This window comes from Nelumbo lutea, chromosome 8, assembly GCF_056320005.1.
Source record: "Nelumbo lutea isolate HS-2025 chromosome 8, American lotus-T2T, whole genome shotgun sequence".
NCBI lineage: Eukaryota > Viridiplantae > Streptophyta > Magnoliopsida > Proteales > Nelumbonaceae > Nelumbo > Nelumbo lutea.
This window is the reverse complement of record NC_142691.1, coordinates 25,603,265-25,891,622: the sequence shown is the minus strand read 5'-3', so window position 1 is coordinate 25,891,622 and position 288,358 is coordinate 25,603,265. Positions and strand designations below refer to the sequence as shown.

General features: G+C 38.0%; 11 protein-coding genes, 2 long non-coding RNA genes and 4 pseudogenes across 24 annotated transcripts; 3 read left to right on the top strand and 14 right to left on the bottom strand.

Moving 5' to 3' along the window:
* Positions 1-8,491: 8,491 nt before the first annotated feature.
* On the bottom strand, positions 8,492-16,997 carry LOC148843496 (putative disease resistance protein At5g63020). Of its 3 annotated transcripts, XM_088956956.1 has the most exons (3): positions 16,589-16,997; positions 15,972-16,062; positions 8,492-12,359 (listed from the first exon to the last, which is right to left on the bottom strand). In XM_088956956.1, the coding sequence occupies exons 2-3, from the start codon at positions 15,995-15,997 to the stop codon at positions 9,080-9,082; spliced, it is 3,306 nt and encodes a 1,101-aa protein (XP_088813082.1). In that variant the 5' UTR covers positions 15,998-16,062; positions 16,589-16,997; the 3' UTR covers positions 8,492-9,079. The 3 variants fall into 3 exon arrangements, with proteins under 3 accessions (XP_088813082.1, XP_088813083.1, XP_088813085.1); XM_088956957.1 differs by lacking the exon at positions 15,972-16,062; XM_088956959.1 differs by lacking the exon at positions 15,972-16,062 and having other exon boundaries at positions 8,492-12,320.
* A 5,205-nt stretch (positions 16,998-22,202) lies between these two features.
* LOC148843495 (non-specific phospholipase C6 pseudogene) lies at positions 22,203-23,174 on the bottom strand (annotated as a pseudogene).
* A 14,798-nt stretch (positions 23,175-37,972) lies between these two features.
* Positions 37,973-40,323, bottom strand: LOC148843494 (WD repeat-containing protein LWD1 pseudogene; annotated as a pseudogene).
* Positions 40,324-43,538: 3,215 nt separating this feature from the next.
* On the top strand, positions 43,539-46,924 carry LOC148843493 (ubiquitin C-terminal hydrolase 22-like). Its single transcript, XM_088956758.1, has 3 exons — positions 43,539-44,589; positions 45,283-45,401; positions 45,600-46,924. Exons 1-3 carry the CDS (start codon positions 43,811-43,813, stop codon positions 46,376-46,378), a joined length of 1,677 nt encoding a protein of 558 aa, XP_088812884.1. The 5' UTR covers positions 43,539-43,810; the 3' UTR covers positions 46,379-46,924.
* A 27,707-nt stretch (positions 46,925-74,631) lies between these two features.
* Positions 74,632-77,072, bottom strand: LOC148843492 (aspartyl protease family protein At5g10770-like). 2 transcript variants are annotated; one of them, XM_088956453.1, is made up of 2 exons: positions 76,745-77,072; positions 74,632-76,272 (listed from the first exon to the last, which is right to left on the bottom strand). In XM_088956453.1, exons 1-2 carry the CDS (start codon positions 76,908-76,910, stop codon positions 75,002-75,004), a joined length of 1,437 nt encoding a protein of 478 aa, XP_088812579.1. In that variant the 5' UTR covers positions 76,911-77,072; the 3' UTR covers positions 74,632-75,001. The 2 variants fall into 2 exon arrangements, with proteins under 2 accessions (XP_088812579.1, XP_088812580.1); XM_088956454.1 differs by having other exon boundaries at positions 76,538-77,055.
* A 22,252-nt stretch (positions 77,073-99,324) lies between these two features.
* LOC148843491 (uncharacterized) lies at positions 99,325-105,778 on the top strand. 2 transcript variants are annotated; one of them, XM_088957570.1, is made up of 7 exons: positions 99,325-99,774; positions 100,135-100,416; positions 100,517-100,690; positions 100,773-100,879; positions 103,196-103,527; positions 104,844-104,965; positions 105,046-105,778. In XM_088957570.1, the coding sequence occupies exons 1-7, from the start codon at positions 99,622-99,624 to the stop codon at positions 105,055-105,057; spliced, it is 1,182 nt and encodes a 393-aa protein (XP_088813696.1). In that variant the 5' UTR covers positions 99,325-99,621; the 3' UTR covers positions 105,058-105,778. The 2 variants fall into 2 exon arrangements, with proteins under 2 accessions (XP_088813696.1, XP_088813695.1); XM_088957569.1 differs by having other exon boundaries at positions 104,844-105,778.
* Positions 105,779-105,816: 38 nt separating this feature from the next.
* LOC148843490 (protein HEADING DATE REPRESSOR 1-like) lies at positions 105,817-107,975 on the bottom strand. Of its 2 annotated transcripts, XM_088957572.1 has the most exons (4): positions 107,598-107,957; positions 107,240-107,347; positions 106,345-106,667; positions 105,817-106,256 (listed from the first exon to the last, which is right to left on the bottom strand). In XM_088957572.1, the coding sequence occupies exons 2-4, from the start codon at positions 107,259-107,261 to the stop codon at positions 106,056-106,058; spliced, it is 546 nt and encodes a 181-aa protein (XP_088813698.1). In that variant the 5' UTR covers positions 107,262-107,347; positions 107,598-107,957; the 3' UTR covers positions 105,817-106,055. The 2 variants fall into 2 exon arrangements, with proteins under 2 accessions (XP_088813698.1, XP_088813697.1); XM_088957571.1 differs by lacking the exon at positions 107,240-107,347 and having other exon boundaries at positions 107,598-107,975.
* A 994-nt stretch (positions 107,976-108,969) lies between these two features.
* LOC148843489 (uncharacterized) lies at positions 108,970-155,420 on the top strand. The gene is made up of 2 exons (XR_016103231.1): positions 108,970-110,517; positions 153,993-155,420. It is a non-coding gene; the product is annotated as an uncharacterized LOC148843489 (long non-coding RNA).
* Positions 113,438-156,212, bottom strand: LOC148843488 (uncharacterized). 4 transcript variants are annotated; one of them, XR_016103229.1, is made up of 6 exons: positions 153,960-155,413; positions 118,765-118,863; positions 118,175-118,237; positions 118,009-118,080; positions 116,973-117,172; positions 113,438-114,032 (listed from the first exon to the last, which is right to left on the bottom strand). XR_016103229.1 is itself a non-coding variant. In XM_088957566.1 (6 exons), exons 2-6 carry the CDS (start codon positions 155,332-155,334, stop codon positions 117,801-117,803), a joined length of 1,734 nt encoding a protein of 577 aa, XP_088813692.1. In that variant the 5' UTR covers positions 155,335-155,489; positions 156,093-156,212; the 3' UTR covers positions 117,793-117,800. The 4 variants fall into 4 exon arrangements, 2 of the variants coding, with proteins under 2 accessions (XP_088813693.1, XP_088813692.1); XM_088957566.1 differs by lacking the exons at positions 113,438-114,032; positions 116,973-117,172 and adding exons at positions 117,793-117,925; positions 156,093-156,212 and having other exon boundaries at positions 153,960-155,489; XM_088957567.1 differs by lacking the exons at positions 113,438-114,032; positions 116,973-117,172 and adding an exon at positions 117,787-117,919.
* A 6,858-nt stretch (positions 156,213-163,070) lies between these two features.
* On the bottom strand, positions 163,071-163,610 carry LOC148843487 (agglutinin-2-like). The gene has a single exon (XM_088959420.1). It carries the CDS (start codon positions 163,608-163,610, stop codon positions 163,071-163,073), a length of 540 nt encoding a protein of 179 aa, XP_088815546.1.
* A 5,293-nt stretch (positions 163,611-168,903) lies between these two features.
* LOC148843486 (protein HEADING DATE REPRESSOR 1-like) lies at positions 168,904-171,060 on the bottom strand. 2 transcript variants are annotated; one of them, XM_088959959.1, is made up of 4 exons: positions 170,674-171,042; positions 170,320-170,427; positions 169,428-169,750; positions 168,904-169,339 (listed from the first exon to the last, which is right to left on the bottom strand). In XM_088959959.1, the coding sequence occupies exons 2-4, from the start codon at positions 170,339-170,341 to the stop codon at positions 169,139-169,141; spliced, it is 546 nt and encodes a 181-aa protein (XP_088816085.1). In that variant the 5' UTR covers positions 170,342-170,427; positions 170,674-171,042; the 3' UTR covers positions 168,904-169,138. The 2 variants fall into 2 exon arrangements, with proteins under 2 accessions (XP_088816085.1, XP_088816084.1); XM_088959958.1 differs by lacking the exon at positions 170,320-170,427 and having other exon boundaries at positions 170,674-171,060.
* Positions 171,061-177,019: 5,959 nt separating this feature from the next.
* LOC148843485 (uncharacterized) lies at positions 177,020-213,054 on the bottom strand. Of its 3 annotated transcripts, none has more exons than XR_016103749.1 (8): positions 212,993-213,054; positions 210,981-212,336; positions 196,426-196,524; positions 179,932-179,997; positions 179,771-179,842; positions 179,198-179,259; positions 178,896-179,096; positions 177,020-177,531 (listed from the first exon to the last, which is right to left on the bottom strand). XR_016103749.1 is itself a non-coding variant. In XM_088959658.1 (8 exons), exons 2-8 carry the CDS (start codon positions 212,215-212,217, stop codon positions 177,293-177,295), a joined length of 1,983 nt encoding a protein of 660 aa, XP_088815784.1. In that variant the 5' UTR covers positions 212,218-212,336; positions 212,993-213,054; the 3' UTR covers positions 177,020-177,292. The 3 variants fall into 3 exon arrangements, 2 of the variants coding, with proteins under 2 accessions (XP_088815784.1, XP_088815785.1); XM_088959658.1 differs by having other exon boundaries at positions 179,191-179,259; XM_088959659.1 differs by lacking the exon at positions 196,426-196,524 and having other exon boundaries at positions 179,191-179,259.
* Positions 213,055-227,902: 14,848 nt separating this feature from the next.
* Positions 227,903-230,698, bottom strand: LOC148843484 (L-type lectin-domain containing receptor kinase IX.1 pseudogene; annotated as a pseudogene).
* Positions 230,699-236,203: 5,505 nt separating this feature from the next.
* Positions 236,204-238,281, bottom strand: LOC148843483 (L-type lectin-domain containing receptor kinase IX.1 pseudogene; annotated as a pseudogene).
* A 10,017-nt stretch (positions 238,282-248,298) lies between these two features.
* Positions 248,299-252,835, bottom strand: LOC148843482 (L-type lectin-domain containing receptor kinase IX.1-like). Its single transcript, XM_088959418.1, is given in 6 exon segments — positions 248,299-248,612; positions 249,158-249,674; positions 250,284-250,422; positions 250,762-251,398; positions 251,401-252,267; positions 252,322-252,835. Coding segments are annotated over 6 exon segments (2,988 nt in total).
* A 3,463-nt stretch (positions 252,836-256,298) lies between these two features.
* Positions 256,299-263,565, bottom strand: LOC148843481 (uncharacterized). The gene is made up of 2 exons (XR_016103732.1): positions 263,458-263,565; positions 256,299-257,990 (listed from the first exon to the last, which is right to left on the bottom strand). It is a non-coding gene; the product is annotated as an uncharacterized LOC148843481 (long non-coding RNA).
* A 20,007-nt stretch (positions 263,566-283,572) lies between these two features.
* LOC148843480 (agglutinin-2-like) lies at positions 283,573-285,105 on the bottom strand. The gene has a single exon (XM_088959417.1). The coding sequence runs from the start codon at positions 285,103-285,105 to the stop codon at positions 283,573-283,575; it is 1,533 nt and encodes a 510-aa protein (XP_088815543.1).
* Between the last annotated feature and the right edge of the window lie 3,253 nt (positions 285,106-288,358).

Below are 288,358 nucleotides of genomic sequence, written 5' to 3'. Positions count from 1 at the left end.
ATTACTAATTAATTTACAAAATTATTAATTACTATGTTATAATTAATAATTACTTATTATTAATTACTAATTATAAATTAGCTAATAGTTAGTAATTAATACTTACCAAAATTATCATAAATTTGTAGAAAATGTCCAACAATGTAAAAAGAAGTGGATTATCAAATAAAATAGTAAAATTAATTAAAATCATGGATTATTAATTAGCTAACATTTAATAATTAATTTGCTAAATTAATAATTTACCGGAAATACTTAATAAATACATAGTATCAGAAATACTGAATTAATAATTAATTTACTAAAAAGCGTTTAGAAATTACTACTTAATTTACTAATTAGTAATAATGTCCAAAAAATTACGAATAAATAAATTATTGTTATCATAAATTTGTAAAAATTTCCAAAAATATAAAAAACGTGGATTTTCAAATAAAATGGTAAACTTAATTAAAATCGTGGACTTCTTTTAGGTGATGAGGTAGGGAGTGCACTGCTTCCATTCGTGTTTGCAGTCAATCGGTTTCTAGCCGCTGCCATCTTCTTTCTACCGAAGACTTCTTTGGAGTTCTCCCCTGCCATTTTCTTTCCACAGGTATGCTATATGTTTTGTTGTTTTTTATCTGTTTTTTTTTTTTTTTTACTCTCTTTTTTTTTTTCGTTTTTTAACAGACTCTTCACACTGTTTTTTATTTTTTTTATCTATTATTTTTTGCTCTTTTAGATGAGGAAGCAAGGGAGGGCACTGCTTCAGTCGTATTTGTAGTCGTCAGGTTTCTAGCCACTACCATCTTCATTCTACCGAAGACCTCTTTGGAGTTTTCCGTTGCCATTTTCTTTCCACATGTATGCTCTGTCATTTTTTTCTATTCTTTTTTTCGTTTTTTGCTCTGTTCTTTTTTTCGTTTTCTACTCTGTTAAATGGTTTTCGTTCGTTAAATGCTTTCTTAAAAAGAAACATCATCAGGAGACTTGCTTTAATCTGATTGACTCTGTGGTTTTGGTTCTTAAGTGCTTTCTTAAATGGTTTTTTACTCTGATTGACTCTGTGGTTTTCGTTTGTTAAATTTTACTCTGATTGACTGTGGTTTTTTTTTTTTACTGTTCGTTAAAAGCAACACCATCAGGAGACTTGCTTTTATGACTTTGCCATCTTCCGTAGTTTTTTTAACCAGTTCTGTGGTTTTTTTTTCTACTGTTTAAGTCGGGTTTCACTCTACTGTGTTCGCTCTTTATTCGGGTGAAGATGATGATGGTTAACCATCGGGTATGGGTCATAATATTTTTAATTTTCATATACCCTTGTAATAATATTTAGACAATTAGAAGACTAACATTGTTTATCTTCCCTAATTTTACGATACAAACAGTGGTAACGGTAATTCAAATTCCTTCACATTTCTCTCTCTTCTTCCCCTTCCCCTTTCTCTCCTCCCCTTTCTGCTTCCCACTTTCCTCTGTTCTGTCTGTAACCCGAATATAAGATTGTAATTAGTTGATCAATAATCTCTTCATCATTGAGTTTCTATCTTGAGTCTTCTCCTCTCACTAGGCCACGAAGCATGTCATGGTGGATAGATGAAGAGGCTCGTCTTCTCTCTATCATTGTTTTCAAGATGCTAATGATATTCTTCGGTGCCTGTGGAACTACAGTAAGTGAAAATGTTCACCAAAAAAAAAAAAAACATCAAGAATCATGCTTTCAATAATACCTGGAATCCACGTCTGTAATTTGTCCCTGGTAGATTGTTGGCAGTGAAAGGGTCCCTAGAACCAGTTTATAGAACTCTGGTTTGAAGGCTCCAGCTATCAAACTGGATTCGGTGCCAGCAATCTGATTGAGTGATGACAACAGAGCCATCTGCACAAGAGAACAGAATACTGTAAATTAAAACTGGAAATGATCAACTAATTGGAATTTCCTCTTTTTTTTTTTTGTTGTTCTATCTATTTTTCTTGGAAATATGCAAGTTTTTATTCTACCCGATGACTCGGTGAATGATCTATTGATTCTGAGAAGCTTGAAAAGTAAATTTATATTAAAAGCTAACAAATTTCTCTCTTTTTTCTTCTCTCCTGCTATTTAACCACAAGGCCTTTATGGTTGCTCGCTGGATCTTACAGTTTATTTAATTGAAGTGCATATAGAAACAACAAAGAAATTTAGCTATGGTTAGTTGATAATGTGGTTCGTTTCTGAGTCAGAGTTGTTTTGGGTTTTGAAGATTCAACTAACCTCTTTCGTTTACTCTTGGATAGCGATAGTTTTTCCATCCCAGTTAGTGAGGTGGGATCTCATAAACTTATCAATGGAGCTTGGTCCTTGCTCTCTGCTTTCTCATGAAGCTTGGTCCTTGCTTCAAAAACTCTGTAATCTCTCCAACCACAGGCCACCCCATTGATAAGTTTATGAGACACCAGAATTGATAATAAATTACTGTTAATTAATTAAATAATTAAAGCGTATTTAACGCAATAAAATAACAGTAATTTCGGTATTTATTTAAATAGTAGTAAAATTTAGCAGTAATAATATTATTTAATTTTGGTATTTTTTGTTAATTAACAATATTTCTTATTAATTCTGGTTTTTAATTAATTTTTTAATAATCTATCTATCTATCTATCTTTTTACACAAAGTGTTCAAGAAATTTTCTCCTTTTTTTGTTTTTTTTATTCCATGTCATTTTTGAAACAACCAATTAGATGTACTTTCCCAATAACTTAAATAATCTCTTCTCCTAAAATTTATCCTAAACTACTTCCCCCACTTTCTCCGGAATTTTCTCTAATTCCTATTTATCTTTTAAATTATCTCTAATTCTTATTTATCTCCACAATTATCTCTAATCTAGTAAAGAGTTTCTCTCATACATTATCTCTAATTCCTATTTATCATCTCCCCTACATTTTATCTATATCTATCTAAAGAAATTTTGGATTAAAAAATTTAACAATTATTAAAATATTCTAACAAAATTATATAATAACTTTAAAATATTTATTACAAATACAAACAAATTTATATTTTTATAAAATACATCACAAACTATGTACTAACAATTTAAATTATGTTTTTCTCGATTATCAATTTAAATGCTTTTCAAATATTTAATAATATCTAATAGCTTTAAATAAATAAAATTCAAATAACAAAAAATTTAAATATTTTCTAGATTATTTAAATATATATATATATAACTAAATATTTATGATAACTATGTTTTAAATAGTTAAAATACGAAATTATCTAATAAATAATTTTATATTTTTACAAAATATATCATGAAATTATGTACTAACAATTTAAATTATGTTTTTTCGGATCATCAATTTAAATGTTTTTCAAACATTTAATAGTATGTAATAGTTTTAAATAAATAAAACTCAAATAACAAAAAGTTTTAAATCTTTTATATATTATTTAAATATTTAAATAACTAGATATTTATCATAACTAGATTTTAAATAGTTAAAAGAATGAAATTATGTAATAAATTTCAAAAATTCTTTAAAGCAGAAAAATAATTATAACATAATATTGTAATTAATAAAAATTTAATTGAAAATGAAATTATGTAATTATAGTATAAATTGTGATTTTATGGATAATTAAATTCCATAAATAACTAATATTTTAAAATTTAAATATTTTACATATTATTTAAGTATTTAAATAATTGTGTATTTTAAATAAAAAAAATATTTAACACAACTATATTTTAAATAGTTAAAATAAAGAAATTATGTAATAAATTTAAAAAAATTCTAAAGAGTAGAAAAATAATTATAACATGATATTGAAAATAATAATATTTAATATTTTTACATAATATTATAAATAACTAATTTCACTTATATCAAGTAATAATTCAAGAAAATAACATTCAAAAAATAATATTTATTAATAATAATTTTAAACTCTTAATCTATATTTATTACATAATTATATATATATATATGAAAATTAATATTTATTGTATTTCAGTAATTAGTTTTTGTTTTTGTGATAAATGTATATTCAATGATTATGTATAAATTTATTTCATTTTTCTATTTAATAGAAAAATTTCAATAATTATTGGAGATTAAACTACTATTAGTGAAATTTTTAAATTTAATTTATTGTACTTATTGTAGTTATTGTATTTTTGTTATAACTTATTGATTAATATTTATTAGAGATTAAACTATTATTTGCGATTATACCAATTAGTGATTAAGTTAATATATTTTTAGTAATTATTGTATTTTTGTAATTACTGTTTTTTCATTATCAATATATTTTCAATAATTGTGTATTTTTGCTATAAATTTTCAATAATTATTGGAGATTAAACTATTGTTATTTATGAGAGATGAGACTATTAATTTAATTGAAATTATATGTGTTCATGAGTTGGTTCGGTTTGGTCGTAGACTATTTGGCAAACCAAATTGACTTGGTCAGGTTGGGGAGTTGGTCGGCTAATACTAACTAACCTTTTGTGAAAACTGACGCACTCAAGTTGTATCGGTTTGGCTCGGTTTTTGGTTTGGTCATTCGATTTAAAAGATTTAAACTTAGAAATTAAATTAAAATTTAAAAATTATAGTGCAATTATTAAAAATTAGATTTAGGATATAAAACATTTTAGACTAAGAAATATGGAAAAATTCTCACATTTTCATATTAAAAATTATATTTAAAATATAAAATATTAATAAATAATCATGGTTAAGTTGTTTGATTTTGGTTTCTTTACAAATGGTCAAAGTGGAATTGATCCAATTTGGTCGAATTGGGAAATTTTTGAACCAAAGCTGACCTAGAATACTATAAAACAGACCAACTCAGGTTGAGTTGATCGGGTTGGTCGATTTCATCAGTTTTATGAATAAACCTAACTAGAATACTATAAAACATACCAACTCGGGTTGAGTTGATAGGGTCATTTAGTGGAATACATCTTATAGTTTTGCATATTTACTTAAACCTACCTTATAGTTTTCATTTTATTAAAACATTCCATGTATTTTACAACTTATCTGCTTAACCAACCTTTCATTAAGGAATGTTTGTTTTGCCATTAGGCTCATGATTCTTTATTCCAAAAATACTCTTCACACTTTTTTTTTTGTACAAGAAACAAAATTAACCAAATATAGCCAATAGAGTGGTTGCCCGTGTCTTATAAAGGAAAAAATGGTATTTTTATTTCTAATTTCTTTTGATTAAAGTTATTTAAATGAACATTAAGGTCAACACTGTCATTTTCCACTATCATCTAATGGAAGATTTTAACTATATGGTAGATTTTAGTAAATCCATGAAACTATAAGGGGTATTTTAGTAAATGACCCTTTCTATTATTTAGTTTTCGCTTAATAAAACCCATGCATCGCACGGGTCCCTACTAGTATTTATTAAAAATAAAAAAGTATTTATAATCGATTTAATAATATTCATATTATTAATAATTATATATTTTTACAAAATTCATCAAGAAATTATGTACAAACAATATAAATTATGCTTTTTTGGATTATTCAATCTAAATATTATTCAAATAATAAAAATATAAAATAATATTTAAATCAATTAATAATATATTTTAAATATTTACTGAATAACTTTTAATTATAATACACAGATTAAGATTTTAAATTTTTAGTTAAATAACAAAATATTTTAAATAACAAAACATAACTAGATTTTAAATAGTTAAAATAACAAAATTATGTATTAATAGTACTATAATTTTATGGATTATTAAATTCAACAAGTAATTAATATTTTAAAAGTTAAATAATGACATTACTTCAATAAATAAATAATATTATAAATAACTAATTTCATTTATGCCAATTAATAATTCTAGAAAATAACTTTCAAAAAAAATAATGTTTATTAATAATAATTTTAAAACTTAATCTAAATTTATTATATATTTATATATACTAAAATTAATATTTATTTTATTTCAGTAATTATTTATTGTTTATTGTGATAAGTATATTTTTAATAATTATGTATAAATCTATCTTTGTTATGTTATTTAATAGAATTTTTTCAATAATTATTGGAGTTTAAACTATTGTTATTTGGCTTTTTAAATTAATTTATTTTGTGTTTTCACTATAAATTTTTAATAATTATTAGAAATTAATCTTTTGTTCAAATGTTGGTTTGGTTTAGATGTAAGTTGTTTTGGCGAACCAAATCGACCTAGTCAGGTTGGAGAGTTGGTCACTCAGGTTATATCAGTTTGGGTCAAATTTCAGTTTGGTCAGCGAGTTCAAAAGATGTAAACTTAAATAGCATAGGAAATATTGGAATTTTTCCACTTTAATATATTAAAAATATATTTAAAATATAAAATATTAATGTATATTTATGGTCAGGTCATTCGAGTGTAGTTAGTTTACAAATGGCCAAAGCAAAACTAATCCAACCCATTTGGGTTAGGAAATTGTTGAACCAAAGTCAATTGGAAATACTAGAAATCGGGTTGGTCAGATTCATTTATTTGATTAGGAATGGCAACGGGGCGAGGTGGGGATGAGGAGCCTCTCCTCATCCCTGTCTCTACGGGGATCCCCATTCCCTGTGATTCTTTATAATGTCAATCATTATGTTTTTTGTTTTTTATTTTATTTAAAAATAAAAATAAAATAATTAAAATTGCAATCCCATGGAACGGGGATCAGGATCCTTGTGGGGCAAGGAGTGCTTTCCCCGTCCCCATGTAGTCCCTGCCAACGAGGATGAAAATTTCCCCATCTCCATCCCCATAGGGGAAAAATCATCCCCATCCCTACCCCATTTAGGGCAGATCCCTACAGGGATTGGGGAAGATTGTCATTCCTAAGTTTGATAAACAATTCTATCTTAAATTAATTATTGTTATTTTTGTATTGTACAAAAGATTAAAATTAGTATATAAAATATAAATGATTATTAATTATTATATAAAACAATTATATACTCTTACATGTTTCTATTATTTATCTTTCACCTAACAAATCTCATGCATCGCACGGTCCCCGCTAGTTACTAATTAATTTGCTAAATTGATAATTTACCAGAAATCTATCTATACTATATTATATAATTATAAAATTAGTAGTGAAAAAGGTATTATATATTATAATATACAGAATATTATATATAAAGCGATTAGCTCCCATGCCATCAGCCTTTCCCTTCTCCCATTTCCCTTCTCTCTCCTCAAATCTTCCTCGTTTCTCCTTTACCCCTTTCTAGCTCTTTCATTCACTCACTCTCTTTCTTCCACCAATAGCCCACGTGACAAGGGAGCAAAGGAGTCCTTAATCATCCAAATACCAATCACAGAAATCACAGTGATTTAGATTTTTTATGAAAACTGTCGTGTCTATCCTGAATACTTTGCAAATTCTTCTCCCATACGTTCATTGTTTGAGCTTTTCTTCATTCTTCATTCTTCACCAGATCGACCCCTATTTTCCCATTGGACACTCTTCTTGGATCAACATTTGGTGGAGATATCGAAGTTTCACTCCTTGAAAGTTCTACTGAAACTATCTTTCACTGTTTTGGAGAGAGATCCATGTTAAGAAACTCTAGTTCGTTAAGTTTCATTTGCTTTTTATTGGCTGTTAGAGAGTTCTAACAACAAATTCTTCCCCTGTTCTGAACACAAATTGCAGTTCGTATTGTGTAGTGAAAGAGGTTGAAAGATTAAACATGGCAAGCTCTACTAAGGCCTTATTTCACTATTTTGGACAGAGATGCAGGTCAAGGGACTCTTATTCTTTATTTTCGTTTGATTTTTATTGGCTGACATAGAGCTCTAACAACATTTTCTTCCCCTGTTGTGTACAGTCGCTATTGCATTTATCTTAGCTCCTATTTGGAGGGTGTAATTGACTCGATTATACTCTTTTGGAGGGAGAGGTCATTGGCTTTGCTCTTGCAGTTCCCTTCTCTGTACCCTTTATCAATGACAGAAACAGCATCACAAGGATGAGAACATGGGAGGCCTAGGAATGCTACCACATCCTCTAAGGTAAAGATGAACTCCCCCTAGGTGGTGATGAATGTCTGAGTTGCAAGACTCCACCGGGAGCAAAGGTTGTTAACAAAGCTTGGTTTGGTAGCGTAAGAATGCATATACAGTCTACAAGCTTTCAAAGACCGAGATTAATTTGTATGTCTTCAGGTGCAAATCTAAGGCCTGTTGTGGAGTACATCTCCAAGAAACCCCCCACTTGATCATGTCAAATAAAATCCAGAGGCAAGCCAATTGCCTCCTCTCTAGTAAGAAGAACATCCTCACGAATGGAATTCACCATTACAGAATCCTCACAAGTAGCAAAAGTACGCAGGTTGGCAGACATGATGTCAAAATCAAGATTGGCCACTTTTCTGGCTAAAGGGTCAGGGTAAACCTTGACAAAAACAGTTTGGTGAGAAGGAACCATGGTGACAAAATACAAAGTATAACAAAGAACAAATAAGACAGGGTGTTATTGCATTGCATTGCATGGTGTATATGGCATTATATTCAAAATGGCGTTAATAAGTAACCCATATGCTAAGAATTGTTCCTGCTGCAACAAAAGATTCAGGAGTTGGACCATCAAAGTTCCAATACCAATGGTGGGTATAATTCCACTAGAGTTTTAGCTTGGTAACCACTATACATTCCATGGTAGAGAAATATGTTTTTATGGTACCATACTGCAAAAGTACTGTGAAAATTTTCTTCCCTTATACCTTGTGACAAACAGAGCTAGCTTTAGTATACGTCAGAGGCACAAAGGACTTGAAGATTTATTCCTTCAATGTAGAAACAAGCAAGCTGCAGTAAGAACCAAATGCATTCAATTAAGGCACTCGGGAATTCAAGATTTGTCCCCCACGATTATATTTGGTATAGAAAGAGGATTGGAACCATAAAAGTGAAGAGAGCATCGAGTTTGATGATGATGATGATGCTATCATCTTTTCCCGTCCACATTCCCCATTTACCTGGATCTTTCAATGTTCTTCTGGTCATCCCACCGTTGCCATCATCATCATCTATTCAACAATGCAAAATTCATACTTTCTACTTAAAAACCATCGTAAGTAACGAGGGTCTTCATCACTTGACAATGGTCACAAAAGGTTTCTATATTTTCTACCGTGAACCCTAATCTGGGCAGCTCTTCGGTGATCTCATCAGAGATTAAATTGACTTCACCCATGGACCATTTCAAATACCGTATTCCTTCGTGCCTGTGTTCATGCTGAGGATCTGAATGACGCAAGATGAGTGGATTAATGCAGAGTAAAAGATTGAATGATTTTAACTGTTTATTCTTCCATGCAGAACTTTCTTGGACAAAATGACCGAAAGATTCCAGTCTTACGAAGCAAAAGTGGAGCCGGGTTAACCGTTTCAAGTTGACCAACTCCTTGGCCATATCTTCTGCAACATCAAACCAGTGCTTATCTGCCATCCATGGAACAGGGTTTAGAGGCAATGCTAAATCTTCTAGTAGAAGTAAACTAGATAGCATGCCATGGGGAATCATCCTTCTAGCCCCCAACAATGCATCCTGATTGAGTCTTGCAGTTATAAGTTGCAAATGCAAAGCCTTGAGTCGAGTCAGTTGGCAAACGCCATCAGGCAAGTACGTGATCCGTCTTCCAAGGTGAAGCACTTCAAGTGTTTTAAGAGCTCCTATTCCGTTTGGCAGAGTGTCCATTCGATCGATAGGACAGAGATCTAAGGATCGAATACTTTTCAAGTTCAACAATGCTGATGGAAACTCTGCAAACATGGTCTCCGATAGGTCGAGGTCTTCAAGATTTTCTAATTCGGAGAAGGATGAAGGCAACTCCCTGATTTTATTATCTGACAGTTTCAGGATTCGGAGGCTTGTTAAATTGGAAATAAATGGAGGAAGCTCGTAGAGTTGGGAGCTTGATAGATTCAAATATTGAAGACATGGTAGCAAGGAGATTGACAACGGTAACCCCACGAAATCAGTAAGCGATAGGTGCAGGACTCGAAGGTTTGGCATGAGCCGAAAGAATTCCTGTGGCAGTGGCATTTTATATAGATCGTTCTGCCCCCATTGCAAAAATAGGGTTAGGAGCGAGGGACAGTCAGGCATCCTGGGAAATCTCTGGATTGAATTACCTATTAATGAGACCCTGTGCACCTGAATCCATTCCCTGTAATCCAGAGGTTCCTGTAAACGCATTCTTTCTCTCACCAAAAACCTACGACCTTCTCCCTTATCATGGAGAAATGACAATGGTGATATAATTCTTAATGCTAGCTCTCTAATCACGTCATGCATCTTCACACAAGATGTAATCTTTCCTCGACTCGTTCTCATAAAATTTCTTTCGAACAGAGATGCATTGATGAGCCGATTAGCTATAGCATACCCATTATCATCATTGGTAATAAACCCTTCCCCCAACCAATATTTTATCAATTCAGTATCGGGGATCCAATAATCTTCACGGAACAGCGCAACATATAAGAAGCAGTTCTTAATGTTTTCACTCTTCAACCGGTCATAACTAAACTTCAACTTCTTAAATACCAACTCTTCCATATCTTCTATGATCTCATATTCTGCTTCTGCAAATCTCAACTCTTCCAAGGCCTGTTTCCACACATGGTGGTCTTTCTCATTTCTCAGTGACCCTCCTATGACAAGAACTGCAAGTGGCAAACCACCGCACTCTCTAATAATATCTCGATCTGTTTCTTCTATGATAGGAGACGTTATTATGTCACCCACCTTCATCCGAAACAAATCCCAGGCCTCTTCTTCGGATAGGGTTTCAATTTTGATCGCTCTATCTATCTCCATTTTGTTGCAGACATTTAGGGATCGAGTCGTCAATACTATTTTGCACCCGTTTCCTGTGCTTGGGGTAGGAACCCCTACTTCTGTTAAATCCACCTCTTCCCACAGGTCATCCAACAGTAGCAAGTACCTTTTGTTTGACAGAAGATCCGATAAATTCCTTTGAACTCTATCATCGGATGTGTTTATGTCCAAGCGATATCTAGACAACCGCTGCCATATTTCGTCTTGCACCTTTCTTCTGTTCCAATTTTTCGATACGGTGACCCAGATGACAATTTGAAACATCTGGCTTATTTCTGGTTGGTTGTTCAAGAGCTTCATTATCGTTGTCTTACCAACTCCACCCATTCCCCAGATCCCAATCTTCTGAATCTTCTCATCTTTTATGCATCGTAATATGTTTTCTAAGGTGCGATTAATTGATGTATTCTTTTGGATCTTTGATGAATCTAATCTCTCAACTGTCTTTATGGGTGCATCCATCACAACTTCTCCCATAAATTTGGATGCTTTATAGAGCTCAACAATTTCATTTCTCAGAGAAACTATGTCCCGTCCTATCTTCTGGCCTGAAGCAGACGAGGGTACCGTCGTCGTCAAGTCCAGTTTTTTTACGCTCTCCACTTTATTTTTAACTTCATCCACCTTCCTAAGCCAATCCTGGCATTCACTACTCGGCACTTTTGACAAAGCGTCACCCTTTATCATTCTCTCCACGTCTGCCGTCCTGCTTTCAAGGTCTCTGAATGCCTCTTTCAGCTTCAAGTGATTTCCAATAATGTTCATGACATAGTCATGGATCACCACTCCTCCCTTGAACTTGGATGCCTTGTTGATCTCCAGAACTTCATCTGTCAAATTCATTATACGTTCTCCTAGCTTCCGGCTGGGCCCACGTGACTGAAATTTTGCTTCTATTCGGTTAAATTCATTTTCGACTTCTTCTACCTTTCCAAGCCAACCTTGGCATTCATTGGTTAGCCTTGTGTTCACCTTGCCTTCCATCTCTCTTTCTATATCCGTCCTCCTGGCTCTGAGGTCTCCAAGTTTCTTCCGGAGTTTTTCCAAGTTTCGGTATATGTTTTTCGCGTAGTCAACAACCACCATTTCTACTCCTTCAAACTTGGATTCCTCCCTTAGCTTCTTAACTTGCTTGATTCCTTTATCTATACGTTCTCCTAGCTTCTTGCGCCACCAAATGTCACGGAATGGGCACAGTCCATTGAGGCATCTCTTGTCTTTCCCCAATTCCGCTTCAGTTGTGTTTACTTCAGTTTCGATCCGGCCAACTTTGTTAAGCCACTCTTCACATTCTTTGCTCGCTGACACATTGTCTCTGTTTGTCTCCTGAATTATATTCTCCTTCTTGTTTTTGAGATATTGTGCACCTTCTTTGAGTTCGTTCCAGCTTCCATCAAGGTCCTTGATGTAGTTGATTTGACGTCTGAGAGCTACCCATAAGCATCTTCCGCAGTCCCTTATCGGTTGATACAAGTCAGCAAAACTCATTTTGCTTCTATAATGTCAAAACATGTAGTAAATTATTAGTAACTGCAGAAACAAATATAGTTCAGATTTGGAATTTCAACTTGATTTTGTTATAAATTTCATGACCAATTCCTCCTGCTGAGGGCTTACAAGGAGGATTGCCATGGTTAGCTGTCCTTTTGCTTTGTTTCTAACAAGGTTGAATTAGATACGGTACATCTTTCAATTTATGCAGGGTTTGATATAGCTGTCCTCTAGCTCTGTATCCCCCGTGTATCTGAGTTTCTATCAAGCAGTGCTTTGAAAGTCGATCTAATATAATTTCACTCAAACGGTTGAACCACTTGATTCATTTGACCCAGACAGACCAGGCCAAGCGCATAGATGGTTGACTCATTTCACCTGCCCGACATATGTATAAATGTCTAGCTAGGTTTAAACTGTTTAAATAACACCTATTTGTATCAAAATATCTCTAGGTTTAAACTATATATTTATGAATCCATTACTCAGGCCAAGTAGGTCGATGGTTTAACCACCTGCTGGGTCACCGATCCCTAACCAAGTGAAAGCTTTTTCAGTAAATATGGTTTAGGGGTTAACCCAAACCCCATTATCATGACCAGGTGATGAGTCAAACGGTCCAACCGAATGGATCACGTTTGAAAGAAGAGACAGTTTCTGAAAAATATCAATAAAATACAATATGCAATAAATGAATAAATAAATTTTCTATAGGATTTGGGTTGATCCATTGTCGTATCCTATGTGTTACTTGCAATTTTATATAAATGAAGGAAAAGAAGGAAATACAATAAATAAAATATAGAAAATAGAAAATTGCAAGTAACAGTGTAATACATAAGATACGACAATTGAAAAAAGTGAATAAATGAATAAATAAATAGAAATTTGTCCATTTTGATCTATGAATATGACCAGACCAATCACTTCTTAGGTGTGCTCTTAATTATCTTCTATGAATATGACCAGACCAATCACTTCCTAGGTCCCTTCAAATGATTTATTAAGGCCCCATACAATTCATAGGAAAGACCAATGCCTAATAAAAATTTATTTTATTGTATAATAGAAATTATTAATTATTAATTATGTTAGTTAAGTGTTTTAAGGTTCCCTGTGTAAAGCAAAAGCACCTTGTTATTTTTATAATGTGCTAAATAAATCTATGGCTTGGCTTTGGTTAAGGAACCACAAAAGAATGGTAGGCCTCACCAATAAACTATACGAGTGTTTGGAACCGATGTCATTTTGTTAAAACTTGCACCAAATCAATGTTTAGTCTGAAATTCATTTTTCCAGATCATGGCTGATGTTTGGTTGTACGTTTTTCAAAAAAAAAATTGTTCTATGCCTTGAAAATCGGGAATGGCAAAAATACCTTGAAAATGTTATAGCTTAACTTTTTAAAAATAATATCAATAAAGGGCAAAAACACTGTTCATCATCTTCTTCTTGCTATTTATTCACAAGAGCCGTCGTTCGCCGCCACCTATCACCGTCGTCCTCTGCCGTCTACCGCCACCTCCAACAACGTTGCCAGAGGTGGCAGTGGTTTCTCTATTTTTGAAATAATTTTTAAATATATTACTTTTATTGATATTAGACCCCAAAAGTTGCCCTTATATGCTATTGCCCCTTTAATTTATTCTGCTTTAAGTCTTATTTTACTTCATTTGTATTGTAATAAAAGAAAATAAGATAAAATTTGAAATAAAAGTAAATCATAATTTACAATAAAATCATTTGCAACTATCATGATGTGCATCGGTGTAAATAAATTCACATTGCAACCAAACACAACCTATACTGCAAAAACTTCACATGTATCCAATGAAACTACCTTCTCTCTCACCCAACATCAAAGAATGCTTACATGGTTTAGCTTTCTCCTAGAATTTTAAGTCAGCATCACAATTTTTCAATGTTCGTGTTTTAGTAGCAGGTACAAAAATTTGTACGTCCAAACCACAATCAACACCTAGGAAAGCAGAGAGCCATTTGTTCACTGCAAACGGCTCTGAAGCCAAAACATCATTCCCAGCTAATAGCTTGCTGGAAATCCAATCAAAACTAAAAATGGAAAACCACCACTGCTAGGTTGTATTCAGAACCTCTAAAACTCCTAGGTGGCATTTGATAGTACTTTTAGACATCTGAGTTCTGAAAATTTTGCTTGTCATAAACCAAGGCATTTGAGTTTAGGTCTAATTAGATTATCTTAAATACAAATTCAGATATGAAGTGGTAAGACATAGTTTCATGTGTCTTACCAAAATCAGATGCACTTCAGACATGATAAAATGACTTTAATACCCACAATAATAATAATAATAATAATAATGATGATGATGATGATGATGATGATGATGATGATGATGATGATGATGATAATAATAATTATTATTATTATTATGAAATAATCAATAATATTATTTAGTAAAAAATAATCAATAGTTACAATTATTTAAATTATAATATAAAATATCATTTCATTATAAAAAGAAATTTTTTAATAATAATAAACATTGGAATGAAATATTTATTAACAATTAATTAATAATATTTTGAATAAAATGATAATAATAATATTAATATTATTATTATTTTTATCATTAGATATTATTTCATAATATATGAAATTTATATAACAATAATTAATGTTATTATTCAATATTTATTATTATTTAAATAATATATAATATGGCTTTTTATTTTCATAAACAATAACATTTATTAATAATATTTATTTAATAATAGAAATAATTATTATTATGAAATATTGTTATTTAGCAAAAAATAATAATATTCATTTCATAAATGAAAAAAATTATTTAAATAATGATGTAATAAATATTGTTTCATAATATGAAAAAATATTATTTAATAATAAGAAACATTAGTATGAAATATTTATTATGAATTAATAAATACTATTATTTCCTTATTTAAATAATCAATAATATTAGTAATAATATTTATTCAGCCATAATAGTAATAATAATAATAATATTATTACAAGATAATAAATCATTTCATTTTAGCTTAAATAAATAAAAATATTTAGTATCAATATTGATAAAGCAATATAATAAAATTTGACTATATGTTTATTAATAATAGTTAATTTTTTTATTATTAATTAAATAATGAATAATTATTTATTTCAACAAATCATAATATGTGTTTATTGATAGAATACTATTTTATTATTTATAATATCATCAAACAATCTATTTCTAAGTATAAAATAGCAAACTTCACAATTCAGATGTTGGAGAACTTCCCCGACTCAGAGTAGATGCCCAACATCATTGACATACACCAACATCACTGTAAAGAGGAATTTCCACGACTGCCTTTAACTGTAAATTTCGAACTACGCAGAAAAAGGGGGCAGCCCCCGGGGATGCCACTGCTGGGTTTAAAATTTTCAGCAAAGAGCTTGTCAACATGTCTTTGGAATTTCTCATCAAAAAGAAAAAAAAACAAAAAAAAACCGAAAAAAAGACGGCTTCTGTTCTGCCTTTAACCTCATGTTTAATCTTGATGTTTGACTTTTCCTATTGTTTATCACAAGATCTACCCTAGGAAGTAGGAACTCTTTGCAACTACGAACCTGTTCCATACACTGAATCGAATCATTACCACTGTATCTCATCACCAATCTCGTAGAATCAGTTTTTACTCTCTTTCTCTGTCTCTGTTGCCTGTTTTGAGGCTCCAATAACGAATCAAAGAGAGAAAGAAGGAAATAAAATAACGGAAAAAAAAAAAAAAACCATATGAAGTCTTATGTTACTTTACCAAATAAATAAATAAATAAAAGGCCTTATGTTGAAGAATTTTTTAGCAGAATGAGAAGAGCTTAAACTAAAAATTGTCTAGCTCAAATGGTTAGAGACTACATTTCCTTAATGGTAAGAAATAAACTAAATTGTGATCGAAATTGCCAACGATCTGAACTCCTCCAGAGTATGTGGCAACTTATGACAAATCTAACAGTACGGTCGTTACAGAAATGCAAGAACTTCCTTGAATAGAATGCAAAGAGTAGGAATTTTGCTTCAACAAAATGGAAATGACAAGCTTTTTAATGCAGATGAAAAGTTAGCAAACGATGGAAAAAAATATAGAAAAAGTAATGCATAATTCCTCTTTTAGTGGGAAAATTGTAGTACAAGGTAGACAAGAATTTGACTGCATCTATACAGAAATTTAAAGGAATATATATACCTATTGAGGGAAAGAAAGCACAATTCAGTTTCCAAATCCTCGCCGTGATGCTGTATTCTTCTTTTCCTCCCCTTGACTCCTTAACAGAGAGACCATGAATTGCGAGAAGAGGTGATAAGTACAGCGCAGCAGTCACGACAGACGAGATTGGTTCTTTTCTGTTTTTTTTTCTTTTTTCTTATTGTAAGAGTGGGGAAGTGAAAGAACGTATTTAATGGAATTAATAAGACTTGACTTTTTCGAGATCGGCTTCAGCCCATTCGATCAGCCTTTTCAGCCTTACAGTGAGAATATTTTCGTACCTATGCATCTTATGGAGAGATATTCCCAATGCAAGGCCCTAAAGGCTGATCGAACGGGCCTTATACTGATTAAAGCCAACCTTTTCTTTTCTCCTCTTAGTCCTCACCCATCTTCTCCTTGTCGCCCTGTTCTTTGTATTTCGTCTTGAATCTTTCTTGTAAAGTTGTAATAATGCCAAAGATGAACTTCTTAGAGGATTATCGAATCTTTTGAATCCAAAATCTTGGTACCTGTTGAAGACTTAAAGCAACCGAAGAGGGTGGACTCCCTACAGATTCATGGCTCATGGCAAAGGATCTTGGGCCCTTTGGTTCCTAACTAGGGTCGGAATCATAATTGGAACCGAAATCTTCAGGAGTCATAATCAGAATCATTTATTCTGACGCCCATTTGGTTCAATCAAAAATCGGAATTGGACTCCGATTGTTGTTGTTTGGTCCAGTTAGAGTTAGAATCCGAATCAACTGAAAATTTTCAATTTTGTACTAGTCTATTTATTGTTTTATTATTATTTTATTAATATTTTATGAATATATAATTATTATTTTATTATTATTTTGTTATTATTCTTTTCTTGTTAGTTTTTTTACTATTTATCATTAATTCATGAATATTTTATTAATATATCACTACATTGTTATTACTATAGTAATATTTGTATTGCTATATTTGATTAATAATTTATTATTTTATTCATATTTTACTAATATATTATTATTATTAGTAGTAATATTTTTGATTTATTATTATTACCTTGTTCTTACTTTTTAATATTTTATTGTTTAATCATTAATGTTTTATTATCATTTCATAAATTGTTTATTAATATTGTATAATTGTTATTTTATTATACTCTAATTATATTTAATAATTAATATCTTTCTTTGTGATTATTAATTTATCAATAGTTTATTATAGTACTGTTATTTTATTACTATTTTACTAATATTTTGTTAATAGTTTATTGTTATTTTATTATTTTATTAATATTAGGGTTTGGGGGTTTTTTACTTGAGTTCTCTACTTTTTGAGAGACTCTAGAATAGGAATCCCATTTCCTTAGGGGGGCCTCGAATGGCCATTCTCCTGTATGGGAGAATCCCATTCTGCCAAGAATGGGAATTAGAATCATATTCATGTCAAACAAATGATAGGACCATTCCAATTCCGATTCCAAGGACCTATTTTTGGAAACCACAGACCCTTGGGTTGCGTTTGATAATATTTTTTGGACCTCTGAAGTCTAAAAATGTTGCTTTTCGGACACTAGAGGTATATCTAAAATTGGGTCTAAAATGAATTTTTAGATTTGAAATAATAAGACCTAGGCCAAGGGTGAACGATATAAAATAATAAGACCCAGGCCAGGGGTTGAACGCTTTCAGATGCGTAGACCTGGCCAAAATCCAAACTACCCTTAATTAAATATATCTATCAGTGGTCCAAGGTGGATAGATTAAAGTTTTTTGTCAATGCTAAGTTGTGGCATTTGCCCCATACCATTGCTACTATCTAGGTGGGAGTATTGCGTCAATAACCAAAAAAGATAGGATTGTTACAAGCATCCCAAACCCTGAGTAAGGCACGAGATGCAGCCTTACTCTAAAACAAAGGCTAGAAAACAACCATCAAGAAACATATAAAGAAGTCTTACATAACAGCCCACAATAGAGTATACCTCTTAGCCCCTTGTTTGGCAAGTGAGTTGGCCAAACTATTTGCTGATCGTCTCACCCATTGGCATTTCACATTTATAGTATGGAGCCAACCAGTGTTTTAAAAGCAAAAGGGCCAATTTGCACCCTAGGCGCAAGGTGAGGCATACCCCTTTTTGAAGCAAGGTGCAAAAATACAAAAAAAGAAGCTAACAAGTAAAAAATGTCAAAATTTTTAAAAAATGCCAAAAAATAAAACATCACAAAAAATGCCAAAAAATAAAAAATTACAAAAAATATTAAACAAATTATTAATAAAAAATATAAACTTAAAATTTCAAATAAATGTTTTATTAAATCTATTATCTAAAATTAGAATACATAAACATAACATGTAAAGAGTATTCAAATGAAAATTTAAAAATAAAATCAAACATATAAAGCATTTTCAAGTATGCAAAATCCACAATCTCTTTTTTTCTTCAATTGCATTATGTCAAGTAGCTAAAGTGATGTAAAACATATTGTATTTTTTATTCTACGAGCTGCCTTTGTACCACACCCCTCGAGGCAAGCTCAAACAAGTCCAAAAACTGATTTTATAACTTTAATTGCCTTTTAAGAAGATATTTTATTCTTGGAGCCCCGACCCACTTTTAAGTTCAAAAAAATAAAAAGTGTGAAATTTTCAAAAGGCACATGCCTGGGCTAAGGTGCAACTGTGCAAGGTGCGCTGGGAATATGCTTAGACGCATAAGGCATGCACCTTGCCTGTGCACCTAGGTGCATCTATCATTGGAGCCAACAACCATCCAATAACTACCTTAGAGTGAACTCCAATTATTAGATTTTCCACCTTAGAGTGAACCCGTTGTAAGACTACCATTAATTCATCCAAGTTAGAACCCCTCCAATACTAGACTAACCAAGGTTACTTTGACTGCTACCATCAAAGTTCTTTATCATTCATAATTGATGCGATTGATATTTGGAATCTGTTTCATTTTTTTTCCTACTTTTGTTTTTCCTAGGTCTGTGCTTTCTTGGATCATTTGATTGTGGGCTGTCATCTATAGTAGGCCAAACAAAGGGTGATGTTCTCACTCTTAGTGTTTGTTTGGCATCGATGCCGTTACTCTAGAAAATGGTGACACATCAACGTCATGTTAGAAAAACGGTGCTTCAGGAAATGCATATTTGTTTGGAATCGTTTTCCATAAAAAACGGTGCTCCAAGCCACACCTTGGAAATCGGGAAGGAGTGGCTTGGAGCAACACCAAATTTGGCATTTCTTGGAGCTACAACTCATTGCTACCAATAGGGACATGAGGTGGCAATGACAGGGACATGACGTGACATTGGATAACAGGTACCAATGCTAAAAACGTTTCTTAGAGCATTGGTACCAAACAGAAAATGTTGTTGTTGCTCCAGGAAACATCCTACCTAGCAGCAACACTTCCAAACAAAAAAAAGACACTATTTTCTAAGAAAGTGGTGTTTCATGCATCAGCAGTTTTGTATCTGTAGCATTGATGCCAAACATATATTTGTGATTTAAATTTGGGTTTATAGCTAATAAAGACAACTTTTGGGTCCTAATATCAATAAAAGTAATACTTTTAATAAAATTTTTAAAATAGGTTAATTTTTTTTTTAAATATCAAATAAGGGCAAAAACACTATTCATCTTCTTCCTCTTGCAAACCGTTCATGAGTGCCGCCTTTGGCAACCTCTGGCAATGCCTTCGGCCACCTCTTCCTCTACTCAATGTTGTTCCCTCCACCCCAGCTATAATATCAAAATAAAAGAAAAACCATAGAGTCAAGCAAACAATAGAACTACAATGTTATATTTCTCGTTTGCATTTTCTGAGAAGAGCTCGGTCATTAGGTCAAACCCAGATCCTCTTATATTATCTCGTCTTTCCTTTGTAAAAACCCTGATAATAGATAAATGTTGCGTGCCTTCTACCTTTTCCCGATTGCACAAGATTCTACCAAACTTCTTCTTCCTGTTCCAGGCTTTATTCTCGTCGTCTACTTTTTCTCATTTTTTCAATCTTTTATTATCTTTTTTTGTTGTTCTGTATGTAGGTCTAGGATTTTTTTAATATCAGAGGATGAAATATCTTTTACCACTCCTAGTCCTATGACAAAAACATTTTCCGGTTTATATATTTGCGCTAGATACTAAAAACTCATCGATCGCTTGGGCTTGGCTCTATTGGTTCATTATCTAATATCTCTAAATTCTTTCGAAAGATTGAAAGCCGAAAGGAATTGTCGGTATCTCATTAATGGCAGAGGATCCTAAAATACGGGGGGAAGGATCTGAACTTTGAGATGTAGATATCTCAATATGTATCATGTATGTGACAGGTTTGAATAAAGGGAAAAAGAAAGAAGTGCACGTAATTGCCAGAGGTGAGCAAAGGTGGCGAAGATGGGCAGAGGTGTTGTCAGAGACAGTGGCGGGTGGCGGCACTGATGAATGATTTGCAAGAGGAAGAAGATGAAAAGTGTTTTTACTCTTATTTGATTTTTTTTTAAAGTTCACCTATTTTAAAATTTTTATTAAATGTATTACTTTTACTGATATTAGGGCCCAAAAGTTGCCATTATCAGCTATAATACATTTAAATTTGGGTTTATCATTAGAAAGCAAAGCAAATTTTCTAATCAGTATCGCTACATCTTGATTTTTTATGATTTAGACTAAACGATTCTGGACATGTTCTAATTTAATATTACTCATAAACTATCTTTTTTCAAGAAAAAAAGGCAGTCCGTCCATTCAATAGCTTCCTCTTATCAGCAAAGTAGGAAGAAGGAATGTTACATTGACTGTGTCATAACACTGCATAACGCGATTAACCACTACACAGAAGGGGTATTTTTTTTCTATTATATTAAGTTCATTTAAGAATCATAGAACATTGTTCTAACTGCCGGCATTCTCTTGTATCTCAGAAGATGGGCACAATCTTTCTTTTATGGGGATAAATACAAATATGTATAGTATAAAGCCTTATATAAAATATTTCTAAATCTTGTATTTGCACTGTATATATTTCTGTATATATTTGTATTTACACTCTTTCTAAATTAAGCCTTGGGCTGTCTTTGATTGCATTACAAATCTAAACCAGATAAAAATTTTGCACCCTGTTCAGTTTTCCTTTGTTTGTAACTATTTCATGTGCATTCATTAGCAGTGTTAATTTTGTATATCAAAAAACTGATGCAAAATTTTCACCACATTCCTCCTCCCTCAATTCTCTGCATCTTCTAGTATCCTACGTCACTCTCAAACAAATAACCCTCCTGCCTCTATTCTCTTGCACATAAGGTGGGACCACAGCATAATATGTTTCACCAAAAAAGAGGGTAAATTATAAAGACACCCTCGTACTATGCGGTTTGTGACAAAGACCCCCTTGTACTATGACCATGAGACAAAAACCCCTTATATTTTGTTTTTAGACAAAAACCTCTGTACTAATGACCGTGAGCCAAAAACCCACTTACTGTTAAATCAGATGATGGAATGCATTAAATTACCAAATATCCCACTAAAACTTTTTCTAATTTCTTTTTTTTTTTGCCATTTTTTATCTTATAACCTATTTAACTTATTATTTTCCCTTATCTTCTCATTCTTTTTCTCTCTCAAGCCTATTTAAATCGAAGAACCCACCGTGCTTGTCGTAGGTAATCACCAGAAGGGTCTGGTTCCATTGAGGACTCGATCTTAAGGTCTCGTAAACCTCCTTCACTAACTTCTGCCCATTTGTGACATCGTAAGAAGGGTGGTCGTCGTTGGCAGGTAACCCTTTGAGATCGAAATACCTCAGCTCAATCACGGTTAAGCTGGGCAACTTCCCTTCTCTGGCATGCTTCTTAAACTTTAAATCGAATTGATGGAACTTGAATATGTATTTCAATTTTCTCAAATTCCTGTAGAAGAGAGTGGCGGGGTGTTTTGGAAGTAAATAGCAAAGTCCAATCCATTCTCATGGAGAGAGTCGAAGATGGTCTTCTGTGGGTAGCCTGTAGCTAGCTGCTTCTTGACGTGGCTGGTCGAACCGTGAAACGTTGCAGAGTAGACGAAGAGCCTATTTGGTTGGGTTGGCCTGGGAATCGAAGAAAACCATCGATCAAAGACGGTGAATTCAGGCACCAGGGAAGCGTATATGGGTACAGATTCGGGGTTTGAATCCTTTCATCACAGTGTCTGAGAGATTGGAAGACATTGTCAGAGCTTGTTCGACAAATCCTAACATAGAAGGAATGCGGCCTTATCCAAGGACCTGTTCTTGGACAGCCTCAAATGAGTGTCCAGGATCCGGATCAACAAACTCGGCATCATCGGTAAAGCAGATTGATTGGGACTGTAGGGTTTTAGTTGACATAGGGTTGCATTCCTTGCTTATGACTCCATTTATTGATGGGTCGGCAGATTTCTTCATCCCTCCAAGCATGTGATTGAAGAACCGGTTCTCAAGGACAAGGATTACGATGGTTTTGATGGGTGACTGGTTAGAAGCAGAAGCAGAGAAGGTGAAAAGCAGGAGGAAGAGAAGAGTGGAGACAGGAGGATATTTTCTGGTTCTGAATCTTTCCATGTGTGGTAATGATTAATGAAGAGGTGGAGCTACAGCAAAGGAGATGCTCCTCCAGTTTCTCCATGAAGTTTAAATGAACTGGGGTTTGGGGCGGAAGTTTTTCCAATGAAGTATTGTGGAATTGGATTTTCTGCGATTGCTCAAGATAGAAATGAGATTCAGTTCAAGATAGATATTTTCGGAATTATAAAGCTCAGAGACAATAAAATCATGAGATTCAGTTCAAGAACAGAGAAACTGGGGAGGCTCTCATTCATAGATGTAGGTTGGAGTCTGAGAGCATTCTGGGTTTTTATTGGACAAATTGTCCAACTTGCGATGTTGTAATTGTAAAAACTAGTGGGCTTGATTTATTCACATATGAACCTGAGGTTAAAATTCCTAGTAGCAGTCGATTTGATTCTCATGCTTCTGTGGAGTTACAAGTTGCTTCTGCGGCAATTTGACCTGATGAAATGTACAGTTTTGTATTTGCTATCTGATGAAGGATGATTTGGCCCGACCTCATAGTTATGCGACATGTGGCAAAAGCAACAGCTCGACACAAAAGCAAGCCCAAGGCGTTTTCACCAAGAGGAGAAACCAGCGGACCGAGCTCCCTACTAGGGGCCCGAACTCACCCTTGGCCCCAAACCGGAAAGAAATCCACTGACCTGCCTTGCAACAGTTCGGGACATACCTCGCCAAACTGACCTACCTAGTAACAGCTCGGGATACACCTCGCCGAACTGATCTGCCTTGCAACAGTTTGGGACATACCTCGCCGAACTGACCTACCTGGTAACAGCTCGGGATACACCTCGCCGAACTGACCTACCTTGCAACAGTTCGGCACATACCTCGCCGAACCGACCTACCTAGTAACAGCTCGGGATACACCTCGTCGAACTAACCTACTCTATACATACCTCCGAACTCAAGACTTCGACTCGCTCACCACTCCACACCTTCAGGGCACCAAAACCAAACAAACCGTACTATGCCTGACACTGAGGAAGTCCTTTCCCAAGGGCACCGCACCTGACTGGCTTGGGATCTGACGCTTGATGGCCGCACTCTAAACGACCACTTGCCACCGCCACCTGACACCGCCATCTCCAGTTAGAGAGACGGTTAGGCAGTGACGGTTCTGTCACAGTAGAAAGGATGACGACCGAATTGACAGACGTAAGGGTAATCATACCCGACCTGACAAGGGCCTCGGAGTGAGTGTGCGAAGTGATTATAAGAACCCCTTGCCCCCAGCGAACAAAGTATGTGAACTTTGCGCCATCTGGTCTACACTTTGCCTTTGAGAGATTACTGACTTGAGTTTCGGAGTTATCACACCGGGTTCCCCCCGGAGTTCTCTCATTATTCCCGTTTCAGGCTCCCCGACGCTCTAGCTCAGAGGCGAGTTCGTTGACAGCTAAGACCGACCGGATTGTGCTTCATTAATTGGCGTCGTCTGTGGGAAAGCTTCTAAAAGCCTTCATCTAAATCTCTTCTACCTACCCTTCTTTCAAAAACTCCAACACTGAAATGGCCTCCTCCAGCAGTGCCAGACGTGGAATCGAAACAGCCACTACCGGAGAGAAACTTCATGCTCCGTCAGTGTGCATTGGGCAGTTCACTATCCCCCTTTTAGTGGATGGGATCCCAAGCTTGAATGTGCCACACGCGGTGGCACCTCTCCCACTCCCCATCAAAACGAACTTCGCGGAACCAACTGCTGTCCCACTGGCAGCCCGCCAAAACAAGATAGATGATCTGATGCAATGCATGCGGGCAATGCAGGCCCAAATGCAGCAATTCCAGCAGCACCAACTCCAGCAACACCAGGTGTTGCACCACCTCTCCCAACACCATTATCAACAACAATTCCCTCAGCTACCCTTGAACCAGCCGCTCCCCCCCGGCACCCTGTTTCAAAGCCGGTCAAGGCCTCCCCCCAAGGTAGACGACCTCACCAAGGAGAGGCTTCCAGACCGCAGAACCCCCTTAACAGTCAAGCCTCTTCCCTGGGCCGAAATCCAAGAAAGATCACACCAGCCTCGCAGCCCGCAGGTGGGGCAAGAACCTCGCCAACAAAGTCACCTCGGCGCTCCAAGCCCGAGTTCCCACTCACGGAGAACCGCTTCAGCGCCTTAGCAGCAGGCCAGCAATCCGGGCCCATCGAGCTCGGCAACACAGAGGCAAGCAGCGCTAGCACCAGGCTCAATCAAAGAAGGCACCGACGAAGTCGCCGAACTGCTACCCGCATGCTACCCAAGCTCAGAAGCAAGGAAGAAATGAGCTCGGGCGAGGCAAAAACCGTCCCCATTCTCTTAGTTCCTTCCCCCCTTTCAACAGAACTTTTGGCAGTCCCCTTGTCTAGACATTTCAAACTCCCTTCTCTGGACAAGTACGATGGGTCCTTTGACCCCAATGACCACATCGACGCGTTTCAGTCGCAAATGCACCTCGCTAGGGCAAGTGAGCCGTGCATGTGCATGGCCTTCACCACCACCTTTAGAGGGGTGGTCCACACCTGGTACCGGAACCTAGCTTCCGGGTCAATAAAAAGCTGGCCCCGGTTCGTGCAGATCTTCACTGCGCACTTTGTTACCAGCAAAAGGTGTCCGAAAATAGAGGAAAGTATCTTCGGGGTGATCCAAAGAGAGGGAGAACCCATCAGGAGCTACATCAAGTGGTTCAATGAAGCATGTTTGCAGATCCCTCGGTTAGACCCCGCGGTACAGCTCGCCGCGGCAAAAAGAGGAGTGACTCATAAAGAATTCAAATGGCACATGGTAGCCAGCCAGCCAGCAACCATGGCCGACTTCCTCAAACTCACGGACAAGTTTATGAGAACAGAAGAAGAGATCAACCAGAGAAACGAAGGCGGGGTCAAAAAAAGAAAAAGAGAAGGCGAGCCCTCCAACCCCGGCGACAGAAGAGGCCACAACTGAGAGGCGAAGCCAAGCCAGCCATCCCGAGCTCCCTTAGCAGTTCGGACAGATTACACGCCATTGAACACAAGGCGGACCGAGATCCTGATGACGATCAAGGACGCCCCTTACGTAAAGTGGCCACCTCGCTTGAAGAGCAACCCCAACGAGAGGAACAAAAATTTATATTGTAGTTTTCATAAAGATCACGGTCATAGCATCGAGCAATGTAATAATCTCCGTGACGAGATAGAAGGAATCATCCGTCGCGGGTACTTAAGAAATTTTGTACATTATGACAATAGTAATAAAGCAGGTCGGCAAGGGGAACACGGGAAGGATGTCCCCGAGCCGAGCAACAGACCGGCCGAAACCTTGCAGCGACCTCCCCCAGAAGAAAGGCCAGTCCGGGGAACCATCCATGTGATAGTGCGCGGTTCGGTGGTGGCAGGATGCACTTTGGCAGCAGCAAGGACGTCAGTTCGCGAAGCAGCCCGAGAGGAGCAGAACCCTCCCAAGAGGCCGAAGAAGGAAGAACCAATCTTTTTTACAGAAGATGACGCGCGAGGTGTTCATTACCCCCACGACGATGCGCTCATTATAAAGCTAAGGATCAGTGACTTCGAAGTCCGGTGCGTACTGGTAGACTCAGGCAGTTCGGCGGACATACTATTCAAATTGACATTCGACCAGTTGCAATTGCAGAAAAGCGATTTGAAACCCACTCACACTCCTCTAGTAGGCTTCAGCGAAGAGGAAGTCAGGCCCTTGGGAAAAATAACAGTACCTGTGGAAGTCGGCACATGGCCGTGCGCGGTAAGACTCGACCACGATTTCCTGGTGGTCGCGACCCCCTCCCCATACAACGCCATAATAGGGCGACCAATTACGCATATTTTGCGTGCAGTGGTCTCCACCTATTATCTGGCAATGAAGTTCCCCACGGACTTCGGTGTGGGGGTAGTGCGGGGCGACCAACTTGAGTCCCGCAAATGCTATGTTGCCGCCCTGAAGGGAAAAACTAAGGCAGCCGACGATCTCGAACTAGAGCGACCTGCGGAGCAGGGCGAGGAACGAGCTTCGCCCACTAAGGAAACAGTCACCGTCCCGGCCTCGGCTACAGATCCGGTGCGAACACTACAGATCGGTGCCTCCGTCAACGAACCTTTGCGAACTGAACTGGTGAGTTTCTTACTCCAAAATTTAGACATTTTTGCATGGTCTGCGGCAGATATGCCCGGTATTGACCCCGACCTTATAACTCACAAGCTTAACACTGACCCTGTAGTCAGATCCATTAGACAGAAGAAACGCAACTTAGCCCCGGAGTGCTGGAGGGCGGTCGACGAAGAAGTCGAAAAGCTCCTCGCAGCGGACGTCATAAGGGAAGTTCATTACCCGAGCTGAGTAGTCAACCTAGTGCTGGTGAAAAAAACCAACGGCAAGTGGCGCATGTGCATCGACTACACCGACCTGAACCGAGCTTGCCCAAAAGATTGCTTCCCCCTGCCCTGAATTGACCGCCTGGTGGACGTGACATCGGGACACGAGTTGCAAAGCTTCCTGGACGCCTACTCAGGCTACAACCAGATTAAGATGGACAAGTCCGACCAAGAAAAAACCAGCTTCATTACCGAGTTCGGCCTGTACTTTACAAGGTCATGCCCTTCGGGCTAAAGAATGCTGGTGCGACCTTTCAAAGACTTGTAAATAAACTTTTTCGGCCTTTAATTAGCACGAAAATCGAATGTTATGTAGACGACATGGTCGTCAAAACACAGTTTTCGCGAGAATTAATAAAAAACTTGGATTTTGTCTTCCAAATTCTGCATCAGTATAACATGAGACTAAACCCAAACAAGTGTCTTCGGTGTCACCTCGGGTAAGTTCCTAAGGTACATTGTCAACCGGCACGGCATTGAGGCCAACCTGGACAAAATAAAGGCCATCCTTGATATGAGACCACCTCGGAAAGTAAAAGAAGTTCAAAGGCTAAACGGCCGCATAGCTGCTCCTAGCCGCTTCATGTTCAAGTCGGCAGACCGCTGCTTGCCTTTCTTCAAGGCAATCAAAGGCAAAGGGTTCAAATGGACCCGAGATTGCCAGCTCGCGTTCGACGAGCTAAAGACTTACCTCGCCACCATACCAACCTTAGCCAGACCCGAGGAGGGTGAAGTCTTAGAACTGTACCTCTCGGCGAGCGACGAAGTGGTCAGTTCGGTATTAGTAAAACAAGTAGATCGGGTCCAGCGGCCCGTCTATTATGTTAGTAAAATTCTGTAGGGAGCAGAAACAAGGTGCCCGCAGATAGAAAAAATTGCCTTCGCACTAGTGGTATCAGCTCGGAAACTCTGCCCGTGCTTCCAAGCTCACACCGTCGTTGTCTTAACCGACAAACCCCTAAGACAAGTTTTGCTGAAGCCTGAGGTCTCCGGTGGCTGACGAAATGGGCCATCAAACTCAGCGAGTACGATCTCCAGTACAAACCCCGGACTGCAATTAAGGCCCAAGCTTTGGCAGATTTTATCGCTGAGTGCACCTTCAGCCACGAAGCCCTATAGGTCAAGCCCGAGGTCCCTAGTTCGAGCGAACCCGGAGCTCCCGAGCCAATAAGGTCTAAACCCCGTGAAGTAGCAGCTAGTGTGACATCTCTCCTAGTTAGGTGAAACGCGAACTGGGATGAGGAGCCCTGGATCCTTCACGTGGATGGTTCCTCGAACCAACAAGGCAGCGGGGCTGGAATAGTCTTATGCAGCCCGGGTTGCACAAAATTAGAATACGCACTACGCTTTGAGTTCGCGGCACCCAACAACGAGGCAGAGTACGAAGCACTGATAGCCGGGCTGAACCTAGCGCGAAAGGTAAAGGCAAAGCACTTGGTCATCTGCAACAATTCCCTACTCGTGGTCAACCAAGTTACGGGCGAGTATGAAGCACGCGGGCTCTCCATGATCGCATATTTGGCGAAAGTAAAAGAGGCCCTGCTCAACTTCCAGTCATACTTCATCAGGCAAATCCCGAGGTCAGAGAACACTGAGGCCGACGCTCTGTCCCGATTAGCCAGCAAAAGTCACAACAACATGAGAACCGTGTACATAGAGGATTTACCTCGACCTAGTATTCTCGGGGGGGCAGAGGAGGTCACTCCCGTCCTCGAAGCAGAGCCGAGCTGGATCGACCCACTCGCGAGCTTCTCGATAGACGGAATCCTCCCTGTAGAACACAATGCGGCCAAGAGGGTGCAGCGCCAAGCAGCCAAATACGTCATAATAGACGAACGGTTATACCGACGGTCCTACACACTCCCCTACTTGCGTTGCCTGCGACCTGCCAAAGTCGAGTTCGTACTCTGCGACACTCACGAAGGCTTGTGCGGCGGACACTTGGGGGGCAGAGCACTCGCCCAAAAAACACTTCAACAAGGATACTACTGGCCAACGATGAAGGCAGAAGCTGTCGAGCTCATCAGAAAATGCGACAAGTGTCAGAAACACGCCAATATCCACCATCAGCCTGCTTCCGACCTCAAATACCTCGCCAGCCCGTGACCCTTTGCACAATGGGGCATCGACCTCCTGGGGCCATTCCCGCCAGCAACAGGCGGAAGAAAATTCTTAGTTGTTGCAGTAGATTACTTCACGAAGTGGATAGAAGCCGAACCTCTGGCAACTGTTACGACCTAAAACATACAAAACTTCTTTTGGAAGAACATAATATATCGTTTCGGGTTACCTCGGATACTAATTTCCGACAACGGCAAGCAGTTCGAGGATATCAAGTTCCAAGAGTGGTGCCAGAACATGGGGATTCAACAAAACTTCACATCAGTCGCGCACCCACAGGCAAATGGTCAGACGGAAGTAATGAACAGAGCCATCCTGCGCGGACTGAAAGCACGTCTGGATCGTGCTAAGGGATTGTGGGCCGAAGAGCTACCAAGTGTCTTGTGGGCTCACTGAACTACAGAAAAAACCACCACGGGAGAAACCCCCTTCAACCTCACCTACGGCACTGAAGTAGTTATCCCAGCGGAAATCGAAGTACCAACATTGCGACTAGAAACATACGACGATCGGACAAACGAAGATGAGTTACGTACCAACCTTGACCTACTGGACGAGGTAAGGGACCTCGCACACATCCGGACAGTGGCCTACCAGCAGCAGGTAGCTCGCTACTACAATGCTAGAGTAAAGCAACGAAGCTTCCGAGTCGGCGACCTAGTCCTTCGTAAGATTATGGTGCCCGAACCCGGCGTGGGCAAACTTGGACCAAACTAGGAAGGGCCCTATAAAGTAAAGAGAGCACTTGGGGGAGGGGGGGGCATACGAGCTCGAAACCTTGGAATGAAAACTAGTACCTCGAGCGTGGAACATCATGAACTTAAGGCGATACTACCTATAAACCGCCAAGCGAAGTGGACGAAATCGCTATAAGGTCTTATGGGCCACGATGCGGAGCCAAGAGGAACCTCGACGTAAACAAGCAAAGAAAAGTCGGGCATATTATCAGCTCGGCAAAACAAATCAGTTCGCTGCAAAAGCCTTCGCGACAAAACAGGTCATGGAAGTACAATAACCCGGACAAGTGGCATATTATCAGTTCGACAAAGAATCAATTCGGGAAAAAGGAACATGGGCAAAAAGATTTGTCTATTCCGTTGCAAGAAACAGTACATTGGCCATCAGAAGGCACTTCAAAAAAAAATTATCTTCACATGCCCGGAGCTACTTCTTCGCCATCAGAAGGCACTTCAACAACACCCGAAGGCCCTGCCTCTCCTTCAAAGTCCGGCTCGCCATCGACAGCATTGGCCATCTCCTGAGTTATACGCAAAGTGGATATGGCACTAACATCGAGGTCGGGGTACATGTTCCGGATCATCCACCAGCTCAGCTTGAACCCCCTTCTGTAAGAATCCACCATCAGATCGTCAAAACGCGGAGAGGCAATGTAGTCTTCAATGGCCTTCTTCTTGGCATCTTCAATGCCTTGGGAAAAAATCTGTGTTTTCTCCCTGATGTCCTCCTAAAGATATTCGACTTGATGCTGCAAATCCAACTTCAAGTCCGCCATGTGCTTGACAACGACCCCCATGGCTTCGGCATCACGTTGAGACCTCGCCTGCCTGGCCATTGTGACGCGAGCAGCCTCTTCGGCAGCATAAGCGGCCGCCCAACAGCTCGGGTATTCGCCTCTACAGCACGGAAAGCCTCTTCAGCAGCATGGGCGGCAGCCTCAGCATCTCGCGCCTGTCGTGAGCTCCTCTCCACTTGGGCTGCTAAGGCATGAATTGAAGAATTCACCTACCAAAAGAAACAAATGAGCAATGACAGCAAAAGCAACAGAAAATGAAAAAGGCAGACGAAATCTGACTTACCACCATAGCATGTGTTACGGCGTGGCAGGCGACCTGGTTCAAAGGAAGATCGGTCCACACCGCGATCTCCTCAGGGAAAGTAGCCTCCCTACTCTTCTGAAGAGCATAGTTCAGCGTCAACACGCTCCTAAACTCCCCTTGAGCTCCCAAGCCTGAGGGCCCAGCTCGCGTATGAGCGAACCCAGAGTGAGCAGGAGAACTAGAGTATGCAGGAGGGCCCATATGAGTAGTCTCAGCGTAAGGCCCCCCGGTAGTTTCATACATCGGCGGAGTCACCTCGGTCTCCCTCGGCAGATCCTCCAGCGTGTGGCCTGGAACTTGAGGCTCCTCATCCGGGGGCAGCTCGGTATGAGTTTGCTTGGCGACCCGCTTCCTCTTCTTCATGCCCTGGAACAGGCACCCCCCACGAGTTCTCTCCGCATCCATCACAACTGTAGAAACGAGTTCGACATCAGAAAAAATGAAGGAAAAAAAACAAGCAAGAAATCGCAGAACTAGAAACCTACCTGAACTTAAACCGGCCGCAATAAGCTTGGCCTCCATCAAGTACTCATGACACTTTAAACCTTGCCATGCCCATTGCCAGAGGCCCTTCACCGTCTCTTTGTCGAGAGTGACACCGGAATCAGGAGCGGCCTCACCCCACCCTGTCTGAAAGGGCCATCCTTGCGCACTTCGCACGCCGAAGTAGTCCCGCTTCCATGCCGGGACCTTATTAGGAAGATCGTGCAGAAGCTTAAAGCCCGAGCGAGGAGAAAAGTAATATGCCCGTCTTCCCCTAGGAAGAGAACCTGCTTGTCTCTTAAGCATCAAGATGGAGGAGAATATCTCCAAGTCTAAAGGGAAATTCTGCTCACAGAAAAGGGAGACTGTCCCCACTAGGTTCCAAATAAAGTTCGGGTGAAGCTGGCCAATGGTAACGCCAAAGTGGTTTATGACTTCAACTAAAAGGGGGTGGAAAGGCAGTCGCAGCCCCGCGGAGAGCTGCTCTCGAAAAATCACGATCTTGTCAGGACTGTGTTCCTAAGGAAAACTACCCAAGGGAATGAAATATGTATACCCCCCAGGCATATTGTAAGACATGAGTATAGATTGGAGCCCCTCGAGCGTCATGGTTGAGGGACCAAACCTATCTAGCATCCGACCTCTGCGAGAGGTAGATGCCAAACTGCCCGAAGTTGCTCGGCCTACGGGTTCATAGTCATCCTCAAGTTCCACCTCGGGATCACTAAGGCAATCGGGGGATACGGCTCGGTTTGTAGAACCTCCATCAGTACTACTTAAAGAGTCGTCTGAGCTATCAAAGCTAGACATCGAGGAAAATAGGTGGATTCAAGAAGGTACTCACCGGAAGAAAGTTTTGAAGGCTTCGGAGACAGGAACAAGCCAAAAAACCTTGGAGGCTAAGTAACCAGCCTAGACGCGAGCTGAAAAACTTGGACGCGAGCTGAAAAGTTGGACACGAGCTAAATAGGCAAGCTGCAGAAGTGACAAATCGACTGGGGTCCCCCACTATTTATAGCTATAGTAACCAAGAATCAACCGTGCATATCAAAAATGATCCGACGGCCCACATCCGCACTGATAGCACGTCCCCTGAGGTCGAGGCATGATTGGCGCACGTCTTTCCGAAAAGAGTGAAACATTAGCACATGTCTTTTGAAACCGACGTCGCGCCAGCGCACGTCTTTTCGAAACTAACCGCGCCACACGTCCCCTTGCAACTAACAAAAAACGCCAGCGCACGTCCCTTCAAAATGATAGAGGCACGCTTTCTTCAAATTTAAATGACCCACTGTCACGTCCCAGCGGCACGAATTTTTGAAATTTAAAACGCGCGCTGTCATGGCCATCAAATATTCATGAGCAGTAGGCACGTTTCCCACCTCAGAACCGAAGAACCCTGGAAAATGCAACTCACGCAGTCAAGATTCGAAGGACGGGACAAATCCACTTACCACCTTGCAAAACTCCCCGCACCAGGGCAAGACCCTTGGCGCGAGGAGTGGGGGGCAATTGATGAAGGATGATTTGGCCCGACCTCATAGTTATGCGACACATGGCAAAAGCAATAGCTCGACACAAAAGCAAGCCCAAGGCATTTTCACCAAGAGGAGAAACCAGCGGACCGAGCTCCCTACTAGGGGCCCGAACTCACCCTTGGCCCCAAATCGGAAAGAAATCCACTGACCTGCCTTGCAACAGTTTGGGACATACCTCGCCGAACTGACCTACCTGGTAACAGCTCGGGATACACCTCACTGAACTGACCTGCCTTGCAATAGTTCGGGACATACCTCGCCGAACTGACCTACTTGGTAACAGCTCGGGATACACCTTGCCGAACTGACCTGCCTTGCAACAGTTCGAGACATACATCGCCGAACCGACCTACCTGGTAACAACTCGGGATACACCTCGCCGAACTGACTTGTCCTATACATACCTCCGAACTCAAGACTTCGCCTCGCTCACCACTCCACACCTTCAGGGCACCAAAACCAAACAAACCGTACTATGCCTGACACTGAGGAAGTCCGTTCCCAAGGGCGCCGCACCTGACTGGCTTGGGAGCTGACGCTTGACGGCCCCACTCTAAACGGCCACCTACCACCGCCACCTGACACCGCCATCTCTAGTTAGAGAGACGGTTAGGCAATGACGGTTCTGTCCCAGTAGAAAGGACGACGGCCGAATTGACAGACGTAAGGGTAATCATACCCGACCTGACAAGGGCCTCGGAGCGAGTGCGCGAAGTGATTATAAGAACCCCTTGCCCCTAGCGAACAAGGTATGTGAACTTTGCGCCATCTGGTCTACACTTTGCCTTTGAGAGATTACTGACTTGAGCTTCGGAGTTATCACACCGAGTTCCCCCCGGAGTTCTCTCATTTTTCCCGTTTCAGGCTCCCCGACACTCCAGCTCAGAGGCGAGTTCGTTGACAACTAAGACCGACCGGATTGCCCTCCATCACTATCGTTGAGGAAGAGATGGCTGGAGACCCTGCTTATTTGGTTGCTATCATTGTTGAGTACTTAAGGAGTGAGGCTGTGGAGAAACTCAAAGTACATCCAAATCTGTATGTTTTGACTGTACAACTGCTAGCTCGTAGTGATCGTTATGCAGAGCTTACTCTCCTTCAGATCAGGTAGAAGAAAAGGGAGGAGAGAAAGGGGAAGGGGGAGAAGAGAGATCGGGGGAGAGAGAGAGAGTCGTGAGATCGGGGAAGATGAACAGTATTTTCTTCGAATAGTTATTAAAGGGTAATATGGAGATTAAAAATATTGCAGTGGCGGATTTCAACAAAAGGCTAACCGAAGGGGGTCTTTGTCTCAAAGTCATAGTACAGGGGGGTTTTTGTCGCAAAACAAAGTACAGGGAGGGTCTTTATCACAGACCCCATAGTACAGGGTGGTCTTGGTCGCAAAATAAAGTACAGGGGAGTCTTTATCACAGACCCCATAGTACAGGGGTCTTTATAATTTACCCAAAATAAAAACAAGATAAGGTCAAATCTAAAGCAGCAGTAAACCAGAATTTACACATCCTATTATTGATAAAAAAAAAAAAGAATCTGCACAGCCTATTTGCACTCCCATGCATTTATACTAGTTCAAATGAAATTTGTACTGCAATCAAACACAGCCTTAGTCACAGAGACTCTGCTAGTTATTTTCCTTGTTAGTAACGTATAACTTCATTTAATTTATTTAAAAACAAAAGAAAGATACAAGGATGAAGCTAGCTTCAGCTAGCCAACAGTATTGGATCACATTGTATAAACCATCGCCCAAAACAATTCTTATCTGTTTACCCCTAACTTAGCGGGCCCGTCTGTCGTAGAGTTTGCATCCCTTGGAGACCAAAGAAACCTAACATTTTAAGTCAGAAGCTAAGGCTATGTTTGGTTTGAAGTGAAAGGTAGGAGAACCTATACAAGGTTTGTAAGGGTTTTCCTACCTTTCCCTTCCTTTCCCTACCTTTTCCTTCAAACCAAACACAACCTAAATGATTCATCTCTCTTCTAAGTATCTATAATTCCAAGCACCTTCCTCCTCATTCCTCAGCCACCCTATAATGACCTTTTGAGTTGCTCTCTACCAATATGTTACTGAAATTAGCTGCTCTATCCAGTTTAAGGCCCTGCAGTAGCTTAGTCTTCAGTGCCCAAGGGACCTGAGAACGTAGAACGTACCCAATATGTTTCTTGCATCATCCCTGAATACTCCCCCAATGCCTGAGTGTCCTGGATTGCCCAAGCTAATAACTCCATCAACATTTAGCTGTCCAAGCTTCAAGTCTTCTATTTTCTTTTTTCCCTTCTGCTAAGTGGTAAGCCAATCATGCTACCTTATACCTATTCTCTGTCATGGTGAGGTTTTAAACTTTTTGCCACATGAGAACCATGGCAACTACATATGGAGATAGAGGTACATGGTGTTTATTACAGATATTGAGCCCACGCTGCACCCATATTTTGTTGTATCAACATGGTTTTCTTGGAGCAAAATGTGTATCTTGGAACCAGAAGGTCTCAATTAATGATTCTTGTTTTCTCAGTATCCAACTCTTACTATCAATTTTGTTATAGCATCTGATCATTATTTCAAGGTGTCTATGAAAGAGTTAGTCCATGAAATGGGGAGACACCAGATCGATGTTCATGTGAATCAACCAAATAACAGAGATGTAGTCCATCCACAAATACAAAACTCTGTTGGATTTGGATAGGTCCCTAGATGGTCTAAGCAGGACTCTCAGAATCACAAGTTTTGGCTCTTTAATACTGCTAGATCTTACTGAGGTAAAGTGAAGATGATTTTGGTGGGATTTTGTGGAATAGCCATGAAAGACCCCCGTGGCATATATGTAATGTGGCTTATTTGCAGCCTACATTGATGATATTCCATGAGGCACAGGTACTGCATATGATCTGTTGATTAGAAAGCGGTGTTGTTAGAATGGGACCAGAAGAAAAACCGAAGAGCTCCCTGAGTCACAGTCATACTGGTTTTATCAGAACATAGAACCATTAGAAAAAAACTGGGGCGTGGAAACCATGGTTCAAACTTCAAAGTATTGGTATGATACGTATTGATTTTCGGGGTCACTGAAACTCTAATTATTAGGATTTAGTGTTTGAAATGCGTGATACACAATTTTTAATCATGCTATAGAAACCTCACTAGATCACTCGTTTACTGGTTCAAGCATCTGGTTCGATCTGAGCCTGATAACATTGACTAGAGGAATCACTTTAGCAATCCAAACTCCATGAAACTCCGGATTATTGTGCCCATTGGACAGACCATGATTCTAATCTTCTTGAGCTATATCTCTCATGGTTGGACAGTTGGGGTGCAGATCATTTTGCAGCATTTTGTTCTCATCCATCTCTTTAGCTTTCTTTTTGTGTTCCAGTGCCTTCTTCCTTGAGTTGTTTGCCTGGATATATGGACTCCCCCACCTTTTAAAATAATCTTGAAAGGAGTCAGAACTGAATCTGTAATCTTGAGGGTAAAGGAAGAAAGAGGTTGTATTTGGTACAATTGCCATTTCTACCTTAAACGTTTGGAGTTGGCCAATATAAACTTACAAGACAAATAAAGTTTTCTCCAGAAACGTTTTGGGTACGTGGCAGTGGCACAAATTGCTCTTTTTACTTAACTGTCAAATTTGATATTTCAAACTCTAAACCGTACAGTAAAGATAAGCTCCCCACGCATTTTTATATGATGTGATAATACATATTTGTCATCAACTTGTATTAATCAATCCTGAACATTTTAGGTTGAAATGGCAAAGATACCAAATGCCACCTGTTTTTCTGACAAGGTTATGAATAGATTTAGGCGGTGTTTGGGATAGATGCTGTTTCCTGAGAGAGGTGTTTTTAGAAGAGGGTGCTGCATAAGCATGTTGTTTTTCATTGTTGTTGACATCATTATAGGCAAATAATGTAGCAATACCAAGTGATGAAGTCCAACAACAGCCAGCTCCTGATTCACGTTGCCAAATGATGCAAGCACTAGGTTGAATGGGTTCTTTTCTTGTACACAACTTGACTCCAACCTCAATCTCAGGTGCTAAAGAAAAATGAGAAAAAATGAAATCATTACCAGAAAGTAAATGCACGCACTAAACATTTTTTTTTTCATTCAACCCATGTTTTATACCATTAATATCAGAAATACCGAATTTCGACTTGAAACCTTGAAACAAGTGAATATTCCTACTTTCAGAATTATTAAATACGAAACAAAAGAAAATTAAGGGAAGAAATCGAAGAAATCAACAACCCAATTTACAGACTACAAATCTACAACCGCCCAACCCATGTTACTATGTTAGCACCACTAAAATCAGAGATAGTAATAACAAATAACCCATCACTAAGGGGAAAAAAGACTCATCATATCTGTGAAAGATGATAACAAGAAGCAATAAAGGGCAATGAATCAAACCGCATAATCTTTAATATCAAATCTCCAATCTTTCAACAAATAATTCAGACTCCATCCAAGCTTTCAAACCCTGAGTATCTGCAGCTTAGTCGAGAAAGCAATCGCAACCCTATCCGGCTGAGTCGATGACCACTTTTCATGATTATACTTGCCATGTACCTTGGGTCCTGCTTGTTCCACCCCAACCACAAAAGTGGTGCGTTGGGCTCGAAAATTTCATAGATGATAGTCGAGTGATTCTTGTCACGTAAATTGAAAACCCTAATGGATTCATCTGCAGAAATCGAAGTGAAAACCCTAATGCCTCCCTAGGCAATATTGTAGACCTCCTTATCGTGCACGATTAACTGGGTATCTAGGGTTTTCTTCTCGATATCCCAAATAGTGCAAGTGGTGTCGATGCTCGAAGTCCCGATTTGCTTAGGCTGGGCTTTGTTCCAGTCGAAGGAGGTGAGGGGGCCACAAAACTCACTATTTTTGTTGTTGTTGAGGAGGCTCTTGAGTTCGACCCGGTCGTCAGAAATGTGCCATACATAGAGAAAGTCACCGGAGGTGGCGAGGAGGTCAGGCTTCTAGCACTCCTTGTAAAATGGTCTTGGTGGGTGGTTAAGGGTGTTCGAAGGAGAGATTTGGGTCTGAGCAAATTTCATCGGTTGAGTTGTCAAGTTGGACGATTTCAACCCAATTCTGATATTGCTCAAGGAGGCTGGCGCTAAAGAAAGTGGGAAAAAGATGAAGAAAAGAGAAAGAGATGAGGAAGTAAAGAGGAGATGAAGGAATGAACAGAGAAGAAATGGAGAAAAAAAGGGAGAGAAAGAACAAATAGCAAACTAGGTTTGGTTCCAAAGAAGTGAGGAATTGTCATAAATCAAGGATAGACTTTATACGAGCACAATTGTTTTTGGGCGCGAAACCTTAAACTACGATTAATTTTTAGGCCCGCTAAAATCAAAAGGCAAAATTGTTAACTACATAGGCAATAGAAAGTGCCTCTATAGTAACGAAATAACTTTGCCTTCTTTAATATGGTATAGAGGCAATTTTATTTGAATGCCTCCAACTAAGTGGCTCTAAATCCAAGTATTGTAGTAGTGTACTAACACCTCCCTTCTCTTTTTAAAATGGATTTAAACCTCCCTGTCCAGTGAAATTATGGGACAGAGATCTCCCTTCCATTAATAATTTGTCAAGATCTGTATATAATGTTGAATTTTTTAAAATCCCAAATTTGCCCTCTTATAATCTTTTTACCTTGACTCATAAAAAAACCACCGGAAATCCTAGAAGGTATGTTATAACAATTTTAATTTCAAAGAGGCATGGGTTCAAGAATCGTATTCTTGCGGCTGAGGATCATCTGCATTTATTTTTTGAAAACTCCTAGCAAGTCCACTTCACAGAATTCTACTCGAAAAGAGTTTGTGTTTAAATCAACATTATAACTCTCTATTTGCATTTGTTAGCGGGCATCACCCTTCAACTTGATCAACTTGATTGAATTTTTCATTCCACAGTATCTGCAATTGCAGTCTTTTTAAGTGTTTTTCTTTTTTCTTTTTTGAATCAAGAGCCTAATTGGATTTTCATTAATTTCAAAACTAAACATTAGTTGTGATCAAAAGAACTTGAAAAAGAGAAACAGAAAATGGGCTGCTGAATATATAAACAAGTAAAATGACACGAAAAAGGAAATAATGAGCTCCCTCTTAAGTATACAAATAAAAGCTTTTGAAATTGAAAGAAAGGATTCCGCTTCACTTGATCATTATGGCCTTGTATAGGGAATATGGTTTGGGATGATCGGTAACACTAATGCAAACTTTGATTTTTCTTGGGCTATGCATTGGACAAATTGAAATAAAGATGTATTTCTTCTCAATGGGGGTCTGAGAATGGTGCACATCTCCTTTTTTTTTTCTGTTTTTCATCTTGTTTTTTTCTGGTGATAGAGTTTCCAATATTTTGAAAATTTGAAGAATCAAATAGGGTAAAAGAGTCATTTTAATTACTTTTTTAGACATAACTTTAATGGGGAGGCTTTAGTCCAATTTAAAAAGAGATGGGAGGTTTCAGTATTTAAGAAAAAACTCAGGGGAGGTGTAAGTCTTTTGCCCTTATTTTTATTTCAAAATTTAACTTATTTACTTTAATTGTAATACAAATGAAATAAACCAAGACATGAGGCAAAATAAATTAAAACCTAAAACAAATTTAAACCAGAATTTGCCATTCTTTTTATTTGCACTCCCATGCATTTACACCAGTGCATATAAAATTACACTGCAACCAAACAAAGCCTAAGCTTTTGGTACTCGAAAACCAAAATCTTCCGTGAGTTGCTGAAATGCCAATAGCTTAGGAGAGTCTTTTGTATTTGGTAAAACCGTAAAACCATTACATTTGGATGAAAATTCATGTCAAGGGGTGTTTACAAGCCAAATTAACAGTTCTTACTATGGGAGGGAGGCAAAGTCTCAAAGCCTTTAATGGTTTGATGGTAATGTGGTTTGATATGGACGAAAAAATACATATTTCCTACCAAACAGAATATAAGTATATTTATACTTAAATCGCAGTTGTCCTTGTCTGATTCCTCACATTGTTTCCTAATTCCTTTAAATTTTGTATTTTTTTGAATTTCTAAAATAAAATAAAAAAAAGTTAAATATAAACATATCCAACCTCACCCACAAGACTCTACAACTGTACATTAGGATCATTTCTCATGAATGATAACGTGTAAATAGGAGAGATGTTCTCAATGTATGGATAAGAGATCCGAACACATCTTTTTGAAACCAGCTCGATGCACAGGTTTCTTCTGGTTCAAGCATAAGTGAAGGCACTTTTGTTTGGAAGAATAAACAGTTTTTCAACCCAAAATGCTTTTAAAACACCTACAGTACCAAACACAACCTAAATTGGTTTGACAAAATTGCCAAAGTAAATGACTGGACTAAAAAAAAGTCATAACAATGTACCAAAGAATGGATGGATAGGCTTGTTGAGTGAATGATTATTAATAAATAATATCGTTGAAGCGATAGCTGGAAAAGTATAAAAGATACCCTTTTTTTTATTATTTGTGGGGTAGCAATAGCCTTGGATAGTTTTCCTTGCTTCCAAGCTAAGAAAGCTCTCATGGTCCCCATTGTTTCATATGTTAGCCTATAGTTATTAAATTCTCTTATGCATCCACCATTAAAACAGAAATAAGCACTTTTATGCCTTGTTTGTTCTTGAAATCAGCAATCAGTCTCAACCTAAGATGGGTTCTATCAGACTCAGACCAGATTAGACTGTTGAACCAGTGACCCAGTTTTGGAGTCCCCAGTGAATTTTCGAATTTTCTGTCCGCTCCGGCTTCCTCTTATTGAATTTAATTTGGACCACAAGTCACATCGATTTGGTTTTGGATAATCCAAACCATTCCACATGCCTACATTATTCACTGAGTAATATAGAAATATTTTTCTTCCAAGTTACGACAGTGATTGGTTGGCTAACGGCCATGAGAGGAACTATTCTCTCTAATAAATGATTCATTGGAGACACCCATTGAAACTCCTCTTTCTGTAAGTATACAGAATGATGAAAACAGTGCAGCTCCAAACAATAGTTCACGATTGATTGTATGATATTTACAGTTCAATACTTCCATTCCAACTAAGGATTATGCATTGTCTCGCCTTAACAATGAAGAATTGGCCTTGGAAGAGTGAGAAAGGCCCAAGAACTCACATTTTAACACAAAACATGGCCCTTGATGAGTTTAGCATTTACCTTAGAAATCATTAGTGTCAAACCGTCTGAAGTAGTCTTGATCAGTTTATTGGGGGATTATAAATAGCATTCAAGCAGGTAGGATAGAAATTAGTGAGCAAAACAAGTAATGCTTTTGATGGGGATTAAGCTGTTGAAAGCTGAAACCATGATCAAATGTTTTAGTTTTGCTAGGTGTCCTGACTTCTACCAGTGTTCAAATTTCTCACCTAAATTCAATGATTCAACTGGTCCATGGGAACAAGTGAAGCAATGGGGCTTTGCTAACTGATGAAGGAAAACTTGGCCCGACCTCTTTATTATGAGACACGTGGCAGAAACGACAACTCGGCAAAAGGGGTCAAGCCTAGGCGGGAACAAGGGCACACTTCGCCGAACTAACCCACCTTATAACAGCTCGGGGTAGACTTCGCCGAACTACCACCTTGTAACAGCTCGGGATAGACTTCGCCGAACTACCACCTTGTAACAGCTCGGGGTAGACTTCGCCGAACTGCCGCCTTGTAACAGCTCGGGGTAGACTTCGCCGAACTACCACCTTGTAACAGCTCGGGGTAGACTTTGCCGAACTTCCACCTTGTAACAACTCGGGACACACTTCGCCGAACTGCCACCTTGTAACAGCTCGGGACACACTTCGCCGAACTGACCCTTGTTACAGTTCGGGATACCTCCGAGCTCAAGACCGCCTCACTCAACACTTCGCATCATCTTCTAGGCACCAAAGCCAAACAAGTCGTACCATGCCTGGCACCAGGGAATTCCGTGCCCGAGGGCGCCACGCCTGACTGACTTGGGATCTGACGTTTTGGTAGCAGCACTCTAAACGGCCACCTGCCACTGCCACTGACGCCGCCATCTCCAGTTAGACGGTTAGGTAGTGACGGTTTTGTCTCAGCAGAAGGGACGACAGCCGAGTTGACAAGCGCAAGAGTAATCATACCCGATCTGACAAGGGCCTCGGGACGAGTACGCGAAGCAACTATAAGAGCCCCCTGCCCCCCCGACAACGGAGGTATGCAAACTTTGCGCTATCTGGTATTACCTTGCTTTTGAAAGATTCTAACTTGAGATTCGGAGCCTCTACACCGGGTTCCCCCCAGAGCTTTCCCATCTCTCCCATTTTAGGATCCCTGCTACCTCGTTCGAAAGCAAGGTAGCGGACAGCTAAGACCAGCCGGATCGCGCTCCATCACTAACCCTTAGAATATAAGCCATTGTATGATGATTTGGGCTCAGCTGGATTTAGTCATATTGCTCTAGTCTTGAGTTCGATCTGCTTGGAGGCCAAGCTAGCTTGCCCATTGATGATGTTCACCACAAAACACTGCTCATTTTGACATGGGTGAAATGATTAACCAGTAATCATCAAAGCAATACACTAAAACTCTTGTAGTGGGTATATTCTTCATGATTTTATGGATTGGAATGATAAAACTCTATTAAAGTAAAAGAAAAGATTGGTTTCAAAGTGCACCATTTGAACTAAATGTGTGCTTGTGCTCTGCCATTACACTCCAATGAAGTTGGTGGAGTTGGTCATCTAAGCAGGCACAAGTGGCCCCCCTAACCCTCAATTAATCAATGATTCAACACCCCAAACCAGTAATTTGGTAGAACATAATCAAATACTGGATGTACCAAATTCAAACATCATTATGAGTTGCAAATTTCAACCATCAGATTCATTGACGTTTGACTTGAATAATGAGCAATACCTAAGATGACCCACTTAATGAATGGATTAGATTGTTATACGTGGCACTGATTTGGACTACCAAGATTCAAGATGCTTTACCTTAAGAGAGATGTAGAATGAGATTTGTCATCCACTGTCTCTAATAACAACTGAACACAGAGCGAGCCCAAGTCTCCTGTTCCACATTGAGACCACACTGGTCGATTAGTCTGATCTTTCCTATTTATCAAATCAACCACAACCGACTAAGCTGTTATTAAAACTAATAACAACCCATTTTTCTCCGCTCCCCAAAACCCGCAAAGCCAAGCTCAAACCCTGTGCCTTTGCTACTTGATTTTGCTTTTCGGCCTGAATCTTGGTAGTTTGATAAATTTAGGTACGTTTCTATCTTATTAACATGTCTGGAAGAAATCCCACGTATACCAACCCAAAACCCTGCAAACATCTTGCAGATTACAAGCTAAAACATGGTTTGGATGGGTACAACTCACTTCAGAAGAGCCTCAAAATAACCCCAAATGGAAGAACTGCCATGAATCGAGACCAGAGCAAGATACCCAGATGTAGTTTTTGTTCTGGGTATGAAGGGAGGCTTTATTTTTGTCTGATCTGTTCCTCCGTTTCATGTTTTACCTCGCTTGAATCAAACCACGCCTTCTTGCATTCCCAATCTGTGAAGGGTCATGAGATTGCTGTGGACATGGAAAGAGCCGAGCTCTTCTGCTGTGTATGCTGTGATCAGGTCTATGATCCCGATTTTGATAAGGCGGTGATGTGTAAACAGATTATGGAGATGCCCTGTAACAACAATGTTGTTGATGTTAGTATAGAGAGTTCAAATAAGAGGAGAAAGGTGGCTCCGAAGAAGACCGCCCTTGATTTGAAGAATTCAAGGGATTTGGTTATGAGGTTGCGTCGAGAATCAAATTCATGCTTTCTTTGGGGCTTGAGGGGATTGAACAATCTGGGCAGTACTTGTTTCATGAACTCGGTGTTGCAAGCATTGCTTCATGTACCCCCATTGAGGAACTACTTCCTTACAGAACAGCATAGCCGGGAAAGTTGCCGGAAGAGTTCATTTGATGGACTCTGCTTGCGCTGCGAAATTGCCACTCTCTTCTCTGCTTTCTTTTCTGGGGATCCGGCACCTTACAGTCCTGCCCGGTTTCTTTACAGGTGAGACATTGATTTATCTCTGCTATTTTCTGTGCTAATTGTTAATTGTTATTTCCAGTGGTTTCCATTATCAAATTCAGTGGAATCTGTACAATAGGCAAAAATATTGGGTGCGGACCGTGCGGTTTCTCACCAAGTGTTTGTAAGATAATGTATCGTCAGCTGTAATTATTGCTTACAGAAATCACTATCTTCTGTACAATAGGCCAAGAGTATTCTGTAATTCTCACTTAGATAGTATTTATGTTTATTAGTCATCTATCTAATTTTTATGACAATCCGTCAGCTACAAAAATCACCATCTTCTCTTGCACTTCAGTACACTAATCTGATAATCGAGATGGACTTCATAAGTATTCCTTATGGTTTATGCGTGTTGTTCAAGATACAAAATTACATTTGCAGCTGTAAACTCCAAAAAGGATTTTTCCCCTGCAGCGATTTTCTACTATCTTCTAAAATGTGGTCGAATTGAATAGATTCAATTGCTGTTGGCAGGAAAAAGTATTTTGGTGATTGCTTTACTTTATTGAATTAGGCATTTCAAACTCACCTTGTTGTCCAATAACGCTGGAGATCTCCTGATCTTGTTACTTTGTTTGCCCTTACAAATGTCTAGGGAGATTCATTACAAGCAGTCACTCAGTATGAGCTTCTTGATTGATTTCAAAAACACTGTTGTTATTCCTGCAGCTGGTGGAAGCATTCAGCAGATCTTGCCAGTTATGATGAACAGGATGCACATGAATTTTTCATCTCACTCCTTGACAGAATCCATGAAAGGGAGGAACAAGCCAGACCCTCAAACAAAGGTATTTGAAATATCAAGGTCTAGCATTACTTACAAGTATCAAATTCTAGAATGTTGTTCCATATTTTCACTTTGACATCCATTTTTAGGCCCAAAATGAGTACAATGGCGCCCATAAGTAGTAACTTGCTCTTCTAATGCTTTTCTAAATTTAGCCCAGTTTATGATTCTCTATAAGCTTTTTTTTTTTTTTACACAGATAATGGAGATTGCCATTGTATTACTCATAGAGTATTCTCTGGGGTCTTGAGATCAGATGTTACTTGTACAACATGTGGGTTCACTTCAACAACGTATGATCCCTGTGTGGATATATCTCTTGATTTAGACCCAAGAAACGGCTGTGCAATGGAGGTAGCTGATGGGTTCATCAAACAAAGTGAAACCAAGGACATGTCTACTCTTGTTGGTTGCTTAGACCTCTTCACAAGGCCAGAAAAATTGGGCTCTGACCAGAAGCTATACTGCCAACACTGTCAAGTAAGACGAGACTCATTGAAGCAAATGTCCATCAGACGGCTTCCATTGGTCTTGTGTTTCCATATAAAGCGATTTGAGCATTCCCCAATCCGAAAAATGTCAAGAAAGATAAACCGGTACTTGCAGTTCCCTTTCACATTAGACATGACCCCATATCTATCATCTTCAATCGTGAGGAATAGGTTTGGGAACAGGATATTTGCTTTTGAGAGTGACGAAGCAGATATTTCTACAGAATTTGATGTGTTTGCAGTTGTTACTCATTCTGGGAAGCTTGAATCTGGCCATTATGTGACATACTTGCGCCTGAAGAACCAATGGTACAAATGTGATGATGCATGGATTACACAAGTTAGTGAAGGGGTGGTGAGAGCTTCACAAGGCTACTTGATTTACTATGTTCAGAAAATTCTTTACCACAAAGCAAGTGAGGATATGCTAGCTCAACCAATTTCGCCTCATAGAGATTCATTTCTTTCTACATCTGTGTGTTGCTAAATGGAATGTCTTACATTGAATAAGTTTAAACACCACGCTAAATCAAAGAGACATGGGTTTTCTCTCATCTGTGACCGGATAATGCATGGACAAAAAGAAACAGAAGTTTAACATTTAGGAGGGTCTGAGAATCATCCCCTGCAAGCCATAAAATAAGACAGGCTTCAGTTGTAAATAGATAGAATGCAGAGCATACTAAGAACAACCATGCTGTTGAGCTCCAGTACTTAGCATAACCTTTTCAGAGAATATCAACCAAAACTTACTCTTCAGATTCAACAAAACATGTTCCAGATTTGACTCTTATTGACTCATGAGTTTCCTGCTCAGGTATTTGACGAGTTCAGGAGCTTCAGAAACCATTCTGTTTCCTACTTACATGGATATCAACATTTCAAGTGAACTTGGCCCAGGTTTCTCTGTGGCCTTTTAGATCAGACATGTACATTTTATTTTCATTGAAGCATTGATGGAATTATTTATTTTGATTCCTGTTATTAACACAGTTTCAATGAATATGCAACTCCTGATTTCTAGTGGCTCTTCCATCTTTACAGTACCTTCAATAAACAACGAAACCCTAATGCAGTCTTATCAAATTATGATAATCACCTTAGCTGTCTATCCTTTTATGTTTTTCTTTTTTTTTTCTTTTCCCCTTCTGTTGTTATCAATTTTTAGGCTGTTGTACTAGATCTGGGACCCTATTGGTGCTTTATGGTGCTGCAGCCAAGTGCACAGAAGAGCATCTTAGAGCTCACCTCTCTCAGTAAAATAATCTCAAGGAATGCTTCATCCGCCCATGGCCCACTCTGGGATAAACACCATTTATGCGACCTTGGGCCAAGTGTTGACTGATATTTTCTGATATTATACCAACCAAACTCAGTGGGACCACCTGGGCCAAATGTACACTGCTTGTGCTGCATGTGAATGCTGCCACCTTGACTCTAAAGGTGTTTGTTTGATAGCCAAGTTTACCTCTCCAATTCAAGGCAACTTCATGTGGAACGTGTAAGTGAACCCTTATACCTACATGTCTTTGCCCCATGAAGAGCGCCAAGGCTACATGCCAGAGAGGATGGCTGTTGGCTGGGGTTGGCATTTGTTTGGAATCCCAACCGCCTACCTTCTAAATGGAGCGGTGTAGCGGGTGGAGAAAGTGGGAAACAAATAGAAAATAAAAAGTAAACGATGAATCATTCCTGTGATAACTTCTATAAAAATTTCAGAAACCTTTCCTGAATACTAACTTGTGGAAGCTTTATAGACAACCATCCATCAGCTATGGGATCCTTTTAATTTAGATTATTTACTTGTGCATTTCCTCTTATCTGTACACTCTATACCTTGTATTGGAGCTTTATCTAACCAGTACAAACCATCTCGGGTTTTAAACTTCTTAGTTGTGATTGTGTGTTTAAAGAACTTATCAAGTATAGAATGTAATGTCATTAGTCATTATTCGAATTCTAAATTGCAGTTTTATGATACTTGGAATTGAACCCAATAAACTGTTGAACCCGTGACCCTGTGAGCTTTCCAAGTTTCTGTTTTTTGACAGTTTTTCTTTACAGGCTGAATTACCTAACTGACAAATGACAATTTTATTTCTCTTTATTTTTTTGGCAATTACTAACTAGGGTTACAAGTGGATTGAATCAAATTCGGGTAGGGTATATCTAAATATGATCCGATGAAAATCTGATATCCGAATTCAATTTGATATCTGATAAACATATAATGTATGGACTAAAACTCCATTCATTTGCATCCCTCTTCTTCCAGTAGGCATTAACCAGTCTAGAGGGGACCCCTCAGATAAAGCACTTGCAGTTCAAGATTTTGAACGTGGAGCCATTACATGATCTGTCTGATTAACAGAATGAGGGATGAAATATAAATAAATAGAAACTAAACCATTTTAACACATTATCTAATACTATCTTCAATATGAAGACTGGTCCATGAAATATTTCCTTCATTCTTCTTCTGAAAATTGATTGCCAATAAAGAGTCTGATTCATTGGTGACTGCAGACCATTAAAACCATTAAAATCAAAAGAACCTGAATTAGAATTTATGGTTCCCCCATCGGAGTTGATTTTTGATTACTCGTATTTCAGGGGTGCTCTAGCCTAATTCCCCGCTTCTCTCGGTTGCTGCAACACCGGAGACAACTTGGTCCTTTGCCTCTTGAATTGGGCCAACTTGAACCTAACTCAACCTAAATGGACAAATGTAGGGTTTGGTTAGGATTAGAAAATGGCAACTTTGTATAGAATAGGGTGAGTTAGGTTAACGCCTCAGGCAACCCAAATAGGGCTGATTATTTGTAGCACGGCCCAGGCCTGGACCCATTACTTTAGACCAGGCCTGACCTGCAATTGGAGTTGATTTGTGACCTGGATCCGTTTGATCAGAATTTAAGCCCAAAAATGCTGGGCCTATGTCCTAATAACTTACAAAGCAAGAAAATTAACTTAACACATCCAGTGCAATGGAGGTTATTGGGTGGGCACCCCTCTGGGGGTTGCCAAATTAGGCCATGGGCCTTCTTGATCACCCATTACCCCGTCCAGGTAACTATGTTTTCCATTTTATCTATTCCTCTATTTATACATCCCTTTACTCATAATTTTTCTTACCTATGTTGGATTAGATTTAGATAATGCATTTTTGAATGAAAGAAACCTTTACATCGTTTTGGGTTGTTGAAGTTCTTTAGTTTCATATCTCTCCCTCCCTATGGGAGGCCTCACCTAGCATCCCACTTCTCAATTAATGTCCCAAACAAAAGACACATGACAAAAGCTTGGGTCTGGGGACACAGGTTACAGGATCAACAAATTTACCATATGTTCCATTTTAATTTAGGAGTATTGGAATTTATCCATGAGAGATTTGTTAACTCATTAGAATTTATGTCTTTTATCTTATTAGTAAATGTGCATGTGTTTTGCATGTAGCAATTTTTTATGATGATGATAGTACTTTATATTGTTAACATTTTTTTTGCACTTTTAAGTAACTTATTAGATTTAGATTTTGTTCCTTTAATTATTATTTCTTGTCATATACTTATAATTAACTTTTCTATTTGTAAATTTTGTTCCCTTGAATAGGAGGTAACTTTACGTTTACAATGGTATATGTGAAGTTGATGATACATTTCTTTTTGATTGGGTGAATTTTAATGTGAGGACGAGGTGGATCTATCCACATAAATGGCTTCTATGGTTCAACAATGGTTTTTGCAATATTAAATTTCTTAATTATGGTGTTTTGTCAAAGTGTACATTTATCCCCAAGAAATTCAGTGATCAAGGGATACTTTATGTCCAATGAAAATTCTAGAAAAGCAGACCCTATTCTCACTTTATAAGTTGTATAGATTTCTTGTATCAAAAAATTTAAGAATTATTTAAATATTTGTCAGATAGCTTATTAGTGCTTTAACTGATTAGTAATTCGGCACGTGTGTTGCACAAGAGAAAAATTTCTTCGTATTAATTACTTGAATTTTAGATATATCATAGTTAAGATAGAAATTGAAAATTAACAAAAGTAACAATATGATTAAAAATAAACTTAAATTCTTATAGTAAATGTACTCATGCATTGCACATGGAAAATTTAAATTACAAAAAAAAAAAATTATTATTATTATTATTATTATTATTATTATTATTATTATTATTTCTTCATTATATTTCTGTTAGAAACGAAAATAATTTTTATTTTAACAATTATTTTTATTTAATATGATGAATATATAACATTCAAAATGTTCATAGATGTTTTCAACAAAATTCTATACTTTTCCATTTTTTGTGTTCTATCCTTTTTCAAATATTTATTATTCAATTATGACATCATGAGTTTCTTTGAAAAGTTAGATCATTGACCCACCATCTAGATAAGAAAATAGTTTTGCTTTATGATCAGTTTTAGATTATATATTTCATCTACATTATATAAAGATTTTTTTACTTATCACGATTAATTTTTGTTTAACATAATTAATTTTTTATGTATTCTTTTGATTACTTGTACTTATTTTTATTTTATAAAGATTTCTTATTCAACTATCATATCATTAACTAATCTATTTGATAACCCACTACCCAAAAAGGAAAATAGTTTGATTTTTAGGTTGAATTTAAATTTTGTATTACATTTCCATCAATGATAAAAATATTTTTTATTTATAATACATATTTTTGTTCAATATAATGAATATATAATATAAGAGATGTACCCAATATTTCATCTTTTATAAATATATAACATTACATATGTGCCCAAATTTTTTTCTATTTTTTTTATTTTTGTGATTTTTGTATTTTTTATTTTTAAAATTTTATTATTTGATTATGACATTATTTCATTTCTAAGTTGATTTTGATTTTGGCATTCAATTTTCATCATTAATAAGAATGCTTCTTACATTTCATAATTGTTTTTTTTAGTATAATAAATATACAATATTAGAGATATGGCAAATTCTTTTTTAACTTTTTTGTATTATATTTTATTTATTTTAATTTTTTATTATTTATCTATGGAATTATTTATTTAACCCCTTTAACTCCAAATGGTTAAATTGCTTACCCACACTGAGAGGAAAGAAAATGGTTTTGTTCTTAACTTGCTTTTTAAAATATTTATTTTTATACTATTAAAATTAAATGTTGTGGATTTAATTAATAGAATTTTATGATGAGAAAAATATATCTTAAATATATGATTTAATGAAAGAATATACCTTAGATATGAGATTTAATATGAGAGAATAGAAAAATAATTTTATTTCCAAATGATTTTAAAATTTATATTCCATTTCGATCATTAATAAAAACCTTTATTATTTATCATATTTATTATTGTTTAATATGTCGAATATATGATGTTAAAAATGTTCCAAGTTTTTTAATTTCTATACTTTTGCATTTTATCTATTTTAAATTTTATTGTTTAATTGTGGCAACATGGATTGGCCCATTTAACCCAAAATGGTTTAATTTCTTACCACCACCTAGATGAAAACACTATTTTCCAATAGATTTTAAAAGTATAACCTTTTGTTGTTATTGGAATTATTAATTTATTATGTATGGATTTAGTTAATAGAATTTAATAATAAGAAGAAACAAAAATGCCTTAAATATATGGTTCAATGAAGGTGAATGCAAGTTAATAACTAAAGTGTTGGATTTAATAAGAAGGAATTGAATGCATTGGTTAATTTAAAATTACCTCTTTTCATCTCATTTAATGTCAATAATCGATTACTTATTTACCCTTATTTTTTATCAATAAATTTAAATATAGAGGGGTAAATTGTATCCTCAAAAAATTACAGAAACATTCTTGAGGCTATTCATACTTTTTAAAGTAGTATGGATTAGTATAAGAGCATGTGTTATGCAAGTAAGTATATGATGTATGATATTTAGATTTAACTTTTATCACTAATATACAATAAAATTAATATAAGTTTAGAAAAAAAATTATGTTTATTTTTAAGAAAGATCAGATTGTCGAAATTTTAGTTGATTAAAGCTTTTCTTTTTCGATTCGGAAATAAGGTTCTTTGGCTATGGGAAAATCTGGTTCGGACCAATGCAATGGTTGATCAGATCCTCTACTAAACATAGACTAGGTGGCAAGTTTTGATATGAGAACCACAACTAAGGTCCAATGGTTATGAATATATAATAGAAAACAAGCCCTACACCGGTCCTACTAAATTGACAACCATGATAAATGCTCCCTACTCAGAAATGACAAACACATCAAACATCAAGGTAATCTAAATCTAATGGATCAATTTAACCAATATATAACTTTTCAAAAAAAAAAAAAAAACCAATATATGCTCTCCTATCTCTCTAGAGCTATCATATTCAAGAAATTTCAAATTGTCCGCCAAAACCATATTTCCTTTCAACTAAAAACTAGCCACACTATTGCGCTTAGTTCCTAATAAAATGATTTGATTAGGATCAGTGGCTAAACTTGGTTATGTTTGGATAAGCTTTTGTCTTTGTGTTTTGTGGAGCATATTTTATTGTGTGCTTTTGTGGTTTAAGAAATATTGTTTCTTAAATAAGTTTTTGAAGTGGTTTGATTTGAATTGATGGCAAAAATTGGTTATGTTTGGATAAGCCTTTGTCTGTGTTTTTCAGAACGTATTTTACTGTGTTTTTTTTCAGTTTAAGAAATATTGTTTACAAAATAAGTTTTTGAAATGAATATCATAAGTATTTGATTAATTACATCATGATGCTTTATCAAATGTAAAAATGATTCCACGTGTTAAATTGTTATTTATTGAAATTTATAATATAAAAATGCCACATGGCCCATAATTATAATCAAACACTTAAAAACCTTAGATATATTTATCTAAAAGTTTGGAATCTCTTCCTTTGGCTTTCAAAATAGATTTTTTTAGATTGTAAATACTTGTTTAAGCCTAAGAAAGCTTAGGAACCAAACCTATTTTAGCCATTGGCCTCTAAGGTTGCTTAGGTTGAGTCTGGTCTTCTTAAGCATCATAGAGATTGCATCCTATGCAACTGATTACACATGAAGGTCTTAAATGAGACACTTTGAAACACGACTTGATGTGATCTTCCTCCTTGTTGAGTTGTTTTTATAGTAGTTAACCTTTGAACAACTCCAAAACCATTTAGATCTCTAGTAGCTTAGTCATGCTTGAATTTCTTGGAACTTCCCCAATGGAGAGACATGGAGATGGTGTTGAGAATATTAGGCTTAGGCATCTGATTCAACAAGAATTCCATTTCTTCATCTTTGGTAGCATATTTGTTTTATTACAATTTAGGCTTAGAGAAGCTTACTTAAAATAGCCACATACTTTATCACACCATTAGTATTTTCAATAAATTTGTTATCATCAAAACTAATAGAGTCAATAGAATATGCTCCTTAAATTTAAAACTCTTGTGTCTAACCCTATGGCCTTATACCATTATAATAAAGTTGTTATTAGTATTCTCACAACCTTATTCTTCACGACAGAACAAAGCAAACTAAAGTGGGCAAGCACTTCATTAGAGAGAAGTTAGAGATGGATGACATTTGTAATCCTTACATTACTTCCACAAAGCAATTTGCCTACATTACTAGCTATTTGAGTTAAGAACATGTTAATTCTTGTATAATAAAATTTAAACTTGGTTCGAAGATGAGACACATGAACATGTACCTCCACTAAGGATGTTAATGAATTCTAGAAGTTTGATACCCGATTTGACTTTGAATATGATTATTCATGATTTGTATGTTTGAACTTGTATTTGATTAATAATCAAGTCAAGATGTAGATTTAACCCCATTTGATCTGATTAAAATTTGAGTCTAATAAAAATTTATTATTTTATCTATATATGTGGTATAATTATGTATATATATATATATATATAATTTTTTTTAAGTTTTTGGTCATTTTAAGTACAATAAAATTGTTACAGATTAAAGCTGAATTCAATCCAAAAGAAAATATGATAATTAGATGCGAATGTGGATCTAGAGGTTTCATAATCAATTGCAGATATGAATGCAGTTGGATCCAATTCAAATTGGATTTTATAGCCATAATCTCCACTACCACAAATTATAACAAGAGATGTTAGGCAGGCAACCCCTCCTAAGTGCAATGAAGGTCACTAACCTAGGTCAGGGGCCTTCTTGATCACCCATTGATCCCATCTAGTTATGTATGTTGTTTACTTCCTTTACATTGCTACTAATTCATTTCTATCTTATTCTTTTTCTCACTTAACTTAAGTGGAACTAGAGAATGCACTTCAGTTAAATGAGAATCTTTCAAGACTCTTTAAGTCAATAACTTAGCAAAATTTTAGGGTCCGTTTGCTTCCTTGGAATAGGCCCCTGGAATCAAAATCGAAAAGGCCTAATTTGATTCTAGTTATTTGTTTGGCTGGAATGTGATTCCAATTTCCAATCTTGATGAAATGGGATTTCCATTCCAGTGTTTCTTAGAAAGTAAAGAACTTCTAATAAAAAAACCCAAACCTTAATATTAATAAAATATTATAAAGTAATAATAAGATAAAAATAAACAAATAAACAAATAAGAGTAATACAAAATATTAATAAGGGAATAATAAAATACTAATAAAAATAATGTACAAATAAAATATAATAATGCAATACTAATAAAATATTCATTATAAAATAATAAAATATTAATAAATTAATACAAAACTGAAAATTTTTTGTTAATTCCAATTCTAGCTCTAGATTAACCAAACAACAATGAATGGAAATTGTATGGTTTCAGTTGTTGTCTAAACCAAATAGGCATTAAGAATAAGAGTTCATACTCTAATTCTAATTTTGATCCTAGCCACAAACCAAATAGTCCCTTAGGCTTCATTTGGATCCACTGTAAAACGTCGTCATTGTAAAAATACACTAATGACGTTTTACACTGAATCGTATAATAGGTGTGTTAGACAATTATGCCCTTACCTCCAATCAGATTGATGTATCTTTTGACATTTATTGTAAATGAATAAAGTACATAATGTGTTCATGTTAGTGTGGTGTGTTTCTATGTAACACCCTTAAACTAAACACTTATGAGACTCGTGTTAGTTTAGAATCTTCACAGTCGTTGGATAGATCTGGGGAGATTTATCCTACCAAGACTAACACTGATGTACCGCCAAGTTGGTTAGGGTGGTTTGTCTCAGCAGCTAGGGTGAGACCTGAGGTACATACAGTGTGAGTTTTTTTGAAACCCTGAATTGGACCAAAATTTCAGTATTGCCCTGGACCTTGGAGATAGATGGGCAAAACGGGAATGTTACACCTGACCCCTAGACTCGATTATGGTACAGCACTAGGTGTCAGATTGGGCTGTCTTTGATATGCCAATCAATGAGATCCTTAGAGGGGGTCAAAACTTGGGTATGTTGGGACAATTTGAAAATTTATCTGAATAGGTGATCATAGTGACAGGATCAGCCCCTTTGTCGGACAAAGTGAACGATTGGGGATGCACTCTCTCATATGGAAACCTAAACTTCTGGTAGTTGATTTCAACCGTTGAAATTTGTTTTTGCAAAATATATTTATATATATGTATATATGGTTTCAAAATGTTTGCAAAAGATTTTAATTCCCGGAATCCATATGATTAGAGAGTGCAACACTGTTCCTTGCAGCCAAGGGAGAGGTCATCTCTTGTTGGGTAGTGTTTGATTATTATGGGCTGAGAGGTTAATTGTAAAACCATTGAGGATAATACTTGATAGGCTAATCCTGCATTTGCCCATAGTCCTTGGGTTTTCATAAGGTGGTTAGACCCAATGACCATTTAGTGTAAATGTTGGGTCCATTAGAAGTCCACAGTGATGGGATCAGGGGTTCACTGTCTCCTATAGTAAATTTGGCCAAGCCTTGTAATAAAGGTTGGGCTGAACCCATGTGGTTGATGTGTAAATCAATGTTTGGGTCCCACGCCATACAAAGAGAGTCAACTGGGCAGCAGGTTAAGACGTTAAGTGAGCACATAAACTTAATGGTTCTAAAGCCCAATTCAAACTAGGTTAATTACATTAATTAAATAGGGGCAGATCTGGTTTAGTATCAGTAGATAAGGATAAGAGGATAAGTCTTATCCACTTAAAGAGTCCAGATCCAAATAAGGATTTGGATTAGGAAACTCCTAATCTGATTAGGATTCAGCTGATCTTAAACTACAGATAAGATAAGGGACTATCCTTATCACTTAAAGTGTCCAGATCCAGATAAAGATTTGGATCAGGAAACTCCTAATCAAATTAGGAGGTTGTCTCTTTAAGGCTAAATAAGAGAGCGGGGCGGACATGCAAAACATACCAGACAAGACACAACAAATTATAGAGTTCTTCCCTGTTCTTGCCTCCCCTACCCAGTTAGATCTCCACTTGTGGGAGTGATCAAGAATTGTTCTTGATATTGGTTCTTTGCAAAAGAAGCAATCTAAAGTTGTGCTCACCAGCCCTCTACTCCATTCTTGCTGAAGAATCGTCCTGCTAATCCTGCTTCACCTCATATTGTGTCATCTTGAGTGGAAGCAGGTTTAGGTTTTCTCCTTGGGCATGAACACCTTCATTGGGAGTTACTGCTACTCCATATCAGGTATATCCCTCTCCTCCCTTTTGGTTCCAGATCTAGTCCAATTCAGTTCAAGATTGATCATTGAAAATGTAGTTTTCTAGAATAGGGAATGCGTTCTTTGATGGGAGAGAGAGAGAAATTTTTGAAAATTTTCCCAACCTTCCTATAGTGTTCAGCCATCCATATGATGGATCTCTCATTCCTTCAGTGGTATCAGAGTCAGGTTCAAATCTTGAACCAAATTAAACCAGATTTGGATCTACGCAAATGGGCGGAAGGTGTTCTACCCGATTTGCGCAGTTAGCGTTTTTCTGGGAAATTGGTTTCTAGTTTTTGGGTGAATGATCTGAAATTAAATCTTTATTAATCTGATTTATATTTAAAATTGTTCTATGTATTTGTCTTGGATTTTGGGTGGTTCATATTCTTTTATTGGCGCAAGAAATCTACGCACCTGCTGATTTCTTCTATTCATTCTTGGTCTATAATTTTTTTTTTAGACGGAATGTATAGGAAATCGAATCTGATGTAATATTTATAGAAAAATTAGGTTTTCTATTTTTATTTCATTTGAAGACGAAGCAAAAAGCGTAAAGGAGAGAATTTTACAGATTCGGGTTCAGTGATCTGCGATTTGCAGTTTTGGAAACTGCATACTGCGAACTGATCTTTGTTTTGCAGGGTAGCAGTCTTACAAATAGCCCTCTTACTTATTCTTTATTGTCATATATCAGTTGTTTAATTCCAGATCATCTCCTTGAATTGAATCTTGAATTAAACATTAAACCCTAGACCCATTCAAACCAAATTGGACCAAACTGGTTGGACCGAATCTGTGGTTCGATGGGGGCTGTTCTCAGCTCTAAAATTTCCTTCATGGGCTGAGGGATTGATGGTTAATTGCAAGATGCAATTCGGCCCACATCTGTAAAACCCAGTTTTAATCTGTTAAAACTACTTTAGCCCAATTCAGCAAAAATGCTATATGGGTCGAACTGCTTTTTGCAGTTCAGCCCATATACCTAGATGATATTAATTGGTAATATTATGGAATTAAATGGGTTTTACACTTATTTAATTGATTGGATCAATTATGACTTCCATGCATGTGATGTATGGATGTGTGATGTGATATGTTCATGGGCCATAAGCACTTGGCCCATATTGATTCGACAATGGCTCTTTCGCACACCATGGCAAAATGCACATCATTGCCTTAGTGTCCTTAAGATCATTGAAGGATCTTCTTGCATGGTGGGCCCCACACCAACTTCCTCCCCAAGAGGAACCGTGTGGAACCCTATCCGTTTAGGGCCCATCTAAATCTGGCTTTATGAAAGTCAGTAAGAGCCACTTTGGTTTGACCTAAATTAAACTATGGGTTAATTATTCATTTCCTCTTGAAAATATAAGTGCATGTGATAGGGAGATTCATATGATGAAACTCTCTAAAGGCCTTCCATCATTAGTATGAAGGTTGGTTGTATTGGTGGGTGGAGATGCACCATAAAATTGGGTTATCCATCTACTGATGCAATTGATTGGATTGCTTCATAAGATGATAAGGGCATCATAGACCGATGTTGGAGGGGCCTATCCTAAAATGGAAGACTCTCTAACAGTACATTGGCATTCACGAACATGATGAGTGAGCACTTATTGGACAGAAAGGTTTACCTAAAATGGCTATGAACCTTGTCTAACAGAGGCCAAAGGAAAAGCTCATAAGATGAGTGGATGAAATCCTTCACAGAAGGTGGTGAGATTTTGTAGTTGAAACAATTGGCTCTAAGCACCCTATGTGGTTTCCCACATTTCCAAAGACACAACTATCTCCATCACTGAGATTGGAGGGAATCTCAGAGATGCCCAAAATGGAAATGGAACATAGGTTAAAAGCCTTTTCTATGTGATGACATGAATCAATTAGGTTGTGAACTTACTAATTTGCCTTGCCTTTACCAGAAATGGCAAACGGAAACTTCACCAAACTATTGGATGATAACAAACTCAAGGGCCCTAATTATGTTGACTAGTTCCGAAACCTTATGCTGGTTCTAATGTCCGAGATATTGGACAAAATTGCTAAGAACCATGCTCCGGATCATCCGGGTGACAGGGCTTTTGAGGCCCGAAGAAGAGAGTATCAAGAATGGGAAGAGAAAAACTCTCTTGCCTAGTGTTATATTATAGCCTCTTTAAACAATCTGATACAATGACAATTCGATAAGATCGAAGTGTTCAAAGATATATTGGATAGTCTGAAGACTATGTATGAAGAGCATAACCGTTCTATTCGACAAAAGGTCTTAAAATTGTTTATGACCACACAGACGATCGAGAACCAACAGGTTCATGACCATTGTCTAAAGATGGTGGGTTATATTAATGAACTGGAGGCTCTCGGGTCAAGACTAGATCATGACACGAAAATTGATGTTGTCCTCAATTCCTTACCTCCGTCCTTAAATCAGTTTATCATGAATTACAACATGAATAAGCTACATTAGCCTTTAAGAACTCAGCAATATGTTGTAGAGGGTTAAAGAACTGATTAAGAAGGATAAGCCGATAACCATGCTTGTTGAAAGTGGAAAATTGGGCAAGAAAAAGCGGAAGGCTAAAAAAAAGACTTAGAAGAAGGGTAGCAAAACTAAAAAGTAGAAGAAAGATAAGGCATCTTATGCCTGTCACTTCTGCAAACAAATCGACCATTGGAAGAGGAATTGTCCTCAATATCTAGAGACTAAGAAGCAAGGTAATTTTGAATCTTTTATCATAGAGACCAATTTGTTGGTCACTTCTACTTCCTAGTGTATTGACTTTGGGGCTTCAACTCATGCGTGTAACTCACTGTAGGGGTTCAAGATAAGTAGAAGACTGAGTGACGTAGAAGTGACACTCTACTTGGGGACTTCTACAACAGTTGCAGTTACAGCTATAGGAACTGTAGAACTAGTTTTCAGAGAATGAACAATTGTACTTAAAGATTGTCTTTTCATACCTAATTTAAGAAGAAATTTGATTTCTGTCTCAAAATTGTGCATGGATAGTTAATCTATCTTATTCAGTAATGTATTACTATTAAATGGAATAACAAATTCCTCGCATACGGAGAACTTGAGAACAATCTTTATGTTCTCCATCCTTCTTTGGAAACAAACATTACCGAAACTACGTCGAAAATAATCCCCAAGAAGAGGACTCGTGATACAGTTAATCCCATGTGCCTGTGGCATTACCGACTTGGCCACATAAATATAGATCGTATTACAAGGTTGGTAAAGGATGGTCCATTGGATTTTCTAACTATAGAAGATCTTCCAACCTGTGAACCTTGCCTTCAGGGTAAGGTGACAAAGTAGCTATTTACCAGTAAGCCTGAAAGATCTATAGGCACACTTGACCTTATACATACTGTTGTGTGTGGTCCCTTGAATGTTAGGACACATAACCAACACGTTTATTTTATAACCTTTACATGATCACTCACGGTATGGTTACGTGTACCTAATGAGACATAAGTCTGAATCTTTTGAAAAGTTCAAAGAATTCAAACAAGAAGTCAAAAAACAGTTAAGGAGAGAAATTAAGACCCTTTGATTAGATTGATGTAGCGAGTATCTCTTTGACGAATTTAGGGATTACTTAAAGGAAAATGGGATTGTATCACAACTAGCTCCTCTTGCTACATGACAATTAAACAGTGTGTCAGAGAGGAGAAATCAGACTCTATTGGATATGGTCTGATCACTTCTCATCCACTCAAAGTTACCTACATCCTTTTAGGGTTTCACATTAGAGATTGTGATTTACATGTTGAATCGGGTTCCAACCAAATCCATTCCTAAGACTCCATATAAGCTATGAACCAGTAAGAAACCAAGTGTAAGACACTTGAAAATTTGGGGTTATCCAGCACATGTTAAAAGAACTAGTGCTAGAAAATTGGAATCCAAGACCAGCCGTTGCCTATTAGTAGATTACCCCAAAGGTTCTGTTGGTTACTTATTCTATGATCCAAAAGAGCAAAATGTGTTTTGCAGTCGAAATGTCCACTTCTTAGAAGAAGATTACAACCTGGATAATCATTATCAGGAAGTTGTTCTTGATGAGGAGAGCCCAGGGGTAGTGGGAGATGTCCCACCAGCTCCAGAAAATAACCAACCTATAAGATCTACCTGGGTTTCCAGGCCTCTAGTTCGTTACGGCTATGACCAAGAAAATTACTTGGTGGAAGCCACGACCAGTGAAGAGGATCTTGTGACTTATTCGAAAGCTATGTTGGACATAGATTCCTTGAAATGGGTGGATGCCATGAGAGCTGAGATGGACTCAATGGAGACCAATGAAATCTAGACTCTAGAAGATCCGCCCCCTGGGGTAAAGGCAATTGGTTGCAAATAAATCTATAAGAGGAAGAAGGGCCTCGATGGTAAAGCTGAGACATACAAGGCTCGTCTTGTGGCGAAAGGGTACACTCAGAAAGAGGGAATTGATTATGAGGAAACCTTTTCGCCTATGGCCATGCTTAAATCCATTAGGATCCTGCTAACTGAAGCAGCGTACCATGACTACAAGATTTGGCAAATGGATGTCAAAACCGTGTTTCTGAATAGAGACCTTACTGAAGATATCTATATGTAGCAACCGCAAGGTTTTATAACTGCAGGTCAGGAACACATGGTATGTAAACTCAACCAATCCATATATGGACTTAAGCAAGCTTCTAGGAGTTGGAACATCTTGTTTTACTTTACCGTCAAATAGTTTGACTTTGAGAAAAATCCGGATGATCCCTGTGTTTACAGGAAAACCAATCCACATTCTATTCATTGTGAATGATGTAGGAATGTTAACTACGGTAAAAGTGTGGCTTTCGCAACAATTCTCCATGAAAGATCTTGGAGAAGCCTCCTACATATTGGGTCTTCGACTCTATAGATATAGATCAAAGAGGATAATAGGATTATCCTAGTCTTCTTACACTGACAAGATAGTCAAGAAATATAGCATGGAGAACTCCAAGAAAGGATATGTTCCTTTTAGACACGGGGTTACTCTCTCCAAGGGTATATCTCCCAAGACTCCCGAAGATATTTAGGGCATGAAAGAGATTCCCTATGCCTTAGCCGTAGGGAGCATCATGTATGCCATGCTATGCACTCGTCCTGGCATTTTCTTAGGTAGTGAGTGTGGTAAGTAGATATCACTCTAACCCAAGGCAGGAGCATTAAACTGCAATGAAAAACATACTAAAATACCTTCAAAAGACAAAAAGTTTTATCTGGTATTTGATAATAGTTCACTACAGATCATCGAGTATACTAATACCGACCGCCTGTCATATCCAAATGGTAGAATGTCTACATTTGGTTACATCTTCACGATGGGGGTCCTGATTAGTAAAAATAACAGTCCACAACCCAAGCCGAGCACATTGTCGTAAGTAAGGCTACCTAATGAATGAAGGTATTCATTTTAGAATTTAGAACTCAGCACATCACCCATTCCATTGTTGTGTGACAACACTGAATCTACGAAAGATTGATGATAAAAGGTAGCATCGACGGAGAATGTGGTAGACCCATTGACTAAGCCACTGACATAGAAAGTGTTTGAGAAATACGTGAAAAGTATGGAACTCTAACTTGTACCCGATTGGACCAAAGTGCAAGTGAGAGCTGTTAGACAGTTATGCCCTTAGCTCCAATCAGATTGATGTATCTTTTGACATTTATTGTAAATGAATAAAGTACATAATTGATTCATGTTATTATGGTGTGTTTCTGTGTAATACCCTTAAACTGGAAATTTATGAGATTCGTGTTAGTTTAGAATCTTCACAGTCGTTGGATAGATCTAGAGAGATTTATCCTAGCAAGACTAGCACTGATGTACCGCCAAGTTGGTTGGGGTGGCTTGTCTCAGCTGCTAGGGTGAGATCTGAGGTACATGCAGTGTGGGTTTTCTTGAAACCCTGAACTGGACCAAAATTCCAGTATTGCCCTAGACCTTGGAGATAGATGGATAAAACTAGAATGTTACACTTGACCCCTAGACTCAATTATGGTACTGCACAAGGTGTTGGATCGGGCTGTCTTTGATATGCCAATCAGTGAGATCCTTAGAGGGTCAAAACCTAGGTATGTTGGGACAGCCCGAGAATTCATCTGAGTGGGTGATCATAGTAACAAGATCAGCCCCTTTGTCGGACAAAGTGAATGATCAGGGATGCGCTCTTTCTAATGGAAACCGAAACTGTCGACAATTGATTTCAACCGTTGAAATTTATTTTTGCAAAATATATATATATTATGGTTTCAAAATGTTTGTAAAATGTTTTAATTCTCGGGATCCATGTGATTAGAGAGTGCAGCACTATTCCTTGCAGCCGAGGGATAGGTCCTCTCTTGTTGGGCAGTGTTTGATCATTATGGGATGAGATGTTAAATGTAATACCATTGAGGGTAATACTTAATGGGCTAATCTTGCATCTGCCCACAGTCCTTGGGCTTCATAAGGTGGCTGGACCCAATGACCATTTAGTATAAATTTTGGGCCCATTAAGAGTCCATAGTGATGGGCTTAGGGGTTCATTGTCTCCTACAGTGAATTTGGTTAGGCCTTGTAACAAATGTTGGGCTGAACCCATGTGGCTGATGTGTAAATCAATGTTTCCCACGCCATACAAAGTGAGTCAACTACGTAGCAGGTTAAGAGGTTAAGTGAGCACATAAACTTAATAGGCCTAAAGCCCAATTCAAACTGGGTTAATTAGATTAATTAAATAGAGGTGGATCTAGGTTTGTATCAGTAGATAAGGATAAGAGGATAAGTCTTATCCACTTAAAGAGTCGATATCCAAATAAAGATTTGGATCAGGAAATTCCTAATTTGATTAGGATTAAGTTGATCTTAAACTACAGATAAAATAAGGGATTATCCTTATCACTTAAAGAGCCCAGATCCAAATAAAGATTTGGATCAAGAAACTCATAATCAGATTAGGAGGTTGTCTTTTTAAGGCGATAAATAAGAGAGTAGGGCGAACATGAAAAACATACCAGACAAGACACAACAAACTCTAGAGTTCTTCCCTGTTCTTTCCACCCCATACCCATTTCAATCTCCACTTGTGGGAGTGATCAAGAATTGTTCTTGATATTGGTTCTTGGTAGAAGAAGCAATTTGAAGTCGTGCTCACCAGCCCTCTATTCCATTCTTGCTAAAGAATTCGGTTCTTGCTGAAGAGTTGTCTTGTTAATCCTGTTTCACCTCACACTGTGTCATCTTCAGTGGAAGCAAGTTTTGGTTTTCTCCTTGGGTGTGAATACCTTCACTGGGAGTTATTACTACTCCGTATCAGGTATATCCCTTTCCTCCCTTTTGATTTTAGATCTGGTCCGGTTTGGTTCAAGATTAATCATTGAAAATGCAGTTTTCTAAAATAGGGAATGCGATTTCCAAATGGGAGAGAGAGAAATTTTTGAAATTTTGCCCAACCTTCCTGTAGAGTTTGTCCATCCATATGATGAATCTCTCAATCCTTCAAGGTGACTGTTACATTTTGAAAACTGTAATAAAAATGTGTAAAGCTTTACATCCATAAAATCGATGTAGTATTTACATTGATTATCGATGTAAAACTTTATGCTTTATGAGGTTTTATATTGATTCACGATGTAAAACTCCACTCCATCCAAATGCCAACAAATCTAAACCAGAGTGGAGTTTTACATCGATCTTCATTTAAACTCCTTCCAAATGCCAACAAAATCAAATTGGTGTAAACTTTTGCATCATTCTTGATTTACACCGATTCCAAATGCAGCCTTAGTTGTATAGATTTTCATGTATGTGGCCTCATCTAGTAGCCCATTTCTAACTTTCATCATCATCCATGCCTAATCCCAACTTTATGGGCTTGGCTACAATAATACATGAATCTTGTTTCACTAATCTATTCTATTTAATGCCATATCCATTATTAAACTACTAGTGCTTAAACCATTTCTTACTACTTCTACCCATGTCCTTTTTAGTCTACCCTTAGCTCTTCTAGCCCCTTTAACTTATAACAAAACATTTCTTTTGACCGGTGGTGTTGATGGCCTTCTATGAATGTGATCAAACCATCTTAATTTATTTCTTTCATCTTATCACCTATTAGAGCTACTCATTGATTCCTATGGATGACTTTATTCCTAACCCTATCCTTTCTTGTTTTTACACTCATCCATCTTAGCGTTTGCATATCTACCACACTCATTTTTAAGATATGTTGTTTCTTGACTGCCAAACACTTTAATCCATACAACATATTTAACTAGCCTTACAACTATTTCATTGAAATTTCCTTTTAATCTAAGTCATATTCATCCATTACATAAAAGTCTAGATGCACCCTCCATTTTGCCCATTTCTTAATTTTAGTGCTCCAAATAAAATACACAAGGTTCAATATGGATAGGCGAAATTTGTGTATTGTGCATTTTGAACGATACTAGATACTCTTTTTTTTTTATATTTATTCAATTTGATAATTTATAGATATGCTTGTTAGAATGAATATTAACACTTCAAACTATTAATAACCCCCAACTCCCAAGTCCTGTTCATTTTCACTTACCAAGTTAAGTGAGTTTCTCAAACAAGTGTTTCCCACGTAAAATTCACTCAATGTAGAACCTAGTATAGGAACATGCAAAGGCGGGGATCGTGGTCAATTACCTAATTGACCAACTTACCCTTGCTAAATGAACGGGGCTTTAGTATTTTGTGTTTTGGTGACCTTCGGTACAGATACAATATGCACGATAACATGTTATAAGTATCAATACTTTAATCCTTGAAAATACAAGCCAAAAGCTTTGGTATAGGAACACATGATCAATAACTTGCCATGTGTAGGTATGGTGATTTTATCCACCCCCAATGAAATCCCAACTTCCCTGACCCGATATGGTCGGAGATGGGGATTGAGGTCCCCGCCCTGCCCCGACCCCGAGTATATATATTAAATGTTACTTATATTAAATATGTATTATTATATTATTTATATATATATATATATCAAAATATATTTAAAATATTATTTATAATTTAAAATTCTTATTTATTTTAAGTAAATTTATTTTTCAAAAGAACACTATTATCTAAAAAAATTTCAAGGATCGGAGACGGAGATGGGATTAATTTCAGAATTGGGGTTTTTTTGGTACTAATTCAGAAATGATCCCCACCCCATTGCCATTCCTAACCACGTGTCTCATTTTAAAAGTATTAGAATTTAGAACTTAAATGAGAGGTCGAATCTCTCAATAGTTAAAATACATCATTAGACGTATTCCTTTGTTCTGTGTTTTTGAAACTAAAAGAATTAATAAAAGTTAAAGAAATTATGAGTATTCTGAGGATAAGAATGACCAAATTCATTTGATCAACCCTATTCGAAGCAATGCATTTTTTAATTCTGTTCTTCATACCCTGGCACAGCTTAGAAGACTTTTGCACATTATGTTAATCTTCCTCTTCTGAGAATTAGATAACCTCGATTGTATTTTTTTTTTTTTCTTTCTTTTTTGGATGGATTTGAGAGGGTGGTGATGAGTGCTTTATTTGTACTGGGCATGGATCAAGGTGGGCTATGTCCTCTCCTATTTATTCTGATTTCCGTTTGATAATGGTTAATAAAATTTGAGATTAAAAAAATAGCCCTATTCGAAGCAATTGAGTTTTGGATACGGGAAAATCTTTGGCAAATTATGAGAACTACGACACTCCAATGGTTAAATGTCTTCCACCAAATAGACAGTCTTGACAGAGAAATCACCATTGATGAGTGTTCCTACTTGTCAGACATAGCTCGAATGATGCCATCAAGTATATAAATCTGTGACTCTTAATAGAAAAATTTGCTTAAACACTTCGAAATTATGTTTGCTATTTTCTATAGGGCTGTACTGGTCCCATGCAATAGTGTAACGCATGAACCACTCTCAAGAGCCGCAATAGTTTTATTTAAAGGATCAATTTTATATAATAAAATAATTTTTTTAGATATATTATATGATATATATATATATATATATTAAAATATTTTATAAATAAAAGTCATAGGCTTAGGCCCTGGCCCAGGTTATTAGCCCTTTCCATATTGCAGGTGTTAAGCCAGGCCAACCAGCCCATGATCACCTGTAGATGAGTAGGGACACAATGGGGGAGAGGAAAATAAATGAAGAAAGAAAGAGTATATAATTTTGTTTTGGTAAGATGAAGCTTCATTCAAACTGAAATAAGTCGAAAAAACTACACACAACCAGATAATCGAGTTTGAGTGAGTAATTATAAATAAATAAATAAATTCATAACCAAGTTTCCTAATATATTTGTATTTATAATATCTATAATATTAATTTATTTATACTCAATTGGGCTCGAATCAAGTCTTTGAGCTCAGAAATTCTGAATTCAGTCGAGTTGGAGCTGGGTAGCCCAATACTTGACTCAACTTGGTGCGATTAAACCCCTATGGGAGGACCAAATTTGTGAGCTGCCGAATTATAAGATAGGATTAGTTAAAGTGCTAAACTTAATAGCTGTTTAACGGGCTGTAGAACCAATGATTATTCCCCACACCAGTCATAAAAGACATGAGGCCCACAACCATTCAACCTCTCACTGTGGTACCTATGTATCTTATGACTGGTGTGAGATGTTATCATTAATTTTACAGCCCATTATATAACCATCGCATTCAACTAATCAGAATTACCAAAATTACCAAATTACACTTTCTTGGAATATAACAAATCACACAATTGTTAAAAGGGGGAATAAGTCTCCTGTGGTCTACGAGTACGCCTAAGTGGGTTAGAGGATTCTACCAACAGAATATTGAAGATCGGCTTTACATTACCTTCAACAATAAAGTGTGATAAATCAAGGTCCCAAGCCATTCTAAGCCCCTTCAAGAAAGCATATGCTTCCATGTTCAACCCTACTGACACCGGGTGTGGGTGATATCATCGCTGTTTCTTCTCGAAACGTTTGGGTTGATCAATACAAATTACAAATTGGTGAGAGATATATGGTGCCGCATCACATGTGAGAATTATTTCAAGTAGAACAATTAGACTTCGTTCCCCGGAGAATTATTTCTAAAAACGACCTCTCATACATAGATTTTTAAGATATATTTATTTCAACCATAAATAATTTCAAATACTAATTATATATCAATTTATATTGATCAACACAAAACGTTTCAGGTAAAAACAGCAATGGTACCAAACACTGATGAGGTTTTTGCTATATAAGTACCTCCTTGATAGAGATCGGTGCTCCATGGGACCTCTCAGTAGTAATTTCATGCTTTATAGCCTCCTACAATGCATATGAGCTCCAGAAATAATAATGGTAGGGTTCAGTTTCTTCTGCTCAAAAACCCATAGGTTTCTAGCCCGCCAAATATGCCAAAGCATGAGTAGGCTCAAGGCCCAAGTGGGCCTTGTATTTTCTCCATTAGGTCATCCACGTACCACCAAAAGTTCAGCCATTCTTTAACGTCCCATTCTCAATAAGTGTCAACTCTTAGGCTATGTTTGATTTGAAGGAAAAGGTAGAGAAAGGTAGGGAAACCTATACAAGGTTTGTAAAGGTTTTGACAGTGGGGCATTGAAAAAAGAGATGAATTAGTGTTTCATTTGTGTAGTTACACATGAATTAGTGTTCCACCCTTGTAGAAAACCCTGAGAGAGCATCCCTTAGGGGTGCAACTTGAGTTGGCCCAGGTGAGCATTTTACATTGCTCGGGTTTGGATCTTCAGTTCACACCCATTCAAATTTTGACAAACGCCCAACTCAAGATTGCCCAAATTGCACCCCCATCCCTTTGTTAATGCATTTCATGCAAATAGGATTAGAGACATTGAGTGGGCTCTGAGAAGAGGAAGAGTAGATATTACATACCACCAAGGTTTAAAATTTCGATATAATATGCTCGATACGGGGTCTATTGTATCATATTGTATCTTTGAAAAATCGATACAAGACACGCATGGAAATCGGATGTTCGTCTTTTTTCATGCGTATCGGACCTGTATCGGGGCATATTGGTAGCGTATCGACGAAAAAAATACGACCAAAAACTAAAAAAAAAAAATAAAGGGGGAAAGCAACATTCTTTTCCCCAAAATAAGCCTTCTTTCACCCCCAAAATTATTCTAAAACTCCAAATTTCATTCTTAGAGTGTTAGATTTGCACCAGTTTGCAAGAAACAAGTGTGAATCGTTATTTTTTTTTAAGATTTTCCAAAATTTGAAAAAATATGGAAAAAAATAGGTAAATTTTTTCAATCTTTTTATAATGTCTTGTGATTTCTTTTGTTTCTTGAATGTTTAAATTTATGTTGATCTACATTTCTTACATTCAAAATCACAATTCTTTTTTGTGTTATCATTAGATTTATGGAAATTTCATGAAGATTTGGGGAAAATATAAATTAACAAAAAAATTGAAAATGTAATTTTTCTCTACCTATAAAGACTAAATATGCTTTAGATCTATGGATTTATCTATCATATCCATAGAGCAAATGAAATTTCTTCTTTAATATATTTTTTTTTTATTTTTTATCTTTAGATTTAAAAATAAATAATAAATAATTTATTATAATTCTATGGACGATCTATCATATCCATAGACTAATTGAAATTTCTTCTTTAATAATAATTTTTTTTATTTTTATATTTTTAGAATTAAAAAATAAATAATTACTAAATTATATTTTATCATTTAATCACAATGATTGAATATATCATAATTCTATGGATGGTCTATCATATCCACAAAGTAAATGAAATTTCTTCTTTAATAACTATTTTTTAATATATTATATAATGTTTACTTGCTTTTTATAATTTTTGGAAATGAACAATAAATAATAATTATTAATTATATTTTGACATAGAAGTTGTGCCAATGCATGTTTTATGGTTGGATAGGAGAGATGGGCTTTCTTCATCCCATAAAACATTAAAACTTAAGAATTATAATTTATAAATTATAGTTAAGCATAGGATTTTTAATGAAATTATAATTAGCTATAATATATTTCTTCATAAAACCATTAAAATATATTAATTTAATGTATATACACCTCAATGAGGTCTTATATTTAGTGTTGTTGATGTATTTTTATGATTTATTAAAGTATTTATAGTGTTTCCAAGTGTATCTATGGGTATCTTAGTTTTTCTCCCATACACATGCGTATCCAAGGCGTATCTCAATACGTCTCTTAAAATTGCCTTTGCAATACACTTGGCGTTTTCGATACTTTTAACCTTGCATACCACTTTATAAGCTAAACTGAATGTGATGAACCCCCACTCAGAGTGTAAGTCCAAATCAGTTTGTCCATTAGGGGTGATGAAAGAAGAGAACATTAATAATATTGCAAAAATAAGTATGAAAAATAATAGGAAAATTATAAGGTTGTATCCTGTAACTTGAGGCATTGTGTAAAAGGATTTAACCCTGAGATATGAAGAGTACACCTTGAGGTTTAACCCTCACAATTTTGATGTGAAGTTAATGAAGGAAGGGGAAATCCATCATATGGATGGCAAAACCATGCTAGATGGTTGGGCAAAATTTCAAAAATTATCTTTTACCCTTCTGGGAATCGTATTCCCAGTTTTAGAATAACTGTTTTTTCTAGGATCATTGTTGCACTGAAAACGGACCAGATTTGAAACCAACAAAAAAGGGAGAAATATACCTAAGACGAAATCCACAAGTGTAGCTCCCAAAGTGGTAGTTAACACCCAAAGAGTGTACCAAAACCAGCTTCCATTGAAGATGGCGCGGCTTGAATTGGAATCGGTTCAGCAACACAGTTTTTCAGCAAAAACTGTTACCCAACAGCTTGGATAGAGCAAGGGAAGTGAGAATGAATTGAATATGATATTTGTTTGTAAAAATCAGAAATCAGAACTGAACTTTTTCAGTTCAATAACTGGAGGTCGAACTAGGGTTTCTAGGTGGCAAGAGCAGGAAGAGAGAAATGAGAGAAAATTGATTACTAGAGCAGTTTGCTCTCCTTCTTTTATAAGCCTTAAAGATCAGCACTCCTAATTGAATTAGGAGAATCCTAATCCAAATCTTTATTTGGATTTGGACTCTTTAAGTGGATAAGACTTATCCTCTTATCCTAATTGCTAATCCAAACCCATATCCATACCCATATTCACCCATGTCACATGACTACTTAAGTTGTCATGTGACCATTTGATTAATCTAATTAATCATGGGCTTTAGGCCCATTAAGTAAGTGGCTCACGACCCTATATAGTTGCTGGCTCATTTGGTTCTCTTTGTATAGTGTGGGACCCCAACATTGACCTCACATAAGCCCATATGGGTTTGGCGCTTCTGTGAAAAAGCTTGGCTGAATTCACTGCCAAGTACAGTAGACCCCCGAGTCCATTATTATGGGCTCTTAATGAGCCCAACATTTACACTAAATGATCATTGAGTTCAACCATTCTATGAAGAACCAAGGATAATGGACTTAAGTGAGATATATCCCATTAGGTAAAATAGCCCTAAATGGTCTCTTACACTTAACCTCTCAGCACATAATGATCAAACACTATCCGATAGTAAAAGACCTCTCCCCTGGCTGCAAGGTGCAGTGCCGCACTCTCTACTTAGATGGGTCCCTTGAATTGAAACCTTTTGCAAACCTTTTTCTTAAAATAATATATATATATATATATATATATATATATATATATATATTTTGCAAAACAAATCTCAAACAAGTTTGAAATCGACTGCCGACAGTTTTGGTTTCCATTAGAGAGAGTGCAGTCCTGATCATTCACTTTGTCCGACAAAGAGAGTAATCCCGTCACTATGATCACCCACTCGAGTGAATTCTCAGACTACCCCAACATACCCAGGTTTTGACACCCAAAGGATCTCACTAATTGGCATATCAAAATCAGCCCAATCCAACACCCAATGTAATACCATAATCGAGTCTAGGAGTTATGTATAACTTTTAAATTTTGCCCACCAGTCTCCAAGGTCCAGGGCATAACTAGAAATTGGTCCGGGTTCAGTATTTCGAACAAACACACACTACATGTGCTTTGGGTTCAACCTTGGCAACAAAGACAAGCCGCCCCAACTTTCTTGGTAGCACACCAGTATCAGCCTTGGCAAGATAAGCTTCCTCAAGTCTATCCAATGGCTAAGAACATTCTAAACTAACACGAGTCTCATAAGTGTCCAGTTTAAGGGTAATTATACAGAAATACACCAATTATAACATGAAACAATAATGTACTTTTATTCATTTACAATAAATGGATATGTATATCAATTTGATTGGAGCTAAGGGCATACACTATCCAACAATTACGCCTTTGCCAGAATGAAGTGCTTTTTATGCATTTTTATAGTTAGAAATCTATAAAAGACACACTTCAATAACTATGGGCCAAGTAAAGGTTGTAAAAATGAAAAATCAAGTTTATTAATTAGTTTCTCCTAGACTCGGTTTGAGAAGGGTACAAATACAAATATGTAGACTGCAAAACCTTGTAAATTGTATTTCTAAACCTTGTCTTTGCACTAGATTAGTCTCATTTGGAAAGAATACAAATACATTCAAAATAATACAAAATACAAGGTTTTGCATTCTACATATTTGTACTTGTACTCCTAAATTGAATCTTAGTGTTCTATGAGAGTTCAATGCAAAAAAAGGTCAATCAAGTTATTAGTTTTCCTGGGATTTTTTTTCTTGTTATTCTGATCTATTATTTTTCTCATTTTTTCTTATTGGGATTTATCTTATGTTTATTGATTCTTTTGCATAAATCAAATCAATGAGGTTGTTTCTTTTCTTCTTAACTGTTGTAATTAGGACCATAAATCTAATATCCATTATATATGGATGATTCTTGATCATATGTTTCCTTTTTTTTCTAAATTGGTCATTTAAATAATTTTAAAACATTGTATTTTGAACATAAAATATAAAATGTATATAATAATTAATAATCACTTATTATTTTATTTAATTCTTAAAATTTAAAATTTATTGCTTATAAATCTCCATTTTATGGATACTTGTACTTCAATTATTCTAACTTGGTATTTTGTATATTATTTTAAACACTTATAAATTTTATTTTATTTTTTCTTATTTTTAAGGCTTATGCCTCACCTTTTTGGACCACTATGCCACAATTGTGCCATTAGCCTTTTAAAACCTTAATTATTTGAGGATGGTGGTGATACTTAAGGGCCTCAATTTTTTATTGCGATGAGGTACCCTATACTTTTAGAAATCAACACTTAATTCCGTCAATAATTTGGAGCATGTGATATCATGTACGTCTTGAAACATTTAAAAATCCAAAACTTTCCTTTACATATTTTATGAGACTGCTTTGCCCTCTCGTTTATTGAGTCTCTAAAACCTCAGTTATTAACCCTTTCTTTCCTACTTTGTTTCTTAGAGTTGACAAAATGTTGAAGCAACACAACAATATGTGCATTAAACATGTCCATTTCTGTCATTCTGCAATTTTATTCTCTTGGCTACTCAAATCTTGAATGGGCATTTTAGTAAGCTTATCACTCACTGTAATGTTTATAAATTGACTTCAATTTGAGTGTTGATTTTGTTGCAAGTGAAAGTTGAGGCCCTTAAATGTCACTACACCCAAATTACAAGATACCTCCCTATAATTTTTCACAAAATAATATTTTCTAAAATTCTTGTCTTCGAGCAAATGGCGCATGCCAAGATGGTCACTCTGAAAAAGGAGTGTGGGATCAAATGCACACCGAACTGCAAGTTCTCCATGACATGGATAGTGGGCCTTGTTTGGATTCTTGATTTCCTGCCCACGTCTACCCACATAACATCGCAGTCACATATGGAGAACATCTCATCCTCCTATTACATGGTATTATGCATGGGGAGATGTTACCAATTCATGGGGATAGTGCACTGTGAGTAAATGTGGACAGAGTTCTCGTGGGTAAATGATCCAGAGTCCCTTGTGTGCACCCTTCTCTAACCCTACCCCTGATTCCCCACTAATGTGTATATATATGTACTATATAATACCAAAAAAAATGACACATTATAAGGAATATTGGTGTATTAATTTACTTGTGATTGGTTACATAACAAGCCATACACAGCAGTGTGAGCAATAGATTCATGCTCACCCTTTTGCTTCACCATCTATATATCACATGCTTAATTTAAAACGTAATTTATTGTGAAGTTCATGCCTATTGTCATTACTAATAATGCCTTATCCCAACTATATTATGGGGAAGTTAATTTCTTCAAATATCAGAAATTAAAACCAATTTTTTTTTATGTTTAACATTGTAATAGCAAGGAAAAGACCCAATTTTGAAAACCTTTATTAGTGAAGGACTAGGGTTCATATTCCAAACCTTGATACATTGTATTTATATATATATATATATATATATATATAATTTTATTCATGGGCATAATATTATCAAATTCTAAATTAAACTTTTTTTAAGTTACTCTCAAGTACTATCTCGTTTTCATTAAGAGATTAATTAAGAGTTTAAGAAATTAACCAAAAAACGTTTTAACATTTCTGATAATCCTTTGCCTGCAAACTCTCCAGAACTAACATGTAATAACTACATGGGGAATATGTTGTTTGCGGCATATTGGTATTTCTTTGGTATTACAAATATTACTTTATATTAATTAATAAACTATGTTTCTAATTATACATACACACATATTAGACAGACCACGTACATGAGAATATTTTAGCAATAGTTCATAGTGATCATATACTGCATATTCCGGTTGTAAGGGGCCAGCATTTTTTGCTCTCTGGGCCAAGACAGCTGATTAGAACTCCATTTATTGACAAGTGTCTGGGGAATTGGTCCATCCAACTTGGCACGCCGAAGTGGAACAATGGAAAACAAATCATTTCCTAGATGTGTTTTCTCAATGAATCCTCACTACCACAGACCAGTGGTCCCTGCCAAACATGACTTTCTTGAATAAACTCTTTCCTCTGAAATAATTCAGAGAACCTAACTGAATCCTTCAGTTTTCATATCTACATTACATAAGTAAAACAATATAAATTCAAATGTCACCAAGCACACATACAATGAATTATACCTCCCTCTCTCCATAATAATTGATGAAAAACAATATGAGCTAATAACAGTTTACCAATATTATCCCTTCCATGGTAATTTAGAGTAATATCAACCAAGGAATCTGGTTAATGATTTAAAGGCAACCATGCTTTGATGCATTTGCCCATGGACCTGATTGCCAAGTACACATTGATTTTGTCTCAGCAGGATAAATATATTCACAACTATATATATTCCCATTCCTTTCAGTTTCTCTCTTAAGTAAAACTGCAAATCTCTTCTGCAAATCCCAACCTTGTCTGTTCATTGTCATAAACAACTCTCAGATTCTTCTGCTGATAGTTCCCAATAATCCCAATCTCATCTTCATAGGTAAGGCTAGCCACAGCTAGACAGACCTGAGAAGCATCAAGTTTAGCAAAATAAAACATCCCTGAAACATCCACATTCACCTGAACATCACCTTCAAAATGCATCTTCATTGTGGGGATGTTCACTTCTCCAAACCCACTGAGGTTAAAGCATGTATTCAAAATTGAAAAACCTGGAGCTGAAGGGAACCCAGAAAACTGTTTCAGGAACTCAGTTCTCACAGCCTTGTAAACAGATGGCACAAGCCGTGTAATAACAGTTCCAGAATCAATGAGCATCCCAGCTCTTGCAAAGCCTGAAGTTTCCAAGGCTACCCCACCGATGCTAATACCAGTGAGGTTAAGAAAATAAAAATTGGAGAACTGTGGGTTTGAAATCATTTTTGTATAGGAAATGGGAGTAGAATTCTTGTAAACAGAGGAATCTCCACCCAGAGTAAGTGAACCAGAAACATCTCCTTCCGTTGAAGGGAAGCAGTAGGAGAAAACTCCGCCAAATTTACTGCGAGTTTGAGAAACCAGGGAGAGCTCGGTCCTGCCTAAACCCATGAGACCAGAAGCTCCACCAAAGAGACCTTTGTTGTTCCGACCACAGCCAAAGACAAAATCTTCCACAACAACGCCACCAAGATCAAGTCGCTCTCGGCCTAGCTCACCTCGAGTGTAGGACCCGTCGCCATAGCTGACAACATAGTTGCAGGTCATTTGGTCAGCGCCGCACACACCTGAATTTCCGGTGGCTAATTGCAGAGACTGGCAGGTGGATGTGTTGCACAAAACTGATCGATACGAAGGGGAGATAGCAGGCTTGAAGATTGGGTCTTGTTGGCCATAGCATGATTTGCAGGGATCGCACTGGACCCATGTGAGATCGCTTCCTGTGTCTACGATGACTGTCATGTTCTCACTACCCAGTTCCACAGTGACGATGTAGTTTAGAGTCTGAAGTTTTATGCCAGATGTCAGAGGGAGTTGAGCTGCAGAAAGGACTTCAGTCCTTATAAAAGCTGCTCTTCGGATTTGGGATTGCAGTGACCGAACTCGCGAGTCATCCGCAACCAACCGCTTCTGAAGCTTTTGCTCCAAGTCTTTGGCCAGTCCTGCCGAGCAGTAATCCCAGTGCTTCATTTCCAGTATCGTTGCACCGTTCTCTTTTCCTGAAAAGCCCCAAAAAGCAAAACAGTCGCATAAAAAAGCGCTTTCATAGGAAGTTCTACTCACAGTATGTCACATTCAGAGAGGAAGAGAGATTTGAATATAATAAGGGCCTTTATTTTTCCTTTTCTATGCAAAACGAGTGGGTTCTATCAAAAACAAACTTGAAAAGCATAAATTAAAAGCAGAAGCTAAGAGTCTAAGACCCAAATGTACATAAATCAATAATAATTCATACTTCACAGAACTCAATATTCAAACTCAGACCTCACGGGACATCCAAAATCCTTGGGTCGATCTCCATTCAAACAACCCCAAAGCATATATAAATGAACATAGAAATTCCCATGCTGCACAAAAACAATGATAGAACACAGAACCCAAAGTGGATGTATCTTGAAGAAAAGCCAAGAAAAGCTGGTACCAGCCACACCCAACGAGACTATATATTGTTTTCTCCTAGCTCAAACTCACTTGATTTCTGTGGCTGACAGCTTGGGACATTGCTCGGGACTCTCCATTGAAACTTCTTCAAATTGAACACTTTCTTCTCCTCAAAACAGTGAACCCCATTACCAACATTGAGAAGCAAGAAAAGAAGAGAGAGAATCAATGGCAGAAAAGTAGTCACTCCTGCCATTTTTAGTTTTAATCTGCTGGAGAGAAGTACAGAAATTAAGATGAGAAATTAATGGGTTGCAAAGAGAAAGAAGAGAGACACAGAAATAAGAGGAGGAGAACTAAGAAGAAGAAAAAGAAGAAAATGGGAGACTGGAGAGATTCTCGAGTATTGGAGTTTGGCATGAGAACAAAGGGAGAAGGGCTGGCCATAGGACCCACAAGTGCATGAGAATTATTGGTGTTTCACGTGCACATACTCAACAAAAGTCAGCTGCTCTCTTCTTCTGGTTAATGGGCTCGTAATTTCGATTGGATAGATTAAATGGATCTTCCAAAGATAAGAAACCAAGGCTCCTTCACGGAATCAACTGTTGCAACCAACAGCTTACAGAGCAGAGCGCTCATTTCTTCTGTGTAATTATGATTTGCACTACATAAATAAATATATATATATATATATATATATATATAAAACTATATTTTCAATTTGCTTAATTTATATAACCAGAGAGCAGGTTTTGCTGGTTGAAAAAGAGATCTAGACAACCAACAACGAGGGAATCTTACACGTGAAACTAAGACTATATTTCGTTTGACCGAAATTAAGGAAAGTTCTTAAGAAATTTTGTGAAAACTTTACTTATATTGAGAACTTTAATTTTTCAACTTTCTATTTAATTTTTTTCTCTTATTTTCTACCAAACCAAACACAGCCTAAGGACTCCGATTGGCTCATCAATCATGGCCACTTCATCTGATGCTCACGTGGCAAGCTTCAACCTGACAAAGCATCACACATGGAGAAAGAGAGCTTTATTTCAATTCGCGTAGGGGTTTTCTTAATAATTAAGTTGCCTTAAGAAAAAAAAGTTGAAACTTCAATGGTTGATGTTTTCAGTAGTGGAGTCCAATATATAATGCAGTACGGAATTCACATGGAGATGGGCCATGAACATGCCTACAGTTCTTGGATATATCACTTGCCCCATGACCATGAGTCCCCTTGGCTGAAAGACAATGGTTGTATAATGAACAGATTCTGACGGACCCTAGGAAACCCTTTAAAACAATTACTTTAATTTCTGTTAAGTCTGATGTTTGATATTGGATGATTCTATGAGAGAATACAAGAGGTATTGATATATCATATAGCAAGTAGGACTACAGACATACAGCGCCCAATAGGGCTTTAGTGAAAATGTCATCAGCAAACTGACCAAACAAAACATTTAGGTTGCGCTTGGTTCACAGTTGGAATTGGAATCAGAATTTTTTAGAATCAGAATTAAAATAGTTCATTTCTATAGTCTGTTTGATTCAGATAGGAATGAAAATGAGAATTAAAATCAGTAGAAATGGGATTTCATTCCAAGGGGAAAGTAGGGAATAGTCATTCCCTCAAATGGAGGAAAACCATTCCAACAAGAATGAAAATGGATTCCGATTCTGTTCAACCAAACAATTGGAATCAAAATAATTAATTCTGATTCTGATTCTAGACCCCTATCCCCACAAATCAAAGGATGCCTTAAATTAATCTGTTATATATAACTTACTTACAGACAAGGCAATACTGATTTGACATATTTTAATTCCTAATTGGCCAACTTGTCCACAAAACCACAAAACTATGGGCCAATAAGTCTTCAAGAAAATATTGGGAAGCGGTTAGAAGCTAATAATTTTAATTAAATAACATGCATGCAAACAAATTATCAAGTTCAATGTGTAGTTTGATCTAAATGAAAATTGGAATCCATATCCATTTGGGTGGTGCTAATATTATTTTAGGAAGAATAATACAAATTCAATAGCTAGAATTGTTATTTTATTGCAGTATTAATTCAATGTTAATTACTCGTAGCTAAGGGGACAAATTTATGTTGTCTTCTGGTTCTTCATGAAAATGGGTTCAGTGTTAAGAAAGAAAGATCCTGATCGGAATTGTGGAGTGACTACTATATAGAAAAAATAAACTAATTAGAACTGGAATAAACAAATAAGTCAAGGATGCAGAAAAATGCAGTAATGGTGATGTCGAGTCTATTGATGATGTATTGAAGAATCTTCCATTGAGGTGAGTGAAAATCTATCTGCACTCATAAAAATTTTTCAATTTATCACTAGAAATTTAATCCAAGTAAAAATAGATCAAATCATTACTATCTCATATATGACGCCAGAAAGACATAATACCGGAAAGATGAAAATTAAACCCACCTGATTGGTCACCCCATTTATGATGCCGGTTGATTGATTATAAGTTTTTTTGATATCATATATTTCTGGCATTATAGTTGAATCCCTTCTTTATTTGTAAAAAAAAAAAAAGAAAAAAAAATAGATCATATAAAATCATGAAACTAACTTATCAATTTTAATGTATTTATTCCAGATAAAAAAGGACACATTTGGGTTTGACTACTAAGAGAAGCCATGAGAGAAAACTGAACCAAACAAGAATAGGGAGTTCACATGCAACAAGGGGCTGGTGCAAAAGCTTGTGCTGCTTTGTATTACCAGCAATAATTATAATCTAATTTCATGCCCAGAGGAGAAAAAAGAAATTAATTAAAAAGAAGAAGACTTCGATCATTTCAAAGGAATAGGAAACACTAGTTCACATGCCATTTGTTCTTGGTTCTTGTCTATATACTGATTAGCATCTAATATTTGGAATTTTATTGAAATAACTAAACGATGATAAACACTTAAACAGATTTCATATAGATAGCAACAATTCTTCACCCATGGAAACTTCACGATTACACCAAATCAAATACTTTTAGTATTTGTTGTTCTCAAATATTCAATCGATATTTCTGTCCTATACATTGATATTACCTTTCTTGACCTATTGATATGGTGTGATCTTCAGTATCAATCAGGATAGGGATGTCAATGGGTCGGTTCAATTCTATCCGGCCTACTGAACCAAACCAAACAGGTTTTATCAGTTTTAGTATGTATTTAGTGTAGCTTCTGTTTATTAAATGAATGTTTGTATTTGATTTATCTTCAAAATAGAGAAAAGTACTTAATAAATCATTTATGGACAATTAGACACCATTAGACACCACATCAGTGGAATAGTGAATAAACGCTCAACCGCTGGGAGAAGCGTTAAAATGGAGATTCACCCAATGGTTGGTGCACACATAAATCAAAACCCACTTTTATGAATATCAATGAATACGGATGAATATGATGAGAAAAATGCTGATTTGACGATGATATGACAACATTTTGATAAACACCTATCATAAAGCACCCACAGAACAAAACACATGTTTAATCAAACCGATTTTATTAATTTTAGTTAATAATTGAGTTGGTTCTGGTTCTTTCTTATTCTGAATCAATTTAGACCTGAACCATTTATTTTATTAATAACATATAATGGTTTTCTAATTTTTCTTGTAATTTTTATTATATTTTATATCTAAAAGGGTAAATTTGATGGATAAGATCAGATAATTTTGGTTAAAAATGCTTGATATGTTAACATATAAGTAATTTACTATTTTATTATCATTTGTACTAAGATTATATTATCAAAAATTACATTTTAAAATGTTATTTACTTATAAATTTGTTAGTATGATCGGGTCTATTGGGTCAGACCTAATTATCCCAATTATTAATTGGGAGGGTTCGGATCCATATTTTGTCCCGATTAAGTAATCAATTCAGGATTGGTGCAGGCTGCCCCGAACCAAATCCGACCAATTAATTGACAGCCCTAAATCAAGGGATATCTGGTTGAAGGTCATAAGAAAATTAGCCCGATAGGTATGATCTTTATTAAAAGGGTAAAATATAAAATCTCCACTGAAGTTTTTGATAATCATAAAAACCTCCCCTATAGTTTTATTTTAACAAATATCTCCTTTGAACTTTTGAGAAACTCAACAAAAACCTCCCTTTTGTTAGTGTTCAAAACAGAAAATGTTAGATTGATGCACCGTTTTTTTCAAATATCCATTCTACCCTTTTATAACTTATTTTACATACACAATTACTGCAAAAATCTCATTTTAACTCAACAAAATACATATATGATCGTTAAAAGAGTTCTTTGTTGAGTTAAAATGGGATTATTTCAGTAATTTTGTATGTAAAATAATTTATATCTAACATTTTCTGTCTAGAACAATGACTGAAGGGAGGTTTTTGTTGAGCTTCTCAAAAGTTAAGGGGAGGTATTTGTTAAAATGAAACTACAGAGGAGTTTTTTATTGTTGTGAAAAACTTCAAGGGAGGTTTTTGTATTTTACCCTTATTAAAATAGCACCCCGGCTAAGGGTGAGCATAGTTTGATTGAAACCGAATAACCAAACCGAAATTTCAGTTTCGTCTTGATCGGTTCGGTTAATTCGGGTAAACGGTTCGATTCGGTTTTTCAATTTCGTTTTTATTAAGATCGGTTTTCGGTTTCGGGTATGCTATTTAGAGGTTCGGTTAACGGAATCTGCCAAAACCCAAAACCCTCGAGTCTTTGTCTTCCTCTTCGTCGGTTTTTTGGCTTCTCTTCGTCAGTTCATCTTGGATCTTCTCTAATCTCTTTGTCTTCCTTCCTCTAATCCTATTCTCTTCTTTAAATTAATCCCTACGTTTTCGACTTTCCTCTGAATCTGAACTGTCTTACTCTTTGTTTCTTCCTCCTCTCTTCGGTCTGGCACTGGCAATTTCAGTTTGGCACCACTGCGCCACTCACCAGCAAGGCAGCAAGAGCGGCAAGCCGGCAACACCGGAAAGTGATACTTCAACAGGTGGCGATGACTCTGCAACTCAGGTACAATATTTTTCTTCTGTTATTTTTCTTTTTCCCCTTTTATTCGTCATTAACCAATCCCCCTTGAACAACCCCTTGTTATTTTTAATTTTTTATATAGTTCCGTCTTCTCTTCATCCTCTCTTCGGTCTGGTAGATTGGTAGATCTTTTTTCTTTTTTATTTTTTTATTTTTTTCCCTTCTCTTCGTCCTCTCTTCGGTCAGGTAGATTGGTAGTTCTTTTTCACCTTTTTTTTTTTTTTTTTTCTTATACAGTTCGGTTTCAACCGAACTAACAGCAGCATTGATCCCTATATTGGCATGATGGAATCCCCACCCCAGATCCAGAATAGATAACAGTATTTTTGCAGGAAGTCACCAAGTCAGCACACACACAATGTCAATGAATTTCGGTTACAACCGAACCAACCGAAATAATCGAAACAAAATTTTGGTTCGATTTGTTCGGTTTTAAGTAAGTTCAGTTTCGGTTCGGTTTTCAAAAATACTAATCGGTTTTTAAAAGTTCGATTTATTTGGTTCAGTTTTTAACCAAACAAACCGAATGCTCTCCCCTAGCCCCGGCCCTTGAATCTAGTTAATCAACTATATCATGGAGAAAATCTCTAATTAACTCGTCACGAACTCACGGTTTGTTACACCTCTCCCTTAAATAAGCATTTGCAAAGAATCAAGGTAGTGTTTTCCGTACCAGTTTTTGACAACATACACTACTAGTACTTCCAGAATAACTTAGGCTGTTAGGGGCCAACAGCATAGGCTGTTGAGAGTGTTTTCAGGCTGGGCACATTCACCTATTCATGCCCATGTCTTTATTTTTGGTTAAAATAAAATAAGAACAAATACTAATCTAATGTGGCATTTCCAAAATCGCTCTCAACAACCTATGTTACTCGAAGATCTTTCTAAACAAGATTTGCCAAATAACACCTAAATAAGGCCGCAAACAGATAGAATTCAACTACATAGTGTTATGTTGGAACCTATTATGTTAATAATTCAAGAAATTTGAATTTGATTTGATATTCCACAAATATATAAAACATAAATTCAAATTAAATTGCACAATTATCCAAATTCCATCCAAAGCTTAAAAGGGGCAGTTTGATAACAGCTGAATTTTTTGAATTGAATGACTTATTGTTTTGTCTTGGATACACAGTATTCTACCCAACTGTCATTAATAAGGAGCCACAACCTCTTTAATCAGTTCAGTCACCCCCTAGTAACATGCATGAGACTAGTGTTCAAATTAAACTAAAATGTAGCTACTAGTATGCAATTTGAATATTAGCTTCATTATCAGGTTCAGTCGTTAAGGACCATTGTTTGCAATTTATTTAGAACCATTATTGGTATATTTTTCTCCAGTCCCAATGCATTGGATTATCAATTATGTAAATAAGAATTCTCATTGAACCTAATATGGCTTCTTTGTGCTGAAGTTCGAATGTGTCTGAGTAGTATAAATGGATTCTCAGGCCCACGCATAACTTTGTACTTAAACATGGCCCATTTGTGGATTAGGCATTTAAGACTGCAAATGGATCGGATAGAATTCCTATATATCCGAATTTGATCCAACAAGAATTCAAGAAATTCGAATGGGATTTGATATTCAACAGATATATGAAATATACATTCCAATTCAATTTATTTACAGAATTATTGGAGTTTGATTGGAAACTTAGTAACGTTTACTAGACTAGCATAATTCTACAAAATATTATATATATATATATATATATATATATATATATATATATGTTAATTAACTAAATTGTAACGTACTAAATCAATGGTCTGAATAGGCCAAGTTGTACCTCCCTACATAATAGAAGAGGAATCCCCTAGAAAAGTGATATGGATGACTAAAAAGAAATTTCCCTTTTGAGGAAATCAGTTTTTGGCCATATAAAAGACCCCTCATTTGATTTGTTGTTTTATATTAACTTTCAATCTCATAGTCCAAATCAGACATGCCTCACCTTGTATTCACAGATTTAATTTTTAATATAAGACCCCATAAAAAGTATTCTCTCTCTCTCTCTCATGAAACAGGGGTTGTCCCATCCCTTCTCTTATAGTGTATGTTTAGCCTTATTCTTTTCCTGATGTATACTGGTGGCCGGAAAACAAATAGCCTTTAAAACAGATGAAAATATATTGGCATGAAGGATTTTTGTTTTAAGAGGCTTTGAGTGTTCTGGGCTTTTTGTCCTTTCGATGTAGAGCTGACAGACAAAAAAGATTTAACTATCACATAGTCACCAATTATAGTTTTCTTTTACCTCATTTATATTCATTTGTGGCATCCAATGCCAAACAGGGAACCATTGTACATAGCAGTGTTCTCATATGTGTGTCTGTGCGTAAAAAGTTTCCTTCTTTCTCCGATTTTTCTGTGTGTTCTATATGTAATAATGTGTTCATGTGTGGAGCATGCTTTTGTATTTTCTTTCTTTAATTCTTCCTTTTTTGCTTTTGCCGGCAAAGGCTCATTCTTAATTTGTTTACTGATTAGTAAAGGTGCAATTCGGGTCACGTTAGGCTGGGTTGAGGTCGAGGTGTTGAACCCCACCCCTACCCTAACTCAGCCTTCCGGGTGTGTTCATTTTCTGGATTTTCAGAGGAGAAAAAGTTGGTCAATAGGATTTTGGGTGAGTGATACCCATCTCCCAGGTGAATAAATAATTTTTTCACTTGGGGAAATTGTCAACACTTTAATGAGACAAAAATGTCCCTTCTAATAATAGATTTTTATGGTTAAAATGGTCATTGTCTTATTTACTTGAAAAATAAAAGAATATGCAAAAATAACTTACCGAAAAATAAACAGGGCCTCAATGCAATATAGTTACTCTGATCCAAGCCATTAAAACCCACAAATGACATAAAGGCCGGATTAATAGGACTTGGGTTTCCTTCAATTGGCCTAGTTTCTCCATTTCTGTTTGCTTAACTGTTAGGCTGCTAAGCTGCAATGGAATAAACATGGTTTGGCATGGATCTCCTTTAAGAGATCGGATATAGCCGATAGTTGCTTGTCAGGCTGTGAGATCAACCATTTTAATCCATGATAATTTATGGTCCATATACTGAAAAGAAAACTTGGCTTTTAATATAGGGGTGTTCAACAACATGAATGGTTTTGTTTTTTGAAAACATAAACTACCACCTTTTTTGTTTTGAAAAAAAAAAAAAACAAAACCATAGACACTGGTGAACACCCCCCTTAGTGAATGGCGTGAATGGCCCTGTACCAAGAGGCAAGTTTTAAAGAATTCATGATTAGCTTTCTATTTGATTTATTAAAAAAAATTAGGATTGATTTGTATTTGACTATTAAATGGGATTTGTATTTGAGTTAAGAAAATAACATTAAATTTGATTTTGATTTGTTATTTAGGCTGTGTTTGGTTGCAGTGCAATTTTATTTGTACTAGTACAAATGTATGCAAGTGCAAATGAAAAAAAAAATGCAAATTCTCATTTAATTTTGTTTTGTGTTTTACTTTATTCTTCTTCATGTCTTAACTCACTTCATTATTACTACAATCAAACAAGATAAGCCAAACTTTGAAACAAAAATAGGTCAGAGTCTACACTCAAATCATTTGCACTGTCATAGTTTTGCACCAGTGCATATTTATTTCCATTGCAACCAAACATAGCCTAAAGATATGAACTAATTTCCTGATTTGAATTAGGAAATGACACCATTTGAAAACTAGAGTGGAACCCACCTCACTCTGCATTTTTTTCTTTTGACTGAAAATTTATCTACCCCTTTCGGGAGGGGCAGGGTATGGCCATTCCCTTAAACGGAGGAATGCCATTTCCGTTAGAATGGGAATGAGACTCCGATTCTGTCCAACCAAATACTTAAAATCAGAATAGCCCATTCTAATTCTAATTCCAAACCCCTATTCCTGCAAACCAAACGAGGCCAAATATAACTTCTTTATAAGTTTTTATCAATGAAGATAAGTTAATGGACATAGACATATGAACATAAATATAGAATTGCGATGGATTCATATCCAATATGAAGTATAAACAGATCCCACATTTTGAGATTCAAATCCAGTTTAATTGATTGGACCACTAACTTGGTTGGACTCGAATAATCAGGTATTATTGACAGCCCAAGCTGTAACTGATCAAAGTCATGAGCTGAAGACAAACTTGCATACTTTTAATTCCCCAATCAGAAACTGTCTTCCCCAAGCTAATTATCGCACATACTTACCTGATTCAAACTAAAAAACCCAATGGTTAGACATGAATTAATATTTAGTTTCTTCTTTCTATCAGTACTGATTAAAAAACATTCTTTCTATCAGTACTGATTAGGAAGCATTCAAGTACCAGTGGTTATCCAAATCATGCTAATTATAATGCAAAGAATAAGAAACAAGCATACACACACACTAATGATCATATATAGTCCCACAATTCCTTTGAATGGTATTTTGAGGTCTCTCACTCTACTCTATTTCTTCTTTAAATGGAGATTTCTCTTTAATTAATTCCGTTGTTGTGTTTGGTTGCAATGCAATTTTATTTGCACTAGTAGAGATGTTAGGGAGCACAAATGAAAATAATGCAAATTCTGGTTTAATTTTGTTTTGGGTTTTGTTTTATTCTGCTTGAGGTCTCATTTTATTTCATTTATACTGTAATCAAACAAAATAAGGTAAAATTTGAAACAAAAAGTAAATCAGAGTTTACACCCAAATCATTTGCACTACCATAGTTTTGCATCAGTGCCAATGAATTAATTGTGGGTCAGAATATGGTGTTAGGTAATTTTGTGTAACATAGTTCATTGTGTTTTAATGAGTAAGAGGTTCAAATTTAAAAACTCTTCTCCTCGGCGCATCAGACTAATTGCAGGCAATAGGTTCTTGCTTTGAAAAGCCAAGCTCTACCTAGAATTTCCATTAAAACCAAACATACCATTTAGTGATCATGAGTCATTTAATAACTGAGAGTGAAGGAATGGTGGTTCAAGAGACCATATACAGATCTGCATGAATGAATGGCAATTGCATGAGCTACCATGTGTAATAGCTTCTTGGAGAAAAAGCGACTGGGAGCTCCCATAACTACCTGAAATCTGCTATAGTCATGCGAATCTGCCAAGGAGGTTCCATTGAACCATTCGATAGGTCTTTAATCAGCAGACAATAATCCTTCCTTTGCTTCGTTGAATAATCCTTCCTTTGCTATACTCCCATAACTACCTTGAATATCAAGGTCTTTAATCAGCAGACAATAATCCTTCCTTTGCTTCGTTGGCATTCATTTTAGGAAAATCAGTTCAGGGCTTGATCCATCTTGGGGCTGAGATATTCTGTCTAGATGTCTCGATGATATGTTTTCCTATTCATCAACTCATGAGTAATTGTGCCATAGTGACAACTTGGGTAAGTGTTGGAGTCGTTTTCTACTTTTCTTAGAAATCTGCTCAAACTACACCTATTCCTCCATATGTGTTTCATCACACTCAATCCAAGCATACAACCATCCAAACGCGCTCAGCCCATGAAAGAGAACAATTATTGATTTTGATTTTTCAGACACCCAAAAGGATCCATGATGCCAATATTTGTGTTTTATTTTGTGGACATTTCATAATAGGTGTTTATTAAAATGTCATTATATCATCGTCAAATCAATATTTTTTCATTAGGTTGCATTTGAATGCAATCTAAATCAAGAATCGACATAAATTTTACATCGGTTTAGTTTTGTATGTGTTTGGAAAGAGGGTATAATTATTGTCGACGTAAAACTATACTTCAGTTCAGTTTTGCGTGTGTTTAAGATCAAGTGTACTTTTATATCGATAATCGATGTAAAACCTTATCAACTCTAAAGTTTTACATCGATAATCGATGTAAAAACTACATCAATTTTATTGATGTAAAACTTTTCACTCTTTCGCCCATTACTATTTTCAAAAAAGCAATGGTTACTTCCTGGTTCTGTGTAAAACATTATCAGTGTATTTTTACACTAATGATGTTTTACACTGATTCCAAACACAGCTTTATCCTCATTTGCACGCATTGATATTTACAAAAGTGGGTTTTGATTTATTTTTTCATCAACCATTGGGGGAAGTTTCACTTTAATGCTTCCCCCCAACGATTAGAAAAGCTATTTGAAGTGGAGGCGGATACATCGGGTTTGGCGATCGGTGCTGAGGGAAAGTTGATTGCATTTTTTTAGTGAAAAGCTAAACGAGGCAAGAGCTTGTCCTCTTCTGACTAAGACAAGCGTTTTATGCATTGGTGTTTGAAGCACTAGAGGCATTACCAACTTCTAAAGGAATTTGTTGATAGCACTACTTGGCTATGGACAGCTTTGGCTCGGTTCATTGGCATGGCCAAGAACATTCAACAAGACAGAATTTAGTTTAACTAAATGCAATGGTTGTGCAGTGAGCTGTGGAATCAACAATAATGCCCCACACCTAGGGATGAGCATAAAAAAATGTAAAATCGACCGAAATCGAACCAAAAAAACCAGTTAATCAAATCGATCGGTTTGTTGTTTCTAAAAAACCGAAGGTACCAGTTCAGTTTCAGTTAACCAATATAGAAAACTGACGGTTAATCGAATTGACCAGTATACATATATTTCTATATTTTTTATATATATATTTATGTATATTATATTATATATTTTTTATATTTTTTATATATTATAAATTAATAAATATGCATTATATATAAATATATATTTATAATATATTATTTAAAATATAATATTTTTATATATTTATAATTTTCATTATATATTTATATATATATATTTTTTATAATATATTGTAAAAATAAAAAAAAATCAAAAAACTGATGATTAATCGAACCGATCAACCGGTTAACCGACTGGTTTCGGTTCGGTTCCAATTACCAGTTAACCGAACCGTGAGCACCCCTACCCACACCACCCACAGTCATCCATTCTCTCTCATTGGGGATGTTAATGGGTTGGGTTAAATGATAAACCTAACAGATCAGGTTAGGGTTTTGATTCTTCAACCCGAATTGGGTTTGGCTTTAGTTGACCCATCTTGCTTGGTCATGATACCTTAAGCATATAACGTATTTTTGTAATTTGTTCTAACTTCTAACCTTTAATCTTAAAATTAGGGATGCCAATCGATCAATTATGCCCAGCTGCCTAAACTTAACTGAATAGATTATGTTGGTTTTGGTTCCATGATTTTGTCTGGGTTAATTCTAGTTCTTACATGTCTCGAATTGGTTCAGAGCCATAACTGATTATTAGTTGGGTCAGTTCTTATAATTTTTATCTTAAATACATGGTTTTGTGCCATTGACCCAAATAGTTAGACCGTTTGGCCTGAGAATCGTCCAGGCAACCGATTAAGTTTTACCCAAAACTCGGTACCTGGCCAAAAACCATTGAATCAGTCAATGACTCATTGACCTGGGTGATCGAACCGTCGACCTGTTCAATGTTTTTTGGCCATTTTTTATTTTTTTATTTTTTTTATTTTTGTTGTCGGAATGGGTTGTCCGTTCAAACTGAATGGTTGAACCATTGACCCGAAAACTGATGGCCAGAACAGTTCCTGATGGTGTGCGATCTGGAAGCTCCTAACTGGAAGATTACTTGGACACTAGTCGCATAGTGAGCTAGACCAAGCTGAAAGACAAAGGATTAGAGAGCCCGGGGTGGCTAACCCAGCAAGGTCGCTCCGATGCTTAAGTTAGTATTGTACTCCAGTTGCGAGTTGAAAGCGTGAATGTAAGTAAGCTAGTGAGCAAGTAATCGCGCGTACCTAAGTCTTGGGGGTTGATGCCCTTATACAGCTGGGCTGTCGTGGGTCTCACAAAATGCTCCCAGAATCCTCGGCTTGTGATGTAGGGATCCGTTCTGCTTTGGAAGGAGGGTAATGTGCCAGTTAGTGAGGCTTACTGTTTCCCTCCGATTCGGGTGGGGCAAGGATAAGGCCTACAGTTACGCAACATGATCCCAAGAAGTTTAGAGGCAACTGGTCGAGCTTCTAGGTTCAGTTATGTGGCACCTCGGTGTACGTGGGTACCGAGGTTCTTCGGCTTCGAAGTGACCAAGCACCCAAAGTCCTGCGATCTACTGATGTGGCACCACATGCTGATTTGTCACCCCTCATCAATTCCCCCCACTCCCCATGTCTGGGGTCTTGATCCGGCTCGGGGAATTCATGACGAGCACAGGTGGATAGGGCACGACTTCCAGGAGGTTTGTAGGACGGTGGCTCAGGTCGAGGCCAGAGCGGCTACTCACTATATGGTGGTATGTATCTGATCCTTGGGCGTTGCTTTCTATTACTCTTTCTTGATACTTAGACTAGGACGTTGCTTATCTGCCCATGCCGAAGAGGCGACTAGGACTTATCTGCCCATGCCAAAGAGGCAATTGGGACGTATATTGTGTCGAGGTCAACTAGACACCATAGCCCTTAGGCTCTAGGAGTGACTCACAACCCTCTCTCTAGCTTGACGTCCTTTTGACCAGCTCGGTGATCTTGTGGACTTAGAAAATTTTTTAGTCGTATTGGAGTTGTGAGCTCATAGATAGTACCTCCTCAATTGTCAATGTTCCAAGCTCAATGTACTTGTTTCCCTTCCATAGTCTCGAGCTCATATGTGCCCTCTCCGAACACTCATCTCACCCGGTATGGACCCTCCCAATTCAGTCCGAGCTTACCCACGTCAGGCTCAGGTACCATTACCTAGTAGAGCACCAAGTCACCAACTCGAAACTATCGCCTTCTGACCCGAGCATTATAATACCGAGCTACCCACTATTGGTAGGTTGCGGTCCAAATATAGGCAATGCCGCGTACTTCTTTGATCAAGTCTAAGTTTGTCTGGAGCTCATCGTTGTTTGCCTCTTCGTCATATGCTTCGAGCCACAACGTTGGTACTTCGACCTCTACCAAAATCACAGTCTTCGTTCCATATGTTAGGTTGAAAGGGGTTTCACCGGTTGCAGTCTTGATGGTTGTCCTATAGACCCAAGACATTGGGTAGCTCGTCTACCCACAACCCTTTATCTTTCACTAAGCGAGCTTTCAGTCCACAGAGGATGGCCCTATTCGTCACTTTGGCATGTCCGTTCGCCTACAGGTGTGCCACCGAAGTGAAGTTTTATTGAATCCCCATCTCAGCATACGGGTTCTGGAGCTTGATGTCTTTGAACTGCTTTCTGTTGTTTGAGATCAATACCTTGGGTAGTCCGAAATGGCACACAATGTTCTTCTAGAAGAAGTTTTGCACGTTTCGAACTGTAATATTCACCAAAGGCTCAGCCTCCACCCACTTTGTGAAGTAATCCACCACTACGACCAAGAATTTCCTCTACCCGGTTGTCAGCGGAAATGATCTGAGGATGTCAATCCCCCACTGCGCGAAGGGCCACGGGCTGGTTAAGTACTTTAGATCGCCAGCAAGTTGATAAAGGATGTTGGCGTGCCTCTGACATTTGCTGCATTTCTTGACAAGCTCGAATGCATCTGCCTTCATGGTGGGCCAGTAATAGCCCTGTTTTAGTGCCTTTTGGGCAAGCGCTCTGCCCCCCAAGTGTCCTTCGCATAGTCCTTCATGGATGTCATGAATTACTAATTTGACTTCTGAATTTTCTCAGAATTTTGAAAATCAAAATTTAAATCGTCAACTAAAGAGTTTGATTACTGGGTTTTCATGACCGTGCCGTCAACATAACATTCAATTTTATTGCCAATCAACAGTTCAAAAAAATTTTTTACAAGTCACTAGAAAGTTTCTTTAGCGTTTTTTAAGCCAAAGGGCATGACTTTGTAACAGTATAGCCCTAGTTCAGTTACAAAAGTGGTCTTGTCCTAGTCGGCTATGTCCATCCTAATCTGGTTGTAGCTGGAGCAGGCATCCATAAAGGTCAACAACTCGTGCCCCGAGGTCGTGTCTACCAGGTAGTCTATTCTAAGAAGGGGGAAATAATCCTTCGGGCAGGTTCTGTTCAGTCGGTGTAGTCGATGCACATGTGCCACTTTCCGTTGGCCTTCTTCACCAACATGGGGTTGGCCACCCAGCTCCGGTAATGGACCTCCCTAATGAAGTCTGCGATGAGGAGTTTCCCAACTTCCTCATCAACTACCTTCCACCGCTCCGAGGCAATGTTGTGTTTTCTTTGTCTAACTGGCCTGATTAAAGGGTCCACATTTAACTTGTAAGTAATCACACTAGGGTCGATGTCAAGCATTTATACCGCAGACCAAGCAAAAACGTCTAAATTATTAATTAAAAAACTTACTAGTTGTGTTCAGAGCGGTTCATTTATCAAAGCATAGATCAAGAGTGTCTTAGTCGGCTCGGTTTTGGAAACCGGTATATGGACTGTTTCCTCCATCAGGACAACTCACTCTTCAGTGCAGTCTGTTGGTTGCTCTAGCTCGACATCATCTACCAATTTTGCCTTACCTTTCAGTGCAACCACATAGCACTTGTGAGACTCGAGCTGATTGCCTTGTACAACCCCTACTCCATAATCTATCGTAAACTTCATCGCCAAGTAGTATGTTGATATTATTGCACATAAGATATGCTAGATGGGCCGACCTACGATCGCGTTGTAGGGGGATAGAGTCACAAACACTAGGAAAGTATGCTCAAATAGCGTTATGTTTGGCCGCGCCCCTGCCTCTAGTGGTACCGTGACTCAGCCAAGGGGTCTGACTTCTTCGCTGCTAAACCCCACCAAAGGTGTGTCTACTGGTTTCAAGTCGCTCTACTTCACCTGTAGCTTGTCGAAGGTCCCCTTGAATAGGATGTGGGCCGAACTGCCTAAATCCACCAAGATCCGCTTCACTTCAAAATCATTTATGACGAGCTTCACGACGAGAGCATCGTCGTGAGGATATTGTATCCCATGTGCATCATCCTCGGTGAAATAAATGGGCTCTTCCAACCGAGGTCACTTCGGTGGGTTTTCTGTTCATGCTCCAGTTCTTTGATCGATGTCTTCCCTGTTGCTGCGGTGCACCCTGCTACAATGGATCTGCTGATGATCATGTTAATTACCCCACGGATCGGTCTCTCTTCAGGTAGTTGCCGAGGTGGCTACTCGTTCTGTCTGCTCGACTCTGAAGCGTCTCTCTTCCAGTCTCCTTGTCGGTCCTTTTGCTCTTTCTCCTCGTGCAAGATGTATTTCTTCAGGTACTCGCGGTGAATGAACTCTTCGATCTCATTGTGGAGGTTCTGGTAGTTTTTTATGTTGTAACCATGGTCCCAATGAAAATGACAGTAGACGTTCGGGTTCCTGATCATTGGGTCTCCACATAGCCTTGGTGGTCACTTGACGAACAATGAGTCCTTTATTGCCATCAGGATTTCTCCTCGCTTCACGTTGAGGGGAGTATAGTTGGTTCTTTCTACAGGAGGGATCCTAGATCGCCGAGCTGACCTGTAACTCTGGGAGGGGAACTTACTTCTTGAGCGAGGTGACTTGCTTCTTCTCGATGATTTGCTCTTCTTTCTTTAGTGCTTGTCGTTGCTTGTTCCTTCTTCTTCTCTTTTCCTCTTCTCATCTTGCTAGCTTTTCGGTTTTTGACCGAGCTTTTCTTCTATGCTTATGAACCTCTTTGCCAATGCTAGGAACTCTGTGATGTTCTTCGGGTGATTTACTCCTGTGTACCATTTGAACTCCTTGTGTGTAATTCCTTTTCATATTGCAGTGAGGCACACTGTTGGGTCAAGATCCGGTATCTTTAAGCACATTTCATTGAAATGCTTGATGTAGTTCTGAATTGACTCGTTTTCCCTCTACACCACATTCAGAAGGCTCTTTTGTGACTTCGGGCACTTCTTACTAGTGGCTTCAAGCACTTCTATTCTGGTTCGCACCCACTCCTGAACACTGTTGCAAGGTGGATTTGAGTTCTTTCCTCCTGCTTCTTCCTGGTCGCGAGACCGGTGTTGGCTATTACAGGGTGCTGGAGGTTCTCATCTCGAGCCCACACCTTGGGCCCCAAGTTGGCAATCGTTGAGTCATGACTTGCAATTCTTAGGCCGTGAGTGTTGTTGCTGATTGCTTCTTTCATGCTGGCTGACCTTAGGCCCATCTTTCAGGTTCCCCCTTTGAGAAACTAGGGGTGTGTGTTGGCCATCAGTCCTACCCCGAGGTGGAGTCTAGCCCCTAGGAGGGACCAAAACCTTTGAATTTCTCTCACCCCAATGGGGAGATTGGTGAACACTTCGATGAGTTTGTTGGTTATGGATTTGATTCTAGTACTGACCTGGTTGTTGGTTCAGCTACAGTGGTCGAAACTACTATTGGTACTACTAATAGAAGTAGTACTGTTGGAATTGATGCATCTGCTGCATCTAAATCTACATGGATCTAACACTCTGAACTAGATCATCGAACTGGTGGCGCCTAACCCCAGGAAGAATCACCGAGGGTTCCGAGAAAGTGGTGTTTACCTAGGGCAACAAGATGTTTATCTACTGACTCGTCTACTGCATTGACATGGTGGGAACCCCCGGGGCAGTGAGGGGGATGGTGAACTGTCTGATAGTCACTGAAGGGCCTTGAGGGAGTGATGTTAAGTTGTCCTGGCCCCCGGTGACATTCACGTTGATGCCCTTGCCGTGTTGCTTGAAGATGCAATTAAGAGAGAATAAGGTAAAGAATGAGGTGTAAGGTTGACCTTTTGATCAGTTCCCACAGACGGCGCCAATTGATGGTGTGCAATCTAGAAGCTCCTAGTTGGAAGATTACCTAAACACTAGCCACGTAGCGAGCTGGACCAAGCTAAAAGACAAAGGATTAGAGAACCCGGGGTGGCTAAACCGACAAGGTTGCTCGGATGCTTAAGTTAGTATTGTACTTTGGTTGTGAGCTAAAAGCTTGAATGTAAGTAAGCTCGTGAGCAAGTAATCGCGCGTACCTGAGTCTTGGGTGTTGATGCCCTTATATAGCTGGGTTACCGTAGGTCTTGCAAAACACTCATGGAATCCTCAGCCCATGACATAGGGATCTGTTCCACTTTGGAAGGAGGGTAATGTACTAGTTAGTGAAGCTTACCGTTTCCCTCCAATTCGGGTGAGGCGAGGATAAGGCCTATAGTTATGTGACATGGTCCCAAGAAGTTTGAAGGCAACTAGTCGAGCTTCTAGGTTCAGTTATGTGGCACCTTGGTGTATGTGGGTACCGAGGTGCTTCGGCTCCAAAGTGACCGAGCACCTAAGGTCCCGCGATCTGCTGATGTGGCACCACATGCTGATTTGTTATCTGGCTGGCAGGCCGCACCCACGTGTCCTTTACTTATTAGGTCGGGCTAAATCACCCCTCATTAATTCCGTCTCCGAGTCATTTTTTAAAACAATGCTTAAATATGTAAGACAATATTAGTTAAAAAATATTTAATTTATTAACAATAAATAATTTAATACTTTATTATCATTTGTATTAAGGTTATGTTATCAAAATTTAAAATTTAAGTTATTATTAAAAATAAATAATTATAGTTTTTAGTATAATTGAGTTTATCATGTCCAAACCTAATAAACACGACTATGAATTGTGATGATTCTAAATCTGTGATTTTGTCCCGATTAATAATCAATTCTAGATCTGGTAGAATTAGAGTTAAGGCAAAATAGTTTCGAATGGGTCAGTCGACATCCTATCTCTCTTACCTTATGGCTGGCGTGCCGCGCTATTGTTGGTTCGACACTAGGCTACACACAGTACACAGCTATCGCTTTCAGCTAATCCAAATTTGATAGAATTCAAGTTGATTGTCATAGCTAAATCTGTATTCGAATCCAAGCACGTAGAAAACCAGAAAACATCATTCAACCACACAGTTGAATCACAAATCAGGGACCATCTCTTCATCCACGGGGACCAGAAATCCATTACAATACAAGTAGCACGTATACATTTCTCACTACAGAAATCTATACTACTTTAAAAAACGCCAATAACATCAAGAGTATTTCTAGAATTATTTAAGAACAAAAGTTACCCTTCTATATTTGAATTTATTGATAAAAAATTAGGGCAAATAGGGTAATCAATTATTGATATTAAATGAGTTGAAAAGAGATAATTTTAAGTCATTCAATGCATTCAATTCTCTCTCATTAAATCCAACATTTAAGAAATTAACTTACATTCACTTTCATTGAATCGTACATTTAAAAATTTTTTGTTTCTTTTCATCATTAAGTTCTATTAATTAAATCCATACATAATAAATTAATAATTTAAATAAGATAAAAACTTATACTTTTCAAATCTACTAGAAAAAAAAATAGTGTTTTCATCTAGGTGGTGGTAAGAAATTAAACCATTTTGGGTCAAATGGGTTAACCCATGCTGCAACAATTAAATAATAAAATTAAAAAATAGATAAAAAGCAAAATATAAAAACTAAAAAAATTGGGAACATTTTAGCATCACATATTCAACATATTAAATAATAATAAGTATGATAAATAAGAAATATTTTTTAATGATGAAAATGGAATGTAAAATTCAAAACCAATTGGATATATTTTCTCATTAAATCCTATATTTAAGATATCTTTTTTTCATCATTAAATTTTATTGGTTAAAGCTATAACTTTAATTTTAATAGTATAAAAATAAATATTTTGATAAATAATTTGGAAACAAAACTATTTTCTTCCCTCCCGGTGGTGGGTAAGCAATTCAACCATTTAGGGTCAAATGAGTTAATAAATGATGCCATAATTAAATAATAAGAAATTAAAATAATAAAATATATAATACAAAAAAAGAATTGAACATATCTCTAATATTATATATCCATTATACTAAACAAAAATAAGTATGAAACATAAGAAGTATTTTTATTAATGATGAAAATGAAATTCCAAATTTAAAATCAACATAAAAACAAAATTATGACATACTCAAATAATAAAATTTGTAAAAGTAGAAAATGCAAAGAATCACAAAAATAAAAAAAAATAGAGAAAATTTTCGATACATATCTAATGTTATATATTTATAAAAATAAAATATTGGGTCAATCTCTAATACTATACATTCATTATATTGAATAAAAATAATTATTATACATAAGAAATAATTTTGTCAATTATGGAAATGTAATACAAAATTTAATGTCAGCCTAGAAAGCAAACTATTTTTCTTTTTGGGTGGTGGGTTAGTGTTTGGGTCAAATGGATTAATCGACGACATGATAGTTAAATAATAAATATTTAAAAAATTAAAAAGTGCAAGTAATCAAAAGAATAAAATAATTATGTCAAACACAAATTAAGTGTGATAAGTAAAAATTATTTATATAATGTAGATGAAATATATAATTTAAAACTAATATGAAAACAAAGATATTTTCTTATTTAGATGATGGGTCTTTCATTGGATCAATTCTTCAAAGAAACTCATGATGTCATAATTGAATAATAAATATTAAAAAATGATAGAACAAAAAAAAAGTAGAAAATTTTATTAAAAATATTTGAGAACATTTCTAATGTTCTATATTCATCATATTAAATAAAACTAATTGTTAAAATAAAAATGCATGTTGTCACAACTAAATAATAAAATGAAAAAATAGATAAAACACAAATAATGTATAATTAAAAAAAAATGGGAGCATTTTTTACATCATTTATTCGTCATATAAACAATAATAAGTGGGATAAATAAGAAATGTTTTTCTTAACGATGAAAAATGAATGTAAAATTTAAAACCAATTGGAAATAAAACTATTTTCCTATACTATCTCATTAAATCTCATATCTTAAGGTATATTCTCTCATTAAATCCTATATTTAAGATATATTTTTCTCATCATTAAATTCTACTAATTAAATCTACAACATTAATTTTAATAGTAAAAAAATATTTTAACAATTAATTTGAAAGCAAAATAATTTTCTTCCCTCTTGGTGCAAGGTAAGAAATTCAACCATTTTGGGTCAAATGGGTTGACAAATAATGTCATAATTAAATAATAAAAAAATTAAAATCAACCTAAAAATGAAATGACATCATGGTCAAATAATAAAAAAATTAAAAAATACAAATACAAAAATTCACAAAAATAGAAAATAGAAAAAAATTGGACACATATCTAATTTTATATATTTATAAAAACTAAAAAGTATTGGGTACATCTCTAATATTATGCATTCATTTTGAACAATAGTAAGTATTATATAAGAAAAAAAATTATTAACGATGGTACAAAATTTAATGTTAATCTAGAAACCAAACTATTTTTCCTTTTTGACTGGTTTGGGTCAAACAGATTAATTGATGATATGATAGTTAAATAGTAAATCTTTAAAAAATAGAAAAGTATAAGTAATAAAAAAAATATATTAATTATGTGAAACAAAAATTAAGTGTGATAAGTCAAAATTATTTATATAATGTAGATGAAATATATAATTTAGAATTGATCTGAAAGCAAAACTACTTTCTTATCTGGATGGTGGGTCAATCATCCAACTTTTCAAAGAAATCCATGATGTCGTAATTAAATAATAAATATTAAAAAAAAAAGATAGAAGACAAAAAATGAAAAAGTATAGAATTTTGTTGAAATTGTAAGTTAATTCAGCCAATTGTTATTGTACTTTAAAATTTTAATGTACAATGCACATGCATATTTACTACAAACATTTAAATTTATTTTTAATAATATTATTACTTTTTGTAAATTTTCATTTTTATCTTAATATATCTATTCATTATATGCAACCAAGGTTTTTAAAATCAAATCAGACAATGAACCGATCAAGGGTCCAATTCCCGAGTTGAATGGTTCGACAGTTCGAATTGATTAGATGACCCATTTTGACAAAAAATAAAAAAATAAAAAAATAATCAAAACCATTAAACGGTTCAATCACCCAGGTCAGCGATTTACTGACCAAACCAACGTTTTGGGGCAAATTAATGGTTTTTGGGTAAAATGTAACTGATCACCTGACCGGTCCCGGTTTTTCCGGTCCAATTGTCCGATTCGATCCGATTTTGAAAACCATACATGCAACACACGTACTTAATTAATTATTAGTCTAATAAAAGCATATTTCTCCAACTTTATCCAAAAGGCAATTTGGATTCCCAGTTCTAAGTCTTACGTGTCAGACAGCTTACGTCAAATTCCGACAACCAACCGCTCGGTTTAATGCCACGTGTCAACAGCAACCTATGATCGGTTGTCTCTAAGAAAAAGGAAACGAGTCACGACAAAAATGTTCAGATGGTTCACGAACTGGGTCCCACATGTATCTAGATTTGCCATAGTGTCCGTACGCACGTGCCAGAAGTCCTCAAATGGAAATGCCGACAAACTTGGTTTGATGGTTTCTTTTCCTTTTCCATCCACCAATTTGAAGAATACTTTAAATGACTTAATTGCCTTCGATCAGATGTAGAGTGGTGCTTTGAGTTTTGAGCTGGAGGATGGTTTAGTAATTTCAGGACGCCAATATTCGTCCAAGTTCTCGGAATCTGTACACTTCGGAATTCCCGTCTTGTTCGTCATACCTGCACGTGCGACGAGTCGTCCTTCGGCACGTGTAATGTCACGTGCTTGCCGTCAAGGTTGTCCACTGACTCCGTTAAAGATTTCTGATTCCGTCTTTGCAGAGAGAGAGAGAAGACTTCGTAGGGTCTTCAGAATCTCCGTTCTCCGATCCTTCACCAGAAACGGCGAGTAGAGTAGGATTTTTGGATAGGGTTGGGGTTTCGAGGCAATTTATCAGGGTTTCGTCGTTGGAGGAATCGAATCAGATTTGCCAGGGAATTTGAAGTTGAGACGTTGGGACTGCAGTGTTTTTGTCCTATTTTAGGGTTTGGAAAGACCTTTGTTTCGATCTCTTTGGTTTTGTGTTCTGTGTGGTTGGGAGTTTGATGGTTCAGCCAATGAATTCCGGTGATATCCGACCGGAATCTGAGGCGTCATGTCGGAATAAGTTGCCGGTGAAGTTGGAAATTGAAGACACTTTAGACGAAGAACACGGTCCGCTCGAGAAGAAGCCTAAGATCCCCCCGCCTAACCAGCAGGTTTGATTATCTTTTCTTTCTGTTGGCTACTTGGCTCTGTTTTGGGGTTTCTGTTTATCTCGAGATTCAGCTTTCTGATCCATTTTTGAGGGCAAAGCTTACTGTTTCCCCTTTCTGCTCTTTGTTAACTATTTGGCATTTAATGCTGATGTTTCTTTCTTTAGATTGGTAGTGTGGATTATATGTGTAACTATTTTATGCAGTTGCACTCGGTGAAAGCTATTTTAGTTTCTAATGAACCGACGTCGTTATTTGTTCTGATCTGATTTGTGACTGTTTGGCTTACTGGTCATTTTAGGATTAAATCTTTATATAATTGACCCTTAACCCCATCTTTGCGTTGTTTGTCGGCTGTTGCAGCAATGGAGCTCGGGAAGCAGCGCGTGTCCAATCCCTCCATCACAATATAATCCACTTGATGAGCCAAGCCCATTGGGGTTACGGCTGAAGAAGAGTCCGTCGCTTTTGGATTTGATTCAAATGAAGCTCTCTCAGGGAAATGCTCATACATTAGGAGATGGACCAAGTGAACATCTTGAATTGGATAAAAAGATGGACTCTAAGGGCCCAGCTTCAGGTGCCACTGATAAGCTGAAGGCTTCCAACTTTCCAGCGTCACTTCTGAGAATTGGGACTTGGGAGGTATTTTCCAGTAACGTTGGTCTACTAATAGTTTAAATAGATGCAACCTTTTGGGGTTTATGCACAACATGAAATTAATTGAAATTCTATTATGTCGCAGTGTGTTTCGAGATATGAAGGCGATTTAGTGGCAAAGTGTTACTTTGCCAAGCACAAACTTGTATGGGAGGTTCTTGAAGGAGGTCTCAAGAGTAAAATAGAAATCCAATGGTCAGATATCATGGCTCTGAAGGCAAATTGCCCTGACAATGGACCTGGAACTTTAGATATATTGGTAATTTTATGCACTTGTTGTTATTGTTTTTTGATGTTCGCTTTATTTTATTTTGACACTGTCATTTGTTTGAATATTTTAGCTCGCCAGGCAGCCTCTTTTCTTTAAGGAGACTAATCCACAGCCAAGGAAGCACACCTTGTGGCAGGCAACTTCAGACTTCACTGGTGGACAGGCAAGCCTACACAGGTACAATAGAATGAAATTTTCTTACTCCTTTTGCTTCTTACTAGATCATTCAGCATATTACAGTGTGCTCTTTACCATCCATTATTCAATTGAAGAAGCTTTAACTGTAAGCTCTTTGGCTACTTTTTCTTCATATTATAGGAGTCTGGTTTCCAAGTTGGGCTTTCTTTGCTAACAACTGCTTTAGCATCTCCTTTTTGTATTTTATAGTTGTGGTTAAGAAGGATATGATGTTACCTTCAGTTGTAGGGGAACATGCATTGTATTGGAGTGCTAATTTTTTAATTGGAGGACTTGAAGAGAATTTTGAAGTCAGATGAGAAGTGGCCATACAAAGATGAAATTAGATGAAAAATTGGAGGAAAAATAGACAAAGGGTCATGTGCTGGATACCTATTGGGAACAGCATTTAGGGGTTGTTAAACTGATGGAGCAGAAGAAAATTTTAAGGAGTTTATTGAAGTTAAGGAGATCAAACAAGCATTTTAGTTCTAACTCTTGATTTGTTGACCCTATAACTGATTATTTGGAAGAGTCATGTTGCTTTGGCTCCTTTGCATCTGTTGGATCTGTCCAATGAAGGGCCTCAGCATTTTGAGAAGCATTTTTCCTTAATTTGACCTTGTGCACATAAAGAAACTTTTGAATGGAAAAGTCTCCCTACATTGATTCTTTTATCTAAGATGTCACCATTATGGTAATGATAGAAATACCATTTTGATTTCTGAATTCTCTTGCTCACCCACCCTGGATGGTCCTGGGTTGCCTAAGGCACATACATTGAAATTCAATTGCCAAACTACATTTCGTGCAGAACCATCCCATTCTTGAGTCTTGACATGAATGCATTTAAAAGCATTGGTTGGCCTGGTTGTCTACGTCTTATTTATTCCTTGGGTTTGAGTCTGCTTAATTAAAAAAGTTTAGAAATGTTAGCAATACGTGGGACTGTATAGTCTGTATTTAGGATGATGGTGAAATGAAAACCAAGATTTATATGGCCTGTTTGAGGGTGGGGGCCTAGGAACCTTATTTTTCATTATTTAAGTCATTTTTTGACTGTGACTCTGTACTTCTGTAGCTCAACACAGACCACCAAACATAGACCCACTTTGGAGGGGCCAGAGGGCTTAAGCTTTGGTTGAGCTGCTTTAAGCCATTTAAAAGAAGCTTCAATGAAGAGCTATGTAAGTGGCTGAAAAGTAGTCAATTTGGGCTTTCCATATTTCTTACAAAACATTGTTTGTGGTCTTGCTGGGTGGACCCTACTTTGCAATGCTAAAACAGCAATGTGAAAGCCCTCCTAAATGGGCATTTATAAAGTCCTAACCTTACTCAAACTAGGTTTTTCTTGAATTGAGGAATTAGTACCTTGGGCCGGACTGTGCTATCTATTATGTCCTTAGGAGTGAGCATTGGTTGGTGGTAAGGTTGACCTAAAGTGTCCATTTTGAACCTAGAAGAAATCGTAAGATAAGTTATAATTAATCATGAGAAAAGAAGGGATGTATTTTCTTCCCCCTCTGAGTGTGTGATTCCCTTTCACTTTCTTCACAATTTGTATTGCAATTTTTGTTAAAAAGATAAGCTCTTGAACTGTGCTCTAGAGAAGGGGAAGGCATATTACAAAGGCTTTTGTACTCGTGTACCAAACATGCATATAAAAAGTTGGTAGTTGATTAGTTACCTCCGATATATTAACTCATTTGTTGATTCTCTTTTTTGTTACTTCTTTAGCTGCAATAGTGTCCTTTGATAAAGCAGGCCTCTGGGACAAGTTGAGTTCATATAATGGTGAAGGCCTGTACATTTTGGCAGGAACAGGATCGCAATTTCCTATGGAGCATGTTGTTTCTTGTAGTAATTTAGTTTTTCTCTCTTCTTTACTTATTCTTTTCTGATTTTCTCAGGGTAGTTGGGTTGGAAGTGGGGGCAATTTCTTTCTCTTTCTTTATTGGAGTGGTTAAGTAAATTCCATTGTTGAATATTTTTTCCTTCGTCTCTATCAGTTTATCCTTTCCCCTCTCTTTGTCTCTCTAATTCACCTCACAACAATGAGCACCTGTAATCCATTTGAATAGAATATTTGATTATGAACGTAAGTGAAAATTTTCTAGGTCTATCCATTACTTTGGTCCAAGTGGTCTATAGTCATTGAGCTTTCCCTCATTCTTTCACAATATTTCAGTACCTTTCTTATCATTGGGAAGCATTGATGTTATAAATGTTATACAGACAAGTGATGTTAAGCTGGGTCCTGGGGTTTTTTCATTTGCAATTACAGCTTTTGAATGTTATTTAATTCTGTGGTTGCAGGCGACATTTTCTGCAGGTGCCACAGGGATTGTTAAATAAGCATTTTGAAAAGCTTATCCAGTGTGATCTCCGATTAAACTTGCTGAGTCAACAACCGGAGATAGTATTAGATTCTCCATTTTTTGAAACAAGAGGTTCTGTTTTTGAGGATCAACATGAAAAGAAATGCCATGGTTTTGATGCTTTGAACAGTGATTATGCAACCCGGTTCTCTGCTCTCCGGGACACACCATCTCCATCTTCTGTTCAATCTTCTGTGAAGAGTGAACTACTTGATACTGTTAGAAGAACACCTGAGCATTTATCCAGGGAAACACCTTCCCCCAGCTCAGGTACGTTCATGTATCTTTTATATACAAGTCGTTGGAATTTGGAAATATGGAGCTTGATATTCTGTAAACCTTTAAGCATTTCTTCTATATGGGGCTTATTTTGTGACTCAATTTCCATCTTCCTGGAAAGTACCATTCTTCTACCAAAATAACACACACATACATATATTAAAGTAGTGTATTCTCATTCTCACTTTTCCTTGTCCTCCCTAATATATATATCATTATCTCTGGTGACTGGTAGAGGGAATATGTGTAGTTTAACTAATGAAGATGGGACTAGTTATCTTTCACAGAGCTCGATTTTTTATGAGATACTGGTAATTGCAAGAGTTTATTGTTGTAGGAAGTTTGGTAGTATTTGGTTCATCAATCTATTACATGTAAATACATGCATACATGCATGTTATGTACATAATACATTTGTTTAATCCATGTGTTTTATTTCTATGGATTTGGTGGGCAACATCAATTCATCTCTTTAATTTTTTCCCTTTCTTCTGGGAACATTGAGTTTAAATCTTATCTATTTTGGATCCATGTGAGTAAATAGATAACTGATTCTCTTTCATGCTTTAATTTATAGTAGATCTTGACATTATAACATTGAAGTTAAACTTATATTGTTACATTTTGTTAATTGTTTGCTCAGTTCTGTTACCATGAATACCCATGCCAAGTTCCGAACATCATCATGTTATCAATCTTCTTGTTATCACTTTCTGTTTTTGCGCTTCAGTTATCACTGTCATTGTTATTAATGTTATTGTTATTGCTGTTTTGAAACGTTGACTTTTTAATGCATTTTAAACACGTTGCATCCAAATGAGTTCATAGTGAAGGCTCACCTTCCTGAAGCCATTTCCAAGGTGTTTTAAAGTCTGTCTGTTGTTGACACATGACCGGATTTTTAAATTGAAAAAAACCATCATCCAATCTTCATGAAGCCATTTCGACTGCAGGGCTTAATTATAGATGGGATAGACCAATCATCCAATCTTCTTTCCCGTATTATTTGGGGCCTTCTATTATAATCTTCAAACCTCCAAGAAAAATCTGTTCATATGGAGCCTAAGCTGATGATGTCATAGAGCATAACCTAATTGACATGTGTAGCTTTAGATCTAAAAGTGTGTAGAAGGGTGTATCCATCAAAATTTATGTTGTGATGGTCCCCCTTCCCCTTTCCTTTCCCTTGTTGGGGGTCGGATGTATTTATTGGGTTGCAGACGTCAATACTTCACGGTGTCTTACCAATTAAAGAAAAAAAAAAACTTTGCGTCTTACTTCGCTGTAACTTGTCTTTCTTATTCTAGTGATAGATGCCCATGCAATTGAAGATAACAGCAGCGGTCAGGCTGAAGAATCAAGGGAGATAATCCAGTGGGATCAGATCAAAGTGCCTGGAATACATCCGTCAATGTCAATGACTGACCTGGTGAGCCACATCGGCAATTGCTTATCTGAACAGATGACATCTGGAAATTCACTTTTCTCTGATGAAGAATTGCAAAACAGGGATGTGCTTGAGGAGATTGCACAATGCCTACTTGGTGATTCTCAGCTTGCATCAGGTTCTGATGATCAATCCCTAATGTCAAGAGTCAATTCTCAATCCCTCATATCTAGAGTCGATTCTTTTTGCTGTCTGCTACAGAAGGATCCTGCGTTTGCTCAGAACAATCAAGGTAATGATGACTTAGATGGGCCTGATGATGGCAAAGATGGTCAACCTATTTCAGTCCCTGACTCGACCTGCGAGAACAAGGTTCTCGGTGATGATACTCCAGCGACCAAGGGTGAGTCCAATGATGTCTCTGGATGCAAGCAGCAACCATCTATATCAAGGAAGGACTCGGTTGGTGATCTGCTGCTTAATCTACCCCGCATCGCATCTCTGCCACAGTTCTTGTTCCATATCTCAGAGGATGGAGAAAATCAAGCTAGATAGCGATCTTTAATCCCACCGTGGACCATACTTCGTTATGTAAAAGATGTATTGGAGGCTTCATTTTCTCTCCCAGAAATGGAAATATGCATGTAGTTCTAGGATTCGGAGATTTATTTTGATGATGAATCCTGATCTCTCTAGGGAGCTAGTTGTTAGCAGTAGACTAGTAGTTCCATTTTAGTTTGTTTCTGCATGTTCATGTATAATAATAAGTCAGGGTTCTCAACTTCCCATTGTAACAATTGTGTATCTGCCCTTAGAACTTTAACTGAAAATTTCTTTTTGTGGTTTACCATGTCATGAATCGTCTGATGGGGAGCAGCACCATAGAACTCATATAAATAATCAAATAATCCAAATAATAATTTCATTAACTGTTCTTGTTCAAATTTATGTAGAAACACATACTAACAGCAAGATGAAGTATTCACAGAATGAATTACAGCCACATACACGCCAATTTATGCACATATGAATTTAACACCATACAACAAATTAATCTCTATCTCATCTAAAGCCTCATCCCAACTATTATGGGTTGGGTTGGGGATACAACAAATTAACTAATAGATATTTATCAAGAATCTTCTGTCCCTTCATCAATAGCTTCATTCTCCTGCAACATGTTCATCAGCATGGAGATTTGGTTCTTCAGCATGTTATTCTCTCTCTCCCCATCTGCCCGTTTGCTCCGTTCTTGCAGTAGCTGAAGTTGCAAATGCTCAAGGCATCGTGCATCCTCTTCCAATTGCTCATTCAACCCATCAATCTCCCTATCCTGTATTTCATAACCAGGCCAAGAATCACTTGAAAAAATTACCCATTTTCCATCCCTGTCCATTCATAAAGGATGATAAGCTACCCACCTTTCTGTTCATTTCCTGAACTGCAATCCTGCGCATGCTCTCGACCACATCCACATTTACGAGCTTCCTTTTCTTCCCAATCAACCAGCCTCGAGGATAGGTCGTGGAATCAAAATCAGGTGGAGGGAGTAACATCTCAGCAGAGGGTCGACGGCCATTTGTATTCATTGTTGGCTCCAGTGGTTCGAAGAGAGCCTTTCGACGCTCTGAAAGAACTACAGTGGCTGTAGGCGAGTCCTGAACTGGGGCATCAGTGGTCTTTGGAGGCTCCTCAGCTTTGTTGGGTGCTTCTTCTGTTGCTTTATCTAGACTCCTACTACTTGCTGTTGGCAAATGGCAACTGCCATCATGTTAGATTTCTTTTGTGAAGTGAAGACTTAGAACCAATGGTCTCTACTCTCTACTGGAAAAGCAAACAGGACAAATCAAAATTCAGAAACCGTTGTGTCAATGGTGGTTGTAGAGTTTAATAGAGGAGCTTCTGCTTCTGGGTATCTTAAAGAAGATCAAATTTGAGCATCAGATCCCAGTCATCCCATGTTTTTCTCTTGGAGAGAAGAAAGAAAGTTTTAAGAGCAATGGCTCTGTTTGTTTGCATTAGTACAAACTACAAATGCATGAGAGTGCAAATCTGGTTCACTTTTGCTATGGCATTTAATTTACTTTGCATCCGGTTTTTGTAAACAAATTTACAAAATACAAGCAGCATAAAGCAAAAGTGGAAAGTGGAAAGTTGAAAGTTGAAACAAAAGTAAATCAGAATTTGCACTTAATCATTTGTAGTTCCATACTTTTGCACCAGTGCAAACGAACTCACGACGTCAACGTCTATTTATGAAAAGACAAACACTGTAAAACGAAGGAAGAGTGTCTTGAAGCCTTTCGTATTACGCACCATGGGTTGAAGCAACCGGCATTCTAAGTAAAACTGTCACCAAACAAACGGACAATTTTGGAGTTCTGCACAAGAAACTTTAATCTACTCTGGCTTTTCCAAGTAAAACTGTCACCAAACAACCGGACAATTTTCTAATTGGCTACAAACGCAAAAAATATACAGAACTAAAGCCCAACAGATCTTGGTCTCATCTCTCAGACTAAACTCTAAAGTTCAGCCAGAAACCCATCACAGTTCCAAAATGAACTCTGATCAATCCCAACAAATGGATATATGGGTATCTCTAAATCATGCAAATTTTCACAGACAGAGAGAGAGAGAGAGAAGAAAAATTAGAAGGGGGATTTAAAATTACCAGATCTTTTCCTAGAATTCCAGAAAATCCGCGTAGGAGTAATTGGAGAGAATCCTTCCAATGACCCGTCACTCTTTTCCCTATCCGAATTCGGTGCTTCCATCTGAAAAAAAAGGGGTATCTACTCCAGCTCCAAATTCGAAAGAAACTCGACAGTTCACATTTATAACAAACAGAGCCCCGTAGAGAGAGAGAGAGAGAATCTTCCTCTCCTTTCCTTCTATTTCCTTCTTCCCGGCTTCGATGGTCGTTATTTACGATGCAGAGGCAGAGAGAGTAAAAAAGAGAGGAAGAAGATTAGATTTCTTTCCCGAGTTCTGGACACGCGACTTGACAAGCTAACGAGCGTTGGCTTTTGGTGCTGAAAAAAATATAAAATATCTGATTTGAGCGATGATGAGTATTGTCTCTCTGTCTACCCCTCAGCGGGTCCCACCCTCCCCTTCCTTCTGCTGAACGACAATTTGAGAATGACGTGCTTTCATCCCAACCGTTCATAATGAAAAAAACACGTGCTTATTTACTCTTAGTCTGAACTTCGATCTGAACCACCAATCTTGTCACGTGGGATGGATAACAATACATCATTAATTTCGTACGTTACGCTTCGTGCTGGATTCGCGTGGCTACAAGGGTATTATAGTCAAATAACGCATATCTATACATCTTATGACGCATAACACCCTCCATTGTGTTCATTGACCCCACAAACAAATGAACATGATTGGACCGTTGGGCTTAGAGATGATACGGAGCCAACTCTTTTTTCCGTTGCAACAACTTCATTGAACAATAAGCGACCCGAGTCCGGATATAAATTCTACGCACGTCTATCGCTCGTGTAGATTGAGAAATTTAATTTCATCATTTATCAACAACTAAAATCTTACTAAAACCTATCCTATAGGTTTTACTAAAACATTAGGAATCCACCTTCCATTAATGAAATTGAAAAATTATAGTTTTAATCTTAACATTTATTCGAATAAAAATTTAATCAAAAAAATTATAACAAAAATATTATTTTTGCCCCTAATAAAATATGAACAACCACTATTTTTCTCTATTCCATCAATTTTATTTTGGGCACTTTTTAAAATATCCTTAAGGTTTAGTAAATTGATTAACTCTATTTTTATTGTTTATGTATTATTTTAAAGTATTCTCAAAATTTTTAACAATTATTTAAAATCTGTCACATTCTATTAACATGAGACATCACATAATTGATATATTTTTCAAAAATTCTAAAAATACTTTTTTATAATTAAAAATATATTTTAGATGGGACTTCTTAAGGCTGATTTTGTAAGCAGTGCAAATGCAAATATATACGACATAAATATATAAAATAATACAAAATATAAGGTTTTGCAGTATACATATTTGCGTTTGTACTCCTTCCAAACTCAGCCTAAACTCCTCTATCATGTCTAATATCTTCCACGTTAATGTCACAAATCTCTCTCTCTCTATATATTCTCTCTGGGATTCTTGTTTCTTACACGCTCTTGGAAGACTACAACTAGAAAAGCACGCCTCTCTGTAGAAGCTTCAAAGGTGAATTTGCTCTTGTAATAGGGTTTAATGACACTATGGATGTGGGTGGCGTAAACAATTAATCAGTCAGAAGAAGTTGCAGCGGGGTCATGAAACAAATGCTGAGACGAAAGAGTTTTGACCAATCAAAACCAGAGGAAAGAAACACTTCAACTGTCGCCGGCGCCAAGGGGACAATGGCTTTAGATTAGGGTTTTCCAGCAAAAAAGGCATGGAAATGGGTTTGGAGATGGTGTGAGCAACAATGTCTCGGAGAGATTTTGAAGGAGGTGGAGGAAAAACAGAAGAGAAGATTCAAGGGCACCAATGCCACGGAAGAAGGGGCGATGAAAACAGAATTTACCTGTGAGATTCTGGCCTAAGATCGATTGATGGAGGGGCTTCAGTCTCTGCTGCGATTTGAGTTTGCTAAGTGGGACGGAGGTGATCCTCGTGGAATCAGAAAATAAGATAGACGATCTTGTTGTGTCAATGGCGTCCCTACAATCAAAAAATAAGACAGAGTGATATGCCTTCAAATTTCCGAGTCAATAATTGAATCTAGGTTGATAAGGGTTGTGAATTTTTTCGGGAAGATCTTCACCGCAGCCGAAGTCCCTAATGAGGAAGGTGATTATCTAATTATATATAGTGGTCCTCGGAAGTCAGAATTCCACTCATGCCAATGGAAGATTTCTATTCTGTTGCCTCTGTCAGTAGCAAGCCACCAGCAGTCTTCTCTTTAACTTCAACGACCTTGATTAGAAGACGGTAATTCAAATGTTTCAAGAATGCCCACAATGTCATCCGAACGGAGATGACAAAAACTGAGAAGAAAAAGAAGGGGAAGGAGAACGGAGATGACGGAACTGAAAGGAAGAAGAAGAAAAAGAAGGGAAAGGAGAGAAAAAGAGGAAGAGAGAGGGGGGTCGGAGAGAGAACTTGTAGCCGCCGCCCCTATTCGCATCACAAAGTTGAAGAGATGAACAATGATAACCTATTAAGATCCTTCACTCCCCTTTGTGATCCTTCGTCATTGTCCTCGGAAACCCTAGTGAATCCCCCAATCTCTTCAACCTCCCTACTTAGTCCCTTTACAAATTCTAGAAGCTCATAAATTTCTTTGCTTTAGAGTTCAGAAGAACAAAGCCGATGCTCTTTTATCAGAATTCCACCATAATTGATATTTTTGGGTTTCTCTTCATCGTCACCATAATTAAGATTTCTGGATTTCTGGGTTATCGAGGTTTTGCAAAGACGTGATGTTTCAGTGCGCTCAGAGATTTTTTTGCCGGGATTTGAAGCGGTAACCGGAGATCTTGTTGGAATTTGCACCAGTAATCGGAGATCTTATCGGGATTTGCAGCTGTCACCTTGTTTGGTGTGTTTTTTCTCTTTCCAAGTGTTTCATAATTTTTACATGGACAAAATGATCATTTTATCTTTTCCTTCTTCACCATCTTTTACCAAAAAAAATTCTTCTTCATCGTCATACTATTGGTTGCAAAGTTGCCATGCTAACCGTTGCAGGTAATGGAGTTTCTCCTTTTTCGTATATTGCAGCGGATATTTTTTTGAAACATAATTTGATGGAAGGGTAAATTTGATATTTCATCATTTTTGTTAGCATTTATTGTTAAAAAACTTGGGAATACTTTAATATAATATATAAACATTAATGATAGAGTTCATTAATTTACTAAGCCTTAGAAATTTGACCTTTTATTTTCTATAAAAAAAAGTATTAAGGATTCTTTTGGAATAAACAACCATAGATCCATACCCATAACCATGTGTCTATGCCCTAAAACCTTTTCCACTCAGTTTAAGTGATCATATTGCGCTTTTCATATGGAAAAAATGAATAATTTTTAATGAAAGGTTGGTTAAGTAAATACATCTTATTAAAAGTATTTTAGTAACCACCTAAAAATACATCTTATTGGTATGGGAATTTGAGGTATCTTAGGAATTGGATTATGATAATTTGGGAATATTATAAAAAATGAAATTATGGAATCTTACGGTTTTAAAAATTTAGGGGTAACTTGGAAGTATTTTAGAAATTAATACTAAACCCACAAATTAAATGCAAATCCCTTCCTTGCTCAGTCCCCAGTTTGGGGCAAGAATATTTTCCCCTTTCATGCACCATCCCTATTTAAGGTCAGAGAAAACCCACCCTATTGGGAGTGGGGCAGGGCCTTGATTTTATGGAGAAAATTGTCATCCCTACGTTATAAACTATAAAGGGTGTTTTAATAAATGCAAATTATAGAGTTTAAATAAATCTGTAAAACTATAGAAGGTGTTCTAATAAATAACCCTTGATTATAACCCAGTTTTAGCCATTGCAGTTTGCAGATCTGTTCCAAAATGCTCCTCGAATCCTGTTATATAGCAAATTCCAAAACGTCAGGTTTTTGGGAAATCTGACAGCTGACACGTCAAAGTCAAGTTAGTTCCATGACAAATTCTTCCTCATCAAAATTGATGCATCTCTAGTGAGCTTGTCACCTGACATAGGCCGTCACAGTTCAAACGGCCGAAAAATCTAGGAATCTTACTAGAGGAGAAGACGATAAAAGTGTTAGAAACAAAAGCCCTGGTCTTGGTTGGATTGGATGCCATCCACTACTCCTCATGTCCAAACTCGAAACAACTGAACAAGGTCGGGATTTGATAATATAACCACCCCTTCTAGCTCTAAACGCTTTGGTTCAGTGGATTCTGTTCTGAGGTTCAGTTGATTCAGATGGAATTCAAAGCGCAAAAAATCATCTCAACATCCTTGTCATCACAAGTTCCTTATCGCTAGTAAAGCAAACCATCATTTTGAGAGCTCTCAAAGCAGCTGTAAACCTGGGAGTTGGAGATAGAATGTATTTTACCAATCATTTTGAACGTGCTGTGGTTGCAATGCAAATAAATTTGCACTTATGCAAAATCATGACAGTGCAAATGATTTGGGTGTAAATTCTGGCCTATTTTCGTTTCAAATTTGGTCCAACACAGCCCATGGCCCAAGCTCGAATTGGGTCAACCCTTTCCAACCAGACCAGAAAAAAAAGTTTGGTTGACAGTTGACTTAAAGTTGCTGGAAAATGCTAATCCAATGGAATGGAAGGTTTAAAGTATCCATACAAAATTGCATATCACCCAAGGTTCAAAGAATCAGTATGATACATATTAGTTTTTAGGGTCAATAATAAACTAAATAAGAGTAACCATCACAAATCAACAACCTTCATGCATAATGTGTCGACCCTAATCCAAGGTTTCTACTAGAAAAAAAGAGAAATTTGGATATTAGTACCATATACTTTAAGCCTAGTCTCACTTTGGTCTCCGAACTCTAAGACGTTGCCAATCCAGTACCTAAACTTCTAAAACGTGCCAACTTAGTACCTACCGTTAATTAGCCATTAAGTGGCATCTGAAAAGACAAATGTCCTTCAAGTCTCATCTAATTTTCTTTAACAACCATCCAAATGCCCTTCTCCTAAGAAGTTTGAACCCAAGGCTCAAAATATCGATACACCTGATACGCCGGTAGGGGTGTATTGGGCGAATTGATACCTTGTTTTTTTTTCCCGAAACTGGTTCAGGGGGGCCAGTTTAGGACTCCACCCCCCGAACCAATCAGACACCCGATACACCCACTATAGGGGCATATCAGAGGGGTCCTGAAATGACATGTATCAGCCGATACAGGTTGATACATGTCGATACTTTGAACCTTGTTTGAACCATCTCTCTTTCTCTGATCTCTATTTCTCAACTCATACCATTTCCTTGAAAGGTAATTTTGACATTTTCAAAAATTTTAAGTCAAACATAATGTCATGTGATACACAACTGGCAGCTGATTAATGATAGGTACTAAACTAGCACGTTTTGGAAGTTTAGATACTGGATTAACATGTTTTAAAGTTTGGAGACTAAAGTAAAACTAGGCCCAAAGTACATCGTACTAATCTGCAATCCCCCTCCCCCCAAAAAAAGACCCTAATCCAAGCAAAGAACCCAATATTTCAGCCAGGGTTGAGGGCCTGAGAGGAAATGGTGTCACAAACACGGTTCTTTGCCAACTTGGCTTTATGTGTAGACTATTGTAACTGTATTACCATCAAAAATCCACACAATTACGAGAAACAGAATTTCATATTCCACAAGGATATACTTACAATAAGCTAAAGAGACAACCATTGCTCAGCAGCATCTGTGCGCCCCTTGAAAGGTAGAATTGTCTTGGCTCAACAATTTTCTTAATTAGTTACATATTTATTTAATACTCGACATTGACAAAAGACTGCTTGCATTGGATATCTAGAATCATTCAGAAACAAATTACATATTCAGAAAAAAATTCATAGTATAACAATTACACTTGTGTGGTCGCACTGATCATTTCTATGCTGATAAAAAGGTTTTGTATAAATTTGCTATCTCTGTAAGCTGAATCTATTCCCAATTAATCAAGAGAATCCTGGTATGAGGATTTACAGATTATGTACACACTGTTATCAGACTCAATTTCAATATATTACCTATCTACATTTGTTGGTATATCCTTTCCACCACTATTCAGCTGCTACCAACAAACTACAGAACAAAATTTTCATAAGAGAAACAAAATAAGTGAATGAGTGGGCAGTCATTTGGGAAGGCTTGGGACATCGCCAAGGGCACAAGAAATGCATGAAGGGTCTTTTGACTGCTCCTTGGTGGTGATGAGCTCTAAACGGTCAGCATGAAAAGTATGCCTTCATGGCAAAACTGCAGGTTTTTGATGACTGGAAGCTTGGGACTGAGAACCTATTGGTACAAGTTCGATATTCATTTTGCATAAACCACATTTCTCTTTCTTTGGTTAAGGGGACTCTTACATGAAACCTGTGAAAAGTTTATTACCACAATCAATTCATCATCCTCCCTGTCCCAACTATCATCACAATCAATTATTCAAACAATAACAAAATCACATAATCATAATAGTATAGCATTTATGTGGAACGGATTAAGCTAGACACTTCCAGTCATCTGCGACAGTCTCCCCAGAACCTCATTTCAGTCAATTGATGGAACGTCCTGGCTCAAGTATCTAACCAGGCTTAAGCAGCAACATTCAACATCTGGTTTGACAACAGCCCATAGTTTTTAAGGCACCAAGGCAAGGCTAGGCGACAGAGGGGCACCTTGTCGCCCAGTCGCAAGCGATGGATTTTTTTTTTTTTTAAGTAAACCCATACATCCTAGGGTAGTTCCCTAGGTTCCATAACCATCTTTCCCATAGTTTTCAAGGCTCCAAGGCGAGGCTAGGCAATAGGGGGGTGCCTTGTCGCCTAGGCGATGGATCTTTTGTAAGTAAAACCATATATCCTAGGGTAGTTCCCAAAATTCCATAACCATCTTTCCTTAATAATTAAAATTCATAATTTTCATAAGATAAGTATAAATTTCATGTTTAAGTCTAGAAAATCAAGATTTTATGAGAAGAAAAAGAACAAAGGAAAGAAAATTCAAAAAATATAGGGGCAGAATCCCTATTTTTGTTATAGGAGAGAAGGAAAGAAAAGGTGGAAGAAGATGTGGAAGAAGAAAATGCATTGATTAGACAAAATTTTAAGTTCTTCCCTTGCTTATTGGTTTAGGTTTTGAAATTTTTGAGCGTTCAATCAAGGATCAAAATTTTGATACGACACGCCTTGTATTCGGTGTATGTATTGTATCTTTGGGGTCTCAATACACCTGTTTATAGGTGTTTTCGGGGACCCATTTTTTTAAATAATATATATATATATATATATATATATATTTAAAAATGAAATTGAAAAGCAAAGAAATAAAAAAATAGGGGGAGTATCGTTACAAGTACTAATACACCTCTGGATACACAAAGGTGTATCGATACTTTGAACCATGGATTCAATACAGTAGTTAGCAATGCTTGGATTGATTAAACTCTAACACATAAGAAATTAATAAAAAGAAATTAATATATAAACACATAAAATGAATATTCTAATTTAATAATGTCTATTTTATAATTATAATGTAAAAAATTTAATAATATAAAAGTATTTTATAACCCAATGCACCTTGTCGCATAGGCGTCACCTTGACAACTATGATCTTTCCTTAATAATTATCCATAATTTTCATAAGAAAAGTATAAATTTCATGTTTTACGTTTAGAAAATCAACACTTTATGAGAAGAAAAGGAACAAAGGAAAGAATTAAAAAAATATAGGGGCTGAACCCCTACTTTTGTTATAGGAAAAGAAGAAAAGAAAAGGTGGAAGAAGATTTGTAAGAAGAAAATGTGTTGATTAGAAAAGGAACAATGGAAAGAAAATTCCAACACTACTTTTGTTATAGGAAAAGAAGAAAAGAAAATGTGGAAGAAGAAGATCTATAAGAAGAAAATGTGTTGATTAGACAAAATTTTAAGTTCTTCCCTTGCTTATTGGTTCAGGTTCTGGAATCTTTGAGGATTCAATCAAGGATCAAAACTTTGATATGACACGCCCCGTATCGGGTGTATTGTATTGTATCTTTAGCGCCCAAATATACGTCTACAGGTGTTTTCAAGAACCCAATTTTTTAAAATAATATATATATATATATATATATATATATATATTAAAATGAAATTGAAAACCAAAGAAATAAAAAAAATAGGAGTATTGTTATTAGTACTGATACACCCCTGTTGATACACAGAGGTGTATCGATACTTTGAACCATGGGTTCAATACAGCAGTTAGCAATGTTTGTGTTGATTAAACCCTAACAAATAAGAAAATAATAAAAAGAAATTAGTACATAAACACATAAAATGAGTATTCTAGTTTAACAATGCCTATTTTATAATTATAATGTAAAAAAAATAAACATATAAAAGTATTTTATAACATAGTACACAAAACTACTTGGTGACTGGGCGAGGTGAGCCTCCAAGGTGCCTTGTCGCCTAGGCACCCGCCTTGACAACTATACAACATCCCATAAGTTCTTTATTAAATGCTTTCATTCAACATTCCCAAAAGACAAATTGTACATGCAAGTATTCCTTTTACACAAGGACCGAAGTATAGATATGATCGGGTGTATCGTATCAATATTGGTGTGTCTAGATACGATTGGTTACACCGATACACATATTTTTAGAAGTTTAAAGGGTCTAAGACTTTTTCTAGGACCCTCTAATTATTATAAAGAAAAAAATTAAAATGGAGTATTGGCCATACCGATATTAAGCATCGGTGTGTATTGATATTTTAATCCTTGCTCTTCCATCAAAACCCAAAACTACCCCATTTTAGAAATTCTCATCCTTTTGTACCATATATTTTGGATGCATTTATGTCATCAATCCAGATCCTTCAAATACCATAGAATTTCACAAGCTGAACGATAACAAATTTTATGCTGTTTTGACAAACCCAGATTAGCTAGAAGGCTGTGTCCAAAATCACTCAAGCACTTTCAAGACCATAGCAGGAACCCGCAGAGGGTAAATTACCAATGTTATGACAAACACAATTATCCTTATATAAGCCTTTGTTTGGATAAACATCCAAACTGTTAGACTTAGCAGTTAATCAGGTAAATAAAAAACAGCATAAATCCTTGGCTTCCCTCACCAAGGGATGAGGCAATTTTGGATTGTCCAAATTGGTGACCATGTGTACCACATGGAAGAAGAAAATCCATAAGACACAATAAAAGGAAGTTTAGGCTTTAAATCCAGAAAATCTATTCCTGTATGTGAGCAGTTTTTAAAATCTTAACATGCTAGAAACCTGAAAAAGGAGATGATGGAGAGATACCTTTCCACTTGATATGGTGGATGGGATCAGTCTGCCTTACAGACAAGGATGGAGCAGTGAAAGATTGAGGAGTGATCCTTTTACTTGTAATCTGGGGAGTAGTTGCTGTTGGTTGGCTATCGCCCTTCCTACCTCGCCGTCCTCAAGGAATATTGGTAGTTCGAAGAAGCTCACTTATATCTGGTGTTGGTTTGGTTTGACTGCAAGAAGGCAATACATGAGTAATTTCATTTCTAAATGGAATCTACATTCATATTTGGAAGTGAGCAAAAGTGAGGGTATGTTATATAATACAACAGCGTTTCCAAGAAGATTATTAGTGGACTGAGCAGGCCGACTTTCTTGAGCTTGAGCAGGCACTACAAGTAGTTACAACAAGCCATTTGAAAGACACAAAGAAAGCATGTCAGGACCTAGAACCTTCCAGTAGATTCAATAATTTGCAACAGTCAAGTAAACACAAAATCAGACAATTCATGAACTTTATCTGGAAATTTTATATTTTTTGCAGATAGGGTAGATGGACAATGGAAGTTTGATTGGTGGTTTTGTCCCAAAATCTGGGAAATAGCTGCAAGGAATTGGTTCTCATCAAATGGTCCAACTGGATAGACTGTGAACAGTCAGCCCAGCTATCTTTTATATATAAAGTGAAAATTATCTTAAAATAAGCATAAATTATATATTAGACATATTTAAGACATGAATAAATATAAACACTGTAATATCTAACCTTTTCTAGAAAAAAAAAATAGAAAAAGAAATCCTGAACCTGACTTGTTCTTCATCTGGCTTTGCTGTCAGGTCTCAGGACAGAGATCACCCAGGTCAGGCAGGTCTTGCAAGTTGCAAAACTGGTTTTGTTTTCCTCTTAGCTGGTGGTAGTGGAGGATTCCTAGAAATAGCTTGAGTAACTGCTCTCTTCTCTGCCAGTGAGGTGGGCCTAACTGCAACTATCCACGATATGAGTGCCATAATCACATAATAGACTATTTTCTAATATGTATAAGTTACAGCCAGTGTGTCAGATAGATACCTGGTGGTAGTGGAGGATTCCTAGAAATAGCTTGAGTAACTGCTCTCTTCTCTGCCAGTGAGGTGGGCCTAACTGCAACTATCCACGATATGAGTGCCATAATCACATAATAGACTATTTTCTAATATGTATAAGTTACAGCCAGTGTGTCAGATAGATGTACCACTGTTAAGTGCTGGTCCAAGAAGATTATTAGCAGACCGAACAATCTGTCTTCCTTGAGTTTGATCTGGGAAAGAGTCATAAAAATCAATTTTAGACTGACAAAACCATAGTGGAACTAAGAGTTCAAGTACTCTCATGGTTATGGTAAATTTAACCAACTAAATTAGAATAGTCATCAATAGTGTATGGAAATCCTGTAATTATAAAGATTGAACTCCCTCCCATCTATGGATTTATTATGATTGGTAATATATCATATATGTGTTGATCAATTGAGTCCATTTTATTGTGGAATCTAACTTTGAGTGAATCCATGACCAGTGAGCTATAGTGACAGCCATACAAGCAAGAACATTCCATATAAGTTGTAAAATTTTTTCCATCTTGGATAAATCACTGCTCCTTTAAGCCCTTCCTAATCAAATTTCATTTTGGATGTGAGGCACAAAATCACCTAACCTGATATAGTGAAAATCAGAATTATCTTTCATCTTTTATTAAAACATGGGAATTAGTAACAATACAGCTAAGTTTTTGGAAGACATGACACGTTTTAAAACATCTAGTCTTGGTAAGAAACGTGAAAGATACCATCATTAGGTGGTTGAACCCGCCTCCTCTTATCAGCTGGACCATGAAGACCTTTGTCATATTGAACAATACCGCTATCAGTAAATTTTAATGATTGACCTGCAAAATAAGTTAGCAGAGTCACCCTTATAATGAAACATGGCATTTAACCACTTTCTGCTAATTAAAGGAATTTAAGCCAAATCCAAAGAAAAGAGGGGTAAAAGCCTTGGAACAAGCTATTACAGAAATTTGAAAATTGAAGGCCATCAAAATCCTTGATGATGGAAACTCACTCAACAATAATTTTTTCACTATGACCAATCAACACCTGATTCACACATGGATTTTGTTCTCAAAAGTTCTGTTGTTTGTTTCTTTCAAAAATCACCAATAGATGGAAAACAGAGCCAGATTCTATGACTTGTTACCCCTTTTACTATAATTTTATATGAAAATTTCCAATGTCAAATTAATAATTATTATTTTTTAAGTTTTTTAGATTGATAACAGAAGGAAATCATCAAAAGAATGATTTATGTACAATATATGCCATGCATCCGAAAGAGATTGTAGGCTTAGCCTACTACCCAAAATGCTGATGATTACATTACATTTGTGCCCAAAACAATTGACTCCTTTTCAGGCCTTTCTTGGCTAGAGCATCTGCCAAGCTGTTGTTAGATCTAGGTACCCATGAAAAACTTGCTTCAATTTCCCTCGCTAAGTGTTTTATTTTCCTCATAACATGTTGGTACTGCAATAGCCACTTGACAATTATCTTTTCTCCATCCCATCACAAGCTTTGAATACCCTTCTATTATTACATGCTTGAAACCCAATGGTTTTCCCAATTGCAATCTGCACAATGCTGCTAATAATTCAGATTTATTAATTATTTTAAAGCTATCATAATTATTTACAAAAAAATAGCTATAAAATTACAATTTCCAATAGAATGAATATTCCATAACAAAATGCAAGACTAAAGAACATAACAAAATGGTATGATGGATTTTTCTGAAAGAGGGAAAATGGAAATGTAGCACTTCATTTCCCAAGAATTAGTACAAGGTTATGGGTGCTTTCGTCCCACAGAAAATTTTGATATCATGCTTCAGCTTTTAGAAAACCTTTGATCTAGGTTTTTTCCCCTCAACTCAACCCAACTACGCCTTGTCCCAACTATATGGGGTTGGCTACATGAGTCTTCTTCCGCCATTTGACTCTGTTCAATGTTGTATCCATTGTTACAGTATGGGCCCTCAAATCATTTCTCACTATTTCAACCCCTGTCCTGTGGTCTGCCCTTAGCTTTTCTAAATCCTTCAAATTGGAATAGATCACCTCTCATTGGTTCTGTAGATAGTCTCCTCTATTTGTGATCAAACCATTTTAGTGTACTTTTTCTCATTTTGTTACCTATTAGGGCTACTCCCAGGTTCCTATGAATATCTGGTACTGGGATTGGTTTGACTGCAAGAAGGCAATACATGAGTAAATTAATTTCTTAATAGAATCCACATTCATATTTGGAAGTGAGCAAAAGTGAGGGTATGTTATATAATACAACTAACAGCTTTTCCAAGAAGATTATTAGTGGACTGAGCAGGCTGACTTTCTTGAGCTTCAGCAGGCGCTACAAGTAGTTACAACAAGCCATTTGAAAGACACAAAGAAAGCATGTCAGGACCTAGAACCTTCCAGTATATTCAGTAATTTGCAAAAGTCAAGTAAACACAAAATCAGACAATTCATGAACTTTTATCTGGAAATTTTATATTGTTTGCAGATAGGGTAGATGGACAATGGAAATTTGATTGGTGGTTTTGTCCCAAAATCTGGGAACTAGCTGCAAGGAATTGGTTCTCATCAAATGGTCCAACTGGCTAGACTGTGAACAGTCTGCCCAGCTATCTTTTATATATAAAGTGAAAATTATCTTAAAATAAGCATAAAATTATATATTAGACATATTTAAGACATGAATAAATATAAATAATGTAATATCTAACCTTTTTCTTGAAGAAAAAAAAAGAAAAAGAAGTCCTGGACCTGATTTGTTCTTCATCTGGTTTTGCTGTCAGGTCTCAGGACATAGAACATCCAGGTCAGGCAGGTCGTGCAAGTTGCAAAACTGGTTTTGTTTTCCTCTTACCTGGTGGTAGTAGAGGATTCCTAGAAATAGCTTGAGTAACTGCTCTCTTCTCTGCCAGTGAGGTGGGCCTAACTGCAACTATCCACGATATGAGTGCCATAATCACATAATAGACTACTTTCTAATATGTAGTAAATTACAGCCAGTGTGTCAGATAGTGTACTTTTTCTCATTTTGTTACCTATTAGGGCCACTCCTAGGTTCCTATGAATATGTTCATTTATTGTCCTATCCTTTGAAGTTTCCCACCCATCCATTTCAACATCTTGTTTCTTCTAAACTCATTTTAGACATGTTATTTCTTGATTACCCAATACCCTTTGTACAACATTTCTAGCTTTATACACATTTTACAAAATCTTCCTTTTAGCCTAAGTGGTATTCTATTGTGCATTGGAGTTACAGTGAACCTCTCCATTTTACCTGTAATGCCCTAATTCTATGGGGAAAATTCTCCTAATGTCTCCCTATTTATGCCTAACCAAGGTAACTAAAAGAGGTCAAATTAAGAAATCTTTTGGTTTTTAGTCCTAATATTACCTTGATTTCCACTCCTATTACTATTAATTTTACATTGCCTATATTCTGCTTTAAACTTAGTTTAAAACCTCTTGTCCCTAACATGGTTTTAAAACTGCTGTTGACCAGAGCAGTGAACTGTTCTATCTGAAAACCGGTCAACTGTTTGGTTCCGTTTTATACATGGCCCAAAATTTACAAAAGAAAAAAAAATACTTGGTCAACAAACTACCAACCCAGATGGTTGAACCACTAAACCATTCGACCCGATGAATGGTTTTTTGTCATTTTTATTTTTATTTTCCAAAACGTCACGGGAGATCCATTTGGACCAGATAGTTGAACTACTGATCTGAAAACCAATGGCCAAAGCAGTTCCTTTTCCAAGTAGATTTTTAAAACCTTGGTTCTGAAGATGCTAGTGAAAAAATAAATAAATAAATAAATAAATAAAACTGTTGAGAATGCTTGGGCAAGGGTTCTTTTTTGTTTTTTTCCTTATCATTTTGTATTTGGGGACCCAAGTATAGGCTTTCTTGTAATTTTTTTCTTCAAAATATAAATATCAAATTTAAGGGTGTGAACAGTAACACCGATCTCATTCGAAAGAACTCTATCCTTCCTCTCTCTCTACAAACCCTAGATTGACATTTTGGTAACAAAGTAGGTAGAGGCTCTTGGGCACTCTTTTTTACTAATCTTCTCCTATAGGATGACTTGCTGATGACAAACCGTCACAGAATGACATTCATTGGATGGTGTATAGGGATCCCCTCCACTGGCAAGGGATCCTATCCTGGTATCTCGTCGTCCCTAGGATATTAGCATACAAGGGCAGGAAATCACCAAGGAGGTTTGCTTTGCAACACCAGTAAGGGGAAAGCCACCTAAGATCATTTCCAAAGCTCAATTATCATAAGTGTCCTCTTCTCGTACAAATCCTTCACAACAACAAGCAAATGGAAGGGTCTTGCTTGGGATTTCCAATGTGGGGCTCCCAACCCTTATAGTTCACCTCTTGATTCCTGTGTACTCGCGTAACCCTGTAAATTCAATTTTTTCTACTGATACACGTTTTATGCTTGTTATAGGTTATGAAGAAGGGAGGGGTAGTGTGATTAAAGAAGGAAAACAAGAGGAGTTGGAAAGAATTTGGAATCAAATTTGTGTCGTATTGGAGGAGTACAAGTAGAAGGAAGAATCTATTGAGGATCTAAAAGCTCGGGACAAAGAGGTTGGTGAGGGTGTAGAAAGGATAAGCCAAAAGAAGCCCAGAACCCCATCAAAAAATAAGTCTTTAAGCTTGTCCAAAGCAATGGGATTGAGGTTGAACCTACAACTTGAAATAGATAAGTGGAATGAAAAAGGAAAAGAAAAAAAAAAAAAAAAACTTAAAGAAGTTTGGGGTAAAGGGATTGATTTCAAATATTGAAGGCAACATTAAGTTTAGTGGCAGAGGGGAGAAAAGGGTCCTAAATAAAGAGTGGTTCCTTGAGGGGGATGAAGGGTTTTTTGCCATGAGTGCTCCCAAATGAAAAACATAAGTTGGAATTGAGGAGTTTGGGTAGTGCAAGAAAGAGAGGGTAATAAGGATTTACTTAGAAGAGAACGTCTTGATATAGTGGTGATACAAGAGACTAAATTGGCAAAGTCAGATAGGAGGTTGTTAGAAGTGTGTGGAAAGCAAGAGGAAAGAGTTGGACTTTGGCTCCTTAAGGATCCTTGGGAGGTTCGATTATAATTTGGAGGGAAGATGTGGTGGAATTAGTGGAGGAGTTGATAGGTCGGTTCTCTATGTCAATAAAATTAAAAAGTGTGGAGGATAGTTTCACTTAGGTGCTAATAAACATATATGGGCCAAACAAATACAGAGAGAGAAATGAGATGTGGGAAGAACTATATAACATACAAGATCTCTAGGATAGCCCCTGGTGCTTGGGTGGAGATTTTAATGTAATTTGGCTTTGTAATGAAACCAACAATGGACAACACTTAGTCACAACTAATTAATACTTGTAACAAGATCCCTTTGTTGCAGGCCAATTTTACTTGGTCTAATTTCCAAGAGAATCCCCTTTGCTCGAAGTTGGATAGTTTTTGGTCAATGAAGGTTGAGAGAACCACTAGAGGGACTTGGTAGCTAGAGACTTGCCTAGAGTTACTTCTAACCATTGCCTAATCAAATTAGGCTCAGAACCTTTAACTATATAGGGCCTTGATCTTTTAGATTTGAAAATATGTGACTAACACATCTGAATTTCCTAAACAAGGTTAAGGATTGGTGGAGTGAAGAATTGAGGGGGTGATATTTGGGGGTAATTTCACAAAAAAAAAAAAAAAAAGAAAGAACGAAACTAAAGTCTAATTTGAAAGAATGGAATAGAGACTAGTTTGGGAGATCGGAGGAACAAAAAGTTGGTTTATTGTCCTAGATTGAGACTTTACATTTAAAAGTCTCAAAGTGCTTTGAATGAACAAGAGAGAGAGTTGAGGTGGAAACTTAAAAAGGAATTGCAAGAAGTCCTTTTAAGGGAGGAAACTTCTTGAAGGCAAAAATCAAGAAATAAATGGATCAGAGAAGGGGATGGTAATACAAAATACTTTCATGCTTTGGAAAATGGGAGAAGGAGAAAGAATTCTGTGGCCAAGTTAGAAGTCAATGGGAAGAGCTTACCACATAGGATGAGATACCTAGGGCTTTTGTGGATCATTTTAAATCTATACTTACAAGACCTTCAAATACTAGGTTGAGCATGGAAGGTTTAGTCTAGCCAAATCTAAATAAGGAAAGTGCCAATTGGTTAAGAAGGGATTTTGAGGAGATAAGACAAGCAATGTTCTCAATGGATTGATCAAAGGCCTTGGGTCCAGATGCGTTTATGATGGCTTTTTATCATGATTGCTAGGATGCGGTTAAAGAAGACTTGCCTGAGGTTTTTAGTGAGTTTACAACACAAAGTCAGCCCAGGAGTAAATGCCACTTTTTTTAGCCTTAGTCCCTAAGAAGGTAGAGACTAGACACCCAAAGGATTTTAGGCCTATCAACTTGGTGACTAGTATCTATAAAATCTTTGCTAAGGTTTTGTCTTTGAGGACTATAGTGCTACTCTCCTTGATTATTAACCAAACTCAAAGGGCTTTTTTTATCAATAAACTCAAGGGGCTTTTGTGCAAGGAAGACAAATAAGTAACCAGATTAGCTAATGAGTGTGTAGAGGATATGAGAAGATTTGGTCGAAAAGGTTTTGTGTGCAAGATAGAATTAGAATAGTGTTGGAAAACGTGGGAATTTTTTTCGACCTTCATTGCCAGTTTTTCGTGTCTTTCTCTTCTGGCCTTTAGTTTGATCTGAAACCAAAAGTGTTCCTTTATTCCGGCCAGTTCTTCCCTCCTTTATTCTCCTTTCCTACTGGCCTTATTTTTCCTCCATTAACAATGTCTGACATGACTGCAACAAGTGCTCCCGTCCAAACCGATGAAGGAGCAACAAATTTTCATCCTCATACTAGTGATTTGCAGAATATTCATCAACATATAGACTGAATGGCTAGAACTACTTGAAGTGGTCACAACTAGTGCGTACCTATTTGAAGGGAAAAGGAAAAATTAGTCACCTTCTTTGAACATAACCAAAGTTGGGCGAGCCAAATTTTGATGCTTGGGACAAAGAGGACTCCATGATTATGTCATGGTTGTGGAGTTCAATGACACCCGAGATTAGGGATACTTGTATGTTTCTTCCCTCTGCAAAGGCTACTTGGGATGTTGTCCGACAAACCTATTCCAAAGCCCATGATGCTGCTCGTGTCTATGAGGTCAAAGTAAAGACAATGGCGGCCAAACAAGGGAGCAGAAGTGTTACAAAGTATGCAAATCTGCTGCAAAATTTATGGCATGAGCTTGATCATTATCGGGTTCTTGAGACAAAGTGCCCTGATGATGCTGTGATCTTGAAGAATCTTATTGAAAGAGATAGGGTGTATGATTTTTTGGTCGGACTAAATGCTGAATTTGATCAGGTCCGAATACAAATTCTTGGCAAAGAAGAAGTGCCTCCATTGAATGAAGTCATAGCCCTTGTCAGAGCTAAGGAAAACCGCCGTAGAACCATGCTTGAGCCTAAAGATTCCAAAGGCTCAGCCATGGTGGCAAGGGGAGGAAGTTACAGTGGTTCGAAGGGTGAGAACAATCACAACTTGGCTCATGAAACAACTACCCGTGATTCTAACGATAACCTCTGGTGCACCTATTGCAAGAAGCCCAGACACACAAAAGATCGGTGCTGGAAACTTCATGGGAAACCTCCCACATCCAGCAAGGAATGGGGAAATCGAGGAGTTTCAAAAGGAATTCAACAGGCCCATAATGTCTCCACAACCCCGCAACAAGAACACTCAAGTCAGGGACCATTTAATGATGAAGAAATTGAAAGGCTAAGGAGCTTCCTGAAATCCTTGAAACCAGGAAGTGGTTCTACCTCTCTTGCTCTCTCAAGTGAGTCTTTATCTCTAGGATTACATGCCTCGGCTAGTGTTTTTCCATGGATTCTTGATTCTGGAGCTACTGACCACATGACACCCTCTTCACTACATTTTCTCATCTATACACCCTGTCCTAGTAATAGAAAAATTTTTGTTGCTGGTGGTTCTTTCACCACAGTGGCAGGGATTGGGAATATTCAAATTACTCCATCCCTATTGCTTAAAAATGTGCTTCATGTTCCTAAGTTATCCACTAGCCTTATCACTATAAATAAACTCACTTAGGATGTGAACTGCAATGTTGTGTTCTTTCCTTCTTACCGTGTATTTCAGGACCAGGTTTCGGGGAAGAAGATTGAACTTGCTAAGTGTGAATAAACCCTAGTTGTTTCTAGGTCAAAGTAGAGAAGAAGAAAGAAGAAAGAAAAGAGAAAGAAGGAGAGGAGAAGAGTGTTCGGCCAGACTAGAAGAGAAGATGTTCAAAAGTCACTCTCCTAGCCAACCCACTTGACTTTTATTCATGAAAAACTTGAGTTACAAGAAAGACAATTTTGTCCCTCATAGAAGATGGGACACATAACTTAAACTCAGATACAATAGACATTCCACTTTCAATAAGATACACCAAAATGACCAAAATGCCCCTGACTCGAGCATTCTAACACTCCCCCTCAAGCTGGAGAGTATATATCATATAGTCCCAACTTGTTACAAATGTAATCTATTCTTCCCCGAGACAATCCTTTTGTGAAGATATCTGCCCACTGATTTCTTGAGCTCACATGAGATGTAGTTATTACCCCACTTATCACTTTCTCTCTCACAAAGTAACAATCCACCTCAATATGTTTAGTTCTTTCATGGAAGACAGGATTGGATGAGATGTGAACAGCAGCTTGGTTATCACAGTATAGTTTCATGGGTTTGTCAATTGAGAAACCCATCTCCTGTAGTAGGTTCTTCAGCCATACTAGTTCACATGTGGTATGGGCCATAACCCTGTACTCTGCTTCCGCACTACTTCTTGCCACCATTGTTTGCTTCTTGCTCTTCCAAGTTATAAGATTGCCACCTAGGAAGGTACAATACCCTGTGGTTGACCTCCTGTCTGATATAGAGCCAGCCCAATCAGCATCTGTGTACCCTACTATCTCAAGAGGTCCTCCTTTTTGACATAACAAACCACGACCTAGAGCACCCTTTAGGTACCTAACAATTCTCAGAACAGCTTCCCAGTGAGGAACCCAGAGATGTTGCATAAACTGACTCACCACACTCACAGCAAATGATATATCTAGTCGGGTAATGGTCAGGTAGTTCAACTTTCCCACCAACCTTCTGTATCTTCCAGGATCATCAAACTCTTCACCTGCATCCACACTTAACTTGGCATTGAGTTCCATAGGACTCTCTGCTAGTTTAGCACCTAACAACCCTGTTTCTTCAAGTAGATCAAGAACATATTTCCTTGGACATAGGTTGATCCCCTGTTTTGACCTCGCAACTTCTATTCCTAAGAAATACTTTAGCTTCCCCAGATCTTTCATATTGAAGTGGTCCTGTAAGAATTTTTTCAGCCTGTCAATTCCATTGTTGTCACTTCCAGTTATGACAATATCATCCACATACACGACTAACAAAATTTTTCCATCTTTTGAGTTATAGCTAAACGCGGAATGATCAACCTGACACTGTTTCATCCGAAAGGCCTTCACCACTTCACTGAACCTACTGAACCATGCACGAGGAGATTGTTTCAGTCCATAGATTGCCTTTTTGAGCCTTGACACCTTACCAACCTCCCCCTGAGCAACAAACCCTGGTAGTTGCTCCATATACACCTCCTCAACAAGATCACCATGTAGAAAGGCATTTTTTATGTCAAGTTGTAGGAGAGGCCAATCATACATAGTAGCCAATGAGATCAACACCCAAACTAAACCAATTTTAGCCACAGGAGAGAATGTCTCCATATAGTCCACACCATATAACTTAGAATAGCCCTTGGCCACTAACCGTGCCTTCAATCGTTCCACACTGCCATCAGGAAGATGCTTCACTGTATAGACCCATTTACACCCAACAGTGTGCTTACCAGGAGGAAGGGTGGTGAGTTCCCCCGTATGATTATGTTGTAGAGCAGAGAGTTCTTCTTCCATGGCTTGCCGCCACCCTGGAGAGGCAAGGGCTTCCTGTACAGTCTTGGGAATGGGAACCGATGAGAGTAATGATATTAACTTGCAATGAGAAGCAGAAAGGTGAGCAATGGAAACATAGTCTCAAATGGGATGAGAAGTACAAGTACGTTTACCTTTCCGCAAAGCAATAGGGAGATGAAGATTTGAGGGAGAAGAAGCAGTACCAGGATCTATCGGCAGGTGCTGAAGTGGAGGAGGAGCCGAAGCACTTCTGCGAGTATACACTTGAGTAATTGGCAACCTCTTTGTAGTAACTGGCATATGATGTGCATCTGTAGTAGGAGTGGGAGCTACGAGAAGGGGGTCCACAACCGGAACAGGAAGAGGAACCACAGAGGGAGAAGAAGAGACCCCGGCATTGGAGAAAAAAGGAACTACTCAAAGAAGGTGACATAAGGGCACACAAACAATTTATGAAACTTAGGGTTATAATACTTGTACACTTTCTGAGTCCTTGAGTAGCCAAGAAAAATACACTTCGTAGCCCAAGCATCTAGCTTGTCTACTCCAAGCCCAAGTGCTGAACAAAACAAACATAGCCAAAAACTCTTGGGGTGGGAGGAAAGGGAGACAAAGTGGGGAACAACACGGAGAAAGGGGATTGACTTCCAAGGATTGACATGGGCATCCAATTTATTAAAAAACAGGATGTAAGAACAGCATCACTCCAAAAGTGCTTTGGGACATGCATATTGATCATTAAGGACCAAGCAGTTTCAAGATGTCTATTTTTCCGTTCAGCTACACCGTTTTGTTGCGGGCTGTAGGCACAAGAAGTTTGATGAATTATTCCATGATGTTCTAGGTATTGCTGAAATGGTGAGGAGATGTATTCTTTGGCATTATCGGGGTGAAGTATTTTCATATGAACACCAAACTGAGTGCGTAATTCAACATGAAATTTCTGAAAAATAGAGAACAATTCACTACGGTCTTTCATAAGATATATCCATGTCATCCTTGAAAAGTCATCAACAAAGATTACAAAATACTTAAACCCGTTGTATGACACCACTTTAACTGGACCCCATACATCAGAATGAACTAAAGCAAAAGGACTTGATACACAATTATCAGTTCTTGGACTAAATGAGACTCGATGATGTTTTCCCAACTGACATGACTCACAATCTAATGATGAAAAATGACTCAAGGAAGGAACTAACAGCTTCAAAGCCTTGAGAGAGAGATGACCAAGTTTGCAGTGCCATTGGAGAGGAGTAAGAGATGACTGAAAATCCACTGGAGGGCCACCACCATCAAGGTAATACAAACAACCGGCTTCATGCCCTCACCAATCTTCGTCCCCATGTTGAGATCTTGAAACACACAAGAAAAATGATAGAAGGTTACAGAACAATTAAGGGACTTGGTTAATCTACTAACAGACATAAGGTTAAAAGGGAATTTAGGAACATATAAAACAGATGCTAAAGACAATGAGAAGAGATCAACATCACCAACACCACAAATAGAAGATGTAGAACCATTAGCAAGTATAACTGTCTGAGATGTGGAGGTGCGAGAAAGGGAAGAAAATACATCAGGAGTCCCAGACATATGGTCCGAGGCGCCAGAATCAATGATCCAGGGTGAGGCTTTGGAAGCTAAACAAGTCATACCTGAATGGGCAAGTGTAGCTGTGTTTTGCTGAGATGTTTGAAGGAACTGCTCATATATTGCCCGTGGTACACTCACCATTTCCTGCCCGGAAGCACAAGTGGGTGTGGAGGAAGTTGGTGCAGTTTGTTGGCTTTTAGTAATTGTGCTACTATTCTTATATGTAACATGGTTAGCCCAAGTGTTGGGTGGACCACGCAAATCATAGCAGAAATTAACTATGTGCCCCTCTAAGCCACAATGTGTACATTTTCTCTGAGCATTACCCCTTCCTTTTCCACGGCCTCCAGTCCGGCCACTGGCCCGGTTAAACATGTGTCCACCACGGTTGCTTGGAGGACCACTGCTGCCACCACCACTTCTACTTCCACGACTACTCCCTTTAGTCACTACCAAACCAGATCTATCAGAGAAAGAAGAATGTTCCACTGGCTCAATGGATGTCCTCTTAAGACGGGCAAAAACTTCAAGTGAGGGGAGAGTTGATCCCCCAATATCTGTGCTCTGACAGGCTCATATTCAGCCTTCAAGCCCACAAGAAACCTAGTCACATCAAGCTGTTCACATTGCTGTTGTTGGATCTAGACATCTGATGTTAGAGGGTGATACACATTTAGCTCATTACGGATGTTTCTCAAACTTGCATAATACTTTTCTAAGCTTTGACTTCCTTACTTCAAATTGAAGTACTCTTGGTATAACTGATATACCCTAGTTGTGTTGTCTTGTCTAGAGTACAACTTTTTAGCATGATCCCAAATCTCTTTGGTTGTATCTAGAAACATGAAGTTCACACTAATCTTTGGTTCCATGCTGTTCCAAAGCCATGTCATTATCTGTGCATCATCTTGTTTCCAATCACTAAACCCAGGAGAATCAGAGGAAGGTTTCTCCTCCCTCACATGTTTTACTTTCTTCTTGGCCTTCAAGAACACCTCCACAGATTTTGCCCATGGTAAATAGTTCTCACCATTCAACTTGATGGATGTCATTTGAACACTTAGATAATCTGAAGAGAGCATGATGTTTATTTTGCTGTCATTCCCAACTACAGTTGAAGCCATCTCAATTATGTCTCCTCTGAATATACACCACAATCTCACATTTGTCACAAGACTTATCTCACTTACAATACCACCAACCCACTTTCTTCAACTGCACATTACACACTACACTTTAAAGCTGAAATCATTCAGTCAACACATCAAACACTTGGGCTGCACACTGCAGGACTATTTACCACCAACACACCACCACTAAAATTACTCAGTCATTTCATCGAACACATCGAACACTTGTTCTGCACACTGTAGAACTGATTACACACAAGGTCTAGGGGTTCACTTTTAAGCATTTAAAAACATAGATATGTCAGCCACCACGACACAATCAACACCACACCACTGCTATCGTGGACATCAGCAGTCCACCACTCTTCTTTCAGCAGACATGTGAGCAAGAAAACACAAAAAAAAAGACATGACTGGTATGTGTATCAGTTTCACCCAACACCACAACAACTAACTTTCGAAGCACACAAAAAAAATCAGCATTCACAGTCCATTTCTGAGCACACGACAGCAGTGTCCATACCTGTATACGACCAGCCCTCTTCGTACACTGAATAGAGGGTCTAGTATACCACTTCAACGACCACCACAGCACCGACCAGAGGCATTCTCACCTCCAAGCCCTCAAAACGACAACTCCTTTTCAGCCCTTTATCGAGTCTTCAATCAGATCGGCTGTAGGATGATGAAACCTATTGTGAAGCTAGCGGCGAACCCAGGAAGAAGACAATAGCAAGAAAACGAACACCAGACCTTAATGCTCTGATACCATGTGAATAAACCCTAATTGTTTCTAGGTCAAAGTAGAGAAGAAGAAAGAAGAAAGAAAAGAGAAAGAAGAAGAAGGAGAAGAGAAGAGTGTTCGACCAGACTAGAAGAGAGGATGTTCAAAAGTTACTCTCCTAGCCGACCCACTTGACTTTTATTCATGAAAAACTTGAGTTACAAGAAAGACAATTTTGTCCCTCATAGAAGATGGGACACATAACTTAAACTCAGATACAATAGACATTTCACTTTCAATAAGATACACCAAAATGACCAAAATGCCCCTGACTCGAGCATTCTAACACTAAGGAAAGGGATGGACTCTACCACCTTGAAGCAACCAGCAAACCATCGCACACTGTTATGCATGTCACACACGGTCATTCTTATCTACCTCCAATAAAGATTTAATTTGGCGTCATCACCTCCATTTCGGTCATCCTTCATTTCCTGTTTTAAAAACAATGCTTCATTCCTTATTTAAAGGAATTGATGTTGAAACATTTCATTGTGATGTTTGTGAACTTGCTAAGCACAAAAGGGTTTTTTCCCAATCAGCAATAAAAGATCTTCAACTCCTTTTTATTTGATTCATTCGGATATATGGGGCCCTTCTAAAATTCCCAACATTACTGGTTCTAGATGCTTTGTCACCTTTATTGACTATTGCACTAGGGTCACATGGATCTTTCTTCTTAAGTCTAAATCTGATGTGGGTACCATTCTTCCCAACTTTCATAACATGGTCCAAACTCAGTTTGGTGTGAGAATTAAAAGGTTTCGATCTGATAATGCTACAGATTATTTTAATCAGAATTTGTCCCCATTTTTTCAAAAAGAAGGCATTGTGCATGAATCCTCCTGTGTTAACACTCCCCAACAGAATGGGATAGCTGAGAGGAAAAATGGCCATCTTTTGCAAACCACCCGAGCCTTTCTCTTTCAAAATCGGGTGCCAAAACAATATTGGGGGGAACTTGTCCTTACTGCTGCATACACCATAAATAGACCACCATCTAAAGTTCTTGATAACCGAAGCCCAATACAAGTCCTTTCTCAATTCTACCCTGATATTCGAACCTCAAATAATCTCACACCAAGAATTTTTGGCTGCACTGCCTTTGTTCATGTCCATAATAAGGGAAAATTGGATCCACGAGCAATCAGGTGTGTCTTCTTGGGATATTCCCCAACTCAGAAAGGTTATAAATGTTATCATCCAACCACTAGAAAATTCTACACCTCCATCGATGTTACATTTGAGGAGGGACAATCCTTTTTCACTCAACCTTATCTTCAGGGGGAGCCCTCATTAATGGAAGATAAGGCCTCGGATCTACTCTCCTTAGATGTATTACCCTCCTCACAGTCATCCAACCGTCAAGAATCACATCCCTCTGAGTCAATCCTCTGAGCCCCACATTCCCGAGTCCCAACAAGAGTCAAACAACCCGACCATTGAACCAAATTCAGACATTGTTAACCCCATCAATGATGTGCATGATGATGTGAGATATATGCAGGTTTACTCTAGGAGAAGAAATCCAAATCCTCAACTTGTGCAAGTACAAGATTCAACTCTTAATCATGGAACTGAGGGATATGCAAAACCTGAACCTGCACCTTCACAGTCTGAGTATGACCTACCTATTGCACTGAGAAAAGGAACCAGAGAATGTACCAAACGCCCATTGTACCCTTTAGCCAAATCTGTGTCGTTCCAAAGATTCTCTAAATCCCATAAAAGTTTTCTAGCCATCCTTAACACCATTCCAATTCCTAATACTCTAGCCAAGGCACTTTCTAATAAGGAGTGGAGAAAAGCCATGAGAGTGGAAATGGAGGCACTAGAAAAGAACAACACATGGGAAGTTGTGGATCTACCAAGAAATAAGAAGACTGTAGGTTGTAAATGGGTGTTCACAATTAAGTCAAATCTGATGGGTCGTTAGAAAGGTACAAAGCACGACTGGTAGCCAAGGGATATACATAGACTTATGGGGTAGATTATTAGGAAAATTTTGCCCCAGTAGCTAAAATGAATATAGTAAGGGTGTTACTGTCTTTGGTTGCTAACTATAATTGGGATTTGCAACGGTTTGATGTAAAGAATGCATTTCTCCATGGTGATCTAGAAGAGGAGATATACATGGACATTCCACCGAGTTTTGGAGATGTACAAATATGTCGATTGGCAATAGAATGAAACACATCAGTATTCTACCATTCCAAAACAAATAGACTTATAATTTGGTGGATTGGCATTTTCTACTAGAAGTGCTCAAGAATTGTGGTTTTGGAAAGAGATGGTGTAACTGGGAGTTTGGTTGTATAAATTCTTGTTGTTACTCTATGTTAGTTGATGGAATGGTAAAAGACTTTTTCTCAATTTGTCGAGGCCTTAGATAGGGTGATCCCCTCTCACCGGTCCAATTCACACTTGTAGCTGATGTGTTTAGCAAGTTTATCTCAAAAGCTTATAGGGATGAGGTAATAAGTGGCTAGAGAATAGGTAGGAATGCTATTCTAGTTTCCTATCTCCAATTTGCTAATGATATTATAAATTTTTGTGAAGGAAATGACTTAGGTAAGGTGAGGAACCTCAAAGCTCTACTAGAATATTTTGAATGCATCTCAAACCTAAAAATAAATTTGGATAAGAATTGTGTAGTGGGCATTAACTTGGGTGACCAGACCATTGGTTCTACTGTAGGTTGTTTAGATTGTCCCATTTTCTCTTGGCCTCTGTCCTACTTGGGTATCCCATTAGGTGGAAACCCCGAGGCAAGTTGTTGTTGGACACCAGTGTTGGAGAAATTTGAAAATGGAAGAGAAACTTGGAATAGGATTTTTTTTTATCAATAACAAAAACTTGATTAATAATGTGAAGATTTATGAAGCTTTAGATACAATAGGGGAGGTAAAATGTCTTAACTCCCCATCAATAGAAAACAATGACAAAAAGTTACAAATTAGCCCAAAAGATAGCCTCCCTATTCACCCCTACTTGGTTAGCCCATCTGCAAATGAATTAGCAGTCCTCTTCACCCAGCTATATTGCATCTCAATGTCCCTACCCAACCAACTAAATTTTTTCTTTTCATTGTTATAGCTCCACAAGTCACTGTCCTCATCCTTCAGCCAGCTAATCACCACCTTCGAGTCACCTTCCAAGACCAATCGTCTGATATTTAGTTCCCTTACTCTTCAAATTCCTTCCAAAGCTGCAAGGATCTCAGCCCTAAGAGAGTCTCCTTCCCCAATGGGGCCAGAGAACAAAGCAATAACAATCCCTTCCTCATTCCTGAATACTCCCCCAATCCTAGAAGGCCCTAGATTCCTCAGACTACTGCCATTGAAATTCAGTTTTATAAATCCAGAGGGAGGAGGGGACCAAGAGGGGCTAAGAGTCATCTTACACAAAGCAGAGGTAGCTATCTCTTTCCAATTTCTTAATAAGTCGGCCACAAGAAAGTCTGAGAACAGCTCCAAAGATTTTAGCCAATGGACCGCCCTTAAAAGTATTATGTCTAATAGGTTTTCCAAGGTTCTTTCCTTGTTTGAGAAAATTCGAGAGTTTCTTTCTTCTCATAGGGACCAACATAGCCCTAATGTTCCTCCACATAATCTTCCCTCTCTTCTTAGGCCATCTGAAAAACGTAGGAGAGAACAGACTTTGGACACTCTCGGGAGGATTCCAAGAATGCCCAAAGAGGGAAAGAGCTCACTCCAATATAGTTTTAGTGACCTTACAATAAACCATAAGGTGGTAACCATTTTACCCATCAGCTTTACAAAGAGTACACCTATTAGGAAGTAAACAAGAATTGGGAGATAGAGTTACCTTGATTAGGACCACACTAGCAAACCTACTAGTTTACTTCCTCTTTAACTTTAGGATCCCAGCTAGAGAGGCAAAGAAATTAGAGAAGCTAACGAGAGACTTCCTCTAGGAGTTGGGGGAAGAGAGGCAAAGAAATTAAGAATTTGGCCTTGTTGGGTAAGTGGTTATAGAGGTGGCCACTAGAAAGAGGTAGACTTTGGCATGAGATGATAGTTAGTATTCATGGGATTGTGGAGAATGGCTAGGATGCTAGTGCGTCTCATCGAGCTACCATGGCAACTCCTTGAAAAGCTATCCATAGTATCCTTCCTCAATTCTTTGCATGTATTAACCTATCAGTCTAGTCACAAACATTTATAAGGTTATGTGTTGTCTTTGAGGATTAAGAAAGTGATCCCCCCATTGATTTCACAGTCTCAAGAGGCCTTTGTGTAGGATAGGCAGATCATTGACCAAATTCTTATTGCTAATGAATGTGTGGAGGCTCAAAAAAGATTAAAGAGAAGGGGAGTGGCTGTCAAATTGGATTTGGAAAAAGCCTTAAAGCCTATGACTTGGTGGATTGGAACTTCTTAATTGATACTATGAGGAGGTGTGGATTTGGAGAGTTGCAGTCTAAACGGATGAAGGGTTGCATGCAGTCTACTCACTACTCAATTATTATTAATGGGACAATGTATGATTTCTTTGAGGGTTTTAGGGGATTAGACAAGGTGACCCTCTCTCTCCTTTTCTGTTCACTTTGGTGGATGAAGTACTAAGCAAACTGATCTCAAGAGCAAATTGCCTGCAATTGTTCAGGGGCTGGCATTGAGACTGAATTGACCATATTCTGTTCACTTTTCTGTTCATTTTGGTCACTCATGCACTTGGCATTAGGACTGAATTGACCATATTCTTCCTCCACACATTATGTCTCATTTGGCTTCTCTCCCAATTGTTATTGTTGAAATAATTTAGTTATTTGTGTTAGAGTCTGTTTGGCTAGTCAAAGCCTTTTTTTTATTTTCTGTTATTGTACTCACTTACAGCAGGGACACAAGAGTCTTTTCCCTTCTTTCTGCTGCCCTATATAATATAATAGAAGCTGGCGCCACCAGCACTGTTCCATTGCTCCAAACCTTCTCTTCTTCCTTTCTTTCTTCTCTTCTCTCTTCTTCCCTTCTCTTCTCTACTTCCTCATATTTCAATCAGATTTATTGCCAAGATGGTATTAGAGCAAGGCTGTTGAATCTGGGTGACCAAGTTTTCTCTTCAAGTTGCTGAATCTGGGTGGAACAAAAGATTGAATCTAGGCTGATCAAATCGGATCTGCAACTGGTACAACCCTAAAGTTTTCTTTCTTCTTTTATTTATTTCCTTGGTCATGTACCAAGTGGAGAACAAATGAATCCAAACCAGTGAATGTCAGCAGACTTTTGTGAGCGTTATACCTCTTTTATTTGTTGGATCATGTGATCCTATACCTGTGAAAAGGTGATGTAGGTCAAAGATGACCTGTTTTCTCTACCCGTTAGTCTGATTTCATGTGTTAGGATCTCTCTTATTGATTAATGTTGTGGTGGAACTTACTAGAAAACCAGTAGGCTGGGACTGTTCTTCATGCAGATCTGAAAATCAGTCTCGTCATAGTTCTTCTTTGGAAATTGGTGCTGTTTTTTGTGCTCAGATTAAGTCCAGAACTGAATTGTTGTGTGTGGAGCTTTTGTCGATATAAAAAGGAATCCTAAGTTGAGAGTTTAGATAAAAAAAAAAAAACTGTGTTTATCATGTCGTCTGAGAATTCTGCTACTTTAGAGATTTCAGGAGCCACAATGGAGTGAGTGGGGGAATGGATATGAATTTCCCCATGGCTGTTATTCCCTTTGATGGTCTGAACTACCTTGAGTGGTCTAGGGGAATAAAACTTTACATCACTGCTAGGGGGAAAATAGGATACATCAATGGGAGAGTGAAGGAACCGAAGAACAGAAGTGCTGAATATGATAGGTGGAACCAAGAGAATAGTATGGTGATGCCATGACTCCTGGTTTCCATGCTGCCATAGGTAAGGAAGACTTTTATGTGGGTTGAAACTGTTTGTGAGATATGGGAACAAGCAAAGTCCACATATTTGGAGTAGAGACACTACGTTAAGATATACCAACTGCAAGTTGAATCATCTACTTGCAAACAGGGAAAGAGGAGTCTCTCGATGTACTATTCTGATTTGACATCGATATGGAAAGAACTTGATTACTACCAGAATGTGAATTAGAAGTGTGATGAAGATGCAAAGGCGTATAAGTCACTTGTATCTCAGCAACGGGTCTTTGCCTTCCTCCTAGGGCTGAATCCTTCATATGAGTCCATCAGGGTGCAGACCTCGGGTAGTAAAGACTTGCCATCAGTTTAGGAGGTGTATGCTTTAGTGCAGTCAGAAGAGAGTAGAAGTGTGATGAATTGTGTAGAGGGAGAGTCAGTTGCCCTAGCTGTCCGGGGAAATTCAGATACAAATGTCGGAAGTGCTTTTAAGAAAGGTGACTCTCAGAAGAGAACAGATGATAAGAATAGACTTTGGTGCACTCCCTGCCAAAAGACAAGACACACCAGAGATACATGTTGGGATCCCCATGGAAAACCTAAATGGGCAAAGGATTTGGGTAAGAAGTCAACACCTGATCAGGGCAAGAAACCAAGTCAGTAGAATCAGAAAAAGTATAATTTAGCTAATATGGCATCTCCAGAGACTAGTCCATTGGTAACTCAGGAGAGGCATCACAGTTCTGACCCTAAGGGAGAAATTATCAACTCCTTTCGTGGCCATTTGGAATTGTATAGTAGGACTCTCCACCAGATGGATTCTGGTCCTACTCCCTCTACCTCTTTTGCATCTACATCGGGTAATGCTGCCACTGCCTTCCATGTGTCATCTCATACCACTGATTCTCTTTAGATTATTGACTTCGGAGCCTCAAACCACATGACCGGTAAGTCAAATTTATTTCAGACATATAACCTTCTCTCTAGAAAAGATAAAGTGAGACTAGTTGATGATTCTTTCTCTACCATAATTGGCCAAGGTACCATACCTCTCCCACTCGACCTTACCCTTTCTAATGTACTGCATGTTCCGAAATTACCTATAAATTTGTTGTCCATTAGTAGTTTAACTCACTCCTTGAACTATTCAGTCACTTTCTTTCCGTCTTCATGTGTGTTACAGGATTTGGCCTCAGGGAAGACAATTGGTAGAGGAAGCATGGTGGATGGTCTCTACGTGTTGGAGAATAAAGCTAGTTTTGTGGCTACAGAGTCCATGAGTTTGTCCAGTGAGAGTCAAGCCTATTTATGGCACAATCGTCTTGGTCATCTTTCTTTTGAGTCATTAAAAGTTATGTTCCCAAAGTTGTTTGAGTCCTTGTCAGTGAGTCAGTTACAGTGTCAAACATGTCAATTGAGTAAACATTGTAGAAGTTCTTTTCCTTTGAGAAATAAAAGATCTGAATTTCCATTTCATATTGTTTATTCTGATGTTTGGGGCCCTATTACTCTACCTACTGAGGTTGGATATAAGTACTTCATTAGCTTGATTGATGATTACTCTAGATACACTTGGGTTTACCCTATATGATCTAGAGATGAAGTGCCAAAAATTGTGAAAGACTTTCAACGCAAGGTGTTCACTCAGTTCCAAACTGAAATCCGTATCTTCCAATCGGACAATGCAAATGAATACTTCCATAGTGATCTCACAGAATTTTTTTCTTCGAGTGGGTCACTTCAACGAAGCTCTTGTGCTAGGACACCCCAACAAAACAGTATTGTTGAACGAAAGAACCGTCACCTTCTCGAAGTAGCTCGTGGCTTATTAATTCATATGAATGTGCCAAAACATTTTTGGATGGATGCAGTTTTGTGTGCTACATACATCATCAACTGTATGCCATCTCGGTTACTAGAGTATAAGGCCCCACATCAGCTTCTGTTTCCTACAGCTCCGTTGTCCACCATTTCGATGTGTTTTTGGGTGTCGTTGCTTTGTCCATAACTTGTCCCCTACTCGAGGTAAGCTTGATCCTCGGGTTATTCTTTGTGTTTTCCTTGGTTACCCTTTATATCAAAAGGGGTATCGTTGCTATGATCCTACCTCTCACAAATACTATGTCTCCATTGATGTATCCTTCTTTGAGAATCAACATTTCTTCTCGGTTTCTCCTCAAGGGGAGAGTAGGGTTGAGGAGAAACAGGCGGCTCAAACTCAACTACCTCCTTTACCCAACCCTCTTCCATTCTGTGTCTTTCATAGTCACCATAAAAGCCAACAGAGTTCAAGAGCCGTGGAACTTGACACTATGCAACCAACATCATCGAATTAGCCAGAGGCAGATCCTTCTCATCAGCCAGGTACATTTGCTCCTATTGATATGCCTGTTCCTCTTAATGTTGATTCCCCTGTCATCAATGATCTTGATGTTCATATTGCTAAGAGGAAGGGTGTTAGATCTTGTACCACTAACCATCCTATCTCTAATTTTGTGTCCTATGATCACATTTCACCTTCATTCCGTGCATTCCTCTCTTCTGTGGACAGTGTCCCCGTTCCTAAGAATGTGGCAGAAGCTTTATTTAAACCTGAATGGACAGATGCAACGCAAGAAGAAATTGATGCATTACACAAAAATGGCACTTGAAAGTTGGTGGATCTTCCTGAAGGGAAGGAACCAATGGGTTGCAAGTGGGTGTTCACAATGAAACACAAGGCTAATGGAACTATTGAAAGGTACAAGGCTAGACTGATAGCAAGAGGTTTACATAGGTATATGGAGTGGACTATGCAGAGACTTTTGCTCCAGTAGCCAAGATGAACTCTATCAGGATTCTTCTTTCATTGGCAGCAAATCTTGATTAGAAACTTCACCAATTGGATATAAAAAATGCTTTCTTGAATGGTAACTTGGAAGAGGAAGTGTACATGACCCAACCTCCAAGTTTTTGTGCCAAAGGCAGTGAACAAAAAGTGTGCATGTTAAAAATATCTTTATATGGGTTGAAACAATCACCTCGGGCTTGGTTTAGTAAGTTCCACTTAGCAGTTCAACAGATGGGGTTCAAACAATGTCAGTCAGATCACACTCTACTTGTGAAAAAAGGTGAAGGGAAAATTGCAGCTCTAATTGTGCATGTATATGACATAGTGATCACAGGACATTGGGAGGCTGAAATATGGAGACTAAAAAAATTCTTAACCACTCAATTTGGGGTGAAAGATCTAGGCCGCTTACGTTATTTCCTTGGAATTGAAGTTGCCAGCTCTCACAAGGGCATCTTTATTTCCCAACGGAAATATGTACTAGATCTACTAGAAGATACAGGCATGTTGGGGGTAAAACCAATTGACTCACCAATTGAATCTAATCATCAGTTGGGAGACAGTCAGGGAGAGTTTTTGAAAGATGTGAATAAGTTCCAGAGACTCGTAGGGAGACTCTTGTATTTGTCTACGACCAAGCCTGATATTGTTTATGCAGTGGGTGTCCTTAGTCAGTTCATGCACAACCCTAGGACAACTCACTTTGAACCTACAGAGAGGATCCTTAGATACCTCAAGAAGTTCCCGGAGCTGGTTTGTTGTGCCAGAAACATGGACACTTAAGTAGAAGATCAAGACTGTAATCAGTCTTGAATCCTAATAGATTTTAGGTTTACAAAACAGAAGAAAAGTGAGAGAAAGGAGAAGGAATAGAAGAGAAACAGGAGAACACAAGGGGTTGAAAGGAAGGACAGATTCTGACAGATCTGCTGCTACCATTCTCTTATTATTTATAGGTTATGTTCAATACATCATGGAAAGGACAGATCTGCCCTTAGTACTTACATGATAAATAAAGTAAATAAAAACTGAAATAAATAACAACTGAATTAACAAACTGACCCAAACTGACACTACTATAACTGAAACAAATAACTACACATGTCCTACGAACACAGTGGGGACCACTGCTGTGGGACCCACATCAGTGTTCTCTACACTCCCCCTCAAGTCGGGAGTAGATATCTATCATTCCCAACTTGGATAGGTTTGTCTCTAACTTCTTCCTTGGTACAGCCTCGGTGAGAATATCCGCGAGCTACATATTAGATGTGATATACGGAAGACACACTTCTTGTGATGTGACCCTCTCTCGCACAAAATGTCGATCAACTTCGATATGTTTAGTTCTGTCATGCTGCACTGGGTTGTGGGCCATATTAATAATTGCCTGATTATCACAATACGACATTAAGGGCTTTTCATAATCAATACCCAACTCTTCAAGTAGTGACCTCAGCCATAAGATTTCAGCCACTTCGTTAGCCATTGACCTGTATTCCGCTTCAGCACTGGAGCGGGAAATAACACTCTGCTTCTTACTCCTCCAAGAGACAAGGTTACCTCCCACAAGGGCACAATATCCAGAGGTAGACCTTCTGTCATCAACACTCCCAGCCCAATCGGCATCTGTATAGACCTCCACCCTCATGTGATTATTGTTCTTGAGCAGTATACCTCTACCCGGGCATCTCTTCAAGTATGTTAATATTCTCTCTGCCGCAAGAAGATGAGAAGCTCTAGGGGAGTGCATGTACTGAATAACAACACTAACTGCATAACTGATATCTGGCCGAATGAAGCAGAGATATAGGAGCTTTCCAACCAACCGTTGGAACATAACTTTGTATTCAAGAGGCTCCCCGCCCTCTGCACTAATCTTGTGATTTTGTCCAATGGGTGTATCAGCGGAACACCCAACTTTCTAGTTTTCGCCAACAGATCTAGAACATATTTTCTCTGAGAGATAAAAATCCCCTACTTGGATCTAGCACCCTCAATACCCAAAAAGTACCGTAGTGCACCAAGATCTTTCACCTCAAACTCTTGATGAAGGAGCTGTTTGAGGGACTCAATCTCATGGCTGTCATTTCCTGTCACCACAATATCATCGTCAGAGAGGACTCCACCCTCTTGATGAATAGTATATGATCTGACTAGGCCTGTACATAACCAAACTTTCCAATGGCTAATCTGAACCTATCAAACCAGGCTCTAGGTGACTGCTTCAAACCATACAATGCCTTGTTCAGTCAGCAAACCTTCTTACCTGTCTTTGTATCATAGAATCCAGGAGGCAACTGCATGTAGACCTCTTCCTATAAGTCTCCATTCAGAAAGGCATTTTTAACATCCATCTGGAACAAGGGCCAAGAATGATTTGCTGCAAGGGATAACAAAACTCGGATGGTGGTCATCTTGGCTACTGGGGCAAAGGTCTCCAAGTAGTCTATACCATAAGTCTGAGTGAACCCCTTTGCGACCAGCCGGGCTTTGTACCTTTCAATAGAGCCATCAGCATTATGCTTCACAGTGAACACCCATCTGCATCCCACCGGTTTCTTTCCTTTTGGTGGGTCAACCAGTGCCCAAGTATTATTCTTCAACAGGGCATCCATTTCGACTTGCATTGCATCTTTCCATTCTAGAACTGATAAGGCTTCTTGCACTGTTCTTGGAATAGGGACATCGGCAATGGAAGTGAGATAGGACCGGTAAGATGGAGATAGACGATCATAGGATAAGAACTGTGAGATGCTGTGAGCTGTAGAAGTGGTGCAATGTCGTTTCCCTTTGCGAATGGCAATAGGGAGATCAAGGTCATCCACAAAAGGGGAAGTGGCAACAGTGGGAGGTGTCTCAGTAGGCTCTAGATCTGGAGCCGCATAAGGAACTGGAGCTGACCGGGACTGCCGATGACTAGGATCAACCTGCCTGCATCGCCTGTGATAGACTCTCAACTCCTGCTCCCTCTGACCACCCTCACCACTATAGCCTTCATTACCCAGTGAAATAGGTAAAGGAACAGCCCCACTTCCACTCTCATTGATCTCCCCCTGAGGAGAAACCCTAAGATAATAGGGTGTTTCCTCAAAGAAGGTGACATCCATAGAGACAAACCTTTTCCCTGAAACCGGATCATAGCAACAATAACCCTTTTGAGTTTGTGCATAATCAAGGAAAATGCATTTGGAGGCCTTAGGTTCAAACTTGGAATGATGAGGCCCGAGAAGCTGAACGAAACAGGTACAACCAAAGGTTTCAAGGGGAACAATGAACAACTCTTCGTCTGGGTATAGAAGGGAAAAAGGGGTTTTCATATCAAGAAGCCGGGAAGGAACTCGATTAATGAGATAAACTGTCGTGAGGATAGCATCACCCCATAAGTGAATAGGTACATTAGAGGTAAACATAATGCTTCTAGCCACCTCCAAAATATGCCTATTCTTCCTTTCGGCAACGCCGTTCTGCTGTGGTGTATAAGGGAAAGTGCTTTGGTGAATAACTCCATGACTAAGAAGGTAGGAGGTCAATGGCTGAGCAAAGTATTCCTTTGCATTATCAAATCTAAGGAATTTGATTTTGGCCCCAAACTGAGTGAATCATCTGATGGAAGTTTTGGGTCAGAGCAGGAACCTCATCCCGAGAACGCATAAGATAGACCCAAGAAAACCGGGTATGGTCATGGACAAACAGTAGAAAACATCTGTACCCACCCATAAAAGAGATATGATGTAGCCCCCAAATATCAGTATGCACAATATCAAAAGAGGAATTACTCCTTTTATTACTTAAAAAATAAGAGGTTCTACAATGTTTGGCAAACTCACAACTCTCACACCTCAACTTTGATAACTCAACAAACTCAAATAAAGCAGGAAACAGACTCTTCAAAGACTTAAAAGACAAATGACCTAATCGATTATGCCAAAGCATAACCGGACTCACAGACTGAGAAACAAAAGACTTCTTATCCACTGACTCCTCCCGACGAGAACTCTCTCCAAGCAGATAGATCTCGTTCGTCTCACGGTCAGTCCCAATCACCTTCCTCGTCTCCAAATTCTAAAAAACACATCGGTCAAGGAAAAAGGTTATTGAACAGTTCATGTGTTTGGTAATACTACTAATTGAAAGCAAGTTAGTATCAAGCTTAGGAACATGCAAGACAGAAGATAAAGAGATAGTATCCGATAGGTTGATGTCCCCATTGCCCGAAATTGGAACAAGAGAGCCATCAGCAATGGATACTCTATCTCGGCCAGAGGACAAGTGATACGAAGTGAACAATGATGGCAAGCTAGTCATATGGTCGGATGCACCTGAATCTATTACCCAGTAGTGGTCAGTATTACCTGGAGCTGAAGCATGGTAAGCTGAGGCTCAAGTACCTGAATGTGCAAATGCAGATGTGGCAGGAGCTGATGGTGACTGAGATGGCTGAGCTGAACTCCCAACTTCCTTTTCCAACTATATGAGGGCAGCCCGAACAACGGCTAAAGTCTCTAGGGATGTGCCTGATGAGGATGTTGAATCAGTGCTCACGGCCACATGAGCATTACCCTTCTTATTTCTTAGTTTTGCTGGGACCAAGTGAAGATGTAGCTTCCAATAAGTATCTTTTGTGTGCTTGGATTTCTTGCAATGTTCACATACCAGATCCCGTTTATCTTCCTTCTTCTGGTCCCTTTCTAGATCACCCCTTGGCTTAGGTTTAATAGCTGCCAGCGCTGGGAAAGGGGGCTAAGGCTGCATCATGACTTTCCTCCTGGTCTCTTCACTATGCACCAGGGAGTATGCTTGAGAAAGGGTCACACTATCTCTTGTCAATATCTGTTGTCCCACAATGTCATATTCTGAATTCAAACCAGCCAGAAACTCAAATACCCTATTCGTCTCGACTTGCTTTCTGTGAGTCTGTGCATCTTTGGGACTCTCCCACTCAAGGGTCTCTAGATGGCCAATCTCATGCCATAAGGATTTCAAGGTAGAGAAGTAGACAAAAACTGGCTTCTCTCCTTGTTTAAGGCTGTTCACCTCACACTTCAATTCATAGGCTCTGGCAACATTAAGGGGTTGGGAATAGGTTTCTTTCACAATATCCCATATCTCTTTGGCTGTCTATGCCCAAAGTAATTTTGACTGATATGTGGCTGCATAGAATTACACAGCCATGCCAAAACCAAATAGTTCTCTTGAACCCACTTGGTGTATGTTGGGTTCTCCTTGGAAGGTTCTTTCACATCTCCCAAGAGGTAACCCAGTTTTCCCCTTCGTCCAATAGCCATCATGGCTAATTGAGCCCACTCCAAGTAACTTGACCCATCAAATTTCATAGTTGTAATCTGAAACCCGGTTTCAGATATACTACCATAATTGTTGTTTCCAAAACTACTTTCTCCCTGACCCTTAAACCCCATCTTTGATCAAGAATCAGTGGCTACAAATTGTTAGAGCCACTATACCAAAAAACAGAGTAAAATCAAGCAGGTCTGAAATCTTATCTGAAACTAACACAAATCTGATCTGAAATCTGATCTGATCTGAAAACAACACAAATCTGATCTGAAATCAATCGCTTATTACAGTATATGCAAGAAATCAACTCAAATCTTATCTGAAATCAATCGGCATGCACAATACCAGGAGCATGTCAATCTGAGATGCTATTTTCTGAAATCACTAATATGGGGACCCATTGCTGCGAGAACAGAATTAGGGTTTCAACTGTAGGTCTGAAATAAGTGCTCAGTTGCACTCTCCAAGCAGTCCACACAAGTGGGACTTGTCGTAGGGTCAGTATGAAACCGTAAAACTGATCACCTCTGAGTGGGGAGGGGGGGAGGTTCGGCCCAACAGTCAAACCCTAGAAACAAACTTAAAACAGTTCGGCCTCTCCTTCTAGATAGGTCCAACCTATCTCGACTGATTGCAGTCTCTAAGACTAAATAAAAAAGACTTATGGATTTTGGTTTACTACCTTCCAGGGTTACCTGAACCCTAACCTTCGTTGCTTCTTCCTGATTACCAACTCTCTCCAAGATTCAGCCGCCGAATACTTCTTCATAAGCTTCCAGCCCTAGCTAGTCCTCATGTTGTCGGCTAGACTAGACACACATGAGAAGCCCTAGATAGGCTATGATACCAAGTAGAAGATCAAGACTGTAATCGATCTTGAATCCTAATAGGTTTTAGGTTTACAAAACAGAAGAAATGTGAGAGAAAGGAGAAGGAATAGAAGAGAAACAAGAGAACACAAGGGGTTGAAAGGAGGGACAGATTCTGACAGATCTGCCACCGCCACTCTCTTATTATTTATAGGTTATGTTCAGTACATAATGGAAAGGGCAAATCTGCCCTTAGTACTTACATGATAAATAAAGTAAATAAAAACTGAAATAAATAACAACTGAATTAACAAACTGACCCAAACTGACACTACTATAACTAAAATAAATACATACACATGCTGTCCTACGAACACAGTGGGGACCACTGCTGTGGGGCCCACATCAGTGTTCTCTACAGGTGGAAGTATATATTGATGTTGATTGAGCAGGAACAGTTGATGACCGAAAGTCTACCAGTGGGTATTGTGCCTTTGTAGGAGGAAACCTGGTCACATGGAGAAGTAAAAAACAAAATGTGGTGGCTAGATCTAGTGCCGAAGCAGAATATAGAGCGATGTCTCATGGGGTTGCTGAAATCATGTGGATAAGAAATCTGTTAGGTGAACTGGGTTTTATAGTGAGCAACCCTATATCACTCTACTGTGACAATAAAGCTGCCATCAATATTGTTGCTAATCCAGTCCTACATGATAGGACAAAACACACTGAAGTGGACAAGCATTTTAATAGAGAGAAACTTGTAAATGGAGAAGTGTGTACTCCATATGTCAACTCAAAAGAACAACTTGCAGATATCTTCACCAAAGGTCTTCATCATGTGCGGCACAATGATTTGTGTGACAAGTTGGGCACGATTGACATCTATGCTCCGACTTGAGGGGGAGTGTTGAAATAGTTTAGTTATTTGTGTTAGGGTCAGTTTGGCTAGTTAAAGCCTTTTTTTTATTTTCTGTTATTGTACTCATTTACAGTAGGGGCACAAGAATCTTTTCCCTTCTTATTTCTGCCGCCCTATATAATATAATAGAAGCCGGTGCCGCCAGCACTGTTCCATTGCTCCAAACCTTCTCTTCTTCCTTTCTTTCTTCTTCTCTTCTCTCTTCTTTCCTTCTCTTCTCTACTTCCTCATATTTCAATCGGGTTTATTGCCAAGAGTAATTAAAGATGGTATGGATGCTAGAATTTGGCAGCTTACTTCAAATGGTTCCTTCTCTTGCCGCTCAGCTTGGAGAGCTATCTCTACATGAGGGGCTCCTTTATTCTGGCACTCTTTAGTTTGGAATAAAAGAATTCCTCCAAAAATTTCGTTCTTTGCTTGGAAGCTTTTGAAAGGGAATATTCCTACTGATGAGAGCATAAGAGGACTTTGCATCCCAGTAGTTTCAGCTTGTGTTTATTGTGCTAACAAGAAATTGGAACTATGAATCATTAGCTTGTTTTTGGTAAGATGGCAGTTAAGGTGTGGACAAAATTTAGCTCTTTGTGTAGTGTTCCCCTTATTCACACGCAGTCGGAGAAAGACAGACTTCTGTACTGGTTAGAATTGGGCAGTGGCAGTCATTCTCAAATGAAAGAAATACTTGCATCGATCCCTCTCTTTATTGTGTGGGAGTTATGGAAAGAGAGATGCAAGTGTAGGTATGACAGGCACACTAAAACGGCAGGTTTGATAATTGCTAAAGTCCTGAAATGGATGCATGAAACTTGTTGGTCAATGCCGAATCAGGACCCCAGTTTTGTAGACCACTTGACCCTGGCAGCTTTAGGGGTTCGTCCTATGCAACCTCGCTGTCCAAGGACTAGGCTGGTGCTCTGGAAATTCCCAAGTCCAGGTTGGTGAAAGGTGAATGTAGATGGAGCCTCCAGAGGTAATCCAGGCATCTCAGGTGGTGGAGGTGTCTTCTGCTCTGACCATGGTAAGTTTGTCCTTGTTTTTTCTTCATTTTATGACTGTACAACGAACATAGTAGCAGAATGAAGAGTGATCCGGGATGCTATATACTATGCCAAGGCATTAGGAATCTTGAGATGTGTGGTAGAAAAGTGATTCCTTGACGATGGTCCAGGTCCTAACTGGTGAGTCATCTCCCCCATGGACCACACTTCCATGATTAGATGACATAACAGAATTATCCAAAGGCATTCAGGTGCCCTACACTCATATTCTAAGAGAGGGGAATACAGTGGCAAATGGTTTAGCTAACCAGGCGTGTGACAGTTCAGAAAACCTTCTCTTTGACTCCAAGAGTTCACTGCCACAGAACATTCAGCTTTTACTTTTGATGATGCTTTATTGCTTTCTAGAATTCGTAGTAAATAGATTTTGGGCTTGGGCTTTTGTTTCTTTTTTGAGAGCTTCTTGCATTGTTCTTGGGCTTGGGTCAAGGCGAGCTATGTCCTCCCCTGTAATCGTTGATTTTCTGATATTGATAATAAAATCTTAAGGTGGCCCCCCTCCACCTGGAGTAAATTTTGGGGTTAAAGAAAACAATTAACTCAAAATACACTCCTAGAAGATGCAAAAAGGAAGAAATAAAGGCTTGCATAACTTCAAAACAATCAAACAGAGCATAAACATGACAGACACATGTATGTGTGTCTGTGTTTGTTATACAATGCTTTCCAATGGGTATTGATTAGCCATAGTCTTCCTTTGTCTATGTCTTAAGGTGAGGAATAAAGCAAGTACAATTCTATGGTTTTAAGCTTTGAGTGCACTACATGTAGTAGATTGATTGGTTGTAAGTTTTAATTGGATGACATATTGTACCAGAACCATGTTCAGAAGGTCATTCTGAGCCTAGAGATCTAAACAGTACCATCATTCTGCCTGCTTTACATCACCCAAATGGGGTGATAGAATAAATCCTTTTCTCCATTCAACTCTATCAGAAGTCGCATGTTTTTATATAGAATGAAGTAGAACATCTTTACTCAATTACCAGTCTACTAGACCCATGCTGTTTTGGCCTTCTTCACATCACTTACTCTAAATGGTGCATTCACCGGTCTTGATTTCACAAATGAAAATGATTGTAGTCTACTTTCCCTTGTTGCCTAATTCTGATACCTAAGTTTTCTTTATGCTTATTTTTAGTTTCACTACTATGAATCTGGGATTCGTCCAACTCAAGATCCCATTACTGCTCCTTTTCTTTCTAAAGCACAAAGAGCGGTCTTGTAGCCATCTTTATCCACTTAACATAATGATACAGGATGCTTCAGGTAACTTATTTGGAGCAAATCCTTTTAGTCCAATTTGCTGACGACACCACCTTTTTCTGTGATGCCTCATTTGAGCAGCTAACTTATTTGGGTTATGTTCTAAGGTGGTTTGAAGCTGCTTCAGGTCTGAAAATGAATTTATCAAGAAGTGAAATAATGTTATCTGGAGAAGGTAATGTAGCAGGACATTTGGTGGGTAACTTGGGCTGCAAAGTTGGGAAGTTAACAACCACTATCTTGGCCTGCCCTTTGGTGCAAAAAGCAATTCCAGAAGAATTTGGGACACAGTCCTTGAGAGGTTCAACAGGAATCTTGCCACATGGAAATCTAAATATTTAACTAAAGGGGAAAAACCTACTATGTTAAAAAGTGTTCTATCCTCCCTCTTTATTTACTACCTTTCCTTGTTAAATACCTGCTGGGGTGACCAAGCATCTGGAGAAGAAGATGATATCCTTCTTATGGGATGGGTGGAGAAGTAGTTTCAAGTTCCACTTGGTAAACAGTAAACTGGAACATTGCTTGCCAGCCTAGGAAATTAGGTGGTCTAAGTATCAGAAACCTTAGGCAAGTCAACAGATTTCTCCTTGGTAAATGGTAGTGGAGAAGGAAAGAGAAAGTCTATGAAGAAGAGTTAAAGCTGGAAAATATGGGCTCTCATCCCCTGCCAAGCTCTCTTGCTTTGAAATGATGCTCCAGAATCCATAAACCAACTCTTCCTCCATTGCAGATTTTCTCAGCAACTGTGGACACTATCCTGCTTTAGTATTCCTTTTGTGGAACTGGAATCTGTTATCCAACTATTGCAAGGCTGGGCAGCTAGGGATCTGAACAGGAGGGCAAACTTTTGTGGAACACCCTCCCAGCTGCTATCATTCAGTTAATTTGGAGGGAAAGAAATTGTCAAATCTTTGACCATAAAGTTTCAAGCATTGAGGAAGTTAAAAATAATCTTATAGGTTACACAATCCCTTTTTTAATACAAAAGGTACCTTTTTTGAGAGCTGGACCTTGGACCTTCTTTTGTATTACCTTTTTAATACAAAAGGTAACTTTTTTAACACCCTCCCTTTGTTGAGCTTTCTGTATGTTCCCATTGTACAGACCCTCATTATACATGAGTTCTTTTTAATACAATCCTTTACCTTAAAAAAAAAAGCTATTTCTGCATGTCTACTCCCATATTTAATAGCATCAAATATTGAGATTACTTGAAAGCTTTAGAAACTAAAGGATTCCCCAATATCACTAGTTTTGCATTTATGTCTTCTCAATCTTATCAGTAACAGCTATGCCATAGCAAACCTCATAAGCAGATGCCAATAGAGCCAATATTAACTCTATCAAATTCATGCTTTTGTTTCACAACTGAAACTTCAGTACAGGATAAAAGAGAAGGTTTGTCTGAGGTTCACTTTTTTATCAGATTATCAGCTTGTCTGATGTTCAGATTGGGCATAAAACCATTACTGTATCCTCTTAAGAATATCTGATAATTTTGTTCTCTCTGAGACATAATTAGAATGAAAAGAAAGACTATGATTTGGTCAGCTGACAATGCTCAGACAGAACAATATGACGATGATCTGTCAACTGTTCCTACCACAGTTTATTAGCATATTAGTTTGCTGATAATTAATAGTCAGTGAACAGTGTCACAGATAATGACAGTGCATTGCAATAAGACCAAACATCCAGTAACAAGCCCTCATGACTATCTACTCCAACATGTTTATGCTATTATATGGAATCTAAATTAGTTTGATAAGATGATGCTAAAATCCCCAAGCACACTGAAAAACAGAGAAGTGTTCAGTAAGTGACAAAATGGCTGAATTGAACAATTGTAAATAGCAGTGTTTATAAAACTGGACTGGACCATCCGGTTGGACCAGTTGAACCATAACCGGGATCTTGGTCGGTGTCAACACCCGATTTTTGCTTGATCCGCCGCCTGAGCCTCCAATTCACCCTAAACACCCGATCAGACCCTTCCAACCTCTCCAAAACACCCAAAAACCCAAAAAACCCAAATTTCACTCCGAGAGCCCTCAAATCCACCATTAAACCTGCCCTATACCTATCCGATGGCCCCAATCGACCCCTACTTACACCTCAACCACTAGATCCAACACAACCATCATACTCAAGATCTCCCAAAACACCTACCCGTAAAATTTCAATTCAAGATTACCCCGTTTAACCCTTCATCCAACAAAGATTCCATTTCAACCCCTCTCGCTAGCTCACACACTCAAAACCCAGATTACCTTGATTTTGACACATCTGAACCGATCAAACCACGCCGTTAGACTCCAGACACACCAAAACACCCACCTATGAAATTCTATCCCAAAACACTTTCATTTACCCTCAATCACACAAAGATTCCATTTTGAGGCTCTAGATTAACCGGATTCCAAAATAATATGTACATAAGTAAAGGAGAGGGGAATAAGCTATTAAAAAAAGAAAAAAAAGAAATGAATAAAACAAAAAAATAATAAAATAATATGTACATAAGTAAAGGAGGAAAACCAAAAAAAAGGGAAAAATATAAATAAATCAAAATAAAAGATTTTTTTATTATTTAGAAAATAAAAAAATATATAATAATAAAGCTGCATAAGAAAACAACAAAAAAATATAAAAGAAATAAAATTGATGAAGGGAAGAGAAAATAAAAAATATATAAAATTAAATAAAAATAAGTGATGAAAATAAAAAACAAAATTAAAATAAAAAAGTAGATAGGGAAGATTGAAATTGGTTTTTTTTTATGTTGCTCGGTTAATTGTGAATTTGTGATTATGCTTGTTTGGTATCTCATGTGGGCCCCACCTATTGGACCCGGGAGAAGGATGCCTAATTCCTTCCCTCTTCCATCCAAGTCTTACCCAGACTGGTTAGCAGGTGCCTCAGGCTATTGGAGTCACTAATGAACCAAAATGCTTTCTGATATAAATCCCGAAGATCCCATCACCTCCCTTTCATTTGCTTGATGGGTGACGACTCCATTTCCCGCCTAAGTGGTAAGTGAGCCGGTTTTCTGATGCTCACAATCGGTTCAGTCATACACCAATAACAGCACTTTATCAAAACTAGTGAAAAACAGTTGACCAGACAGTTTAACTAGAAAACCGGTGAGTCGACCACAATTTTGTGAAAACGTCGGGATCTTTAACAATTGAAATTTTAAAATGTGTTTAGTAAGATTTGAACCCATGACTTCTAATTTATATATATTGCTTAATTACCATTAGTCCACCTCTTTACTTGTGTTAATTAATGACTCTTTATTGTACATATTACTTTATTATACATGTATTTTAAAGAAAATGTAAATTAAGAGACTTGACTCTAGTCATTTGCTTTAAAAATTAAGGAACCTGCCATCTAACTACCATATTTAATATATTACAAGTTATAAAATATATTATATAGTATTTATATGACCCGTAGTATATTGTTTATATACATATATATATATGCCACATCATCATGGTTCGACCCCAGTTGAACCTCTGACCCATGAATCTCTCCCTTCTCCGGTTCTATGCCCAGTCGGTTTCTGAACATTGATTAAGAGGCCATCCCTCCCAATACCCCAGATTACTAGGACCAGCATTGGGTAATGGCTTTCTACAAGTACATTTATAACTTCATCCTGGTACTAAAAGCCATTTGGAACAAGTAAAGATAAAACGGGATGGCTGACACGCTGGCCAAGCAAGTGGTGTCTAGGGAACAGTTGTTCTGGGCAGAAATGTAATCGGGATTAAAACAATCTTTCATGGGGGCTAGATCTTTAGACCCACCTTTGTAATTTGCCATTTTAATATCTAATGAAAAAACCTGCTTACAGATAAAAAGGGTGGTGAAGAAGAAAAAAATGTCAAACTCGGTAGCCAGTATCTACAATCTCCTACGAATTGAGTTTCAAGCACTAATCTGGAACAGGATTCCTTAATTTGAATTTTGAACTGCTGAAGCTATTATTTTAAGATGATAAAATAATCATTAGAAGATTAAGAAAAAGGCCATCAATCAATGTTGGTCCCAGCTATCTGTGGTCTTGGGAGGGGTAGACTGGATACAGTCCAAACCTTAGGCTTTTCTTCTTTTTCTTTTTCTTTTTTTTTTTTTTTTTGGGCACGAAGTGGCCACTCTCAAACTTGAGCCTGCGTTCTCACGTCTCTCAGCCCGAGATTTTACGATTATACCAAGTTAGGCCCTAATCATTATAAGATAGATGAGTGAAAATAAACATAATATGAAGCAAGGGATTCCATGTTCACTAATAGCAATACATGGTCAAACACAAATGAGGCTAGATTGTCAACCACGCACCTGACTGATCATGAATGGCTTTGTGTTTTACAGTCCCAACAGCAGGAGTAACCATGGAAGACTCTAAAGGGAAGTTAATGTTATGATAACCTTGGTGCAGTTGAATAGGATCTGATCCACTGGGTCTTTGGATTGATGTAGTAGGTCTTGGCACTACTCTGAATGGCCATCCTTGTTTATTATCCATAAACCCAGCCGGGGTGCTACTGGCAGGTCTTGAAGCAATGACAGTAGAAGAAACCATGGAAGATTCAGCCGAAGCTTTATTGAAATTATTCAGAGAACTGTGGAAGTGTTGCATTGGAGATTCATAAAGTCTTGGAATAACACTAGGTGGTCTAGGCAGCACCCTAGATGGACAGGCTTGTTCATTTCTTGGCACATCAACTTGTATGCTACTACAGGATCTTGTAGCAATGCCAGAATAACCATAGAACCCACTGTAAGGATCAATGTTTGCATATCTTGCATTACTGTTATGTCCAACACCTAAGATATTGTCATTTGGCATCCCAAGAAAATATTGCCTGTAACCTTGTGGTGTTTGCAACATATTGAATGAACTTGAACTGTTGCTGGAATTGATTACATTGCTGTCATTGTTGGACCAGGTCCAACAACCCATGTTGTGGCTAAGCTTAGGAAGGCCCTCACTAGCTTGTGGTACAGAGGAGATATTTGTATGGGTGCCAGTATCCACACCATCATGATTACTAATTCCTCTGCCTTGGACATTAGAACTAGATTGAAAAGCATCCGTTGCATCAACACCTAACCCAAGCTTCAAAACACTGCCATCAAGCTTTTCTGAAGAATGAGGGATATCAGGCTGAACTACATTGGTCATGATATTGTTGCCAATCATTGAATCACGATGATCTGATGTACTAATTCCATGGTGTACAAAATTTCCATGAATCTGTTGCCCATGAAATTCATTGAAGAGGGGTGAAGAAAGGCTAAGTTGAGTACCATCAGCTGGGCTGACCTGACTGCTAGATTGTAATTCTCCAGTAATGTTACCTCTGGTGTGTAAAGGAAGTCTGTCAACTAGTGAGCTCTCAAAGCTATTGAATTGAGTGGTACCAGACACAGTACTATCACTGTTTAACGCAATGGTTTGATCATGTGACAGAAATGCTCCTGCCATGTCTCTTGCAGTATCTGGATTATCTTGGAGATTTCTGCACAGTATGGGCACATGGCTGATGCCTGCACTGCTCTTACCAGGTGTCATCCTGAGATGAATTTGAGAAGGTTCCAAATTCTCTGCAGCTTCAGTTTCCAGTGTACGGAATCTGGAACCTACAACATGATGGACTGGAGAAGAAGCTGGTGATGAGTTTCTCTCCCGATTAGGATCATTGATATCCATAGAGTAATCAACTTATGAGTGTCTGGAAATCAAACTCTCTACACAAATACAAAAATGGCTTGAACTGTAGGGTGGGTATTAAAGAACTCAAGTCTTATATGCATTTGTCAGCTTCAAGCTATTTCTGTGCCAGTCCTGATATGCAGTATTTCCACCTGACCATGGTGTAAAGATCCAACTACTAGTCAATCCCTTGGTTCAACCTTCAGAAATTGTTACTAAAATAAGAATACCATAAACCATAAGAGTAAAACTTCCAAATGGATTATGTCGCGTACTGAAGTAGGGGAAAGGGGAACATTAATCAAAATCCGGTAGTTAACAGAATTCGGGCTTTGGGATTTGTGCCATCACTAGATATCTGTATGTTAGTATTGATCAAATATCTAGGAAATGTTGGTTATAACACACAAGATGGCCGCTGAAGCATTTCTCCCCCTAACAAAGTTCTTGTAAGTAGGTTTTTGAAAAGCAAAAAGATTAAAAAAATAGGTCTTGATCATTGAAAAAGAAAAAGTAGCTGCGCCCGAGTCCTCTAAGAATCTTACCTATAGAGAATACAAAGAACACAGTATAAACATAAAAAAAAAAGAAGTAACCAGCAATCAAGAAGTGAACATGTTGTTGGAAGGGAACCTAGTCCATCCATTAAACAGAAAAAAGAAGAAAAGTCAAGACTATAGTTATCTCAAGGACAGAAAAAAGAACATATAAACGGGAAATGGAAGAGAATCAGACACCAGAAAATCGCCAATGACCTTACGTAGAAGATAAACACAGTTCGAAAACAGAAACCGAAATCAAGAAACTTTCACGAAAAAGCAGAAATCGCTTCAGCGTATTGGCTTCAACTCGAGAGAGAGAGAGAGAGAGAGAGAATGAGAATGAAAAGGGTTTTTGGCGCTTCAGCCCAAGGCATGAGGTTTTTAAAGGCTTCTGTTTGGCCCACGACGATTTGCCACGTCAGAGTAAAAGAACATTTTGGCGAGGAAACTTCTCAATAGGAATTAAAACACGTGTCATTTTGTAGGGTAGTTTCGTTGCTTTAGAAATTAAATAACTACGCATTTTCCCACTGTAACCCTATATTCGTCTGACTTAAGGTATAAGGAACCTGGTTCTGACGTGTCTTTCAACGTCGAGAGTCTCGAAACGAACCTGTCCCACGCTTCGACATCGTTGGATCAGAATCAGCATCGTTATTCGAATCGTCAAAACCCTCAATCTTCTCCATCAGCGGGCTCGAGTGTGGACCAATCCGAGGTCAAGCTCAAGTTGGTAAATTCAGGCCTAATCCAATACGATTCTGATTGGATTCGGGCTCAGGCAGGGTTTGAACGGATTTGCGTAAATTGATTTGGTTTGAAAGAATTTATATAATTTTGTATAGTTATATTTTATTGGGTTTTATAATGAATTTAAAAATAAAATTAATTGAAAATATATATAAATTTCCTTTAGGCTGAGTTTGGAAGGAGTACAAATGCAAATATGTAGAATGCAAAACCTTATATTTTGTATGTATGTAATTAGGCCCACAGGCCTTATCTCGGGCCCAAAACAACAAGCCAGACTGTGTTTTGGGCCAGGTTTAGGATTTGTCACAAAAGCCCGGCCTGACTCAGTATTATATATTTTATAAAATATATAATATTTATTAGAGTATATATATTAATAATTTAATATATACATTTTTTTTATTTTTTTATAATTTCTCTCTCTCTCTCTCTCTCTCTCTCTCTCTCTCTCTCTCTCTCTCTCTCTCTCTCTCTCTATCTATCTATCTATATATATATATATATATATATATATATATTCAGCCGCTTCAACAATAGTAGTGGCATGAGCAAGACTTTAGGCTTGGGCCCAATGGTCGGGTCGGGCTTTGGCTCAAGCCTTAGAAAAATATGTTAATGTAGAGTGAAAGCCTGGCCCGAGCCCAACCCAGTCTGGCCCATGAACAGGTCTACATGCCATATAGGAGTATCAATGGATCCCCGTCCAAACCAAAAATAATTTGGACGGATTGGATGGACCAACAAGAGATATTGATTGGACCAATCCAAACTTAATGGTCAAAAGTATTTATTAAATTGGATTGGAACTAGTCCATCTGTAATGAATTTATATTGAATTGGGTTGGATTGAGACAATATTTGGTCCGTTGATAAAAGATACGAATATAGGTGTCAATGGACCAAGTTTGGATTAGAAATAATCTAAATCAAAACAAATTTGAATAGATTGGACAATCCAGACATTAAATTGGACCAGTCCAAAATGATCCAAAAAATTCATTTGATTGGATTGGACCTGATCCAGTCGTAATGGACTCACATTGGACTGGATCGGATTGGGCCAAATCCAGTCCAATTGACACCCCTAAAATTATTGCCATATAGTTGAGGCTTAAGCATTGGACACTATGAGGCCAAGAGCCCACAGGTGTAAGCATCAAACAACTCGAGGCCTAAGCCTTACTGATTGGTTCTAAGGCTACCAATGCTAGGCCTTTTTTCTTTAGCCTCAGACCTTTGGCCTCATCTCAACAACCTTTTTGAGACAATGTATAAAACAACAATGGCCACGTCATCCATCTTCTCCTTTCTCCCTTCTCCCTTTCCTACTTTCTCCTTTAACTCCCTCTCATTCCTCACCTTTCCATTCCCAAATGTTTTATTAAGCCACATCATCAACCCTTTATACTTGCTTTCCAATGCCTTACGTTTCCAAGGCATGTTTTTAATTTCAGAGTTAGCTTTTAATTTTCTCTACCATTTTTTTTTTTTTTGTTTTTTCCCCCAGAAATTAATGGTTGTGAGATAATACATGTATATTAAAGAATAGTTAAGACTGAAAATTTTTGGTTCCAGCTAAAAAGTCATAGAATTAGAATAAAAAAAAAAAAAAAAAGGACAAAGAAGGAATTAATAGGAATGGTGATGACGCTCTTCATGAGAAAAATGAAGCTACCCCTGAACTAAATTAAAACCATCTGTTTGAGACCTTTAGTGAAGAGAACCAATACCAGAATGCCCTCTTTTTATCCTTTTTTTTGTTAGTATGATGTATGAACTAACATTACAATTAGATAGAAGACCCTCTTGTCTCCTAAACCAGAATGCCAGTCCCTTCCCCCGCTCTCATTAGGTCTATTAGTATTAATTAAGAAGAACTTTATTTTTCTCTTTTTCTAATCCTCTTCTTGCACTGATTTTGTAAAAAGATTGCTCTTATTCTATAGAAACATGGTCTTTTGAAGATTGAGAAATCATTGGGTCAAGTACATGCTCTTTGTAACGTTGAAAAATGAAAAAAGTGAAAAAAGGATGTACCTTAATGTACAAATTGTAATAAATTTGGTCATGTTCAAAAGGACTTGGATTTCTAGAAACCTTTTACAAGATAAAAAATTACACTTACACTTAAACCTAGTATATCTAATTTATATTTAAGAGGAAAGAAGAAATTTAATTGGGGAGGGGAAAATTACAAACATCAACTGTTGGGAGTGAGGAGAGAGAGTTTTACAAATGATCTTATTAAGGCATAAAATGGTTTTGTTGTGACCTGTTATATTTTTTAATACTTCAATTTAAAAATAGATAACCACATATATGAGAAACTAGGGCTGAGTTTCGAAGGAGTATAAATGCAAATATGTAGAGTGCAAAAACTTTATGCTGTACATATTTGCATTTGTACTGCTTCCAAACTGAGCCTAGAGGATTATGTCTATGTGAGCTCTACCTTGAGATGGCCTTTAAGGTTGGGTCTAGGCTAGGTTCTATATTTAAGGTTGGGCCAGCTCTGATCCAAAATCATCTACATGGTGTTTAGAAGCATGGGCACTTGTGGGACATATTTTCAAGAAAAAATGCCCATGCATTTTTCACAAAAAAATGCTTCTGCCACATTTTTAATGTATGTACCGACAGGTAAGCACCACATAGGATATGCATCAGCAACTGTTGGGGGAAAGGGTTCACTGATAATTGGCGTTTCATGCATTAATGCGCCCCATTGATTTTTTAATAATCGGCTGAACCAAACAATGAGATACATGGGCATTTGTTGAAATGCCTATGTGGATCTGACATGACACCGTTTTCTGAAAAACGGCTACGGTTCCAAACATCCCACTAATTTATATCTATACTTTATTAAGGGGGGGTTAAAATAAAAGAAGGAATTTAATGAGGGAAAATGTTACAAACATTAACCATTAGGGGGAGGGGGGAGGGGGGAGGGGGGAGTTTAAAAGGAAATAAGGGATTTAATGAGAGAGGAGAGATGTTACAAACATTAACTATTGGGAGGGGGAGTTTCAAGAACATTGTATTAGAGAGTAATGTTGGATTTGTGAAGTCGAAAGTGCATGTAATGTAAGCTCTGTGGTGAGAAACCCCTCACCTCCCCTCTTTTCTCTTTCTAATATATACCTATAATAGAAAGAGGAATGTGTGGGAGTTCGGAGGCCTCTCACCAATAGGCCTCACACATGTCCCTCTCATTTCTCCCATCTCACACATGTGAAGTACTTAATTTTTAAAACATTAAATGTATAAATATAAACCATAAAAATATCTCCATCAATTCCTCTAATTATTAAAACATATCTTAGATCTTGTCTATTCTCTCCTCTCATCTCTCTAAGTTACAATATTAACCTACATTAAAATTCTTTTTTATTTAGAAATTAAGACAAAATTGTTATTGGTTGCTTTATCTAAAACGTCCATCACTCCACCTAAAACTATCTTTAACGTTCCTAATAATTGTTCTTCATTACCCTCAAAATTTTCCTGCAAATTCCAATCTCTCTCTCTCTCTCCATTCTCAATCACATCCTTGAGAAAATCTACCATCACTTTCCCACCACCTCTCCTCTTTGTTTGCTACAGATTTCATTGTCATTGTTGCCTTTCCTTCGAGCACTGGTATCTTCTTCCCTCTCTCTCTCTAAGTTTTACCTTCTCTGAAGTTACTCTTGAACCTACACAGGACGTGATCGAGGTATCTTATTTGACCAATATATTCATTTATCATACACAAATAAAGCAAACATATCATTAAAAAATTATGAATGTATGTAGTAATTTTACCCTTTTTTTGTCCACACTTTTTGTTAGGTTATAAGTTGTTCAGTATTACTCATTTATTTCATTTGTTGCAGGGATCTTCTTGGTTATGGGGTTGGGTTTGGGGGTTCAAACTGTTTTTACAAGAAGGATGGTATCTCTTGTTCTTATATACATATATTAGGATTATTTAGTATTTAATATGTATTATTATTATTATTATTATTATTATTATTATCGGGTCTACATGGCGATTCACATGTGGGGACACGTATATTAAAATTGTCAATATAAACTTTTATGAGGAAAGTAGTTTTCCAAACATCCCACCCTAATAAACACTTAAAACATAATGAGTGATTTCGAAAGTAGGTTGCCAAACAGCTTTAAGTGATTGCTAAAATAAGTACTTCTTTCTTTTATCAAGTACTTAATCACGAAAGAGGGCCTAAGTTAACAATTGCAATAAAGCTGAACATTTAAGTACTTGAAATCTGTGATATTTCAATCATCATTTATTTCTTACTATCTACTAAATTAAAATCACCTAAAACTTCTCTATTTCTAAACAATCACTACTATATATTTTCAGGAGAATGGCGGTTCAACCCAGGGTCAGGATTCTTAAGCCCAAAGTACAGTTGGGGTAGGTGCCAGCTCGGAATTGATGCCAATTCATTAGCGGGCATTAGTGTATAGAGTCAAGGTGTTTGACATTTTGAATGTTTCTAGATTTGCATTGGAATTCAGAAATCTGCAATGAGCATGCCCGTACTTTTCCATATATTTTCTTTCACTAATTTGGATCTGCTCCTCATAAAGTGTTTCTCACACCAACCTCAGCATATTTAACCATGCATTGAAAACATCTCTCTTACTTGTATGTTGTCATTCATGGGGAAATATTCACAATAGATGGCTGCAATATTGTGCGGTGAGGTTGGTTTGAGGAATGCTCTATGAGGATCAAATCTGATTTCTTCTTTCTCCCAAAATGTTTCTTTCTCTTGCCTTTTCTTTCTATCATCACCAGTATTGTACTTCTAATCTTGCTAATTCATTTTAGTTTGATAGAATGGATCTGTAGGTAAGTCTTACTTATTAAAACCTATAACAGCATCTCCTGAAAACATGTAAATATATTTGTTATATAACTAGCAAGATGAAGAAATTTCCTGCATTGAACTCCAAAGTTTGTCACTATAGCAACCACTTTCACAAGAAGCAACTTTGTTGCTATTATTAGAGACTTGGAGTCAAGTTGTTTGCATAATTAGTAGTAATCAAGTTATTTTTGCTTTTTCAAAGATAATATCATGAGAGCATGATTTATCACCTGGGTTCCAGGACTACTATTTCATATAAATTAGCATCGTCACTTTGCATTTTTTTTTTCAATTGTATGTCTTGATATAAAACCAAGTTATTTGCTTAATATGTCCAAACCCCATAACCTAACAACGAGTTGAAATTCAGGTTGTGTTAGGCTTGGGATTCAACAATCAGAATGGGCTAGAATCGAAATAATCTAATACCAACCAGACTGTTTCCCCTCTTCTTATATGGTGTTGTAGATGTTAATGTGAATGTATTTTGAATATTTAAAGGGGCCGCATGCACTCCATGCAAATACACAGTTTTAGTAGTAGGTGCTGATCAATCAATCGAGGCAGAGAGCCGTGACAGAGTTGATCTTCATCTTCCTGTGAGGCATGCACTTTTAGTAACAGAGCTTGCAAATGTATCCAAGAGACCAGTGATTCTTGTTATCATGTCTGGAGGAGGCATGGAGCTAGAGCAAAGATTGTCTGACCAGTATCTTCAAGGACACAATCTTTCAAGTGGTAAGGATGTCTTTGAATTTGCCAATTCATCTGTTAAAATTGAAGAGTGCAAATCAGAACTATCAGGAGATGGGGAGGCCCACATGCCTTAAATCTCTACTGAACCCATGGATGAGTTCTTTTGCACAATTGCTTCATTGGATGCAAAAGTGGAACATTTCAATAGCCGGAGAAGGTTAAAGTTAAACCATTATGTTAAGAAGTAGATTTGCATTAAAAGATGTGTTATATTATTGAAGAATTTTTTTTAAATGCCTTGTATTTTTTTATGTTAATTGGATATTGTATTTAAGCAATTTGTTTTGAATATTATAATAATTAATAATTAAATGAACATTTTTTATTTTTAATTTGCATTTTTTTTATTTAAATTGATTTTTATGCATTATCTGCTATGAGATTTGTATTAAACAGGTACTAAAAAATGTTAAAATCAAATTGATATAAATAATAAAAAAATTAAAAAACAAAGTCGGTGGTCATGCAACCGCTGCCTTAGGCATAAAAGAGACCTAAGGCGACAGTCCAAACAGATCTAAGCCGGCGGTTCAGACCGCCACCTAAAAACGGAAGCAACATTTCGACGGACTTAAGGTGGTGGTCCAAACAGATCTAAGATGGTGGTCAGGACTGCCACCTTTATTAACTCTGAGCTGGTGGTTCTGATATACTGCCGCTTTTAGGAATGATTGAACCACATTGGACCGGCCTTCAAAGGCAGTGGTCTTTTATGTCTAAGCCGACAGAGGTTTAGGGGGCGGACTGAAGACCGCCACCTTAGATCAAAGCTGGCGGTCATGCAACCTCAGGCTTAGGTCGATTTTCTTGTAGTGAAGCTTGAGTTGTGTGACTTCTTCTCTAAGCTTGAATAAAAATCCCAGGAGTGAATTCGATGAAACTCGCCTGTAGTACCAGTGGATACAACAAACCCAACAGTAACCCATTCAGATAAGATTTGCTTGAGATCAACTTCATAAGAAAGGCTTAGAGTTGGATTGTTAGCATATGTCCAGGAAACACTCAACCTTTTTGTAGTAGAACAAAAGCTAATCCGAGCCGTAGTTGTTTTGCCATCCTCAAGACTTGTAGTCCATCTACCAGTTACCACAGAATCACTAGAGTTTATATCAATACCTACATGATAGGGCTTAAGGTTCCAATTGGTTAGAGATTGTTTTGGATCCCAAGAGTTTCCATAAGTATCAAACTCCACTACAACAATTTGATTTGCTGTTTTCTGCACTTCACTGCCGCATTTAAAAATGTCTATGTTGCAGCAACTAGAAGGCAAGCTAAAACCATAGGGAGCGAGGAAGAAAGCCAAACCATCTGCATATCTTCTATCATTCATGGAGTTGGCGGTAAAGGAGAACTAAGCGGTGAAATCTGTGAGCTTTCCTGTTGTGTTGTCCCAGAGGCGTACTGGGTTTTTATATGAGGCTTGACCACTGCTCCATGTGAGTTCATCAAGTTCGATGAGTCCATTGTTTGAAAAATGAGCATCCCGTCCCAAGCGTATGATGTCTTGTGTGCTGCGGTCAAACCTGGAAAAGTTAGGGTTAATTGGTTTGAAGAAGGGATCAGCAACAAGAAAAAGATTTAGATATAAAAGAAATGAGAAAGTAGCTTTGGAGATTGCAGAAACATGTTAATTTATTGAATAGCAGAGTGCGAGTACTAAAGGCCTGGTTCGACTTTATTTTGGGAGACTGATTACTGAGATAAAAAATGATTTGCCGTTATCGGTTATAGTATAGAAATTAGCAATGGACAATGGTTGAATAGCTCCAAGCTGATTATTATCCAATCCGACTCACCCCTACCAATTGCCCCAGAGTGTTTGTAAAGAGACCGGCTGGCTGTCGCTTTGTAGAGATATGTCAGAGGTGTACGGTTTTGTTTTGAACATGTTCATGTACAAAATGGCAATCAATATCGATATGTTTTATGTGTTCGTGGAACACCGGATTTGTAGCGATGTGTATGGCTGACTGACTGTCACAGAAAAGCTCCATAGAACCAGAAATGGGAATGTCTAAGTCTCAGAGCAGACGTTTAAACCATAATAACTCATTAGTGGCAACAGCCATGGCCCGATATCCAGCTTCTCTAGATGAACGTGATACAGTTGTTTGTTTCTTAGTTTTCCATGAAATGATGGTGCTGCCAAGCAATGCAACATAACCTGTAGTGGACCTCCAAGTTAATGGGCAAGAGGCCCAATCAGAACCAAAATAGATTCGAAGCAACATCTCATTGTTTGACGGAAAGAATATTCCATGACTGGGATTGGCTTTGACGAATCTTACCACTCTCTTAGTAGCTTCCATATGCTCTGCACGCGACTTGCTTAAGAATTGTATCAGTATGTGCACTAGAAAGTAGAGTTCTGGCCTGGTGACCATCAAGTAAACTAGCCAACCTACTAAGTGCCTATACTGACTTGGATCATCTAGTAGTGGGCTATTGTTGTCAACAAAGTGTCTTTGTTGCACCATAGGATGTGATGCAAGCTTGAAATCCTCCATCACTGTATCAACAATGATGTCCAAAGCATATTTATTCTGAGATACGAAGATTCCAGAGCTATTGTGCATAATTTCCTAGCCCAGGAAGTATTTGAGTGGGCCTAGGTCTTTCAAGGAGAAGCATTCATAAAGATGTAGCTTGAGTTCACCTATGCGGGATGGATCATTTTCGGTTATGATTAGGTTAACATACACCAAAACCATAATGAATGACCCATTTTTCTTTGATGTGAAAAGGGAGTAATCTGTTGTGGATTGACTGAACCCAATGCGTGTCAATGCATTTGCAAATTTCTCATACCAGCATTTGTGAGGCCTGTTTAAGCCCATATAAGGACTTGTGCAACTTGCAAACCTTATTCTTCGGTTGCTTGGGAAAGTCGGGAGGTATGCTCATGTACACATCTTCTATCAAATCCCCATTCAAGAAAGCATTGTTGGCATTCAACTGGTGGAGTTCCCAGCCTTTTGATGCCACTATAGCTAATAAGCGTCGAAGTGTGACTAGCTTCGCCACAGGAGCATATGCATCATGATAATCATATCCCTCTACATGGTTGTATCCCTTTGCTACTAGGTGGGCCTTGTAGCGCTCTATCCTGCCGTCGGCACGATGTTTTAGTTTGTATACCCACCTTGCTCCAATGAGTTTCTTTCCCGAAGGAAGATCGACTATAGATCATGTTTGATTTCTCTCGAGTGCTTGTATTTCTACATTCATGGCTTGTTCCCAATTTGGATCATGGGCCGCCTGAGAATATGATTTGGGCTCAGTGCATTCAATTGAGGCTGTGGTAGGTTACAGATGAAGTCCTTGAGGGTGGGCGGGTAGTCTCCTAGCACGTTGAGGTCGGGACGGTTCAACATGCTGGGGAGGTGGGTATAGGTCTGTCGTGGCATTATCTTGGGGGTGTCATAGATTTAGTGGGTTGGTCTAAATGGTTAAGCACAGTGGGATCTATCTATTGTTTAGTCTGAGGGAGTGGAAACACAATGTTTGGATTCTGGTTTTGGTTAGGGGGATCACTGGCATATGGGAAGGTATTTTCATAGAAGCTTACATCCTTCGAGGTGAAGATTTGATGGATCTCGAGGTTATATACTCGATACCCCTTCTGTCCATACAAATAGCCAATAAATATACACCGGGTTGCCCAAGATGAAAATTTATCTGTGTCTAATGGTCGCTTCTACAAGCATCCAAAGGTGAGCAAATGATTGAAGGTGGGAGGCATTCCAAAAAGTAACTCAATTGGGGACTTAACTTGAAGAGGAACGGTTGGGAGATGATTAATTATGTATGCTGTAGTGAGCACACACTCACCCCAGAATCTGATTGGTAGTGAAGCTTGAAACCGCAAAGCACGGACAACCTCTAACAAGTGCCTATGTTTTCCCTCAGCATGGCCGTTTTGTTGTTGAGAGTCGACATAGGTCTTTTGATGCATAATCCCATTTTAAGCAAAGAATAACTGAATGTGATCATAAAGGAATTCTTTTCCATTATTAATTCTGATTTGTTGAACATTACATTTGAATTGAGTTCTTACCATGTTACAAAATGAAACAAGTAAAGAGAAGGTTTCTGATTTAAACTTCATCAGGTACAACCAAATACATCTGCTATAATCATCTACAATGGTCAAGAAATATCTTGCGCCTGAATGTGTAAGGACCCCATATGTCAACATGTATCAATGCAAGGGCTGAAATTGCTCTTGACAGGCTTATTAAGGAATTCTGTTATGTTTTGCTCTTTCGCAGGCATCACAAATCCCATTACTGCTATTTGCAATAGGTTTATTTAGTACTAAAGATTTTTGGCGAGCAGGAGCATGCCCAAGCCTATTATGCCATGAGGTATATCCATCTTTGTCTGTATGTGATGTGCAAGCCGCTACTAAAGCACCGGGGTCCAAACAGTAGACTCCATCAAACAGATGTCCCTTGCCAATCGTCTTCAAGTGTTGGTCCTGTAACACACAGGATGTGGAAGAGAAGAGGGCAACACAATTTAACTATGTTGTGAGTTTTCTTATAGACAAGAGATTATACTTGAAGTTAGGCACATATAGTACATTTTGAATTATAAGGTCAGGCCTCAGTGTGATCGTTCCTATATGAATGGTGCATAAGAGATCATTATTTGGCAATCTAACAGAGAAAGGGTTTGTTAAGGCTTCATAGTGGGTGAACAAGGTTCTATCAGGTGTTATATGGTCTGAAGCCCCGCTGTCCAAAATCCAAATGCTTGAAGTTATTGAAGAAATGAGAGATCCTTACCTCATGGTTGAAATAGCTAGCGGACCTTGACTGCCATTACTTAGTAGCTTTAGCAGTTAATTATATTGGTCTATGGTGAGGGATGCGGGTGCTACTTCTTGAGATTTAGATGATTCACCTCTCACACAGGCTGCATGTGCTGACTTTCCTTATCCCAACCTTCAGGGTATCTAATGAATTCAAAACAAAACACCTATCTCTAGTATGCCCTGTCATTTTGCAATATTCACATTTGAGTTTAAGTTTGATGGGATTTCCATTACTCCGAACACCAGATTTACCCGCATAGAATGCAGCAGCAGTGTCCATCAATGGCGCCTTTTGAGAAACCATGGCTTGGTGTCTTGTGATCATGGCATAAGCATGGTTCATATTTGGAATGGGTGTCAACATCAATTCATTATTCATGTGTTTTGTTTCCGTGGATTTGGTGGTCAACATCAATTCATCTCTTTAATTTTTTCCCTTTCTTCTAGGAACATTGAGTTTAAATTTTATCTATTTTTGGATCCATGTGAGTAAATAGATAACTAGTTCTATTTCATGCTCCAATTTATAGTAGATCTTGACATTATAAATTTATAAAATTGAATTTAAACTTATATTGTTACATTTTCTTAATTGTTTGCTAAGTTCTGTTACCATGAATACCCATGCCAAGTTCCGGACATCATCATGCCATCAATCTTGTTATTATCACTGTCTGCTTTTGCGCTTCAGTTATCACTGTCATTGTTATTAATGTTATTAATGCCAAGTTCCGAACATCATCATGACATGTGTAGCTTTAGATCTAAAAGTGTGTAGGTATATCCATCAAAATTTATGTTGTGATGGTCCCCCTTCCCCTTTCCTCCCTTGTTGGGGGCCGGATGTATTTATTGAGTTGCGGACGTCAATACTTCACGGTGTCTTGCCAATTAAAGAAAAAGAAAATACTTTTAAGTGTCTTACTTCGTCTGTAACTTGTCTTTCTTATTCTAGTGATGGATGCCCATGAAGAATCAAGGGAGCTAATCCAGTGGGATCAGATCAAAGTGTCTGGAATACATCCATCAATGTCAATGACTGACCTGGTGAACCACATCGGCAATTGCTTATCTGAACAGGACACCTGGAAATTCACTTTTCTCTGGTGAAGAATTGCAAAACAGGGACGTGCTTGAGGAGATTAATTGCACAATACCTACTTGGTGATTCTCGGCTTGCATCAGGTTCTGATGATCAATCCCTAATGTCAAGAGTCAATTCTCAATCCCTCATATCTAGAGTCGATTCTCTTTGCTGTCTGCTACAGAAGGATCCTGCGTTTGCTCAGAACAATCAAGGTAATGATGACTTAGATGGACCTGATGATACTCCAGCGACCAAGGGTGAGTCCAATGATGTCTCTGGATTCAAGCAGCAACCATCTATATCAAGGAAGGACTCGGTTGGTGATCTGCTGCTTAATCTGCCGCAGTTCTTGTTCCATATCTCAGAGGATGGAGAAAATCAATCTAGATAGCGATCTTTAATCCCACCGTGGACCATACTTCGTTATGTAAAAGATGTATTGGGGGCTTCATTTTCTCTCCCAGAAATGGAAAAATGCATGTAGCCCATCAAAGTTCTAGGATTCGGGGATATAGGGAGCTGGTTGTTAGCAGTAGACTAGTAGTTCCATTTTAGTTTGTTTCTCCATGTTCATGTATAATAATAAATCAGGGTTCTCAACTTCCCATTGTAACAATTGTGTATCTGCCCTTAGAACTTTTAGCTGAAAATTTCTTTTTGTAGTTTTCCATGTCATGAATCTTCTGATGGGAAGCAGCACCATATAACTCATACAAATAATCAAATAATCCAAATAATAATTTCATTAACTGTTCTTGTTCAAATTTATGTAGAAACACATACTAACAGCAAGATGAAGTATTCACAGAATGAATTACAGCCACATACACGCCAATTTATGCACATATGAATTTAACAACATACAACAAATTAATCTCTATCTCATCTAAAGCCTCATCCCAACTATTATGGGTTGGGTTGGGGAAACAACAAATTAACTAATAGATATTTATCAAGAATCCTCTGTCCCTTCATCAACAGCTTCACTCTCCTGCAACATGTTCATCAGCATGGAGATTTGGTTTTTCAACATGTTATTCTCCCTCTCTACATCTGCCCGTTTGCTGCGTTCTTGCAGAAGCTGAAGTTGCAAATGCTCAAGGCATCGTGAATCCTCTTCCAATTGCTCATTCAACCCATCAATCTCCCTATCCTGCATTTCATAACCAGGCCAAGAATCACTTGAAAAAATTACCCATTTTCCATTCCTGTCCATTCATAAAGGATGATAAGCTACCCACCTTTCTGTTCATTTCCTGAACTGCAATCCTGCGCATGCTCTCGACCACATCCACATTTACGAGCTTTCTTTTCTTCCCAATCAACCAGCCTCGAGGATAGGTCGTGGAATCAAAATCAGGTGGAGGGAGTAACATCTCAGCAGAGGGTCGACGGCCATTTATATTCATTGTTGGCTCCAGTGGTTCGAAGAGAGCCTTTCGACGCTCTGAAAGAACTACAGTGGCTGTAGGCGAGTCCTGAACTGGGGCATCAGTGGTCTTTGGAGGCTCCTCAGCTTTGTTGGGTGCTTCTTCTGTTGCTTTATCTAGACTCCTACTACTTGCTGTTGGCAAATGGCAACTGCCATCATGTTAGATTTCTTTTGTGAAGTGAAGACTTAGAACCAATGGTCTCTACTCTCTACTGGAAAAGCAAACAAGACAAATCAAAATTCAGAAACCGTTGTGTCAATGGTGGTTGTAGAGTTTAATAGAGGAGCTTCTGTTTCTGGGTATCTTAAAGAGATCAAATTTGAGCATCAGATCCCAGTCATCCCATGATTTTCTCTTGGAGAGAAGAAAGAAAGTTTTAAGAGCAATGGCTCTGTTTGTTTGCATTAGTACAAACTACAAATGCATGAGAGTGCAAATTTGGTCCACTTTTGCTATGGCATTTAATACTTTGCATCCGGTTTTTGTAAACAAATTTACAAAATACAAGCAGCATAAAGCAAAAGTGGAAATTGGAAAGTTGAAAGTTGAAACAAAAGTAAATCAGAATTTGCACTCAATCATTTGTAGTTCCATACTTTTGCACCAGTGCAAACGAACTCACGACGTCAACGTCTATTTATGAAAAGACAAACACTGTAAAACGAAGGAAGAGTGTTTTGAAGCCTTTCGTATTACGCACCATGGGTTGAAGCAACCGGCATTCTAAGTAAAACTGTCACCAAACAAACGGACAATTTTGGAGTTCTGCACAAGAAACTTCAATCTACTCTGGCTTTTCCAAGTAAAACTGTCACCAAACAACCGGACAATTTTCTAATTGGCTACAAACGCAAAAAATATACAGAACTAAAGCTCAACAGATCTTGGTCTCATCTCTCAGACTAAACTATAAAGTTCAGCCAGAAACCCATCACAGTTCCAAAATGAACTCTGATCAATCCCAACAAATGGATATATGGGTATCTCTAAATCATGCAAATTTTCACAAACAGAGAGAGAGAGAAGAAAAATTAGAAGGGGGATTTAAAATTACCGGATCTTTTCCTAGAATTCCAGAATATCCGCGTAGGAGTAATTGGAGAGAATCCATCCAATGACCCGTCACTCTTTTCCCTATCCGAATTCGGTGCTTCCATCTGAAAAAAATGGGGTATCTACTCCAGCTCCAAATTCGAAAGAAACTCCACAGTTCACATTTATAACAAACAGAGCCCCGTAGAGAGAGACTCTCTCTCTCACTCTGGCAATCTTCGTCTCCTTTCCTGCTATTTCCTTCTTCCCGGCTTCGATGGTCGTTATTTACGACCAGAGGCAGAGAGAGAAAGAGAGAGAAAGAAGATTAGATTTCTTTCCCGAGTTCTGGACACGCGAGTTGACAAGCTAACGGGCGTTGGCTTTTGGTGCTGAAAAAAATATAAAATATCTGATGAGCGATGATGAGTATTGTCTCTCTGTCTACCTCTCAGCGGGTCCCATTCTCCCCTTCCTTCTGCTAGACGATAATTTGAGAATGACGTGCCTTCATCCCAACCGTTCATAATGGAAAAAAACACGTGCTTATTTACTCTTAACCTGAACTTCGATCTGAACCACCAATCTTGCCACGTGGAATGGTAACAATACATCATTAATTTCGTACGTTACACTTCGTGCTGGACACGCGTGGCTACAAGGGTATTATAGTAAAAAAACGCATATTTATACATTTATGAGATCACTTTTATTTGGTCAAGTTGTATTCTGCGATGTGGAGTTGGGTTGTAAGTTGTAACCAGATACGGAGGTGGAAATTGACGCATAACACCCTCCGTTATGTCCATTGACCCCTCAAACAAAGCTTACGTAGCCGGTTGGTAGGTTTGTTAGATGGGGAATTGAGAGAATATTCGCAGCAGTTGGTTGGTTAGAGAGACTACACAGAGTGATGGGCGACCCGAGTCCGGATCTCCTGCCCACAGACTCTGTGCATGTTTACCCACATAACATCAAAGCCACAAATACATAAATTTAATTTTATTAACTACTAACCTATCCTATGTTTTACTAACACATTCCTTATGGTTTACAATCAATTTTTAAGGAATTTACCTTCCATTAATGAAAGTAGAAAATAACAATTTTAGCCCTAACATTAATTTGAATAAATTTAATGAAAAGAAATTAAAAACAAAAATATCATTTTTGCCCCTAATAAAATACAGACAATTATTTTTTTTCTCTATTTGATTAATTTTATTTTGAACAAATTTCTTAAAGTACCTTTGAGGTTTAATAAATTGACTAACTTTATTTTCATGTTTTTTAACAATTGTCTAAAACTTTCCATCATTAGCTTTATGTAGACATATGACATCACATAATTGATATAGTTTTCAAAAATTCTAAAAATATCCTTTTATGATAAAAAATGCCCTTTCTGCTTAGATTCCCTAAAGCTTGGACCAAGACCTTTATCCTATCTGGTATCTTCCACGTTAATGTCACAACTCTCTCTCTCTCTCTCTCTCTTTCTCTACAAATTCTTTCTAGGGTTCTTGTTTGTTACACGCTCTTTGCAAGACTGCAACTAGAAAAGCACGTCTCTCTCTGCATAAGCTTCAAAGGTGAGTTTGCTCTTGTAATAGAGTTTAATGCATGTTTTAAAAATCGGATCAGACTGGATGGTTGGATAGGAAAAATCAGGAATTGATTGTGTAAACAATTCCGTTTTACCCCATAACCGTTATTTTGCCAAAACTGTTGATTTGATCAACAAGCCACCGGCTTGGGTGGTCAAACCATTCGAATCGTCCAACGTTTTTGATTGTTTTTTATTATTTTTTATTTTGTTTAATTTTTTACTTTTATGTCAAAACAGGCTATCCATTCAATTTAAACAGTTGAACCATTCAGCCCAAAAACCGGACCTCTAATTGATTCATTGTCCGATTTTATTTTAAAAACCTTGTTTAATGGCACTGAGGATGTGGGTAGCATAAATGATCAATTGGTCAGAAGTTGCAGCGGGGTCATAAAACAATCTGATACTTCACAACTTTACATAAAACCTATCCATCCAATTGTTTAAAAAATTATATTCAGGACATTTCTAACAATGGACACAATCACCCCTTACCGTTACCGTTAGGTTGCCATTAATATTCACTAGCATATCACGTTATATGACATTTTTATTTTTTCAAAATGCCTAAATTACCCTTTTATGGTCCAAAATATCCTTCGTCCTTCGGTGACCTATTCTTTTAAAGGAGGAAAGAAAACTTCAACCGTCGCCGGAGCCAAGGGGACAATGGCTTTAGATTGGGGTTTTTCAATAAAAAAGGAATGGAAATGGGTTTGGATGGTGTGAGCAACAACAATGTCTCGGAGAGAGTTTGAAGGAGGTGGAGGAGAAACAGAGAATTGGTTTAGAGAGGATTCAAGGGAATCGATGCAACGGAAGAGGGGGCGATGAAAACAGAAGTCAGATTTTGGCCTGAGTTCGATTGTTGGTGGGACTTCAGTTTGCTGTGATTTGAATTTGCTAACTGGGATGAAAGTGATCCTCGTGGAATCAGAAAATAAGATAGATGATCTTGCTGTGTTAATGGCATCCCTACAATAAAAAAATAACATAGAGTGATCTGCCTTCAAAGTACTGAGTCAATACCTCAATCTAGGTCGATAAGGGTTGTGAATTTTTTCGGGAAGATCTTCACCACAGCCGAAGTCCCTAATGAGGAAGGTGACTATCTATAGTGGTCCTCAGAAGTCAGAATTGCACTCGTGCCAATGGAAGGTTTCTCCTCTGTTGCCTCTGTCAGTAGCAAGCGACTAGCAGTCTTCTCTTTAGCTTTAACAACCGTGATTAGAAGACTGTAATTCAGAGGCTTTAGATCCTTGATATTGTCTGTTTCAAGAATGCCCATAATGTCATCCGAACGGAGATGACAAAACTGAGAGGAAGAAGAAGAAAAAGAAGGGAAAGGAGAACGGAGATGACGGAACTGAGAGGAAGAAAAAGAAAAAGAAGGGGAAGGAGAGAAAGAGAGAGAGAGAGAAGAGGTCGGAGAGAGAACTTGTAGCCGCCGCCCCTATTCTCATCACAAAGTTGAAGAGATGAACAATGATTTTGGGTGGATTAGGTCACCATTGCTGACCTGCGAAGATCCTTCACTCCCCTTTGTGACCCGTCCTCATTGTCCTCAAAAACCCTAGTGAATCCCCCGATCTCTTCAACCTCCCATGGTCCCTTTACAAATTCTCATTCTCTATGAAGCTCACAAATTTCTTTGCTTTAGAAGAACAAAGCCCATGCCCTTTTATCAGAATCCCACTAATTGATATTTAGGAGAAGATTGCAGCACACTTCAGAATTCTGAAATTACCCGTGGATTTGGCATCAATCGACAATCAGGATTACTGTGAGGCTAAGAATTCTGAGGTGGGCTGAATATACATTTTCTCTTGATATTTCTGGGTTTCTCTTATCGAGGTTTTACAAAGGCGTGATGTTTCAGTGCGCTTAGAGAGTTTTTCTTTTTTTTCCTAAGTGTTTCATAATTTTTACCTCTTTATTTAATGAAAGGGCAATATAGTTATATTTTCTTTTCCATCAAGATTTAACCATTGTCCATTGTCAGAAATGTCTGATGCAAAATGGTAGAATAGTTTTGTGTCCATTTGCTAAACCATAATCGTAGTTTAAGTATTTAACCCATCATTTTTTACGATATGCACCACTTATACATGAAACAATCTTCTTCACCATCCTTTACCAAAAAAAAAAATTCTCCTGCACCATAGTATTATTGGTTGCAAAGTTGCCATGGTAACTATTGCAGGTAATGGAGTTTCTCCTCTTTGCAGCGGATATTCTTTTGAAATTTTCTTTTGAAACATGATTTAATGGAAGGATAAATTTGATATTTCATCATTTTTGTCAAGATTTAACAACGATGACAATTGTTAGAAAACTTGGGGGCACTTTAAGACAATATGTAAACATTAAGGATAGAATTCATTAATTTACAAAACCTTAGAGGTACTTTAAGAAATTTGACCTTTTATTTTCTATACTAAAAAAGTATTATAGATACTTTTGAAATAAACAGCCATAAATTGATACCCATAACCATGTGTCCATGCCCTAAAACATTTTCCACTCAGTTTAGGTGATCATGCTGCTATTTTCATATGGCAAAACGAATAGTTTTTAATGAAAAGTTGATTAAGTAAATGCATCTTATTAGAAGTATTTTAGCAACCACCTAAAAATACATCTTATTGGTATGGAAATTTGAGGTATTTTAAGAATTGGATTATGACAATTTGGGAGTATTATAAAAAATAAAATTATGGGATTTTAATGTTTTAAAGATTTGGAAGTAGCTTAGAAGTATTATAGAAATTAATACTAAACCCACGAATATTACTAGTTTGCCATTGAGTTTGAGGAATTATATGCAAATCCCATCCCATCCTTGCTTCGTCCCCAGTTCGGGGCAAAAATAATTTTCCCATCCTCGTTTAAGATCGGGGAAAACCCACTCCATTCGGAGCAGGGTGGGCCCTGGTTTTATGGGGAAATTTGTCATCCCTGCATTGCAAACTATAAGAGGTGTTTTAGTAAATGCAAATTATATGATAGGTTTAAGTAAGTCTGAAACTATAGGCGATGTCCTAGTAAATAACCCTTGGTTATAACCCAGTTTTAGCCATTGCAGTCAAGTTTTTGGGAAATCTGACATTGGACAGATCAAGGTCAAGTTAGTTCCATGACAAATTCATTACATAATTGTAGAATTCTTCCTCATCAACATTGATGCATCTCTAGTGAGCGTGTTACCTGATACAGGCCGTCACAGTTCAAATTGCAGAAAAATTTAGTAATCTTACCGGAGGAGAAGACGATAAAAGTGTTAGAAACAAAAGCATTGTTCTTGGTTGGATTGGATGCCATCCACTACTCCTCATGTCCAAACAACTGAACAAGGTCGGGATTTGATAATATAACCCCCTTCTGGCTCTATAAACGCTTTAGTTCAGTAGATTCTGTTTTGAGGTTAAGTTGGTTCAGATGGATTCTGTTTGCCAATCATTTTGAACTTGCTGTGTTTGGTTGCAGCGCAAATAAATTTGCAATGATGCAAAATTATGGCAGTGCAAATGATTTGAGTGCAAATTCTGACCTATTTTTGTTTCAGATTTGGCCCGACACAGCCAATGGCCCAAGCCCGGGTTGGGTCAACCCTTTCCAACCAAACCAGAAAAAAAAAGTTTGGTTGAAAGTTGAGTTAAAGTTGCTGGAAAATGGTAATTCAATGGAAGGTTTAAAGTATCCATACAAAATTGCATGTCACCAAAGGTTCAAAGAATCGGTATAATACATATTAGTTTATAGGGTCAATAATACATTAAATAAGAGTAACCAGCACAAATCAACAACCTTCATGGATAATGTATCTACCTTAATCAGAGGTTTCTACTAGAAAAAAAAAAAGGAAATTTGGAGATTAGTACCCTGTGCTTTAGGCCTTGTGTCACTTTGGTCCCAAACTTCAAAACGCGCCAATCCAGTGCCTAAACTTCCAAAACGTGCCAACTTAATACCTACCGTTAACCAGCCATTAAGTGGCATGTGAAAAGACAAATGTCCTTCGAGTGTCACATAATTTTCTTTATCAACCATCCAAATGCCCTTCTCCTAAGAAGTCTCAAGTCTGAACCATCTCTCTGCTTCTCTTTCTTAGATCTCTATTTCTCAACTCCTCCCACTCCCATACCCAGGTTTAATGGCTGCAAGCACTACCATTCCCATGCAAAACTTGATACCTAAAACTTAAACCTCTATTTCATCTTCTTGATGAAGAAGAGGATGATCAGTGTTTTATTCTTAAGGGTAATTTTGATATTTTCAAAGGTTTTAAGTCAAACATGATGTCATGTGATACACATAACTGGCGGCTGATTAACGGTAGGTACTAAATTGTCATGTTTTGGAAATTTAGGTATTGGATTAACATATTTTAAAGTTTGGGGACCAAAGTGAAACTAGGCCCAACTTGGCTTTATGATTGTAACTGTATTGCCATCAAAACTCCACAACTACGAGAAACAGAATTGCATATTCCACAAGGATATACTTATAATAACTTAATAATCTAAAGAGACAACCATTGCTCAGTAGCATCAATAACTTAATAAGCTAAAGAGACAACCATTGCTCAGCAGCGTCTGTGTGCCCCTTGAAAGGTAGAATTGTCTTGGCTCAACAATTTTCTTAATTAGTTACATATTTATTTAATACTCGACGTTGACAAAAGACTGCTTGCAGATTGGATATCTAGAATCATTCAGAAACAAATATATATTCAGAAAAAAATTCGTAGTATAACAATTACACTTGTATGGTCTCACTCATTATTTCTATGCTGATAAAAAAAGTTTTGTATAAACTTGCTATCTCTGTAAGCAGAATCTATTCCCAATTAATCAAGAGACTCCTGGTATGAGGATTTACAGATTATGTACACTGCTATCAGACTCAATTTCAATATCACCTATGTATCTACATTTGTTGTTATATCCTTTCCACCACTATTCAGCTGCTGCCAACAAACTACAGAACAAAATTTTCATAAGGGGAACAAAATAAGTGAATGAGTGGGCAGTCATTTGGGAGGGCTTGGGACATCGCCAAGGGCACAAGAAATGCATGGAGGGTCTTTTGACTGCTCCTTGGTGGTGATGAGCTCTAAACAGTCAGCATGAAAAGTATGCCTGCATGGCAAAACTGCAGGTTTTTGATGACTGGAAGTTTGGGACCAAGAACTTATTGGTACAGGTTCGATATTCATTTTGCATAAACCACATTTCTCTTTCTTTGGTTGAGGGGATTCTTCCACGAAACCTGTGCAAAGTTTATTACCACAATTAATTCATGATCCCTGTTCCAACTATTATCACAACCAATTATTCTAACAATAAGAAAATCACATAATCATAATAGTATAGCATTTATGTGGAACAGATTAAGCTCAACACTTCTAGTCATATCGGGCGTATCGTATCAATATTGGTGTGTCCAGATACGGTTGGATACATCGACACATATTTTTAAAAGTTTAAAGGGTCTAAGACTTTTCTGGGACCCTCTAATTATTGTATTGATATTTTAATCCTTGCTTTTATATCAAAACCCAAAATTACCCCATTTTAGAAATTCTCATCCTTTTGTACCATATATTTGGATGCATTTATGTCATCAATCCAAATCTTTCAAATGCCATAGAATTTCACAAGCTGAACGAGAAAAAAATTTTATGCTGTTTTGACAAACCCAGATAAGCTAGAAGGCTATGTCCATAATCACTCAAGCAGTTTCAAGACCATAGCTGGAACCCGCAGAGGGTAAATTACCACTGTTATGACAAACACAAATATCCTGATAGAAGCCTTTGTTTGGATAAACATCCAAACTGTTTGACTTGGCAGTTAATCAGGTAAACAAAGAACAACACAAACATAGTTGTCAAGGTGATGCCTAGGCGGGGACCTAGGCGACAAGGCGCTTTTGAGGCTCACCTCGCCTAATCGCCAAGCAGTTTTGTACTATGTATTGTAAAATAATTTCTTATTATTTATTTTTTGATATTGTAATTATAAAATAGGCACTATTAAACTAAAATATTCATTTTGTGTGTTTATATACTAATTTCTTTTTATTTTCTTATTTGTTAGGGTTTAATCAATACAAACATTGCTAAATGCTGTATTGAACCCTCAAAGACTTTTTTTCCTTCTTTTTCTTCTCATGAATATGTTGATTTTCTGTACTTTAACATGAACTCTATACTTTTCTTATGAAAATTATGAATAATTATCAAGGAAATATGGCTATGGTACATTTCTTATGAAAATCATGAATAATTATTAAGGAAATATGGCTATGGTACATAGGGAACTACCCTAGGATCTATGTTTTCTACAAAAAAAAAAAAAAAAAAAAATCCACCGCCTAGGCGACAAAGCACCCCCCCTTGACACCCAGCCTCACTTTGGCGCCTTGAAAACTACGAGCATAAATCCTTGGCTTCCATCACCAAATGATGAGGCAATTTTGGATTGTCCAAATTGGTGACCATGTGTACCACATGGAAGAAGAAAATCCACAAGGAAGTTTAGGCTTTAAATCCAGAAAATCTATTCCTGTATGTGAGCAGATTCTAAAATCATAACATGCTAGAAACCTGAAAAAGGAGATGATGGAGATACCTTTCCACTTGATATGGTGGACAGGATCAGTCTGCCTTACGGACAAGGATGGAGCAGTGGAAGATTGAGGAGTGAACCTTTTACTTGTAATCTGGGGAGTAATTGCTGTTGGTTGGCTATTGCCCTTCCTACCTCGCCGTCCTCGAGGAATGTTGGTAGTTCGAAGAAGCTTACTTATATCTGGCACTGGGATTGGTTTGACTGCAAGAAGGCAATACATGAGTAAATTAATTTCTTAATGGAATCTACATTCATATTTGGAAGTGAGCAAAAGTGAGGGTATCTTATATAATACAACTAACAGCTTCTCCAAGAAGATTATTAGTGGATTGAGCAGGCCGACTTTCTTGAGCTTCAGCAGGCGCTACAAGTAGTTACAACAAGCCATTTGAAAGACACAAAGCATGTCAGGACAAAGAACCTTCCAGTAGTTTCAATAATTTGCAACAAGAAAGTAAACACAAAATCAGACAAGTCATGAACTTTATCTGGAAATTTCATATTGTTTGCAGATAGGGTAGATGGACAATGGAAATTTTATTGGTGGTTTTGTCTCAAAATCTGGGAAATAGCTGTGCAAGGAATTAGTTCTCATGAAATGGTCCAACTGGCCAGACAGTCAACAGTCAGCCCAGCTATATTTTATATATAAAGTGAAAATTATCTCGAAATATGCATAAAACTATCTATTAGACATACTTAAGACATGAATAAATATAAATAATGTAATATCTAACCTTTTCTTGAAAAAAAACGAAAAAACATCCTGGACCTGACTTGTTCTTCATCTGGTTTTGCTGCCAGGTCTCAGGACAGAGATCATCCAGGTCAGGCAGGTCTTGCAAGTTGCAAAACTGGTTTTGTTTTCCTCTTACCTTGTGGTAGTGGAGGATTCCTAGAAATAGCTTGAGTAACTGCTCTCCTCTCTGCCAGTGAGGTGGACCTAACTGCAACTATCCACGATATGAGTGCCATAATCACATAATAGACTACTTTCTAATATGTAAGTTACATCCAGTGTGTCAGATAGATGTACCACTGTTAAGTGCTGGTGCGAGAAGATTATTAGCAGACTGAACAATCTGTCTTCCTTGAGTTTGATCTGGAAAAGAGTCATAAAAATCATTTTTAGACTGACAAAACCATAATGGAACCAAGAGTTCAAGTACTCTCATGGTTATGGTAAATTTAACCAACTAAATTAGAATAGTCATGAGTAGTATATGGAAATCCTGTAATTATAAATATTGAACTCCCTCCCATCTATGGATTTATTATGATTGGTAATATATCATATATGTTTTGATCAATTGAGTCCATTTTATTGCGGAATCTAATTTTGATTGAATGCATGACCAGTGAGCTATAGTGATAGCCATACAAGCAAGAGCATTCCATATGAGTTGTATAATTTTTTACATCTTGGAAAAATCTCTGCTCCTTTAAGCCCTTCCTAATCAAATTTCTTTTTGGACATGAGGCACAAAATCACCTAACCTGATATAGTGAATGTGTATGGAAAGGAGAGTGAAGGACTGTGGGGAGATGTTGGAAGGAAGGTATAGGAATGAGAAAGTGTGGGAAATTATTGAAAAAAATTTTAGTGAAGTTGAACAAAATATGATGCGGACAAAGAATATAGAGGAGAGAAGAGGGGAGGGATCAGGTGGAAGGGGAGAAGGAGAGGAGGGGAGAAATGGAGGGGAATATCTAGAGAGGACAGGGGTGGAGAAATCCAATAGGGAGGATTTGATAGCAGAATTTGTGGGGAAACTGGGATGTAGAAAGGAAGAGTTGAATGTTTTGAAAGGTGGTCTACAGAAGGAGAAGAAGGAAATTAAAATAAAGAAAAGAAAACTGAGTGAAGTTGAGAGGCTTAAAAGAGATGTTGAAGGTGACAAGAAGTTTGGGGTAAAAGGAGATAGGAGGAAAGGGGGGAAGTAGTGGTTTGTTGAAGAATGGACTTAAAGAAGAAGTGCCTATGAAGATTCTTAGTTGGAATGTGAGGGGCATAGGAAGTGCGAGGAAAAGAGCGACAATCAGAGAGGTAATAAAGATGTATGATGCAGACATTGTATTATTGCAGGAGTCCAAGAGAATGGAGTTTAATAATAGATGAGCAAGAAGTATTTGGAAAGCCAGGGGGATTAGCTAGGTGGCTGCTCCCTCTTCGGGTGCTTCAGGGGGGATAGTGACAATGTGGAAGAGGGTGTGGTGGAAGGTCTGGAGGAACTGATTGGAAAATACTCAATCTCAATGAAGTTTAAGCAACAAGCGGATGCTTTTGTGTGGGTGCTCACAAACGTTTATGGGCCAAATGGTTACAGAGAAAGAAATGAATTGTGGGAGGAAATGGCTGATATTAGAGGACTTTGGGATGGGCCTTGGTGCATGGGTGGGGATTTCAATGTGATTAGATTCACAGAGGAAACCAATAATACTAATCAGAGGGTGACAACTAGTATAAGGAAGTTTAACCAGTTTGTGGATGCCTTTGAACTCAAAGAGATACCATTAGCCCATAAGACATTCACTTGGTCAAATCTCCAATCGAGGCCAATCAGCTTGGTAGCTTTGGTCCTTTCTAGCTTTCTAGCTTTGGTCCCAAAAAAGAAAGATGCGTTGCATCCAAAGGACTTCTGGCCAATCAGCTTGGTAAATAGCTTGTATAAGATCCCTGCAAAGGTGTTGTCTTTGAGATTGAAGTGTTGTTGTTGGGAACCAAGGCCCAGACCCAATTCAGTCCTCCGCTCACTCACACTTACCTGAAGAAGAACACATGAAAGCCGTTTCAGCACCTAACTACAACAAGCAACATGTCAGCTGGCCCCTCTGCATGAGTTTGTTAGAGCACAGAGTTTGTTAAGAAATTTTGTAACCCAAAACCATTATATGGGTTGGCCGAATGAATGAACAAGCAATTGAATCCACACTTCTCTCTCTCTCTCTCCCTCCCTCTCTCTCTCTTTTCTCTTCATTTCTACGTAGGAGGAAGGGTCTCCCTCGAAGAGACTCCTGAGGTGAGCAGCAACTCATCAATTGGTATTAGAGCCAGGTTGGCTAGCCTGAACGATCGAAGATGAAGTCGATCTCCACCAGGTGGTCATGAGGCTTAAGGAGATCAAAGAAGCCATGTCGATGATCACATCTCAGAAGGAGAAAGCCACTCCCGCCGCAGGCCGAGATAGTGACAATTAAGAATCTAGCTGAGGTAACAACAGGATGGGAAATTATGTTCCAGGAAGAATCACCAAACTGGACTTTCCGACGTTCTACGGGGGAGATCCGATTCCTTGAATCTTCAAGGCCATGAAGTACTTCGAATATTCATGATGTACAGGGGCTCCAACGCGTGACTATCACTTTTTTCCATCTAGAAAGGGAGGTGATTTTGTGGTTTCAGTGGTTCAGACGCTCCCGTCCCCAAATTTCATAGCAAGAGTTCATGGAGGCATTGTGCATATGATTTGGTCCTACTGGGTACGACGACCATGACAAGATGCTATCTAGGGTAAAACAGACGGGAACAGTATGAGACTACCAAGTCGAGTTTGAAGGCTAGCCACCAGAGTATATGGGTGGTCGGAGAAGGCACTGGTTAGTTGCTTTGTCAGAGGATTGAGAGACGACATCAAGGTAGAAGCGAAGGCCCTTCAGCCCACTTCTTTGTCTGTGACTACAGGACTGGCAAGGTTGCAAGAGGAGCAGCTCAACCGACTAAAGAAGGTGACGACTCGCCCGTCAGGGCCCTTGTTAAAAACCCCATCCCTTCAAGATGGGCTTCTTCCTAAGCCCATGACAGAACCCATCCGACCTGTTGGGGAAACCACTCGGCCCACCCAAGGACCCACACCGCCAACTAAGAGCCCAGTCCCCTTCAAACACCTCTCCTGGGCTGAAATGCAGGCTCGGCATGAGAAGGGCCTATGCTACAACAGTGACGAGAAATTTGGGCCTGGTCACCGATGCAAAACCCAGAGGATGTTCTTGCTACAATGGGAGGAGACTGAAGGGGAAGATGATGTGGAACTAGCTGAGGAAAGGGAACCGAACAATACTCAATACGACAATCCCGAGATCTCTATGCAAGCTTTGACAGAGCTGGCATCCCCCAAATCTATAAGGGTTGAAGGGAAGCTTAGAGGCCGGTGGGTATCCACTCTCATAGACAGCGGGAGCACACTGAATTTTGTCACACAAGTATTGGCTCGCCAACTAGGTATTACAGTGCTCTACACTTCTCCATTTGTTGTTAGAGTGGCGGATGATAACCACATTGAATGTGAAAGTATTTGTAAAAACGAAAAGCTGGTAATCCAAGACCACTCTTTCATCGTGGATCTGCATCCATTGGATTTCAGCAGGGCAGATGTAGGGTTCGTTTGATAACACTTTTCAGACGTTTGGTGCCTAAAAAACTTGCTTTTCAGACACTAGACGCATTTGGTGCAACATTTGAAAATAGATCTGAATTCCAATTTCAGATCTGAAACATTAATCATATGGGGAGGCTCTTAACGTGCTCAGACACGTTTATGAGCTATGAAAAGGTCGAGAATAGCCTCTACTTTTCTATAATGACGCACATACCCCTGATGCCCCCCAAACCCAAGAAAACCCTACTAGAAAATCTTCATCGAAGGTACCTTCTTCTTCTTCTTCTTCTTCTTCTTCTTCTTCTTCTTTCCTACGTTTTACAGTTCGTTTATAATCTCTACTATTTTGAAGGTTTGTTTATGCGTATTTTGTTTTGATGTGTATTTTGTTTTTGTTTTGATGTGTATTTATGCATATTTTGTTTTCTTTTTCTTGATGCGTATTTTGCTACTTGTTTTGATGCATATTTTTCTTGATGCATAAATCCCCAGTCCAATGTCACCACAGATGAGACCAATGGACTCATAACAGATACTTGTATGATGTTCTTCCCTGTTCTTCCCTACTCTTTCCTTTGTTCTTCCCACAATGCCAAGAAGAATGGCACAAGTCTTTGAATCAGTTCAAGTGATGAATACAGCCGAAATCTTTAGGGAGTCCATCAAGGTTTTACTTCTGCATCCAACCCATGGAAGAAGGTTGTTTATGAGAAGGCTATGCAAGTAGTTTCACACACTTACAATGGGATTTGTTCAATGGTACTTGGGTTTTGGGGTGTCCTATGGCTTCTGGGAATACCCTTCTATGTGGGATTTGGCAAGGGTTTTGTCTGTGTTTAGAGAACGAGTGTTATGGGTTTGCGTCAGTGATGAAAGCCAAGAGTCTAATAGAAGGAAGGAGACAAACAACTTGACATGTCCATGTCAAGGGTTTTACTAATTAATAGTGATTAATTATTTTTATTAATTTTGATTATGTTATTTATTAATTATTAATCATTTTTAGTAATTATTATAAATTATTATGTATTTACTAATAATTTAGTTGGTTACCATTAATTTTTAATTAGTTACCACTAATTTTTATTGATTATTTCAAATTTTGTTAAATTTTAACCATTTTATTATGTTTTTTATTAATTATTAATTATTTTTCGTAATTATTATTTATTTTATTATTTTTTTGTATGATGTCAATATTATTTTGAATTTGATAAATTATTTTATATGAAATAGTACAAATTGAGCCCAAATTTACCAAATAGTCTATTCTAGGGTTAAAATAGTAAAATCAATGCATTTCAGATGTTAAAGGTTTGGTCCAACACAAACAAGCTTAAGTTTTCAGAGCCTCTAAAAAGTAAAAAGCATCAATACCTCTTTTCAGATTTCAGACACTTTTAATATCTTTTTAACTTTTCAGACTTCAGATTTCAGATTTATCAAACACCACTGTAGTGTTGGGTGTACAGTGGCTGAGCCAACTGGGCCCGGTCCTTTGTGATTGGGGACATATGACCATGGACTTCTATTGCGATGGGTTCCGCCGCCATCTGCAAGGTCAGGAGATACCCGGCCCACTAGTGGAAGGTCTACACTTCATGATAAAAGGGGGATTTGGAAAGGAACACCTATTGCTGATGCAGATGGGCCCAGTGCCTATTGGGCCTTTACTAAGGCTAGAAAATGAGGCACAACCATCTGAGAAGGACCAAGATGACATACAAAGGGTGATAGCCCAATTCCCCCAGAAGTCTTTAGAGACCCAGATCAGCTTCCTCCAAATCAGTTCCAAGATCACCGCATACCCCTAACTCCAGGGGCAGCCCCTACCAACGTGTGGCCCTACAGATACCCGCACTTCCAAAAGACTGAGATTGAGAAGCTCGTGAAGGAGCTCCTGCACAAGGGATGGATACAGCCTAGTACAAGCCCGTTCTTGTCCCCAGTTCTCCTTGTTAAAAAGAAAGATGGGTCTTGGCATTTTTGTGTAGATTACCGGGCCCTGAACCATATCACAATCAAGGACATGTTCCCTATCCCGGTTGTGGATGAGATATTAGATGAGCTGGGGCAAGCCAAGTATTTCTCCAAAATGGACCTCTGATCCGGCTATCACCAAGTCTGGGTCCACCCTGAAGATATATACAAAACAGCCTTCAGAAGTCATGATGGACACTATGAGTTCCTAGTTATGCCGTTTGGGCTGTCCAATGCCCCTTCTACCTTTCAGGCCATCATGAATGATGTCTTCAGGCCCTACCTCCAGCGTTTTATTTTCGTCTTCTTTGGTGACATTCTAGTATACAGCAAGGATTGGGATTCACACCTCCAACACTTGGAACAAACATTGAGCTTGCTGAAACAGCACCAACTGTTTGCCAAACTTTCAAAGTGTGTTTTTGGGCAGACTTGAGTCCATTATTTGGGCCATGTGGTTGCAGCTGGATGGGTCATGGCTGACCCAGAAAAAATAATCTGTGTATAGGACTGGCCGACGCCCAAGACAGTCAAAGCCCTGTGCGGGTTTTTGGGCCTTACCGGCTACTACCAGAGGTTCATATGCAACTATGGGTCACTAGCAGCCCCACTAATTGGGCTTCTCAAAAAACACTGCTTCGTTTGGATGAAGCAGGCCCAGAAGGCATTTGATTCCCTCAACGAAGCAGGCCCAGAAGGCTTTTGATTCCCTCAAGCAGGCCATGACCAGCCCACCAGTCCTAACCTTACCAAATTTCGAAGAGACCTTCGTGGTTGAATGTGATGCATCAGGTGTGGGGGTTGGAGAAGTGCTCATGCAAAATGGAAGGCCCATATCTTATTTCAGCGAGGCCCTCTCCACTAGAGCCCAGAACCAGTCAACATATACAAAGGAGCTTATGGCAATAGTTCTGACAGTCCATAAATGGCGACCATACTTGTTGGGTCGAAGGTTCATAATCTGAACTGATTAGAGGAGCTTGAAGTTCATACTCGACCAAAAAGCTCTCACCCCAGATCACAAAAAGTGGGTAATGAAGTTAATGGGCTTTGATTTTTTATCGAATACAAGCCTGGAGTCACCAACCGAGCTGCGGATGCATTGTCACGGAAGGCTGAGTTGTTGCTGTTAGTACACTCTCAGCCCCATTACCTTCTATTTGAAGCTTTACGAAAGGAGGCCAGAAATGACCCCAGCCTTGAAAAGGTGCGGCAAAGCTATTTGCAAGGCCCCACCTCTACACCGGGGTACACAATGAAGGGACCAGACTTGTTCTTTAAAGGGAGATTTGTTCTCTCTCCTAATTCAGCGCATCAGAAGACCTTGCTAGAGCTCTATCATGATTCGGTGTTGGGAGGACATTCAGGTATTTTTCAGACTTATAAGAGGCTCTCATCACATTTTATTGGCCCAACATGAAGAAGACAGTAGAGCAGCACGTAGCACAGTGTACAGTATGCCAACAACAAAAGTACTTGGCCCAATCCCCTCCTGGGCTCCTGCAACCCCTCCCAATTCCATCACAGATTTGGGAAGATATATCACTGGACTTCATCACTGGCCTTCCACCCTCTGGGGGCAAGTCGGTGATTATGGTGGTGGTTGACAGGCTCTCTAAGTATGGGCACTTCATCACCCTATCACATCCCTACACCACAGCTTCAGTAGCTGAAACCTTCATCAAAGAAGTGACAAGACTCCACGGTACCCCCAAATCGATCGTCTCAGATCGGGACCCGGCCTTCCTCAGTCAGTTCTGGAAGGAATATTTCCATTTACAGGGGGCAATGCTTCATCGATCTACTAGATATCACCCAGTTTGATGAACAAACTGAAGTGCTGAATAGATGCTTGGAGACTTACCTACGTTGTTTTGTGGGTTCCAGGCTCAAACATTGGATGAAGTGGCTCCCATGGGCCGAATACTGGTACAACACTACATTCCAGGCGGCAGCAGGCATGACACCATTCAAAGCGGTGTATGGAAGGGAACCACCAATCATCCTTCCGTATGAAATGGGTTCAACCGCAGTAGCAGAAGTCGAAGCCCAGTTGTTGGCACGAGACAAGGTGCTCAGCCTCCTGAAGGAGAACTTACACAAGGCCCAACAACTCATGAAGAAGCAGTACGACAAAAAACATAGGGCCATCGACTTTCAGGTGGGGACTACGTCTACCTCAAGCTACAACCCTATTGACAGTCCTTAGTAGCAAAAAGGGCCTGTAATAAGCTCTCTCCTCGCTACTTTGGGCTGTTCAAGATAATTGAGAAGATAGGCAATGTTGCCTACCGACTGGACCTACCCAAGACAGCTTGTCTCCACCCAGTTTTTCACATTTCCTTGCTTAAGAAGTCCGTGGGAGATCCAACCAAAATTAGCACCATTTATGGAATATGGAAACATCGCAGGAGTTCTACCACCATTTATGGAATATGGAAACATTACCTTCACACCTGTCAAGATATTGGATTACCATTGGGTCCATCGCAGGAAGAACATAGTGCAAGAAGCCTTGGTAACCTGGACTGGGCTTCCCCACCATGACTCCACGTGGGAACCATATTGGCAGCTGAAAAATCAATTTCCAGATTTAGACCTTGAGGACAAGGCCCATCTTGAAGTTGGGGGAACTGTTGGGAACTGTTAGAATTCAGGTCTGCCTAGAGTTTGGCCTGACTGAGTTCAGTTATGTAGAAGAAGAGAGAATGATAGAGAAAGAGAGAAAGGGAGAAAGAGAGAAGAGAGAATTCTAGTTCGAACTGAAAGAGTCAACACATCCTCTCCCATTCGGCCAGTAAGAATTTATATTAATATTAAAACATAGCTGAAAAGACCTATGTGCCCTTACTTAAGTTAAGAGCACATATTTCAACACAACATTACAGATCAGCAACATCAATCAAGGTATAAAGACAGAAATACCCCTACGCTAACACTCCCCCTCAAGTTGGTGAGTATATATCATATACTCCTAGCTTGTTACATATGTAGTCCACTCTTCCCCGACTCAAACCTTTTGTAAATAAGTCAGCCCATTGATTTCCTGTATAAACATGTGTAGTGTCTAGCTCTCCATTCAGCACCTTCTCCCTCACAAAGTGACAGTCAACCTCAATATGCTTGGTTCTTTCATGAAACACTGGATTCGAGGAGATCTGAACTACAGCCTGATTATCACAGTAGAGCTTCATTGGAGTGTTAATGTTGTACCCTACTTCCTGTAGAAGGTTCCTTAGCCACACTAACTCACAAGCGGTATGCGCCATAGCCCTATATTCTGCCTCTGCACTGCTTCTTGCCACAACCGTCTGCTTCTTACTTTTCCATGTCACCAGGTTACCTCCCAGAAACGTGCAATAACCTGTAGTAGACCGCCTATCAGACATAGAACCGGCCCAATCAGCATCAGAATACCCTTCCATTTCAAGTTTTCCCCCACTCTTGTATATCAGACCGCGACCCGAGGCCCCTTTTAGATACTTCACAATTCTCAGAACCGCATTCCAGTGAGGAGTCAGAGGTTTTTGCATGAACTGGCTTACCACACTAACTGCAAATGGGATGTCTGGTCTGGTAATGGTTAGGTAGTTCAGTTTGCCCACAAGTCGTCGGTATCTGCCAGGGTCTTCAAACACTTCACCCATATCACTGCTTAGCTTGGTATTTGTGTCCATAGGTGTTTCAGCTGGTTTGGCACCCAACAAGCCTGTTTCATCCAGCAAATCAAGCACATACTTCCTCTGGCACAGATTAATCCCATACTTGGATCTCGCTACCTCTATCCCCAAGAAGTATTTTAGTTTACCCAGATCCTTTGTCTGAAAGTGATCCTGCAGATAAGTCTTCAGCCTATCAATACCAATGTTATCATTCCCAGTAATAACAATATCATCTACATACACCACCAACAGTATTTTTCCTCCCGAAGAGTCATGACTAAATACAGAATGGTCAACCTTGCACTGTTTCATGCCAAACTTCTTTACCACCTCACTGAACCTACCAAACCATGCTCGACGAGACTGTTTAAGCCCATATATAGCCTTCCTTAGTCGGCACACCTTACCATCCTCCCCCTGAGCAACAAACCCTGGAGGTTGCTCCATGTAGACCTCCTCGAGTAAGTCACCATGCAAAAAGGCATTCTTGATATCAAGCTGATATAGTGGCTACTCATACATGGCTGCAAGAGAGATCACAACACGAACTGACCCGATCTTAGCAACCGGTGAGAAGGTATCTGTGTAGTCAATGCCATAGGTTTGGGAGTACCCTTTTGCAACTAATCGCGCTTTTAGGCGTTCAACACTACCATCAGGCAGGTACTTAACCGTATAAACCCACTTACAACCAACAGCTTGCTTCCCAGGAGGAAGAGCAGCGAGGTCCCAAGTATGATTATGATGAAGGGCCGAGAGTTCTTCTTCCATGGCACGGCACCACCCTGAAGAGGCAAGGGCTTCCTGGACATCTTTAGGAACAATAACTGATGATAACAAGGTAACAAACTGGCGATGGGAAGCGGAAAGGTGAGTAAGAGAAACATAATTAGAAATGGGATGAAGGGTGCAAGTACGTTTACCTTTCCGCAAAGCAATGGGTAGATCAATCTCAGATGCCAAGTGGGGTTCTGGTGCCGGATCCGTCGACGGAGATGTAGCTGGAGGAGTAGTAGCCGGTGCACGTGGGCGATGTGTATACACATGACGAATAGGTGGGTGTTCAACAGGTGGTGGCACCGGAGGCAAGGATTTGGTCACAACTGGAACAAACTGATGATCGACAACAGGAAGTGGAAGGGGAGGAGGTGATGAGAAGGAAGAAGCATCACCAGACCCCAAAAAGAACGAAGTAGACTCAAAGAAACTGACATCAACACACACAAAGGATCGTCGAGAACCAGGATGGTAACACCTATACCCTTTCTGGGTTCGAGAATAGCCAAGGAAGATGCACTTGAGAGAACGGGCATCAAACTTGTCGTTCCCAGGACCTAGATGATGGACAAAACAGACACACCCAAAAACTCTCGGCGTAAGAGGGAACGGAGACAAAGAGGGAAACAAGACCTGAAACGGAGACTGACCATCAAGGATGAACGTGGGCATCCGATTAATCAGAAAACAAGAGGTAAGCACTGCATCACTCCAAAAAGGTTTGGGAACATGCATGTGATGCATTAGGGATCTTGCTGTTTCAAGGAGATGGCGATTCTTTCTCTCAGCCACCCTGTTTTGTTGTGGGGTGTAGGTACACGAGGTCTGATGTATAATGCCGTGTTGGTCCAGGTATTCCTGAAATGATGAGGATAAATATTCGCGGCCATTATCAGAACGAAAAACTTTGATATGGGTACCAAATTGGTTACGAATTTCAGCATAAAATTTTTGGAAAATGGTAAACAATTCACTTCTTTCTTTCATTAAATAGAGCCACGTCATCCTTGAAAAATCATCCACAAAGATGACAAAATATTTGTATCCATTATATGACATTACTTTATAAGGACCCCAAACATCTGAATGAACTAAAGAAAAAGGACTCGACACACGATTATCAACCCTAGAACTAAAGGGAACACGATGGTGTTTCCCAAACTGACACGACTCACAATCCAAAACAGAAAGTTGACTCAAGGATGGAACCAAGGACATCAAGACTTTGAGCGACGGATGACCAAATCGGCAGTGCCATTGGAGAGGAGAAAGAGATGACTGGAGAGCTGTTGAAGTTCTACCACCACCACCGTCAAGATAATACAGTCCACCTGCTTCATGCCCTCCACCAATCTTCATCCCCGTCTTGAGATCCTAAAAGACACACATAGAAGGATAAAAGGTAATGGAGCAGTTAAGTGATTTGGTCAGCTTACTAACAGACATAAGGTTAAAAGGCAATTTAGGAACATACAGAACTGATGAGAGGGATACAGGATCTAGGTCAACATTACCAACACCACAAATTGAGGATGTGAAACCATTAGCAAGGGTGACAGATTGTGATGTTGAGCAATGAGACAAGGAGGAACACACCTGGAGTTCCAGTCATGTGATCGGAGGCTCCAGAGTCAATGATCCAGGGATTGGGTGTAGATGCCAGACAAGCCATACCTGAGTGAGCAAAAGTTGTCGTGTTCTATTGTGATTGGATAAACCTCTCATATTCATCACGGGGAACACTCACCATCTCCTTCATGGGACCATCTGTGGATGTAGGAGGCAACTGGTCAGATGAATGATTCTCCTGTTTAAAGTTGGAACTTGAGTCACCAGTCGCGGCATGATTGGCCCAGGTTGAGGGAGGACCATGTAAATCATAACAATAGTTGATGGTATGTCCATCCATACCACAATGAGTGCACTTTCTCGGGCATGAGCTATGTCCTCTACCATGGGCTCCCCCTGAATCTCTGCTCCCAGTACGACCACCACCACGATTATAAGTAGACCCACCATTGCCACTTCGGCCATATGCAGAACCACTACCAACACCACGACTAGACTGAGCTCCCCGAGCTCCACCTCTACCACCACGGCCTCTCAATGCAGCAAAGGCTGATCTATCTGAGATATTAGAGTTCTCAGTAGATCCGATAGAAATCCTCCGAAGTCGAGCAAATACCTCTTCCAGGGATGGAAGAGCTGATCCCCCTAATATCTGAGCCCGTACTGGTTCATATTCAGACTTTAATCCCACCAAAAATCTCAAGCTGCTCTCTCTGTTGTTGCTGAATCTTGACATCAGAAGTGAGAGGATGATAGACATTCAACTCATTACGTATGTTCCTCATGTTGGCATAGTACTCCTCAAGACTCTGATTACCCTGTTGCAGATTAAAGTACTCTTGATAAAGCTGATAAACTCTAGTTATATTGTCCTGCCCCGAATACAATTTTTTCGCATGGTCCCACACGTCTTTGGCAGTATCAAGGAACATGAAGTTCACACTAATCCTGGGTTCCATACTGTTCCACAACCATGTGATGATCTAAGCGTCCTCTTGCTCCCAATCTTCATACTCGTGAGAGTTAGAGGAAGGTTTCTCCTCTCTGATATGTTTTACCTTCTTCTTTGCCTTTAGAAAGACTTCAACGGATTTAGCCCAAGGCACATAATTCTCTCCATTTAACTTAATGGAGGTCATCTGAACATTCAAGTAGTCTGTAGGCACCATCACACTAGGTTTATAATCATTACTATCTCCCATTATGTTATCACCAATACTGCACACTTGCTGAATTCTATTATCACTAAGATCTGCACACTACACACCACTAGGTCACACCTGTCACACTGATTGCATCACTAATTGTTGCTGGAATGTGTGCTCTTTACACCACAAACCCTACTCCTACAACTACCTGAAATCTCACCACTATATGATCATATATCTTCCTTCAACATGCGCAAAGAAACTAGCATAAACCCTAGCACTGACTGGCCGAAACACTAGCAAATGATATGAAACACATCTCCTATTTAATCCATAAACCAGAACTGAAATCTCTTACCTTATCGCTGAAGTAACACCCATGCGAGCAGGAGAGCAGTCCACACACAACAGCCACACACAGTTCGGCCCTCTATTCCTCCTCTACTAGGAGAGGGCGATCTCAGAAATCACAGCAACCGACCACATACGACCTGATTGGAGGCATAGAGACCCCCAAGGGAAGAGGGCGATCACTCCTTTTCATCCCTTTCCCTTATCTCCAATCGAACACAGAAAAAAAAGGAAAACCCTAGATAGGGTGCGTAGAGAATGAACCCTAGGCAAGCAGAAATCTAGGCAGATTTAACCTGCTCTGATACCATGTTAGAATTCAGGTCTGCCTTAGAGTTTGGCCTGACTGAATTCAGTTATGTAGAAGAAGAGAGAATGATAGAGAAAGAGAGAAAGGGAGAAAAAGAGAAGAGAGAATTCTGGTTCGAACTGAAAGAGTCAACACATCCTCTCCCATTCGGCCAGTAAGAATTTATATTAATATTAAAACATAACTGAAAAGACCTATGTGCCCTTACTTAAGTTAAGAGCACATATTTCAACACAACATTATAGATCAGCAACATCAATCAAGGTATAAAGACAGAAATACCCCTACGCTAACAGGAACCAAGGCCCAAACCCAACCCAGAGGCCCAGGCCTTTGCTCACTTGCACTTACCTGAGGAAGAGCACACGAAAGCCGTTTCAGCACCTAACTGCAACAAGCAACACGTCAGCTGGTCCCTCTGCATGAGTTCGTTAGAGCATAAAGTTTGTTAAGATATTTTGTAACCCAAAACCATTATAAATATGGGTTGGCCAAATGAATGAACATGCAATTGAATCAACACTTCTCTTTCTCTGTCTCTTTTCTCTTCATTTCTGCGTAGGAGGAAGGGTCTCCCTCGAAGAGACTCCTAAGGTGAGCAACAACTCATTAGTTGCCAGCTATCATCTCACCAAATCAAGGAGCTTTAGTGAGTGGAAGACAAATAACAGATCAAATTCTAATTGCTAATGAGAGTGTGGAGAACTTCAGGAGGGATAGAAAGGGAGTGGTCTGTAAGTTGGATCTGGAAAAGGCCTATGATTTGGTGGAATGAGAATTTTTTAGGAAAGTTATGACTAAATTTGGATTTGGGGCTAGATGGTGCAAATGGATTATGGGGAGTGTTTGGAATTGTCATTACTATGTATTAGTGAATGGGACAGTGGTTGACTTCTTCCCCAACCGTTAGGGGTGTAAGACAAGGAGACCCCCTATCTCCCTTCCTGTTCACACTGATTGTTGATGTTCTGGGGAGATTGATCCATGGAGCAGATTCTAGGGGTCTTATTAGAGGATGGAGAGTTGGAAGGGATGATACACCCCTCACCTATCTATAGTTTGCAAATGACACAATTCTGTTCTGTGAAGGGGGACATATGAGGTTTATAAGGAACTTGAAATTGGTGATACAACTCTTTGAACAAATGTCAAACTTGAAGGTGAATTTTGAGAAAAGTTGTGTAGTGGGTGTGAATATAGAGGAAGGTGAGATCAGGGAAACTGCAAAAGTGCTAGGGTGTGAAGTCTCAAAGTGACCTTTGAATTATTTGGGGTTGCCATTGGATGATAACCCAAAGAGAGAGAGTTTTTGGAATCTAGTGGTGGAAAGGTTTGAAAAGAGACTTGCCTCTTGGAAAAGGAATTACCTTTCTATAGGTGGGAGGATAGCACTGATTAAGGCTACTCTAGCAAATTTACCTATTTATTTCCTTTCAGTGTTCAAAATCCTAATAAAGGTTTCTAACAGATTGGAAAAGATGATGAGAGACTTCCTTTGGGAGCCGGGAGAGGAGAAGAGTGACCATATAGTAGGTTGGGAGGTGGTGACTAGGAGTAAAAATAGTGGTGGTTTGGGGCTCGGGAACATTAGAAAAAGGAATGTGGCCCTTCTAGGGAAATGGTTGTAGAGATTCCCACTAGAGAAGGAAAAGTTATGGGCCAAGATAGTGGTCAGCATACATGGGCTGGAACTAATTGGATGGAAAGCCATTCATGAGTTGTTACTAGTTTTTTCCCCTCTTATTAGGTATGACTTGGATTCAAGTAATGCTATAAAACTTTGGGAACAAACTTGGGTGGAGAATGCCCCTCTAAAGGACCAGTTTCCTTCTTTGTATGCCTTTTCTGACCTTAAAAATGAGCCAGTCTTCTCCTTCATAACCCGCTTCTCTTCGTCTGGTTTGGTTGGAATTTAGCTTTGAGAAGGGTTGTGAAAGACTCAGACCTTGACAGCATTTCAAGTCTCCTTCAACTTCTTGACAATATTTTCTTAGGCCCTACTAAGGTGAACTCTAGAATTTGGACCCCCGCCCCCATTGGTTCTTTCTCCTATGCCTCTTTCTTCAAAGTTTAAAGCCAGTCCACCAGTCCTGTAGTCCTCCCTTTTCCTGTTCATGAAGTTTGGTGTAGACCAATCCCTCCTAAGGTTGGTAGTTTTTGCTGGGAAGCCTTTCTGGAAAGATTCAACACTGGTGATCTGCTCCAAAAGAAGAGACCCAATACTTGTTTCTCCCCTCACTGGTGTGTTCTTTGTAAAGCTGATGGGGAGATTAGTTTTCACCTACTGGTGTTTTGCCAATTTGCAAAGTCTATTTGGGAGTGGGCTCTCTCCCTACTTGGGTGTAGTTAAAATCCTCCATCAAATTTGTAAAATCTATTTTCTCCTTTTTTCAAGTGGAACATGAAAAGAGGCAGGACTATGTAGAGAGGACTAAGGGTTGCGGTTTGTTGGTCTTTATGGGAAGAAAGGAATGACAGGATCTTCTCGGAAGTAGAGAGAAGTACTAATGAATTGAGGACTTTGATCCTTATAAGGGTCGTAAAGTGGATGAAATCGCTAGCGCTATTCATAAATTATACAGTGGATGACATGTTGAGGAATTGGGGTGAGATTGCTAATAGTACCCAAACCAAAACAGTGATGAATGTGTCTTGGACTCCCCCACCTGCGGGTTTCATAAAATTAAACTTTGATGGGAGTTGCAGAGGGAATCCTGGACAATCAGGGATTGGGGGTGTTTTTAGGGATGAGAATGGGGTTGTTTCTTCCATGTTCTCAGGCCCAATTGGAGTGGGTGACTCTCTCGGAGCCGAGATCCATGCGGTTATGGAAGGAACCGAGAAAGCCAGGGAGATGAATACCAGAAAACTTATAATTGAAGGGGACTCAAAGGTGGGGGTAGGATGGCTGAATAAAGACAACAGTGGTATATGGAATTACAACAATATGAGGAGGAAATTTAGATGGCTGGCTCAAGAAATGGAAGTTAAAATCAATTGGGTAAAAAGGTCAGCTAATTCTTTTGTTGATGGGTTAGCTAAACAAGGGGTGGAGAGGGAGTCAATGTTTTGGACATAGTTGTAATTTTATTTTTCTATTTCTCCTTCTCTTTCTCTTTTTATTTTTCCTTCTCTTGGGGCACAAGTTATAGTTGGAAGATAAGAAAGTTTGTCTTCCTCTTTGTAATTATTATTGAAAGTTTTCAATGAAATTAATGAATTGTGTTATTGATAAAAAAAGCAGAATTATCTTTTGTCTTTGATTAAAACGTGGGAATTAGTAACAATACAGTTAAGTTTTTGGTAGACATGACAGGCTCTAAAACATCTAGTCTTGGCAAGAAACGTGAAAGATACCATCCTTGGGTGGCTGAACTCGCCTCCTCTTATCAGCTGGACCATGAAGACCTTTGTCATATTGAACAATACCGCTATCAATAAATTTTAATGATTGACCTGCAAAACAAGTTCAGCAGAGTCACCCTTATAATGAAACGTGGCATTTAACCACCTTCTTCTAGTTAAAGGAATTTAAGCCAAATCCAAAGAAAAGAAGGGTAAAAGCCTTGGAACAAGCTATTACAGGAATTTGAAAATTGAAGGCCATCAAGATCCTTGAGGATGGAAACTCACTCAACAATAATTCTTTCACTATGACCAATCAACACCTGATTCACACATGGATTTTGTTCTCAAAAGTTCTGTTGTTTGTTTCTTTCAAAAATTTCCAATAGATGGAAAACAGTGCCAGATTCTATGAGATGTTACCCCTTTTACTATAATTTTATACGAAAATTTCCAATGTCAAATTAATAATTATTATTTTTTAAGTTTTTTAGATTGATAACAGAAGGAAATTATCAAAAGAATGATTTATGTACAATATATGCCATGCATCCCAAATATAATGCAGGCTTAGCCTACTACCCAAAATGCTGATGATTACATTACATTTGTGCCCAAAATAATTGACTTTTCAGTCCTTTCTTGGCTAGAGCATCTGCCAAGCTGTTGGCAGATCTAGGTACCCATGAAAAACTTGCTTCAATTTCTCTTGCTAAGTGTTTTATTTTCCTCATAACATGTTGGTACTGCAATAGCCACTTGACAATTATCTTTTCTCCATCCCATCACAAGCTTTGAATAGCCTTCTATTATTACATGCTTGAAACCCAATGGTTTTCCCAATTGCAAGCTGCACAATGCTGCTAATAATTCAGATTTATTAATTATTTTAAAGCTATCATAATTATTTACAAAAAAAATAGCTATAAAATTACAATTTCCAATAGAATGAATATTTCATAACAAAATGGTATGATGGATTCTTCTGAAGAGGAAAAATGGAAATGTAGCACTTTATTTCCCAAGAATTAGTACAAGGTTATGGGTGCCTTCATCCAATAGAAAATTTTGATATCATGCTTTAGTTTTTAGAAACCTTTGATCTAGGATTTTTTCCCTCAACTCAACCCAACTAAGCCTTGTCCCAACTACATGGGGTTGGCTACACGAATCCTCTTCTGCCATTTGGCTCTGTTCAATGTTGTATCCATTGTTACATTATGGGCCCTCAAATCATTTCTCACTACTTCAACCCATGTCCTTTGGTCTGCCCTTAGCTTTTCTAAATCCTTCAATTTGGAATAGATCACTTCTCATTGGTTCTGTAGATAGTCTCCTCTATATGTGACCAAACCATTTTAGTGTACTTTTTCTCATTTTGTTACCTACTGGGGCTACTCCTAGGTTCCTATGAATATGTTCACTCATTGTCCTATCCTTTGATGTTTTCCACTCATCCATTTCAAGTTTTCAACATTCTTGTTTCTTCTATACTCATTTTAGACAACATGTTATTTCTTGATGACCAATACCCTTTGTACAACATTTCTGGCTTTATACACATTTTATAAAATCTTCCTTTTAGCCTAAGTGGTATTCTATTGTGCATAGGAGTTACAGTAAACCTCTTCATTTTACCTGTAATGCCCTAATTCTATGGAGAAAATCCTCCTAATATCTCCCTTTTTATGCCTAACCAAGGTAACTAGAAGAGGTCAAATTAAGACATCTTTTGGTTTTTAGTCCTAATATTACCTTGATTTCCACTCTAATTACTATTAATTTTACACTGCCTATATTCTGCTTTAATCTTAGTTTAAAACCTCTTGTCCATAACATGGTTTTAAAACTGCTGTTGACCCGAGCAGTGAACTGTTCGACCCGGAAACCGGTCAACTGTTTGGTTCTGTTTTATACTTGGCCCAAAATTTACAAAAAAAAAAAAAAAATTACTTGGTCAACAAACTACTGACCCAGATGGTTGAATTACTAAACCATTCAACCCGATGAATGGTTTTTATGTCATTTTTTATTTTTATTTTTCAAAACATCACGGGATGATCCATTTGGACCAGATAATTGAACTACTGATCTGAAAACCAGTGGCCAAAGTAGTTCCTTTTCCAGGTTAGATTTTTAAAACCTTGGTTCCTAAGATGCTAGTGAAAAAAAAAAAATTCTGCTGAGAATGCTTGGGCAAGGGTCTTTTTTTTTGGTTTTTTTCCTTATCATTTTGTATTTGGGGACCCAGGTAAGGGCTTTCTTGTAATTTTTTCTTCAAAATATAAATATCAAGTTTAAGGGTGTGAACAGTAACACCACTCATTCGAAAGAACTCTATTCTTCCTCTTCTTCTTCCCTTCTCTCTCTCTCTCTCTCTCTCTCTCTACAAACCATAGAATGACATTTTGGTATCAAAGTAGGCAGAGGCTCTTGGGCACTCTTTTCTACTATCTTCTCCTATAGGATGGCCTGCTGATGTCAAACAGTCACCGAATGACATCCACTGGATGGTGTACAGGGATCCTATCCTGGTATCTCAGCTCCCCCAGGATATTAGCATACAAGGGCAGGAAATCACCAAGGAGGTTTGCTTCGCAACACCAGGAAGGGGAAAGCCACCTAAGTGTCCTCTTCCCGTGCAACTCCTTCACAACAACAACAAGCAGAGGGAAGGATCTTGCTTGGGATTTCCAATGTGGGCCTCCCAACCCTTATAGTTCACCTCTTGACTCATGTGTACTCGTGTAACCCTGTAAATTCGAGTTTTGCTACTGATACACGTTTTATGCTTGTTATAGGTTATGAAGAAGAGAGGGATAGTGTCATTGAAGAAAAAAAAAACAAGAGGATTTGGAATCAAATTTGTGCCTTTTTTTATCAGTAACAGTGAAATTTTATTAATGATAAAAATCAGGTTTACAAAGGGATGGAGCTAAAAAGTCTTAACTCCAGCTACCCAAGTGACTTTTTGACCATGCAGTGATTACAAAACAGCCCAGAATAATGTATCTCTATTTATCCCTTGCCTAGCTAGACCATCAGCCATGCATTTGCACTTCTCTTTATCCATGTACATTGAATTTCCATGTCCTTGGTTAACCACTTATACTTCCTCTTTTCATTGCTGTATTTCCACATCATAGCACTGTCCTCTTTTAGCCACTTCACCACCGCTTCAGAATCACCTTCTATAACCACTTTTTTGATATTCATTTCCTTGACCCTTTGAATCCCTTCAATAGATGCTAAAATCTAAGCCCTCAAAGAGTCACCCACCCCAATCGGCCCAAAGTACATGGCTAACTTAGTGAACCCAAATCCGGAAGGCCCTGGGTTCCCTATGCTGCTACCATCAAAGTTCAGTTTAGTGAACCCAAGGGGTGGAGGAGTCCAGCAAACTTTTAATATCTTCCAACATAAACATGAATCTGCAATCTCCTTCCAATTCCTTAACAGCTCATCAACTTGGAATACGTTGAACAGCTCCAATGTTCTCAACCATTGTACCATCCTAATATGGATGATCTCCATGACTTCTTCCACGCTTCTCTCTTTATTTGAGAAGATCCTTGAGTTCCTCTCCTCCCACACTGTCCAACAGACTGCAGCTCTACCACACCTCCACATGATTTTAGCCCTTTTAGTTGGCCAATTAGGTATGGAGGAAAACAAGCTTGGAACATTCAAAGGGGGAGTCCACCTACAACCAAACAGAGAAGTAAACCATACCCAAATAGCTTTAACAAACTGACAAGATATTAGTAAATGATATCCAGACTCACCATCGGACTTACAGACAACACACCAATGACGAGCCAAGCAGCTGTTGGGTCTTATCCTTTGGAGTAGATCCCCTGTATTAACTCTTCCCAGGAAGGCCTCCCAACAAAAACCCCCAACCTTAGGAGGTATAGGTCGACACCACACTTCTTTAACAGGAAAAGAACCAACCGGATGAGAAGGTAACAGTGCTTTGAAAAAAGAAGCACAAGTGTATGAACCCGAGGGAGTTAGTGTCCAAATTCTGTTATCTGCTTTAGACGGCTCAATGAATACCCCTTCAAGAAGAGATAGTAAGGCTATAGTACTGGAAAACTCTGTATCCCTAACACCTCTTCTCAAACTTAAATTCCAACCAACCCAGAAGGTGAATTGGAAGGAACAATAAAGGATGAAATTGGTTCATTCTTAAGGGAAGACATAGCAAAAAGGCCCAGAAATTGATCTTTTAAAGGGGAATCCCCAACCCAAACATGTTCCCAGAATTTGATAAGGTTATCAGAATGCAAGTCATACTTGATCCATGGAGAAAATAGAGGCAAGATGGCTTGGATAGCTCTCCAAGGAGAAGCTCTTGTAACCCGTGCTAGAATTCCTAAGTCCCAACCATTGTTTGCCAGTCCATGTATACTTCCCACCACCTTAACCCACAACCTTTCTTTCTCCAATGAGAATCTCCACAACCATTTCCATAATAATGCAAGATTCTTAACCCTAATATTACCAATACCCAACCCTCCTTTTTTACCTCTACAGACTACCTCCCACTTGACCATATGGTCCCTCTTCTCCTCCCCCGGCTCCCATAGAAAATCTCTCATTAGCTTTTCCAACCTATTAGCCACCTTCACCGGTATCCTAAAAACTGACAAAAAATATATAGGAAGGTTAGCCAATTTAGACCTAATTAATGTGATTCTCCCTCCAAGAGACAAATAATTTCTTTTCTAGCTGGCAAGTCTCTTTTCAACTCTCTCCACTATAGGGGCCCAGAAATCATCTCTGAGGATTATCCCCCAAAGGTAAGCCCAAGTAGGTTAAAGGCCAGTTAGACACTACACAACCCAACATATCTGCATACTCCCCAATCTCCCTTTCCCCCATATTGACTCCAACTATACAACTTTTTTCAAAGTTCACCATCAAATTTGACATATGTTCAAGAAGTTGTATAGAGAGTTTCCAAGTTGGTGAGGGTGTAGAAAAGATAAGTGAAAAGAAGCCCAAAATCCCATAAAAAAATAAGTCTTTAAGCTTGTCCAAAGCAATGGGATTGAAGTTGAACCTACAACTTTGACTAGAGAAGTGGAATGAAAAAAGAAAAAACAAAACTTAAAGAAGTTTGTGGTAAAGGGATCGATTTCAAATATTGAGGGCAACATTAAGTTTAGTGGCAGAGGGGAGAGTAGGATCCTAAATAAGGAGTGGTTCCCTGAGGGGAATGAAGGGATTTTTGCCTCGAGTGCTCTCCAAATAAAAATCATAAGTTGGAATGTGAGGGTTTTGGGTAGTGCAAAATAGAGGAGGATAATAAAGATTTACTAAGAAGAGAATGTCCTAATATAGTGGTGATACAAGAAACTAAATTGGCAAAGTTAGATAGGAGATGGGTTAGAAGTGTGTGGAAAGAAAGACGAATGAGTTGGACTTTGGCTCCTTCTTAAGGATCCCTGGGAGGTTTGATTATAATTTGGAGGGAAGATGTGTTGGAATTAGTGGAGGAGTTGATAGGTCGATTCTCTATGTCAATAAAATTTAAAAATGTGGAGGATAGTTTCACTTGGGTGCTAATAAACATATATGGGCCAAACAATTACAGAGAGAGAAATGAGATGTGGGAAGAACTATATGACATACAAGGTCTCTACGATGGCCCCTGGTGCTTGGGTGGAGATTTTAATGTAATTAGGTTTTGTGATGAAACCAACAATGGACAACATTTGATCACAACTAGTTAATACTTGTAACAAGATCCCTTTGTTGCAAGCCAATTTTACTTGGTCTAATTTCCAAGAAAACCCCCTTTGCTCGAAGTTGGATAGGTTTTTGTTCAATGAAGGTTGAGAGAACTACTTGCTGCTGTACAAGGAATCAAGCTTGCAAATCAGCTAGGCAAAGAGCATTTGATTATTGAAGGGGATTCCCAGGTGATAGTGGGTTGGCTAAAGGATCTGGACACTATGATTTGGGGTTTTAGAGGTCTTCTCAAAAAGGTTAAATGGTTAACAAGGAATATGACAATCAGAGTTCAGTGGGTAGGCAGATCAGCAAACTCAATGGCTGATTCACTTGCGAAACAAGGGGTTCTTCGAGATACTTTATTTTGGACTTCTGTGTAATTTCTTTTGTACTTATAATTCTGTAACTAGATTTAAAGGAAAGGTCGCATCTCGTGCCTTTCCATGGGTTTCATGTAACTCTTATTTTCTGGTCTAATAAAATCTTACTCATTTATCAAAAAAAAAAAAGAAGGTTGAGAGAACTACTAGAGGATGAGATTTGGGGTAACAAGGTTTGAAAATATGTGGCTAACACATCTGGATCTCCTAAACAAGGTTAAGGATTGGTGGAGTGAAGAGTTGAGGGGGTGAGATTTGGGGATACAATTTCACAAAAATAAAATAAAATAAAGAAACTAAAGTCCAATTTGAAAGAATGGAATAAGGACAGGTTTGGGAGATCGGAGTTACAAAATGTTGGTTTATTGTCCTAGATTGAGACTTTAGATTTAAAAGAGTCTCAAAGTGCTTTGAATGAGCAAGAGAGAGAGTTGATGTGGAAACTTAAAAAGGAACTGCAAGAAGCCCTTTTAAGGGAGGAAATTTCTTGAAGGCAAAAATCAAGACATAAATGGATCAAAGAAAGGGATGGTAATACAAAATACTTTCATGCTTTGGAAAATGGGAGAAGGAGAAAGAACTTTGTGGCCAACTAGGAGTCAATGGGAAGAGCTTACCACTCAGGATGAGATAGCTAGGGCTTTGTGGATCATTTTAAATCAATACTTAGAAGGCCTTCAAATACTAGGTTGAGCATGGAAGGTTTAGTTAGGCCAAATCTAAATAAGTGCCAATTGGTTAGAAAGGGATTTTGAGGAGGAGATAAGACAAGCAATGTTCTCAATGGATAGATTAAAGGCCTTGGATCCAGATGGGTTTACGATGGCTTTTACCAAGATTGCTAGGATGTGGTTAAAGAAGACTTGCTTAAGGTTTTTAGTGAGTTTACAACACAACACAAAGTCAGCCCAGGAGTAAATGCCACTTTTTTTAGCCTTGGTCCCTAAGAAGGTAGAGACTAGACACCCCAAGGATTTTAAGCCTATCAACTTGGTGACTAATATCTATAAAATCTTTGCCAAGGTTTTGTCTTTGAAGATTATAGTAGTACTCCCCTCGATTATCAACCAAACTAAAGGGGCTTTTTTTATCAATAAACTCAAGGGGCTTTTGTGCAAGGAAGACAAATAACTAACCAGATTTTAATAGCTAATGAGTGCAGTGTTTTAAAAGCACAAGGTGCAAAAAACGCGCAAGGGCCAATTTGCGCCTGAGGCACAAGGTGCAAGGCAAGGTGTGCGCCTTTTTAAGCAAGGTACAAAATTACAAAAAAAGGCTAAAAAATAAAAAAAAAAAGCCAAAAATTTTAAGAAAATGCAAAAAAAAATTCAAAAGAATAATAAACATAATGTCAATAAAAAATATAAACTTAAAATTTAAAATAAATGATTTAAAAAACCTATTATTTAAAATTAAAATACATAACATAACATGTAAAGCGTATTCAAATGAAAATTTAAAAATAAAAGCAAATATATAAAGCATTTTCAAGCATGTAAAACCCACAATCTCTTTTTTTCCTTAATTGCATTGCTTTAAGTAGCTAATGTGATGTAAAACATATTGCATTCTTGATTCTACGAGTCGCCTTTGTACCATGCCCGTTAAGGCAAGCCCGAACAAGTCTATGTTAGGGTTTAAAATTCTTATTTCTCACATAAAAAATAATGATTTTATAACTTTCATTGCCTGTTAAGAAGATATTTTATTGCAATGAATGAATGAACAACATTAGCAAATAGGGGGTTCTCGAACCTGGGTGAGGTGCATACCCCAAAATGCACCTCACCTGTGCGCCTAGGCACGCCTTTTAAATCACTGAATGAGTGTATAGAGGATATGAGAAGATCTGGATGAAAAGGGTTTGTGCATAAGATAGATTTAGAAAAGGCTTATAATTTGGTGGATTGACATTTTCTACTAGAAGTGCTCAAGAATTGTGGTTTTGGAGAGAGATGGTGTAACTAGGAGTTCGGTTGTATAAGTTGTTGTTATTCTATGTTAGTTAATGGAGTGGTAAAAGACATTTTCTCAATTTGTAGAGGCCTTAGATAGGGTGATTCCCTTTCACCAGTCCTATTCACACCTGTAGCTGATGTGTTTAGCAAGTTGATCTCAAAAGCTTATAGGGATGAGGTAATAAGTGGCTGGAGAATAGGTAGAAATGGTATTCTAGTTTCCCATCTCCAATTTGCTGATGATATTATAATTTTTTATGAAGGAAATGACTTAGGTAAGGTAAGGAACCTCAAAGCTCTACTAGAATCTCTTGAAGGCATCTAAAACCTAAAAATAAATTTGGATAAGAGTTGTGTGGTGTGCATTAACTTGGGTGACTAGACCATTGGTTCTATTGTAGGTTGTTTAGATTGTCCCATTTCCTCTTGGCCTTTGTCCTACTTGGGTCTCCCATTAGGTGGAAACCCCAAGGAAAGTTGTTGGGCACTAGTGTTGGAGAAATTTGAAAAAAGAATAGCAACTTGGAATAGGAATTATTAATCCTTAGGAGATGAAGTTACCTTGATTAGGGCCACACTAGCAAACCTACCAGTTTACTTCCTCATTATCTTTAGGATCCCAACTAGAGAGGCAAAGAAATTAGAGAAGCTAATGACAGACTTCCTCTAGGAGTTGGGAGGAGAGAAGAGAGACCACTTAGTTAGGTGGAACATTGTTTGTTGGGTTAAAGAGGAGAGTTGGGCAGGTCTAGGCAATCTTAATCTTAAGAATTTGACCTTGTTGGGTAAGTGGTTATGGAGCTGGCCACTAGAGAGAGGTAGACTTTGGCATGAGGTGACAGTTAGTATTCATGGGATTGTAGAGAATGGCCGGGATGTTGGTGCATCTCGTCGGGCTACCATGGAAACTCCTTGAAAAGCTATCCATAGTGTTCTTCCTCAATTCCTTGCATGTATTAACCTAGAAGTCTAGTCACAAGCATTTATAAGGTTATAGAAAAAGTGTTGTCTTTGAGGATTATGAAAGTGATCCCCCCCCCATTGATTTCACAGTCTCAAGGGGCCTTTGTATAGGACAAGCAGATCATTGACAAAATTCTTATTGCTAATGAATGTGTGGAGGCTCAAAAAAGATTAAAGAGAAGGGGAGTGGCTGTCAAATTGGATTTGGAAAAAGCCTATGACTTGGTGGACTGGAACTTCTTAATTGATATTATGAGGAGGTGTGGATTTGGAGAGTTGTGTAAATGGATTAAGAGTTGCCTGCGGTCTACTCACTACTCAACTATTATTAATGGGATGGTGTATGATTTCTTTGAGGGCTTTAGGGGACTTAAACAAGGTGACCCTCTCTCTCCTTTTCTGTTCACTTTGGTGGCTGAAGTACTAAGCAAATTGATTTCAAGAGAAAATTGACTGCAATTGTTCAGGGGTTGGTCTGTAGGGAGAGAGAATATTTTGGCCACTCATGCACTTGGCATTGGGACCGAATTGACCATAATCTTCCTTCACACATTATCTCTCATCTGGCTTCTCTCAATTGTTATTAAGAATGCTATGGATGTTAGAATTTGGTAGCTTACTTCAAATGGTTCCTTCTCTTGCAGCTCAACTTGGAGAGCTATCTCTACACGAGGGGCTCCTTTGTTCAGGCACTTTAGTTTGGAATAAAAGAATTCCTCCAAAAATTTCGTTCTTTGCTTGGAAGCTTTTGAAAGGGGATATTCCTACGTGAGAGTATAAGAAGACTTGGCATCCTGGTAGTTTCAGCTTGTGTTTGTTGTGCTAACAGGAAAATTGAAACTAAGAATCATCTGCTTGTTTTTGGTAAGATGGCAGTTAAGGTGTGACAAAATTTAGCTCTTTGTGTGGTGTTCCCCTTATTCACACGCAGTCGGCAAAAGACAGACTTCTGTACTGGTTAGAAATGGGCAGTGGCGGTCATTCTCAAGTGAAAGAAATACTTGCATCGATCCCTCTCTTTATTATGTGGGAGTTATGGAAAGAGAGATGCAGGTGTAGGTATGACAGGTGCACTAAAACGGTGGATTTGATAATTGCTAAAGTCCTGAAATGGGTGCATGAAACTTGTTGGTCAACACCGAATCAAGACCCCAGTTTTGTAGACAACTTTGGGGGTTCGTCCTTTGCGATCTCATCGTCCAAGGACTAGGCTGGTGCTCTGGAAATTCCCAAGTCCAGGTTGGTACAAGGTGAATGTAGATGGAGCCTCCATAGATAATCCAGGTAAGGTGGTGGAGGTGTCTTTCGCTCTGACCATGGGCAGCTTGTCCTTGCTTTTGCTTCATTTTATGACTGCACAACGAACATAATAGCAGAATCCAGAGTGATCCGGGATGATATATACTATGCCAAGGCATTAGGAATCTTGAGACTAGTGGTAGAAAGTGATTCCTTGACGACGGTTCAGGTCCTAACTGGTGAGTCATCTCCCCCATGGACCACACTTCCATGGTTATACAATATAACAGAATTATCTGAGGACATTCAGGTGCCCTACACTCATATTCTAAGAGAGGGGAATACAGTGGCAAATGGTTTAGCTAACCTGGCATGTGCCAGTTCAGAAAACCTTCTCTTTGACTCCAAGAATTCATTTCCACAGAACATTCAGCTTTTACTTTTTGATGATGCTTTGTTGCTTTCTAGAATTCGTTGTAAATAGATTTTGGGCTTGGGATTTTTTTTTTTCATTTTTGAGAGTTTCTTGCATTGTTCTTGGGCTTGGGGCAAGGCGGGCTATGTCCTCCCCTGTAATTGTTGATTTTCTGATATTGATAATAAAATCTTAAGGTGCCACCCCCCCCCCCCCCCGGAGTAAATTTTGGGGTAAGAAAAAAACAATTAACCCAAAATACATTCCTAGAAGATGCACAAAGGAAGAAATAATGGCTTGCATAACTTCAAAACAATAAAACAGAGCATAAATATGATAGACACATATGTATGTGTGTCTGTGTGTGTTATACAATGCTTTCCATTGGGTATTGATTAGCCATAGATAACATATTCTCCCTTTGTCTATGGTCTTAAAGTGAGGAATAAGTACAATTCTATTGTTTTAAGCTTTGAGTGCACTACATGTAGTAGATTGATTGGTTGTAAGTTATAATTGGATGACATATCGTACCAGAACCATGTTCAAAAGGCCATTCTGAGCTTACAGATCCAAACAGTATCATCATTCTGCCTGCTTTATATCACCCAAATGGGGTGATAGAATAAATCCTTTTCTCCATTCAACTCTATCAGAAGTCACATGTTTTTGTAAAGAATGAAGTAGAACATCTTTACTCAATTACCAGTATACTAGACCCATGCTGTTTTGGCCTTCTTCACATCACTTATTCTAAATGGTGCATTCACCGGTCTTGACTTCACAAATGAAAACGATTGTGATACCTAAGTTCTCTTTATGCTTATTTTTAGTTTCACTACTATGAATCTGGGACTCATCCAACTCAAGATCCCATTACTGCTCCTTTTGTTTCTACTGCACAAAGAGCTATCTTATAGCCATCTTATGCAATCTCTTCTTCAGTTTTAGTGGCATGCACAACAGTCCTAAAGCATATCTCCCCTTTATCCACTTAACATAATGATACAGGATGCTTCAGGTAACTTATTAGGAGCAACTCCCTTTAGTCCAATTTGCTGACGATGCTATCTTTTTCTGTGATGCCTCATTTGATCAGCTAACTTATTTGGGTTATGTTCTAAGGTGGTTTGAAGCTGCTTCAGGTCCGAAAATAAATTTATCAAGAAGTGAAATAATGCTATCTGGAGAAGGTAATGTAGCAGGACATTTGGTGGGTATCTTGGGCTGCAAAGTTGGGAAGTTACCAACCACTATCTTGGTATACCCTTTGGTGCAAAAAGCAATTCCAGAAGAATTTAGGACACAGCCCTTGAGAGGTTCGACAGGAATCTTGCCACAGTCCTTGAGAGGTTCGACAGGAATCTTACCACATGGAAATCTAAATATTTAACTAAAGGGGAAAAGCTCATTATGTTAAAATGTGTTCTATCCTCCCTCTTTATTCTCTACCTTTCCTTGTTAAATACCTGCAGGGGTGACCAAGCAGCTGGAGAAGAAGATGATATCCTTCTTATGGGATGGGTGGAGAAGTAGTTTCAAGTTCTACTTGGTAAACAGTAAACTGGAACATTGCTTGCCAGCATAGGAAATTGGGTGGTCTAGGTATCAAAAGCCTTAGGCAAGTCAACAGATCTCTCCTTGGTAAATGGTTGTAGAGAAGGAAAGAGAAAGTCTATGAAGAAGAGTTAAAGCTGGAAAATATGGGCTCTCATCCCTTGGGTCAGATTCTGGCCCTGGCCTTTCTCCTCTGCGGTGTACAGTCTCGAGCAACATTCACAAAATTCTCCCTGATTATTTGAAAGGAATCAAGCTACAGGTCAGGCAGAGGAAACCAGATCCAGTTCTGGAAGCATATTTGGTCTGGAGACCCCACAATGGAGAAAAGGATTCCCTTCCCTTTTTGATATTTCCATTGATAAAGATGTTGTGGTGGAAGATTGCTATGATCAGGTTAATGAGGAGTTTATTTGGGGCCCAGCCTTTAGAAAGAATATAAATGACTGGGAAGTGGGCCCTATGGATGATTTACTGAACCATCTTCAAAACTTCAATCCTAAGCCCCCTCTTAGAAGATGAAAGATCTGGTCCTTTGATAAAATTTGGGCCCAGCCTTCAGCTCTCTCTCCCTACAGCAAGGAGATTGTTTCCTGATTTCCCTTTAGATAAAATTTGGGTTCCCCTACATCCCCTCAAAGGTGGCTTTTCTGGGTTGGACAGCAGCTCATGGAAGATGCCTTACTTTAGACAGGTTATTGAGAAGACGAATTCCCCTGCCAAGCTCTCTTGCTCTCTTTGAAATGATGGACCAGAGTTCATCAACCACCTCTTTCTCCGTTGCAGATTTTCCCAGCAACTGTGGACACTATCTGGCTTTGGTATTCCTTTTTGCTTCCTGAATCTGTTATCCAACTTTCGCAAGGCTGCGCAGCTAGGGATATGAACAGGAGGGTAAACTTTTGTGGAATACCCTCCCAGCTGCTATCTTTCAGCTAATTTGGAAGGAAAGAAATCATCAAATCTTTGACCATAAAGTTTCAAGCATTGAGGATGTTAAAATAATCTTATAGGTTTACTTTGTTGTTGGCTGGGTGAACATGATCTATTTAAGGACATCCAACTGATCTCTTTTTTGAGAGTTGGACCTTCTTTTTGACAAAAGGTGTTAGAGGCACAAGGGAGCAAGAACTACAAGTATATTCTAGAAGGAGAAGAAGGCCACCTCAGCATAAGGAAGCCAGTGCAAAGACAGCTGGAGTTAACTGAATCAAGTTGGAGTTAACTAAATCAAACAAGTTGGCAAGTTGTTATAATTCTGTCATAAATCAGTTAGATTGAATGCAAGACTGAATATAAATACAGAGGTGTACTTACAATAAGGGGATAATAAAAAGATTACTTTATTATACACGTATTTTAAAGAAAATGTAAATTAAGAGACTTGACCCTAGTCATTTGCTTTAAAAATTAAGGAACTTACCATCTAACTTCCATATTTAATATATTACAAGTTATAAAATATATTATATATAGTATTTATATGACCCGTAGTATATATATGTATATACCACATCATCATGGTTCGACCCCAGTTGAACCTCTGACCCGTGAACCTCTCCCTTCTCTGGTTCTATGCCTGGTCGGTTTTCTGAACATTGATAAATAGGCCATCCCTCCTAAGACCCCAGATTACTGTGACCAGCATTGGCTAATGGGTTTCCACAAGTACATTTATAACTTCATCCTAGTACTAGAAACCAATTGGAACAAGTAAAGATAAAACGGGATAGCTGACTTGCTGGCCAAGCAGGTGGTGTCTAGGGAACAGTTGTTCTGGGCAGAACTGTAATCAGGATTGAAACAATCTTTAATGGGGGCTAGATCTTTAGCCCTGCCTTTGTAATTTAACATTTTAATATCTAATGAAAAAACCTGCTTACTAATAAAAAGGGTGGTGAAGAAGAAAAAGATGTCAAACTCGGTATCCAGGATTCCTTAATTTGAACTTTGAACTGCTGAAGCTATTATTTTAAGATGATAAAATAATCATTAGAAGATTAAAAAAAAGGCCACCAATCAATATTGGTCCCAGTTATCTGTGGTCTTGGGAGGTGTAGACTGGATAAAGTCCTAACCTTAGGCTTTTCTTCTTTTCTTTTTCATTTTTTTTTGGCACAAAGTGGCCACTCTCAAACTTGAGCCCACTTTCTCACATTTGTCAGCCCAAGATTTTACCATTATACCAAGTAAGGCCCTAATCATTATAAGATAGATGAGTGAAAATAAACATTATATGAAGCAAGGGATTCCATGTTCACTAATAGCAATACATGGTCAAACACAAATGAAGCCAGATTGTCGACTACGTACCTGGCTGATCATGCATGGCTTTGTGTTTTACAGTCCCAACAGCAGGAGTAACCATGGAAGACTCTAAAGGGAAGCCAATGTTATGATAACCTTGGTGTAGTTGAAAAGGATATGATCCACTAGGTCTTTGAATTGAAGTAGTAGGTCTTGGCATTACTCTGAATGGCCATCCTTGTCTATTATCCATAAACCCAGCTGGGGTGCTACTGACAGGTCTTGATTCAATGGCAGCAGAAGAAACCATGGAAGATTCAGCTGGGGCTTTATTGAAATTATTCGGATAACTGTGGAGGCGTTGCACTGGAGATTCATAAGGTCTTGGAATAACACTAGGTGGTCTAGGCACCACCCTAGATGGACAGGCTTGTTCATTATTTGGCAAATCAACTTGTATGCTACTACAGGATCTTGTAGCAATGCCAGAATAACCATGGAACCCACTGTAAGGATCAATATTTGCATATCTTGCATCACTGCTATGTCCAACACGTAAGATACTGTCATTTGGCATCGCAAGAAAATATTGCATGTTACCTTGTGGTGTTTGGGACATATTGAATGGACTTGAACTGTTGCTGGAATTGATTACATTGCTGTCATTGTTAGACCAGGTCCAACCACCCATGTTGTGGCTAAGATTAGAAAGGTTCTCACTAGCTTGTGGTACATAGGGGATATTTGTATGGGTGCCAGTATCCACACCATCATGATTACTAATTCCTCTGCCTTGGACATTAGAACTAGATTGAAAAGCATCCATTGCATCAACACCTAACCCAAGCTTCAAAAAACTGCCATCAAGTTTTTCCGAAGAATGAGGTATATCAGGCCGAACTACATTTGTCATGATATTGTTGCCAATCATTGAGTCACGATGATCTGATGTACTAACTCCAGGGTGCACAAAATTTCCATGAATCTGTTGCCAATGAAATTCATTGAAGAGGGGTGCACAAAAGCCAAGTTGAGTACCATCAGCTGGGCTAACCTGACTGCTAGATTGTAATTCTCCGGTAATGTTACCTCTGGTGTGTAAAGGACTTCTGTCAATTAGTGAGCTCTCAAAGCTATTGAATTGAGTGGTGCCAGACACAGCACTATCACTGTTTACTGCAATAGTTTGATCATGTGACAGAAATGCTCCTGTCATGTCTCTTACAGTATCTGGATTATCTTGGAGATTTCTGTGCAGTATGGGCACATGGCTGATGCCAGCACTGCTATTACCAGGTGTCATCTCTACAAAAATACAAAAATGGCTTGAACTGTAGGGTGGGTATAAAAGAAGTCAAGTCTTATATGCATTTGTCATCTTGAAGCTATCTCTGTGCCAGTCTTGATATGCAGAATTTTCCCCTGACCATGGTGTAAAAGATGAACTACTAGTCAATCCCTTGGTTCAACCTTCAGGAATTGTTACTAAAATAAGAATACCATAAACCATAAGAGTAAAAATTCCAAATGGATTATGTCGCCTAGTGAAGTAGGGGAAAAGGGAACATTAATCAAAATCCGGTAGTTAACAGAATTCAGGCTTTGTGATTTGTGCCATCACTAGATATCTGTATGTTAGTATTGATCAAATATCTAGGAAATGTTGGTTATAACACACAAGATGGCCGCTGAAGCATTTCTCCCCCTAACAAAGTTCTTGTAAGTAGGTTTTTGAAAAGCAAAAAGATTCAAAAAATAGGTCTTGATCATTGAAAAAGAAAAAGTAGCTGCGCCCGAGTCCTCAAAGAATCTTACATATAGAGAATACAAAGAACACAGTATAAACATAAAAAAAGAAGTAATCAGCAATCAAGAAGTGAAGATGTTGTTAGAAGAGAACCTAGTCCATCCATTAACAGAAAAAAGAAGAAAAGGCAAGACTATAGTTATCTCAAGGACAGAAAAAAGACCATATAAACGGGAAATGGAAGAGAATCAGACATCAGAAAATCGCCAATGACCTTACTTAGAAGATAAACACAGTTCGACAACAGAAACCAAAATCAAGAAACTCTCACCAGAAAGCAGAAATCGCTTCAGCGTATTGGCTTCAACTTGAGAGAGAGGGAGAGAGAATGAGAATGAGAAGGGTTTTTGGCGCTTCTGCTCAAGGCATGAGGTTTTTAAAGGCTTCGGTTTGGCCCACGACGATTTGCCACGTCAGAGTAAAAGAACTTTTTGGCGAGAAAACTTCTCAATAGGAATTAAAACACGTGTCATTTTGTAGGGTAGTTACGTTGCTTTAGAAATTAAATAACTACGCATTTTCCCACTGTACCCCTCTATTCGTCTGATTTAAGGTATAAGGAACCTGGTTCTGACGTGTCTTTCAACGTCGAGAGTCTCGAGACGAACCTGTCCAACGCTTCGACACCGTTGGATCAGAATCAGCATCGTTTTTTGAATCGTCAAAACCCTCGATTTTTTTCCATTATCGGGTTCGGGCGTGGATCAACCCGAAGTCAAGTTCAAATTGGTAAATTTAGGCCCAATCCCAGCTTAGTCCAATACAATTCTGATTGGATTCGGGCTCAGGCAAGGTTTGATCGAATTTGCGTAAATTGATTAGGTTTCGAAGAATTTATATAATTTTGTATAGTTATTTTTTATTGGGTTTTATAATGAATTTAAAAATAAAATTAATTGAAAATATATATAAATTTCCTTTACATATAAGCATATATACAATATGGGCCCGACTATAATATGGAAATCTATATCATATCTAAAACCTCTACTACTACTGCCACGTATATAGAAGTTACCGAATGTATTTAAGTAAAGAGTAACTATTTTTTTATATATTAATTAAAATTAAAAAAAAAAATCCAAAACACTCACTCTTTAACCTATCCGTTAGTCTATTCATCCGTTACCCATTCTTCTCTTCTTCCAATTTCCTCTTCTAGTCGAACTTCTCCCTTTCTTACTCGTTTTGAAATCGTACTCATCTAAGAGGTGCACTGGGTCTTGGTAAGTTTCTGCTTCTCAGAAGTAAAACTTGATACCTTAAACCGAGTTTCCAATATTTAAAACAGTTTCTCCTGTTTCATGAACAACCCACATTCTGTTGGTTTCCTTGCACCATTGGATGGAACCCTGTTGGTACATCCTAAGCTGTTTGCGTAATTAGCTTATTCATTAAATTACTTTTTGTTGTTACAACTATTGTGAAGGTAGTGTAAGACATACTCCTTGACGCAGGTGTTATGATCATACGAGCAAAAATGTATCAAGAATACATGAATCAGATACCAAGTTCCTTCTCAACGTGCATCAGTTATTCCATTCACCTCATGGTAGGGCCTGGAAAATCCATCAAACAGTTAGTTATATGGGAAGCCTCTACATTATCTGACCAATGTTCTCCTAAAACAGTGAGACCAATCAAGGACATCGCCCACTGAAGATGGAAAATCCATCCTTGTAAAGCTGAAGCCACCATCTGGCTCATGGAAGAAATTCACAGGCTTACCGCTTCTCATCATCACATAGCTAAACTCTGGCTTTTGGATCCCATGCACAATGCTTTTGTTAATCCCATTTTCCCACAGATATAAATCCCATTGTACAAAACCATTGTTTTTGAACCCAAGCTTAGTCCGCTTGGGGGGTGCGATCCATCATTCCATCATCGGACACCGAAGGTAAGTCAATGAGTCATGGAATCATCCAACCCCCATTCATAATCCGAGACCGGAAGAAATTAGTTTACCACATGGATAACTTCAAAGCTGGCATAGATGTTAAATGATAGAACTACCTTCTCTTGTCATGTCAGAAATAGACAACCCAATCACCCCATCATCCCCAACGTAAGAAGGGGGAAAGAGAATGGTTGCCCACACTACATAATAAATCTCTTGAATAAGTTATTTCCTGAGTCCTGACCACAAAAAGCTTTTAAAAGAAGGTAAAAGGCTAAAGATCCATATTTGAATATATATACTTTTAGTCTAACATAGGAAAAAGCAGATACCAAGAATTTTTTTTGTAAAATTCCAACCTCACAGTTAATCAAGAGTCTGATAACTTATTACAAGCAACCAAAAAAAAAAAGGCGACAAGGAAAGCTTCAAATTCCAGCCCTTTTCTACTTCTTATTTACCTCTCTCTCTCTCTCTCTCTCTCTCAAAATAGGACTCTAAGTTGATGAGTTGTTACTACTGTAGCGATGGTAAGACAAAAGACTACTTGGATAGTGCTCCAGATATGGATGGGGGCTGTCCTACAGCAGCCTCCTATGAGGGAAGCCCAAACCTCACGCCATTTACTTACATATGAAATAAAATCTTCATCTGACACTCCAGTAGATTCCTTCATGAAAAAAGAGCAATGACAAGGCAAATAAGATGTGATTAATTACATTAACCAGCATCTAAACCAGTTTGTCACAATATGATCAGGATTAGCAATTAACATGTTTATTTCGTTTCACATTTTCAGAACTAGATGATAATGCACGACTGATAAATGAATGCAGCATAGGGTAGAAGGGGTTATATAGCATTAAAAGCGAGATTTTTGTCAAAGCACTTAATGAATGAAGCAGCAAAATTTCCTCTCTTTCATAATACACAAAGGATATGACCAAGTATGCGTAGCAGGACCCCAACTGCAAAAGCTTATTGCCCAAAACTGCTGATAGTGATTGTAGACCAGATTGTCTGGATTTTGAGCTCAACCTCACCCCAATAGGAGGGTAGGTACCTAGGTTGGACACTTGGCAAGAAGGTTCAATTTCTTGCCTACACAGAGAAATGGTTCTTCTTTTTTAGTGAGTGAATTTTACACGTCAAAACCTAGGTGGCCCTTGTGTAAAACTGCAAAAAGAAGTAGATGATTAGTACTATCCATCAAATTAATGGACAAAATACATTAAAAGATACAAAGGCTGCAACTTAATTGTCCAATTATATGGTAGTTTTACATAATAAGAAAAAACAAACTGTGAACTTGGGGAATGGGGAGTACAATTCATGTCCTATTCAAAGAACAACAATGGTCCCCCCAAGCCAATATATCCTGAGTGTTGCAAATCAAAAATATTGTAACTTGTAAGGATTTAATAGAAAAGGTTAAGAGGAAACTTACTACCCACTCCTTGCGATCAGGGTCGTAAGTGATAAGTCTCACCACTGTTTGGATAAATAAGTATCGGTTTAGATGTCACCTGTGGGGTTAGCCGGTCAAACAATGAGAATTTATTCTTTCTGTTAAAGGAAAATGCATGTTTTATTAAAAGAGAAAAAGGTAATACAAAGAAGAGGTGATAAGGTGTGTCACCCCCAACACAACACACAGAATGAAACAAACAAGTATTCAGCATAGTGATATTTGGTGAACAATAACAGAGCTCTGGTCTTTTTTGGGAAAAATATATGCATTGTTCATTGAATTCACATAGAAGAAGAGGATTATACCTTACGAACTAATAAAACAAGGTCATGAATAAACCTTGTTGGAGTGTAGTTAATTCCAACAGCAACAACCTTCTTACATGAATTAGCAACCGCCTCACCAACCTTCTTACATGAATTAGCAACTGTTGTTGGAGTGTAGTTAATTCCAACAGCAACAACCTTCTTACATGAATTAGCTCTCGAAGTCTTCAAGTAACTATTCAGGCTTTTCACAATGCTTTGCCAGTAAGCAATTGAAGCCTGGTGAGCAATTGCATTTGCCTGAAATGTGGAATCGGAATAGGAACAACTGCCATGAAAGTGAACGATTGAGGCAGTTGCTTTTGAAATGGGGGAATGGTGCAGCCATGCAGGGCATGGGGGTTGGAATTTGGAGAGAAAGAGAGAAAGGGGAGGGTGACTGTGAAGACTTTAACGTCTTTCTTATTTTGAAATTGATTTCTGTTTTGAAATGTGATTTAATTTCTTGTTTTTAAAACCGGTTACCTGAGATAACCCTTATTAACCGAAACATACAAGTCAATGTTTATTGGTCCATCTCATCCGATATGATATGGAATAAAAAATATTTTTTCCATATCGTAGATTTTCCCATACAATATAGATGTATGTATAATTAAAAAGAAAGGATATTTGTATACATATATAAAATATATGCAAGTATTTCTTCGTTGGATCGTGTCACAATTGGGTTTGACCAGGTTGGAATTGGGTTATGCACACAGTTTGCAACCTTACTTTTGTGTATGTGTGTTTGAGTAGAACAATAAAATTCTTTGCAAGTAAAAGTTTTCTACATATTATGAAAGCATGAAAATCCTGTTCCACGTTAAAACACCTTCCCATGAATTTAAAATAAATATATAAGAGATATTCCCAATGTGTGGCTAGATACTATATGAGAAAAAGTTTTACTTGTAGGAGATCCGAATTCATCAGGGCAACCCTACTATTAAGTGCAACCACTAACTAGTTTACACTATCACTTTAATTTGTTAATGCCAATCACATCACTATGATTTTAAGGTCTTAAGGGGAAGACCCAATATAAGACTGACTAGATTCAAGCTTCAACCAAGTCCAAGATTATGACCCTAACAAAGTTGTGTTATTGACTTCTTATCATCGATGGGAAGAGGCTCATGGTTTGCCTCAAGCTATAGTGAGACCTCTCACTACTCCAGAGGGATAACGAAGAAAACAAGGATTTAACAATTTCAATCATGTCGAAAAAGAAGGAGAAGAGGATACAAATAGACCAAGTTGTTACAACAATCTGATAGGTGTCCAAATATTCTCTTGTCCTCCTGACATCCCACATGATTACAATTGATATTATTTAAAGAAAATTGTAAAATGAACTAGTTCCTCTTGAGTTGCTGGCTAATGGCAGAATAGGCTTGATGTGTAATTCTGCATGGATTAGTTGGACTTGTCACTGACAAGCTCATACTGCTTAGTGGGCCCCATGAATGTGGGTTGGGCTATAGCATTTTTTGGGATATATATCATTCCCTCCCCCTTGTTCCAAGCCTTGTCCTCAAGGCAGAGACCTGGGTATTTGTTCTTTAGTTCATCCCAATCTTCCCAAGTTGCATCAGAAGTAGGGGTTCCCTCCCATCGGATCAACATCTTAATGCCTACCTGATTCCCATTCTTGATAACCCGTCTATCCAATATGGTGGTAGGTTAAGGTAGTAACATTCCGACACCATCAAGAGGGGGTAATGTGGTCATGGATTGGCAATGGACTCCCAATTTTTTCTTGAGGCATGAGACATGAAAGGTGGGGTGCAATTTGCAACCAGGCGGCAATTCCAGTCGATAGGCTACTGGGCCGACTCTTTCTAACACCTTGAAGGGCCAAAAAACGAGTTGCCAACTTCTGTGACTTTCTCAGGGCCAAACTACTTTGCTTGTAAGGTTGGAGATGAAGGTAGCAGTAGTCTCCTATTTTAAATTCCCTCTCACTCTTGTGTTTATCTGCCATTATTTTCATTCTATTTCTTGAATGATTGAGGTTCTCCTTGAGTACAGAGAGGACTTTATCTCTTTCTAGCAGTTCTTCTTCTACTAACTAAGCCTTACCTGTCCCAGGAACATATGTCAGGAGGTTCGGAGGTGGTATGCCATAGACAACCTAGAATGGGGTCAGCTTGGTAGCTGAGTGGTAGGTGGTGTTATAGCACCATTCCACTAGAGTTAACCATTTTCCCACTAATGAGGGTGAGTGCCAACAAAACATCTCAGATAGCTCTCAAGTGTTCGGTTTAATACCTCAGTTTGTCCATCTGATTAGGGGTGAAAGGCCAAACTCAAACACAACTTTGTACCTTGTAGTTTAAATAACTCCCTCCAAAAAGTGCTAGTGAAGATGGGATCTCAGTCACTAACAATGGATGCTGGCATCCCATGTAACCTAAACACCTCTTCCTTGAATATCTTAGCAATGTCTTGGGCTGAGTATGGGTGTTGTATGGCTATGAAATGTCTATATTCGGACTATCTATCAACCACTACAAGTATTGAGGATTTCTTCTATGAGGGGGGTAGCCCATCTATGAAGTCCATGCTGATGTCTGTCCAAATCTGTTCAGGCAAGGGAAGTGGTTGCAACAGCCCAAGAGTGTATATTTTCGGTTTTATTTCTTTGACACGCCTTACATTGTTGGACCCATGTTTTAACTTCAGCTTTGTATCCCTTCTAGTACTAGAACCGTCTAAGGCAGTGCATTGTATTAATGTATCCAATATGTCCTTCAGAAGGGGAATCGTGGGCTTCCTCAAATACAATTCTTCTAATAGTTGAATTTGGGCTTATCACTATTCTTCCCTTTCTCCATAAAAGCCCATTTTGGTATTCAAACCTCTTTGGACTGGACTTTCCTTTCTATAATTCTGAGATGAGTTGCTATAGATAAGGGTCGTTACCCATTTCAGCCTTCACTATTTCCACCCAATTGGGAATGGGGTGGGATATAGCCAACAGCTCTTCTTCAGTTCTACGAGAGAGGGCATCAAATGCAATGTTTTCCCTCCCCTTCTGTGTCACTATCTCACAATCGAAGCCCAAAAGTTTGGTGATAAACCTCCTGAACTGGGGTATGGATCCTTTGCTTCAAAAGGAAGCCCAAACTCCTATGATCAATTAAGATTCTGAACTTCACACCAAACAGGTAATGTCTCCATTTCTGTACCACTGATACCATAGCTAATAGCTCATTCTCATACGTGGAAAGGCCCAAGTTTCTCCCTTGTAGAGCACGGTTGAAATATGCAATGGGCCTGCCATCAAAACTGCTCCTAGAGCCATGCCACTGGCATCACTTTTGATAGTAAAACTCTTAGAGAAATCAAGTAGGGCCAGTACAGGGGCGGTCACCATGGCCCGCTTCAATTCTTCAAATGCTACTATTGCTTGCTCCAACCACTTCCATTCCCCTTGTTTGAGAAGTTGAGTTAGGGATTGTGCAATCACTCCATAGCCCTTTACAAACCTGCGATAATACCCAATTAGTTCGAAAAAGCCTCCTCTTAACCCTTTTATGGATTTGGGAATAGGCCAAGTGGTAATTCCCTTGACCTTTTCTGGGTCCATCTCCACTCCCTGGGCTGAAATAACATGACCCAAATACTCTACCTTCTAAATTGCAAATTGGCATTTGCTTAGCTTAGCAAACAACATGTGATGTATAAGAATCTCTAAGGAAATCTTTAAATGTTGGATGTGGGCCTCAAGAGAATCATTGTAGATGAGAATGTCATCAAAGAACACGAAAATGAACTTTCGCAAGTGTTCCTTAAAGATGTTCATCAAAGCTTGGAATTTTTACGGGGCATTAGTAAGCCCGAAAGGCATGACTAGGAACTCATAGTGACTCTCATGAGTCTTAAAACCTGTTTTCAGTATGTCCTCCCTTTTAATTCTTATTTGATGGTAGCCAGACCTTAATTCTTGCTTGGAAAACACCTTGGCCCCAGATAGTTCATAAAGAAGTTCATCTATTATGGGCATATGAAATTTGTCTTAATGGTGGCACTATTAAGAACCCTATAATCTACACATAGACACCACCCCCATCTTTTTTTTTTTTTAACTAGAAGGATTGAAGTTGAGAAGGAGCTTATACTGGGCCTTATTGTTCCTAGTTTCTATAAGGTCTCACTGCAATGGGTTGGGTGCCTTCTAATAAAGGAATGGCATGGTCCTAGGCCCTAGGTGGGGGTAAGCCCATTGGTTTTGTAAATACTTTTGAATAACTATCCAGTAGAACCTTTATTTGTGGGCTCATCTATAGTTTGGGCTTCTCACCATTAATAGTGATCATCTGTGGTAAGAAGATTCCGTTAGCTTTTTCTATTGCCTTCCTGGCCCATTCAAAATCCACTATCCAACAAAACCTTTACGTTTGGGCTCTTGTCACGATCAAAGAACCGAAGCCACAGTGCACTAAAATTCCAAAGTACATGTCCAAGGGTTTTCAAACACTACATGCCCAAGATGTTATCATACCCTAGGTAAGGGTAATAAGTAAAAGTCTGCAACAATAGTTATGCCTTGTGCCTTAATGGGTACCTTGAGACATTTACCTATACCCTTTAATCTCTGTCCATTGGCAACCATAACTTCAAAAGTTTGGTCGTTGTGTGGTAAGTCTAGCTCTTTCAGCCAGTTGTTGGTCCAAAAATCCTCTTCGTCTGTTCCCACAATCCAGAATATCTTCTACACGTTGCACTAGTGTTGAGGGGTGAACAACTCATCACAATGGTAACAGAGCCCTTTGGCTCTTCTTTCTCTTGCTTTGACTGGGGTTAGGCACTTTATCTCTGGCATCTAGGCTCCTACTTCGGAGTCTTGGCTCAAGTTAACTCTAGGTTTTATCATTGCAGTAGCCTTCCTTCGAGCTCCCCACTCCTCCTATTCAAGTTGAGCTAATCTGATGGCCTGAGTCAATGTTACTGGATCGAATTTTTCCACTCCCGCCCGTAGCTCAGATTTCGAACCAGCCACGAAGCATCTCACAAGATGTTCCTCCGACAACCCTTTAACTCTAGTTGAAAGTCTCTAAAACTCCTCAATGTACTGAGTCACAGCTGAAACCTGTGTTAGCTTGGATAATCTACCCGAGATGTTTTGGCTTTCCGGATCATTGAAGTGGCTATCCAATGCTACTACAAACTGCCTCCAAGTCGGGTTGTTCTGGTAATCTTGGAACCAACAGTACCATTCAACGGCTTTATCTTCAAATCCCATGCTGGCCACTACGATCCATTGCTCTTCAGGAACCCCTTGAAGCTCGAAATACTAATGAACCAACAACAACCATCCATCTAGATTGGCTCCAGTAAAATGGGGAATATCCATCTTCAATCTCCATTGGTAACCCCAACCTAGATTCTGGGATCCTCCTTCACCATTCGATCTCTCCTGGTTGAGATCTAGTGGCGCATGGCGGCTAGTTCCTTCAGAAGGATAGAAATTGCTTAGTTTGTTAAACAACTCTTCAAGTCTCTGGTCGATGCGTTCAAAATGGCATTCGGTTCCAGCCATCCGCTGCTCCCACCCCTCCATTCTTGGATTCAGGATCTGGTGCTTTGATACTAGTTGTTATCGACCTCTTCTCGTTGAAGAGAAGAGGCTTGTGGTTTTCCACAAGCTATAGTGAGATCTCTCACTGCTCCAGAGGATAATGAAGAAAACAATGACTCAACAAATTCATTCAAGTCGAAGAAGAAGGAGAAGAGGATACAAATAGACCAAGTTGTTACAAAAACCTGCCAGGTGTCTGGTTTCTTGTCCTCCTGACATCCCACATGATTACAATTGATACTATTTAAAGAAATTTGTAAAATGAACTAATTCCTCCTAAGTTTCAGGTTGGCGACAGAATAGGCTTGATGTGTAATTCTACATGGATCAGTTGAACTTGCCGCTGGCAGGCTCATACTGCTTAGTGGGCCCCATGAATGTGGGCTGGGCTATAACATCTTCTGGGATATATATCAAATTGAGCCCATAAAAAATGATCAATTATGCCAATTTTTCTTGGTAAATAATAAGATTGAATTGGATGCGAGTAAGTGATTATCAAAAAAGTGCTCTAATCAAAGATGCATGAGCTAGTTTAAGATTATGACCCTAACAAAAGTTGAGGCTATAAAAAATGACCGGTTATGCCAACTTTTTTTGGTAAATAATAGGAGTGGACACTGGATGCCAGTAAGAAAGCGATTGTTAGAAAAAGTGCTCAGATTATAAATGGTTGTTTTGAAGTAATTTAGTGTGTATTTGGTGCATAGTTAGAATTCGAATCAGAATCCTACAGAATTAGAATAGGAATGGACCATTCCCATAGTCTAGAAAAGTAACATTTTGGTCAACAAAATCAAGGATTGGAGTAAAATTCATTTTGGAAATATTAAGCATAGAAAAGCTGAAATTTTGTTAGACTAGAGAAAGTCTAAAAGGATATGACTAAAGATAATAATCTGGCCCTCTTTAAGCTAGAAAATGTGCTTCAAAGGCAATTGAACAATATCCTAGATAGGGAAGAGATCTTCTAGGCCCAAAAATACAGGATTGATTGGATGAGGTGTAGGTATAAGAAAAACAGGTATGTTCATACAACTACCACAATTAGAAGATGTAGAAACCGAATCCTTGCAATAAGAGATAAAAATGGGGAGTGGATTAATGAGGAAAATCACAGGGTTGACCATTTTTGCAACTTCTACAAGTTGAAGTTTAAGTTTGAGGGTATGAGAGGAATTGAGGAATTCATTGATAACATAAATTATAGTATTCCAAATGAGATGGATTAGTCCCTTATTAGAGAAGTTACCAATATGGAAATTCTGGATTCCCTCAAAACAATCTCTAATTTAAAAGCCCCTGGGCTAGATGGGTTGAATGCCTTATTCCTTAAAAAATTTTGGCCAATAATTGGTGAATCTGTATGTAAGGTCGTTAAGGCTTTCTTCCATTCGGGAAAAATGAATAGAGCTATCAATAGAACTTTTATTACCTTAATTCCAAAAAAGGGGAATCTAGAATATGCAAATGACTGTAGGCCCATTAGCTTATGCAATGTGGTTTATAAAATTATTTCAAAATTTTTTGGCTCAAACTATACTTGGACAAAATAATTTCCCCATTCCAGAGTGCTTTCTTATCAAATAGACAAATTAAAGATAACATTCTCATTGCTTATGAATTTTTTTCATTCTATGAGAAGAAAAAAGGGAATTCTGGAATTATGGCTTGTAAAATTGACATGGAGAAGGCTTATGATAGGCTTGAAAGGGACTTTATTGAAAAAGTGCTTATCAAAATTGGGTTCTACCATAAGTGGATTTCTTGGCTCATAAAATGTATCCAAACTACATCCTTCTATATTCTTATAAATGGTACTTCAACTAGGGAGATTTTCCCTTCTCGGGGGATTAGACAAGGGGACCCCTTGTCTCTTTATACTTTTGTATTATGTGCAGAAGCATTATCTTCCAGACTAGAAAGAGAATCTCTCTAGAGATAATCAAATAGGATGTAAAATTTCAAGGGGCGGGCCCACTATCCAAATTCTGCAATTTGTATATGATTTCTTGATTTATGCCAAGACCTCTATTAATGCTTGTCTCAAAATTAAGGAGATATTGAAGAACTTTGCTTTAGCTTTACACCAAAGTCCTAATTTTTCTAATCATTCGTCTACTTCTCAAAGAATATTCTAATTAGACTTAGGAAAATAATGGCAAAAATCCTCAAAATTCCAATGGAGTCAAATAATTCCAAGTATTTGGGAGCCCTATCATAGAAGGAAGGGCTAACAAGGAGATTTTTAGCGGTCTTAAGGATAGAATGGTTAACAAGCTTGTAGGATGGAAGAATATTTCCCCCTCTCTTGTTGGCATGTTAAGACTAGTTAATTTCTCCATGAGTATGATCCCTCAGTTTGTTACGAGATCTTCAAAATTCCGAATAATGTTATAGATGATTTAGAAAAAGTCCCCATTCACTTGATTAAATGGAATAAAGCATGCACTCCCAAATTGTGGGGTGGTTTGGGAGTCAAAAATCATTGTTGAGTTAATAATGCCTGCATGGAAAAACTTGGATGGTACATTTTAAAGGATCATGATAATCTATGGGTCAGAATTATGAGGAAAAAAATATTTATCCAATTCAAATTCCTGAGAAGCTAAAGCAAGATAAGGGGTGTCTTGGGCCTAGAGAGGTATTTTCTCGACTCAACATGTGGTTAAGAAGGGAATTGGTTGGAGGATTTGAGATGGGAAAAACGTGAGTTTCTAGTTAGACATTTGGGCGAGAAACTCTCCTCTCAGTGGTGATGTTAATCCCAAGATTATTGAAAATATGTCTCTTAGGGGCGTTCTTTTTCTAGATTTTGAGAGAGGGGGAAAGTTGGTCAATGGGATTTTGATTTCCATTGACCAAAAATCTCATGCTCTTTTTTCAGATTTATGTGAGGACCAAGGAAAGTTTATTTTCTTAAGTATCACTTACCTAGGTAAGTGATAAGTGATACCCATCTCTTGTGGGTAAATAACTTTCCCACCTTGGGGGAAGTTGCCAACACTTGAATGCGACAAAAATGCCCCTTGTAATAATGGAATTTTATGGCTAAATGGTCATTGTTTTGTTTGCATGGGAAATAAAAGAACATGGATAAATGCACTTACCCGGGTAAGTAACTTACCAAAAAACAAATATGACCTTATGGTAAATGAGGTTATGTTTGAGGGGAGAAGAATGTGGAACAAGGTTCTAACTGGACCATTGGTTCCATATACCTTGTGGCAAAAAACCCACTCTATTCTTATCCCTTCAGGACATAAGGTAGATAAAGTTATGAGGGGACTTACAACTATTGGTAAGTTCTCCACTAGTTCAACTTATAAACTTCAATTTCTGGAGCTTAACCTTTGTGGGAGCCTTGTATTTGGAATTTTAAATGCCACCCAAAGATAAAAACTTCTCTTTACTTCCTGTTGAATTGCAAACTTCCTACTTAAAAATTCTTATTAATAGGGGTTGCGATAGTGCTGGTGGATGTGCCATTTGCGGTGAAGAAGAAGAAGCTGGATCATACTTTTAAGAGTTGCTCTTATGCCAAACAAATTTGGATGATGATTGGGTCAAATGTAGAGTGCCCGAGGGATGATGACGTTTCAATTAGAGATTGGTGGGCTAGGATGTCTAATCAGGTTTCTAATTTTGGTAAAAGAGAAGTTGGGTGGTTTAGAGAAAAAATACAATAATTTTATGGTTCATTTGAAGAAAATAGTAATGAGAAGATTTTCAACAACAAGATGATCCCTCCCCCTGTGTTGATTGAAAGAGCTACTAACTATTTTAAATACGTGATGGATAGCATTGTAAGGAAGGAGGCATCCTCAAAAATATAATTTGGAAGCCTATTCAATGGTGTGGTCCTCAAGAGGGCACCACTACAATTAATTTTGATGCCTCTCACAATCTATATAATACTTGTTCCATTGATTGTATTGCTATATGAATCATTTTGGAAGGGTATTAGATATAAAAAAAAATTACTATATTGGAAAGTGTACCATTAATCTGGCTGAAGCTTGGGCAGCATGGGAGGCATCACAACATGGCTCTCAACTTCAAGGATTTCGTGATTGTCATTGAGGGTGATTCGACACTGGTCATTGATTGCCTTACCAACAAAGGTACCTCCCCTTGGAATCTCAAGATGGTCACCAAAGAACGTATGAAGCTTAAGGATCTCCTGGATTGTGGTGTCACCTATAAACATGTTTTTGTGACACTTTTCTTCCTTGGCCTTTGAATTTTATTTGTTTTTGTGACGCTTGGGGACGTGCTATCCCTCATCATGTGTAGCACCTTTTGTTTCACCAAAAAAAAGTTGAGCATCGGCTGTATTTTTGAAAATTGAAATAACGACTTAACCGATTCCCCTATTGATTTCTTTTAGGAAGTGGTTTTTCTATCAAATGGGAAGGCTGTGTAACTATTGATAATGCCCCACACCAGTGCTAAAATATATGGGGCCCACACTGAGATGTTGAATGGTTGTGAGCTCTATGTATTTTTATCACTAGTATGGAGTGTCATTATTGGTTAAGGGTGATCATGGGTCGGGTCAGGCCGGGTTGGGTCCAAGCCAAGTTAGCACCAATGGTAAGGGCTTTAGCTTAGGCCTAGGCCCCAATCGGCCTGCAATTCGGGGCTAGATTGCAAGCCTAGGCTGGGCTTAATGATTTACTTTGGACACATGACATTAAATAATAAAAAATTATTTATTTAAATTAAATAACATGTGATGTATGCAAAAAAAATTAAACAAGCCAAAGTTAAATTGGGTTTGGCTAAGCTTTAGTTCTATGGCACAAAAAAATGAGGCATGGGCCTCATTTAATTTCTATGTTTAATTTGGCTTTGTTTACCTGTCCTTTTATAGATAAAGGCAAAGCTTTCATTCCTATTCTTAAGCAATATAGGACTTGGAACAACAATAAATAATTAGTGCAACCATTGAATGTTTTCCCAAGCCCCACATTGTTTAGGGAATGAGAATGACAACTTTGTCTTCATCTATATAAGACCTTGCTTCATAGGACAATTCTCATATTTGAATTGACTCAAATGTTGATACTTGTGTTGGCATGTATCAATTCATAAATATTTATTTATATATTAAAGTGAAACTTAAAACTTTTATATAAAATAATACATTTAATATAAAATAAGATATACTTGTGTATATATAATATATAAAATATAATACATATATTGTAATATTTATATATTATATATTTCAAAATATATATTATATTATATTATGGCATGGGCCAGGCCTAAGCTGAGCTTGAAGTGTTGGGCCCAAGCTTGGCCAAAAAAACTTTTGGGCTTGATGTCGGGCCAGGCTTGGGCTGGTCTTGCACACAAAATCTTGGGCCCGTGCCCGAAAATCTGTGGGTTGGGCCAGGTGGCTAAGAATGATACCGCTATCATTTGTGTTAGAATCGACATAATCAAACCAACCAGACTGTTTCCCCTCTTCTTATATATTGTGTTGTAAATGTTAATGTGAATACATTTTCAATATTTAAAGATAGATATTTAAAATTGACATTGCATGCATGGGTGCATGTCTGAAGTTCATCTAGGTTAAGTAAATAAGATATCCTATTCGGTCATTGTATAAAGTAGAAATCTAATCATAAAACATCTCTATTCCCGTGCATTGCACTGGTGTCTTGCTAGTATAGATATTGATGCTGGTAATCTGCCCTGTAGAAGGGAGAAAGGGAGAGAGATTTTATTTTTCTTGATTAATTATCATATCATATTTTTTTAAGGAATTATTCACATACCAAACCACATGGTCACAAAACATTTATTTCATAGACCGAAATCTACATTGAAAAAAAGAAATAAAAAGAAATTAAAGAAGCTTTGCAAGGTGATCAATCTAGACATACAAGCTTTTAATTAGCTTAACGTGGGTTTATGATGGACGTACTAGGAGGAGAAGTTGCAGCATAAAAGGCACCATCAGAGGATGAAATTGACCTACCAGAAATATTCTTCAATGGAGGGGAGTAATAAGTGGGCACGGGCATCTTGGATGGGAGAATGGGCAATGGAGCTTCAAAACTAAGAACCTGCATTGCTTGCCTTATGGAAGGTCGGAACTTGCAATCTGGGTGGGCACACCATAGCCCAACAACCATAAGGCACTCCATCTGTTTCTGATCGTAGCCTGTACCAATGAGTTTCCAATCTATTGCTTCAAGAAGGTTTCCACTGCCATAGAGCTCCCTACCCACTCTACCAACCTTATCTTTCTTGCTTCTAGTAATGTTTCAATGGGTCGCCTTCCACAAGCAATTTCCAAAGCAACAATTCCATAGCTGTAGACATCAGACTCCTTGCTGGTCTTACCAGTTGTAACACATTCTGGAGCCATGTAACCCAATGTACCAGCCACTATAGTTGTCTGTGACCCCTGTCCATGGTCTACAAGTTTGGCTAGCCCAAAATCCCCTAGCTTTGCATTCAAGTTAGAGTTCAGCATTACATTGCTGGATTTAATGTCTCTATGCATGACACACTGTTCACATTCTTCATGCAGATAGAACAATGCTGAGGCCAATCCAAGAGCTATCTTGTACCTTACCTCCCAAGTTAGCAGTGATCCATTCTGTCCAAAGAGATGGGTATCAAGGCTTCCATTGGGCATGAACTCATATACAAGTAGGAACTCATTTCGTTGGTGGCACCAACCAATCAACTGGACCAAGTTTTTGTGCCGCAATCGACTAATGATCTTCACCTCAGACATATACTCCTTTAATCCTTGTTTAGACCCTTTGGAAACCCTCTTGACGGCAACATCCACTTTCAGGTCTCTCAAAAACCCTCTGTAAACCCCTCCAAACCCTCCCTCTCCAAGCTTTTGATCCTCTGCAAAGTTATTTGTTGCCTGAGCCAATTCACGGTACAAGAACATCTTGGGTCCAGTTCCCTTTTCAAATTCAACATTTATGGGATCATCCACAATGATATCATCTTGTTCTTCCTTTTTATCCCTTTTACAATTCATCCACAAGATGAAACATACCAAACCCAAGCCCAATGGCAGGCAACCTCCACCAACCACCACTCCAACCACCAATCCAGTATTCTTTCTATTCCGTATAGTTGAGTTGGACTTCTCCATCTCTAAGCTTGAGTTGTGTGACTTCTCCATCTCTAAGCTTGAATAAAAATCCCAGGAGTGAATTCGATGAAACTCGCCTGTCATACCAGTGATCCAGCAAACCCAACCGTAACCCATTCAGGTAAGATTTGTTTCAGATCAACTTCATAAGAAAGGATTAGAGTCGGATTGTTAGCATATGTCCAGGAAACACTCAATCTTTTTGCTTTAGAACTAAAGCTAATCCGAGCCGTTGTTGTTTTGCCATCCTCAAGACTAGTAGTCCATCTACCAGTTACCACAGAATCACTAGAGTTTATATCAATGCCTACATGATAGGGCTTAAGTTTCCAATTGGTTAGAGAGGGTATTGGATCCCAATAGTTTCCATAAGTATCAAACTTCACCGCAACAATTTGATTTGCTGTTTTCTGCACTTCACTGCCCCGTTTAAAAATGCCTATGTTGCAGGGAGCGAGGAAGAAAGCCAAATCATCTGCATATCTTCTATCATTCATGGAGTCGACGGTGAAGGAGAACTGAGTGGTGAAATCAGTGAGGTTTCCTGTTGTGTTGTCCCAGAGGCCTACTGGGTCTTTATATGAGGCTTGACCACTGCTCCATGTGAGTTCATTAAGTTCGATGAGTCCATTGTCTGAAAAAATGAGCATCCCGTTCCAAGCGTATGATGCCTTGTGTGCTGCGGTCAAACCTGGAAAAGTTGAAGGTTAATTGGTTTGAAGAAGGGATCAGCAACAAGAAAAAGATTGAGATATAAAAGAAATCAGAAAGAAGCTTTGGAGATTGCAGAAATGATTTTCGGAGACTGATTACTGAAGATCGGAAATGATTTGCCGTTATCAGCTATAGTGTAGAAATTAGCAATGGTTGAATAGCTCAAAGCTGATTATTATCCAATCCGACTCCCCCCTACCAATGGGCCTATTTCTTTCTGCATTATAGTTGACTTTCTTAAAAAAAATATACCGAAACGTTAAATCTGTGGGTTCGGCTTTCTGAAAGGTTTATATATAATCTGATAATTGGGTCAATGAAATATTTAGTTAGAATCGATGTGGAATACTCGACAAAGATGCGTCGAGCATCATTCTGTTTGCAATATTGAGTAGATATAATATTAATTTACTAATCTGGTTAGTCCTTTTTCAACTAACCGATTGGCCAATTCATGTTTAAATCAACATTGCATCTGGCTGTGATTGCTAATATGAATGCTACAAGATTCAAGTTAAATCAAATATCAAAGACAATTTTATTTTTGGACTGTGAAAATTAAAAACAAAGAGCTTAGCCAAGCAGAATTTAAAGAAGAAGAAGAAGAATATGGACTCCTCCTTGGGTGGACAAGAACAATGTTAGGATAGAAGATTGATAATATATATTATTGGTCCATGTACAAATAACAATATATATTCGAGCTTGTGGAGGATCACTATATCCTACTAACCACAGAGGTTAACAAGTGGCAATCCAAGTATTCAACAGTATTAACTTGTGGGTATCCAATGTCCGTTTTAGCAAGACCTGGTATCAAGTCCAGTTTGATGACGATCAATGTGACAGCCACCATCATAAGCCTGAAGCAGTAGCTTGTATTTATATATGACAATGACTAGGCTATACAAGGGTGCTCTCATCATATTCATTCTTACTAATTAAATTATGGTGCTTAAGTTTGCATGCAGCAAAAACCAAAATTAAATTACACATACTTGGTATGAAGTTCATAATTTGCAACTCCCAGAGTGATAGTTCACATCCAAAACTTAGACCTAAATCCACCTCCTAATTGAAGATAGCACAGCTAGAAGAAGTCAGTCATACAACAATCCTTCAGCGGAATTTGATCTCCAACAAGTTAAGATTAATGCAACTGTGAAAACCACTTCTAATCTGATGTTTTTCTTCAAAAACACAACAAGGAATGATAGAAGAACAATGTCTTCCTAGGATGGTTTAAATTAGGGTTTAGGGAAGAAAGAGAGAAGAAATAGAAACAAAGAGAGTAGTTAGAATAGTCTAGTCTTCCTCTCTCTTTCTTTTATATATATATATATATACACACACACACACACGCACACACACCTCTTTCCTAGTTTGATTAGGTAATAATATGGAGATTCAAATCCATATTCGATCAATATCACATGACTGCTCTAACTAGCTCTACTAGTTAATAGGCTAAGGCCCATTTCTTCAAGTTGTTTAGTTACATAACTATTACAAGCCATATTAGGCCTGAATAATGTGTGACATAGGACCCACAAAGGTATCATATTATTCAATGTCTGGAAACACATGGGAAAAATTCAATGCACATAGCTAGTGAACCCCTAATCCAATCAAATTGGGCTTAATATGATCCAAACACTTAAGTCTAAGTGATCCATAGTTTTAGCCACCCTATGAAGCCCGGGAATACTAGGTTGATATAAAATAAATCCCATAAGGTTTCAGCCTTATAATGGTCTCTAATCCTTAACCTCTCAACCCTAAATAATCAAAACACTACTTATAGGGAAGGGCATCTTACCTGACTGCAAAATGTAGTGTCACACCCTCTACTTAGATGAATCCCATGATTAAAAATCTTTTACAAATCATTTTCATAAAATAATACAATGCAAATATAAATTCATTTTACGAAGAAATTTTAAAATAATTGAAATCCATTGCCAATAGTTTTAGGTTTTCATTAGAGAGAATGCAAACCCTAATATTCACTTTGTTTGACAAATGGGATGATCTTATCACAATAATCACTCACTTAGGTAATATCCTTAACTTCTCCAACATACCCATGTATTTGATGTCAAGGGGATCTTAGTGGTTGGTACATCAAAAGTAGCTTAGTTCAAGACCTATTGTAGCATCATTATCAAGTCATGTTTAGTATTTCTTACAAACAACCACTGGCTGTACTTAGGGTCTAGCCCTAGTAGATGAGACAAGGTACAACACCATTTTGACAACACATCTGGTTTAAGGGCTAATTCATAGAAACATACTAATTTGAACATAAAAATAATAATGAACTAATTTTATTAATATAACTTATTATACATCAATATGACTTGAGCTAAGGGAATACACTGTCTAATAGTTCCCACTTGCACTTAAGTCCAATCAGGTATAAGCCTTAATATCATTTTGTCAATGTATTCTTCAAACATTGTCCATGTTAGTGGTTTAGTTAATGGGTTTGTTACATTATCCATTGATACTACATTCTAAATCTAGATGTTCCCTCTCCCAATAATTCTCGTAAGGTATGATATTTTCCTTCGATGTGCTTACACTTTGAGTGGGTTCTTGGCTCCTTATCTTAAGCAATGATTATAGTGTTGTCACATATTAGTGAAATGGGTGACATGCTAGAATGTACAACTCCTAACTCTTAGACAAATTTCTTCATCTAAATTATTTCCTTGGCAACATCACTTACTGCAATGCACCTAGCCTTGGTTATGGAGTTTGTTGTGGATATTTGTTTGTTAGTTCCCCAACTAGCAAATAAGATTCCAACAAAAAGATATATCCGGATGTAAACTTTCTATCATATGTAATTGGTTGAAAATTAGCATTTTTATACCTAAACATTTGTAATGAACTACCATTGAAGGCATGGCAATAGTCTTTTGTTCTTCTTAGGTATTTTAGTATGCTCTTCACAATTGTCTAGTGTGCTTGTCCTGGTTAGACTAATATCTACTCGCAATACTAATAGCTTGTACAATGTCAAGTCAAGCACATGACATACACGATGCTCCATACGACTGAGGCATAAAGAATTTTTATCATGTCCTCTATTTCCTTAGGCGTCTTAGGTGACATTCATTTGGAGAAAATGACTCAATGTTTGAAAGGAATGAATCATTTTTTGAAATTCCAAGATGTAGGAAGCCTCTTCAAGATTTTTCATAGAGAACTATTGTGAGAATCACACTTTCATTGTTAATAGCATTCTTGTATCATTCCCAATGAGTAAAATGTCATCTACATAAAGTATTAAAAATGCAACATTTTATCCCATCATCTTTTTATAAATACAAAGTTTGTCTAGATTTTGCTCAAAGTCAAACTGTGTAGTATATAGTTGATTAAAATCGAATGTTCGAACTTCTTTAAGCATGCATTAATCCATATATGGATCTATTGAACTTATACACAATATATTCTTAACCTTTAGCAATAAAGTCTTTTAATTGTTGCATATAGATATCTTTAGTAAGATTTCCGTTCAATAACATAATCTTGACATACATTATTGCCAAATATTATAAACATATTGTGCAACTATTGCCAACGATATCCTAATAGATTTTAGCATAATCTGTAACTTTTTGCCACAAGTAAAACCCTTCTTCTTGAATGTCTATTTGCATCCAATTACTTTCACCCCAAGGGGAAAGTTTACAAGAGTCTAAACTCCATTGGTGTTCATTAAGGGATTATTTATAAGATTGACTTAACGAGTATACTCCTACTTGTGATAATTGATTAATCTTCCAAACATCATGGTTCTTTTATAGTTTATCAATAAGAAATTACCAATCCCACACTTTAGTTTAGGTAATAAAGAGTAGGCTTCCCAAATATCTTTTATTCATACTCATCATCCAAACAACCATGAAAGAAGCAATACGTAGCTGGAGTCATCTATGTGTATTCGTGTTGAAAAGAAAAGCTGATTTTTGAAAGTTGATGAATTGACCTAAACAAAGACTAATGTCCACAATTTGTTCCTTTATACCAGAACATCCAAGTGGAATTCCATCTAGTGCACCATCAACCAACTTTTGTTGGAACATACAAGAAAGAACCTCAAGGCAGATAATAAAAATATATGGTGATAATGGACATCTTTACTGTAGTCATTGAGAAAGTCAAAAACATTTGCTTAGAGAACCATTTACTACAACAACCATATGGTGGGTGGACCAATGTTTTGAAAATCATAAACCTCTCAAAAATAGAGAAAGTTACTTTGCACTAGCTTCCATTACTTTCAAATTTATCATATCTTAGTAAGAAAAGGATGAGGACTAATTTCCTTTAATTATACTTGTTCCCAAGTTGTTTTAACCAAGAAAAAAAGAATGAGGCAGCTAAGGCGAAAGAAGAACAATAAGAATGGGGCAAAGCCCCTGTTTTGGCATAAAAAATAGAAAGGGAAGAAAAAAAAAGGTTTGAGTCCTTGTTTTGGTGTCAAAATATGAGGGGGGAAGAATCCATTGTTTTGGCATAAAATACAGAAGGGGATGAAAGAAGTATAGGGCAAAGACCCTATTTTGGCATAAAAAAAACAGAAGGGGAAGAAAGAAAAATGAAGCAAAGTCCTTGTTTTGGGTGTCAAAATCCAAGGAGGAATTGGGAAGAACTCATATTTTGGTGTCCAAAACAAACTAGAAGAAGAAGAATGGAAAAACTGACCTTTCAAGCATATCAGCATAGCAGCTTTGGAGTTTCATGCTTAAAAGGGGTTTTCTCTAGTAAAACAATCATTCCATTCGATTGATACTCTAGATCGATCAGTCTTGTCATGTGAAAAAGGGGCTTTGGAATTCGATGAATGGAGGAGGGTTTCTCTCCCACCCAAAAACATTTTCATTTGAGGAACACTCTTTTGATCAATTACAGTGATTTTATTTAAATTTTACATTTGAAAATGACATAAATGTCCCTATATATATGAATGAAAATTTAAAATTAAAGATGTTTGAGACTAATCATTGAAATGGCTTATAATTGCGATTCACGATTCAAATCAATGATTCATATACGAATCCTACGATTTTTGTGAAAAACGATTGTACTATATTATTCATATTGTTTTGTGAGTGATTCAATATGAATCTAATTATAAGCAACAATTTTAAAAATACTATGGTGTATAGACAATTATAAATTGAATAAACATCATAATATTCCATTCAACTCTATGAAAAAGATTTGGATTTTTGTGTTAATTAATTGAATAAACATGACTATTATAACTTTTGTTAAACCAATGCAATAATTGATGAGTTCGTGGTTGCTTAGATAACCACATTGGTTATCTTATGGTCTTATAGCTTCATACCCCAGCCCTTACTCCATTGCATAAGACTCATTAAATGCTGAAAAATTTAATGAAAACTGAAGGAAGCAACTTGGATTTACTAGTAGTTTGAGAATTAGCTAAGTGAAGGAAAAACCATAAAAGTAGTGAGAACTTATAATTATATATCAAAAGGACCTCGAAATACATCAATTCCCTCCAGATATTTCATATATCATTCAAAGTAAAAGAGTTGTATAAAACCTCAAAAGCATTTATGAGGATTATTTCGGTTAGAGTGGGTAATATAATACTTGAAATGCCCTTCACAGAAGTTGGAATATCACAGAAATATGCATGACAGGCAAGCCATTTTATTTTGTGAAACAAAACTAACAAACCCACACTCAGATAAACCTATAAGACTCAGTTTGGAAGGAGTACAGATGCAAATATTCACAGTGCAAATCCTTATATTTTGTACACATTTGTATTAATTTTCTGTACTCTATTCAAATTGAGCCCAAGGAAAATGTATAGATAAAATTTATAACATGATGTAGGCGCATGTGGCAGGGCCTAGGATAGTGCCATGTGGCCGGATGTGATCCAGGCCATCCGCTGCTAACCACCTTCCATTACTCCCAGGCATGGTCAAGTATAAATAAGGGCGTCCCTCTATTGGTTAAGATAACTTGGCTTATTCTTGGTCTTAAGCTCTCTTGCTCTTGAGTGACCTCGTTTGAACTCTCTCCTATGGCCTCGTCCGACCTCCTTATTTGTGTTTGACTAACTTGACTGTTGGAGATTCCGCCCTTAGGATAGCACCCTGGGCCTCTAACGTACTCTCTTCTTCATAGGTCGGACACATCAGCCCTCGGACACGTAAGCCCTAGGCTAAGAAAGCATATTTATGTCGTTGCCCTCGATCCATCGTTGACAACAACACAACATATTTTCCCAAGAGAGCAATTAAAGAAGAAAGTCAAATAAAACATGCATAAAAAAATTAAACTAGAAATATAGCATTTCAACTTAAGGAGGGTACAAGATGGAAGTGATTGAAACATCAACAGCAACAGAAAACATGCCAATGGATGGTGTCCTTGAAAGACCGCCCATATTCACTCCAGGTGTATGATACGTGGGTATAGGCATCTTAGAAGGAAGAACAGGCAATGGAGCTTCAAAACTGAGAACTGGCATTGCTTGCTTTATGAAGGGCCGGAGGTTGCAATCTGGGCGTACACCATAGACCAACAACCATCAAACACTCCATCTGTTTCTCATCAAAACCTGTACTCATAAGTTTCCAATCTGCCGCTTCAAGAAGACTTCCTTTTCCATACAACTCCCAAATCCACTCTACCAACCTTATCTTGCTTCCCTCTAACAATATTTCAATAGACCGCCTTCCACAAGCAATTTCCAAAGCAACAATTCCATAGCTGTAGACATCTGACTCCTTACTGGACTTCAAAGTTAAAACACATTCGGGAGCCATGTAACCCAGAGTCCCAGCCAATATAGTTGTTTTTGGACCTTGCCCATGTTCAATAAGTCTGGCTAGTCCAAAATCTCCCAATTTGGCATTGAAGTTGGAATCCAACATTACATTGCTAGATTTAATATCTATGCACCACACATTGTTTCCATTCTTCATGCAGATAGAACATATGCAGAGGCTAAGCCTAGTGCAATCTTATATCTTACCTCCCATGTCAATCCTTTCTGTCCAAAGAGATATGTATCAAGGCTTCCATTAGCCATGAACTCATATACGAGGAGGAACTCATTTCTTTGGTGACACCAACCAATAAGTTGGACCAAGTTTTGTGCCTTAATTGACTAATAATCTTCACCTCCGACATATACTCCGTTCCCTGTTTAGACTCTTTGGATACCTTCACAGCAACATCCAAGTTGAGATCACTTAAGAAACCTTTATTCACCAAATCCTCCTTCTCCAAGCTTTTGTTCTTCTTTGAAGCCATTTGTTGCTCTAGCCAATTCACCACACGAGAACCTCTTGGGTCCAGTTCCCTTCTCAAATTCATCATTCGTGAAATTATCAAGGATTGAGTCGTCCTCTTTCTCCATTCTCTCTCTCTTCTTCTTTATCCACAAGACTAAACAAAGAAAACCCAAGCCGCCCATTAAGGAACTTGTACCAACAACCAATCCAACCACCAATGCTTTCCTCACATTCCTCGTAGTTGAATTTCTTTTTGGTAGAAACCCCGTAGTTGAACTAGAGTCCTTAATATCTAAACTCGAATAAAACTCCCAGGAATAAACTTTATGTTGTTGGCCTGTGACACCTGTGGAACCAGAGATCCCAATAGTAATCCATTCTGGTAAGTATTATTTTAGATCGATTACGTATGAAAGGCTCGAAACTGAATTATTAGCATAGGTCCAAGAAACGCTAAGGTTTTTGTACCAGAATTGTAGCTAATCCAAGCATCAGTTGTTTTCCCATCCTCAAGACTAATAGTCCATGTAGTAGTTTTCACAGAATCAATAGAGTTGACATCAATACCTACATGATATGGTATGTTCGAGCGCTCTGCGTTATTGTACGGCCCTTCAGGGTCCCAGCCAACATTTATCCAAGTATCGAACTCTACTGCAATAACATGATTCTTCGTCTTGTTGAGTACAAGATGGTAACTGAAAAGACCCAGGGTGCCACCTCCTGAGTTGGGAGGAATGGTCGAACCGTTGGGAGCAAGGAAGAAAGCCAAGCCATCAGCATAAGCGGAGCTCTTCATCCTGTTAAGGCTGAAAGAAAAATGTGTGTTGAAGTCTGTGAGGCTTCCTGTTGTCTTGTCCCAGAGACGTACTGGGTCTCTGTACGAGGCTCTTTCGCTTCCCCAAATTGTGGAACCGCTATTTGAGAATCCGGTGAGTTCGATCGTACCTTGGTCTGAGAAGGTTGCATCGCGTTCCAAGTGTATGATATCTTGCGTTTTGCGGTTAGAACTGGAGAACTTGAAAGATAATGGGTTTGCAGAAGGGACCAGGAAGAAGAAAAGGATTGAGATATGAAAGACATTAGAAGGAAACTTCAGATACTGGAAACTCAAGTTTGATGAATTGCAGCGAGCCATTTTTAGGTACGCGAACATTTCAATGAAAACTGGGTACCGAGAATACAGAGCTTTTCCTCTTATATAATACTGATTATCGAGTCACACTCACACTGTGACACAGAACTATTGTTCAATAAAACACCCTCCATAAATTCATGTATTTACTAAAACCTATCCTATAATTTTCATTTTATTCCATAGTTTGCAATCAACTTACTTAATCCATCTTTCATAGATAATAGTGAAAAATTACAGTTTTCACTGTAATGTTTATTTGAATAAATTTAATCAAAATAAATAAAAGTAAAATACAACTTTACCTCTAATAAAACACTAGCAACCACTCTATTTGGTTAATTTTATTTTTTATATCAAGTGTTAAGAGTACTTTTGAAATTACCAATCATGTAAACATTATTCACTCAATTCAGATTAAACATTTCTTAGTGAAAGGTCTATTAAACAAATAGGTCACAAATTATAAGGATATTTTAATAAAATGAAAACTATAGAATAGGTTTAAGTAAATCTATGAAACTATAAGGAATATTCTAATAAATGATCCTTTAATTTATTTTATTTATGGTTTAGGAATGATCCGCAAACTGTTTAAAAGTTTATAGGCTTAAGCTTTTTATTTGACTTATGATAACAATTCTGTTTGATTTGTAAATTGTAACGACGACCATCTTTATCTTTATCAAGCAGAAATGCTTGATATTATCCATATCCATAAAATATGCTTGATTGATTCTATTATCAAAAAATAAAATAAAAGCAGAAATGACAACGATAATGCAACTTATTGATTCTTGAAAATCACAGCTTCTGACTTTCTTAAATTAGGAAATGACACGATTTGATTCAGGCTGATATAATATTACATATTTACACAGCTTCTGCCTATGGGCATATTTTTTTCTGCAATATGGTTGACTTTCTTAAAATAATATCTAAAGATAAGTCTGCGGAATCGGCTTCCGTATTATTATTATTATTATTATTATTATTATTATTATTATTATTATTATTATTATTATTATTATTATTATTATTATTATTTTGTTTTTGAGGATTTTATAGTTCAGTCCACCCCAGAAATTTGAGCCCTACTATACAGGTGGGATGAATCCTGACCATGGATTGATGCCAAATCTATGACAGGATGTGATTTATAGGGGGTGCTACTAGTAGACAAGGAGGGAGCTGTAATTTCAGGTTTTGAGGTAGACTGTAATTTACTTATCCTGGTGATGTTTTTAGCTTTGTTTGTTTTTTTGGCTTCTTGGCCACCTCGGGCTACACAACGGAGCTCTCCATCCCCGTGATGTGATCTCATCCCCTTCGTCTGGTGGCAGCGGGATTTGATCCAACATCTATGTTACAAAGAGTCAAAAGTACTATCATTTGATAGCAAGAAAATTAAATCATAATGCCAAAGCTAGAATTTCTTTTGGAGAGCCTGTGAAAGTTAAAGAAAGAAATGAGTCCGACTATGATACCAGAAAGACATGATATCCAAAACAACTTACTGGCAATCAACTAGTATTATAAAGGGGTGGTATTTATCAAAATTCACAGGATGTTTTGATTGAATAAAGCTACTCCAATACCATATCTTTTGGGTATCGTAGATTTTCCCAAAAGTAAAAGAGTTCAACCATGATGCTGAGTAGATATGATATCGAAAAAAATTAATAACAAATCAACTAGCATCATAAAAATTCTAATCCCATTGAGTACTAATTTAACACTGGATTAGACCAAAATAAAACAGTTTGATTTGATTTATATACTAAAATGGTCCGGAATTTCTCAGACTAATTTTTTGGAATGGTCTAAGATTTTCTCTAGACTAGACTAAATCGAACCATAAGCACTCTAAAACTAACAAGATCCCTTTTGATGATCTCGACCAAAGGAACTAAGAAGAGCTTACTATGCCTCAATCAGGCCTCATCCTTATGTATCATTCATTGTAATAGTTTCCCATCTAAAATCCCAAATGATGTAAGATCAAACTATAAATATACAAAATCATATCAAACACATAAATCATGCTTGGAATATCAAAGTATGCCTAGCCAATAAATTCCATCTCAAAACTTTAGTAATCAACTATAGAAACTACCAAGGTTTCATTTAAACAACTACAACTGAATGAAGCCAAAATATCCATGAAAAACAACATCTTCTACTAGATTTGAACCCTTTATCTAATTTAGCACTTTAATTTATGCCTACATGCCAAATTTCAATTCAGAATTCCATCATTTGAGGATTCAATCATTAAAGATTTCAAATCGACACTTATTATTGAACCACACCAAAATTCACGGTCTACCTAAGCATAAATAGGTCAGACCCCTCAAGGTGACCAATTCATTCAATGTCAGACTTAAATTCCTTCATTGCCCTTCGAAATAAGAAAGATTCCATTACAAGGCATCTTATTAGTTGACAAGCCATGAGTTAAAACCCTAATTTGAATCAAATATCTCAATCTATTTTTTTCTTTTTTGTGGATGGTTCATCTTTTCCATCGGGTTCTAGGCAATAAAAATGCCCCATCCACCAAAATTCAGCCACAAATTAACTTTGTTATTTGACCCACCATCTAATGAAGATAACATTCCAATAATCATTTTGATTAAAGTCTATAAATTGTAGATTCTTGTCATGGAGACCTCTTTCATCCAATCAAACATCACCATCATGCTTAAAAACCCATAAGATCCTTCCACCTCAAATTTCTTGACATAATTCCTATAGTTGATCATTAAACTAAAAGATTATATTTACATATTATATTAAACCACCCTAGATCTGCCTTAATCTAAGACCTCAAATGAATCGGATCTGATGTTATTCCTACATATCTAGATCCCTAAACCATTTGGACTAATAAAAATACACGTTATAGGCTTAAAAACTCCAAATAACCCAAGATATAGACTCTCACTTGAACCTTGAAAATTATAAAATAGCCTTTATTGGCAAATTAAATTTATATTTTATGCTATTAGAAGCTTTGCATTCCAGCCTGCACACCCTAAACCGCTATTTGATGCTATCAACCCCAGAAAACTCCCACAACTTGATAATCATTTCCTCTTTGAGATAAGGCCTATTGTATACTTAAACACTCGAGAATTCCATGTTTTTTGCATGTAAGAACTTTCCTACAACCTTAGTCATGTGTTGAATGAGTTTTAGACCTTATTCGCCCATTTTTCTCTATAAAGTGGGATCAAATCCAGACAAAAAGAACAATGAGACTCATACTAGAACATTTATAATCATCCAAGAGGGCTCCCCTTTTGCTTTCTACATGAAGCACCCCCAAAACTTGCAGTCTAGGATTTGAATCCTTCCTAAGCACCTGTTTCTTACTCATTAACCCTTGGAAAGCTCAATAGTTACTTTGAAATTAATATAAAACTATCTCCTATTTTACTAAAAATACACAATTTGGAAGCATCATACAAGTCGAATCCACCTTCAAATTCTATTTCTAATTTTGTGTAGCTTAAGAAACCATCTATCAAGGCTAAATCAAGGTAAGTTTCTCAATCAATTTATTTTGTTCCTTGACTCATTTTTTATTATGTGGTATAACTCCCAACATTTTATTTTTCTATTTTTTTTTGCCTACTATAGTTCTCAGATTTTGGGGTTCAAAATTTTAAGAGGTGAGGCTTTTAGGGAATATTATGCCTAATTTTTTATAGCTTCCTCTCAAAAGTGAATTCAAAAGAAGTTGGAACTGATTTTTCACCATTCTCTTAAATTCCATCAACTATTTAAATTGTCTGTTGTAGTGTTTAAGCATAGATAGACCTAAAATTGGGCCACCATTACTGCTTGAAGAAAGGGGTGCCTAGTATCTAATTAGATTCATGATCTTCAAGTTGAATGCCTTATGGAAGTGGAGGGATAGAATCACTATATTGGAGTTGTGGTGGGGCATATACACTATTTTATGGCTAATAAGGGGGTCAAGAGGGCTCTTGATGGTAATTAAGTGTCTTATATATAGCATTACAATCAAGCAAGTACTCCATTTTCATAAGGTCCATTATAAGTTAATAAATTCATTAAAAAGAATTGAGAGAAGGGATTGAATAAATGGTTACTCGAGGTATTTTTTTGAGAATTAGCATAGTATGGGAAAAACCCTAATGAGTCTTAGATTTAGAAGTCTATATTAGAACGACCACAAAATCAATCAATTCGCTCTAAATATATCAAAATTGTAAAGGAAATGAGTTGCTTAAGAACTAAATTAAGTAGATTTATGAGGAGACGATTTCTTGTCTTGCGGTACCCTTAAGTTTTCTAACAATTGTTCAAGTCCTCCCCTGTTGTTACTCGACCGTCAGGTCCCGTTTGCATGTGACACTATGTGATTGATAATTTTGTCCATAATTCCCAAACTACCCTTTTACGGTCAAAAATACCCTTTTGGTTTTAGTTCTTGCTCACTAGCTCTGTCAGCACTGGATTGATTGGACCATTACTTGTCTCCAACACTAGAACTATGGTGTAGGAATCATCGACGTCCTGTTGCTAGTCACCAGCATTGGACCGTTGTTTGTTAGTGTCGGCATCGTCGGTGCAATGGGCGTTTTCTTAGAGTAGGGCTCATCACCGACGTCCTCTTACAGAATGACGACGGTGCCATTTTAACCTGCAATGTCGACACTGTCATTAGCAAGGAGGGTTTTGAAACTGATGTTTTGGAACTATAGTGTCGAGGAGGATAGCGGCGTTGACCAATGGAGCTGCAGTGTGGAGGAGAAGAGAGGAGAACAGTGATGGGATTCCCCCCCTCCCCCCGCACGCCCATCCCCCCCACCCACATGCCTAGCCCTCCCACCCCGCACACCTAACCCCCCACCCCCGTATGCCCACGCCTCCAACATGCCCAACCCCCCCACCCTGCTCCAGCGAGCGACAAGACCCCCTTTCAACTAATGTTGTGCATCTTTATTCTTCTTAATATAAAAAGATTTTTATTAAAAATAAAGAAAAAATGAACTTTGTTACATGTAAGTTAATTCTATTGCTAATAGCTTGGCTAGACTGGATGTAGAAAGACCTTTTTGAACACTGAGAACTATATACCTTTATGAGGTATTTATGGATGAGGGGTGGTTCTATATGGCTATACTTTTTTATAATTTTGATGGTGTATATCTTCTCATGTGCACCCTCTTTATAATGATATGTAGTTCTTTCTGAAAAAAAAAAAAAGAGAAAACATGTTTATGATATTGGATAATTGGTCACAGGTTTTTCGGATATGATGTCTTTTTTTCTTAATGAGCAGTAGAAAATTTTATTAATGATTAAAACCAAATGATACACCAAGGATAGCCTCAGTTACCCCTGAAAGTACAAAATAAGAAATACCCAACTTTACTTTAGTAATTAAATCTGACCCCAGAAACAACTTTCCTTGTGTACCCCCTATTTTGTTAATTAATCTGTCATGAACCTGAATACATTCCAACCACTTCCCTCCTTGCATTTCTAAACACCCTCCTATACCAGAAGGGCCTGGATTACCAAGGCTGCTTCCATGAACATTCATTTTAATAGCACCATTTTCTAGGAGAGTCCCCAGTCCCTTATACTTTTCTACTCAAGAAATTTTGTGGCACGTGTCCCATAGAAACACTCTAGGACTAAAACTTGAACTAAATACTGTAAACTGAGTAATGATTTAATTTCTAATGAACACGTGCTAGAGAATGCATACATTGACAGACTTGTTCAATGTATCTACAAAATTGGAATTGTAAAAATAAACCTGTCAAGTGTCAACTAGGCCATAGGAGGACCTCCTTGTTTGAATACAACTTTGAAAAGGAAAATTTAATTTTAAACCATTTTGTGTCCAATAGAAGTGTGGAGGTGAAATTAGTAGCAGGATTAGGGAGACCTCTCTTGGGAAGACTATTCATTGGGCTGCCATCTAGAATCTCAAAGTTAAACAAAAGGAAAAATGTACATTTAATTTGTGGAATGCTTGTAATAATATAGTGGGTTCGACTATGATACCCGAAAAACTTGTACTCAATCAACCAACATCATAAAACTGGTATCCAATCAAATGGTATTTATAAATTCATGGGAAGGTTTGATTGATCAAAGGCCTTCTAATATCATGTCTTTCTGACAGCAAAGATTTTATCTTACGTTTTTTTTTTCAACGTTTCATTCTCACCTGAACTTCATCGATGAAAACTTATCCCCTCAAGAAATATGAATAAATGCACCTTTGTCCATCTGACATTCAAAAGGTACCAAAGGATAGGAATGATAGGGTCTTCACATATCTGACCTAATATAGAACTGATAGGAATGATTCTATCCTATTTGAGGGGAAAACTAAAGTTGTGTTTGGATAGACTTCTGCTTTCATACTTTTGAAAGATCAAAGGTAGAAAGCATTCTTATGTGATTTACTATTTGATTTTTTCTAAGAAAGGAATTTGGCAAAATGTGGTTTTTGGATACAGAAACATGTTGTACACATGTATATGGAACATTGACACGCTGTATTCTTTTTTGTCTTTGTTTTGGTACACTAGTCTTCTAGCCCCATGTATTAGGTTCATGAGTGAGTTGATGTACAATGTATTCTCTCCCGTTCACATCAGATTAATCTGTCACCATAACATTTCTGTTTTCTATTATGAGGTATAAGGATGGATATTCATCCATCAAAGTTGAGTTGCTGCACCAAATTTATCTTTATATATATAATGCACCAAAATTCATCCATCGTATGGATATTCATAAAGTTTGATGAGAGTTGAAAGAATTTAGATGGCACCTATTGTAACTGCTCTGGCATACCAACAGATAATTCTAATTGGCAATTAATAAGAGTTTTAGGTAAGAGGGAAAATGAAAAAAAAAATAGTTAGGTCTGTGTTGCTTAGGAATCTAATGAGATGAAGAACAAATCCTTTGAGTAATGAAATCTCACTTATTATCAAATGAAAATATAGAATCAAAGTGAAAACTTTCAATCTTTTGAAGTTTCAAGTCATTCTTTTGTTGTTGAAGAAACACAGTACAATCTTTTGAAGTTTTATCAAATGATTTTTATAATTTTTTGTTTGCAAGTTGAATGAATATTGAGTTGAGGACCATCCTTCTAAGAAGAGGATGATGATATATCACATTTTTAAATGTAGAAGGTTGTGTTGCTACTACTGACAAAGATGGAGTAATCACATGCTACATCTTGGAGGACACTATTTCAGTTTACGGGAGGGGGGGGGGGGTTGGGGGAATTAGAAAAATCAAAATCTAAGACAATATAAACATAAACCTATCTCTCTTATACTTTTTATTGTGACAATTAGGAATGCTTTGTTCATAAATCGAAAAACTTATGGTTGATTTATAAGGATTAATTTTTGTTTGAAAAGTATATGCTCTGATATTATTATTATACATAACTATTGCCACCAAAATAAGGAAATCGAGGAATAGATGGGATATTCAAGCAATGTGAGAAGAAGAAATGGGAGTGTAAATCTTTGAGAGTTCAACTGTTAAAAATGGGGCGAATATCCATATGGAATGTCACCTATTTTAACTTCTATCAGCAAATTTCATTAATTTTGACAAAAAATTTAATCATCATTTAATACCTTTACTAGTGGTCATGTTTGTCATTAAAATCGCAATGTGTTTCATCTACTTCAAGTTTTCCTGGCAGATTTTTAAATTGTATTGACGATTTTAATTGTCAATTGAAAATTTTTCCCGATGAACAAATCTACCGCTAAAAGTATTAAAAGTGTCACTTATTTCAATCTTTTTTTGGTGGAAATTGAACTTTAAATGGCGGTTTGGAGTGCTGGCCTAAGTATGTTTTGGCTGACGGTCTACACATCTGCCAGCCAAAGATACCACGGCATTGGATTATACGACGCTCACATGATTGTCATCAATCCATCGAGATTTCCTTAGCCCGACGGTTTTGTTCACTTTGGTCGGTGGTTCAGACCATTGGCTAAAAGCTTATTTCTTGTAGTGCTCTCCTAATAGACCTCCCCCTTGTTCTACCATCCCTCTCAGACATTCCACTTGTACTATCATGTGGTTCTCTTGATGATGACCTAACTTGATAAGTTGTTGGAGTGTGATGGGGCATGTATGATTCAACAACAACATGTATAGAAATATCCCCTCTCCTGGGTGCCAAGACTTTCCTTCTTGCAAATTGGGCAAGATCACGATCAACAACAAACCTCTGTACCTACAATTCAAATACCCTACTTAGTACATAATACACAAATAAAATACCCTTCATAAGTTCATTTGTGTTGAGTCTTGTGTGATTTTACCACTAGAGTCTCTCTGTTTATATTCTGAGGAGGGGCTTTGTAATTCCTTCTATTGTGCCCTGTTATACCACAAAGTGAACAATCGATTGTCTTACGTTCTAGTGGGGAACAATATAATGGAGCTGTTTCATCCTCTTCTCTTCTTCTGGTTGGAGGTCGACCTGGTCTCCTCCTCACTATGGGAGGTCTAACTGGGTGGTGTTGCACTTTTTGCTAGTATTTCTATTCTAAGAAAGCATGAATAAAATGATTGTACACCTTTGCATACGTTGCCTTGTAGAAGGCCTTGTTACATAGGTCCTCCACCCAATCTCTTGTAAAACTAATCACTACAAATGCATGAGCATAAGGTAGGCCACTTATATCCCAATGCATGGCATTACATCCATATTTGTGACATTCTCAACCAAGCTAACTCTTAGTGCCTGATTCTCATATTGTCCTGATTGGAAAACCCTAACAGACCTGTTAATGCATTACACAATAAGTACATGTACAATGAACTACTCAAGCTAACAACATAATAAGTATATGGGCAATAAATATCACCTAGCTTCCTTTCTTCTCTTGTCAATGATTGCTTGCACCTTCGGCAATAGATCAAACTTAGCTGCAATGGATGCCTTGTTTCTATAATAAATCTTCTGCATCCATCTTTTCCTTATGTCCTCCAACATTTCAATAATAGGCATTACTCTAGCCTCCCCAATCCATGCATTAAATGACTTTGTCCAGTTGTTTGTTATGTCATTAGACATTACTAATGGGTAAAACTCATGCCTGGACCATGTCTCGGGGGGATTCTACTAAGTCATTGGTATATGATTTCCCAACAGCCCATACGACATCCTTCAATGTCTTTCCCTTGAAGAGATTTTTGAAGTTGCTACATAAATGTCGTAGGCAGAACCTATGATTTGCACTAGGCATGCAACATGATACTGCTTCAACAATGCCCTACAAACAAGCATTACATTTATTAGTGCTATTTGTAATCAAAACAAAGGAAATTATGCATTAACTACAAACAGATTTATACATACCTGCTACCTATCTGACATAAATGTCCACCTCTGCGAGTAATCAATACCCAAATCATCTCTTAACTCAACCAAAAACCATGTTCAATTGTCCCTACTTTTAGCTTCCACCACAGAATATGCAATAGGAAAGATGGCATTATTGCCATCAATCCCTACAACTGTTAGTATTATACTCCCTATTGCACCAGTCTTGGTGTGGCAACCATTCAGTCCAATAATCTTTCTGCAACCATCCAAGAACCCATCATTTGGTCCTGCAAGGCATATGAAGACTCTTTTGAAAACCCCATATGTGTCTTCTTCTGAGGCAAGTGGGGCATGTAGTTTCACAACAGACTTAAGGTTAGTTGCAAGCAAGGATGTACAATACTGAGGGAGTACTGCATATGAATCTGCCAATGATCCCTTGATCCTATCAACAACCTTAAGCTTAGCCCTATGTATTTTCCTCCAGGTGACATCTATCCCAAACATTCTCCTAATTTCAGACCTAAGCACATTGCTTGACATGGTAGGATCAACTCATAACAACCCTTCAATTTTTGTTGACAACAATGGATTTGTTGCCTCCCTATTTGTAGTCACCCTAATACAACTATGTGTATTATTGAGGGTCTTTACTATGAAGCTGCCTCCATCATGGCTAAGGGATGCATGAATCCTCCAGTTACAGTAAACCTACACTTCTCATTTTTCTTTCTTTTGATTTTTATACCCTCCACCACATAATACTGCCTCAATGCTTGCCTAAACTCTTTCACATTGGTAAACTCCATACTAACCCGAAATCTTGATTTGGAAAAGTCAAAATCCCTTGTATTTCCCCTTTCCCTTGGATTACCATACTCACTGATAGGCTCATATTCAAACAAATCAGCACCACCACAATCATGTACATGAAGGGATGAGACATCCATCACATGGATGGCCAAACCTACAGAAAGGTAGGGCGAAATTTCAAAAATTTCACTCTCTTCCATCTAGGAATTGCATTCCCTATTTTAAAAAACTGCATTTTCAATGATCAATCTTGAACCAAACCGGATCAGATCTGAAACCAAAAGGGAGGAGAGGGATATACCTGGTATGAAGTAGCAGTAACTCCCAATGAAGGTGTTCACGCCCAAGGAGAAAAACAAAACTTGTTTCCATTGAAGATGACACGGTGTGTGGTGAGCACGACTTCAGATTGCTTCTTCTACCAAGAAGTAATATCAAGAACAATTCTTAATCACTCCCACAAGTGGAGATCGAACTTGGTAGGGGCGGCAAGAACAAAGAAGAACTCTATAGATTATTGTGTTCTGTAACTAAGAAATTTGCCCCCTTTATTTATAGCCTTCTCAGGATCAGCCTCCTAATCCAATTAGTAGAGAGTTCCTTAATCCTGTACTTTATATATTTATAATAAATATCAAAAGATACATTAATCTGATTGGAACTAAGGGCATACACTGTCTAATAATACACCCTCATTACCACCATCCTGTACACCCTTATTATCACCATCCCCGCCATCATCATACAAACCCTCAAATTCCCCATCATCAACATCATGATGACCATCCAGCCCCTCGTCATTTCCATAGCTATGATCATCTACACCTCCTTCATCATCAACTACATAACAGTCAACATCATCATCATGATCTTGCAATTGTTCTTTTCCCTTGCCATTGCACCCATCATCCACATTAACACACTTGACTTCAGTATAAGTAACATAGAACATTATCTCATAGAGGTTCCCGTGGATGGCAAACATTATCATCACATCAGTTTCACAACCAAGAACACCTAAATTCTCATCTAAATCACATCCTGGTACCTCGTAGTTGATAATCACCATGCTTTCATGAGGTATAATAACCAATGAACAGAAGCCATTCAATATGTCTAGACCAACCTGACCATTTACATATGATAACTTCCCATTTATGGTCTTCCAATGACCACCATAATTGATGATGAACATGTATCTACTCCCATCCATCACCTACATCATAGATAGGGACAAATATAGTTACGACATAAGGTACACCATAAGCTACACAATAAGTTACACCATAAGCTATACAATAAGCTACACAATAAGGTACACCATAATCTATAAAATAAGCTACACTACAACCTACACCATAAGCTACACTATGAGCTAGAACATATAAGCTTATACAAGCTAAAACATAAGCTAAATTTCCCACCTATAACATTACAATCATGGGCCCTACATTTATTTATTGGTATTGATAATTTCATGTTGAAACAGTGTTTCAGACATTTTGTCAAGCACCTGGACTCATGTGTGGATCCTATGTGTATGAATTAAAGCAGACACATGGGTCTCAACACACCACATATAACCAGATCTATGAGTGGTCCCCTAAAACCTAGCTATCTACCCCAATTCCATGTACCTGGATTTGTCAATGAATCCTTGTGAGTGGTCCCCAAAAACCTAGTTAAAAAACACATAAAATGCTATTCGAATCCCACTACAAAATAGTAAAAAGTTGTAAGAAAAAATCTTAAGAACTAGCTCAGAGAGATGACAAATGTCATTCTTCCATTGAAAAACATGACGGAAATGCATGGGTTTTCATACAAACTTGTTGTGCACTGTCGTACCACTTGCTGGAGTTTGCAATGGAAGTTGTGGAAGATGATTGTGGATCTTCTCCACTGGAACGTTGATATTCTTCTCCCTTGGAATGATGATAAACAACGTTCGGGTGAGAATAATCCTAAAATCGATCCCTCATTAAGGAAGGGTAAAAACATAATTTGCAAAATGGATGCAAAATGGGTTCGATCTGAGTGAGAGTTAACGGAAGGGTAAAAACATAAAATCAACTTTTCTGTCCCGATTTAACAACAATGACAATTATCAGAAAACTTATGGGTACTGAAAGACAATAGCTAAACAATAAGAGTACCGCGTGTCAATAGGCTAAACAGTAAGGTAGTTTAAGAGATTTACCCAACAAATAACTTAAACAAGACAGAAATTGAAGACAGATAAAGATGAAAGACAAATAAAAGACTCATTACAGAAATATAATATTTCATCTTAGCGAGCGTACATGATGGAACTGGTTGAAGCAACAGTAGCAACAGAAAACAAATCAATGGATGGTGAACGTGCATTCGTTACAGTGTTATGATAAGTGGGCACAGGCATCTTAGATGGGAGAATAGGCAATGGAGCTTCAAAACTTTGGACTTGGATTGCTTTCTTTATGGAGGGTCGAAGGTTGCTATCTGGGTGAGCACACCATAGACCAACAGCCATCAAACACTCCATCTGTTTCACATCAAAACCTGTATTCATGAGTCTCCAATCCACAGCTTCAAGAAGGCATCCTTTTCCGTACAACTCCCAGACCCACTCTACCAACCTTATCTTGCTTCCTTCTAACACTATCTCAGCAGACCGCCTACAACAAGCAATTTCCAAAACAACAATTCCATAGCTGTAGACATCTGACTCCTTACTCGACCTCCCAGTTATAACACATTCAGGAGCCATGTAACCCAAAGTGCCAGCCAATACAGTTGTTTGAGGACCTTGATCATGTTCTATAAGCCTGGCGAGCCCAAAATCTCCTAATTTTGCATTGAAGTTGGAATCCAACATTACATTGCTGGGTTTAATATCTCTATGCACCACACACTGTTTCCATTCTTCATGCAAATAGAACAATGCAGAGGCCAACTCTAGAGCAATTTGTATCTTATCTCCCATACCAACAATCCCTTCTGTCCAAAGAGATATTTATCAAGGCTTCCATTGGACATGAACTCGTATACAAGAAGAAATTCTTTTCTTTGGTGACACCAACCAGTAAGTTGTACCAAGTTTTTGTGCCGTAATTGACTAATAATCTTTACCTCCGACATATACTCCTTCATCCCCTGTTTAGACCTTTGGGATACCTTCTTGACAGCAACATCCATGTTGAGATCAGTTAAAAAACCTTTATAAACCCCTCCAAATCCTCCTTCTCCAAGCTTTTGTTCTTCTCTAAAGTCATTTGTCGCTCTAGCCAATTCACCATACAAGAACCTCTTGGGTCCAGTTCCCTTCTCAAATTCATCATTCATAAAATCATCAAGGGTCGATTCATCCTCTTTTTCCATTCTTTCTCTCTTCATCTTCGTCCACAAGACAAAACAAAGAAACCCCATGGTACCCATTAGGGAACTTGTACCAACAACAATGCCAACTATCCTTGCTTTCCTCACATTACTCGTCGTAGTCGGATTCAATTCCTCGACCTCCAAACTCGAATTAAACTCCCAGGAGTAAATTTGATGTCGCAAGCCTGAGAGACCTGTAGAACCAGAGAGCCCAATAGTAATCCATTCTGGTAAGTATTGCCTCAGATCAATTCTGTAAGAAAGGCTAGAAGATGAATTATCACCATAGGTCCATGAAACACTTAGGTTTTTTGTACTGGAATTGTAGCTAATCCAAGTGCTAGTTGTTTTCCCATACTCAATACTATTAGTCCATGTAGCAGTTTTCACAGAATCAATAGAGTTGACATCAATTCCTACATGATACGGTGGGTCTTCAAAACTTGGATTTCTTGGGCCTTCAGAAGTATGATTGTATGGCACCGGGTCCCAATCATTTCCCTAAGTATCAAACTCTACGGCAATAATACGATTCTTTGTCTTGTTTAGTGCAAGATCGTTGCTGAAAAGACCAAGGGCGCCACCTCCTGAGTCATGAGGGATGGTGGAACCGTTGGGAGCAAGGAATAGAGCCAAGCCATCAGCAATAGTACGGGAACCGTTCATCCGATTAAGGGTGAAAGAAAAATGTGTGGTGAAGTTCGTGAGGATTCCAGTTTTGTTGTCCCAAAGACGTATCGGATCCTTGTACGAAGCTCGGCCGCTGCTGTATTGTGTGGAGCCGCTTGCTGATGAGAATTCAGTGAGTTCAATCGTGCCTTGATCTGAGAAGGTTGCATCACGTTCCAAGTTTATGATGTCTCGCGTTGTGCGGTTAGAACTGGAGAAGTTGAAAGAAAATGGATTTGCAGAAGGGATTAGCAAGAAAAAGAAGATTGAGACATGAACATGGAAAGGAAACTTTAGATACTTGAGAAACAAGTTTGGTGAATTGCAGGGAGAGACATTAATCTCCATGGGGAATTCCATGAACATGGAATGGAAGCCGATTTGGACATTTCAGAAAAGAGTGTGCACCGATCGAGATTGGAGTTCTTTGTTGTTATATAGGATTATCCGTAGCTGATCCGCATGTAATCTCCACACTTGCATTTTTCTCTCCATTCTTTTCCATGTTGACAGAATTTCCATAATTTTTAAATTTTTTATGATGCCGTGGAAGACGGTAATCTCCACACTTTGCTTTCCTGGCAAGTCGCGATGGTAGCTACGTGGAAAATGAAAATCATTGACTTCTTCGGTCTTCTCCCCACCCCACTAATTCCCCTTCTACTTCCACCCACTCCACTAATTCCTATGACACGATGGACTACAAACTCAACCACATTCCCTCTCCCACTCCTAATTCATCATAGGAATTCCACCCCTCCACTTAACTACGCAAAGCTTATACATAAATTAGTCGTGACAGAGAATCGATTGGAATGTGGAGAGAGACAATCTTCTCCTACATACAAATCATCAATTGTTCCTACATCCCCATCCACATGATACTACCATGGTGAATTGGGAACATCTCCCCATGAATGACAAGGGAGAAATTCCAATACAAACTTATAGTTTTGTGTAGATAGGGATGTGAAAGATTTTGTGGATAGGAGATCCAATTAAACCTAGAGAGAATTGATATATAGAGGGGAGGGAAAAAGACATTAAGTTTATGCTTTGTTGGGCATGTAAGAAAGATGAGGACATATTTTAAGAGAAAGTTTTAAGTGGGATAAAGAGTTTAGGAGATGAGATGGGGGATGTGAGGGAGGAGACTGGATATGCTCCTCACGTAAGGCGCCTCACACCAACCTCACAAGTACATCCTACCATATATGGGAACATCTCCTGTACTCAAAAGTTATTATTCAGAGAAGGTGTTCGGAATGCATGGTGGATGTGCCTGTGAAACGCCCATGTGTGAAGCAGATCCCATTGGATGTGTGTGTGTGAGAGAGATTTTAGAAAGAATTTAATGATTTGATTTGTTGAAAAGAAGGATGGCATGACCTTATAATATTAACCCCTAATGACTTGACTTGGTTGGAAGGTTGAATGGAGAAAGGAAAACAAGGGTGACGTGAACAATCTTATTTTATAAATATAGCATATATTCAAGAAAAATATAAAAATTATATGTAAGTACATAGAAAATAGATAATAAAACAAAAATCATAGAAGAATATAAAAATCACTTTTTCAAACCTCAAACTCTACTCTAGTTAAGGGGTGGCCCTCAAAAATTTTTTAATATAGAAAACAAAGCTAGAGTGGGGCATAGAAACTTATCCCTTGGAAAATCCATATAAGAGAATTTTGGGTCATAATGAATAATAGAAAAGGTTCGAAATATCCCTAAAAATTTTATGTTATGGAAAGTAAGTCTAATCTTGTTGCATGAATTATGAATGTCCAAACTCCAAGAGGTGTCACATCTTTAGGCCATAGCCCCCCACCATTCAGAAAAATGGAAACTTCAACTTTCTCAAAAAAGCATCTCAAAAGTTGGTTGTTCACATTTTCAAAGAGAAGACCCACTCGTCATATACATAAATTGCTTTTAACTGCATTTAACATGTGGCACTCTAACACAGGTGTCATAATACATTCAATAATAGTTCTTTAGAAATACATGAGAAGTGGGAAGCTCCCATTCTCATCCATTGGAAATGTAGAAGTGGTTCTCTGCCTATAACTACTTCGGTGTACTGCAATTTCAATATTTTTTTTTTTTGAATTCTTAAAATATTTCATTCATTCAAGAGAATGATACAAAGAGATGCCAACAAGGCCAATTAAAGTGCAAAGACAAATCTCAAGAAAAACAAAATAAAAAGATGGATGTAGGAGAATCAAAAGAACATCTGCAACCTGCAATCGAAGCAGGGTGATTTAAAATCACCAACAGAAGTGGATAAGTACATCTCCAAACCACCATAACTGGCGAGCACAACTGACAAGGCAGGTTTCCAAAGCCATAAGCCAAGATTTGTTACTTCTGCCCACTCCGGACCAACCCACAAAGAAGCCAGAACTATAATTGTCAACCAGCACATCGGAACAATTGTTATTGCCATCCTGGACGCTGGAGAACAAAAGCTACCTTCTAAAACACTGGGAACAGTAATGCAAGTGGCAGCTTCCATCGGTGGTTAATGCAGAAAGGATTCTAGAGAAGAAACTCCCAATCAAAATGCCCGTAGAAAGATATATGGGAACCTAGGGAGAATAAAGGGGAATAGGGGAGAACTAAAAGGAGAACAAACAGAGAACAAAAGGAACAGAATGAACAAAGGGCAAACAAAACAAACAGAGGGCAAACGAATAAAATGAAAAGAGAAAATCAATAGAGAACAAATGAAACAAATAACAAGTGAACATAGCAACAAAAGAAATTAAACAAAGAGAAGGAAAAAAAGAAAAAGAAAAAACTCAAGAGTTCTCTTGAGAGAGCCTCCCTAGAAACAAAGATAGAAAGAAGAAATAAAAGAGGGGTGACTAACCTCCTATCCGGCGAGCGACGATCAGAGAGAAACGGTTTCGCAAGTGTAGAGATTAGCAATTTCCAGATAGGTCTTTCAATAGTTAGTTTTATTTGAATTTCAAATATGAGCAACTTATTACTATATGGGATATGTTCCTTACACAGGGCGTCTCACAATGACCTTACGGGCACATCCCACTATGAATTGGGAACATCTCCCATAAATAATAACACATAAGTATGAAAAATGTTCCCAATGCACAATGGGATCTGCCTGTGAGGTCAGTGTGAGGTAGGGGTGGATTTGAGCTGAGCCAAGCTAAATAGTACCAAGCTTGAGCTTGGCTCGAAACTATTCTACATGGCTCAAGCTTGAGATCGAGCTCAGCTCAAGTCAGAACCTTGAGCTTGAGCTCGGCTCGAGTAAAAAAATTCATAAGCTCGAGCTCGGCTTGGCTCAACTCAAGCTCGATTTTGAGAAAAAAATATTTTATAAAAATAAAAATTATATATAAAAAATTATTTTATATTTAAAATTAAGAATTATACTATTTTTATTATATATTTTCTATAATTTTATTATATATATATATATTAAATATCAAATATATATATATATTGTAGGCTTGAGCTCAAACTTGGCTAAAACCAAGCTGAGCCGAGTTTGAGCAACTCATAAAAAACTCAGCTCGTTGCCACCCCTAGTGTGAGGAGCTGATCCGGTCTCGGCTATTACCATAACCCAAAGAAGTTGTGAAATTTCTAACAATAAAAGGTGTGAAACAAATCCCATCATATAAGGCCATGGCCTTGGCTTTAATGTTCATCCTTATCCCATAGAAATGAGAAGAACCAATAAGAAAGTCTATATGCAAATCATAAAAAAAAAAAACAGCCTCCACTATTGATGGCTACATTGCCACACCCAATCATTGGATGGATTTGTATAAATACCAATTGTATTCTTTATGGTTTTTCTGTTGATAATAAATTCATTAAGATTATTAATAATGTACTAAGTATGTAATTAATATAAATAAGCTTCTCATGTCAAGTACAAGAGAATTTGAGCCCAGCCAAACTAAATATATGACTATTCCTGATGTAAATGTTTCTGGTCACGTACCAATTTTTGTGATGTATCAATTTTTTTGGCTAAGTTCCTCATCATCTGACCTGCTTCCAGGAGAGGATGGTGGAGCTCCCTGGTGGTGAACTACCTGGGGGAGAGCTATGCTGAGTTGCCCGAGCTATACTGAGCTGGGAGAGCTACGCCGAGCTGCCCGAGCTATGCCGAGCTGGGGAGAACTATGCCGAGCTCCCTAATGGCGAACTGCCTGGGGGAGAGCTATGCCGAGCTCCCTGATGGTGAGCTACCTTGGTGGACTCGTCATTTGACCTGCTCCTAGGCAGCATGTAACTCAGAGGGTGGTGGTGGAGCTCCCTGGTGTAGCGCAACCTGGCTGCCCTCTGCATGAGGTGATCTCCTCTCCTTCTCCCTGATGGTGAACTGCCTTGGTGGACTTGTCATTTGACCTGCTCCTAGGCGGCCTATAACTCAGAGGATGGTGGAGCTCCTTGGTGCAGCGCAACCTGACTGCCCTCTGCATGAGGTGATCTCCTCTCCTTCTCCCTGATGGTGAACTGCCTTGGTGGACTTGTCATTTGACCTGCTCCTAGGCGGCCTATAACTCAGAGGATGGTGGAGCTCCTTGGTGCAGCGCAACCTGACTGCCCTTTGCATGAGGTGATCTCCTCTCCTTTGTAGGCGGCGGGAGTTGAGGGACATGCGAGAACTCCATATTTTCCTCCTCTTTGTAGGCGGCGAGAGCTGAGAAACCTAGGAGAACTGAATCAGAGGACCTAGGGGTATTTACCCGGCGGGGACTCTCCGATGCCTAAGTTAGCATTCTGATTGCAGAGAACTTGAAGAGAAATGAAAGAGCTAGAGAGTAGGGATTACCTCCATTTTTCCATTCTCTCCCCCTTGGCTTTGGGGGACGGAGTCCTTATATAGCAGTGCCCAGTCACATCAGGCATAACCGCCACTGCCCCAGGCATTACTGCCAAGACTGAGGTGGCAGGTTCAAGCTACTGTTGTAGGGTACAGACTCATCAGGTGTGCCATGCTTTTCAGATACGGCAAGCACGATGCCGCCTGGCATCAGATCTGTCAGGTAGGGTTGTTAGGCAGGAGATCTTCTTGCGATATGCCGAATTGCTCTTCTGTACCGAGCTACCCTGCAAGTGGCGAACTGCCTATGGCGACAAGCTCCTTGTTGAGCTGATTAGCTCCTTGGTGAGCTGCCGAGCTCCTTGGAGAGCTGCCTAGCTCCTTGGTGAGTTCCTTGGTGAGCTGCCGAGCTCCTTGGCGAGCTCCTTAGAGAGCTACCTAGCTCCTTGGTGGCGAGCTCCTTGGTGAGCTGCCGTGAGGTGCCAGGTGTCATAATTCCATTGAAGGGCCAAATCTGCCCTCATCAATTCCTATTCGAGCTTGTCTCACCAAAAAACTGGGAGGCGACACTTAAACTCAAATTCAGCTCAACTCAAAATCTTGTATGTTCGATTGTAAACTTTCCATTCGAATTAGCAGTCCAAATCACTTGCCCTTCCCTATCTGAGATGTGATGACGTAATTATCTGCTACAAGAAAAGGAAGAAAAATAAAAATTATAAGAAAAATACTAAAGGTACAAAACAAATAATAGAAATTGAAGAAAAATATAACATAAATTACAAAAAAAAATAATCACGAAAAAATATACAAAATTTGACAAAAAAATACATAAAACTAAAATTTGTAAAAAAAAAAAAAACAGGAATTCACAACAGTGCTCCACAGCACATCCCAATTATTGGAAACATCTTCACGACAGAAAATGCTTTAAATGCACAATGAGATGTGCAAATGGGGGCTGGATCGACAGTAAATTTCAAACGTCATTTGAGTCAATGTTTTTGACCAGAATGCCAATTAGCTAATGTTTTGAAGAAAAATCAAAACATTAGATGTCCTGGAATTATTTTACACAAGCATTCTTTAAAACACGCTATGCATGGAGAGGTAACCATCATTGAAAATCTACAACTATGTATGCATTTATTTTTTAATCATTCCTTTGACTGTGGGAGGGAGTACAAACTGTTTCTGATGTGATGACATGTGGCATCATCAATAAATTGAATTCGATTTCTTATTATTGTATTTATTTTTTAATCATTCCTCTTCTTATTGGGCACGTATGAAATATAAAGCAAGCTAATGGTAGAAATAATCTTGCATACGTATACGTGGTAAGAAATAAACCTCTCCCTATCATCCCTAACCCAGATGAAAATATTTAGGGTTTTTAGACTACATCACTGACCCGATTTAACCCTTCAGTCGCTACCTATGGTTAAAAATTTAACCATAGTCAAACATCACCGATAAAAGGCACGCCATTTCCTCCCCCTGGGGGCTCATTGCTTTCAACTTTTCCTCACTTCTCTCCCAAGCCTCAACTCTGAACTCTCAACCCAGGAAACAGGGGCAAGAAAGAGAAACACCATATAGCCAAGAAAGTTTACGAATCCATGCCAGCTCTCTAGACTTCCAGCGCCCGAAGTTGCAGCTTGTTTAGTAAAAAAACTTGTCAGTCTGTCTCCAAAAGAATGATGGTCTTTGATGACTCCAGTGAAGGTTTTTTCGCTTGAAAGCAAGTCTTTCCGGTTAATTATGAGACAGAAGTCTCAGTCAGCATTAGAATGCATCGCTGTTTCCTACATTGATGTGAACTTTATCAGTGCCGCCTGCAATTATATATTGGTGGTGTTTGATTATGGGTTTCTCTTATTTTGCTCACTAAGAGAAACCCACCACCATTACTGCCTATAGCACTTAATGTAGGTGCACATGGCAAGGCCTAGGATCATGCCACATAGCATCAGCCAGATGAGATCCTAGTCGTCCACTACTAATTACATCCAACTACTTTATGGAAAGGTCAAGTATAAAAAGGGGTGCCTAGATTCAAGGTAAGGCATCTTGCTCTCTCTTCCTCACTTGCTCTTGAGTGACCTCGTTGGAGCCCTCATTTCAAGCCTGGTTCAACCCCTCTCAAGCATTTGACTAACTTGATCGTCGGAGTCTCCGCCCCTGGGATAACACTCGGGGCCTCTAACATGTGTTCTCTTCTTACCCAAGTGGGACTCATCGGCCTCGGCCAGAAGCAAAGTTACCTTGTTGCCCTCAGCCCTATCCTAGGCAATAACAATTGACGTCGTCTGTAGGAAATCTTCTTAAGACTTTCCACTAAAAATCACTTAACTTAAATCAACCAAGCTTCCTAAATGGCTAAAAAACGGGATAACAACTAGAATGCTTAGAACCTAGTCACCATGGACCAATTCAAGCTAGTCCTTAACAGGCTAGATAATATATCTCAAAGACTGGATGAGGTGGCGCACCCAACAAGAGGCTGCCCTCATGGTGGCCACCCTATTGGGAGCCAAGTACAGCGGGTGCTTCACTCGTGCGCCACTAGTCCAACATCCCATTGGCCCTGATAAGGCCAATCCCTCAATGTCTAGCAGCAGCAGCCGACATGCGAGAAAACCGCCGTCGAAGACCTCTTGGGACCCTAGCTGACGGGGAGATAACCCAACTAGGTCCCATGACAATCGTCGGGACCACGACTGCCACCACCAGGCAGAGAGCAACCGGGACGAATGCGAGTGCTCTAGCCACTACAGTCCTCCTCCGAAGGCTAGAGGCTAACGCCACGCCTCTCCCCCACTAGTATCGGACCTCTGCGATTTCCTCAATAGTTACCAGGCCTGAAGAGCCCAAGACATGCCGACATCTAAGAACACAGTAAATGGGGCTGATCCATTCAATGTCAGAGAAAACTAAGACAAGGCCTAGGCCCCCATCAATCGACGTCTTGGCGACCTACTAGATGGACACTTTCACTGACTCCATCACCTCAGAGCCACTTCCACCTTATTTTAAGGCTTCCACTTTGGAGACTTATGATGGAACCACCGACTCGGGCGACCACTTGGAAAGCTTCAGGGTGCCCATGCTCCTCTATGGATACTTCGACGCCCTAATGTGCCAAGCCTTCCAAGCCACCTTCAAGGGAGCGGCATGCAGATGGTTCTCCATGCTCCCTCCTCGGTCCATCAACTCTTGGGACCAATTTTCTAAGCTTTTCCTCTCCCATTTCGTCAACAACCGATGATACTAGAAGACTATCATGTCCCTCATGTCGATCAAGCAGAAGCACGGAGAGAGTCTTCGGGCCTACATCGACCAGTTCAAGAAGGAAGAGCTTGAGGTTAGAGACCTCCACCCCTCGGTCTCCATGCATGCTGCCACCAACGACCTCCGACCAGGACCCCTCAAATGGTCCATCTCCAAGACCCAGCCAAAGAACAAGGAGTTCTTAAAAAAGGCGTAGAAGTGCATTACTATTGAAAAAGCAGAGGCCAATGAGCGCCTCCAAGAACCTAAGACTGACCCCAACTGAAGGGCCTCCAAGAAGAAGAGGAAGAAAAGAGATGGTCGCGACCATGGCTACAACAACAACAAAGATAGTGACAATAAGAAACCACCAGTCCCTTCCTTCAGCAAGTACACGCCATTCAACTCCACCCGAATCCATGTCCTCATACAAGTAGAGAAGGAGGAATACATGAAGTGGCTAGCCAAGATGAAGAGGAACCCAAAGATGGGTAATCTCAAAAAATATTACAAGTACCACCACAACATTGACCACGACACTAAGGACTGCTATGAGCTCGAAAACGAGATCGAGTTCCTCATTCGTCGTGGCCACTTGAAAGAGTATGCGGGTGGCAATGCTAATGCCTCATCCTCATTAGCCTCAACATCCAGGGCCCGGTACCCAAGAAGCCAAAGCAAACAATGTCATCTCCTTCTTGGATGATGACCTGCAAGGGGTTTCAGTACCCACAGCGACGCGTCGGTGGTGTCCATTACCATCCCTAACTACATGGTGAAGAGGATACTTGTTGATAATAGCTCTTTAGTATAAATCCTCTTCTATGACACCTTCAAGAAGATGAAACTAACACCGGATCGGCTGCAGCCGATTGAATTACCCTACTTGTCACAGTTGGGACCAAGCCTCAGCAATTCACTAGGATGACCGAACTCTTGGTTGTAAAGATAGGCTCCTCTTACAACGCCATCATTGGGAGGCCAATCCTTCATGCACTCAAGGTAGCCATCTCTTCCTACCACCTTGCCATGAAGTTCCCCACCAAGCATGGCATTGGAGTCGTCCAAGTGAACCAGCAAGCAGTCAAATAGTGCTATGTGGTAGCACTAAATGGCAAAAATAAAGAAACTTTTCCATTAGAAGGGCTAGACCTCAGGGATGAACCAATGAACCAAGGCCAGCAAGTTGAGCCTAAGAAGACAATGCAAGTTGGGTCCCGCCTTCCTTCAGACACACTTTTTGAACTAATAAGCTTCCTTAAAACTAATGTCGATATATTTTCTTGGTCTACCATTGAAAACTAACTCGATGAGCTAAGATAACTCCTCGATTCAGTACAACATCGAGATGGAAGACTTGGTTCCCTTTTGGGGTGACTCAACTCAAATTTAATTAAGATGGGACACATGATTCCTCAGCTCACTAATGATTTGGGATAACTTGATTCAATACAACATTGAGATGGGAATCTCGATTCCTGTTGGGGCGACTCAAGCGATATGTTGGCTAACGTGGGAAAAAGGGGATAATGGTTAAGAGATTTAACTCAACTGAGGTGGAAGCAATTTGGGAAAATGATTAATTAAAAAACTCAGAGAATCCACATTGTGCAAAAAAAAAAGATGATTTCATTACTAAGGAAGAAATTTAATACAAGACAAAAAATAAACAACTACATCACAAAACAATTCAAGCATAACAGCTTGAGAAGTTTGTTAATATATCAAAAGAGATTACAAGGTTTAGATGTCATTGGGGGGTAGGTTGTAGGTGGTCTGCTTAGTCGTCAAAGGCACCTCGTCATTAACCTTGGCATCTTCTTCGCCTTCCCCACTTTTGCTCTCTTGCTTGACAACAAAGAGGAGTTCTTTAGGAGCCTCCATAATCCTTAACTCACTCTGTCCACTAAGGAGAGCTTCAATTATAAACTAGCAATACCATTGAGCCAATCTGCTTCTTCTTGGGTCAAGTGGCGGCTATCAAAGTCCATAATAGTTGAGCCCCACATATTGATAAAGTTTCAGTGCCTATGGGAGACGACAAAGAAAAACCTCAACTGCCAGTCCAAAACCTTGTTCAGAAGGCCGTCGAGGAACTTCCTACCACTTTTAAAGATAAAGTAATAGAACATCTTCTACCCGGGTGGTGCTTGACGGCAGACAAGGCGTTAGAGACCCTAATGTTAACTGGGAGCCTATACGCATGGCCTGTTGAGCCAAACCCCATGGCTAACCTAATCACATTTGAGAAGAGCTGCCCCAGGGTGATGAGGAGTTAGTTCAGGATATCAATGAGAAGGCATAGGAGGGGAAACCTCAATGTACTATTTGAAAACACAGACCTCATTTTCGCTGTGGTGCTAGGGAGCCTCGTTAGGAGTGGAAGCCTAAAATGATAAGAATCTAGAGCCCCTAAAAGAAGCATGATCTTTTCCAAATCAGTCCAGGGTAGTTTAGGTTGGTATGATGGCTCAGAAGGGTATATTTTGACCTCATTCATATCTTTTTTCGAGGCCTAGGTGTGCTGCACCAACTCCCGACAATCAAAGGAAGAAGAGTCAGGAAGATCCTCCTGCTCAATTTGAAGGGTCTTATCAATTTCCCTAAATGCATCTACTGAAGAGCCCAACATTGACAAAATCCATGGTTATAGAAGAGTCAGGAAGATCCTCCTGCTCAATTTGAAGGGTCTTATCAATTTCCCTAAATGCATCTACTGAAGAGCCCAACATTGATAAAATCCATGGTTATAGAAGAGTCAGGAAGATCCTCCTGCTCAATTTGAAGGGTCCTATCCATTTCCCTAAATGCATCTACTGAAGAGCCCAACATGGAAATTAAACTAAATAAAGGAAAACTAACTGGGGAGGGAGGACTCACCCGGGACGAGAAGAAACAAAGACCAAAAGGAGGACCGACTACGACCTCAAAGCTTCAATGCCGAGCTCTTTGACTTTAAACGCATGACCACTCTAAATAGTTCTTTGCAAATGGACCCTGCTTGGCACTCCTATTTATAGGCAGAGAAGGTAGGTGGCCAATGGCTACGATCGAGCCGATCCGAAAGTCAAGACTTGCGACAAATTGGCTTCCTTGAGGAAAAAAACCAATTTAACATGTTTTTTAAGTCTACCTTTGGTTAATTGACAATTTCGGATATGCTTGTAGGAGCAATGTGACCTGTCATTGTGGACCTAAATGACACTTCCCCAACAAATCAACAAATTTTGAACCGTGAGGTAGATCATCTGAGAAGAACCACTTCATATTTCCTTTACCCAAGCTTAGCCACCCCGGCCTTGGAAGTGGGGGGCAAGTGATGGGAGTAGAAGTGACCTCCTATAGGATTCGAACACATGGCAACCATCGAGAATATTACACCTCCATTTACAAGAACCCATCTTGGTAGGTTGACGTCACCTCGCAGCTGCGAGTAGACCTCGGGCACCAAGAACCACCTCGTCATAGTGGGCTCGTTGGTGATGAGTTTATTCCATCACGAATGACCTGACAATTAGTCCGACTATACTATTAAGAGACCAAGTGATGGCTCAGCATACAACCCAAGAGGTCAACATATGGTTCGAGCTCCCAACACAAAGAGACACACCCCACCAATCGAGCTACTCCAGTGGAAGCATGACTGAGCTCCACCATGTGTATATAGAAGGCCATTTGGCAACATTGCCTGTCAGAATGCCATTGTTGTTCGTTGCATCTGGTCGCCTCACCTAGCATAGTTGTCATCGATGTCAATCAAATTTGCTAGAGCTATTGCCATGCGTGTCCATCTTATTAGCCACTGGGTGCCAACACCTCTCCATGCAAGAGCAATGTGGCACGAGAGAGGTTGCACGTGTTCTACCCCGAGCAACTCATGTCCTTCAAGAGGCTTCCGATGTCCTGCATCATTCTGACACGACTCATTTGGCACGAGCAGCCCTTGCCTATATAAAGGTTGGTTGAGCATTCACTAGGGACTTTTGGCTCCATTTATTGCCTTAGATAGCTCAGCCCTACTAACTTGACTGTTGGAGACCTAAGCCCGAGATCTCACCACATGCCCGCCCCAAGGACGTTTGCAACTTTTGATCTTCATCAAGAATTATTATTTTAAAATTTATTTTATTAATATTTACTATGAATTAATTAACAAATTTTATTTTATTATTATCTAGTTTTATTATTTAATTATTTTTATTAAATCATTAATTAGATTAGCAATATCACCCTTATTTATTTATTCATTAATTACTTAGTTTATTAATTGTTAACTATTTTTTCTTAATTATTAATTAGATAATATTACTTTTTTATTTTTTAGTATTTTATTATTAATTATATATTAAATATTTAAAATCCATAATTATTTAATTTGTTAATGTGTTACATTTTATTATTTTATAAGTTATTATTAATATTACATTTCATTAATACTAATTATTTGTAATATTTTTGAATTATTTACTCATAAATTATTAATGACTTTTTATTGTAAATTTTCTTTTAATTTATTTGAATGAAATTATTAATTATAAAATAATTATTTGATTATTAATTAATTAGTAAGTTAATGCATTATTAAATATTTTGTTGTTAATTATTAATTAAATAATAATATTTTTATGATTATGCATTTTATTTTTAATTATTAATTTTATAATAATTAGTTAATTAATTATTAACATTAACAAATATTTAAATTTTTATTAGTTTATATTTTATTAATACTTATGACTTGTTTAATAGTTTTTATATTTTGTTCTATAAAAGTAATTAATCATTAAATTATTTATTGTTTAATATTTTTAGTATTTATTTTAGGTTATTATTTATTATTAATTTTTATTAAATTATTTTATTAATACGTTATTAAATAATTAATAATTTATTTATGGTTCATGGATCTTGTATTAACTCTTAGAAATACTATAGGGAAGGTGTTTTTTTTTGTTAAATAAGTTTTCCCTACATTCCCACTTATTTCCCCCAAAATATTCCATATTTTCATTCCCATCCCACAAAATATTCCATATTTTCATTCCAAAAAGAGCCTTAGCTAACAATAATAAGTTCCCTAACTAAATACAAAAATTAAAAACTGGTGACCTACACTTGCACTCTCAATTAGAATCGAACACTTCAAAAAGTCCTTAAATTTAAAATTTAAATATGTATAATAAGTAATATAAAAGTAATATTTACAAAATTTAAATTATAATGATAAGTTTTGAACTATATATTAATAACAATCTACGTATTTAATAGATAAAGGTAATAAGTTTAAAAGATATTGTTGTTGAAAATCAATGAAGTTTAAACATTTCATGATCATGATTTCTAATCAACAATATATATTGATAGTAGCATTATCAATGATAAGCGATTATTTCACATTTATAATTCTCACTGTTAAAACATAATTTATCATACAGTACTATATTAAACTGAACAACATATATAACTATCTAGTTTGATCCTTAATATTATGCAATGTTTATTTCCTTTGAGAAAAGGTTCATTTTTTAGTAAGAAAATAACAGTTTCCATGGATAGATCCAGGACCCATCTTAAAACTGCCAAGGCCAGAATCAACCCTCAAACTGGTCTTGACATGGAGGGTTTTAGGTCAAAAAATGTAGAACTGACTCCTACAGAATAAGTTTCAAAAACCTGAACTGAACAGATCCATGCTCACCCATAATTTCTCCCAAATGCCTCCATTAGAAAAAATTTGAATGGTCAAATCATTCTTTTAATTTATTAAAACTAGTGGATAATTCTAATATGAAAAATCTGTAATGTTTTATTCAGATCAGACCTTTGCCAAACTGAAAATGGAAGGATTCAAGAAGTGGCAATGCATAAATGAATCCAAGCTACCCAACCCATTTCATTGGATTTGATTCCACCCATGTTGGACCTGATTGAAATAGGGTCCAAGTCCATACGTAATTAGTGGGATTGAAATAAGGACCCGTATGAATCATGAAATTAGTTAATTGGAGGAATAGAGAAAAATATACTTTTTTATGTTTATTTCTCAACTGTTTATATGCTAAAGTTTAGAATATAAGATTTTAGCAGTTCCTACATACCCGATTAATTCTAATATTTTGTTGGATTGGATCCTCTAGCCCAAATACAAAGAGGGGCCTAATAGAATTTGGATCCTCTAGCCCATTAACCTCAGTGGCATGCTCTAGTTCACACAGCCGAAGCATAAATATATTTTAAGCTTAAAAAAATTCTTATGAAGACGTTGCAGGTAATTGTTTTATTAAGACAACTTATATAACATAGATCAATAAAAAAATAAATAGAACATATGGCATCTTATCTAATTACTTAATAATTTGATTTATATATTGTAAATCAAAGCCTCGGCACCACCTTTAAGGTCAGTATGTTTTGATATAAAGAACTAGGTCTGCAACTTAATTATCATGTGCCGAACTGGCACCCCTAAATGTAGTAAGGTTAAAAAATTGGGCCAACCTCAGCCCAACCTAACCCAACCCAATTTCACCTCTCCGTGTGGCCTGAGCTGTCAAATGCATTGGATTTGGTTTAATCCGTTCTAACTTAATATTGGTCCATTTATAAATGGGTTGGATCAAATCAAGTCCAATCCAGTCCAAATAAAATACAAATGGACTAGATTGAGTCTAATTCAATCCAAATTGAATAAAATACCAAAATAATATGAAAAATCTAGAAAAAATATATAAAAAACTAAAACACCTGCTGCAATCCAATCTGGTCCAAATAAAATGCAAATAGATCGGATTGGGTCCAATCCAATCCAAATTGAATCAAACACCAAAGTAACATGAGAGTCCAGAAAAATATATATAAAAAAAACTACAACATCTGCTGCAATCCAATCCAATCCAATTAAAATGCAAACGGACCAGATTGGGTCAAATCCAATCCAACTAGAACCAAACTCCAAAATAACATGAGAAATCTAGAAAATATATAAAAAACTACAACACATGTTGCAAACCAATCAAATCCAATTAAATGCAAATGGACCGGATTGGGTCCAATCCAATCCAAATTTAATCAATCACCAAAACAACATGAGAAATCCAGAAAATATATGAAAAACTAAAGCACCTGTTGCAATCCAATTCAGTCCAAGTTGAATGAAACATAAACAAAATTATATAAAATTTTTAAAAATATAAAAATTATAGAAATATATTAAAACCATGGTTTTCGAGCCGTCATTGACCCGAACAGTCAAATCATTTGGCCCGCGAACCGTCCAGGCAACCGGTTCAGTTTTACCCCAAACCCGGTCCCTGGCAAAAAATCGTTGAATTGATCAACGATCCATTGACCTGGGAGGTTGAACCGTCAACCCGTTCAACAGTTTTTGGCTATTTTTTTATTTTTAAATTTTTGTTGTTAGAATGGGCCATCTATTCTAACCGGACGGTCAAACCATCAACCCGGAAACCGGTGGCTAGAATAGTTCCATTTCCGGGTTGTTTTTAAAAACCATGAGTGGTACAATTTCACCCTTAATTCATCATATCTTATCTAAAAAACCATTGACATTATCAACAACCCATTGATCCAAGTGGTTGAACCATTAACCCGTTTAATCCAAACAATGGTTTTTGGTAATTTTTATTTTTATTATTTTATTATTTTTTATTTTTTTTACATTGGAATGGGTCGTCCAATCAAACCAAATGATCGAATAGCTGACCCAAAAATCGGTGGCCAAAGCGATTCTAGTTTTGGCTGGTTTTTAAACATTGATTAATATTTTCACAAAATATAAAAATTTATCAAAATAGAAAATAAAAAGATTAAAAGAAAATAAATTTTCACAAATCACAATAAACCATACTAAAATCCAAAACTTCTGTAATAAATTTCTCCTCAACCAGATGAATTGAATCTTAAAAGATTAAGAAAGACGAATTGAGGTGGGATTCAAAGATTGTTTTAGTTGCAAAAATCTATATTACTAATAAAAGAACAAATAGCCCCATTTTCTGAGTTTTTCATTAGACATTTTTAGCCCTTATCTAAGCAACAAACAACAAGCATAAAAAAGGACATATATATCCTTTACTCTCACTCCAAAAACTGCCCAGTTATAAAAGTAAAGAAATTTGTTCATTTATAACTGTTCAATAATTGTTCATGAATTGTAAATAGTTTTGTCTTAGAGATATTATCAGGTGCAAATGCGATACATGTTTAAGAGAGAGAAAAAGGGAATAATCAATTGGTCTTACCAACTTGTTGGATTGCTTTGTAATATGTCGTTCGTGGTTAAAGACGAGATCGTCTAAAAACATTCTCTGATATACTGCCAGAGGAAGAGAGAGAGAGAGCACCTCGAACCGGAAACATTGCCGGAGATAAATCCAATGTAACATAGAAAGAGAGATCGTTGCTTTCGAAAACACTCTCTGAAATAGTGTCGGACAGAGAGAGAACCTGTAATATGCCATCGGTTAAAGAAGTCTGAGAACGCTCTCTGATATACCGCCGGAGAGAGAGAATACACCTCAAACGAAAGGAATCATTCATAGAGATAACCCTCTCTCATATGCTTCGACAGAAAGGAGATAATGAACAATTGAACGGACGATTGGGTCTTTGGATTAATCCGTTTCGGTCCACTAATTTACCGGACAATCAAATTTTGAACCAGTCCAGTCCGATGTAACACTTCGGACCGTCCAAATTGATCCAAATGGTTATGGTTCGGATGGGTTCCAATATCCGAACACCGTTGGGCCTGAGGAGTTCTAGGTTGGGCTCAATACCTACGTCAGTTTAATGGTTATATTGAGTTAGAATAAGGACCGTGGTTCAGCACCTACCCTCAACCTGGGCCGACTTCCACCACTATTGCTAGGTGCGAACCAAAATTTTACCAAGCCAACCCTAGTAGGCTTGGTAACTCCAACCCAACAATGGTCAACATTGCAGCTTGTACAATTGGAAAAAACTTACCAAAAATTATTTTTGTAAAGCCACAATAGATGAGCTAGAGTCCGATAAACAGAGTAAAACCACATAAAGAAAATTGCAGAAAATGTATCATACAAGAGTAAGTTAAAATATGATTTGAACTAATTAGCGTGCAATAATCAAGAGAGATGAAGTTGAAGAACTAGTAGAAGAAAACACAGCATTAGATGATGAACTCGACCGAAAGATCAAACACAATAAGTGGACATCGGCATCTTAGGTGGGAGAGCAGGTAATGGAGCATCAAAATGAAGAACCTGCATTGCTTGCAATCTGGATGAGCACACCATAACCCAATAACCATCAAACACTCCATTAAAAACCCATATTCACAGGGTGCGGATTAGCTGGAGACAAAAACATCCAGCTAACCGCCCCCGAAAACCCAACGGCCACCCATTCTGGCAATAACTTCCAGGGTTCCCACAAGATTCTGGCTTTTCAATATATGCCAAGAAAATACTCAGCTCTTTTGTAGTAGAATTATAGGTAATTAATCCAAGCATCAACTGTTCTCCCATTTGGTAATATTACTATACCATTCAACATTTGTCAGAGAATCAATGGAATTGACATCAATACCTAGATGACGGTATGCTGGATCCCAGCCGTTTTAAAAAGTATCGAACTCCACCGCAATAAGTTGATTCTCTGTTTTGTTGTTGAACAGAAAGTCATTACTGAAAAGACCAAGCTAAGGCAGCCACCTCCTGAATCTAGAGGAAGTCAGAACCGTTTGCGGTGAGGTAAAACATCACCGGAGTTTCTGCCATTCAGTTCATGAAGCTAGAGCTTTCTTTGGTAAGGAGGGAAGGCTAGAACCATCAGGGTGCCGTTTGATTTTGAAGACTCACATGGACCCAACTATGCTCATAGAGGAATCATAGGGAACCAATTCTCAAGTGTCATTCTGAAGTAATGCATGGAATTCGACAGCCATAGTAGAATGCCAATGAAGGGATTTAGCAGCCTGACCGTAGGAAGATGGCTCCTCTTCATGAGTAATAGCATCATGAATTAGAGCAAGAGGAAGAGGATGGCGAGTGGCAAACAAAGCTTGAGCTGATTTAGATGCCATTGACCTTGTTGTCATAGTATGAGTGCAAGAAGGGGGTCCCACAGTAGGGTTGTGTCAAGCAATTCCTGAATAGGTCTGGTGCGCCAAACTGGTAAGAGATCATCAATGATGGAAGCTTCCTATTCTGGTTCAGAAGAAGAAGTAGCAAATTCCTCATTAGTAATAGATATAGAAGGCAAGGAAGAAAGAGATACCTCAGGAGCAGAAGCGGTAGAGCTAGACATGTGTCAGCATTAATGATTACCGAAAGAGGGGAGAGTAACACCAGTGGGAGCAGCAAGGCTGAGAGGTGGCGATGACGACACAAGTTCAGGAAAGGAATGTTCATCAAAAACAACATGGCAAACAATGATTTCCTTGCCGGTAGTAGGATTGTAACAATGATACCCTTTGTGACTGTTGCTGTAGCCAATACAGATAAAAGGAGCATATCAAAAATCCATCTTGTGCAAATTATAAGGCCGAAGTAGAGGAAAACAATTGAAGCCAAATACTTTTAATATAGAATAATCAGGAGGTTTGCCAAATAACTTCTCATAAAGAGAGAGATTACCAAGACCTAGAGCTAGCAGTCGATAGATAAGGAAGACTGCAATTTCAGCAGCATCGACCCAGAATGACTGAAGGAGAGAAGATGATGCCGGTAGAGATAAGGTGGACTCAATGATGTGCCGATGTTTGCGTTCAGCACTGTCATTCTGTTCATGCTTGTGGGAACAACTGAGATGGTGAGTAATACCAACATTGTCAAGATAGCGGGAAAGAGAGCGAAATTCATCACCCCAATCACTCTGAAACATCTTGATTTTTGTAGAGAAAAGATTCTCAACATGATTCTTGAATTTAAGAAACATATTAAACACATCCGATTTTCTCTCAAGAGGAAAAATCCATGAAAATTTTGAATATGCATCCATAAATAAAACATAATATCAAAACCCTTTATTGGATGAAGTTGGGGCAGGTCCACATACATAAAAAAATACTAATTCGAGAGGGGAAGAAAAAGATGTATTTGAAGACGATAAATTTAAACGATGGGCTTTGCCCATCTGACAAGCTTCACACACAAAAGGATGACTAAAAGACCCAGAATAAGGTAAACCAAATTTAGAAATAAAGTTTTTCACAACTCTTAAGGAGGCATGGCCAAGTTGTTGATGTCATTCTACCAAGGAGGTTTTCTCTCCAACACAATCTTCCTAGTTTTCTATCCTCTGCTGAACTGCTCCAGGAAACTGATAGAGTCCATTTCTATGGGGTCCTCTGAGTAAAATTCTCCTTGTATAGTTCTTCAAGGCAATGAAATCCAGATGAAATTCAAAATCAAATTATTACCCTTAGTAAATTTACTTACAGAGAGCAAATTTTCGGTAAAAGAGAGAACATGGAAAATATTCTTTAAGGTAAACTGATTATCATTGCAAACTAATGAAGCCGACCCTGTATTACTTATAGTCAAACCTGTACCATTACCAATCTTGACTTGATCAAAACCTTGGTGTTCGGATCGAAGTTGCAAGTTGTCAACATCTGGTGTCATATGATGGGTGGCGCCATATCCAGCCATAGAGCCATTGTGAGGTACACCACTATGAAAGGCTGCAGGATTTGGTGGGTGCGAACTGCTTTCTCCTTGATATGATAGATCAAACCGTTTTGTAACACTTTAGTGCACCATAGCCTAGTTTGTTACATAGTTGACAGACAATTCTATTTCCTTTGCCGCAGCTTTGCCCACAGCCTGAGGGCTGACCTCCACACCCCTTGCCTCTACCACGATTGTTGCCACCCTTGTTTTGATTATATGAGTTCTGAAAGGTCAGAAAATTGTTAGTAGCATTTTTATTGTTCATGGCAACATTCGCATTATGATTTTCACTAGAAAAACTATGTTGCGAAAGCCAGGATTCATGGCTGAAAAGTAATCCAAGGACATCACTAATATTGAGCTGACCTGCATCAGCTCGATTGGTGATGGTTGTAATAATAGATTCATACTCACTTCCCAAACCAGATAAGACGTATAGAACCAGATCTTCTTTGGCTACTAGTTCTAAAACTGCAGAAAGATTATTTGCGATGGTTTTGTCCTTCTGGACATAGTCACTGCTGGAGAAATTTCCTTTCTTTAGATTTTGAAATTGGCGCCTCAATTGTAGCACCCTGGATCTAGAATGAGAGGAGAATGGTCTTTCCAGAGCACTCCAAACTTCAACAGCAGTGGAAAGACCAACAACTTGCGCTAGGACTCCTTCACCCAAGTAATGAAGTCTGGATTCAGAATCCGCCTACTATTATCATTGGGATCTGATATTTCTTCTGGAGGAGGCTTAGCCGATCCATCAATCAGTCCCATGAGTTTGTGAGATTGAAGTACTGGAAGCAACTGAGTTTTCCAGGGAAGAAAATTATCTCCATTAAGTTTGATGGTAAGATATAATGAGAGATGTTGAGAATTGAACTGATGTTCATGGGTAGAGAAGCAGTTTGGAAGAGGGTTGACCTCGAGCTCATTGCTTCAGAAGCAACAGAGGTATTGTAGGCCATAGGCTCTGATAGTTAAATTAAAGAATAAATTAGAAACAATTATAAGAATAGAAACAGAGGAAATAAGAAAAGGAGCTTCAGTAGGAAACTTGTTAAGAGGAGAGTTTCCTTTTTGCATTGATTGATCTCTCTTTGGTAAGAGTCCTTTGTATAGTAGCTGCCAAAGAAGAACCAATTACTATATAAAGGACTCTCACCAAAGAGAGATCAATCAATGCAAAAAGGAAACTCTCCTCATAGCAAGTTTCCTACTGAAGCTCCTTTCCTTATTTCCTCTGTTTCTATTCTTGTAATTGTTTCTAATTTGTTCTTTATTATTTTGTATATATATTCAGCCATGTACAGTTATTTAAGATAGTGAAATTCAATCCATTATTTGAAAACATTTCTTCTCTTTACTTTATCTGTCCAAGATGTGTACTAGGTCTCTGTATGTAGCTCGACCTTTGCTATCGTTCGAATAGCTATCACGTTCGTTTAGGGTGAGTTGAATGACAGTTCTGATGATTGACGCATCGCCTTTCAAGCTTAAGTTTCCTTTTGCTTCGTCGTCAAAACTAGAAGTTGAAGAATAATGAGTTTGAGAAAGGGATTAGCAAAGAGAAAATGATGGAAATATGAAAGAGAAGTGAAGTTTTGGTGGTTCGAGATGCAACATTCTTGGGTAGCTATCCATTTAGATGTTTGAGAGAGATTATGGAGAATAGATCTATAAGCTAGCAATCCATGGGGGTGGATTAGCTGGAGACAAAAACATACACACCCGGCTGAATCGCCGTTGAACACACCAGTGTTCAATAGGGTTGGGTTCCAGATGGAGCCCACAGTGAGCACTGGTGTGTTCAACCATGAAAGGTAATTCAGCCGGGTGTGTATAATTTTGTCTCCAGCTCGTCCGGACTACAATCCATGAGCTAGCTCTGAAGTCTAAAACACACCGATCAACGGGTTCGAGTTGGCTGACTAGTGATTACCTGGTTGCCCAATTACCTGCCCCATTATCAGAGAGTCTAGGTCCACAAACCCTGGACATGAAAATCGATCTTGATATTATTCGATTACATGAATATCTTAGTGCTTTTTATTAAAATTTTCCCACTTGAATATATGTATCCAGAGATCCAAACCTAGAACCACTTTGTCATACCCATCCAAACCCAAAACGACCTGAATCAATGCATATTAAATTGTCCTTTATTTTAAATATTGTTGAAACCTTGTTAATCAATCTAGTGTTTTCCTTTTTCTTTTCCCTATTTCTAATAGCAGTATTGAGGGTGAGAATTTCAGCAATATCAGCAGTATCCATATTAGTGCTTATACTATCACAATACTATCATATTATGAGAATGTCTGCTTGAAACTCGATTAAAACTGAATCGAACTACAATAACTCGTGAAAGCTCGGATCGTGGCCACCCCTAATGGCATTTAGACCAAATTGTTCCAATTTACACCTCTAACATAATGTTTGAATCATGATGATTGGACACAACATTTGTAGGGGCATTTAGACCAAAGCTACATGTTGATTACCAAAACAGAGAAGTATCTACAAGCCTAATGGAGAATTCTGAATTATGACGCAACTTTATAAACATTCAAAATTTCAAAAACCCACACTGTACTTTAGGCCTATAAATTTATTTTAGGCCTATAAATTCTAACCCTAGCTGAACAGTCATTCTCCCTTACCAAAATGCCGTAGAGGTGCTGCTTTGCTAATCATGACATTTTAAAATGGCGCTTTGCTATTGGCTAATGGCTATTGAAGTTTCAATAATAATGTGATAATCAGGTTGATAGTGTGATGATTACACACTTCATATAATGGGCCCTTAAGATAATGATTACTGTAGTTGAATCAAGTACGTACAGTTGTACATAATATAATATATTTGTGTCTCTCTGTCAGACAATCGCGTATTGTATACGCCAACACTAGTGGGACCTATGCGATATATGAGAAATTCTCAATAATTTTTAGTTCATTTTGCATTTTCGGTAATTTTCAATCATTTTTAGTGATTTCAGTAATTTTTGAACTTTTGGTGTTTTTGGCATTTTCAATATTTTTGAAATAATATTCAGTAATTTTTAAAAATTTCTTACTATCTTCAGCATTTTTGGTAATTTCAATAAATTTAAACAATTTTCAGTCATTTAATCTCTGCAATCAAGTGAAATCACCAAATAGATAAATCCACCACAACACTAAATATCACTAAATAAAATAACACACAATTTTCAATAATTACTGAAACACTAAATTAATTTCAATAATTTGCAGTAATTTTTCAATAATTTTAAGCAACGGGGCGAGCCTAAAATCATTTTATCAAAATTAATTTCATTTTCATTTCTTTTGAAAATTAATGACAAATTAATGAAAATATTAGAAATAACAACAATTTTTATTTCAGAAACTTGCCAATAATTTTCTGTAATTACTAGAAAAAAAAATTCAGTAATTTTTCACTAGAAAATAAATTTCTCCAATAATTTTATGTAACTTTTATATATTTTTAAGTAACATCCCAATAAATTTCAGTAATTTATGAAAATAATTTTCAATTAAAATAAACTGAAAAAAAAAAACCAGTCATTATATTGAAAAGTATACATCAACATTTTTTCAATAATTAAATTTGAGAAAATACATTAAATAGAATATGGAAAATAACAATACTTAATGAAAATTACTGAAAATCTAAATAACTAATTATTAGTGAAAAAAATTTGAAAATATCAAATGGAAAATGATATTTCCTGAAAATATAAATAACTAATTACAGAGATTATCAAAATAAATAAATTGATACTTTTTCGAATTACTGTTCCAAATATCAAAATTGCTGAAACAGTAATCTGAAATTTCAAAAAAAATACACTGTAAATGGAAAAAATAAATGGATGTATATTGAAAATAATTTTCCAAAGAGAAATTATTGAATAATAACTGAAAATAGTAATAAATGTATGTAAATTAACATTTTTGAAAAATAAAAAGAACTAATTACTCAAAATATTAAAATAAATTGAAAAATGACAGTAAATATATTGAAAAATATACAATAATTTAGCATTTATCGGTAATTATCCAATAATTATTTATTTTTAGTTTTTCGGTAATTACATAACTATTAATTATTGTTTTTCAGTAATTACTGGAAATATTAAAATATATACATTGATATGTTTTGAAATTACTTTTCCAAATACCAAAATTTCTGAATATGCAAAAAATAAATGGATTTGTACTGAAATTAATTTTCCTAGAAAATTATTGAAATTTTTCAATAAATATCTAAAAAATGAATAAATGCTTATAAATTTATATTCTGAAAAATATCAATTAGTAATTACTGTAAATATTAAAATAAATTGAAAAAATATCAATAACTATATTGAAAAATTTATATCAACATTTTTAAATAATTAATTTCATAAAATAAATGGGTTGATATCTTTTGAGATTACTTTTCTAAATATCAAAAGTTCTGAAAAAATGTAAAAAGTTATTAAAATTTCAAAAATCAAAATTATGGTAATTGCAAAAGATAAATGTAAAAAAAAACTACTGAATTTTCAATAAAGAACAAAATATTAAAAAATTAAAAAAAAAACAATAATTACTGAAAATATCAAAATAAAAAAATTGATACTTTTTGAAATTACTTTTCCAAATATCAAAATTACTAAAATGTAAAATTACTAAATTTTCAAAATTAAAAATTACTAAAATTGTAAAAAAAATCAAAAAAATTAAAATCATTTTTAAATTTTGATAAATTTCGAATTTAGTAATTAATTATTAATTGATATCAGTTATTGGTATTAATTACCCAAATGATAACTTGATTACTTATATTAATTGATATTAATTACTAATTGATAATAATTAAATAATAAATGCACAATACTTTGAAATAGGTTGAGCTTTTGAATACCGATCTGATAACCCCGATTCGGTCACCATGTTAACCCGAACCTCTACTACAGTTGTCGTTCGACAAAGCCACGACAGTAGCACCTGGGGTCGATGACGATGAGAAAGGGTTTTGTTTGTTCCTTTAAACTACTGTAAGTCAAAGATTACTTTTCAGGTGAGATTTAAAATAGAAAAAAAATAAAATAAAAGAGCAAAACATACCCCTGAAAAGCATTACAATCTCTTTGGATCTTCTTCCAACAACTGAGAATCAAACAAAACCTTTCCCATCAATTACAGTAGTGTAGTTACAGTCTTCAACTGGGCTGTGTAAAAAAACAGAGCATAGAACCTTTGGAAGCCGGATTGGGTAATAGATCCATTATTACCTATGCTCAAGGAAGCTAGATGATCATGATAGAATACTCGATCTATATGGGATAGTCGTCCACCTCGGATTGCTTGATTTAGAATAATGAAATAGATGAAAATCTCCACGGTTACTCAATCGGGAACACGGGTACGTGTTGAAACCATTAACCCTAAGCATCGATTTACAGAAAGTTGAAAAATGAATTAAAAGAAATAACTGCATAAGCGAACCAAGATAGGGGGAGACGTTTCGTCAATGTAGAGGCAGATTCATCTCCAGAACGATGCCAAAAGTAGAACAAAAGCACCACGGTTTGATTCTCTTAAACAATGAAGAAAAACAAAGCATTGGGAGTAGAGGGCAATACGAATGGGAGCATTAACTTAGCTAAACTCGATTTCCATTTACGGTTTAATATCTAAAATTCAAAAAACAATCACAAATTTCCTTTCGGTTTACGTTAATTTATAAATTTCAAAAGGGTTCGACTATGGAAAAGAAAGAGAGTGATGGGAAGGAGAAGAAAGAGACAAATAAGGAGAATGCAGGAAGGGGATATGAGAACATACATGTTCTCCCTCCTACCTTGAGCAGGTTTATCTTTTCTCTCTCTCTCCCTCAGCCATGGAAGGAGAGGAGCTTTTCACTCGGTTTTCTCAGATATCAGCTCCTAGCTCCTCAGGAGGGGCGATTGCTATGAAGAAGATTCCCTCCCAAGTGAAGAATGAAGAAGTCTTATTTTTAAAGTTCACACAGGCTGTAGTATCAAGCACTCAGGATTCAATAAGGATATGATAAGCAAAGCCCGGAGGATTCCTTCATCACAAATTCTTGAGTTCTAAACCAATACCTTTATCACTAAATTCCTAAGCAGTTTTGAGCGACACCAAATCATTGAGGAAGCCCTTGGCTTTATGAGAACAATATCATCCTGTTACATAAAAATGAAGTAGATCTGAGCTCAGATGACTATGTGCTGAATACAATAAATTTGTTTTTTTTTTTTATCTTATGTGTCTTTATTCATTTTTAATTTTATTTAAAAAATAATAGTTTTATTTTTTAGTTAAAATATATAGTTCTATGTTTTTATGCAATTAGAATAGAGAAAAAGTAAAAATAAAAAAAGAAATATATTTTGAACTAGATGATCATATTAAATGGATGGATTAAGGTGGGTCAAGGTTAAAAGGTTGTGATCCGCCCACAAACATGGGTGGCAAATGGATTATTGGATCAATCTGAATGGGTTGGCCCTCAGCCCACACCTAACCCAACACAACCCACCCATTTGCCACCCCTTTATATGAAAGCATACCTCGATAGTGTGCCTTTTGTGGCCGCATTAGACACAAGGATTAAAATATTAACACGATATGTCTGATGCGGGATGTACATATCGGTATCGAAATGTTATGATATTGGATACACTACGACTAGAGGTATATCCTATTTGTCATGCATATTAGTCAAATGTTAGCGTGTATCGCATAGTATCGGTCGATGCTATTTGATACGCTTTGATACAGATGCATATTGGATGCAACTATAAATTTGACTATTCATGGAAAAAAAGAGATCATGTGATTCAAACTCATGTAACCACTTATCTAATTTTAAACGCATGTCCCCTTAACCAGTAAGCCATCTTTCATCATGTACTATAATTAAAATAAATTAATTCATATTAACATCAACATCTACGGTTTACATAGAATTTAAACAAATTAATCATATTTATATCCAACAACTCCAACTACAAATTAAAAATAATAATATTCAAAATTATTATTATATAAAATAATGGATCATTAGTTTGAATGGGATGCCAGTAGAGTCTTGAATCTCAATGTTCTTGTGTTTGGATAAGCTTCTGTAGAAAAGCCTTCTACAGAGGGCCTGCCTACCTGTAAACTATGGTTTGGTGAGAATTTCAGAGGGCCAAATCAGCTGTTGATCAGTTGATTGAAAAGCTGTTCTTTTCAGCTCAGCGCGCATCTTTGAGTGCCCCCATTTGGGAGGCTGAAGAGCAGTGGCTTCTGGCTCTCTAATAAGGTGGATCTTACACCGACAGCCTTTAAGCAATGCGTGGTGAAAAATCTGGGAAGCTCAAATTGACTGTCAGTCAGTCATTAGCTTATAGTTATAGAAAATGCCACAAAGCAGCTGAACCAGCTTAGCTAAATGTTGAATTCATCTCTACCAAACAGGCATTGATCTGAAGGGCCTTGTCCAGCTTAACTTTATTAGACTTCTTAAGGCATGCAGCTAAGCCAGTTGTCAACAAACATAACTTATTTTATGTATATTCTAGCTGCTGAACCTAAGTAGCTTCTGCAAATCACATCACAACTAGTTTAGCTGAACCAAAGTATATCTTCAGCTAGCTCAGCCCTCCCAAACAAGTTTGGGAGAGATGAATTAACAATTCAGCTAAGCTGGTTCAATCCCAACCTGTCCGTGTGTGTCCCAGTCCCAGCCTGTAGAAAACCCAAACAATCTCTTCTCAAAATCCTTAGCAAATCTCTTACTTCATCCTTGAGGGTACTATTCCGGTTTTTTATTTTCACTCCTCAAGGATTTTTAATCATCCAAACATGTCATGGTTTTTCATACATTTTATATTGGCTTGGCCAATGAGTGGTTTCCGTTGACATTTGAGAGCATTCAGCTTCAAGAATAAAGGAATATAATGCTGATAATGCTAACAATGACATTTTGTCTCATTATACAAGGTAAACTTTTATTTGTTTTATACAAAATAGAAGACCAAAGCCATTTAGAATCATTATACATGTTGGATACAATATTCTGTGATTAGGATGAACAACTTTTGTACCCTTGCTTCCCAAGTTCATAATATTTGAAAGGAACATTGGTCTGAAATTGACATTTGATTCCCATGATCTCTGCATGGATCTTCATTGACACCAAAACAAAACCCAAAATGCAAAGAACAATGATGCAGCTCATTCACCGTGAACTTACAGTAAGCTCTGGTAATTTGCTGCAGAAATATAAAGAAAGGGGTGATTAGTATCATATCATATTCTTTTGATATATTGGTTGGGGGGGGAGATTCCTAGGGGAAAGTCTTCATATCAGATTCAGGTTGGGGTTTTCACATACAGCTGTTTGCCTACAGAGCACAGATTCAGGTTGGAAGGTAGCTAGCAGTTGAACTATCAGTTTTGAAAATCTGTATGTGAAAAGGACTAAGTTAAACATGGAACAATAACAGAAAAAAACATAGAGGCGATTACTTGGTGCTCTCAGATGCCATCATACAACTTGCCTACACGCTCACGAACCGCCACCTGTTCCTTCACACGAGATATGTAAATAGCGCGTGCGGGGCTAACATAACGTTCGTTAGCCCCTTCCGTTACCCCCAAAAGTCCCATTTATTCCTTCAAACCCATCATTCGACAGCTCCAGGTTAGGTATCTAAAAACCCTGTTCTCCCTCTCCTCCCTCTCGAGTGCCTGACCCTGACCGTTTCTCCTCGCCAGAACATCTTCTCCTTCTCCGGCACCGGCACCTACAACGGCAATCGGCGGTACTCCCCAGCCCATCTTTTCACCTCGTTTTTTATTTTTTCTTTTTTTATTCTGATGTTTTCGTTTTCCAGATATCAGAGAAACCGGCGGACCAGATCATTTGACACTCGATTACTGAATAGTGAATTCACACATGTGAAGGAGTGATCAGATGTAACTGAAATTGAAGGAAAGGAGAAATAAGGGTGTAGGCATTTTCTAGTGGCTTTGGTGTAAAACCCACGCTTGATGAGCAAATTGGAGTTGGCCGGGGGACCAGATCAATTAATGCAGTGGGCAGCCATGTCTTAAGTACTGTTTCTTCATCGCAGCTGGGCTGCTTTTTTTTATAGAGTCGTAGCTGAACAAAGCAAACAACAGTTGGAGGTCCCACAAGCTTTTTCACGGTTTTGTTCCAGCAAGGTGAGATGTGAGATGTCTACTTCTCTCTTTCTCTATCTCAGTTTCAACGATGTGCGTGGGTCAGTGGGTGTGTGGGGTAGTTCTGTTCTTGGAGTTGCCATTCTTATCTAGGCCTAACCCAGTCAGTGCAATTGTGCAACGACATATGCAGCCTCTCCTTCCACACTGACCCACATGGGAATCTGGGATTTCTTCAGAGACAAAAACCCAGCAACAACACAGTTCATGGAATTGCAGTCAGCTCATCAAAATAAACAGAAATTAATACAGAATTATCCCATTAGATCTCAAGCAATTAGAATTAATGGTCACCATGACTGATGACTCTGAAAGTCTTCACCATCAGCCAGTTAATAAATTAATAATGGAGTTTGACTCATCCAGTTTATCTATGCGGTCGGTGCTGTCGGTGGGGGAACGCGCAAGTCACGTAAGCTGGAAGTCTCGTCAATCGATCAATAAACAAATTAAAAAAAAAAAAAAAACAGAGATTAGCCAATTTTGATCATCTAAACAAATGGTTTAATTTGCAGCAGCTGCATTAATTAAAGAAGAGCTGAAAATGGTCTGCATAGTAATGAAATTCTTGATCGATGATGAGATGAAAGACTGAAGAGATAAAGTCACCACCTTCAATGAGTGAAAAGATCAGAAAAAATAAAAGAAAAAATAAAAAACGAGGTGAAAAGATGGGCTGGAGAATACTGCCGGTTGCCGTTGTAGGTGCCGGTGCCGGAGAAGGAGAAGATGTTCTGACGAGGGAGAAACAGTCAGGGTCAGGCACTCGAGAGGCAGGAGAGGGAGAAAAGGGTTTTGAGATACCTAACCTGGAGCTGTTGAATGAAGGGTTTGAAGGAGTAAATGGGCTAATGAACGTTATGTAAGCCCCACACGCGCTACTTACGTATCTCGTGTGAAGGGATAGGTGGCAGCTCGTGAACGTGTGGGGCGTTTGTGGGGAAAAATTGGGTGGGGTGCGGATTTGAACTCAAGTTATATCTATTTATTTTGTTTTTTTTTTCTTTTTGTTGCTTTTATTCGCAGGTTGTAGAGGAGGAAAGAATTGGATGAAGATTACAAAGAATATTTTTTTGAGATGTTAATAGGAATTTTTTTTTGTACTACTCTACATTTGATTTGTAGGTTGTTAAAAAAACAAGTCATCTAATCAAGAATGAATATAATGAGAGTTGAATGTGTTTTTTTTTTTTTTGTTCTTAAAATGATGATGGAATTTTATGGATGAGGTGCATCTTTTTGTATTTTGTATATATTTTCATACATTTTTATGTTTTGATTGAATATATTTTCATACAGGTGTATCAATTGAAATTTTTTTGTAAAAATATTCACAATATTTTGCATTTTTCTTTAAAAAGAAATGAAACCCTTTTAGAGACAGTCAAAAGTGTCTCTAAGTATTAAAACATACAAATTTTTTCTTTTCTTAGATTTTTTTTAGAGGCACATAAAATTGTTGCAAAATCATTTAGAAGCATTCAAATGTCTCTCTAAATTGAACTTTTAGAGGCGTTTTTAACTACCTCTATACAAGACTTTTAAGGTCAATGCAATAGAGAGTTGTATGTGCCTCTAAAAGTCTAATAAATTCGCATTCAATGCTCAACCAAGTACGCCTCTAAAACATTTAGTGACAGGGCTTTTAGAGGCACTTACCTAGCCACCTCCTATTACTTCAGAGACATTTTTTCAGCTTTTAGAGTCAATTATGACGGCTTCTATAGATGGATTTTCTAGTAGCGTGCACTTACCTGAAGAAGCATTTCCTAGGAAAAACTTATCCAACTAATTGCATTTACCCGAATAAATAACCTACCGAAAAATAAACAGACCAAAAAATTGGAGGAGAATTACTTGGATTTAAAAATTAATTTTAATGGAATAAACAAATGAGGATTGAAGAGAAAAAAAAAAAAGACAGATAGAAGGGGGAGAAATGGGCGGAAGAAGGTAATTACAGCATAGGGAGAGATAATTGGTCTTCTACGAAATTCTCCTTACTTGTATGTTTTTATTCATGGGTAAGGTAATAGTCCGAATCACCGTAACTTAATTCAACCTAATTCAACCTGATTCAACCTGATTTCACTTTTGGATCTGGCTTAAGGAATTGTAGATTGCCGATATTGTGCCTTACTTTCCATGTCAGTGAGTGTGAGTCCTGTCGTCCAAAGAGATGGGAATCGAGACTACCGTTGGGCATGAACTCGTATACAAGGAGAAACTCATTTCGCTGGTGGCACCAACCCACAAGTTGGACCAAGTTTTTATGCCGTAATTGACTAATGATTTTCACTTCGGACATATACTCCTTTATCCCTTGTTTAGACCCTTTGGAGACCCTCTTCACGGCCACTTCCAAGTTGAGATCACTCAGAAAACCTCTATAAACGCTTCCAAATCCTCCCTCTCCAAGCTTTTGTTCCTCATCGAAGTCATTCGTTGCCTGAGCCAATTCACCATACAAGAACCTTTTAGGTCCAACTCCCATTTCGAATTCATCATTCATAGAACCATCATTATTAAGAACTGCACTCTTCACTTCTTCCATATCCCTCATCCTCTTCATATGCATGATGAACCAAATCATGCCTGCCAACAAACCCATCGACGTAACTGCACCAACAACCAGTCCAACGATCAATCTTGTATTGTTTGTCTTCTTTATCTCTGTAGCCTCTGAAGTAGAATTATGCCCCCCGTTCCCCAACGTGGAATTACTCCCCATAGTTGAGTTATGACCGTCATTTCCCACTGTTGAATTAGACACCTTTACCTCCAAACTCGAATAAAAGTCCCAGGAATGAAGTTGATGTAGCTCCACGAATTTACCAGTAGTAGCAGAAAGCCCAATAGTCACCCATTCTGGCAAGAACTTCCTCATATCAACTATATAAGAAAGATTAGGGCTCTCACCGGACACTGGCTTTTCATCATAAGTAAAGAAAACACTCAGCAATTTTGTACTAGAATTATAGATAATCCGAGCATCAACTGTGCTCCCATTGATAATATTACTACTAGACCACTCAGCAGTTGCCACAGAAAAAACGGAATTGACATCGATACCCACATGATTGTAGTCTGGATCCCAGTAGTCATTTGAAAAGGTGTCGAACTCTACTGCAATAAGTTGATTTTCTGTGTTGTTGTCGAACCGACGGTCGAAACTTAAAAGACCAAGACAGCCACCTCCTGACTGTGGAGGGATGATAGAACCGTTTGGCGTGAGGAAGAAAGCCAACCCATCACCAAAGATGCTGTCATTCAATAATTTAATGGTAAAGGAGAAATGGGTGTTGAAGTCTGTGAGATCTCCCGTCTCCTTGTTCCAGAGGCGCACCGGTTCTTTATATATAGCTCGACCTTCGCTACCGTTCAAGCTACTGTCACGTGCGTTTATGGTGAGATCGACGCCATTTTTAGAGAACTCAGCATCGCCTTCCAATATTAAGTTGTATCTTGTCTTGTCGTCGGATCTGGAAAAGTTGAAGGATAATGAATTTGAAGAAGGGATTAGCGAAGACAAAATGATGGAAATATAAAAGAGAACGTAAGGAAGTACTGGGGAATGGAGATGCAAGGTTCTTGAGTAGCGGAGGGCCATTATTCAAAGCCGGCGCGGCCTGTTCAGATACTTTGCAGACAGATCAAGGAGAATAGATCATTATATAAAAGCATAAACGGGCAATGCTTGAGTCAACTGTGAACTTGACCGTCATTCGGGTTCGGGGTGCCTGATCACCCGTTTGTCCGAGTACCCCCTTCTGGATCCGGGTCCACAAACACTTGATCACACATATTTTGATAATGTGTTTTGATACACCACCGTTACCACACGCATACACACATATTTTATAGGTTCAACTATGATATATAAGACATAATATCTGAAAAACATGGGAGTGTCTGGCTGTCAAGGTGTTATTTATCAAAATTGGTGGATTTTGATCGGTTAAAGATCTTAGGATACCATGTCTTTTCAGTATCATAAATTTTTCTTTATTTTTACCTGTTTTACCTTACTATGTAATTGTCTATATGGTATTCGAAAATTATAGGAGTTCCACAAGACAAATATTTCTATATAATTGATTCTAAAGTATTCAAAAATTATAGAAATGCCACATATAAGATAAATATATCATCTTTACCTCCTTATGTAATTGCCTATGTGATATTCCAAAGTTGTAGGAGTGCCACATATGGAACAAGTGTACCATCTTTACCTCCCTCTGTAGTTGCCTCTATGATATTCAAAAATTACAGGAGTGACATATATAAGATAAACCTTCCTATGCAATTGATTCAATGGCATTCGAAAATTATGAGTAATTTTTTTGATAAGTAATCGTATGAGTAATTAAGATTTCATATAATCCTCTCTCCCCTTTCATATTTGCAACAAGATATTTAATTATTTATGATTATGCCATCCTATAAAATAAAAATTCATCCCACTTCTCTTTGACCTTATTCTCTCTCTCAACTTTTATTTATTCATTTATTTATTTTATTATTATTATTATTATCTAAACATTTATTTATTTAATTTACTAAATTAGTCATTTATTTATAAATAAATTACTAACAAATTATTCTTTCCCCCAAATCCCAATATTTAGGGTTGCCAACAGGTTGGGCACACCGCACACACCTTCAAAACTTCAGACTCAGTCGAGCATTAACGGTCGAGGTCTGAATTTGACTGCACGTACGTCCAGGTTTGATCGAGCACTAACAATTGGGGTCTGACGTTGACCCAGCTCGGGTTGGGTGTAGTGGGAATGACGCCCTTACCACCCATGGCTAGAGGGCGATGACTGAATTTGTGGCCCAAAGGGCAAGGAACATCTAGGCACCTCTCCAACATGGCATCAAAAAAAGTGTTGACTGAGGACAACAACCAACCCACCAAAGAGCTCCAAGCTCCATAATCCAAATGCCACCAAGCTCCCTACCAAGACCTCTGAGAGCTTGGAAGCACCTTGGATAGGACGACCCTAAGCGGTTTAACAATGAAACTTTGGATAAAGGGCATTCACAACTAGGCAACCCAAGTCCTTAGTTAACAAAAGACCAAGGGCATCCTCGGTCCAAAAAACACAAGATACGTAGTGAAAAGAGACTTAGACTAAGATGAAGCCAACTTTCATTCACTCCTCAACAGAGGTGTCCTTGGCACACGAACTTGGTTCTTAGGGTTCACAACAGCCTTGATCGACTCAACGCCTTGTTCTTCAGCCAACTTCTCAAGATCCTAAGGTCCGAACTCCTGCACCATGGGCACAATCTTTAGAAATAGGTGCATGACCCTCTTCTGGTAAAGAGTGAATCCAGCCTGCCAAGAGTCAATGGCATAGTCATCTAACTCCATCTGAAAGGCCTCTAAAACCTTGCATTTGGCCACGACCTCCATTTCGCATGAACAACCTTAACCTTTTCCTCTTTCACTGCATTCTTCGCCCTCTTCCTCGCCTCCTTCAGCTCATGGGCGTGGTTCTTCAACCTTTTTAGGCCATCATCCTTCTCCTCTATGGTCGTCTTCACCTTGGTCAACTCAGCCTTAACGGCCTCCCTCCTGATTGGGCAACAAGATGCCCCAAGCAATCTGCTCAACCATGCCCTCACTCTCCAAGGTGTCTACAGCCCACACAGTCTAGCTCGACACTTAGATTCCAGTCTTGTCTCCTCCCTCGGTTGCGACCTGCCCTTGAAGGCTCCCCTGTGGGGTCGACTATTGATGGCTGTGTTGATGGGGGGCCTCCTCCAAATTCACCATGACAATCTCCTCTGAAGACCTTTCCCTCTTCGACTATCAAGGAGTACCCTCTATGGAATGCCACTGAGAGCTCGTACCAACCGACGTTGTCAATGCAACATTCACAATCATCGCTTTCCTCTAGGATGCGGCCTATAGGCGCCTTGCCCTCTAATCATCACCAGCCGTGTCAATATCTATGCAACATGAAAGGAAGCAATCATTACTTAGTAATAAAATTTGAGGACCAAGCATAGAGCAAACTAAATGAAAAACTGACCATTCGAAGGTCGCATCAACCTTGTCCGGATCAGCATGGTGGATGAGGCATACTCCTTAACGTGTACCCTCAGAATCCACTGTCGGGCCGTCACCTCCTTTGGCAGCTCGGGATGACCAGCTCAGAAGGGAACAACCATCCATCTCGATGCCTTATGAAGAAGAAGCCCTACTAGTGTTTAATCGAGGTAGGGGCTCCAACAACCACCTTTGTGTTTGGTTGAGCAGACATATAGTTGTAGCCCTGTTGGTGTTTCTTCAAGTGAAGGAAATACCTAAACATTGGCAGGGTGATCTCTATGTTGTGAAATGTACAATAACAAAGCAGCTCGACCAAGTACCAAAATGAATTTGGCATCAATTGGACGGGTTGGACACGGGGCCACCTCAGCTCACTAGGCTGAACCAAGGTCACTCTTTCACTTATCCCTAGGCACCACATCTCTAACTCTTTAGGAATGCTATATGCTTGTTGATGACTAATAAGGGGCTGAGGTGAAGAGCTCCAAAAACTCTCACTCCACTATGGAGGAGCAATTCACTCCTCGACTTTAGAACTAGGGGATTGGTATTCGAGCGGTGCTTTATCTAGTCGAAGCTTCCACGTGGACACTTTTGTGCTGGATGTCTTCGAACCACGTTAGCATGATATCCACAACTATATTACTAAGGACCCCATGAGGAAGCAAAGTCCCACATGGACAATGAGAAGCGCCCTTGTTGGGGAAGGCAGAGCCTTTCGACCTTGGTGGATGCCCTCATTCCAATAACCCTACAAGGAGTCAGTTCAATTAGGACATGGACGCTAATCCATTTAAAG

Excerpts from the sequence above, each read along its gene's own strand:
- LOC148843487 (XM_088959420.1), bottom strand. The coding sequence starts at position 163,610 with ATGAATGATAGAAGATATGCAGATGGTTTGGCTTTCTTCCTCGCTCCC.
- LOC148843492 (XM_088956453.1), bottom strand. The coding sequence starts at position 76,910 with ATGGCAGGAGTGACTACTTTTCTGCCATTGATTCTCTCTCTTCTTTTC. Across the intron at positions 76,273-76,744 it reads CTGTCAGCCACAGAAATCAA|GAAAAGAGAACGGTGCAACG; the intron begins GTGAGTTTGAGC and ends GGGGCTTTTCAG.
- LOC148843493 (XM_088956758.1), top strand. The coding sequence starts at position 43,811 with ATGTCTGGAAGAAATCCCACGTATACCAACCCAAAACCCTGCAAACAT. Across the intron at positions 44,590-45,282 it reads CCTGCCCGGTTTCTTTACAG|CTGGTGGAAGCATTCAGCAG; the intron begins GTGAGACATTGA and ends TTATTCCTGCAG. Across the intron at positions 45,402-45,599 it reads AGCCAGACCCTCAAACAAAG|ATAATGGAGATTGCCATTGT; the intron begins GTATTTGAAATA and ends TTTTTTACACAG.
- LOC148843496 (XM_088956956.1), bottom strand. The coding sequence starts at position 15,997 with ATGATTCGATTCAGTGTATGGAACAG. Across the intron at positions 12,360-15,971 it reads CGATTCAGTGTATGGAACAG|AAGCAAAATGAGTTTTGCTG; the intron begins GTTCGTAGTTGC and ends TTGACATTATAG.
- LOC148843488 (XM_088957566.1), bottom strand. The coding sequence starts at position 155,334 with ATGGATATCAATGATCCTAATCGGGAGAGAAACTCATCACCAGCTTCT. Across the intron at positions 118,864-153,959 it reads AGCCATTCATGATCAGTCAG|GTCAATCATTAAAATTTACT; the intron begins GTGCGTGGTTGA and ends CTTATTTTGCAG. Across the intron at positions 118,238-118,764 it reads GGTTCAACCACCTAATGATG|ATCAAACTCAAGGAAGACAG; the intron begins GTATCTTTCACG and ends ACTCTTTCCCAG.
- LOC148843485 (XM_088959658.1), bottom strand. The coding sequence starts at position 212,217 with ATGACACCTGGTAATAGCAGTGCTGGCATCAGCCATGTGCCCATACTG. Across the intron at positions 196,525-210,980 it reads AGCCATGCATGATCAGCCAG|GTCAATCATTAAAATTTATT; the intron begins GTACGTAGTCGA and ends CTTGTTTTGCAG. Across the intron at positions 179,097-179,190 it reads TCTTGGAGAAGCTGTTAGTT|TCAAACCAATCCCAGTGCCA; the intron begins GTATTATATAAG and ends GCCTTCTTGCAG.
- LOC148843490 (XM_088957571.1), bottom strand. The coding sequence starts at position 107,700 with ATGGAAGCACCGAATTCGGATAGGGAAAAGAGTGACGGGTCATTGGAA. Across the intron at positions 106,668-107,597 it reads GAATTCTAGGAAAAGATCTG|CAAGTAGTAGGAGTCTAGAT; the intron begins GTAATTTTAAAT and ends ATTTGCCAACAG. Across the intron at positions 106,257-106,344 it reads TTCAGGAAATGAACAGAAAG|GATAGGGAGATTGATGGGTT; the intron begins GTGGGTAGCTTA and ends TATGAAATACAG.
- LOC148843491 (XM_088957569.1), top strand. The coding sequence starts at position 99,622 with ATGGTTCAGCCAATGAATTCCGGTGATATCCGACCGGAATCTGAGGCG. Across the intron at positions 100,417-100,516 it reads TGAGAATTGGGACTTGGGAG|TGTGTTTCGAGATATGAAGG; the intron begins GTATTTTCCAGT and ends ATTATGTCGCAG. Across the intron at positions 103,528-104,843 it reads AACACCTTCCCCCAGCTCAG|TGATAGATGCCCATGCAATT; the intron begins GTACGTTCATGT and ends TTCTTATTCTAG.
- LOC148843480 (XM_088959417.1), bottom strand. The coding sequence starts at position 285,105 with ATGGCCCTCCGCTACTCAAGAACCTTGCATCTCCATTCCCCAGTACTT.
- LOC148843486 (XM_088959958.1), bottom strand. The coding sequence starts at position 170,776 with ATGGAAGCACCGAATTCGGATAGGGAAAAGAGTGACGGGTCATTGGAT. Across the intron at positions 169,751-170,673 it reads GAATTCTAGGAAAAGATCCG|CAAGTAGTAGGAGTCTAGAT; the intron begins GTAATTTTAAAT and ends ATTTGCCAACAG. Across the intron at positions 169,340-169,427 it reads TTCAGGAAATGAACAGAAAG|GATAGGGAGATTGATGGGTT; the intron begins GTGGGTAGCTTA and ends TATGAAATGCAG.